Source organism: Molothrus aeneus, chromosome 1, assembly GCF_037042795.1.
Source record: "Molothrus aeneus isolate 106 chromosome 1, BPBGC_Maene_1.0, whole genome shotgun sequence".
In the NCBI taxonomy this organism is placed as follows: Eukaryota; Metazoa; Chordata; class Aves; order Passeriformes; family Icteridae; genus Molothrus; species Molothrus aeneus.
In genome coordinates, this window is record NC_089646.1 from 55845193 (window position 1) to 56133550 (window position 288358).

Below are 288358 nucleotides of genomic sequence, written 5' to 3' on the forward strand. Positions count from 1 at the left end.
CTCTGTAACTGGGGAGGGATTGTTCATTCTTGCTTGCTGGAAGACATTTCTCTGTCTGCTGACATGGAGTTCCAGACTAGATAGAGAGAATACAAGAAGAATGTGGATGGGAAGCAGGGCTGCACAACTCCTAAGCTACAAGTCTTGAAGAAATTGACATTAATTGTCTAGAACAACATCATGTATTCTGCAGGATGAGGGAAATAAACTTGCTCAGTAGCACTCTGAGCCTCCTCTGTAGTATTTGGTTACTATGTAGAAATTTTAGTGAGTGTAGGAAAATTTTATTTCTTGACAATCCACAATAGTTCACTCTCATGAATATGTTTTTCTTGGTAATTTCAACTTCAGACCTTTTAAATGTGGGTAGAAGGGATCATATACATGGACAAGGGACTGCTGATTGCAAATTTTATGCTCTGCTTCTCAAGCAAACATCTTAAAGACTGTTAAGCTTGTTCTCTGTTGAACTTGTATTGCCCTGCCTCCTCTTAAGTTGCTCTTTTTTAAGTCAAGATTTTCCAAAAGAATTAGGATTTTCTTTGCACTGAATTTTCTCAGAATTCTGCTTGGGCGCTTATCCTGCAGGTAAGATAGCACTCATCAGGTTACAGAGAGATTTAATCCCTTACCTCTTCCCCACACCAGAAGACACTTTCAAAAGATTTTTATGTGTGCATGTGTCATTTGTAACTTTTTGTCTCTCTGAGGGTATTTATTTCTTATTATGGTAGAAACTAGCAGCACGGAGAGTCAGAGTCCTGGCATAAGCTTATAGGGTTTTTTTTTTTTTAGTGGAATTTCCCCCAGTGTTGCTTCTACATTCAAAGATTTTAGGAGTTTGCTTTGGATTGGGATCACTCTTTGATTATTTTAAGATCTCTCAGAATTTTGTTCAGAAATGTGTTTGATAAAGACCGTTTTCTAGGATGAATAAATGTAGTCTGTCCAGCTTTGTAGTTGGTGGCTTTTTGTAGTGATGCTTTTGTAGTTGGTGGCTCATTCTAGGTGCATTGGGTCCTAAAGAAAGAATATTAAACACTCTTCTCATTCTTCTCACCCACCTCACAGAGGTCTTTTTAAAAGAAACCAGGGGCAGTTGAAACCTCCTGAACTCACAGTGACTGTCACCTGCTGGTAGCTGGGCCTCTGCTAACAGGAGATTGTGTATTTGGGGTTAAATTTGAGTAAACTGAATAAAGCACGGGGTTTTTTTTGTTTCTTTTTTTTGTTTTGTTTTTGGTTTTTTTTTTGTGTTTGAGAGACCTTGGGTGATATAGTAGTATTAAAAAAAATTAAAAGAATTGGCAATTCCGCCATCTGCTACCATTTTTGAAGAGCAGTAAGTGGTTTCTATAACAAATGTCTCTTTAAGAAGCTGATGACTAAAGCAAGTTGAGTGAGTCAAAGAACATAAACTGTGCAATGCCTGTAAAAATGATTTTTTTTTTTGAGGACCGTGTTAGATATTGGCACTTATTACAGGAGCACCTCTGGGACACCTTGGAGGATAATTTTTTGTTGCTGTCTCTGTGGTAGTATTTGCTTCTAGATTTAGATAGGTCAGTCAGTAGTGAAGAGGAAGTCTTAGCCTAGGTCATGATGCAAGTAAGCATTGCAGTAGATTATAAGCTATACAAGCTTATGCTGACTGGAATGCTTGGAAATGATGACATGAGTTGGACAACTATGAGTCTAAATTCCAGGTCATCTGATTCTGCTAGAAATTTTCACTTAGATGACCTTGTAGGATCACCTTGCTTTCCTGAGACTGAGCTCACTGGAATACTGAATCTCAGTTCAAGCAGCCTGATGTTTGGAGGATGCTTCACATAAACCAAGAAGTCTATAAAGGGTTCTCTCCTTTTCACAAAGCACATTCAGTCACAGTGAGACAGTTACACACAGCCATTCTTCAAGAGGCAGAGTAATAGAAAGATATTAAATTTTCTGAAAAGGGTTACCATGACAAAGACATATCATTTAGTCTGAAGACATCTCTCTGTACTCACAGCACCTGCTAGCAGTAAGAGCAAAAAGGGATCTGTATGTTGTGGTACAGGAATTATACAATTAATAGATTGTGTATATGTGCATGTTTTGCATGGAAAAGATTAATTTGTCATGGTTGGGTGAATAAAATACAGTAGTTCAGGTTATGAAATTGCAGAATTTGTTTTGGCTTAACTTTAAAGAATTTTATCACTTATTCTAAGAAAAATACTTCATCCTTTATTTGCTTGCAAAATGGTATTTCTTTGTTATAAATTTCTGCACTACTACTGATGTCTTCCTGCCTGTTCTATCAACGTACTTACTACCTGTTCTATCAGCAGTAAATTTTGGTTTCCAGAGTTCAAGCTGCTATCATATATAAACACAGTACACTTGTGACTGTATGGAGGACTTGGAGACAGGTTGGAGTCTCAGGTTCACATGGTGAACTGTGGCATGTTAGGTTATTCAAGGTGGTGAAAGAATAACTGGAAAGCAAAAAGGTGGACAATTAATTGCAGGTAGGGGAAGGTGACAGCTGCAGTCAGTGTAATAACAGGCTGTGAATTGAACTTAAGCTGAACTGAACATTAGTTTGCACAGCTGTCTGGCATTTTATTTTCCTTTACACATTTCCCCCTGTGCCGTCACCCTTCCTTTTGCCCCCTGTAAAAAAATTCAGACCAAGTGGCATCTGATACAGATGTGAAAGAAAATGTTGCCTTCATCTCCGTTAAAAACGTTGGGAAGCTTTTTCAGATGCTTTGGTAAACATTTTTATTTCTCACTTAACTGCTTTTTTGATGTACAGAAGGGAAATGGAGATGCTTAGAGCATACCTATGTGGCTGTGTAGGGGTTAAGTGCTATTTAAAAATTGTTTTAGTGAGGGGAAAAAGATTTCTAATTCTACTGAAGTATTTTTGGAATTTGCCCTGTCAGTTAGTAATATTTCACTAATTGAAGCAACCCTTTATTTAAAACAGGCTCAATTCATCTGGAGAATTGGCTTGTGGGCAAACTGAGGTACGTTCATTCATCAGTGATTCAACATATTTTATATGCTGATGTTTCTGAAGTAATGCTTTTAACTTGGAAGAATGTAATCACATCTGTGCATTCCTTGTGGTTTCTCTACTGCTGAGGGCTGCATCTTATAAAAAATTTTACTGCCTTACAATCTTGTGTGTAGTGAAAATTAACAAACAAAACAAGCATGTAGTCATAGGCTCTCTTTGGCTGTTAGTATCAGGTTTGTTTGGCAACATTAAGACATTATAAATCTTTGCTGAAAGAATACTATGAAGAGGCAGGTCTCTCTTTTCCCCTTTCTCTTCTGTATGCTCTTGCTTGGGAGATCTGTAGTTTGCTCAATATGCTTATATGTGTTTGTAGGAAAGTGAGTTATTGTTTGGAAATTCTGCTTTTGCTGTAAGGGAAAGGACAGGACAGGCCCTATGTTGATATACAGCTACAGTTGAAAAATTTTACAAATTTTCCTGCCCTAAACTGCATTATACAAAGAAAGTCACATAATTCTAAAAGGTCAACATACAAATCTTGAGTAGTTAACTGTACACTTGCAGGTTCTGTTTTCCCAGTACTGCAGAATCACTGCTTGTTCTTAGATGCTTAGTTTTGTCAAATGACTTCCTGCTTGTTAAGAAGTCTACTTTGCCAGATAAAAATATTTTGAAAGAGCAAAACCTCTAACCATCTGGCTTTTTGGACTTGGTAGCTTTTTCTGGAAAGATTACCTCTTCTTCATTAATAGATGATTGCAGACGCACCTCAGATTTTGACAAAACAGTATTTGTGCTTTCCCTTCACAACATTTATAAAAATACCAGCCTGCAGATCTGCCTTGTAAACCGACCTGCAGACAAACATGTCCAGGCAATAAAGATGCTTCAGAAGTTGTAGTTGATTTCAACAGCAGTATTGATACACATGATATACTCTGTAATAATGAAAATGTTACCAAATAATTGGATGTCAAAACTAACTAAGCCTTTTAAATAAGCATTCAGTGGTCTCACATATTTTTTGGTATTTATTTCCATGAAATTTCAGATTTTGGCAAGTGGATAACGGGACTATTGCCTTTGTAAATTATTGGAACCCAGGAAATTCCTCTGGCTGTCCTAGAGGACTCGAGCCCCTGCCTGGGGTGCTCAGAGACCTTGGCACAGAGTCCAAGACCCCTGTGCCTTTGATCTTGACCCATGGATCAAATTACCACCTTTATATGCAGAATTACAAGTCAAGAGAGTTTAAGTAGAATAATAGTTTGTCACGGGGTGAAAAAATAGATTTTTGAGGTTTTTAGAATGGGGGCTCAGGGTCCCAAGATAGAGGAATTTGGGCATGCCTTGTCCCTTTTCCTTCTTCTTCCTAGCCTCCATGTTCTGGGTGATGGTGGCATTTTTAGATTGGTTTAGAGTAGAAGCTCACTGTCTAACATAGGTGATAGGTACTGGGAAGTTATTGTAAATAATGTACACGTAGTTTTTAGTATAAAAAGATAACACCGCCTCTGAGGTGGTCAGTGTGCCTCAACCCGACCTGCCAGACAGACCTCGGCAGGTCAGAGAAAGAATTTTATAGATAAGAAACAATAAACAACCTTGAGAATGGGAATAGAAGAGTTCTGACTCCTTCTTTGACTGCCAGGCTGGGAAAAGAGACTTTCTAACGCATCTCGGGGTCACTGACCATCAGAGATTATGAGAGTAAATTGCTGTGATCTAGAAAATTACTTTATTTGAAGAATCTATCTAGAAGTGCTTTCTGGTTTTTTTTGTTTTTTGTTTTTTTTCTCCTGTGGGGCAGAAGGAGTAGTAACTGCTCTGATAATGAAACCCTCTAAAAGTGCAAGAAAAAGAATCTAACCTATGATAAAGTAGAAACTATGAAGGCTTTAAAGGAAACTTTTTTTGTAAGAAAAGAGTAAAAAAGCAGAGTACTTTTCCAGTGTACCAATATGAAAGTACCCTTGGTGCTACAGATGTGAATGGAAACCGGAGATCCCTGATGAAGGGATACTGATGAGATTGGAGAGTATTTGATAAGAATAAGGGTTTGTGGAGCTTTGTTGTTGGTCAAGGGAAGAAGTTGGTGTTTCAAGTGGATTCTTTGGGCCTTTGAAAAGGATCATGAAAATCAAGTTAGGCATGTGTCTTTGTGAGTTTTTCTTTACTTGTGGTAAGAGATCCTGATTTTAGTGCCAGAGAAATAACCAGAATAGCTATTTAGAAATTTAAAGTGTGTTGTTTTTTGAGCCAAAAGAAAAGAGCAGGTTAGTTGAGTTAAGCAACAATTGCATTTTATGTATTTTTTTTGATGTAATAGTTTAACTGTTTGTCCTTGGGCGAGTGTCCCAAGTTAACCAGCTACGGAGCAGGCACTGTATAATAACTCCATAATTGTCTCTTGTGTTTGATTTCCATTTCCACAAGAGCTTTAGATTTTGTAGCTGAATGTGATCCTTGTACTTACGCCATTTTACATTATTCTGGTCCATTCATATGGTAGAGCAGAGGAATTCAAGTTCCAAGCCTCAGGCCAGTAGCAACAAATCTTTTCTTGGCTGGATGAGAACATAGAATGGTCCCAGTTGGTTGCAGCCTGCACTTGTCAGTGACCTGAATTGATGAAATTTGTCAAGACAGCTATTTTCTTGTACTCTTGCTAGAGGTAAACGTTTGAATGGGAATAGCTAACTGAAAAGGTGGAGACCATTTGGACAGGCAGGCAAGGGTGTTATCCCATCTCCAGCCTGTGACTGAAGTGACTGTGAAAATGATTCTTAATAAGGTGGGATTAAGGTTAATTTAAGTAAAATTCTTTTATGTATAAAAATCTGAGGTTCAGCAGAAGTAGGTATAATTATCATTATTGGCCTGCTATTGATGCATTCTTTTACCATAGCATGGTACGCTTTGCTGCTAAATATTTCTTTCATTTGCTCTCTTAAATAGAGGTAAGGTTGAACCTGATATGGCAAGTGCTTTCCCCTTCATGTCTGCCAAAGCCTGAATAGCCTACTTTCCATACTACTGATTCAAGTACCAGAGTGTAAAGGATGGTTAGAGCTGGAAGCAGTGTGCAGATTGGAAGAAGAGCCTTGTTTTGCTATTTGTCACAGTAAGCAATGTGTCTGTTACCATCAGGTGAACACTGATTCCTCCTTAGCATTTTTAAAAATTGTTGTGCATCATGAAAATGTTGTTGTAATATAAATTACAGTTTTAACCAGGAAGTTTTGACACTAATGCTTGCTGTTTTTTGTTTGTTTGGGGGTTTTTTTTTTTTTGTGTGTGTGTCATTCAGGTTCTTTAGTAAAAATACAAGCCTACCTAGTACCTGCACCATCTCAAAGTTTCCTCTGATTTGTTTAGGTGGTGGGTGTGGTTTTCTGTATATTATCTATGGTGAGTAACAATAAGGGAATATGATCAAGGCTTTGATCCAGTATACTGCTTTAACAAGAAATACTTGTGTTCAGTGGTCAGTACCACCAATCTTGTATTATTAAAAAAAAACCAAAAAAACAAACCCAGAAGGTATGCAAAATCTACAGTTCCAAGTAGAGTGTTTTTCATCAGCTTGTGTTTTTAAAGACCACACAGGAACACCAGGATAAATGCAAAATAAATGACTAACCACAAGTTGTCTGCTCTCCAGTGAAAATAATGAATTTGTATCCCGGAGCAAGACTATTTCTGATTTTTGGAGTGGCACTTATTCTATATAATTTTTTGTAGAAGTCTGTGTAATACTAGTTAGATTCTCTTTCCTGAAAATGGTTGATTATAACTTGATGGAAAAAAATTGTCAAAGCTTCAGTAAAAGAGCAGGAAAAAGTGAAACTAGATGTTATGAAGGAAATTAGGCTTTACCCAAAAGTGCACAATGGACATTTTAGTTTTCCACATGAGGTTCACCCTGCTTCCTAAATTACTGAATGAAAAATTTTGTAAGCAAAAAATGTTGAGTCCTCAGGTTTAATGAAATGCAAAAAATGTTTCTATTTTAAGTTGTTATATGAAACATGTTTGTTTAGATTACTGTTTAGAATAGTCTAAAATAAAATAAAAAGAGGAAATAGATAAGGACATAATTCCAGGCATACACACAGCGTGTTGTTTTCAATATGAGTTACTATCATTAGTGCAGATGGTAATCTGTATAGGATTACTTGTTTAACTAGAGCTGCTTACACACTGAAACAGGAGTGTTTGGAATACCGTTGCTTCTGACCTAGAGGAATAAATTGAAGTACCTGCTTTGGTGTGGAGAGTGAAGGTGTTGAATGAAGATGTTTTGGCCACAGATGCTGGTCCGTGCTCTTGTTACACTGCTCTCTTGCTTAGTGTAACTCCAGCCTTTCAAAGTATAACAGCCAGGTAGACTTCATGCAGTCACTAATACTGTATTTGTCAGTAGGTCATATGAGCCATGCTGATGGCCTGGGTTAAAATGAAGTAGGTAAATAAGGATGTGTGTGGGGAGAGGAGGAAACTGAACTGAGATTGCCATTTCTTCATCCTGCCTGAATGCCTTTAATGAGATCTTCCTGCAGACTTGGAAAGCTTGTTATCTTCTGCTTTTGAAGATGTAATGGTCAGCCTGATGATCTCCCTGATAAATGCACTTTCAGTGTTAATTCTTCCTTAGTACGGCATCTACTGAATGCACATATATATGCAGTGTGCAGCTGTCAACTTCCTTACCTCTGTGTACTTCTGTCCTGGATGCTGATTTTTTTTCTGAAGGATAGTGGGTAGAAAAGATGTATCTGTAAGATAGCACTTATGTGCTGCGTACATTACCTGCTTGAAGTGCTAAATTGTATATGTATTAATGTAGCACACTTGCCTCAAGCAGGATTGTTAGGGTAGGAGAGCAAACTCAAGCTTTGAGCCTAAATGAAATGGGTAAAAATACTCACTACATTAGTATCAGTAATATTTTTTCTACTTCTTTGTGACTGATTTAGTGACATACATCTTCATTCCTCTCAGCTGTTTTTCTTCTGACCAATGTTCTGACACATAGCTGCTTTCTGTCTGTCCTTTCTCTAGTGCAGATCTGACCTCTTCTTTTGCTTTCTCTCCTTTCTCTGCAGAACTTGGTAAATTTCCTGGTTATTCCTTGTTCCTAGTTGTTTCCTTGGGAGATTTCCTGGTTGGGTGTTTTGTGATTTTTGTTTTAAATTATTATTTTGTTTGTTTCTGTTGTTTTTAATATCTGGTTCTACCACATCAGAAATCACTACAAGGGAACTCTTGGTAGCTCTTTGGTATTTGGTCTTGTATCTGCATTGTGTCACAAGAGGGTTTAATTGCACATTGCTGCAGCCCTTTGTTCCTTCTGGAAACGTTCTCATTAGGGACTATCAAGATAGAGAGATAAAACATGCATGTAAACTCAATGTATTTGTTGTACCTGCAAGAATTCATCTGCAGGTATGATTGGAAAAATAATTTGATTTGATTGGAAAAGATTTGATTGGAGATTCTGTGTGTCAGATGATTTTAAAAAAACCTGGTTAGCTGGCAACATTTTGAGGGTAGATGCCTGATGTATTTGAATTGTAACTTTTCTTATGATCTTCTTTTTTTTTCCTGTTAGCAGAATAAACCAAGTATGTTCAGATATGGCCTTTTTCCCCCTGTTATTTAAATACGTGAATTCTAGTCTTCAGCTGTCTAGTTCTGACTATGTGGGAGTTCCAGTCATTATGTAATAAAAGCAGTGTTATAGTCTCAGAGAAGACAAGGCCAGTTCATTTAAAAAAGAAGGAAAATAGCCGTTGACAAACACTGAAATTTTATGAAAAGTGAAGGGATAGTACTTTGCTGCTTTCACACGTTTCCTTTCTGTGGTATTTTCCCATACAAAACAAATGTTGGCTTGCCAATGAGATGAGGATAAAATAGACAAGCTTTTCAGTCTGGAGTAATGATTGTCTTAATGGACTGTCCGTCTGTCTCCTAATTGCTATTCTGCTTATACAGATGCATGAGCAGTGGAGAAATGGAGGTGTTGAAACAAAAATGCAAAGAAGTGATGAAATGAAAAGATGTGAGATCTGCTGCTGTTTTATGCGAGGAGTGAACCTCAGGCTCCCTGTTTGCTCCTGTTGGGAAGATTGGGGATGAACCACTGCTCTATACTGGTTACTGATTCATAGGGATATTAGGATAAAAGAAAGCAGTGAGGATTTGGCTGGAGAAAGGCAAGAAGGTTGTTTCTCTCCAGCAGGTGTGTCACTCTGCCTCCGTTCTGGTGGAAGGAAGTTAGACTACTAATGGGCATGCATTCAGACAATCCTGGGTGCTGTTTTTCTTCAGCATACCCACTTTTTCTTCAGTTACCCACTTCTGTGCAGATCTGGATATATTATTTTCTGGGCTGAAATCTCAGCCAGATCACGTTGGGAAGAACTTTTTGGAAAATTGCAAACGTTATGAAGTTTGTATTTGTTGTTTAAAGTTGGAGGTGATCAACTTCAAAGTTTAAAAAGGGAAAAGAAATTTATCTTAATTACCAGTCTTTTTCAAACACTTTATTCTCTTACGTTATGTTTGCATCCTGTAGAAATCGTTTTTCAAAGAAAGCTGATAGTGTTTCGTCTCAAGAACTGAAAATTTTGAGAAGAGCACCTGCAATTGATGAAGGACCTAGATGGTCTAGATAAAGGGCCTCCTCTGAGGTGAACTGTCTACAAAGGACAAATGTGCATGAAAGAATAGTACATGAGACATAGATCCACTCTCTTGTTAGTGAGCAGTGAAGTTGTTGTTACGTTTAGTCATGGCTCTCTCTGGACAGGTCACCTGATAGGATAGCTAAGGCTCCGGACCCATGTTCTAGAACCCAATGTGAAACTAGGTTTGTTCTGCTGCTTCTCTGTTGCATCTTGCACTGCCTTGTGTCTGTCTGGCTTTTAACTTGTTAGTTCAGAGCTGGAAGTGAGAGAGCTGAGGTGAAAAGCTTTGTGTGTGATGGCCAATACAATTTTCCTTTCAGCTACCAAGGTGTTTTTTTTATTCTGACAGCAGGAATTAGAAGCAGCTATGTCTGGAAATCTAGATCTAGAGTACTAGGCTGTATAAATAGGCTGTGGAGCAAATTTATTCTTTTGGATTGTTAACTTGAAACTTTGAAGTATATGTCAGATCCCAGCCTGTATAAAAGCATGTGGTAGGGTTATGAAAATGGTCAAGGGGATGGAAGAGTTGCTTTTTGGGAAGGGACTGAAAAGATGGGGACTCTTCACTTTGGTTTTCCAAAAACATGGGGCAAGTTACGCAGTCCCACAATGCAGAAACTAGTAAGTGTCAGACACAGTGGGAGTTTACTTTAAAGTGAACAAATAAAGATACTTTAAACAAAGGAGAGTATGACTTTTTGGAGCATTCTGCTGCAGAATATTGTGGGGCAGACAGTACCAGCATGTTCAAAGCAAGAATTTGACAGAACTAGTGGGAAATGTATCCATTAGCATAAATGGGAAGGATGGGTCTGTGATAGACCTTCTAGACCTTCTCATGTACATGCAGGAGCATGAAGGGAGTGGGACACAGAAGGCACAGGGCTGGCTTGCTCTGCTTGAATAGTGTCTCTCTGAAACAACAATGAAGTACTTGTGTGAAGGAGGTGGATGTTGTGCTAACCCAGTTAGGCAAAGTTTATATTTTGAGCCATGTTTTTTGCAATTGGCTGTTGATACACTGAATAAACATTGAGTGCTCGTGCTTTTCACCTCTGACCTTTTTTTTTAAATCTGTATGGATTGTAAGGTCATTTGGAGCCTGCTTTTTAGGGGCTTTTTTGGTTGGGTTTATTTATTTGTTTGTTTTTTGAAAAGTGTATAGAAACCCTAGTACCTGTGCAGAATTTCTATTTTTTTTTCTAATTTTTATTAAAATAATGAAGACCTGTCTTTAGTCTCAGAAACTACAAAGGCCTCTGCTGCTTGAAATTGTAACATGAAGTATTTTCAGCAAGCTGGGATAAAAGTACTTTCTGTCATTTTATGTTACTTTTTTGGCCCCTTATGCTTGTATAGTAAGGCAATTTTGTGCTACCGAATAACATGATTTTTTTCTTTTTGACATGAACTTTACTCAGCTGTTTTGGTGAGACATTTTTTTCCTCACTAAATTCTCCATGTGCTGTCACTTGAATCGCAAGTCAGGAGCAGACTCCACTTGAAGATGTATTGCTGGTTCAGGTTGTATGATCCTAAGTCATAGCTCTCTTCTCTAGCTTGGTCTACTTGTTTATCTTTCTGTGAAACACCTTGAATGAATGAGGAGAAAATGGGTTATCTATAACAAAGACTCCATTGTCTTTGAAATTCCTCTTAAGTTAGTAATAGTGTTAGTACTATAACTAGCCATTTGTGTACATTTTAGGATGTCTGTGTGAAAATAAAACCGTATTTTTATACATACATACATACATACATACATACAAACATACATATATATACAGCCAGAAATGACTTATTTCAGCCAGTGTAAAAATACTTTGGTGCTCTAATTCTTTTGCCATCATCCCATATTCTTGTCATGTAGCATAGGTTCTACAATATTTATATATTCACTGGTGGTACTTGTGGATGTACTTAAATGTGCAGGTTAGGTTTAGTTGATGTCATTTGGTTAAAATACAGTGCTACTTTTGAAGCAATAATATGTTTTCCAAGAGATTCTTATATGAGAGCTTTAAGGAATCTCATATGCTTTGCTCTTTGCTATTTCTGGGAGTTCTTAATTGTATATTCATATTATCCTCGTGTGAGACTTTTGACATAATCACTTCTTTTATTCACCAAGAAGTTGTGGTCAGTCCTGTTCTAAAAGCCAGGTTTAGAGGGGAGATGGACAATATATTACTTGGTCTGTATGCACAGTAGGCATTCTTAAATATTTTTCTGGAAATGAAATCAGCAAATGTGGAGTACCGGTTCAGGAAGAGGAAAGTTAAAATATCCTCTTTTACTGCGTGGAGAGTAGAGAAACTCAAAGCTATTTTGTTTCATCAGTATAATACCAACTGTTGCATTCTGGGAAGCTCTATCTCATCAGTATTTGCTTGAGGAATGCTGGTTATGGGAAAGTGTAGGTAGCCTGAAGAGATTTTATTCTTTGATTTTCCCCTGGGATTTTTAAGTAACTGGGCAGAAATCATGCAGCTTCTGTGGTGCATTCAAGTAAGAAGGAAGAGAGGAAGTGGAGAAGTAACAATGAGCAAACTTAACAGAAAGGGCTGAGAGATGACATTCCTCTGTTTGGTGTGCTGTTTTTCTGTTAGTAATATGGTTTATTTATATAGCTTAGTTTTGCAAAGGTTTCGTTTTTTGTACTGGGGCTGAGACTTTTCATGAAGACTTCTTTCAGTCATCTCTTGTCTGAACCTTTCTTTTGGAAACATCTATGGACATTTCTTTAGCCTATGAAAGGTGGTGGAATACCGATTCTGCTAATAATACATTGCTAGCCCCTCCCTCCATGTATTTAAAATAATAGTTGTAACCATTATATAATTCAGTGGATTTAAAGCTACCTTAGAGAGTAGAAGAATGCACAAGGAGAGTCCTAGGAAATTGCAGTATAGGTTGGTAAGTTAGAGGATAAGGAAAAGGAATTTGTATGACCACAGGTGGGAAGTGAACAAAACATATTTTTTTAATATGATTCTGCAGTTATGCTAAGAGGCCATGTAAAATTCAGTAGGACTAGAGTCTGCCATAGGGAGAGTTAATAGGGCTTTTTATGTATATTTATAATTTTCTTTTAGCTGGAATGTGACATGGATTTTTACAAGTTTTGGAGATAGCCAAAACCTGTTTGCACATTATTTCTCCATCTCATCAATACAGAGAAACACCTGAAATAAATTAATTAATTTCAAAAGTCTAATCATTTTTGATTAGGTTTTTGAAAATTTTCTCATAAGTATAAATTAGTCACTGCCTGGATGACTTTTTAGGGAACCAATTCTGTTCAGCTAAGTGCCTTTTTTTGGTTTGTTTTTAATGGAGCATGTATGTGTGTGAATACAACTATAGTTATATAGTTTTTGTGAAGATTATTTGAAAAGGTTTAATTTAAAAATATTTCCTTGATTATTTAATAAAATAATCTAAACCCTCTGACTGCCTCTTTAAAGAATGAACTGTTATTACAGTTGCAGTTTGCATATTGGAAACATGAAGCTGAAATAAACTAATGTTGCTAAGGTCTGTTATTCATTGAAACATTAACTGTTATGTTGTGATATGATATTTGGGAATAATATTAGGAATACCTACTCCATAGGTGTAATGAACCAGTGCTAAGTCTCTGTTAAGAAGGAATTGCTGCACTGGTATTGCCAAAAACAAAGTTGTGGATTTTGACTGTTTTATTCTATATTGGCTTAATTTCAGTCTTGAGAGTTTTTTGTGTAAACTGCCTTTGACAGAGTTGCTGTGAATTTTGTATCTGATAATGTTTAGCCTGTAGCTACCTAATGAAATTGCTCTGTCATTAGTAGTATTTGAAATTCATCAGCTGATGAGGACAGCTAAGGATGCATCTGTAAGTTTTTACACAGTTCTCAAAGTTACATTGATGTAAGCCTGGGACAGATTTCCAGCTTCATTAGATTTCTGCGTGCCAAAGAGAGCGCAACATAGCAAAATACTTCCAGAGTAATTGTTATAATGCTATCAATTGAGACCACATGTAATTACAGCCTTTTCTTTCGGCAAAACCTGAGTCTGGAGCCTGTGGTTCTGCATTGTTTTCTTCCAGTTTTTGCTCCTAACAATTATGAGTACTTTGGATTCCAATCTTGAGCCTCATGAAAGCAGCATTGCTTACTGTTTGGTGTATTTGCTTTGCCTTACCTTCAGTTCCCTTCCCCTCCCCCTACTCTGTCCCCCCCCGGCCCCCCTTCTTTTTATATATTTTTCTTTCTTTTTCCTTGATGTCTTTCTTTGTGATTCTCCACTAAAGCTTTACCAGGTGACAACAAAAAAAACTTTGTCTAGGCTTCTGTAGATTTCAGAGTAGGTTATGATGAGTTCTTGTATAAGGAGACTGTAAGTTGTGGGTACTGAATTGCTTGGAGAGCCCACAGTGGCCTAAAATGAACAACAGGGAACAAAACATGCACATGTTAAAATACAAATGCCAAGACTGCAGTGCAGAATATTTCCTAAATACCACAGAGAAAAATTGCATTTGATGTTTATGTTATAAATTAAATGGACAGGTTGACTAGTTGGTCAACTAATGTCAAGACCTTCTTAAACTAAACTTCAGTATATAAACTGTGAGTTATGGTAATTGTCTTTCTTTGTAAGAGTGCAGGTGCCAGGGTTTGCGAAGAAGTGTTTGTTAGGTAGGAAATAAGGAGAAGCAGGCCTAGCAACAGAATAAATTTACAGTGAAGTTTATCCATTAATTTCTTCAAAAGTGCAAGTTCTGCTAAGCTCATTTTTAGAGAGCATCACAGACATGTCCCAAAAGTAGAACTTTGTAGGGAAGAAGGGAAGATAAATCTAAAATGAGAATTGTGGATTTTTTGTTTAGAAGTTTACAAAGAGAAACTGCAGCAACCAGTGGAGATCGCTTTTTCCCCCCCCTTTTTTTCTCTCTTTTTAAAATATATATGTAGGAGAGGCTATGGAAATGAGGGACTCCCAGCTCTTTGCGAAAAATGCCCAAACCCAGTACAGAACCTCCTTGTCTTGGATTAGAGAAGTAACCTGCGTGTAATGACATTTTTTCTTCCTCCTAGACCCCTGTCTCCTTAAAAGCATCTCCTGTAGTTTCAAAGGCAAAAAACCCAGTCATGACAGAGATTTTTCAAAACAATAAACTTTGATCTGTTTGCCATCAGCTATGTTCCTATGTAATTCTGGAGTTCAGCTATTCTTTTTCTTTATTGTTTATTTTTGATATTAATCATACTTCTGACACCATCATCCAATTTAACCTGAAGTAACATGCTGCAAATGTCATACAGGGGAATTTGTGCCTTTGATTTCTACAAAGAGTGATCAAAGCATCTAATTACCCTGGTTTTAGCTAGGGTAGAGTTAATTTCTTCTCAGTAGCTGTTACAGTGCTGTGTTGGATTTGGAATGAAATGGTGTTGATAACAAACTGATGTTTTGTGTTTTGCCAAGTTGTGTTTATAACTAAGTCAAGAACTTTTTTCTCCTCCTTGTCTCACGCTCTGCTGGTGAGAAGGCGAGCAAAACAATCTGGGAGGGAGTGTAGATGGGACAGGTGACCTGAGCTGACCAAATAGATATGCCACACCATAAAACATCATGCCCTATATATATATAAACTGGGATGAATTACTGAAAGGGTGGCCAGTCTGCATTCAGGAGGAGGTGGTCTGGCATCAGTCAGCAGGTAGTGAGCAATTGCATTGTGCATCGCTTACTGTTTCCTTTTTATTATCATTATTATTTACCATTGAAAATTAAGTACAATACAATAATAATTAATAATAAATTGTTCTTATCTCAATGTACAAGTTTAACATTCCATGCGGGGTGGAGGGGGAAGAAAGAGGGGAGCTGACTCAGCAGCTGTTAATTTCCATCTGGGCTTAAACCACAGCAGGCCCCTTCCTGAGTTCTGGCACCAAAAAGACTATAGTGGGTTGATCCTGACTGGATGACAGGCACTCACCAAAGCTTCTCTATCACTTTTCTCTGCTACTGGACAGGGAAGGGCTCAAGAGTTGAGATAAGGACAGAGCCAGGTGACTCACCAAATGCCATTGTGGGCAAACTAGGCTCACATTAGAGATATTAATTGAATTTGTTGTTAACAAAATGAGAGCAGGCTAATGAAAAATTAAATTAGACCTTAAAAATACCTTTCCCCACCCCTACGTTTTCCCCAGCTCTACCTCCTCCCCCCCAGCGGTGCAGGGAGATGGGGAATGGGGATGCACATCAATTGATGAGTTGTTTCTGCTGCTGCTCAGGGAGAGGATTTTCCCCTGCCTCCAGCATGAGGTCCCTCCTATGGAAGGCGGTGCTCCACAAACTCCACCAAAATGAATCAATCCCATAGGCTGCGGTTCTGCATAAACTGCTGCAATGTGGGTCACTGTTCCACAGGTCCTTTGAGAACAGCCTGCCCCAGTGTGGGTCCTCCATAGTATCACAAGTCTTACTAGGAAACCTGCTCCCTGCTCCCTCCTCTGCAAGGGTCTGCAGGTCCCTGCCAGCAGTCTGTTCTAGCACAGGCCTCTCATAGGTTTACAGCCTCCTCTCAGGCATCTACCTGCTCCAGCGTGGGTCTCCTCCATGGGCTGCAGGTGGATTTCTACACCCCTGTGTTCCTCCGTGGCCTGCAGAGGTACAGCTGCTTCACCATGGTCTTTACCACAGACTGCAGAGGAACTCAGCTCCCGTGCTTGGAGCACCTCCGCCCCCTCCGTCTCTACTGACCTTGGTGTTTGCAGAGTGGTTCCTCTTACGCATTCTCACCCTGCTCTTCTCTGGCCAAAATTATATCTGCACAATAACTTTTTTCTTCTTAAAAATGTTATCATAAAGGCATTACAAACCATTTCTGATTGGTCCAGCCTTGACCAGCAGTGGCTGTCTTGGAGCTGGCTGGTATTGGCTGTACTGGAAATGGAGGAAACTTCTATCAATTTCTCATAGAAGCCACTGCTGTAGTCACCCTGCCCACCAAAACCTGGCCATGCAAACCCAATACATTATTAAGCACTGTATACAATTCAGTTTTATTTCTCAAATGTTTCAACTTCTCTTCTAGACTTCCAAGGATGTGGACTAGTAGGTTATTTCTCTCACTAATTTCTTCTGATTAATATACCTTATCATGGGAAAGATTTTCCTGAAAGTTTATTCCTGTAGTCTCTAATTTATTGTTTATGGATGTAAGTGAATTATCTTGGCTTTGCACTGTGGGTAAGACCAATAATATTTCCTGAAGCTATTCTTAAGATCAAGCTGACTGTGAACCCCCAGTGGGGATAGCCTCTGAGCCCCCACACTGCTCAGTGTGGTCAGTTGTTGCAATCTCTGCTCCTCGGGGCTTCTGTGGAGTTTTGGATAGGCCCATGTGGAGGCTGTATGTGAAAAGTGTAATTGATTTTATTACTGTTGTTGTGCCTGTCATGTAGTTGTGTTGAAGTTATTTTTGGAGTCAATGAGCCTTTCACCTAGAGCCATGGTAAGTTGCTTAAAGCCAGAAAGAAATCTTGTGATACCTCTTTATCATGTTACCTTAGGCATTGCGCCATGCTGGGAAACTCTCTCAACCAACATACGGGTGGAAGTCTGGTGTTACAATGGTACAGCCATGGGACAGCTTTCTGCTTCTAGACACTTGTGAGGCTAAAGCTCAGCACAGGTGTTAGTGTTGAATGCACACTTGTTTGCAGTATTTTAAGGGCAGTAAGGTGCAAATGTGAAATGAAAATGAAGAAACGTGAAAAGTGCTGGGAGGTTTTCATGGTCTGGTGAAATGTACATTTATTTCTGAATAGGTGACTGATATTTCCAAAAAGTCTGCCAATGAATATGAATGTTGTTCTGCACCTTGTAAAAAAGATAACAGCTGTCAAAGGCTTTTGGTAGCCTTCTCTGTTTTTCTACCTAAATGTTTCCTAAGTTATAGAAGCCATAAAATACATGTTACAAATATGGTATTGACTTTTTGAATTCTGTCCCCAGTTAGAAATGTAATAATTGCATTATATTACGATATGATATTTCAGCTACTGTGGAAATAGTGCTACTTTAAACTAGTGTATGTTTGTTGTACAGGAAAGAGACAAAGGGGTTTTAAGGCTTTGGTTAAATTGGCTGCTGTGATAGGGCAGTACTAATGATATTTTTAATCAGTTTAACCTGAACCAATGCTAGTTTTTATGTAGATAAGACCTTAGGTCAGAAGACTGTTGGTCATATCATAGACATTATTGTGCATTTCCACTTAAAAGATAAGTTATAGAGGGAATTGTGAAATTATGATAAAAAATTAATTGCAGTGGCCATGTGCTGATATGGAAGAGATTCCTCACATTTTGTTGTCTCCCACACTTGAGAGTTGAAGAGCAAGGATGAGAGAGCGACTGAGAGCACTTTCATGTTACTACTATTATACTGCTAAATATAACATTACTGTTAAATTGTATTATATACAAAAGTATACTGTTAAATTATTTTATATATATACACCACTATATATAACACCACTGTTATTTTTATTTTAAAATTATTTATATTTCCCTTAAAATTCTGACTCAAAAGCTGAATGAAGGTCTGTTGTTATTCTCCTTGCTTCCAGCATCAAGAAACAGCTTCAAGGTCTCACACCTTCAAAAATAAGTCTTTTAAGAAATCCAGTATCTGTGGATTCTGCAAACAAGTCATTGATAGCCAAGGAATTTCCTACAGAGGTGAGTAATATATGATGTGGTTTTTACTTTCTTGCTTTGTTAAGAAAATTAGTTTTATATTAATGTTAAAGTTTCTAGGAATACATGTTTCTGGTAATTCCCCTCGGACTAAGTTACCTTTGGTTTATTTCCTTCCTTTGTACAGTTAGGTTCCCTGCTACTGTCAGGGAATAGGGTTCTGTAGTAGGTAATTGGACTTGTATAATCATGTGCTTTTACTACTATGCTATTCAGACAGAATAAGGCAGTGCCTGCCGAGGATCTTGAGGGGACATATGAGTGACATTTGCATGGTGGATAACACTTGGCTCTGGAATTCAGTCTACAAATGAGGAAGTGTGTGACCCTTGCTCTCTGAGGCATGAAGGATATTCTATGTTAATTTGCAAAAAAAATCACAAGAGCAGTTGTCTGTTTCCTTTAATTTTTCTATTTGCATTATGCTCTGTCTAATCCTTAGTCCTTCAGTCTAATCACTCACTGAAAGAATAAAGATCTCCTGGATAACACAGACTAGAGACTTTCTGCCCGCGGCATTCCTGCCTGCACCTTACTGGTGTGTTCCCTCACTCTTCTCCCTTGTAGAATTGCCCATCCTTTCATCTTCTCCATGGGGATACCTGTGATAAAATTGGGAAAGCTTAATATGTCTTTTCTGCAGGTTATCCAGGGATAGGGCTTTTGATCCCCTGGTTCCGCCTGGTTAATGTTTGACTCCTGTTATTCTACATTAATCAAACAGTTTCTTTACTTGCTTTATGCATGGTTTACTTCCCAGAATGAGAATGTTATTGTCTGTTCATCTAAAAAGTGGTTGCTGTTTTCAGTTAGAGGTGTTTGCACCAACTTCAGGTTCTAGTTGAATCTCCTTCTCCCATCTCCACCCTTCCATATTCTTCAGACACATTAGGATCCCTCTGAGGGTTTGAGAGGGAAGTGTGAGAGGATGTGGAAGGAATGTGGCCATTTTTGGAGCTATGGTACAGACTGCACCATAGAAAAGCTATATATTCAGCATTATAGCTAGCATCATAGGAATGGTAATTATGTATGCATTAAAAAAAAAATTAGTCTGTCCTTCTGGAGGTTGATTCCAAAGTTCTTAGAATTTAGTTGTTTTCAAATTAGCAGAAATTTTTTGGAAGGAAGACTGTTTAGTGAAGGAACTGCCTAAAGACCCTCTTGATCAGCTTCAGTGTAAAAAGTACTGTATCAGGAGAGAATCAGAACTTTGATTCATAGAATGATTTAGACTGGTAAAGACCTCTGACATCATTGTGTCCAAGTGCTAGCCCATCACGTCCAAGTATAACACTAAACCATGTCCTAAAGGGCCATATTGATGTGTCTTTTAAATGTCACTTCCTTCCAACGCACTCCCCATTCAAATACATTCATGTCTATGATACATCTGTGTCTATATCAAAGTCAGTTTTGGATAAAAAAGCTGTGAGTGAGTGTTGTGTAGGTTTTTAGTCGTATGTGGTAGTCATTTTGGGGGTGTGTCTTGTAAATGTGGTGCGTAAAAACTTACTGTGAACAATGAACGTTTGAATGAAAGGTGCCTTTGAATGGTGTCCCTTTATCCTTTCATACTTCATTCTGTCCCAGTAAAGCATTCTCAGTTACAGTTTTTTTACAAAAGCAGTGTCAGAAAGGAAAGAGAGTTGAAGGAGGGGAAGCTCCTCGCTCTTCTTCTGCATGGTAAGCATGTTTGTCTTTGATACAGATTCTTATTATGAAGTAAGGACAAAAAGCTGTGGATTGATTTTGACAGTACCTGCATATATTGCAGTATGCCCAGGACTGCACAACTCCCAGTGTCTCTTCAGCACTACCTCAAACTTGAATGTTCTGGTTTGATTTTCCCTGAAGTACAGTATGATTTAATTCGCGGCTAAGCAAATAATACATAATAATCTTGCACATTTACATGGTTAGCAAAAGGCCACTAGAGTTACAGGAGCCTTTTGATTTTTTTAAAGCTGCTTACCCTAAATGTTGAATGTTCACTATTTTACCTTATTTGTAAATGTAGAAACCCCCACCCCCGAGGGTCCCCCTGATGGGGAGACCCCTAAATATTCTGTGCCAGTATTGACAGATGAATGGGACTTTTGGTTTTTTGGTCTTCAGGTTGCAGTTTATTTTTTTCTTTTCAAAGGTTCAGCACACTGTCTACATCTCAGACTTAGCATACAAAGAGAAGGCACCAAAAGTCACAAGGCACACCGGTTCAAGGTCTTTTAAAGCTATCTTGTCCAATTAACTCTTAGAATGTAGTTTATTTCTATCTTTCTACCAATAACTAATTATTTGTCTGTTAATGCAACATCTGCATTGCGGTTCTTTCTAACCAATCACTCTGTGCTACCAACACTGCAGTGTTGCAGTGTGATTTCCTGTTTCACCTATCCCAACCTCTCAGGTGTGCCAACCTTCCCCCTCCCGCTTTTGCCCTCCTGCTGAGAGCTGTCCATCAATCTTAACATTCCAGCAGAGGCGTAGTGTGGTTGGCAGAAGTTCAAAAGATGCCCCTCAGGTCTGGGCTCATTGGCCTGTCCTAGCGTCTATATCCTTTGAGCCTTCCCCTCCTCCCACCTGGTTGGCCCTCACCTGTCCCTTCCCCTCCCCCTGTCCCTGGGGCTTAAAAGGACACGAGACCATGTGTCCTGGCGTTCTATTGCGAGCTGTTACCGCGTTCAGAGGTCTACCATGCTGAAATAAAACTCTGGATTAAGACTCTACGATAGAATCCGCTCTTTTCTTTTCACCGTCGCCTGAACCTTTTCCACCAGAGGTAAACTGAGTTCCTACTTTGCCTGGATTTGTTCCGAGTGCCTAGCTGCAGCATCCAGCCGGCCAAAGGTATCTCTGGGGTGAAACACCACAGCTGCCGCCTTTGGTCCAGCAGCAAGAGCTAGACAAACCAGGCACGACACACCCGGAAACATCGGGATTAATATTCTATACTGCAGAAAATGGAGCAGATGAAGAACAAGAAAACAATCAGACAACGCCCAAAATCCTCCATCTTGTCTTCTGTCTACCTCCATACTAAAAACCCAAAGCTCCAAGTTTTTCACTCTGTGATAAACTATACTACTATCTATTTCACACACTTGTAGATTTCAAATAATCCCAAAGTCTTGGAAGCTTTCTCCATGGATGAAGGTTAACAGCAGTATTCTCCTGGGGATCAGGACTTCTCAGGACAGACAGAGAAATATTCCCTGTGCAACAGGGTTCTAACAGTAAACAAGCTGTCAAAAGGATGTAATTTCTGTCTTTACAAGTGGATTTCTATTTTATTATTTTTACGTTATATTTTATATATATAAAATAGATGTTAAAATTTTCTTTTATTTTCGTTTCCTTTTAAAAATTATTATTTATCTTTGTTGTGTTGTGATTGAATAATTTTTAGTGTAGAACAGAGAGCTCTGAACCTCCTGAATCTCTAGACTTCCTGGCAAGGAAAAAAAACTGGAGACCAGATTTGGGAGATTTGAGTAATTTTAAATCAGAAAGTATAATTTCACAGCTCTTAGAACATTGATGTGATGGGTGAAATATATGTGAAAAGTTGAAGCACTGTACAGATGTCTTTTGATTAAATTCCCCTCATCTCCAGTTGATAGTTAAGTTACCTAGTTTAGGTTTAGCTGCTAGTGAGGCTTTACATGCAATACAAAGCATTCCATAAACTAATTTTTGAACTTAAAGCAATTAGTGGTTCTTTGAATGAATTGAGTGTCTTTTTGTTCATCTAATGTAGCTATGAATGTGTTTGTTTTGGAAATACATATGTTGGAGTGATGCAAATAGGAGTTCTTGTAGAATTTTAGTTCTCCTGTCTTAGGTTTTTTTTTCTTGAAACCTTTTTCCATGATGCTTTACCTATATTTGAGTTTTGCTTTCTTCCTTTGGTACTTTCTTACTTTAAAACATGTATAAGTGTTAGCTAGAGGTGCCACATTATATTGGTATGTGCTGTTAACTATTGTGAGCAGAGAAATGCTTACCATGATACTATGTGCAAGCTGAGTGTAATAAAGAATACAATTCATCTTCTTGTCTTATTTGTAAGATATTATACATTTTTAAATGTAAATTGTAAATTGTATTAACATTTGTTTCATTCATTTGTTAATCGGCTTATAGTAAATAAGTCCAGGACTATTTCATTGAGCTGGTTAATGATAGAAACTATGTTCTCATCAAATTACAATATCTGTTTAATCAAGTGCTTTCACATGCTTACAGACCGTAGATCAAGATTTGAAGACAATTGGAACAATTTTTCTTCTTTAAGAGGTTTGATATTTTTCTTTGAAATTCACCTACTTGTTTGTGACTGTGCTTGTGGTTGTCTAGTGATCCACTTAATATCTCACTTTTGGGTTAGTTGGTGTTACTCAATTGAAAAAGCCTTCTGTATTTAATCAAATTCATTGCTTTTCAAATTCATGGCAAATCAAAATACGTTTTTATATTAAGACTCATATGGACATGACAGATTGTTTGGGCGCACTGTGTGTGTAAATATATGCGTATGTAATTTTATATTATTATGTTGCAGGTGGTTTTATATACTCTGTTTTTCAGTAAGTGTTAAGACCAGTAATAACTTATGAGCATCTTCATAATGTGCAAAGCATGTCTCTTGTTACAGTCCTGACAACAAGCTAGAAAGCTTGAAATTGAATTTGAATTGACAAACTAGAATACTAGAATTTGTATCCTGCTTGGGATAGTGGCATTACAGATGGCTCTAAATGGCAAAGAGTGCAGTGAGGTACGAGTATTTGTGTCAGTCTGATTTCCATTGAGTGATCCTTGTGAATTAAGATTCTGCAAGGTGCTTACATGGGTGTAGTATGAGATGTATCTATGTATCTATCTATCTGTCTAGCTATCTATCTAATATTTATGTGTGTATATATATATATATATATACACATATATATACACACACTGTAACTTCAACACAACTAACCCACCTTCTAGTTAATTATGGCAATGGACATTGGTTGATTACCCATAAGATCATTAATTATGCCAACAGGCATACCCATCAACTCATGTTGATGTTATAACACGGGAAATCTTTGAGAGAATGAAAAGATTGTCATCAAATTGAAGGGGATTTTCATCATATCACTATTTGCGCTCTGTGTGGTGTTTGTACACTTACATGTTTTCTTGAGGACTGATCCAGCAGATCAGATTGTCTTCTGCAGGACTGTTTTAAGATGGCTTTGAATCTCTTGTATGTATGGCTTAGACTCACCAAGAAATAGCAGAAAACAAACCAGACAACCATACTATTTTCCAAAGCAATTAACTACTAATTACCTCCAAATTTAAAGTAGGATATGCAGCTTATAGGACCAAATGGCATGGTCTGTTGTTGTCCCTAGAGCAGATGAATAACTTAACAGCTCTGGTGAACTCTAAGGAAGAGAGATTAGAAAATTGCCCAAGCAAGGCTGAGTTAGGTAGGGACCCAAGCTATTGCTGTAAAATTTAATTTGACTTTCAGTCTTGTTTGTGACGATGTCCAAGTGAGACTGTGTTAATTGAAGCAGAGAAGTCTTTTTAGTGACCCCTCAGAAATGGGTGGATGTTGACCTGGATATGAGTGACACGGAGTGTGCTGTCCTAGAAAGGAGGAGAGTGAAGAAAGAAATATGGACTGCAGCCCATCTGTGGCATTGAAAGCTTGGGATTGTCAGCCCCTCTTCTCTAGATAAAAGCTGCACACAGTAAATAGCAAGTTCCACTGGATTAGTAAAATGTACTCTAACACAATTCTTCAAGATATGCATTAATATTTCAGTGCAGAGCTTAGCTAGTGAGACATGGAAACTATGCACACCATGGAAGTTATGTGCATGACAACAGCACAGACATGAAAGGGAATGATGGTTACAGACTTACTGGAGCATATAGAGATACAAAAGAAGCCACTGTAATCAACAGTCATTACGCAACTGGTACATAAGCATTCTGGCTGAACACACCCACTCTGTAGCTGAGAGAGAGAGTAAAATTGACATCCTTTGATGGAATATTGGTACCTTAGTAAGAACTTGGGGAGAGGGGAGGAATTTTGGCAGAAATCTCTAAGGTAAGTTCCTACTAACTTAAAAATAAAAAATGCACAAGGCAAAGACCTCTGTGGAATGTTTAATGTTCACAGCTGTTACATGATGTTTCAGAAAATTGTCTGTAGAACCTGAGTTCTGTATTTGTTTACCTCAGAAGCACCAACTTAATGACACCAGAATTTGATCTGTGATTATTTAATTTAAAGTTAATGTTTAAACCTTACGTTTAACCTTAGTGCTCCTAAGGTTTCTAAAAAGCTGCAACTTCTCTTTATTATGGCCAATAAATAATTAAATAAAAAGTAAATTTGATCCCTCACCCCACAGTTTTTGCCAGCAAAGCCAATGACTATTGGCTATTTCATCTGATATTCCTGCAATTTTATAAGCTTAGCCCACTTGAAGGAAACATAAAATTCCTAAGGGTAATTGGAAATTAGAATTATCTGCTCTATTGGGAAAATCTGAAATGAAATGCTAGTATCTTTAGAGTGAATGTGACAAACTTCCTATGCTATGTGAGGAGAGGAACCTCAAAGTAAATATTGTTGCATTTCAAAAACAACTTCACCCTTCTAATTAGCTTCAGAACAAAGGGTGGGGCCAGGGGAACAACTACAATGGGAGACGGAAATAATGTATAGGAAGATAAAATATTATTTAAAGAAAAGGTGGGGTGAAGGAAATTGTTTTAATACTGAAGAGTTTGTTTTGGTAAATGAAGAAAGCTTCAAGACCGAGGCAGGCTACAAGCATAACATATTGATTATATAAGCATATGTCTTAGGTTGGAAATGCAAGATGTGGCTGGGGGTGTGTATTCTATTGCCATCTGTTAGAGGTGGGGCAGTTATCTTCTGTCAATTGGGCCACCACTTAAAACCAGGTGGGGCAGTTTTTTATCTCTTCCACAACCAATCCTCCCTCTGGAAAATATCTTCTGTTAATGGGCCATTAAGTCTCACTGCATGACTAATAAAATTACATCATCACATTGTGAGATGCTCCACCCAGGGGGAGGAGCCAGGCATTCCTACCTGAATATAATCTGAGATTTGAAACACCACAGTCAGCCTTTTCCACTGGATTCCCAGAGGAAGACTAAGCCTACCTACACCACCACTGGGCCTTCAGAGGAAAACAGCACCCTCCTAACATGATCACTGCTTCAACAGAACCACATCTATCACTGCAGGAGGACTGCAGCCACCATTTAATCAGACTGCTACCCACACCCTGACCAACATATTCTGACTCTCAGGTCATATTCTGACTCTGTTAGTGTTGTTTTGTATTACTGCATTTTTATTTTTCTTTTAATTTTTATTTTTTCCTGATAAAGAACTGTTATTCCTGCTCCCATATCTTTACCTGAGAGCCCCTAGATTTCAAAATTATAATAATTTGGAGGGGAGAGCATTGGCGTTTTCCATTTCAGGAGCAGCTCCTGCTTTCCTTAGAGGACACCTGTCTTTTCAAACCAAGACAGCATATCATATTGATAATATTCAGATCATATTGATGGTTTTCTTTTCATAGCTGTATTATATTTTCATCTGGTGGTGGTCTTTGTCACTTATATTTTTTTTAATGAGCTTTAAGAACAACTGTGAATCAGAACTTCTAGGCCCATAATGTTTTACCCACATAATCTAGCAACATCTGCCTTCTTACTTACTTTGGAGCTTTAAGCTGATCTCTTCTTATTTTTCTTTGATCCGTGCTCTTAGCATAATTTATGCAGGATATGTTTTCAAGATCCATCACAGACATGCAAGCTCTTGAGATCTTATACTGTCTGCAGCTGAAGATAGAAGAAAACCTGGAGACAGTCCAGCCATTTTTTGGGTTTCATGTGGGTTGCTGTCTACAGTAATCCACAGTCTGGTTGAAATGGTTTTGTGGATGAACAAACCCCATGTTGCAACATGGGGTTATCTTTTTAGCTGGAGGAAGGAGGTCTAAAAATTACCTTTGTTTCTAAACTGGAGTAAGGTTTATCAATTTCCTAATTGATTGGCAAGTGTACCTTAAAAAGACTGGAGAAATTAACAGTATTTTTTAAAATGTTAATACATTTTCATTGTTGCTACTGTTCTACCTTTGTAAACTTTTTGTGATGAAGATTTTTCTGCAGGACAGGAAGAAGGTGGTAGTAAAGGAAAAGAAAGGACATGCTATTGCAGCTGTAGTGCCAAAATATTTTTCTCTTTATAAAGATTTTCCACTACTTTTGTTGGCAACAGGAGTGGAAATATTTCATCTGTGGGAAGGCTCATTCACAACACTGTATCGCTCCCCCCCTCCGCCCCCCAAGAAAATGCTGAAGTTCTGCACAAATTTCCCATAACTGTCTCTTAGCCTTGTAATGATTTAAGGAAAACCATATGTTTTCAGTTGGGGGAGGTGGTTCCCTGTGGGGAAACTGGTGGAGCCAATGAGCTGGCTAGTTTTGAAGAGCCAATCATCTGGCTAGGTTTGAAGATTGATATCTGGTTAAACTACTTAAAAGAGTTGAATACGCCTCTGTGGAAAAGCACATTTAAAAACTAACAACGCCAGGGAAAGCTTTCTTGGCTTCTGGCTTTTGAGGAGGTAGCTGGCTGACCTGGCCCTGTGTGGCCAGGTTGGGCAGGGCTGGACTAGGCTGGGCTGGGCCGCCATCGCCTGGCCTGCATGGCTGGGCTGGGGTGGCACCGTGTGGCTAGGTCGGCTTTTCCCGCCGCGCAGCTGAGATTTCTGCCCTCTGAGGGGTGGTGCATGGGCTGCTGAGCCCCTCACTGAGGAGCCTGTTGGGCCCCATCCCAGCGGCCTACTGGGGCCCCTTCCCAGCAAAGCCCCCTAGTCCTTTGTTCTACTGGCGCTGCTGCGCCATGCCGGCCGGAAACTATATTGGCATCAGGAGCAATCATGCAGTGGGGACCAGCACTGGGAGTGGCCCTGCGGTGGGCGCTGGGTGCAGCCCTGAGGCCAGGAGTGGCCAGATCTGGGGTGGCTCTGTGGCTGCCAGCAGCCTGGATTGGGAGGGGCCACATGGCTGAGACTGTGCAGATGAAATCGACCAAGACAAAGGGGCACAGCCATGGTTGCCTCGGCATGGCTCATAATGGACTTTGTTTGTTTAGCTGCTTTTAGCAAGACATACTGTGGACAGAAAGACAAAACCGGCAGCAGCAGCTTTTCTTGGTTTTGGTGCTCGGAGTGAAGGAAAAGTGTTAAGTAAAGCTGGCAGCTGCCAAGGCTCTCACGGTGTCGGTGGAGACCACATCAATAGCAGCAAAAGACACATCAATTTCCCTGATGCAGAGCCTGGATAAGATCAACCTTTGAGTGCCAGAAAACTCTATAAAAAATGTTTCAGTTGATAAAGAGAACAAATGAACCTACGAACACCAATACTCCCCCGAATCAGGAAGAGGAAAAGGTGAAGACATGTAGGGAAAACAACATGAGACACTGAGGTCAGTAAAGAAGCAAATCAAATTCTAGATGGGAGGAGATTGGGGAGATGCCTTAGTCTTGGACTGAAATTCTTTTATGAGGCTATGATGAAGATATATTTTTTGGTATATCAGATTTTGTTTTTTCCCTGTAATTCGTGAAGTACATGGGGAGATGCAGCATTCACTTGCAGCCCACGAAGAAGGGGCACTCATGCTGGAGTGTGTGGATGCTGAAAAGCTCTAATTCAATGAGAAACTTGAACAGAGAGAGATGAGAGAGATGAGAAACTTTGCCCCAGGGATCGAAGAAGAAAAACCTTGTTCCCAGAGATAAAAGAAGAGAACTTTTGTTTTTATGCTAAAACAGCTCATCCTTAAAATAGTACCCTCTAAGTTGACATGGCCCATTAAAGCAGAAAGACATGGGAGGGACTTTCACACTGGGAATTGATTTTCCTTACCCAGGCAGCTGATTGGCTGTGACATGGAAGCCAAGACTCCTGAGAGAACTGTTGTGGAGAAGTCTCCATAGCATGGCAGGAGTGACTCCTCTCCTAAGCGGACTGAAGAAAGATTATTTTAGAGGTCGTAAACTGACTGAAAATTGCAAGTTTTGTCTCTTTACGTTTGGTGGGAAAGAAAAGAGGATGTGGGGGGAGAAGTGTTCTGAAGGTTTATTCTGATTTTCTTATAACTTTTCTGTAATTCTGTTAGTAAAGTTTTCTTTATACTCTTTAAAGTTTTGAACTTTAAAGTTTTGCTCTCCTCCTCCTAATCCACATTTCACAGCAAGAAATGAGTAAATAATTTCTAGTGGGTACACTGCCATTTGACCAGCACTAAACCCACTAGGTATATTGGTGCGTTGACTGGGAAACTCAGATCGGCAAACCAATACCACTACAGCCTTCATCTTCAAAAACAATGTCACTGTCATGAAGTAGTGGGAGCAATACTCAGGTGAGGAGACAGTGGTTGGCTGAATATGAGGAAAAGAACAAAAGTAAATGAAAGATAGTATTTGAAGCTCGGGAAATGCACTAGCAGATGTTGTTGCTGTAATGTGGCTGTTATAGTAGTGATACCTTTGGCATGTGGCTTTGGTAACTTCTTAAAAATAGAAGTGTTTACTTTTGCATCCAATAATATGTTCAGCTAGGCTACACCTATCCCACCCTCTACACAAAGTGGGCTGCAGGCACAAAACTGCCTCACACGAAATTGCATACCAACGTATTTTTAATGCTGTACTTAATTTCTGTGTGTCTGATTTTCATGCTGCTTTCCTTTTGATTTTTTTCTTGAGTTGAATTGTTGCAAAGTTGGTGGGAACAGATCAGCAGAAAAGTGTGGTGGTGTGAGTTTTTTTTCTCATAATCTGGTCACAACATTATTAAACATTTGTTGAAATAAAAATAGCCGGCAAACTGCACTTGTAGTCACATTTCATCCACAATGCCATTTCAACCAGACTGGTTTGCTGTAGCCAGTAGCCATTTGGGAGATTTTGGTCAAAAATAGCCTCTTCTCCTTCTGTGCCCCAGTGAGATTTTGTTGTGGTGAGCCTCTTCTCCTTCTGTGCCCCAGTGAGACTTTGTTGTGGTGGCTGTAATTTGCATTTTCAGAAACCAAATCAAGTTATATTAACAAAAAGAAAACAAATTTTCTTCAGAGCCAATGACAGGCCTAATATTTTGTGCAGGATATTTCCTGCAGGTGTGAGCTGTTGGTCAGTAGCAGTATCACTAGCCTACATATTAAAATAGCTGGGCTCTACAGATTCTATTACCCTCTGATACCTACCTGTCCTGGTATTAAGAGAGAAGTCTGTAGTTGGGAACTATAAAACTTAAGTCTTGACTACACAAATCTTTTTTTTTGCTTGGTTTAGATTACATTCTGTTCTGAATTTTCAAGGACTCTGCTATTACTTTCAAAATCTGTCTTTAATAGCATGTGTCTGTTTTGCTGAATTGGAGATGCTGAGGGAAAGAAAGTATCTTTCAAACATCTACGCCTTTGATTTAGCATCCCAGTTTATTTTGTTACCAGGAAGTTAAAAATGAATATCCAGGCCTGTTAGGTATATGTTTTTGGAACAAGTAATTTTTCTTAGGGATCAGAAAGGCATTAAAAAGGGTTACATCTCTTTGATTCTCTATTTATATGCAAGTTTCTACCCCAAGAGTATTCCTGAATTATCTTCTTTCTACCCTTGCCATACATGGTGGGGTTTATAAACAAACACACAAAAGCCTATCACAGAGAATCACTTGATAAAAGTTGTGGTTAAGTGCATGGTTGTCTGTATAAACCAGCCATATTCACTACATGTGCAGTGTGATGGAATATATGAAACATCTTGCCATAACATAAGTCCATTAAATGCTTAAATGTGTCAAGGTGCAGAGCCCTTACCAGACAGAGAAAAGGTTGTCCTGGTAAAGCATAAATCATTCTACGGTTCGTTTACAGCAGTTGTTTCTTACTTTGTAAAAACATTGCTAATGGTTTTCGCTTCTTACACACAAGAATGTAAGAAGCAGAATTTTCATTTTACAAAGCCTTTGGAGCTGAAGTCTAAAAAATATGATTCACTATGCTTATTCTTCTCTCTTTACCCTGGCAGCAATATTGGTAACTTGCAGGAGTTAACACATCTTCATTTAGATGCCCTTACTCCCTTTTTCTCCCTGTTGTTTAGGAACTGTTTTGAAGTGCAGTAAATTGACTAAATATGGCTTAGTCTCCATTTTACTACTAGCCAGCTTGGCATAGTTGTTCTTGAAGCTTCTGAAAGACTCAATCTTGAAGTTGCTGTCAAGGTTAAATTCACATTTGATTTGAGTGATTTGTTTCCAGAAACAACTGTAAGAGCTGTTGTGTTACACAAGTGCAGAAAATGCTGATTTCCTTGTACATGGAAACTTAAAAAAAAATAAAATTAATCAATGCTTCCATTTAGTTATCAACAACTTTAATAGAGGTTTTGTGTTTTGGTGATATTTGTGATTTGGTTTTACCTGAACCAGTAGCAAAATCATGGAAGTTGTCATGGAATTAAATCTGTTTTATATTTCTTCTTGCCTCACAGAAATGTAGGTCTAAGCATCTATAAAGTAAATGAGACCTTGTCTGTAATATCAGACATTTCTGACAGATTCACCATTTTTTAATTTACTTTATTTGTGGTTATCTTTGTTTTTGGAGGAAATCTCAAAGTAGCTTACAGAATGAAGAGATAATATGTATATTTTTAGAGCATTTGTTAGCCTTTTGCAAAGTTAAAGCTAATCATTGTACTTTGGACCTGATTCGCGTATGAGATTTAATAATCAGGATGCCTTGGCAAGAACAGAGCAAGAAGGTAGAATCAAGAAAGAAGATTGCATCAAGACTTCTACAAGCAAGAGATGTTGCTGTGTAAGTTTCTTTATGTGATGATTAACCCAATCATTGTAGTAAAAAATTACTAGCCTTCCTGGAAGAGTATATAAGCATACGTAGTCCACAATAAAGACAGCTTCTGACCACCTCTCAGTCTCCCTGCCTATCTTCATTGATGATAAACCATACTGATGTAAAGTATGGATTCTACTAAATAGACAGTTTTGGTATGTGAAATCACTTAACGAATTTAGCCATTTATCCCCTATGCTGTCATGCAAGAAAAGGTAGTTTTTCCTCATGGTTTAAGAGAAGTCTTCCATTTGCTTTAAGGTTGATAGAGTTTTTAAGTGGTATATATCATTATCAATGCTAATAGTGTATTTGTGTGAATGTTAATACATTTTGAGAATAAAGAAACTTGATCCTGTAAGGCACTATGGACATAGAACTTGCTTCTAACTTATATGTGGGGAAAATAAATGAACATAGCATGTTGTCCTAGGGTGATGTTATGATGCTTGTATCCCCAATCGTGTGTTCTGTTTATGCTGGATATTATATTCTGTGCCTTCAAGACTGCCTCTGAGAGCAAAGGCGGGGAGAAGCAGAAGCACAGAGTTTGTTATCAGCCTGCACTTGCTCCTCCACATTCTGCTGACTGTGTTGTCTGGGCGTGGATGGGGCAGAACAGGCCCCTCCTTTGCTTTTTAGTTAGTTTAGCTAGCTGAGGCAGAGAAGGTTTTCCCTGGATTGGTTTTCTTTCCCTTTTCTTGGAACTGTTCCAACCTGCTCTGGACTGGGGACCTGGGGAGCACCGAGAGCTTGCACTTTGTGGCCTATGGGGGCCTACTCTGGGCAGCAGCCTTTCCCAGTGCCAGTGGGATTAATAACAGAGCGAGCACCCACAGGAGAGACTTTCTGAATTTGTAATCTCTTCAGAGCGGTGAATGAGTTTTGTCATCTGGTATTGTTCATTTTTTGTGCTGGGGAGTGCTTTGCCTGTTAAATAAACAGGTTTTTTTCCACTTCTCTCCGAGGAAATTTTTTCTAATCTGGTTGTGGGGAGGGGATGTGTGGGTGAGCTTTCTGGGGGAGCCCCGTTTTGGAGGTTTTCTCCCAAATTTGCCCTAAACCAGGACACATGTACAAGATAGAATAGAAGATGTGTCAGTAGGCCTTACTTTTTTTCCCCCTGAGCAGTGATTGGAGCATGAAGGCTTTATGAGTTGTTGCACTTGAATATGAGTATGAGAATTTGCTGACCTCACACCTTGGTACTTGTATCTTTCCTGTTGGGTCAGAAAGCACAAAGAAACAAACATGGCTTTCAACTTCAGTGGTCTGAGGTTATGCCCTGGTTAATCTTGCAGTTAAACCTCTGTGGTATTCTGCAGCTTACTGATCTTGGAGATTGAATAAGTAAATTTGTCCTGAATTTAAAATACAGGTTAGCTCATGGTAACCCAAAGGATAGACACTGCATAGAGTTAAAGCAAATTTCAGAGTAAAGGAGGAAGTGCATATGGAAAATCAAATTAAAAACAGCTTGTGTCACATTCTAGCTATTGTGCTTTACATCACAGTTACATCACTGCTCATCTGGCTGCTTTATATCTTAATGCTGTTTCCTGAATCGAAGATTGCTGGAACAATTCATCCTATAATTCATCCTGCTCTAGGAAGAAGGAATTTAAAAGTGCTTACCTCTTGAAAGTAATGTTTGCAACACTGTATAACCTGAATTTCATAATCAGAAATTACAGTCTGGCCAGCACTAGTGTCCTGTGAGTTTGAAGTCAACCTGTTTTTCTTATATCTCTGGGCCTGCTGATATGACTAAGATTCAGAGGTTACACTGGGAACAATTTACTATCTGTGCTATTTAAATGGTAACACCTCTGGTATATGTGAAGCTTTAAGTGTCAAGATATTCAGCCCACGATGTTTAACCAGACATGTGGTATCATGAGCTGATAGAATGCACAAATCTGTCAACACTGCTGTAATTAACTAGTCTTTCAGGAATGGATGGAAACTAACATGCATCTTTTCTTTTAGTTTAGTTTTGTTTTGAAGTATGTAAATACTTTTAGAGATACAGACTTGAGTTTGGCCAGGTCTTATAGAAAGCTGATGTAAAGAAAAGGAGGGGACAGTCCACTTACTCTTTTAGTCATATATTTTGGGGTTTTTTTTTGTTTTAGTTTGCAAGTATGCCTGCAACAGGAAATGTGAAGAAAAGGTAAGCATGTTTTTTTGGCCTCCCTTCTTGCTGTTGATCTACATCTATTCAAAATCGAGGTGACAAATTCTGTATGCGGTGATTAAGAATAAGCTGCCTAGCTGGGGTATTGTTCTTGCCATTGATTAAAAAAAAAATCCCAATTTAGTTGAAACATTTGCACCAATGGTTGAATTTCTCATTCTTCCCACAGGAGGAGATTTTTAAGTTGAAAACGTCAAGTGGGTGAAATACAAATCACACAGTTCTGCCGGAAAAAAAAAAAAATATATCCAAGTAAATAAGGTATACATGCTGTTATGATCTGATTTAAACCCAGAAAAGTAAAGAACATTAACTCTCTGTGTGTTAACTGGAAAGAACTTGGGGGGGGTGGTTCAAAATGTACCCAAAAGTGGGATTAAAACCAAACAAGGTTAGATCTTGGTGCCAAAAAACGGATGCATTTTATTTAATAGTAGAAGAGGCAGAGAGAAAGAAAAAAAGAAAAGAAAAAAGAAAAGAAGAAAGAAAAAAGAAAAGAAAAGAAAAGAAAAGAAAAGAAAAGAAAAGAAAAGAAAAGAAAAGAAAAGAAAAGAAAAGAAAAGAGGAAAGAGGAAAGGAAAAAGAAAAAGAATGAATGAAAGAGAAGGAAAGAAAGAAAGAAAGAGAAAGAAAGAAAGAAAAGAAAAAAGAAAGAAAAAGAGAGAAAGAAAGAAAGTGAAAGAAAGAAAGAAAAAGAAAGAAAAAGAGAAAGAGAGAAAGAAAGAAAAAGAAAGAAAGAAAGAAAGAAAGAAAGAGAGAAAGAGAGAAAGAGAGAAAGAAAGAGAGAAAGAAAGAGAGAAAGAAAGAAAGAAAGAAAGAAAGAAAGAAAGAAAGAAAGAAAGAAAGAAAGAAAGAAAGAAAGAAAGAAAGAAAGAAAGAAAGAAAGAAAGAAAGAAAGAAAGAAAGAAAGAAAGAAAGAGAAAAAGAAAAAAGAAAAGAAGTATGTGTGGGGGGTGTGGGGAGAGAAAGTGACAGGAGTTAGGTGGCAGCATATCACCCACCTAAGGGTCCCAAGGTGGTCTTGTTGCTCCCTTCCATTTGGTCTTCTTGGTGGTGAGGGTTCCATGCCACACCGCCACATGCTGAGGAGTACAGAATTCTGTGTATTATTATATACTTTACCCCACTTGCAGGGGACCAGTTTGACATTGTCCTTTGCAACACTGAAGGTCTGTTGCATCATCTCTGGTGCTGTGGTGCAGGGTCTGGAGACCCCTGGGAGTGGCCTTTTGATGGATGGTGTCACCCCCTTCTGCTGTAGATAAGCTTTCCCATAAGCTTTCCCCTGGAGGAGGGCCCCTCAGCTGAGCTGATCTGCACATTGCGCCTCTCCTCCCCCACCCAGTGCCCTTTGGTGGGAGGATCTGTGGGAAGCCTCGCAGCTAATCACCCCGGGACTGTGGTGTTCTCCCTAAAAGGTGCTAAGCTTGTGCTTTGTGGATGTCTCCAGTTCCTGAGTTTTATCTTATCTTCATCAGTGAATGGTCCAGGGCCTCATTCTGAAGGCCTGTTCAGGGTGTGGTGGTATTCTCTGCAGCTTTTGTAATACAGTTCTAAAAGTCCTTAATGAAAATGTTTAAGTCAAAAACTATAATATTTCAGTCTCTGACACTTGCACACTTTTATATGAGCCCCCATGTATGTGTGTATACACACATCTATACAGTTATATATATAATTTGTACAGCAACAGAGATTTAAAGGCAAACTTTTGGCATTGGATTATAAAAGTACAAACATATTATTATTTTTCAGTAATTGCTATAGATTCTCCCAGTTCAGTTTCATTACTAGATTTTTGTTACTTTAGAAAATCTTTAAGTTCCTTTTGCACAAAATGAGATCAGTAGTTCCATGGTCTCACGTCACTTAATTTCCCCATTGCTAGATTTGTGTAAATCAGAGATACAGATTCAGTCTAAAGTCTTGGAGGGCTTTATTTTTCCAGCAGCACTTTTATGGGGTAATATTCCCTTCTTTTAACTTAAACTTTTGATTAGTACTTGCTATCTACTAAGACAGCATATTTTATATTCTCTTGTGGAGACCAAAGATCTAGACCTAATATCTGTGTTGTTACCTTGATGTTTGCAAGTATTTGTTTGATTCAGTGCATCCAACGTGTATCCAAGAGAAGAATCTTTGCTTTGTGAAGGACTTGGAGATTTTTCAGGACATTTTGGGAAATTCTAGTAAATACAAGTTTCAATAGGCTAAGCATTTCCCATTTTGAGTAAAAATGGTACATGTGCATTTGAAAATGTGTGGTATGCTGGGTAAATGCAGAAATCTGGGTTTTTTAATGAAATAAGATAATAAAATACACAGTGGTAATAATACCTTGAGGTAAGGTACTACCTTTTAAAGGGTTTCATCACCGACATACATTCAATAATGACTAGTAATAATACTATAATAATAGTGGTCAATTGCTAGAAGCAAAACAGTTTAGCAGAAAGATGTACTTTTTGTTAGACCAGATGATGTAATTGATCCCTCTTTGCACAGTAGCTTTGGTTCTCAAAATAGTACTTGCAGTATGGAATTCTACCAGTTGTATAAGAAAGAATCTGATTTGTTGATAACATTGGTAGCTCACAGATTTACTTGGGTAGGTGCTGCATGGAACCAGAAATGATCATATTTAAATGATTCTAGAGACTGATGTGATTCTTTGAACTTGTTTTGGAGATGAAAAATTTAATATGCGTGCCTTATGATTAAAACAGGAAACTCATTTTAGCTCTCAGGCATTTGGGTGTTGAGTGTCAAAAAGAGTAGTATATGGATTATCAAAAATATTTAATAGCCTAACATCTAGATACTGACTGTCATGTTTTACGATTTTGAATAACTGAAATAAAATTATTAGCATTTGTTACAGAATAATAAAAATTATTAAAAGAAGATAAAATTCAATAATCAATTATTTCTTACAAGAGGCTTATTTTCTGATTTCAGAGAAGTAGTCAGCACAGCCTAAATTCAGAACTTTTCTATGAGTCTTTTTTTCTTTCCGACTACTTTCTAAGGGTCATGATTTCTGCACCCATCTGTGTATGTAGTTTAATGTTATAGTTGAGATGGTCACAAGACAAAGCAACACTCCATTTTCAGAAGGCTTCAAACCTGGTTTTATTATGGTATGCAGGCTTTTTATACATTCTTACAAAACTCATAATTTTACACCTTACCCATTGGTCAGGAAAGACAAACAAAGTGCTAATTGGAATAGACAGTTGCATGTTTCTCCTATTTATCCTTCTTTCTTTCTTGGTTTCTATGTCAATGACCTTGGTAGAAAATTTTTTCAGGGGCAAACATGGATCCTCTTATCAGACTTCTCTGTGGCTCACAGAAGTCACCGTAAAACCTTTTCCACAGTTTCAGATAGTTGGTTGTGTTGTGTAAGATCCAGCTGATACATTGTCCTGGTTTAAAGGACAGGTGTCTGCCAAGGAAGGTGGGAACCTCCCTTGGAATGGAAAATGTGACCCTCTCCCCTCCAATTTATTATAACTTTGAACTGACAGACTTTCAGACAAAGATGGGGGAAATGAATAACAGTTATTTATTAGTATATATATATACATATATCTGTACATATGTATGTGTGTACAACAAGGCAAACAAACAACCACAATGACAGCAACAACAAACAGAACCAGAAACTCAGTAACAGCTTTCTTTTGGCTGTCAAGCACTTTCCCCTTTGTTGTAGTTATGGTTACAGCTGGCAGGGGCGCTGGTGGCTCCTGGCCAGACAGAACAGGTGTAATGATTCCCCCATAGGTGCAGGGGGCAGTGTGGTATGAACTCGGCTTCATCTTTCCACATGGGTAGTGGTGGGCGCTTCAGCAGGAGAGATAGATAAGGGGCTTTTTTTACAGCGTCACAGGGGCAGCTGATCCTGTGGAATGGCAGAGGCAGGTGCGTCCCAGGTGGCAAACAACATGTAACAGAAAACGCCCCAGCCTTAGCAGGAGCCCAGGGTGGGTGGACACTGGGTGTCAGGGTAGAGTGTAGCGAAAACGGAGGCAGCGGCAGAAAACAGTGAAGCTGGGCACCTGTGTTTCTCTGTAGTGGCAGAGAAACTCAGTGGCAGCTGAGTTTCTCTGGCTGCCACACAAGCTGGGGAGATGCGCCCCTCGGGGAGGGGGGAGGGGTCCTGTGTTTTTCCCCTGAGACACCCGAGTAGATGGTGAGGGTCCTTTGCAGTGCGATTGGGTGTTACTAAGGTCCCAGTTCACCAGCTGGTCTTATGAACAGAGTGTCACCCATGGTAAAAAAGAACCAGAGCCGGGATGGACTCCATGGAGAGGGAGAGGGAGAGAGAAGGGGAGATAGAGGGGGAGTGTGCAGCCAGCTCCACCCCCTCCCCATCCTCCTTGGCTACATCCTTTTTTCTCTCTGAAATACTGGTCATTATCATCTCTTAGGCAACAAATGAAACAAAATTCCCTGAGAGAAAAGGAAAAAAAAAAGAAAAATCCTAACCTCCAACATACATGTATAACTTTGAGGTTGGGTTTTTTTGGTTGCTGTTTTTCATTAAAATAAAAAAAAATATGCTGGCAAGGGGAAAAGTTATTGAGATGATATTAGTGAGAGAAAGAAACAGAATTATTTCCGCTTGTCTTTGTTCACCACCAAAATATGGATGAGTTACTTTTTCATGATGGATTTGAAGTTTCCACTAGATATCACAGGATGCTGTAGAATGTTTTTAGGAGCTTTTGTTTTGTTTTGTTTTGGTTGGTTAGTTCTTTTATCCTCCCATGACTTATCCTGTTCTGCATGATTTGGGGAAGAACCTCTTTACTGGTTCAGGTATTAGCTGATTAGCTCTGATCCTTTTTATATAGATGCAAGAGATCTTACAGAGACTTGCTGTGTAACTTTTTTTCTTTCTTTTTTTAAAAGAAGAAAAGCATCCTTTAGACTTTGAAAGTGGATCAAAGAACCTAGAAACTATGCATTTTACATTGCTGCTGCTTGAAACGCTCCCTTAGATAACATTATGTAGCTCATGCCATGTTTGTTTTGGGGAAAAGGGAATTAAGTAGCTTACAAAAATATACCACTCCTTTCTTCTTCAGTTTTTGTTACAAAAAGTTGTTTGCCCTTACTTACATTCTACTCGTAGCTTCTACTGAAGAGGCATTGCCTGCACATCCGCTATTGCAGCTAAAGGCAATAGCAACATCTTGAAGGGTATTCTGAGTATCAATAGTGGCTACCATTGGGTAGCAGGCAAAATGCACTGGGCTCCAGTGATGTATAGACTTCTGCAACATTGCTGTGTCATACTATTTTGCTTTTGCTGTGCTGCTTTTATTTACTATATTGCTTTTGCTGGGTATTTTGATGAAGCATGTATACACATAGAAACTGGTTGAAATCTGTAGAGAGCTTTTTGGATAATTGGTTAGCTGAGAAAGGACATTTTGATGTGATACCAATGGATAAGGATAGGAGAAACAAGCTGGGAACTGAGCAACCAGTGTCCAATCACTGACAAAGGTCACAGTGACCTTCTCTGAAACGGGAAGACGGGGGAGAAAATCGCTTGCCAGAAAATGTAGTTATCTTAGGTAGAAAAGTTAGAAGAATGCAAACATAGAAGCAAAATAATTGTTAGAAGATAGAAGTAGGTGTGGTTGATCTAAGTGTGCTTTAACCAATAATGAGCTCAGCTTTTGCAATATGTATAAGCTTCATGAACACCAATATAAATATGTGTGGGGTTTCAATAAACTTCGAGATTTGCAATTCACGCATATTGTGTGAAGCATTTCTTCCGCCGTTCACGACAAATGGTGACCCCGGACGTCTTTCTGCGGGAATAGCCACGGTCAGCGGCGTGAGTGGGGTCAGGTCCTATCGCAGCCGAGGACGGCTGGAAAAGGGACGGTGCCGGCTCCAGGCGACCTGATAGCAGGGCCCGGCTGACACGTGTTGCCGAAGCTGGAAAAGGGCTGCAAGAAGCGCGCTATTATCGTTCAACACGGATAAAGACAGGCAAGCAGCATATAATTTATTTCCTAGCTTATTATATAAGCGTAAGGTTACGGGATAGATTTGCAGAAAGAGCTTCATGGGTTGTTAGCTCATGCGTATGCTCAAAGACTTTTTCGGACTCCTTGCACAGTGCATAGGTTATCAGACTGCCGTATATTTGGGGATTAGTTGTGGCAGGCTGTCATAGATGCTGATAAAGCCGCGAGAAAGTTGGGAAATTTATGGCGAGTCGTGCATGCTGAATTCTTGAAACACCAGGCAGAGGAAAGAGCTGCCCAGCAGACTAGCGTAGCCCGTGAAAGAAACAGGAGTTACAGAGACTGGTTTGGGTCCCCGCCGACACTAGCTCCTGCTCTGAACGGCAGTTCCCCACCCCCATCGGCTCCTGCTCTAAGCAACACGGCCCCGCCGACATCAGCGCCTGTTCTAAGTGGCACCCCCTCGCCGACTGCGGTTCCTGCCCCATACGGCGGTCCCCTGCCGGCACCGGCATCTACGTTGAGCGGCGGCTTCCTGCCGACACGAGTTCCCGCTCCAGACAGCAGCTCCCTGCAGCTATCAGCTCCTGCTTCGGGCAGCAGCCCCCCCCCGCGCGTACTCCAGCCGTGCCGTCCGCGCCGCCTGTCCCAGTGTTAGACCCTACACCGCCTCCGCCTCCTCCCGCTCCGGGTCCGCAGCCGCCCCGCCGGAGAGGCTCGTGCCGGCCCCGGCCCTGGGCAACTTAACAGCTGCAGCCCGGCCGCCTCCCGTCCCGCTCCGCTCCGCAGCCGCCCCGACCCCCGAGCCGAGGGGGCGGCCGGACGGGCCTCCCACCCCCCGTGGAGAAGCAGGCTCCGGTGAGTCCGCCCGCCCCGCGGCTGCCCGGCGCGGTTCTGCTTCCCGGCCACCAGCTCCCTGCGCCCGGACACCAGTAGAAGCTGTCACCTCCTCGGCTCAACCGGCCTCCAGCCCGCCACCGCCGGGAGCCTCGGAGTGGACCTGGCAGCAGCAGCGGACAGTGACCCTGATATCTGCTCACCCAGAAAAGTTCCAACTGGAGTAAAGAGACCACTCGTTATTGATGGATTACCTATGGGAGTTTTGCTTTTAGGACGTTCCTCAGCTACAATGATGGGATTATTTGTTTTACCTAACCCGGCTATGTTGCCAAGGGACTGGCCACTTTTGATTATTGATCTGAAGGACTGCTTCTTTACTATTGCTCTTCATCCTTGAGACACTGCAGCAGATATTAGACTGTGTTACACAAGGCAGTGTTCGGAGATGTGATCTCGATCTGCCTGTACAGCTGACAGTTTGGTGTGGACAAAAATTTTTACTGGGTGCACTTACTCAGCATAACAGAAAAACGGGGGAGATATGGGCCTTGGAATGGATATCTCCTCCACTTCCAACAACATAAAACCCTTTTTCAGAAAATTGAAAGTTTAGCTGATTTGCTCAAAAAAGGTCGTGATAGGACAGTGGGGTTGGATTCAATGCCCAAAAAGATCACTAAAGCCCTTATGGGATGCTATAACTGCTTACACAGATGCAGGAAGAAAATCCAAACAACTGTTACTCATTGTACATATTTATATGTTTAGAAAACTGGACTGGATGTCATGTAACATTTAGAATTATAATTTAACCTGAATGTTAGTTTGCACAAAAAAAAAAAAACAACTCCCTCCAAACAACAAAAACAACAAAACTCCCACTCAAAACAGGTACTAAAATATATAATAGACTTCCAACCATAATATTATTATTATTATTATTATTATTATTATTATTATTATTATTATTATTATTATTATTATTATTATTGTGGACAATTCTGATAAATAATTACCAAAAAGAATATATTCATCCCTACTGTTCAAGCATCAATTGACTTTTAAAACATAAAACATAAACACTGATGTTTGAGGCCTAGAAAACATTCATTCTATTGTTTGAATAATGATTTCAGTTTACAAGAAAACTGTTGCTTAGCTTTTCCTGTAACATCGAACAAAGAGTATTTTGTACTTAGTTGTTATCCCTTTTCTTTGTCCAAGTGAGAACACAATATGTCATTTAAAATATTCTCTCATTTAATTTACATTTTAATCTGAAAGAGAATATGGGTTTAAAAATCATACCACAGCATTGACGTCCCTTTGCACTTAGAAACATATTTCTTGTACCTGGTTCAATTTAAAGCAAACCCGCAATACTCTAAGCACCTGACTCAACTTGTAACTTCTCCATCACTTCTTATATTTCTTTCCCTCTGAAAATAACCAGTGTGAGCTGTAGCTTGTCTCTCATGTGTTAAGTTCTTCACTGGTTTTGCATAAGGAGATCCACAAGCACATGAGTTATTCTACACTGCTTATTTGTCTCAAATATCTGATCTAAAACACGTCATCTGATTTGTATTTCTTAATATTTTATAGGTGAGTTAGTTCTGAGTCATTTTTCTCTGTTTCCTGTGTCTAACCAAGATGCTGAAGGACTTTGTTGATACATCAGACTTCACTGAAACAAAGGCTTCACACAGATCAGGCATCTAAACTATTTGTTCATTTTAAAAGGGGTATTTTGGCTACAGTATATTTTTTCCACTTGTGTGGTAGAAATATTCCTCTGGCACAGTCGAACGTGATAGGTCCTATTTTGGGAGGTCAAGTGTGAGAGGATTGTCTGAAGAACTTAAGGAAGCTGAAGCTGAGGAGAAAGAGACGTTCTTAAGAGTTTGTGACAGACATGATAGCTGAGTGGCCCAAAAGGGTGCCTGAGAAAATCAAGATGGGATGGAAACTTTATGTTGTTGCTTTATTAACTTTTGCTTCTTTTGGGGACAGTGTAGACCATCAGGCATGGGCCCCACCTCAGCCCAAAACTAACATGTGGGTCACCCTGGCAAACTTAACCAAACAAGAGACTATTTGCCTGTCACTGTCCTCTCCTGGCAATCCTTTCACAACTTGTTTGGTTGGACTACCAGCAGATCCCTGGCCGTGCCCTTTACATGTGCCAACTTGTAAGGTCAGCAATGCTAGGATGAGTGTGGACAATTGGGATCAATGGATTTCCCGCTTTCCTATAGCACCACAGGAGCCCCAAGAGTTAGAGTGTTAGGGTCAGTGATGGCAGATGCATGCATTCATTTTAACCATAGAAGCCTGCTGTCAGTCAAGAACCATTCTAATGTTGTAACTTCCAGCATGGCTGTCTACCGTAATGCATCGGCCTGGTGCAATTATACAACCAAGAGAGTGTCAGTCTCATCAAATGACCCTATGCAATTGCCAGCAGGATATTTCCTGATATGTGGAGACCGTGCTTGGGCCGGTATCCCATCAATGCTGCACAGGGGACCATGTACACTTGGACGGCTGTCTCTACTTACACCCAACATGTCCATGATACTGAACATGAGCCGCCGCCATCGTAGAGGCAGACGAATGGCTCATGCTTTTGCAGCCAACTGCCGGGATGATGTAAAGTTTTGGTCCCCAGCGGCCATAGTTGCAGCATCTTTTTTAACTCCAGGGGTATCAGCAGCAGGTGCTCATGCTATTTTAAATAAGTTAGGGTGTTGGCTTGCTAAACAAACAAATGCAACTTCTTTAGCAATTTCCAGTCTTTTGCTTGATGTAGATTCTATTCGCCATGCGACGCTTCAAAATAGAGCTGCAATTGATTTTCTCTTACTTGCACAAGGCCATGGTTGTGATGAATTTGAGAGCATGTGTTACATGAATCTCTCTGATCATGCACAATGTACACTCACAGCTCTCTGAGTTACAGAAGTTAACTAAGAACTTACAGGTAAAATCAGGCCTTGGTATTGATAGATGGCTCAAATCTTTAAACTTAAGATCATAGTTACGTTCTATTGTTAAGATTAGCATTGTAGTAGCTATTGTAGCTTTGCTGTTAGTATTAGTCTTGCCTTGTTTTTGTATATGCTTATAGAATATGGTGCGAAAGATGATAACTACCGCATTTAATCAAACCATGCTTGTTCAACAGAAAAACAGGGGAGATGTAGAGAGCTTTTTGGATAATTGGTTAGCTGAGAAAGGACATTTTGATGTGATACCAATGGATAAGGATAGGAGAAACAAGCTGGGAACTGAGCAACCAGTGTCCAATCACTGACAAAGGTCACAGTGACCTTCTCTGAAACGGGAAGACGGGGGAGAAAATCGCTTGCCAGAAAATGTAGTTATCTTAGGTAGAAAAGTTAGAAGAATGCAAACATAGAAGCAAAATAATTGTTAGAAGATAGAAGTAGGTGTGGTTGATCTAAGTGTGCTTTAACCAATAATGAGCTCAGCTTTTGCAATATGTATAAGCTTCATGAACACCAATATAAATATGTGTGGGGTTTCAATAAACTTCGAGATTTGCAATTCACGCATATTGTGTGAAGCATTTCTTCCGCCGTTCACGACAGAAATCCCTCTTGCAGTATTGCATCTGAAAAGTTGGAGCCACCCCAGGCTTTCATTGCAGCTGTCTTGGTTTGAAAGACAGGTGCCTGCCAAAGTAGGTGGGAACGTCCTTTGGAATGAAAAATATGACCCCAACCCTCCAAATTATTGTAACTTTGAAATTGTGGGGCTTTCAGGGAAAGATATGAGAAAAGGAATAACAGTTCATTAGAATATATATATGTATATATATATATACACACACACACACACACACACACATATATATATAAAACAAGGCAAACAACCGTCAGGGGCGCTGGTGGCTCCTGGTCAGGTGCAATGATTCCCCCACAGCTGCAAGGGCAGCTGTGGTGTGAGCTCAGCTGCCTCTCTCTACATCGGTAATGACGGCTCAGCCAGCAGAAGCGATAGAAGGGTGCTTTCTTTACAACCGCAGGGGTAGTAGGCTGTCCCAGTGCCCCTCCCGATGGTGAAATGGGCTGTAGCAGGAACCTCAAAGCAGCAGGTTGGAACAGCAGAGGCAGGCGCACCCAGGGTGGCAAACTAAGTGTAGCAAAAATTCCAAAGCCATAGCAGGAGCCGCAGGGTGTCCCAGCAGACACAGGATGATGGATTAAAATGTAGCAAAAAAAAAAAAAGCAAAAAAAAGCAAAAAAAAAGCCCGAAGCAGTGGCAGAAAACAGTGGGGCTGGGCAGTGGTGGCTGGGCTTAAGCAGACGGGAGACGCTCCCTCCGGAGGCTGAAGGGGGTCAGGGTCCCGGGTTTTCCCCTGAGGCATCCGAGTAGATGGTGAGGGTCCTTTCCAGTGCAATCAGATGTTGAAAAGGTCCCAGTTCAATGGCAGCTGTTACGAACAAAGGCTCCCGATGGTAAGGAGAAACTGTGCAGGGCAGAACTCCACAGTGGCAGTGAATTCTCGCTGCAACAGTCCCACAATAAAACCACTACCGTCTCCCCTCTGATCCAGAGAAGGAGAGAGCGAGTGAGGATGGAGTCCAGCCCCTCACCCCCCACCCATATCTTGTGGTGTTTCTGCACTTCTCAAGAGAAAACTGCCCAGTTAACAGATTGTAGCAAACTGCATCCTTCCCCCTCCTCCTTCTCCCATCCACATCTTTTGTCTCTTAAGTCTTGTAGTTTCCATCTGTTAGGCAACACATAGGAGAAAATTCCCTGAGAGAAACAAAAATAAAAACAAAACCCCCAACACAAACAAACAAACAAACAAAAACCAAAAAGAAAGAAAAAATGAGAAGTTCTAAAATTCTAACCTCCAACAGCAAGGAGTTGCCTTACTGGCTTGATAGAACGTTGAAAACTGGAGACAGACATAATGAATAACCCCAATTTGGTAGAAACAGAATGACAGTATTACCCATTATGAAGCTTTATCCCAGCAGTTCTGACTGTTTTTTTATCAGCTAGCTGAAATGTCTGACCTTTGTTAGAATTTGCTTTTACTACTTCTGTTGATAATACAGCATTTAATAGCATTTTGCTAGTAATTATTTCTAAAAGGGTACTTCCCTTGTCATGTTCTGTGTAACTGAAGAAAGCATTTAAAATACTTCCTACAGTTAAAGTGTAACAATTGAAGTTCAGTCTTAGTCTGGGAGAGCTAGTTTTGATGATAAAGTATGTATTTTAAATGTCATTCTGTACCATTTCATTGCATTATCTCTTTTCCAAATAGCTGGAAAACTGAAGATATATTTGGAATGTAAATTTCTCTTTTTTCAGAGCACATTTATTCTAATGTGCTCTGAGAGGAGGACCTTTTTAAAAATTACTAGAGAGCTGTTAAAGTCAGTACTGTGGTATATGAAAGTCAGAAATAATGCTGTAAAATTCAGGTGTTTCCATGTCTACCTCCAACAAAATGTTCTCAATCTCAAAAATGGGCGAATTGGGTCCTCACAGAGCAGATCGCATCTTTACAACATGGCATGTGCCCACTTCTTTGTGAGAAAGTGGAAGGGTCGTGCTTGGTTCACAACTCTCTAGGCTAGTTTGGCCTCCTTTGGCTTACTAAGCAGCATATTCCTAAAGTGTTTTCAAATGTTCTATAAATTTCCTGCTGCTGGAGAGGTCACTGCCTTTTTGACATGATTCTTGCAGACCTTCTATCACAGATTGAAATCAAGCCTGTGCTAAATTGCTGTATGCATCTTAGTATTGCCTGATGGAAAGAGCTTTTTTTCCTTCTTATGATTTAATACATTAAGCATTAAATTTACCTTAGGGAGATGCAAAGAGTCATCCTATAGATGGATGGTTTTCTACCATCCAACGTAGGGAAATAAAGCAACAAACCAAAATGACCCCCAAACAAATTTTTGATTTTTGCTTTTTTACCCACAAGTTTGACATGTATCTTCTGCCTTCATATTTTTCTGTGATGTTGAGTAGAAAAGACTGACATTGCTGCCTTCTGGTGCCCTTCTCTACCCCATTATTATTAAAAAAAACCAACCCACACTTCTCCCCCATTTTAACCTATGCTTGTTGTTTAAATATTGCTTTTACCTTATCTTTCATCCCTTTATTTGATGGGCATAGATCTGTCCCACGTCTTAGACATACAATAGATGCAGTGAAATCTGTGGGCTGAGCAGTTTGTTGTGACAGAACTCCTGTCTCCTCACCCTAAAACTTCTGATACTGTTGTCTGAAGTGCTATTTATGACCATAGGAACCACAATGCCTAAAGCTCTTATCACTATTATTCAGGTATTGGAAGCAGACTGAGAAAACCAGACCGATACTTATGTTATAGGTCAAGAACTCTGAGATACAGCCTTTCTGGTACACAGTTTGTTTCCATTCAAGAAAATTCAATCCATGCTGGTAGTTTGTTCATTTGGGAGAGGAAAGTGTTGGCAGAACAAAGAACCCCTCTGCTTCCTGGCCCCCTCCATATCTGGTAATGTTGCAAATTTTGTTTGGCTTTCCAAATGAAGAATGTTTTCTCATGGAGATTGTACCAAAATACATACACATGGAATACTTAAAGAGTAGCATAGTTCTGTGAGTAATCTATGCCTCATAAAGCTTGGAGAAGTCAGATCAGATACAAAGAGAGCAGAAGTCTCAAACAGATGTATACAATTGTCAAAATTAGGATTTTTTTTTTTTTAGCTGAAGAGGCAGCAAAATGAGACATTTTGAGCAAATAGAATATATTTTTGCACTTATTTGTGTTAAATAATTTCAATCTACTTTACAAAGCTCTTTCATCTGTTACACAGATTAAATCAGGAGGGGCAGTAGCTAGCATTTACAGTTCAGGTTGGCAAATTAAACCACAGTGCAGAGAGCTAGTGCAAAGTCCAGTAAGATCTAGTTTTAAGATCTTGGTTTCTGCTGTCTGGTTTAACCCCTGTTAGAAACACCCAAATTCTGACTTTCTTTTCCTTTGCTTCTGAACTAATTTTGAACAAATCCATTATTTTAAGAAGGAAAGGACTTCATCTCTGTTTACTAGTTTACAGTTATCAAGGGAAACTCATCAATTTTTGCTTCCAAGTACCTTCTATTTTATTAGAAGATTTAAAAAAATCTTTTCCCCAAATAACCTATGTACCAAGTGTCTTTGCCTTGTATGTGTTCTTCAGAGAATTGAAGAACTTTCACGATGTAGGTCAGGACTGTGACATTGCAAAATGAAATATAGCATGGAAGAAAGCCAGCATTTGTCATGAGTGTTTTGAAGGGTAGGTTGGAAAAGGGGAACAATAACTAATATTTTTTTTTCCCCAGGCTTAACTCGAGAGCTCTAGATTGGAATAAATAGGTGTGTGTGGTTTCTGTAAAAAAAAAAAAAAAAAAAAAAAAAAAAAAAAAAAAAAAAAAGATGTGTGTGTATAAATGTGTGTCTGTTTATATATATATATATATATATATATATATATATATATATATATATATATATATAATATATGTAACATTCAGATAACCTCACAACATGACTGTAATTTCACGCTATTTTCAGGATGTCAGTGACTTTATTTTGCTGGTCTTTTCACCCTTTCTCCTCCATTTTGTAACATAAGTAGTGGGCTAGAGTGAATAGGTTTTTTAGTAGCTTACTTTATAGATGAGTTAGTGTTACACATAACCTGTGGCAAGCATACTAGAATGCCTTACTTGATAAAACTGTAGCTTGAAAGAAAGTGATTAATTATAGCTATGTGGTTAAATTGTTTTTGCAAAAGCTATATAATAGTGTTTGAGATTTGGACTTTGAAATGCAACTTTGGTAATAACTTGCTCATTCTTTGAAGATAGTTGTTCACATACTTCTTGCAAATAGAGAATGAAAAGGTAGGAAGATAAAAATGAAATATGCATCTGGAAGTGGGAAAAAAACCCCACCAAAATGTAGCTATGGTTATCTCAGCCAATGAACTGTTGTGTGTTGTGTGGGGGCATTATTGTGTTGCTTTTAAGAGCGAGCAGGAACATATTTTATTTTCCTAGCGCCAGATATCCTGCCATTTGTTGATTTTTTTTTTGTTTGTTTGACTTAACATTTATCTCATGTTAGTCAGTTACTCATTAACTGATGTGGCTGATGTTATAGTCATATGAAGAAAAATTACCCACTGATTCATTGGAATCAGAATTCTTCATAAAAGAAATTATTTTTAATCTTTTTTCCATCACTATTGGACTTTTTCAAACTAAGGCTGAATGCAGGAAATATCACACTGGGAAAATGTTTTCATATTAACTGTGTATGCAAGAACAGGCAGTTTGTCGTTGAAATAGTTCCTTGATTATTTGTGAATAGACTAACAATGTACCTCTGTGTCTAAGTGCTGGCATCGAAAAGGTAGGTATTTCTTAAACTAGGCAAAGCATTCTTACATTCTGGTATGGCTTGTTAATATGTGACTGTACAGAAGTACAGAAGCTAAATCCACCTTGGTGTGGAACTATGAAATATTGCACTAATGCATATGCAGTACATTTCCTATAAGAATAAAGAAACTATTGAAAGCTGACAAACCTGGTTATTGTAGATGTCTTTAAGATTAGCTGTAGTTTCAGTAGGTGGACCAGAAAAGTCCTTCTGAAATTTATTGTTTTGTGCAGTTGGTACAGAGTGTGTAACTTTCTAAACCAATGACTGAACCTTTATACTTGGTTTCCTGTTTCTGCATTGTCACTGGATTTAAGTCTTGCTGTTTTACTTTTTGGCTCTATACTTTTTATATAACCTTATTTTTTAGCATGTCCTGGACCTTTGAAAACTAGGAAGGAGAATTGGAGCCACTCATATATTCTTAACATAGATTGTTTGGATGTCATAATATCCTCTGTTATCTGTTAATGGGTTTAAAAACTCTTGCTTTTAGCCTGTGTCTGGGTTAACAGTGGAAGAATTTGCTTCAACTGCTCATAAGAACTGAAGTTAGAATACAGCAAGGTCTTGATTATTTTGCTTCATCTGGGAAGAAATGTGCTATTTGTGTACATGGAGTTAGAAGAAAAAAAGGTCAGGGCATCTGGGTGGTTCATTGAGTTTTGTAGCTCAAAAACAGCAGCAGAACATCAAAGTATTTGTTTTCTGTAAAAAGGAAGTGCAGAAGGCACAGAATTAGAAGAAGACAAAATTTTTTGGTAAAGTCAGTTTGCTATATATAGCTGTTTCAAGTATAGAGAGCTCTTGAAAGAAAAAAAAAGTGTTATTTTTAGTGTTAGCTCTCATCTTCTCACAGTCCAGAGTTGCCTGAATAAGATGCCACAAATCTGCAGAGATCTGCAATTCTGTTCTTAAGTTCTTGTCCACTGGATGTCCCCAGTGTTCTTGTGTTAGAAGAAAGGGGATTTTTCTTAAACAGTGAGTCAGCTGTAATTAGCTAGCAAATTACAGCAAAACTGTGTTTTAGTTAGCCAAAGGGGTAAAGATATGCTTGATTCCTCAAGGGTCTTGATAAGTGGAGGGAAGGGAGACAGCAGAGACTATATTTATGTATGTCAGTGATGACAATTTTATGCCACAGTGGTTCCCGTTAATAATTACATGAGCATGTAATGTTAGTTCATCTCTTCCATTGCACTACTCAGCCAGTCTGCCAGCTCCTTTGGTGTTTCCGTTAATTATTTCTTCCTAGTGTATGCAGTGAGAGGAAAGAAATTGAAATGTCATGTTTATCTACTTTAACCTTAAGTGTTGCTAATGAGAACATGAGCAAAACCAGTTTATAAGTATGAGGTAATCGCATGGTGAGGACAACTGAGATAGTCTTTCCTCTCTAGATGCAGGTGTTTGCTGCTTGTGGTGGTGGTGTAGGGCGCATGTGGCTTTGATTCTTTCAGCTGGGCACTGTTCTGCTTGGTGATTTGTCACTTTGGCTTGAAAGGAGAGTTGGTGGTTGTAATTCAAGGTGGCATATGAAGTTTTACACGCTATGTCAGGCACGAGGTCACCAAGGCAGATGATGTCCTTGCTTCCAGCAATAGGCATGCTATTATGACAGGTTAGTTAACATCTTCCATGTATGGAAGTATGGGTGTTTGGTTGGATAGGGTAGTGAATCATGAGTCACAGTCACAAATGAACCGCAGAAGTGCAGTGTATTAAAACCTAGGACTTGCAAGCCCACTGAGGAGTCAGAAGGGAGAGCCAACAAACTACAAAAGTTCAGTCTGTCCTGTTTTCTTTAGGGGTAGTGTAGAGGTCATGAGTGAGCTGCGACTCACTCATGTGCTACTTTTTTTTTTTCCCCTTTTTATGAGTAATTTATGATTTAAGAAGCATTGAGAATTGGAGATCAATCTTTTTCATAACCATTTACGGAGTCAAATGCAGTCTCTTCTATGCTAGTGGTTAAAAGCTGTTCCTGAGTGTTTAAGCTGGAGTGGGTTGTCCTCGTGTATTCAGGTAGTAGCCCCTTTGACTCTTTGCTTGTGTTGTGTACAGAACTGATGTTTCTTTTTGTTCTTGCAGCTTGTTCTGTTGCGTGGGCTGCATCTTCTTTTTAATATTCTAAGGATTATAGATGACCTGAGGCCCCCTCTACTCAGTAATCCCCTCTGTGTACCATGAATTGAGTCATCATAGGAGTGTTCAGAAGATCATAGCAGCTGTTCTGAAAGAAAACTCCACCTTTGTTGTCCAGGTGTTGCTGCAGAGTTTCTGGCTCTGCTGGCTGAGAGACAAATCTGTCCCGGAAAAGGTGAATATGTTAAATGAAACAGTTTTCACTGGGGCTAACCTCAATGTGCTTGCTAAAGTGAGCACACATGATGACTACTACTGAAGCTCAGCATCACGGTGAGGGAAACTTGGACGCTCAATATGAGTGTTTAGCAAGCTTCGTTTATTGAAGAGAGCATCAAACTTTTATGCAAAACAAGTAATAAGCTCATACATATTCTGCAAGCTAAGCAATCTATTGGCTATACTACAATATCAGCTCTTCCTCATTCCTTAGGGATTATATCTTTCTTTTCTCATGTCTCTCTCACTACTTGTTATTGTACTACGGCTATGCTCAAGGACACAGTGTTTTGAAGGTGCTGGGACCCAGATTAGCTTCATCCTCCCGATTCTTGGTCCAGGAAGTGGCCCCTGTCATGTAGCCATTCCTCCACAGCTCAGTTGAGTGGTGTAAAGGGATGAACCTACAGTCTTTAGACTGTATGTGTGAGATTTGAGGGTGCCTGCTATATGAGATTGTAGAAATAATCTAACACTTGGTTTTCCCTAGATCATCATGTAATCCAAGTCAGTCATGCTTTTCCTGGCTTTCTTTGTGTTTTGGTTTCTGAATATCAAAATAAGGTGGTTTGTGTTTTTTTGGTGTGATGTATACAGACTATGTTCTTCATAGGAAGTGTTTTTAATTTGGAGACAAATCTGTGAAGATAGGTGAGTCCACAGAATCTGTTCTGCTTCCTCTGCTAAACTGCTGACCCAAAGTCAGTTCCAGAACAAGGGTAAGGTGTTGGGAACTGCTGAAGTTCTAGATTTCTTGAAAAGCAGAATATTTACCCATTAACTAAAACTTAGATGATGATTAAAGAATGCTATAAAGGATAGAGGAAGGGAGAAAACCCTTTGTGTTTCCCTGTATATGTGACGTGAGTGAAGGCATTACTCTTCAACCTGTTTCATTGATTAGAGTATGTGAGCAGGGCACTGAGTCCGCATTGAGCTAGTGCTAACTTTTTAGGGAGCTGAAAGTAGATAGTACAGCTGAGAGCAGCAGTGGATGCTCAGGTTCTGCACCTGATCTGATTGGTGCTTCTTTGACTGTCTGGAAAGAGCTCAAACAATGCAGCTGGGACATTTTCAAAGGTACTATCTTTTTTTTCCTTATTTTATCATCATTTTTTATTCCAGGTGGAGACACCCTGCTTTCTTCCAAGCAGCTATGAGCTGGTAAGTATTTTTGGCACTACTGATATCCATCAGGTTTTATTAGGTTAGGGGTTAGATTATTCTTGTAGTCTCCTGTAACCTCTTATTATTTCAGTACTGTGCTATCACCTTCCTCTCTGAAGGCTTGGCAAATGAAGGGTCTGTTCCTGAAGCTTGTTACTGTGTCCTATCCCATGCAGGAATCCACATGTTTTGTGCTTTTGTGTGTTTTAAATTTAAAAAAATACTTCAGTAATTATTTGTTTCAACATACTCATGTCTCATGTCAATTTGGAAGTATAAGTAGTGTAAGATTTATTTGGGACCTGTTTGTTCCTGGTGGAACCCATACTTGGTTAGGATAGAAAAACCTTAAGCCTTTTCTGGCTTGAAATACTGTATTTGGTTATTTTAGCTCCAAGGGTAATATGAGTGATACTCAGAAGATGGATTGTAACAGTTACTTATTGAACCAGCACTGGCAGCTGCTAGTGTCATTACTAGGACTAAGCAGCCAACAGCTGATGCACCAGTGTCAGCTAAGAACTCTATGTATTTTAGGTAAGTGGTACAAGCACTGGCAATTAGGAATCCTACATCTCACTTCTGCATTGCTTGTGAATTGGCCAAGTTATTTTGTACATTTTTGTGTCTTGATTTCCCTGCTGGAAAAATAGAGGTAATGGTACATACCTTCATGAACCACAGAAGTCAAAAGGTGCTTTTAAAATTATTATCCTGTAAAGCAAAGCCTGGAAACTGAAATCAGTAATTTCTGGTATTATGAGGAATGTGAGTATCAACTCATTCAAGATCTCTCCTAGATTTTACGCAGTAATTAACCCATATCAGAGCCTGAGGATCTTGTATAGCATCACTGCTAAAATTATTAAAAGAAGAATTTTTAAAATAAACCCTTTCTTTGTAGCTCACAGTATTAGAGGGCATAGGGCATACTGGCAACTGCAGTTTCTTTCTTTTGTATGTGCACACAACCCACGTATTGATTCTGAAATGGAAAACCAATTACTGTGGTTCAGAAGAAATTTTAAAGATATAGCAACCTGTGGGATATGTTACTAGTCATTAATAATTCTTATTGAACTTGGTTTATGTGAACTTGGTTTATGTGTGCATGGGGCAATGCCTGATAATGTAGTCCAAATGGACTCTGTGACCTGCTGGCATGTAAAGAGTGTAGATGGCATAACTGGCCTAACCTGTTCTAGTTTACTAGCAGGAATGTTGCCAGAGGTGTATTCAGTCACCAAATGAACATTTACTAGTTTGGGCAGAAGGAGTGGAATTCTATTTAAATTTCTTGCAGGGATATCTGTAGGTGAAATATTTTCACTATACAGTATACAATATGTTTTGTTGCTGAGAGTGAGATTGAATAGTGTGGTTCGCTTTTGGTGTGTAATGTGGTGACATTTTTATATTAGGAATCTTTGTTCAGCACAAGTAAATTTTTTCTATTTAGTGAAGAGTTCTGTTGTTCTGAAGAAGGAATAATTGCAAGCAATTTCTTTTACAAGTGTTTTGAGTGTAAAGTTTTGACAAGATCAAGAATAAGCAGTTGAGAGGCTTAGATAATAGGGAGGGCAACATCTATTCAAATTAAACAAAACATTGTGGCATCGTAATTTGCTGCTGAACCATGGATTTATCCCCATTCACTCCAGCCAAGGAATTCCAACCTTTTAGTCTTCACCTGAATAAACAATACATATGCCTTCTTTAAATTAGTGTTGCATCCATTTAGTCAATGTAAAGATTGCCTATATTGCACTCCTTAAACTGGCAAGATAGTAGTTAGACTCTCAGTGACATATTTCTTGAAGCCTGATTAAATTCACAGATATTATTTTTCTTCAAAATGTGTGTTTTATTGAGTATTTTCTTTTGTCTATTTCCAAACTGGCCGTTCCCATTTCTCATGAACCACGTCTTGAAGCTTTGTAATGACATCAGGAGCCTTATATATCAACTCAATGCAGCTGTTTGGGCTTTCAGGTGTTAAAATATAAAGCAGTTCCTGTGTTCTAACACTACTTACTTTATGGTGTCATGCACATTCTCACATTCCTCAGAATGTGGGATGATGTTAGTCTAGCTCTATTAATTAAATTAGAATGTTTAGCAAAGATGATGTATTGTGTTGCACTTAATTTTATTTCATGAAGAAACAACGGCCTATTTGTGGGAATGGTCTTTCATTGCAGAGATTATAGCTTAACCCAAAAATTGAAGAAAAAAAAGGGGGGGGGGAAGTGTCATGGTCACTGTGTTTGTTTGTTTTTACCTTAGAGCTGAGTGAGCTTATATAGTACTTCTAAAATTAGATAAAATCAAAGATGGTAGATTTGTCTTAATGGTCTTTACTGGAATTATTGGATCATATTTTGAAAGATTGTTAGTTACTCAGTTGATAGTATTCCTTAAATTGATGTTTATAATTTAAAAAAATGCTGACAACTTAAGTCTTTTTCTCTAGTGCTGTCAAAGTAAGAAAAGGCTTAGGCCCTAACTGTAAAGCTCTGAATACTTCTTGTTTCATCTATTACTTAAAAAAGATGAAAATGAAAAGGAAAGCCAATGGAAGCATATTATTTTAGAGATAATTTTTGGATTCCAGGAAATAGTCTAGGGTATTTTAAGATGCTTCAAAAGGGCAGTAAGCTAGTCTTCTTCACTGAGTTTCTTTTTTGTCCTTCATGAGAGTGTATCTTTGAAAAGAATAAGGCAGACTAAATCTTAATTCCTCAGAGTCCCATCACCTATGCCACCAAATTTCTTGAAGTAAAGAAATGTGTGAAGGCCCAAACCTCTTACATACATGAATTCTTATCTTAAAATGACTTCATTGATGAATGGTCCTTATGACTGCATGACATGTCAGTTTTAAGACATGTTTAAAAAGTGATCTTCAGCACAGAAATTTCTGATTTTTCCTTAATAGCCTTTCTTCCTCCCCCCTCCCCCTTTTTTCCTTACATTTTTTTCCAAATGGTTACCAAAGAATTCTGCATACCTCTAGTCTGCCACTTCTATATCACTTGTCATAACTTGCTGTTATAATGTGGACAGATTAAATGGACACATACCTGTAAAGTATATTTTACCATAACAGTCACTTCAAGCTGAAGTTTGTTTAGGTGTTTTGCTAAGTCTTTGAGTGGAAGTTTGATGATTTTGATAGAAACTGGGGAAGGGCGTCAATGGTTCTGATTCCCACCCCCTTCTGCTTAATTATGCAAGCTTCTTTTCTGCCTGTAGAAAGAAAAATCAAAGACTTGAACATTCAGGCTCCTCCTAACAAACTAAATCCTGATTTTGAACAGTAAGTCAGATTGTGCTCTGTACTGTTTCAAAATAGGAGGAGAACAGAATAAAAGTACTTGTGGGAGAAGTAGAGATTGGTTTGCTTTGTTTTTTTTTTTTGCTGTGTGTATTTTGCATTTGGTTTTTTAAAAGGAGCAGGAGTATACCTTGAAAAAATTGCTGAAGAAGTGAGTGTGAAGTCACAAAGGCTTCATTTTAATTGCCTATCTCATTTTTTACTTGAAATCCAAGGTAGTTCATATATACACCTACATATATTAAACCTAGTGCCAGTATTTTCTAAAAAAAAAAAAAATTTAAAAGCTAAAAACTGAAAATACATGTTGATATATAAAAGTTAAACCAAACTCCCAGTTATGTATGGGTAAAGTGAGGAAAAGAACAGGAAACTTTAAGAAAATTCAGTACTTTTAACAGTGTTCGAAAGAATGCTTGTCCCCTGTTGCTAAAGAACCCTCTCCTTCCTTTTTTTTCATACTGTTGAATGCAATCCTCTCCAGAAGCTTTGTATGAGAAAGATCAGTGAATATGAAAAAATGAATTTTTATCCCTACTGCATTCATTTTTAAACACATGTTTTGAGAAAAAAAAAGTGACACAATTTACTGTTCCCATGGAACACAATCTGTTTTTAACGTGGGCATGCAAGAGATTTTTTAAGAAATGGGAAGTTGAATAATTCTTTGTAGTATTGGGAAAGTCTGTGCATGTAAATGAAGAATTGCATTCTCCAATTTCATTTTAAGTGAAGTCTCATTACTAGAAGATATAGTATGTTAATTTGGGTTAGTCAGACATGACCTCCAAACACAGTGGATGGAGTATGATGACAGTATCTAAACTGAGCTAGAAACTGACATATACAATATATACAATGATTTTGCTCTGCCAGCTCTGAGTTTGGTTTCTGGCTTACATTAGTAAAAGCTTTTGTAAAAAATTAATCAAGTGGGTTTAGTTTGTAATAAGTGTCTGTGACTAATGGCTAATTAGTTCTCATGTTTTCCTGTCTTTCTTCTTCCAAGAAATAGTGTGGAAAGCTTATGGAAAACTAGGAACATGCCCAGCTCCATTATTTAGGGAAACTTCTTTTTTTTTTTTTCCCTATATGCTACATTCAAACTTTGGTTCACAGGATCTGTGAAATGCATGCAAAACAAGCATTATATGCATATGCAGGCTGGATTTGGTGAAGGTGAAGGACATGCTAAATCTACCAGACTTTCCCATTGATACGAACTTTCATTGCTCCTTCCAAGACTGTCACCAGAGCAGTTCTTAAGGGAGTGCTGCAGGCTATAGCTGCCTGTCTCATGCACATGCCTGCACATCATGGGAGTGGAAATGCAGCAGCCTTGTTCTGTTCTCTGATTTGTTTGCAAAAGGTGGGAATATCCAGTGGAGGTTTCTATTTATCTGTTCAGTTCCTGCTCTGTCACCATCCAGAACAATAGTGCTCATGTCTCCATGAAAACTGTGGGCTTTGGAGAAATGTTTAAAGGAGGGATGCTTCTTCACTTCTGGTTCATACAGCTTTCCTGAACTCACAAGGAAGCAAAGGTGAAACTTTTGCTTGAAACTTTTTGAAACTTTTTTTAAAGCTCTCTCTGTCTTGCTGTTCAGTTTTTCTTTATTAAATTTTGATGTGTGCTTTTCTCTTCCTTTCCTTTTTTTCCTTTCAGCTTCTTAAAAAGATTTTCCTAGCTTTCTCAATTTCTTGATTTGCAGTCATAGATATGTAGAAGAACAGACTAATGTGACACTTTCTTGACAAAACTTATGAGCTGATACCTGATTTGAAATACTTGACATGATTGTGTTTTAAACTTTTTTTGGATTTCAGTTCTCCAGAACCGGGCTGGTGTGGGCCTCTTTGTAATGCATTTCTATGAGGTTTATTTTTTAGTTTTAGATTTCAAGTGCTTGCCAGAGTAAGGCCCTGCTCTTTGAAGACTTGAAATGCAGAGTTGAAATTCCAAAATGCTGTTTAAGTGCAGTCAGTGCCTTGTTCATTAAAGTCTTTGACTTAATCATAAGAGAGCACAGAGAATAAAACTGCACGAATTGGCTACCCCAATCCCTCAAATTACGAAATGCAGTGATCCCAAATTGACCTGTGCAAGGCACACTCAATTCAAAAGCTAGTCATTGTGTTTGCCAGGAGGGAGGGCTCACATTGTTTCTAAGAATGTTAGAGGATTACAAGATTTAATAGGAATTAAAAGATGAAGTTTTGTTATAATACAGTATGTTCAGTTCCAAGCGTTCATCCAAAATGAAATGAAAAGCAGGCTTTCTTTGAAAAATCGAAGCAACAGAAACAGGGAATCGGCAAGAGGGAAAGGTTTGGTAGTTCCCAGAGCCAAGTTTGCTTGCTTGTTAATTTTCTCCAAATTGACTTCAAACCTTTCTACTGAGTGTGGTACTTTTTCAAGGCAGAAGCATCTGCTTTTCAGAAATGTCACACTAATTACTATAGCAGATAAATCCAGAAGCATGATTTTCTTTCAAGGTACAGCATGCTTCTTTCTGCCATCCCACCTTTCTTTTTCTAAAGCAAAATTATCCAGATTTTTCAGATTACTCAGTATAGATAGTTTTCAGATGGCATAGAAATTTTTCTTATATGTTTGACCTCACTAAAAAGCAAATGGGCTTGCATAGGTTCTGCTTGACAGCTCACACTGGAAAAGGGAAATACCCACTACAGGGTGTATTTTTTTCTGCTTATCTGCATAATTTTCTATTCTTTCATAGCTTATCCTGAGAGTGACAGATCTTATGTCCCTTGTGAAAATGCCTCTGATTAATATTTGAAAATGCTTTTTTAACACTGAAATGTGTGAAAGGATAGGGCAATACTAATGCCATCACTATAAGTGAATGCTAGCCAAATATTAAAATAATAAATGACTGTGGCATTAGTTATTACAATGTAATCAACGACTGCCACTTGTCTTTCAAAAGGAAAAGACAAATCTTTTAGGGTTAATTTAAAAATCTGTTTTTCTTATAGCTACAATGAATTCTTCAGAATTCATTGTAAAAAGCACAATGAATCATGTATCTACATGGACCCTTCTCTTTAGATAGAACTGTGAAGCAAGTGTGATACTTTAGGTAAAATTCTGATCTTTGGTCTGACTGCTATATAATGGTGAATTCTGTTTGTTTATTGCTTAACTAAACTTCAGCCTCTGGCATCCCATTCAATTTTAGTTCTCTATCATGTCAAAAATCATACTTGTTTCATTTAATTTAGCTTTTTCACATTGGTGCAAAAATTTAGGACTTGATCTTAAGTAAAATGATGTGGTAGAAGTATTACATAGGAACTTATTTTGATTCTTATTTAATGTCATTGAATGCTGGAGTCAAACCTCAGGCATGTTTCTCGGAGAAATGTCTTGGAGAACACCACCTGGTAGATTTTGAGGGTGGAAAGGGGGAATTAATTGGGTTTTCAATGTCTTTAAAGGGCAATCCAAATGAGAAGTGCTCAGGGCAAGGTAGTGTTACTGATGAGTGAAACAAAGTTAACAAATGTGAAGAAACTATAAGTGGTGTCATTTTATCTTTTGCTATAATAACTTCATTTTTCCTTCAGAGAGGCCATTTTTAGGGAGTCATTGTCAAAAATCTGTGATGATTTTTTTCAATAATGATAGGAGGGAGAGGTGGAATTGTTTTTGGAATGATTTTAGCTTGTTCCATGGAAAAGTGGTTTTTATTTCTAGCCATGTCAGTCTAATTTCCTTTAAGATGACTTCATTGGGGGGTGATAAGGATGTTTCGTTGTGTTTGATATTGAAATGCTATGACTGGTGAGGTGCAGAGGTAGAACCATAGAATCACAGAATGGTTTGGTTGGAAGGGACCTTAAAAGATTGTCTAATTTCAACTCCCCTGCCATTGGCACAGACACCTTGCACTAGACCAGATTGCTCTGAGCCTCATCCAGCCTGGCACTGAACTCTTCCAGGGATGGGTATCCACAGCTTCTCTGGGCAACCTGTTCCAGTGCCTCACTACCCTCACAGTAAAGAATTTCTTCCTAATATCTAATCTGAAACTACCCTCCTTCATTAAAGCCATTCCTCCTTCTCCTACCACTGCATACACTTGTTAAAAGTGCCTTGTCGGGTTCGGCTGTCTGTCTCTACCCCGACACGGGTAGTGTGGTTCTTGGGTGGCACGCGTTTCAAAGGACGAGTCTGGACTCTTCAGCTTTTCGGTCTTCTGATTGTTTATTATTTTTTATCTACAAAATTTTCTGTCTGCCCAACAGAGGTCTGATCTGCAAGCAGTCACAGGCACTCTCTGACCACCAAGGGGCGGTCATGTCTTTTTATACTAATATCTACGTACATAATATTTACCTTTATTTTCCAATGCTTTTCACCCATGTTAGCAAGTGCACCTTCACCATAAACCAATCCCCAAGTGCCAACATCACCACAGGAGATGGAGGACAAGAAGAAGAAAGAAGAAGGACGAGACATGCCCTGAACCCTCCATCTTGTCTCCATAACCCCCCTGTACCAAAAACCTTAAAGTCTATATTTCACCCTCTAAATGTGTCCCTTTTACACCCTTCACTCTAAAGTGATTCTCTTGTCCTCAAACTCTTGTTACTTCTGTGGATGGATCAAAATCAAGCCACCAAGCACTCTTGGCAACATTCCAGGATTTTCGAGACCCCCCAAGGGTTCTCCTGGCATCTCTGGACATCGGGAACGATGTGCTGAGATCCCACAGTGCCTCTCCACTTTCCTTTCTTCTGCAGGCTAAACAACCCCATCTCTCTAACCCTGTTTTCATAGGAGAGGTGATCATCTTCATAGCCCTCCTCTGTATCCTGTTTCAGTGGGTTCACATCTTTCTTGTATTGTGGCCCCCAGAGCTGGATGCAGCACTCCAGGTGGGTTCTCACAGGAGCACAGGGGCTATCTGCCTTGACCTGCTGACCAACTGCTTTTGAGGCAGGCCAGGATATGGTTGGCTTTCTCAACTGGAAGCACATGTTGTTGAGATGTATCAAGCTGCTTGTTCACCAAATCCCCAAGTCCTTCTTCCCAGGGTTGCTCTTGATCCATTCTTGGCCCAGGCTATATTTATGCTTGGGATTGTCTCAAGGCAGGCACAGGACTTTGGATTTGACCTTGTTAAACTTCATGAAGTTTACACAGGCCCAGCTTTCAAGCCTGTCTCGGTCCCTGTGCATGACATTTTTTCTCTCCAGCATGCCCATCACATCACCCAAATTGGTGTTGACAAACTTGCTGAGGGTGCTCTTGATCCCACTCTCCATGTCACTGACAAAGATGTTATAGTGCCAGTCTCAATAGCCACCCAAGGAATGCCACTGGTCTCCACTTGGACATTAAGCCATTGACTGCAACACTGTGACTATCCAGCCAATTCTTCATCCACCAAGTGGTCCATCTGTGAAATCTGTGTCTCTCCAATTTATAGACAAGGGTGTTGTGTGGGACAATGCCAAATGCAATGCACAGGACCAGGTAGATGATATCAGTCACTCTTCCTTCATCTGCCAGTTTTTGTAATGCTGTCATAGAAGGCCACCAGATTTGTCAGGTGAGATTTGCCATTAGTGAAGCCATGCTGGCCATCACCAATCACCTTATTTTCCATGTGCCTTAGCTTAGTTTCCAGGAGGATCTGCTCCATGATCTTGCCAGGTACTGAGATGGGACTGACTGGTTTGTAGTTCCCTGGGTCTTCCTTATCTCCCTTTATAAAAATGGGGGTTATGTTTCATTTTCTTCCAGTCAGTTGGAGCTTCAGTGGAATTCTACAGCTTCTCAAATGTGATGGATAGTAACTTAGCCACTTCCAGTTCCCTCAGAACCCATGGATATTTCTCATCATATCCCATGGACCTGTGCTCCTTCAGGTTCCTTAAGTGGCCTTGGACCTTGTGGTCTCCTACAGCAGACAGTTCTTCATTCTTCCAATCTCTGCCTTTGCCTTCATTGAGTATCTCAGCCTTTTCTATGTCCTGGGAAACCAGGTCTCCCATATCCTTCTTGATGAAACCCACATTTTCCCTAGTCTTTCTTTCATTACCAGTATACCTATGGTAACCTACCTTTAATGCCCTTGGCCAGATCGTGTCAGTTCTGTGGCTGCTCAGACAGTTTTTCTGTTTTTCTTAGTCTCTACCTTCACCTTTTTATAATGTACCGTTTTGTCTTTGAGTTTGTCCAGATGTAACTTGTTGATCCATGCAGGCCTCTTGAAATTTATGCCCAGTTTCCTCTTGGTAGGGATGCATAGCTCTTGAACCAGGAGGAGACAATCCTTGAATTTCATCCAGCTTTCCTGAGCTCCTTTTCCCTCCAGGGCTTTAAGCCCACAACATTCTACCAAGGAGATCCCCAAAGAGGGGCAAGTCTGATCTCCTGAATTCCAAGGTAGTGAGTTTGATGTGCATGCTCCTCACTACCCCAAGGATCTAGAATTTCGCTGCTTTGTGGTCACTGTAGCCCAGGCTTCCCTTGAGCTTCATGTTCTCCACCACCCTCTCCTTGTTAGTAAAAACAAAATCCAGCACAGCTCTTCTCCTTGTTGGCTCATCTGTCACTTGGAGATGGAAGGGATCAATGTGTTCCAGGAGCCTGCTGGATTGCCTGTGTCGTGCTGTGTCATCCTTCCAACAGATACTGGATTGTTTGAAGTTCCCCATGAGGACCAGGGCTTGTGACCCTTCAGGTCATTCTGTTTTGCTGTAGAAGGCCTCATCATATTGGTCTTCCTTGTCAAGTGGCCTGTAGCAGACCTGCACTATAATGTCATCTGTTCCTGCCCTCCTCCCCTTACATCCTGACCTGTAAACTTTCAAATCAGCTCCTCATCAATCATGAGGTAGAGCTCCATGCTTATTTACAGAGAGGACAGCACTACCTCCTCATCATCCCTGCCTGTCCTTCCTAAAGAGCGTGTACCCTTCCATTCCAAAACTCCAGTCATAGGAGTTGCCCCAGTATGTTTCCATGATGTCAGTAAAGTCATAAGCATACATATGTGTTACGCAGGTTAGCTATAATAAACTGAGTATACTGTTATCATGGTGTTCAATATCTTATATTGAATTTAAGTATTATGACTACACATGGGGCTCATGAAATGTGATAGGCATCAAATCTTCTGTTGTCTCTGATTTCTAGTTTTACATCTGGAAAATAATTATCTTAATACACATCACATTTTCCCCATGGAAACCTCCTTTTACACATGGTGTTAGAAAAAAACACCCCAAAAATGGTGCAGTGAGATATTTTAATATTTGGTGATGTTTTCCATGTGAGATATCAGACCTTTCGCCTATGGCAGTATGTCTTCCAAATTGAAGAGAAGTCAGAAACTGGAAACAGCAGCCATGAGATGAATAGGGAAGGAGGGAAGGGAGGACTTTCACAGTTTTGTTACAGAGATTGTAAAATCAGTTTGGCTGTTCTTTTTCTTTTTTTTTTTTTAATGATTTTTTTTTTTACTTTTTTCACTTGGATGTGCCATAGATTTATTGTGTGATCCCTTCCTTTTTGGTTTTTTTTAGCACTTAAAACCAGAAAGATTTATAGTTATATATTATACAGCTATCTCTTAGAGTGGTTAGAATGGTCACCCCATGAAGGTGTAGCAAATAATGTTGAAGTTTCAAAGGAAATGTCAAGCCTTCACTAAAACTTTAGGAATTTGAAGTTTAAGTCTTCAATCTCAATGGGGCTGATAGTCTTGGTTAAGATATTTACCTTGGATATTAGAATATACTTTCAAAGCATCTCTTCATATGTGTTCAGTCAGAGACTTGAAGCTGGATTGTTTACATCTCGAAAAAATGTACCACAGAAGTTAGCCAGTCAAGGAGTTTATTTGTAATTTTAGTCTTAGAGCTGATGAATAGGCAGCAGGAATAGCAATGTTTGGCTTGGGGCAACAATTTTAAAGCTGTGAAGGGAGCGTATGAAGGCTTGAGTGTAATCCCTTATTACATACATGCATACAGACACTCCATGTGTATACAAACACATCTGTTTACCTGAGATAGTACTTTCAGCACAACTCATTTCAACAGTCTTCCCCTTAAGTCAGAACAAAAAAGGAAAAGTGTGATCCTGCAAGCTGAGATAGTTATGTCAAACCCTGTGCTTTTAGCACTCTGTGTTTCCTCATTACTAAAGTGGAGAGAGCTATTGCATCTAGCAGCGTGAGAGAATATAGATATTTCAGTAGAAGCTTGACAAACTGGAGAGCAAATTCAAAACATTAAAAATGAAAGAGAAGAAGGGCTTCTTGCTTCTTATTCCATATTTCACCTTACAGCTATCCTAGAAAACTTGCAGACTACACCAATCCAATGCCAGACTGAGAAATACATGGACAAAACCCCTTTTAACTGGCACACATTAGGTGTAAGCCTCATTTACATCTCTATATGCAATTACACAAATAGGCTTGTGTTGGAAGAGTGGGTGCTGAGTTCAGCTTATGTATGAACTTTCTGGTGAAGGGCCAAAGTGAGCAGTGTGTTTTCCCAAGTGCTTTGCTTGTGCACCTCATGAAGTCTCTTTGTACAGAGATTTCCAAGTGAATCCAAAAACTGTATTTTGTGTGTTTTGTCTTTTTCTATTTGAGTCTGTATATTTTCCTAGGTAGCAGTGGATGTGCTAAGACTGAAATAATAGTAACTGAAGTTATAGTTATACAGTTGTTTGTCTTCTGCTGAGAAGAAGCTGGAAGATTCAAACAATAGTGTTCATGGGTTGAATTAACAGCAGTGATCAGTCTGTATGTTAGTTCTTCTGACTATCAGATTTGTACTTGCAACACTGTGGAGATTTGATAGCTGATAAGGCAAGTCAAAATTTTAAGTAATAAAATCAAACAAATGCAAAGCCTATTCTCATGGATTAACCGTGAGCCAGTCTCACATTGTAAGCATTATGGTTGATGTGGGATGTATGCCCTGGTAAACTGTGTGTGGTTCATTTAACTAAGCAAGGTTTTGAAGGTGTTGTAATTTATATACACTGAAAACCTATAGCTCTTTCCAGTTGACATTTGTAACTACTGTGTGTCTGGACTTTAGTGAGCAAAAAAAGTTGACAGTTATGAAACTGCCTCTCTAGTTCAAAACATCTTTCCCACAGCAGGATTTGGAGACCAATTTTTAGTTGTACCACTGCTAATATTAGACTTTTTGTAGTAATGAATTGGCTCTTTCCTTTTGAAAGGTTTGTTTTAAGCCTCCATTGATACAATTTAGCATGTTTTTAAGCCTTGAGAAGATTTTTTTGTCCAGTACTTATAGAAAATCTCAGTAGTTCACTTCATTAATGTCCACTCAAGTGTCTTTTTTCATGAAAAAGCATGAAAATGAGAGATTGGGTGAAAATGCAAAAGGGAATAAGTGGTTGACAATGTACATCTCCATAGATCTTGTACCTTGGAATAAACACTCTCAGTAGCTGAATACTGTCATATAGACTGGAATATGCAGGACGATAATGCAAAACTAATTAATTTTCCATATCTGTTTGAAAGGTAGTTAGCTTATTAATACTGTAGAATGAATATGTACTTCTGAATGATTTTTTTTGTGTATGTGTGTATATGTATATATATGCCATTAGGAGGGAATTTCTTAAAATGTACTTAAGCTATCTGGAGAAATAGTTTGTGTTAACTTTTCCCTTTTACAGGCTAATAACTCTGAGACGGTTAAAAATCATATAAGCAGAAGTGTAAATAATTCTGTTTTATTTATTATTTTTTCTTTTACTTGGCCTGATTTATTTTCCTGCTTGTGGCTGCTTATTTGTATCACATCTTCATACAGCATTTGTTGCTAGCCATTTTCAAAGTATGCACTTTGGTTTCTGTACGGTGTGAAATTAACTTCTGATTAGGACCATTAGTGTTTTTTTCCACCACTGAGTTTTTTCAGAAACAATGACATGACCTCTGCATCCCTTGTTTTTAAATCAAACATGGGAGAAATAAAGGGAAATATTATAGTCTTCATAGACTCAATTGTATTTAGACGCATTCAGAAAGTCAAGAGATTTTTTTTTCAGCAAGAATAGTATTAATTCTTGTATTGTATTCAATATGAAATTGATCTTTTAGCTTATATTTTTTCCAGTTGCTATGCCATGTTATTTAAAAAACAAATTAGGTGCCACTTCCAAACCCTTTATTACTATGGCTGTAGTACTCCTGGTAAAAGTAGTATTAATGACATTTATTGAAGTACAGTAGAACCCAGTTGTCTAATTGATGTAGAAATTTCTGCAAATAGGAAGTACAGCCCATTTCAATACTAACAACACTTATAAGTATACTTTTAGCACAATTTCTGTAAAATAAATAAGACAAAAAAAGAAAACTTTTAAAGTCCTTTGGAGTTACCATGTAACAGAGATGTCAAATCTTGTAGATTACTAAATAAATTATGGGAGATGCCTATAGTTAACTATCTGCTAGTAGGCAACTGTGATGCAGGTGTTTGATTTGCCACTGTGAAAATGAGGCTAAAATTTAAAAAGGGACAGAAGAAAGGACTTGCAAGATGCACATGGTCTTCACCGATTTATTGTTCAATTTCAGACCAGCTCTCTATTGCAATAAATGAGCATCTGTTTCACAGTATTAGTCCTTTGTGCATTGCATTTATTTTGTGATGCTGTCCATGGTTCAGTGCTGCAGGCTTCTGCTGGTGCCACTCTGTGCAGGGCATGAAGAGTTCTGATCCCTGACTACCTATGTAGACAGGAGATGTTCAAAGAGGTCATGTTTGTATTAGCAGTATAGTTCATTTCCTTTGGCTGACAACAAATGTTTTTCTACAACCAAGGGTATCTCTGTGTTGTATCTATGCTATTATCTACTCTGTTTCAGTAAAATTAGAATTATTTCTAATTGATAGAATATATTTGATATTGAGACCAGCTAAAATGTCTAGTGACATGATAGTTTCATCTTTCAGTTCACTGTTCTCCTTAACTAGACAAATTGACTAAAATTAAAAAATCAGAAAAGAGCATACTTCTTAGTTATTTGCATATGAATAATTGGTTTTGACAGCTGCTTATAGTGAAACAAATGTGAAGCAAAATAGTGAGATCGCTCTCTGATCTAGTTGCTAGTTGGAAGTTTTTAGCATCTTTGTATTACATCTGAATACTTCAGAGTTTCTACTGGTTTCTGTTTCTACTGGTTGTTACACAAGCCAAGATCATATGTTTCTTGACTTTTTTTTCTGTACATGTAATATTTTGTGCACAGCCATTTTGAGTGCAGCTTTAATACCAAGAAATGTTTTTTCAGCTGTGCCTTTTGTCTTATTGTGTTTTGCATTGATTATTACTTGACCATTAGTGAGCTTCCTGAAATTGTCATTAGTTACTTTCTATGGACCAGGAGCAAAGGTTGACATGGATTGACGTGCAGAAGAAAGGTCCAATCTGAAACACAGATGTATATTTGGAAAAGAGAGGAGATGTAAAGCTGCGAGGCTGGGTGATTCACAGAATGCTGTCCCCAGACAGTGGGGCTGGATGCAGCCATGAGATGAGGCTTGGGTGAGGCTTTTGCAAGTCTAGTTCTGTGACTGCAGCACACAACCCATCTGTGTGGTGCTAATGGGAGATGCATCTTTCTGTTCTCTTCCTTCTAATTTTATGCTGTGCTTGTTCTCCTTTTTTTTTTTTATTAACTAAACTGGAAAAAACTGCTTTAACTGTTTGTTGTCTCTGGAATTGCTGCTTCTTTCTCTTCTCTCCTTTGCATATTGTTTCATGGCGTCTGGTCCAGGAAAGAAAACCTCTCTTGCTTTTTTCTGGCAATGTGTCTGCTAATGGAATATTTCTAGTGTCAGCTCTTACTGCTTTATAGGAAAGGTATGTAAACATCAGCCAAGGCAGTTTTGCCTCGGTTGTGACACTACCTAGAATTCAAAATTTTGTTAGCTTTTTTCTAGTGTTCAGGGTAGCTCTGAGGCATGGATAGCACATTCTTACTTGGGAAATCAAAAGTGCCTTTTCTTACATTTAAAGGCCTTCCTCATGGAATGTTATTTTATTCTTAATATTATCATATTTAAAACAAATAAATCAAACTTCCTGTTTCAGCTAAAGGCTAGCAGAAATGATTCTGTCACTTTCTATTCAAGAATTGTGTGCACATAATCTTCTGTTAGTTAACAGGTGGTCTAAATTTGTGGTGAAAGTTTTACTTCAGTTTTGATCATTTTCGTCTTAACTAGGTCTGAGAGAAACTCAGGAGATTCACTCTGAAGGCTTTCCTTTTTCCTTCTTGCCCTGGCAGATTGGTAGGTAGGACTCTATATCCCAGGGCCCAACAAACATTTTAAAAATTGAGGTGGACTACAAAGCCCTACAGTGAACTTGTTTGGGAAGCGTGGCTGTTTTGGCTGAAGTGGTAGGAGCTCCTGTGAAAGAATCATGGGAGCAGCTTTGCCAGCTGCTAAGAGAGAGAGAGAAAGCAAGCTGGGATTCATAAGTTCTGTGGACACTGCCATTTGCAAGGGTCACATCTGTCTGGATTCCTGCAGTCACACTATGCAGGGGAACAGATCAGGATTTTTATACCACAGTATACAAAACAAAAGTAAATTTGCTTTCAAACAAATAGCTGCTTGCAGTAGAAATAAATCTCTTCTGTGGAGTCAACTAAAACAATATTTTAAATTAATATTTATATTTACTACAGGAATTGATACACAATAGCACAGAGATATTTTTATTTACAAAGCATGAATATTGTCTGCACTTGGAATCATTCTAAAGCCAGAAGCCAAAAGATTATGCAAGTTCTGGTTCTCATGCAAAACATCCAAACATGTTTCACTGTGTCAGTAGGAATTATTATGGTGAGCAGTCCAACAATCAATGTAGCTCATTGCCCTTTTTCTGCAGTATGCTGGAGTGTATAGAACTGTTACACTGTGCCTTGGAATAGGTTGGAGAATTTCTTCTGATTCCTGTCCATGGCTTGAGGAATGAAAATATATCACAGATCTGGTTCAAATGCATTCAGGTATCTTGCTGATGAGTCTCTCTCTTTGTATTTTTATTTATGCTGTTTGAATGGTGAACAATCACACAGAAAAAAAAGTTTCATAAGATGATTAAAATCTGTGTAAAATCAATGTAATTATATGCAGATTAGCTAATCAAATACTCTGTTGCTTATAGCACCATTAAAAATGGGCAGAAATAAAATACTTATATTCTAAGTAGATACATGTCATTCTTTCAAAATGTCCTGATATCTTTAAGTCACAGCTTTGTCATTGATTGATATTTCAGATAGTTGGTTTCTACTCATTGATCCTTATGCCTCTCAATGCTTTCATTCAAGAGGGAGCCCAGGAGAGAAACAGATGAGCTACGTGAATGCATGCCAGATCTTGGAGCTCTGAGTTTGCAGTAGTGCAGTTCCTCAAAGGAACATATATATGGTTGATGTACAGCTGACTCAGCTGTTTAGATTAGCCCAGTCCTTGAAACCAGGTTTTCTAATATTCTGCTGAGATAATTTTTAAGCAGATACTATGTCTTTCTACTATTACTATTGTATTGTATTTCAGAGCCAGCAACTGGGTCTTAGAAAAGGCAACTGCTTGATTTTTCATTTAGCTTCCTTAGTCTGTCCTTGATTCTAGTCTCAAAAGGGGCAAGTCATAATCCCACGCAGGATTTCTAAGCCCATGTGTGGCCCACAGGTCTAGTTTTACTTTGGTATTGGAAACTAGTAGGTAACATATTGATTTACTTACTTTTCCAGAGCTGTGTAGTAACTCAGTGTATGGCAGAAATGCAGATTTGTCTGGGGCAAAACTGAACTCCCTTTTCTGTCGGGGTTTTTCACTAACAGGACGGGACTGCTGGGATATGATCCTTGAGCTTTATTGCAGTATACACCTCATTACATGGTTAAGACAATAGGAAGATGGCAACAGCTCATATACTGCCAGCAGCAGCTGAAGATTTCTTTGTTGCAAAGCATTTAAAAAACTTTCTAGCCAATAGCGTATTGCTAAAGCTTATAGACAATTGTTCTAGCCAATCACTAAAAGAACATGTACACCTGCTTCACAGAATGCGTGCTTGTATGCTTTCTATTAACAATACACCATACACCATTATTAAGCTTAAAACCTTCTACTATCTTGCTAAGCATAGCATTGCTTGCACTGCTTTCCTGCAGTCTTAAGGTCTATCTTAGCCAAGCCTAAAATTCAAGCTATTGTTTCATGTCCTTGCTTGCTGTACTATTATAACTTTTTCTACTTTCAGACTTTGCAGCTGCAGCTAGCTCTTAAGTTTTCTGTTCTTTCTGTTTCTAAGGCCTGCTTTTACAGCTTTCTGGAAATCTTACCTTTACTACTTCCCACATTTCCCTCTCTCGCTACAGCTACAAAGTAACTTTCTTCACTTTGCAGTTTATTAACTATCTTGCATTACATAGCTCTATTATTATACATATTTCTTTTTGCTTGTTTGAGGCACTTCTCTTGCTTGTTTTAAGTGTTGCTATTTTACACTACAGCAATTTTAATGTTGTAAAAAATCGGGTCTATTCAAAGAATAGAAGTCAAATCTGGTAGTAATTACTATTTATTGTTCTAATAAGTCTCGTTTGTTCTTAATTTAAAGCCTTCATTTATGTCTATACTTGCATCTACTATCTCTCTAAGATCTCGAGAACTTTCTGTGGTTCTATTTCATACATCTTTCTCTTGTACAATAAAAACTTCTTTGATAGTTTTGTCTATAATTTTTTGCACATACTGAAGTATATAAGGTACTATTACTAGTATTGCCACTAAAACTAATAACACATAAAAATCTATTTTACAAAGTTTCTTTAACTAAGGTGTAAAGCTCTATCTTTTGAACAAATTGTCTGTGATCTACTGTCTTTTTGATTCGAGCTGTTAGATCTTTCAGCTTTTGTATGCTTTTGTAAATGGATTCAAAATGGTCAGACAGATTCATATAACACAATCCTTCAAATTCCTCACAACCATGTCTATGTGCCAGTAAAAGAAAATCAATTGCTGCTCTATTTTGAAGGGTAGTATGTCTAACACTGCTGACATCTATTAGCATATCGCTAATTGCAAAAGTGGCATTGGTTTGTTTAATCAGCCAACATCTAACTTGATCTAACTGTTTCACTGCCATGGCAGAAGTAAGTTGGGATAGAAGCAAACCTGCTGAAATTCTTTTCACAGCTTTCTAGGGCCTAAAATCACTGTTTCAATTTTCTTCATATTGATGGGTGAATCTTCTTCCTCTATGTTTTTTCTTAATGACTGTTTTAGTACTAGGTGCTAGCACAGTAAGTTGTCTAATACTGCATGGACTACATTCAAGGCATGATGGAATGCTTTGCTAAGCCCTATCTCCACAAATAAACTAATATCCTTTTGGTAATTGTCTTGGATATTGTTCAACCCCAGAAATTCCACCCCAACTGAGTAATTACACCAAAAGCTTGAGTTTCTGTAAGCAGAGTAATTGTGAGTGACATTGTATTTTGGAGGATCATTGTCTCGCCAATTGCTATCTAAAAATGTAAGACAGAAACCTATTGTTAAGGAACTAAGAATCTTCAATTCTTGGGGTTCAGAAGGTACTTTAGAAAGTTCTTTAGTCTAAATGTCCCAATTAACTACAGGATGCTCCGGTTGGCAACTTCACCTGGCTTACTATTGTTTTTTGGTCAAGGGATCATAATATATGGGTATCAGCTAATCTTTCACTGACACACTGATTAGACAGGTTGAAAAAGGCTTTTCTGGGTTCAAGTTGGACAGGCATATGATGTCTGAGCCTGCTGCCTTGGCTAAGGTCACCCAAACACTTGTTTTTGGTTGTACTACAGGCAAATCTGCACTGCAAGAAGCAATTAAAGCTAGCCAGCACCAGTGTAACACTCGATTTTGCTCTATACCTTTCATAAGCTATTTTTTGGCAAAACATTTTCCCATATAGTTCAACTCAAATTCTGCTTTTGTTCCTTCTTAAAGTTGTCTGAAGAATAAACAACTGTGTTAAAAAAGTGGGTTTTTGTATGTTCTTTCTAAGGCCTGCTTTTACAGCTTTCTAGAAATCTTCTTACCTTTCTATTTCCCACACCTTCATCCTTTGTCCTTTTCATAATCTTTCTGGTGTCAGAAGCTCTATTACAGAGGATTTTAGCCTACAAACTGTGTAAGCCTAATGAGGTATGTAAGCCTACTGGCTGTAAGCCAAGTTACCTTATTCTGTTCTTGGAAAAGTTGAAAATCATCATCTAGCTGAGATGATTTTTTTTACAGATACTTTTTTTTTGCAGGCATTATTTTTTACTTGATTGTCTCAATTTCTTTGAGGAGCCTTCTCAAGCCTTTCAGAATAGGACAGGTGATGCAGATTTAGCAGAAAGGTTATTTCTTATTCCGTCTATTTCTGGACTTGTGGAAAAGTTGTCTCAGTGCCATCTCTGTGCCACATGGTGTGAGATGGCCTATACATGATCTTTGTCATGTTTTTGCTCTGAAGCTGTGAAACGTCTTAAAGTAAGATTATAAAGATATGAGGTGCTGTTTGCTGTGTGGGACAAGCACAAGCTTGCTATTTGAGGCAAGCCAGGAAATCCATTAAGAAATTCACCCTCTTTGGTGTCAGAAGAAGGTGAATAAACAGGGCTGATCTCAAAAGTCCACTTTGTTCAATCTGTGCTTTAGTTTAATTGGACTGCTTGGCTCACTTTCTACACCTGCACTGATAGCAGGCTGTACGGGGAAACTTATGTCTAGATACTGTTGTGAGCTGGTGAAAATGATTCAGAATTAAATATGTGACTGTTTCTTAGTTTCTGTATCATGTCGTGGTTGTAAGGGACTCTGGGATGGTGTCATGGTTTGACACTGGCCCAATGCCTGGCACCCATGAGAGTCACTTGCTCACCCTCCCCTGCCACAGGCGAGCAGAGAAGGAAAAAACGTTGATGAAGGCTTCACAAGTTTAGATAAGGAGCGGGAGAAAACACTTCAAGGGCAGAACAGGCTCAACTTAAAGTTGCAAAGTGAAATTTATTACTAACAGAATTAGAGTAAGACAAAGAGAAGTAAAATAAGCCCTTAAAACACTGTTTCCCCCCAGCCCCTCTCTCCTTCCCACCAACAGCGCAGGGAGACAGGGCATGGAGATTTTGGTCAGTTCATAACCGAGATTTTCTCCCGCTGCTCTGGGAGAGGAGTCCTTCCCCTGTGAGACTGTGGGGTCACTCCCATGGGAGACAGTTCTCCGTGAACTTCTCTGGTGTGGGTCCACTCTCATGAGCAGCAGCCTTCTGCACCTGCTGCAATGTGAGTCCCTCCAATGAGCACAGTCCTTCCAAAACTGCTGTGACATGGGTCTCTCATTCCATGGGGTGCAGTCCTCCAAGGACAGGCTGCTCCAGCCTGGAAGCAGGGTCCCTCTCTTTCCACTGGGCCTTCCACTGGATCACAGCCTCCTCTAGGCATCCACATGCCTGGAGGACAGGCATGTGCTCCGACATGGACACCTCCTCTATGGGCTGCGGGTGGATCTCTACATCCCCTATGGACTGCAGGGGGACAACCTGCTCCACCATGGTCTTCACCACAGCCTGCAGAGGAATCTTGGCTCAGCACCTGGAGCACATCTTCCCCCTCCTTCTCCATTGACCTTGGTGTTGCCATGTTGTTTTCCTCCACATGTTCTCATTTCCTCCTCTTCTCTGACTAGGAGCAAAACCTGTGACTTTTCCAGCAGCTTCCCACAGGAGCCATCTTTGTGGCTCCCTTGCTACCAAAAACCAGGCTGTGCAAAACCAATACAGATGGTTTTGTCTGAGGACTTAATTTTTGAGAAAGTTGGCATCACAAGCTCTGTGATGAGTCCAGTACTAGGTGCAGGAGCCAATGGCGGTGAAAGAAGGAATACAGACTGTGTCAAAGGAGAGAATTGTATGGCTTGAGTTTTTTCTGGAAAAGGGCAATGACACAGTATCTTGGATGCAATGAATCTGCTTATTAATTCAAATCTGTAACTGGAGAGAAAGTGGTTGTTTTTGAGAAGCTATTGCCTCTACTTGCTTACTTCATACAAATGCAGGTAAATTTGACCAAATGGTTCCTTGCACTTGCTTATGAAGAGATAATTTCTATGTGGTATTGTTTGGAATATCAAAATTGCTTAAAACTGAATAAATAGGTGAATAGAAGATGTTTACTTTATTTAAAACTGTTTCTTATATGACTAGTTATACTGTCAGATGTACAGGTTATGGCAGCATTGCCAGGCATTCCCAGGGAAGCAGGGGAACAAGAATCATGGGGAGAAATTAATGGAAGAATAATCTCAGGGTGGTCTGTCCTACTCACAACATATCAAGCACTAGTTTCACCAAATCTATTGTAGTTGCAACTCTAAATTTTTAGCCAGGTATGATTAAAACACTCCATATGGAACCACTGTTTTTCATTGCCCTGCATCTTCTCTACTGCTGTTAGTTGTCAAGAAATGAAAATCATACCTAGTTTTGTGAGATTTTCTGTGTAATTGTCCATTCTGGGATATGCCAGATGGCATTTGCTGTCTTCGAAGGTTAGTCAAATTTTTTGCCATTATCCCTCCAGTGTATAGCAAGCAGAAAACAGTGTTTGTTTGTTGTCACTTGGATGGAGATGATTTGCCTTTAAGGATGGTCTGCCCTATGCTGCTGAATTCTGTTGGGGGAAACTTGTATTCTGATGGTTTAGTGACACAGCATGCATCCAGTAAATATATATCTCACTAATGGTTTTTTTTTGCTAGTGGTTTGCATTATGTTATTGTTCATATGCTTATACACTGAATGCTACTAGGATTTATTCTAGTTTATCTGGCACAACAGTGTGAAATAGAGAATGATTTTATCACTAACTTTCTTACCAGAGGAAACTGTTTTAAGTGTCTGATTATTCAGGATACATGACAGTTTAGTCATCAAATTTTTAGTAAATTGAAGAAGTACTTCTAAACAATGGATACATTTATTGCCACCAGAAACCAAGGAAGTGTAGAGCCCTGCTTATAATTACTATTTCAAAACCAAAACAAAATACACCAAAAGCTATGTCTTGAATTTCAGTTATAGTTATTTACTTGTTTTGGCACCCATGGTATATTATCTAAAGCCTTTAAAATTCTAAGAAGGGATTGGGTAAAAAGAGGCTGAAAATACCATGAAGTTTCCTCCTCTTCTGTTGTCTAAGTAAAGACAGAAACTAGTGAAACCGGGACCAAACACTTACATGAGGTGCACCTTATGCCATCAGTTGCGCTTTAAAATTTGCCAGAACAGTTAACTTTGAGAAATTCTGAAAGAAAATGTGCCACTTTCATGCTTATATGTGTCTTAGCTATTCCCAGATTTTGATACACAGCATCATTTCATGGAAAGTTCTAAGACGTCTTCCATTCAAACACAGTTTATTTGGTTTGGGAATACTTGTGTACAGCCAAAATTGATAGGGTTTATCAGTTTTTCAGCTCTAACTCTTGATAAATAAGCTTTTATGTGCATGTGTCTGTATAATAAGCATGAATTCAGGGCAGGGAGAGGAGGGAGTACTCTTTCTCTTATTGATTTACTGATGCATGATACTAAATTGAACTTCTGTTTTTCTGTATCAAAATATATCAGTATCTAAGTGCTAAATTAAAAAATATACAAAACACATGAATTAAAAAGTACATAAAACAAAATATACACAAGATAAAAAAGTATATATAGAAATGTCTAAATGTAAATTGAATAATATTATTTATTTTTATTTAATGTTTGTATAGCAGTAGCTGTCTTTTTGTAGAGTTTTTTTCTTTTTAAACCTGTCCTAGAAGGAAGGGGTACTGCCCCCTCCAGATGTCTCTTTCTCTCTGTTACATACAGAGCTTGGATGATAATAACACTGGAGCTTAAATCTAAGGCCACTACAATTAGGTGAGAAAAATTCTATTACTATGGTTCATGTGGGAGTATATTTTTACACTTTTTCATTCATACTATTACTGAAGAAATGGAACTACGAAAGTAAACTACTACACATACCCAGGAATAAATTTTCAGGAGTCTGATACAGAAGTATATATTTCAATATTGTCATAAGAAAATCAGTGGAGAGGAACTTCTTTTGCAGGTTTATACAAAAATTCAATTTGCATTTTCTCAAAGCCCGCTATATTTTCTCTAATCTTAATGCCAAGAAGAACACTAAAAATGTCACAAAAGACTTTTCTGGCAGTAGTGAGATGGAAGTAGTAGAAAGTCAGACAAAACTTGGGCATAACCACAGTGTTTGCATTCAGAACATAGGGCAATGATCCTCTTGTATCCTCTTGTTGTTATAGTCTTTCAAATCATAAATGAAGAAAAAAGGTAGAAACATTGACATCAGTGACAGCAAGTTAAGGTTCTGGATTGATTTTTCTGCTTTCTTTGTTCCAGAATTCCAGCAGTGTTTTGAAGAACTCATCTTTCAGTTGTGACAAAGTATCACGGCAAGTATTTCTTTCAAATTTATGTAGCAGCATTATGTGGTGTGGCGGTGGGCTTAGGCTTTGTTATTTGTGGTTGTGATTTCTGTGAGTTCAGTCTTCTGCAAGATATGATCTGCTATGCAAGTTCCATTTTTACAATGCCTTTGTGAGAGAACAACTAGACATATTTACTGAGCTGATCTTCTGATATTTCATTAAGAAGGACGGAGTTGTGTTAAAGTTCCATCACCTGGAAAAGAAAGAGAAGTATTTGTAGACTAACCAGTGAAATTATTTTAATTATATTCATGTCTATTGTATTTTGGGGACTGGTTTTAGATTCACTTCAGTTTTACTCAGAGCAGGCTTCAAGATCTGCAGTGTTTTACAGATTGCTGGTCAAACTTCCAATCTGTAAAGCATTTACAGAATTCTACAGAGAGATAGGTACAGACAGAAGTACCTATACATTTCTATTTGACTAACAAATTTGTTGTGCTAGTATTTGTCAAATTGATTGTATTAATTTTCCACATTATTGGTTGCAGAGATTTTTTCACTGCAGTTTTGATGTGAAGAATTCTGGTGAAGAACTCCATTTGTGTTCTGAACTGAATACTTCGAGCTCTGTAGCCATTTAGTGAGTTGTACTTGTAATGAAATTATTGGAAAAATCTGATGCTTGGGTGTAGGAGTCTAAGTTGCAATTTCTTCTCATTAATATGCCATGTTTCTTCTTGGCTACATTGCTCTAAACTGCCACATCTAATTTCTTCCAGAAGTGCAGGCTTTGATCACATTATGGAGGAAGGCTCTGAACTTGATCTCACTTACATCACAGAGCGGATTATTGCTGTATCGTTCCCTGCTGGCTGTTCTGAGGAAACTTACCTCCACAATCTACAAGAAGTAACACAAATGCTCAAATCCAAACATGGTGATAATTACTTGGTATGTGTAAGATCAGCCATTTTGTGACACATCTTCCTTTGTCATGCAGGAAGACTACTTTATGTCCACATAAACACTTATAAACTAAAACTCACTCTTTGGGCCATCTTTACAGCCTTGTAAGCCAAGTTCAAGATTTTCAGTAGTGTTTTAAGTGGCTAGATATTGAAAACACTTCTTTTGCTGGGGCATTGCAGTCTCTGTGTTGGTGTGGTGATAACACATAGTCAAATGCTGAAGAATAATTTCACTGACCATTTTCATTGTCCAAAGCCAGCTCTTAAAAGATACCCTGCAATGAGGAGTGTGTTCTTTGCTTGTAGCAGTGAGCTATATCAGGGTTCTCAGGTGGGTATCTGATAGTATGTCACTGTCATGTCTTCACTTGTGAAGGCAACATTTAAAAGTAGAGTTGCTGTTGCTGTGTTCTGTCCAGCTCTTCCTCATTAACTTGTTTAGGTGCATTTTTCATGCCATTTAATTTTCTACAGGAAATCAAACAAATATATAGTAAGCTCTCTGTGCAGATTTTTTTTTAAATGTTGACAAAAAGCTGTTAATCTCCTGTGCTGTTTACTGGCTACTGCCATGGCATGTATTGTCTCAGCTTGTTCTATGAGGGTGAATTTGAAACAAGGCCAATATTTTATTTACTTTTTTTCTTGTACTGTCTCTTTAGGTATTGTGTGTTAATTGTTAGAATTAAATCCATGACTTAAGGAATATGAACTTCATTCACAGTAGAAATTAGTTGCCGGAGAGATTCCACTCATGATTTATACACATCTTCTTCTTCTCACAAACTGAGATGCCATAGGTGCATTATAAACCAGACTGAACTTGTGATATGGACTGAAGTCCTCAGCTGCCTTGCTGCCCTTGGCTTCCCTTCCACCAGGCACTGGTAGCTTATAAGGCACATGATAGTAATAGTGTGAAGGTGACCTGTGTGTAAAGCTTTTATAGGTTCAAATTCACCTGTTCTCTGGCCATTTCCATGCAATAACAGTGTAAGCTTGTAGTCTCTCCACTACACTTAATCTCACTTAATACTTGACTGTATTACAAAAATCTGATATATGGTAAGTCTGGTCTTAGAAGGATTGTAGTCTCTGCCTTAGTGTCTCAGAAGGATTGTAGTCTCTGCCTCTGAAAGGGATTGTAGTCAGTTTCCCCTGCAAAGGTGGGATTTTTTTTATTTTTTGTTTTAGTTCTGTTCTATTTATTAATTTATTTTCTAATGGGTACTTTGGAAATCAGCCATCTTGATAAAAAGAAAGCTTTATGCCATCTACTCCAAATGTGTTTCTGCAAATTTGCAAAATAACCTGACAAAGCACATCCAGGTTGTAGATTCAGAGAGCTTGTTTTTAAACTACCTTTTGTTTCTCATGTTTTAATACGTCTTCAGCCTGCTCAAGAGGCACATGTGAATCAGCAAAGAAAAAAAACCCCAAAACCTCCATGAAATGGTATACAACTCAGCAGTCCTGCTGAAGGTGATAGGAACAATTCTACTCTTCTATTGGGTCAGGGTCTCAGATAACAGAACATATACTACAGCATTTATCATTTTTTTTCTAGTTGTTTTCCTTTCACTACAGTGAAGGGAGTGAACACATTGTTTCCCGTTTGATTCCTGTTCGGTATGAAGAATACGAAAAAAATCCCCTAAGTATCTAATTTTCTTTAACAGTAGAGGATTATACTTTGACAGTCTGAGACCAGAGATTAAAGTCTGTTGATAGTTTACAGTGAATTCTTTCTCTGCTTTGATGTCCTAAAAAACCATATTCCCTGTAGGCTTTGGTTCCCAGAAGAAACATGACTTTTCCAACAGATGAAAATTAGAAACTGAAGTTAATGCTCCTCTTTGTTGTACCAAAATATAAGTAAGTAGACCTAGGATATGCCAAAGAGGGACCAAAAGGGATGCAGTTAATCTTCCACTGTGTTATGGTTTAATCCCAACCAGTAATTTAGCCCCACACAGCTGCTCCCTTGCTTTCTCACCAGTGGAATGGGGGAGAGAATCAGTAGAGTAAAAGTGAGAAAATACATAGGATGAGTTTAACAGGTTAAGCAAAAGCTTTACACACAAGCAAAGCAAGACAAGGAATTATTAATTGCTTTCTATGGGCAGGCAGATGTTCAACCATCCTCAGGACAGCCAGGCTTCATAAGCCAAAATGATGACTTGGTAAGCCAAACACCACCACTCTGAATGTCACTGCTCCCTCCTTGCTTTGGCTTATATGCTGAGCATGTTATATGGTATAGAAAATCCCTTTGGTCTGTTGAGATCACCTGTCTTGCCTCTGTCCTTTCCCAGCTTCTTATGCATACCCAGCCCACTCACTGGTGGGGTGGTATGAAGGCTCTTGGAAAGAAAAAAATTTCTTGAAAAAGAAAAGCTCTTGAGACTGTGTAAGCACTGCTCAACAATAATGAAAACATCCCTGTTTTATCAACACCATTTTCAATAAAAATCCAAAACACAGCCCCATATGAGGTACTGTGAAGAAAATTAACTCTACCCCAGCCAAAAACAACACACAATGGCATGTATTTATACCATATACTTCTCTTCAAAGGCTTCTATGATGTCTTGCTTTGTTGTATGCGAAATGTTGGTTCCTGCACCTTCTTGTTTCTATTCTGTGCTGTTGGAATTCCTGGAGTATCTCAATGTGATCACTGTAGCTTGATGGGGACTGGGGTACAACAGCATCTTTGAGTTTGGTGTCTGACCCAGCAGTTATAAATACCCATAATGAACAGGACTGTATCCTGACATAGGAATTCTTAATTGTTCTTAAATATAAATACAATAAGAAAGATGAATAAAAAAGTTTTTGTCAAACACCCCTTCTTTTTCTGTGGAAAATTTTAGGTAATTGATTTCTTAATATAGCTTTAGCACTCATTTTAAGTATTCAGTATTGAGAACTACACCTCTCTGTTACTTTGTTTTCCAAATAGGAAAGCTAATAGAAAATTACAAAAAAATTTGTGTCATTTATAGAAGACAATTTAATTCCTGTTTTACTATTGGTATTACAGGAAGGATAAGTACAGTGATGTAGTTGCTTTAACCTGTTCAGTTTTTGGCTTCTTTGCTTAGACAGCTGATGAGAGTGCTGGTTAATGCAAAAGGGTAATACTTTAGAAGAGTGTTACACTTTAGAAAAGGGTTCTTAAATTGTCCTTGGGTAGTACTAAACTATATAAGGGACTTGCCTCATATTTACTCTTTCTCATGTTTATGACCTATTTATTCCATTCTTTCAGTGTAATTAATGAGACTTTTTCAATGATTATGCCATCTGTACATAACTCAGCATGTAAAATAGCCACGCTGTGAAGGAGAGTCTGCCTCATTAGCATTGTTTCAGTTCTTGAGTAATGGTATTTCAACTTTTTGTTATTGATTGATACTAATTTAAGGCACTTTCTAATGAAAGAGTCAATTATTCTTGTATACACTGCTTTCTTTTGTTCATTTTGCAGTCTAGCTTTTCATTTACTCTGTAAAGTAAACAGTAAGTAGAGGGTAACTTGCTATTTAGTGGGTTAACAGAAGAGTTGGAAGATCTCATAGTCTAAGTTGTAGTTAAATAGGTATGTCATATCTTCCCTGAAAAGTTTTGATAGACCAATACTTGTCAGGAATGCAAATTCAAATATTTAACAGTGCACCACCCTCCCAGACTTCTTATTGTTAATTCTTATGGTCATCATTATATTTCATGGTAGCCAGGTCTCTCAGTATACCTCTGACTCAAAGCCATGTGAAATAAATAAGATGTAGTAGAATTTAATTGTCCTTTTTCAAAATGTGCATTTAAGTTTAGCTTTAGTTTCATTGTAAAATAATTGAATATCTAAAATACATTTGCTAGTGCTACCTAATGTCAAATGTTAAGCCATATCATTGTAGTTTCTGGTAATTTTTATGTTTCAAATACATCTATTTACTACATAAATTATAGACTATTGATGGTTAATATTTTTTTCTTTCTTTCTGAACAGGTATTTAACCTCTCTGAAAAGAGGTGTGACCTTGGCAAGCTTAACCCAAAGGTATCGACTGTCTTCAGTAACATAGCTTTCTAGTGTTAAATACAACTTAAAATGCCTGATAAACCCTGAAGCTATGCAAGTATTGATATACAGAGTAAGAGAAGAAGTTTTGGAAGATACTAAAACATCCCACATGCATCCCTTTTTTATTTTTTCTCAAGTTCTGTTTTGTGTCTGTTAGATCTGTGTTTTACACAGCTATTCCTGTTATTTTCTTAGACTTCACACACAGGACCATAAGCCTGTTGTGACTTCTGAAAAACTTCTGTTGGGTGATACAAATTTTACTTCAAGTATACTTATTTTGTGCAGTCACAGGATATTGGAGTTGTATACTGTAACATTCAGTCAGCGGAAGCTAGTGAACTTGATTCAGATAAGGACTTCCCTTTTTCCCTTATCTTTGAGTAGTTGCTTCTCTGCACAATAAAGTCATAGAGAATTTCATAATAATTGACATCTGACTCTTGTTCCTTCTCACTAATTCATGTGTTTGTTTGTTGTAAGAAATGGTGTGCAGGTACACTTCAGCATCTGTTATAAGGCCAGATAGAGTGGCACAGATGTGTATTTACAGCAGTAGATTTACAGAGATAAGCTACCTGAGGAAAGTACTAAAACCTCTCTCAAGTTTAACTTTTTGCATGCTTTATTGATCATGAAGGATGGATTTTTTAATATTAGGCATATGTTGAATGCATAATATGTATGTATTGCATATGTTTTGTTAGTAACTATGCATATAATAAAAATAGGCTTAGTAAACTGTATTATGTAGTGAATAGAAAATCTGAACAAAATTTTTACATGCTTAATCATGTTGCACATGAAGGAAATAAATTGAAAATAAAATTAAAGCCATCAAAAATCATTATTTGCTCTAATTCTATTTGAATTTGCTGGTATAAAATACCAGACAGTCTAAATGAAAAATCATGTAAAAAATCAAGCTCTTCAGAAATGTTGTCATTCACTTCTAAGTGGTTGGTGAGATTGGGATGGGGTGAGGAGGGGGAGGAGGAAGTTTTTTGTTTATTTGTTTTTATAAAAGTACTAGTATCTTAAAAAAACACAAATTCCCTCTTCCCCTTTAGAGACCTGTAAGCAATCCAAGACAATTGAATTGCATGATTATCTGAGATGGGAAAAGTTTTGAAAACTTTCAACCATGACATTTATTTGAATCCAGATTTTAGTATGTGATACTAGAGTCAAGGTGTCTCTCGTAAATGTTACTTGTTTAATTGCAGATTATGGATGTGGGGTGGCCTGATTTCCATGCTCCACTTCTTGATAAGGTGTGCACCATCTGCAAGGCTATGGAGTCCTGGCTGGACAATGATCCTCAACATGTGGTGGTGATCCATTGCAGAGTAAGTGCTGTGGATGAGTTTGTATTCATTTAAAAAAAAATGTTCTTTACTCTTCTTGTTTAAAAAAATAAAAAGTTAGATCTGTTTTCAGTGTTGGCAATAGTGTGCCAGATGTTCTGTTGATGTAAATAAGCTGAAATCCATTGATCTTCCATGCTTGTTAAAGATTTCTTTTTTATGACTTATGTCCTAGCCCTTGCTGCAGGTATAGCATGAACCGATGTTAGTTCACCCTTCAAAGATCACTGTTACTTCTGTAAATGTATTTAGAAGCTTGAGGTTTTTCCAGCTTGATGGAAAACTCTCCATGTTCTGTGACACTCATGAATTTTGTTGCTGGAAAAGATAGGTACTGTATCACACATCATCTCTTTAGACTGTGTGTGGTTGTAGGAAATAAGGTCATTAAGGACCTTCTGGATTCTTTTGAAAGGTTTTAATTGACAGCATCATTGCAGTGCCTTAGAGTAAAGCTACCAGTGTGCTGTGTTGCTTCCTCCTGCTTGCTCACAATAAACAGAAATAAAGAAAGACCTTAGTTAAATTTGGATAAAATGAATTCAGAACTGGATTGATAGCTGCGCTCATGACACTTGACGCAAACCTATCTCTGTTTCACTGGGAGATGTTATTCTAAACAAAATGATGGTGATAATGGGATGGAAACTTCAAATCTGGTTTGTGTAGTCTCCAGTCCCAAATTCTTCCAGGCAGAATGTTATTGTATGAAGCATTTGAAATCTTACTAGTTGCAGGAATGCAGCCAGGAAAACAGCCCATACTTGGCACAAAAGGGAGCAAAGTATTTCTAGGTACACAGTCATATACAAACTGATAATGCATGTTTTTGATTAATGCCTTTGGCTAATATATGTTTTCAGCTACAGAGATAGATACAGCCACCTACTATCAGCTGAGAGACTGAAAATATTTTGAAATCTGTGAGAATTACTGCATGTTAAATTTTACTGCATTTGTCATGTAAATTATTTAAAAATACTTTAGAACATTTTTGAAATTATCCAAAGAAAATCAGTTACTATAAATCTCAGGTGTTGGGGAGGTAAAAATGTGAAAACATGCCAGAAAGGACTATTCTTTCTAAAATAGGTATATTATAGCATTTCATCCCGGGAATTGCAGCATTGTCTATGCTGCAATTGTGAATGATCACTAAAAAAATAATACAAAATTAGAGTAGTTCATACAATTTTTTTCTTTTTTCCCAGTTGATTCCTCTTAATTGGTAAGATTTGACAGGCATGCACATAGAAATCCTGCTTAGTGTTTTTTATGTCATTTGTCAGCCAGCTTACATTAACGGATAAGCTGCTACCCATTATTTCCACCTTTCCATCAACCCAGGGTACATGAGAAAGGACTCTGAATCTCTTACCTTGAAATTGTATTTAGTATGGGTCTTAATTATAATAATGCCAAATAATGTAATGCATAAGTTATGATTCCCTTTTTCCTAATACAGGGAGGAAAAGGAAGGATAGGTGTAGTCATATCATCATATATGCACTTTACCAATGTTTCTGCAAGGTAAGTATGAGTAATGCATGTTGTGTGGTTTTTTTTCAATAAACATTGGGAAAAATGCCTTTTAGTTGATTACTGTCTGTCAGCTTAATGTTTTGTCAGTTTTTCTTCTCAAAGAGTTTTGAAGCATGTCTTTCTTAATAGAGTCCACTTTCCTGATAGTTTTCATGTAATCCTGCTTTCAGTAGGAGACTGGATTAGGTGACAGCCTAATGTCCCTTTGAAACTGAGATTTTATTGGTTTGCAGAAAACTTTTCTGAAGGATGTTTTCAGATGAATGATAGAATGTGCAAGAAACCATTTTTATGTCATGGTACTATCTTCATTCTGTTAAACCTCTCTGTTTGCCACATCCATCAAGTAGCCTCTTCAATTGGTGAGAAATTATTCCTTAAGTACTTGAGAAAAACTGTTCTTAAAATCTGGGAAGAGTGTTTGAATAGGGAACTCCTAGACATTGATCCAAGTGCAGAATGAAGTGTAAGGAATAATCTAGACTTGAGTTTGCAGTCAGTTCAAACAGTAGGTGTCTGATTACTTAGATTTAATTGTTTCTTTTGGAGTACTCAAATTATGAAATGACAATTGACAATTTATATTAAAAAAAGATACAGTTTGATAAATGGTCTCAAAAAGGATGAAATTCATTTTGGATATTTTTGTTAGTATTCTAATCACATTGTTTTCCTTTGGGGTTTGTTAAATCTATACACATACATAAATGTACATATATACATTTCATATACATACATAAATATATTAAAATAAGAATACATTCTAAATGTCATGGTCAAATCAAATTTGGTCCTGAATTTACACCAGCATGTCAGTAACAGATTTGACCCACTACTGTAGTTGACAGAGTCTTGAATCACTAGAGGTTAATGGCAAATTACTCATGGATGTCAGGCAAACTAGAATCCTGGAAAATAATCTGTGTTCATTGGGGTAAACCAAATTTATAAGTAATTATGGACCAAGAAACTAAGTGCATTGTGTACACCAATATGTGCTGAAAAAACCACTTGCTTCAGTGATTGCCACAATTTCATATTTTGTTGAGAAGTATTGTGAATGGCAAAAACTGTCAAGTGAAGGTAGTACAGTTGTTATGGTGTGATTTCAGTGTTGCAGTATTATGTCATCCTTAAAGGTGGTACCTGGCTATAAATATATTTTAATGACACCATTACAGTCACATTCAGGTGGTGTTTTGTTAAGCCCAGCAATGAAAGATATGACCTTTTACCCCAAACAAATTCAAGATTCCTCCAGTGAAGTTGCAGGAGAGGAGTGAGCTTGGAAGCCCTCTTTAACTTTCTGGATATCTGGCAACTGCTATCCAAAGCTTACCTTTTCTGTGTAAGGATGAGATTGGGGGTTTCCCTGCTAGGATTTGTATATCCCTAGCATTATCAAGACTCTTGAAAATGGTACACAGCAACCTTGCAGAAGCAGAAATTACTGCAGATGCTGATGTTAAGGGTGCCATCTACTGTGTCTGAATTGTTACTTGGAAGACCTTGAAGATGTTTGCCTTAAAGCAAGTTCATACTTGTCAGCATGCATAGGTGTCCTGGTTCTGGCCTGGACAGGGTTAATTTTTTCAGTATGCTTGAGGGAGCATGGCCAGTACCCAGAGGTTATTCTAGACCACGTCATGTCATTGCCAGGTGTGGGGGGAAGGGGATCCTTCAAGGGAGAAGGGGTCCCCTTGGGTTGAGAAAGTGTGGCAGACAGAGCCATCCAGCATTGGCTATTGTTGGGAGTTTCCACAGTGAGCAATACTGTTTCCTTTCTTCTACCCTCTGTCATTAGTATTGTTGTTACTATTCATTTTCTTATCTCATTCCTGTGTCCAGTAAATTGTTCTTATTCATAGACCAAAACCTGTGATCTTTGCCATTGTGCCTCCAATTCTCCTCTCCATCCCACTGCAGGGAAGGGGAAAGGAGGGAGGGAACAAGCAGCAGTGTGATTTGGAGACCGTCAGTAGGAGCACTAAATTAGGGAATTCCCTTCCTGAAGCACAACAACATGCCAAAGAAATCTAGGGTTAATGAAATCCTGTGAATTTATGCTTAGCAGCTTTGCTGTAAAGACACACTAAGAATTAGGTGTCTCAGTCTCTCTGCGAGCCTCTCAGGAACCCTGGGCCAGTCACGAGTCGGCAGACACCGGGGAGGGCAGCCCCGACACGGCCGACAGCGGGGGACACGGCCGACAGCGGGGGACACTGTCTGTGCCCCGAGGGTACTGAGGGCACTTAGGCTGGTTGCCTTCGCTGCAGCAGAGACAGCAGAGACATCGGTAGAAGAGAAGGGGCCGACTCTCAGCAGGGGTTAATCCAAGGTTTTATTCTAGGAGTCCCGAAGGAGCTCCTGCACCTCAGGGGGCCTCCTGCCGAGAGCCCCGGGGGATGTCCGGAGTTCACATTTAAAGGGGGGAGGAAACCAAAAGCAGATAACATTTACTGACCAATAGGTATCTCTGGGGGATAGATACTGGGGGACAGGCATATCGGACAGCATATGGGACTAGGCCTGGGGGGCTGACCCCTGGCCTCTGGCAAATCACTCGACAACTTGGACCGAAACTTCTGGATGGGGGGCTGGGATGCTGAGTGATAGACAGAGAGCCAGGGTGGGGGTTTAGGGAATGATCTCATCCCAGGAGAGGGATAACACAGATAAAGGGAGGGGAGTACAGTCTGGGATAAACCATTTGGGAAAATATTGGAATACAAAACAAAACTACTTCAAAGTATTACAAAATATAAAAACACACTACAACATCTCCCTCTTTTCGTTTAAATAAAAAGGAGAGGCACCTAGACATTAAATTTCAGCTCGGAGTGATATCAAGCATCAGCAAACCAAGGCTGTTTTGTAAATTCTGCAGAGGTTTCTGTCTCTTCCTCAGAAGAGGCAGGAACAGTCACCTGATTGATCTCTAAAGGGGAAATAGCTTTCGATATCAGTTTGGTCACAATGCTCTTGATGATCCCAAAACTGATCAAAATAACAAGAAGAACAAACAAAACTAAAAATACAGATTTCAATATGGATCTGACCCAGCCCGAGAGTCCCCATCCTTGAAAAAGTCCGTCCATCCAGTCTGCTGTTTCTTGCTTGATGTCTTGGACCATCTGTTGCATCTTCCCGATGATTTTGTGGACATTTTCAGCTTTGGATGACAGATTCATGCAACAGAGACCTTCAAACTCCTCACAACGATGATTATGTAGCAAGAGAAGAAAATCAATTGCAGCACGATTTTGTAGGGTGGCTTGCCTTGTTGTTTCATCGTCTGCCAGGAGGTCTGAAAGTGCAGCTGATGTAATATTGGCCTGTTTAGCAACCCAACACTCTAGCTGTGATAATTCACCTAGAGCTTTAGCTGCAGATACCCATGGCAAAAACACGGTGATCGCAACTCCTTTTGGTTTGGACCAATGTACAATTTCAGAATCGCAATTTGGGTCCAGATTCCTTAAATCTCTCTTTTTGCGGGCCGAATTGCGAGCGCTGGTTTTGGTTCGCCAATCCACGATTTGGGTTTTGTTGGGTGTAAACAGGCTCAGCTTTCCAATGGTGCATGGACCTCCGATTAGACGAGAGGGGATGCCTGCCCATGCCCTGTCACCACAAATGAGGAAAAACCCTTTAGGGAGGGCACGGGGCTTATTATCAGGGGTAGAAGGTATTCCTACTTGGGAAATTTTCTTACACCAAAATTTTGCCGTATAATTCACTTTAAACTGTTTAACTTCATGGTACAAGTTTACTTGATCTTTTGGTGTAAACATAAACTGAACACAATAGAATGCCTTGGCAGAACCAAGGAGTTCAAATTCTTGGGGTTCTTTTTCTGCTACTGCTTGTCTATCAATTAATTTTGTCCAAGGGGATAACGGATTATATACTGGAAGAAGGGGAGCAGCTAATGCTGGCGGAAATTCATCATATTTAGATGGGATCCCCACAAGGCAAGTGGACATCGGGTCAGACACAGAAGAGGCTGACAGACAAATGTGGTCTTGGTTGAGGACTCTGGCGAGGGTGGTCCACACATTTGCCTGAGGCTGCGGAACAATCCACATCTGACTTGGATGGACGGCTGTCAACAGAAGCAACGGAAGGATGGGGCTCATTCTGATGACAGCAGGGCTGAGTTCAGATCAAAGGAAAACACTAAAACTGAAAATAAAAATTGTTAGGGATAAGGTTCAGGCAACAACAATTTAACTTTAAAGAGTCTGACGGCGCTTTCTCCTCCAGCAGGCACTGGCTACCTGTGTTGTAGCTTTGTCCTTTGACACCTTAGGAATGTACGGTCTCACCCACCTGGAGGGGATCCATCTCAAGCCTGAGGGAGTGGATACGCACGCATATCCCCTACCCCAGACTACGAGCTCATGGGGCCCCTCTATTTTCCAAGTTTCAGGGTCCTTTATGAGGACTGGTGGACGGACTTTTAGTTTGTGCTGACTGTTCTCGTTAAAATGTCTTATAATAGGTGGGTTAAGGTTTTCATAGGTACAGTTCAAAAAATTCAGTGTGAACAGCGCTTTGGACAGCTGGATTTGAGGGGTCTCCGTTTTCATAACTTCACGTTGTCGGTGAAGAACCTTTTTTAGGTTCTGATGGGCTCTCTCCACCACAGCTTGGCCTGTCGGGGAATAGGGGATGCCTGTTTTGTGTTCTATTCCCCATTGCTGCAGGAAGCTCCGAAGGTCTTTGGACTTGTACGCTGGGCCATTGTCTGTTTTGATGACCTTAGGGATTCCTAATGTGGAAAAGGCTTGCATGAAATGCTTCTTTACCTCACTGGCTTTCTCCCTTGTGTGGGCAGAAGCATAGATGGCACCAGAAAAGGTATCCACGGAGACGTGGACATATTTAAATTTGCCAAATGATGGGATGTGGGTTACATCTGTCTGCCACACTTCGCAGCTCTGTAAGCCCCTAGGGTTTGCTCCTGCACTTAAGGTGGGTAGTGACTGATTTTGACAAGAAGGGCACGTGGCTACGATGGCTTGGGCTTGTTTGTGCTTCAGGTGGAATTGCCGAACTAAGGCAGGTGCATTCTGATGAAAAAATTGATGACTGATCTTTGCTTGTTGGAATACATCTGGAAGCGGGGCCATCTTGGCTGCTGCGGCAAGAGCATCAGCTCTGCGGTTACCTTCTGCAATGAACCCCGGCAGGTCTGTGTGTGACCTAACATGCATCACATAAAAGGGTTGTTCTCGGCAAGAGATAATTCTTACTAACTTGGAAAGTAATTCATATAAAGGAATGTTGGAAACTTCTTGCAACACAGCATTCTCTGCCCTAGACACTACACCTGCAACATAAGCTGAATCAGTAACTACATTTAAAGGCTCGGGAAACTTCTCAAAAGCTCTGACTACAGCGGCCAACTCAGCAATTTGGGGTGATCCTTCCACCTTGGCAATATCTGCTTCCCACTGTTGAGTTTGGGGATCTTTCCAAGTTACCACTGACTTGTGAGACGCACCAGACGCGTCAGTAAAAACTGTCAGTGCTTTTAGAGGTGTCCTGCTCTGAATACTTGTCAGTGATAATGAAAACTGAACATCTGAATTGAAAATTTTGTGGGCCGGTCGGTGAATCGAAATTTGGCCTGTGTAGCTATCTAGTGCTAATTGCAAGGCTTCATTCTCTTGATAAAATTGCTCTAGCATTGCTTGAGACAGATGGCCTGATTTCAGGTTTAAGGAAATGTAAATGCAGTCAAAGTCACACCCTGCCAATTCTCTGATCCGAATCCTTGCTTTCCGGATCAATTCTGCCATCAGCTCCTGTGGCATTGTCATCCTTTTTGACCTGTTGTGACTGAGAAAGACCCACTCTATAATTAAGAGTGGATCTTTCTTGACCTGGTCACCTTTCCTTGCCTGGACAGTTTCCCACTGAAAAATCATCCCATGGAGGTGTGACAACTTGCCTAAGATGATAAATTTGAAGGGGAGACCCTGCTGGCACCTGTGGGCCTGTCTAGTAGACATTATTTCCTGAACTTTCTCCAGTGCGGTTCTCGCTTCCTGAGTGAGGGTCCTAGGAGAACTAAGGTCATCTCTCCCTTTTAACAAATTGAAAAGGGGGGCTAGGTCTTCGGTGGAAATGCCTAGCCAAGGTCTCACCCAGTTTAAGGATCCACAAAGTTGATGGAGATCCGCTAAGGTTTTGATGTCATGTTTGATAGTTAATTTTTGCGGCACAATGGTCCGCTTTCCAATTTCAAGACCCAGGTACTTCCAAGGTGGCATCTTTTGAATCTTTTCTTCTTGGAGCTCGAACCCTGCAGCAACCAATGCATTGATTGTCAGGTCAAGTGTGTGAGTAAGCATGTCATCACTTGGGGCACACACCAGGATGTCATCCATGTAGTGCAGGATGATGGAATCTCCTGCAGCTTCACAGACTGGAGACAACAAGGAAGAGACATACCGCTGGCAAATCACAGGACTCACTTTGAGACCTTGTGGGAGAACTTTCCAGTGGTATCTCTTCATTGGGGCCTCCAGGTTAATGGTGGGAACCGAAAAGGCAAAACGCAGGGCATCGTCAGGATGCAGGGGAATTTGAAAAAAACAATCTTTGATGTCAATTACAGCTAAAGACCAATTCTGTGGAAGCATGCTTGGTGAGGGCATCCCTGGTTGTAGGGAGCCCATGTCCTCAATAACATTGTTGATTTGACGGAGATCATGGAGAAGCCGCCACTTGTCTTTGTTGGGTTTTTTAATGACAAAGACAGGCGAATTCCATGGCGACGTGGTCTCCACAATGTGACCTTTCTTTAACTGCTCTTGTACAAGCTCTTCAAGCGCCTTTAATTTGGTTTTGATGAGCGGCCACTGAACTACCCGTATTGGAGTATCAGTTTTCCAAATCAATTTTTGGGCATGGCGCACTTCAGCGACCGCTCCCCGAAAAACCTGTGGGTTTTCTGGGATGTCAATTGTGGTTCCCCATTGAACCATTAAATCTCTGCCCCAGAGGGGCTCTGTGTAGTCTAAAACAAATGGGCGAATGGAAGCTACTTTGCCATTAGGTCCTTCAATTTGAACAACGTTTTTTGACTGTCTTGCCAATTGAATGCCCCCTACACCTTGCACGTGTCCTGCTACGTTTTGCAATTCCCAGTGTGACGGCCACTCTTTAGATGGAATGATCGTAACATCTGCTCCGGTATCTAAAAAGTCCTTGTATAGATTTGTACTCACCACCACGGTGCAACCCACATGATAGCTTGGGTTTTTCTTTTCCCAATACCTGAGTCCAGCAGACATTGGGATGGAGTTTATCTCTGAGGGTGTCTCCTTGCTCCTGGTCCCATGGAGGCTCAGGCACTGGGATGGCTTGGGCTATTATTTGGCCCTTGGGCAAGTACACGGGTGGGTGAGTACAATGGAGCCAAATGACAAATTGTTTCGGGTCTGATGATATGAGACCCGGAGGAATATTAATTTCTTGGGGTGTGTGTTTTGTGTCCCCAAGGACGACATACTTACTGTGACGTTTCTGGCAAAGCTGTGTCCAAGTACCTGGCTGTTCAGGGTTAACAGATATGAAATGCCAGTTAGTGTCCTTGAGATGGAGAGGCTCTGTCAGCGCCAATCTGTAAGGGTTGTGGGGAGAATCGGTAGTTAGAATTGGTCTGGGATTGTCCCAATCAAATGAATGTTCTGTTTTGTTCAATGCCAGTGCCTCACTTGGCACAAATACATCTTTCGCACTAGATTTCTTGTCCCTCCCCTGTACTTGAATTGAGCCCACCCTATTTTTGTCATAGCGCTGGGGAAAGGAGCGCTCTTTACTCAGTTTTTTGAAAGGTTGTCCTTTGGGGAATTCTGGTCTTTAAGCTTATTGTATTTAAAATCTAAAAACTGCTTTTTCAGAGGGCAGTCAGGCATCCAATGCCCTAACTTCCCACAAAGATGGCAAGGTCGATTAGAGTTGGAAGTTCTCTCTTGTGGCATTGTGACGCGCTGAAGCTGGCTGGTGAATGGTGGATCAGGGGCCTCCACCGCTGCAATCCTTCTCTGTGGTTTTGGTCTCTCGTCCTGGTCAGCAAGGGTGATGGTAACTTTCCTCTCACACACTTCAAGCATTGCTTGCAGCGTTGGTGTTGGATCGAGAGGCAGGCTCAGGATGGCAGCTTTACACTTCTCATTGGCATTTTCTTTAGCAATCTTGGTGAGGATTTCCATCCTGGCTCCTTCGTTCTGAACTTGCAATTCAACAGCTTTTCTCAACCTTTCCACAAAACTCAAAAAGGACTCAGATGAAGATTGTGTTATTTTCAAATAATTTTCAAGCGGAACACCAGGACAGAGCCCAAAGAAAGCTTTCTCAGCTGCTCTAGCACATTCTTTGAAAACCTTTCTGGGAATGCCCTCTGCCTGACTTGCTCCATCCTCCCATTCCCCCTGTCCACAGAGATGGTCGAGAGATATCAATTTACCATAAACATCATGGACAGTAGCTTCATCAGCCCACAGAGCTGGTAAAATTTCTCTCAATCCTTTTTTCCATGCTGCATCCCACAAAAGATATTCAGATGAGGATAACAGGCAGGAAAAAAGGTGTTTGATATCAGCGGGGGTTAAAATATTAGCAAACAGTGTAGCTTTAAGGAGTCCTCTAAAATATTCACTTGATCTACCAAAATCTTTTTGGGCTTTGGCAAGTTCTTTGACAGAATCAACAGAAAGGGGGGTATAATGTGGCTGAATCCCCCCGTTTAAATCTGAAATATATGACACAGGGGCTGCAGAAAGAAGCAGTGATGTTTCCGGCTTCTGGCTGCCAAGCTCAGCATCTCTGGTTACACTGACTTGGGAGCCGGAGGGCGGGCTGTGGGAGGGGCGGAGGGAGGCCGCGGCGGGCGGGCAAAGCCGTGAGGGGGCGGAGGGGGGCGGAGCCGGAGCAGGAGGGGGGGCCGGGGCCGGGGGGAGGGTACGGGGAGGGCGGGTTTCGGGGGTGGGGTGTTCCAAGCAGAATGGGTTGTTGGGAGAGCGAAAAGGATTGTGGGAAGAAGAAGAACCACGCATTGCCCTGTGGTATCCACCATCATGGTCTGGGGAAGTTACTTGAAGCGGATTGGGGGTACAAAGGCGGGCACTAAGATTGTGGGACGGGGTTTCACAACTTGGGGAAGCAGGGAAAAGGGTAGGGTCCCGGGGAGTCTGGCCAGAACTGTCCGGGTTGGAGACAGGGAGCTTCTGAGGGAAGCTAGGGAGTGTAACTTTCTTCAGAATGCCCTGTGCCGGGGCTGGTGGTGAGGAAAGAGGGTTAGGAGAGGGAGAACATAACTTGGAGGGGGGTAGATCGGGTTTCTGGGAAACAGAGGTGTTGAAACTGTTCCCGGATGGCTGTTCTTGCATCTTTAAATTAGATTTTACAACATTTCTTATCTGCAGGGCTAAAAAAGCAAATTTTGACGGAGATGTGTCACCTGACTTCCCTGCTTTCAATAACTCATTACCAATTTTGTCCCAAAAAGCCAAATCACTAATATTTTCAGTTGATACATCGGGAAAGTGAAGAAACAGCCATCTAACAAATTGTTTAACATCTGATTTTGAAAATCGGATTTTTTCACTCTTAAGAATGTTCAAAAGATGATAGTAGACATCTTTGTACAGAAAGCCTTGCACCCATTGTGGCTGTGATGTTAAATTTTGTATCTCAAATTTCACCAACCCAGGTGGGGGGGGGGGGAGGAAAAAAAGGCCTGCAGCTGGCAGCCTGCCAAAAATAGAGAAAAGAAACTTTGGCTCTCCGCCGCGAGCCTGAAAACAAAGACAGGGAAACAGCCCCCTTCCAAAGAGGGGAGAAACAGGAAAAAGGTAAAACTTACCAATCCAGCTGTAGGACAGGAAAACAGGAGGTCCTGGGATGGTGACTTCTACCTGAAACTGACTTTTGAGGGTACTTCAAAAGCTACCAGTTTCCTCCACAGGAGAGCAACTCACTAAAACGGAGTGTGTTCTTCTGAGGTAGCTTGCCGGCCAAAGGCTTTGCGAACAGTCTGAAAGAATGTCCGAGCCCCGTCCGTGAGCTCCGGGGAATGGTCTCAGAGCCGCACGTTTGGGCGCCAAGCTGTCTCAGTCTCTCTGCGAGCCTCTCAGGAACCCTGGGCCTGTCCCGAGTCGGCAGACACCGGGGAGGGCAGCCCCGACACGGCCGACAGCGGGGGACACGGCCGACAGCGGGGGACACGGCCGACAGCGGGGGACACTGTCTGTGCCCCGAGGGTACTGAGGGCACTTAGGCTGGTTGCCTTCGCTGCAGCAGAGACAGCAGAGACATCGGTAGAAGAGAAGGGGCCGACTCTCAGCAGGGGTTAATCCAAGGTTTTATTCTAGGAGTCCCGAAGGAGCTCCTGCACCTCAGGGGGCCTCCTGCCGAGAGCCCCGGGGGATGTCCGGAGTTCACATTTAAAGGGGGGAGGAAACCAAAAGCAGATAACATTTACTGACCAATAGGTATCTCTGGGGGATAGATACTGGGGGACAGGCATATCGGACAGCATATGGGACTAGGCCTGGGGGGCTGACCCCTGGCCTCTGGCAAATCACTCGACAACTTGGACCGAAACTTCTGGATGGGGGGCTGGGATGCTGAGTGATAGAGAGCCAGGGTGGGGGTTTAGGGAATGATCTCATCCCAGGAGAGGGATAACACAGATAAAGGGAGGGGAGTACAGTCTGGGATAAACCATTTGGGAAAATATTGGAATACAAAACAAAACTTCTTCAAAGTATTACAAAATATAAAAACACACTACAACAATTAGGGTTGGAGTTGTTCAGTCTGAAAGAAGAGTAGGCTCCAAGGAGACTCTCTGGTGGTCCTCCAGTACCTGAAGGAGGCCTGCAAGTTGGGTGGAGTGGGACTTTTTCAAAGTAAGGCAGTGACAGGACAAGTGGGGGATGGCTATAGACTGAAGGAGAGTAGATTTAGATTAGATACTAAATATAAATTCTCTAATGTTAGCGTGGTGAGACACTGGAACAGGTTGTCCAGAGAGGTTGTAGATGCCACATTTCTTGAAGTGCTCAAGGCCAGGTTGGATGGGGTTTTGAGTAACCTAGTCTGGTGAAAGGTGTTCTGCCCGTGGCAAGAGAGTTGGAACAAGATGATCTTTAAGGCTGTTTCCAAGCTAAACCATTGTATGATTCTATGAAAAATCTTTATTGATGCAACCTCCCTTTAGTTATATGTTGTAATATCAAATTTTCTCATTTAGGAAGGAATAATGTGTCATCAAATATAATGAGGTCAAACAGAGCTCTTTGCAATTTTTGGCAAACTCTATTTTAACAAGCAAAGTGCTAGCAGTTTTTGGCCAGTTAGGAAGGGGCTGCCTAAATTCTGGATGGTAGTGTGGGAAGATGAATGAAGATATATGATGGATTGGGTGAGAAAGAGGATTTGAGTCAAGAATATTGTAAGTACATACTATGTAATTTTTAGCACCCGTGAAGAAAAGGCTTGACTTCATAGCCGGATCCAGCACCCGGTCAAGACAATTGGCATGTTCTGATTAATTTTTGGAAAAGGCATAAATTTCATTTTTATCCTGATATGCATATGTGTACTTTGCAGGTTTTGTTTTCCTCTGAACTCATTTAGGTTGAACTAGTTGTGGAATTCAAAAGTTGAGATACTGGTGTTGTCTTGGTTTAGGGCAGATTTGAGAGAGAACCTCCAAAAGGGACCCCCCCCAGAAAGCAAACCTACATGGCCCCTCCTCCCAACCAGTTCGGGAAGAATTTTCTTGGTGAGAAGTGGAAAAAAACTGTTTATTTAACAGGCAAAGCACTCCCCAGCACAAAAAATGAACTCTACCAGATGACAAAACTCATTTGCTACTCTGAAGAGACAACAAATTCAGAAAGTCTCTCCTGTGGATGCTTGCTTGCTCTGTTATCAATCCCTCCGGCACTGGGAAAGGCTGCTGCCCAGAGTAGGCCCCCATAGGCCACAAAGTGCAAGCTCTCGGTGCTCCCCAGGTCCCCAGTCCAGAGCAGGTTGGAACAGTTCCAAGAAAAGGGAAAGAAAACCAGTCCAGGGAAAACTCTGCCTCAGCTAGCTAAACTAACTAAAAAGCAAAGGAGGGGCCTGTTCTGCTCTGTCAGTGCACAGAGAACACAGTGGAGGAGTGAGAGTAGGCTGATAACAAAACTCTGTGCTTCTTCTTCTCCCTGCTTTGCTCTCAGAGGCAATCTTGAAGGCACAGAATATAATATCCAGCATAAACAGAACACCCGGCTGGGGATACAAGCATCATAACGTCACCCTAGGACATGTGCATTCTTTTATTTTGGAACTTCCAGATCTTTTATGTTCTGATGCAAAATTAAAACTGTGAACTATATCTGTTATGAGACACGTTGTTTTTATCTGGAATAGATATAAAAGAATCACCATAGCATGTTACTTGGCATACGTGATGAACAACATTCTTACTGATTTTTGGCACTTCTTTTTCTTTTTTTCTGTAACCTCTTGCCTTCCTTCACCCAAAAAAGACCCACATAAGAGCCATTCTGGATAAAGAATAGAACAAAAATGTATTTTTTGGAATATGTTGCTCCTTGATTGTGTCTTTGAAGAGTTTATGGTTTTCTGATGTAAAATAGTTCTTTTTCAAGGACAGTCTCTTCTTGATGGCTCATGGTACAGGAAACAAAGGCTGAATGAATTACTGACTGCTTATATTAACCTCTATCCTGGTACTACATTACTTTCTGAAAAAGAAAATGAATTTGTATTTTATAGAGAGAACTCCCAGTGGCACATTAAAAAAATTATGGCAAGTATCCTTCTTTGGGAGCCTGAGCTGTTTGGTTCTGCCAAAATTTTTTGCATTCTGATTTCAATGTATTCTTGTTGTAAGTATGCAATTCAGTTTATTGAATAAGGATGTAGGTGCTTTGCTCAGGAAGGAAACTATCTTAAGGTGTTGAATGAGAAGGTGTCAGTGGAATAAACATCATTGTACACAATATCCAAATTATTAGAGTTGCTAGTTAGGTGCTTGTTTTTTAATTTTTTCTTAACTTCCCTCCTTTTTTTCTTCCAAATATTTTTGCATATTTCAAGCAGTAGCCTGCTGAATTTTTGAGATAACACTGAAGCAGAATAACATGTGTCTCTTTCTTGACAGTGCTGATCAGGCTCTAGACAGATTTGCTATGAAGAAATTCTTTGATGATAAAGTTTCAGCTTTAATGCAGCCGTCCCAAAGAAGGTATTCAATTTGTTTCTAATTTATATCAATAGGAAATGTCATAATTATCTTCTGCATCCATCCCTTAGTCCCTTTCCAGCCATGTAGAGGCTATTTCCACAAGATCCTCCAATGCTTCCTGAATTTTCAGCACTTTACTTATATTAATATTCCTTGATTGATGAGATCTCTCCTTCAGTTCCTGCATGTGGTCCCAGACAGACAAGACCTTTTGTACCAAACTGTTGTCTAAATGGGTTCTCACTGCATTGTTTATTAACAAAGAGATGTCACAATCTTGATTTTTCTAAGATAATAATAAACTAATTTTTCTGTGGTATAATAATGAGTATGCGAAGTATGCTGATTAGTGTGCAATTAAGATATTTTTACTATTGTTTAGAGGATCTGCAGATTATGCACTTGCCCCATGTCCATGCTAGTAAATGTTTGTCAAAGCATGTGATATTCATTATGGCAAGTTCATGTATCTGGATGTGTTATCTTTTCAGTCTGTCTGTATGACGAAGGTTGAATTAGGATTCAAAGAATTAAGCACTTTGGAAAGTGAATAGTTCTGGGGTGCACTATGTACTATGACAGGTAATTGAAGAATTCAGTACCAAAAGAGACTGATACCCATCAGTCAAATAATTGTGATATAGGTGAATCTCTTTTAGAAATATAAAATATCATCTGGGTTTGATTTGGTAATTACTGGTTTGGTTTTTTTTTTTTGTCTTAATCCATGTGCATGCAGTAGGTAGTTTAGAAGTTGTTTAAAGTATAAGAATTTGCTAGTAATTAAAACAACAAAACCAGTAGTAACAACTAATGTAAGATATTTGGTTCTGTTAATCTCTAAATAAAAACTTACCAGTTACTTTTTTAACCCATTAGGTGACATGCACAGCTCCTTTTAACTTGAAAAATAGTAACACAACATTCCATTAGACTTGAAATAAACTTTTCATGGTTGACTGGTCTTTTTTTTTTCTTTCTGTTTTGTGTTTGCATATATGTGTATATGTGTATTGCATTTCAATAATAAGGATTTGAGAATGCTGCCTACCAGACAGAGAAGTGTGAACCATAGCAGCAAAAGGAAAGAGATATTGTTAATCTTACCATTCAGAAGCCCTAGACAGCAGGCATATTTCAGTGAGAGCCAGGAACCTCCACAACAGCTTCTGAATTGTGCATCAGGGCAGTTTTCAAGCCATATTGATGGGAAGTTTCAGTAGCTACTAACTTAAGTGAACTGTATGTGAGCCCTAAAGCTAGACATTAGGTATAAATGGTTGCATCTGTCTTTCCTACATCCCCTTCAAGGACACTTGCTTAATTCTTCTGCGGGTAACTGCCAGGGGGAGGGCCTCAGAGATACTTAGTTTGCGTCTTGACTGATGGAGTTAACATCTTTGCTCACCAGTACTGAACTTGAGCTGCCCTTGCCATCTTCCATACATATACACATACTTAGGAGAGTAATTTCTAATGAGAGCAGAGGTGGTTTTCCAAACTGTCAGAACTGTAATCCCAAATCTCATCTCTCCTACCTTTGCCTGGCCTGGCAGTGGCCACCAATCTTATTGTAGAGAAAGGAGAACCAACTCTCTTAATATTTGTGGATAATTTTATACTCCTTTGTTCCCATTCTGATCAGACAGTGGCCTTTTAATATGCTTTTTCTCTGAAACCATTGCTGGGTAATTAATTAGTGATATCCTTGTTAAACCCAGTTGATGTATAAATGGGTATAATTTAAATGGATCTCAAAATTGTAAAATATAAAAATACACCAATTTTTCACATTTTGAAACCTTTTCTCTACTAAATCTTGTCCAGACAAAAATAAATTGTGGCCACTTAGTCACTTAGCTTTTTCCTACTGCTAGTTGGGTACTGTAACAATGGCAAGAAGAATAGCTGTAGACCAGATCTATTTTGAATCCATTCTCAGATAAGCAGTTGAAGATTTCTCTGAATGAGAAATGCAGATAGAGACCCTTCAAATGAAAAAAATTTCTCACAAACCTTCAGGATAAATGTTTGAACTCTCTTCTCAAAAATAAGCTGACTGTCTCTAGGCCCCTTAAGTGCACTGCCTTGAGAAAGGTTTTCAAAAATTTCAGCCTAATTTTTGTAATAATTAAAAGCTGGTAAAGAGAAAATGGTCACATTGGTAATAATAAATAATTTTTTAAAGTCGTGAGAGGTCACTGACAAAACATTTAACACAAAATTTTTTGTCAGGTTAGGTGTGTCAATTTGTAAAATTTGTGCTTTTGATGTACCAAATCCTTTCAGAAAGACTGAAGGAGAAAACAACAACAAAAAAGTTGCCTTTTCTTAGCATTTAAAATAAATTGAGCTTTGCAAGCTCTCTGTAAAATTAAATCTATTTTAAATTATCCACAACCCCCATTCTGGGGTAGTAAAGCTGTTGTTACTCAGCAGGATATCCTTAGTTGTGGTTTTGCCAGAAGTTCAGCTAATGAGATATGTGCATAAAGGTGAAAAAAAGGTGATTTTTCTCTATACATTCCTGAGAATAAAGTTAAATGAAGATTGTCTCATAGGCATGGAAAAAAAAGGGACTCAAAGCTGGTGGAAAATTTTAAGACACTGCAGTGATGTTTACTTGCATGTATTTGCTCAATAGCTTGTGACCAAACCACGTATTAAATCACAGAAATAGAATAATTTTCCCATTGCTGTGGTAGTTTTCCTCTTGTTTGGTGCTGAATGAGATCACTTCTCATTATGAAGATGTTATTTGACTGCATTGCTCTTAAGTTTTCTGATGAGGGCACTTCTTGCTCTTGTTTTAATGAAGATGACTTCACTGTAAATTGGATGGGAACCATATCATGCTGCTATGAAAGACATTTAAGACTACAGTTGTAATTAGGAATGTGTACCAAAACAATTGACTTTGCTGTCTCTTCTACTTAATTTCTTACTTAGAGTAGTAATGTAAACAACTAAAATAAAGATATCAACAATAGCAATGTAACAGCCATGGATTTAATACAGTGGTAAATTATAGTGTCTTTTCATGCTGTTTTGTGAAGATTATTATTTTGGATTTATGTGCATTGTCACAATACTGTTAATTACCCATAATCTGGAAATACCATTGTGTAAATAATGTATTTCCCTGGTATTAGTGGTTTTATGTAATTCAGATAAACTTTTTGTTTTCAGATACGTGCAGTTCTTAAGTGGCCTTCTATCTGGATCTGTGAAAATGAATGCAACCCCTCTTTTCCTGCACTATGTTATCCTTCATGGCATCCCCAACTTAGATGCTGGGGGAGGTAAATTACCTAATTTTTCCTATTCAGGTGTAGGATCAAAGTCTTGTTTCATTTTGGAACTTTCTAGAAAGGCTGCATGAATCTCAAATTAGAATTAATATTTTCTTGATATCCATTCAAATATTCCCAATAAAGTAGCCAGAAGAGAAGCATTCTAAGAGTAAAAATTGGAGCAGGTGAAATAAATTTCTTGTTCTTTGTTAAATGAATAGTTGATGCTATTTGTCTCTGCCTATCTCTGAACAGTTGTGGTCTCCATTACTGCAAAGGATCTGGGAACCTGGTCAGGTTTCATAGTAATTTCCTCTTTGTTTTGGGAAATGATTATAAATATAATCTCTTCTGTTTTGAGATTGGATTTTGTGTTGATAAGCTGTTTGGATAGGGTGTACTTACAGAATTACACAGAATCATTTCGTTTGGAAAAGGACCTCCAAGATCATAGAGTCCAACCTCTGACCCATCATTACTTTGTCAATGAGATCATGGCACTACGTGCCATGTCCAGTTGTTTCTTGAACACCTGCAGGGATGGTGATTCCACCACTTCCCTGGGCATTCTGTTACAAAGTTTAACAACTCTTTCAGTGAGAAAATTCTTCCAGCTGTCCAAAAGGAGCTTTCTCTGTGCAGTTTGAGGCTATGTCCTCTTACCGTATCATTAGTTGCCCAGGAGAAAAGTCTGACTCCCCCCTTGCTGCAATCTCCCCTCAGGCAGTTATATGGAGTGATAAGGTCTCCCTGAGCCTCCTTTTCTGCAGGTTAAACAACCCAGCTCCCTCAGCCTCTCCTCATATGACGTATGTGGAGACTCTTCACCAGCTCTCTTGACCTTTTCTGGACACACTACTGCATTTCAGTGTCTTTCTTGAAGTGAGTGGCCCAGAACTCATCACAGTAGTTGAAGTGTGGCCTCACCACTGCTACTAATGTGGCTTGCTATCCTAAGTGGATTTAAAATTAAAATGATAGAATGAGATAATGTGCTAGAGCACAGTGAAGGGATACAACTTTAATGGTTGCACTTGATGAACTTAGAGGTCTTAATGATTTATGATTTGTTTCTGCATTTTTATTATCCGAAGGTAAAATAGCACTGATCTTTTGTAATATAATCAGCATGAATTTGAAATGGTTATATTTTCATTGTTGTTTAATCTTTTTTTATTTCTAAAATAACTGCTTTAATAAAGTTAGGGTATTGTTTGTTCTAGGTGGAAATTTAAGGGCCTTATTAATTCTGAAAAAAATCTGAAGATCAAATAATCTGTTTATTTGGAAAATATTTTTATTTTATATTGGGGGTTTGCTTTCTTTTGGCTATCATCATTCTTCCTTTATTAATTTCATTTTCTTGCAGAATTTATTTCCTTCCTTACTAGAATCCTTTAAAGTCCCTCCCTATTGAGTTCAGAACTAGTCTAAAATAAAATAAAATTATATAAAATACAATACCTTTTAGCCAGTTTTGCTTTGAAAGGTATTTTGACAGTCTAGCATTGCCACTTATGTGCCATTTTGCTCAGTCTGGTTGTGCATGAAACTTCCTAGTTGTAATGGTTTTCCTATATCTGAATGTTACAAAACACCCTTTTTTGTTGGGTTCTTTTCAGCTTGTTGGTCTTTTCTGAAGTTATACCAGGCTATGCAACCAGTTTATACATCAGGAATATAGTAAGTTCTAAGCATTTTCCACTATGTTTGGATTTTGGTTTTAATTTCCATGATTGCAGAATTACATAGCCTTTTTTAGTTTTGTTTGTGGGTATCTTGTTTGTTTTGTGGTTTTGTGTCTTTAAACCATGTATTTTTTTTTCTTCTGTCAAGTAGCATACAGTCAGAAAATCAAAGTCGAATCTGCATTGCTATAGACCCTGCCCAGCTTTTGAAAGGAGATATTATGGTGAGTTAATTGTATGGAATGAAAATCTATTGACATGACATTTAGTTTACAGTTTCTGACCTGTTTTGTGCTGTAAAAAAATTATTTAATCAAATGCCTGGAAATACTACAGAATAATTTAGGTTAATTTAGTCATCATTTTTGGCTTTCATGGGAATAAAAAATCTTGTAAAACTCAAACAAAAAGGTTTTTAGGAGCAAATTGTTTTCAAAACAATTCTTCTCAGCATTCTCATTTTATAGCATCACCAAGTCCAGTAAGGCCGGTATTACTCTTTTCTTTATAAAAATAACTGTGGGGAGTATTTGTAATTTGGCATTAAAATATCTTGCCCTCTAATTTGGCAGGCAGTGTGCACAACTGTAAAACTATCTACTATAAAGAAAATGCCTAAGTAACTCTAAATTGTTCTGCACTCAAAAAAGTGATATACCAAATATGGGATAGATAATGTCCGAGGTCTGGCCAGCATAGGGTTAAATTTTGCTGTAGCCAGACAGGGCATGGTTTGGACCCAAAGGTTATTTTGTATGACCTCATGTTATTTTTCAGGGACAGGGGGAGGGCTTCCTTCCTGGTCAGGTATCGTGATGGAGGGAGTGCTCGGGTTTTGCTAGGGTTTCTGGGAGGTAGGGGGAGGAAGAATGGGAGAGGTCTGTGAGCAATCATGTGTGAATTGTCTAGGTTTTGTTTACTTGTACTCTCTGTCATTTGTATTGTTGCTGTTACTGTTTGTGCATCCAATTCTCCAGCCTGCTGTCGGGGAGAGGGGGAGGGGTAGTGCTTGAGCAGTGTGTGTGGTTTGGAGTGTTTCAGTGGGAAGACTAATTGGAAAACACCATTTCTGAACCATGGTAGTCTTATTTGGCACCCAGTGTGAGGCATGAAAGGTTAGGATAGCAACAGGTCTGCTCAGAGTGGGTTTGAAACAAATTTCATCTAAGCATTTTGTTGCATTAGGTCCAGAGCCACTGGTCACAATGTTGCTTAATTTGTCCATGTAGTGTGGTATCTAACTTTATATATTTCCATACATCATGATATTTTTCAGAACAGGGAGAGGGATCAGGATTGTTTTGTTGGTGTACTATGTGATACAAGCTTATGATGTGGTAACATCAAGGACAGTGAGGGTCATTTGGATGTGTATTGACTGCTCTCCTGCCCTTACCTCCAGCACTACCTTTGGGAGTCCATTAATAATCATATCCTGTTTGTGGGGGGAACAGGGGAGAATGATTTTCCTCAGCTTTTCATCTCCTTTTTCTCTTTCAGGCCTCTTACAACAGTTTTTGAACATTTTGAATTCCCCTTGGATATTAAGGAAAGCTTGTTCTTGTGGCTAGGTCTGCCAGCTTTCCTTAGTCTGGTCCACACCATGTTAGTTACAGGAGATATTTTTTGGAGGGTCTTTCAGAGATCTGCCCTGAGGGTGGGTCATCATGAGTGGTATGGAAGGTAGGAGAAAATGAGCCAGCTTCTGAAGGACTATTCTGCTCCAATGGTTTGTAAGTTCACCCCTGAACAACTACAAGACTATGTTGAAGTGATAAAATATGCAAAAGAAGAAATGCTGTGGCAGTTCCAGAGAGGAATGAAGTTATGCAATGTGCTGGGCTCTGGCATCTGTTTATTGGACATTTCTCATTACCAGACAGCACCATCAGTGGGAAGGGAGGAAAGCATATCAACAGGCACTGTGGCCACTCAAACTGCAGCTGAACCAGGGGAACAACATGTGCTGGTAGCAGTTGCTCCTATACAGAAGAAAAAATCCAAGACTGAATCAATTGGCATAATGAGGGATGAAGAGGCAGTAGGGCACTCCACAAGAGGAAGAAGCAAGGCAATCACCTGATATCTGTCCCTGGGTGAGCTATGAGGTATGAGTAAAGATTTCAGCCACCAGCTGGGTAGCCCCTGATGACATGGCTGGTCTAATACTGGGATATTGTGGCCCATGATATGAAACCAGATGGTAGTGAAGCCAAGCAACTGGGATTTGTGTCCTGGAATGTGTACATTTGGATTGGGAAGAGGACAGCGTCTCAATGTCAGGAGGTGACTGCTGTCAAGTATAGGGAGTGTCTTATATCTTAACAAGGGTGATCTATTAGTGCAGTGAGACAAGTGGAAAACCATGGAGAAAGGTATCCAGTACTTGCGAGAATTAGCTGTGCTGGAGGTACTTTATAAGGATTCAAATAATGAGCAATTCCCTATAAATCCAGATGAAGTCCAGTGTACACAAACATCGCATGTGGTGGAAGTTCCTAGGAAGTGCACCATTGCTGTATATGAACTCATTGACAGTGATATCATGGAAAGAAAGTGAACAAAGACCTTCCTCCCTATGGGCCTGCATCTTGTCCATGGAAAGACTGTCCCAGGACCTCCTGCAATTCAGAGAGGACTATCAGCAATTTAAAGAAATGTCCCATGCCCTGCCAGTACAGACCAGTCTCTGTTATTAGCAAGAAGTGTTGTCCTGCTCAAGAGAGAGGGTATACACTACAAAGTAACCTGTGGTTTTACTACATAACCATGGAGAGGATATATGGAGGTGGCATGGAAAACCCACCTCTGTCCTAGCAGCACTGGTGTGTGAATTGAGAGGAAGCACAACTACTGCAGGAAATTCTTCAAGGATAAATCCTGCTCCAGTTTCCAGTGAGTAAGACCTCAGAGAGAATAGGAGGGCTGATGCTACTTCCAATGCTCTTGAAGGGATCTCTATGCTTACAAGAAATAAGTAACAAGTACTGTTACAGGAGGGGCCCTACCTTCAGCCAGGTGTGGGAAAGGGACAGTCTGATTTATTTGACTTCATGGATCCCATGGCCTGGAACATCAGACCCACATGAGTGTGAGGTTTTAGCTGACACCAGCATACAATGTACCCTGATGCTGTTGAGATATGTAGGGGCAGAATCTTTTGCTGTTTCCGGGGTGACAGGTGACTGTAATGGCAGCTGTAGTGAACCTGACTGGGAATGAATGGAAAAACACCCAGCTGTGACTGGTCCAGAAACCCTGTGCATCATTGGCATAGATTACCTTAGGAGAGGGTATTTTGAGGACCCAAAAGGGCATCATTGGGCTTTTGGTGTCTCCACAGCTGCTGTGGAGACAGAGGAAATTGGACAGCTGAACACCTTGCCTGGTCTCTCAGAGGACCCTTCTGCTGTGGGACTTCTGAGGGTTGAGAAACAATAGGTAACAGTCACTGCCACGACAATGTACCCTTGACAGTAGCGCAACAAACAGTGACACCATGTTTTGTCGTAGCATGGCGGCCCTGGTCGGGTAATAATTAACATTGCCTCCATGATTCCAGAAGGTTGCTTTATTATACTATACTTATTAAGAAGAACATATCCCTTACAGACAGTCAGATACAAGTGGACCCTATTGGTCCTTGTATCCAAATGCCATCACCATTGGCCAATTAAGAAGTTACCCTTTGGTAAACAAATCTGTGCAAGATTTGCAAAAATGGTGCAGCAAGTGAAGATAAGAATTGTTTATCATTCTTTTCTCTGATCTTCTCACAGCCTTCCCCAGGACAATGCCTGGGAAAGTTGTGCCTGTCGCTCTCTGTGACCAGAGAGTGGCTGCCGCAATGATTCCTCATGAATGAAGTGATTCGTCCTCCAGAGAGCCAGGGAGTGGTGAGCGAGACTCGCTCACCCTTTATTAGTCCTGTATGACCAGTGCATAAGTCCACTGGAGAGTGGACGCCACTTCTGAGTGCTGCTGTGCTGGGCATGCTGGAACTTATCTATGAACTGCAGTCCAAGGCAGCAAAATGGTGTCACTTTTCACATTGCTAATGCATTTTTCTCCATTCCTTTAGCAGAAAAGTGCAGGCAACGGTGTACATGGAGGGGTGTCTAGTACACCTGAAATGGACTGCTCCAGGACTTGAAATAACCCCACTATTTGCCATGTACTGATCCAGACAGAAGTGAAAAAGGGCAAAGCTCCAGAATACTTGCAACACATTAATGACATCATTCTGTGGGGTTACACAGCAGAGGAAGTTTTTGAGAAAGGGAAGAAGATAATCCAGGTCCTCCTGAAAGCTGACTGTGCCATAGAGCAGAGTAAGGTCAATGGACCTGCCCAGGAAATTCAGATTTTAGGAGTCAAATGGCAGGATGAGTGTTGTCAGGTTCCAATGGATGTAGGCAAAAAAAAAAAAAAAGCAGCTATGTCCCCATCAACCAGCAAGAAGAAAGCACAGGCTTTCCTAGCTGATAGAGATTTTTGGAGGATGTATTTTTCAGATTTTAGTTAGATTGTAAGACCTCTCTATCAAGTGAAGAAGAATGATTTTAAGAAGAATGGTTTTAAGTGTGGTCCTGAACAACAACAAGCTTTTGAACAAATCAAACAAAAGACTGCTCATGCAGTAGCCCTTGGGCCAGTCAAGACAGGATAACACGTGAAAAGTGTGCTCTATACCACAGCTGGGGGGTAAATGGTCTTTCCTCAAGTGTCTGGCAAAAGATATCCAGGGAGACCTGAGGACAAGCCCTAGGGTTCCAGAGTCAGGAATCCAAGGCCTGCTACACCCCTACTGAAAAAGAGATCCTGGCAGCTTATGAAGGGGTTTGAGGTGCTTCAGAATGATTGACATCAAAGCACAGCTCCTCCTGGAGCCTCAACTACCAGTGCTGGGTTGAATGTTCAAACGATATTTCACACATGCCACTGATGCTTCATGGAGTGAGTCATGCTGATAACATGGCTAGCTTGAATAGGAAACCCCAATTACCCAGGGATCTTGGAAGTCATCACAAACTAGCCTGTAGGCAAAAATTTTGTACTAACATCAGAGAAGCAGGAGAAGAAGGTGACATGCTGAGGAGGTCTCACTATGTAATCAGCCCCAGAAAATGAAAGCAATATGCTCTCTTTACCAACAGTTCCTGCCATATTGTAGGGATACATTGAAAACAGAAAGCTGCTGTATGGAGTCCCATGCAACAAGTTGCAGAAGCTGTTGAGGGACAAGGTGGATCAAGTCAGGTCACAGAGCTGAAGGGCATCCAGTTGCCTTTAGATATTACTGAATGAGAGAAATGGCCAGCACTCTACCATGGATGGTGTACACTGACTCATGGACGGTGACAGGTGTTCTGTGGGAGTATCTGTATCGGTGGAAAAAGATTAATTGGTAGCACAGAGGTAAACCTATCTGGGCTGTTGAATGATATCAAGATGTTGCTGCCTGGATAGAGAAGTTGGCTGCAAAAGTATGTCATGGAGATGCACACATACTGAAGAGTTAGGCTACTGAAGAACGTTGCAACAACAAGTGGATCAAGCTGCCAAGATTAAAGTGTCTCAGGTGGATCTGGACTGGGAACATAAGGGTGAATTATTTCTGGCTTGGTGGGCCAATGACACCTCAGATTATGAGGGAAGAGATGCAACATACAGATGGGCTTGTGATTGAGGGGTGGATTTAACCATGGGCTCTATCTCTCAGGTTATCCATAACAGTGAAATGTGCTGCAATCAAGCAGGACAAGCAGATAAAGCCCCTGTGGTATGGGGGACAATGGTCAAAATATAAATATGAGGAGGTCTGGCAGATTGATTGCATCACACTCAGGCAAACCCACCAAGGCAAGCATTACCTTCTTACGATGCTGGAAGCAACCACTGGAGATGTACCTTGTGCCTCACGCCACTGCCAGCAGCACCATCTTGGGCTTTGAAAAGCAAGTCCTGTGGAGACATGCCACCCCAGAAAGAAGTGAGTTGGACAAGGGAACTGATTTCAAAAATTGCCTCATAGACACCTGGCCCAGACAGCATGTTATGGAGTGGGTGTATCATACTCTTTATCATGCACCAGCCTCTGGGAAAACTGAACATTACAATGGACTGTTAAAACCATATTGAAAACAATGGGACCTTCAAACATTGGGATGTAGCAGAGGCCACCTGCTAAGTTAACACAAGAACTCTACCAATTGAGCTGGCCCTGCCCAATCAAAACCTCCACATACTGCAGAAGGGAAAAAAAGACCCTGTGGTGCATGAGGAATATGTTAGGCAAGACAGTTTGAATAAGTTCTGCTTCAAGCAAAGGCAAACCCATCCATGGGATTGTTTTTACTCAGGGACCTGGATGCACTTGGCGTGTAATGGAGAGGTACAGGGGAAATGTAGTGTGTACTTCAAGTGGACTTGATTTTTGGGTGAAAACAGTAATATTAAATTGTATAATGTTGGTTGCTGAATGACACTGCCAGTGTAAACAGTGAGAACAAACAGTGAGAATGGACTGCTCCAGATACACCAGTCATGAACTCCTGTTGCAGCTTGCAACCACCCAACAGCACACCAGCCCTTCTGCCTTAGAAGACACCTAGGACAGATGGAAGTGATAGTCATGAACTGAATGAACTCAGCAGACAACTTGAAAGGATTAGGCCAGTGGCTATGGAAATGATACCTGTGCTTGTGTGTGTGTGTATGTATGTACATATATATATGTGTGTGTGTACATATATATGTGTGTGTACATATATGTGTGTGTGTGTGTGTGTGTGTGTGTGTGTAGATGGAAGGTGTGGGTTTTGGGCATGATGTAGATGGCATAGAATAAGGGGTGGATAATGTCCTGGTCCTGTTCAGGACAGGTTTAATTTTTACAATAGCCAGAAGGGGCTTGGCTAGGACACAGAGGTTATTATTCTATACCTGGGATGGGGAAGGGCTTCCTTCTGGTTTGGATTGCATGGTGGAAGGAGCAGTTGGGCACTGTTGGGGATTCTGTGGGGGGAAGGTTTGAGCAATTGTATATGACTCATTCATTTGTGGTTGTTGTGGTTTTTTTTTTGTAGACTCTGTTATTAGTATTGTTGCTGTTACTTTTCATTGTCTTATTTCACTGCTGTTTTCAATAAATTTTTATTATCTCAGTCTGTCATCTTATCTTTCGTGCCTCCAATTCTCTTCAGCTTGCTGCTGGGGAGAACGGGAGAGAGTGTGATCAAATGGTGTGTGGTTTGAAATGTTTCAGTGGGAACATTGAATTAGGGAATACCATTCCTAAACCACAACAGTGTCCAGATTTGGTATCAGATTATTTTTTCCCCCTCCCTATTCAATTCTGTATATTCTTTTGTTCTTTCACTGAAAAAGGGAGAAACAATTTTTAAATATACTATTATAAATTGGCATACTTTGAAAGTTTGAGACAGTTTCAAATTAAGGACATTTCGTTAGTTTTTGAAGGACTGTTGGTGCCTAAGGAAATGGAATAGATCACAACAGAAATCAGTCTGAGGTAAACTCAGTATCTCTCAAATGAGATTTTAGAATGGAAAAAGAGCATGTAGCTTTTCAGTAATGCATCATTTTAAAAGAGACAATCTTCCATAATCTCATCCTATTATTTGAGATAATTCTGAGCAAAGCAGTGTCTTTTTCAGCACTTCAGTATTTCCTAAACAAAAACCTTAGTTTTGAATATTTTTTTTATTCTGTCTAAGCAAAATCTTCAGTGGTATCAGACAAAAATAATGATCTGTAAGATGCTCCACCTCCAATTCCTAAAAGGTTTAATTGTTTGAAATGCATGTTTGTTTGTTTTTAAAAGGTAAATATCCTTTCTTGCCTTAGATTTAGGGAATTTGTTAACATCATGTGAATTGCATGTGGTGATACAGAACAGATGCAGCTGTTGAAAAGCTGCACTGACATCTGCAAATGCATATAGGAATTTTCCAGCACATTACAGTGGCTTGCATTAATTCTTGATTATGGCATCAAAAGGTAGTGAAGTCAGAATTCGAAGTTATGCTTAGACTTCATTGAAAGTTTATTATGCATACTGAGCACTAAAAGATATTTTAGTCTATGGATATAGAGGTAAAATATTACTGATTGTAAGAGAGAACAGATTTTCATTAAAAATTACAATTCTCCGTAGGTAAGTTCGTTAAGACAAAAATTAATTTAAACTTAAATTAGTTAAAACTTTAAATTATTTAATTTTAAGATAATCTGGGTTAAATCTAAGGCTGGTACTTTGGATTAGAAAGTAGAAAGAAGGAGGAACTCCCTCTGTCATTCAGTATTTTTATAAATGAGATTATGTAAAAGACAGTACATTTTGAATAAATCCAACAACTGTGCAAAGCCAAAATTTAAATTATGTATGAATGTATATAAACTTAAAGATGCTCTTTTCAAGTATTTTTGCTCACATAATACAATTACATGGAGTTATCACAGTTACTTTGATACTAATTCTACATTTTGGAGTGTGTTAATGTGGGAAATAAATTTGTAGAGACCCTCGAGGGGTAGTTTTAGATGATTCGCTTTAAAGCATCTACATCACAGTGTGGCAAAAAGCTGATAGGCCAAGAAACACTTATAGTGTATTGTAATTAAGAAATAGTAGGCTTCTGATTGTGATGGCATGAATTATAACATCTGTATTGTCTCAACCTTCTCAGCAGACTGAAAATAAAGTTTTTAAAATGCCTCTCAGTTGCCTCATCTCTAGATGATTAAAAAAAAAAACTTCCAACAGGTTAGTTCTAATATCTCTCATCAGGGCTCTCTTAATTCTGTTTCTGTCCATTTTTCACTTCTAGGCAAACTTGCCTTTTTCATCCTTTATGATGGTGTTTTGTCTTTACAGAGTTGCTTGGCATGCTGGAGATTGAGCACTTGTTTATTGACTCAAGCAGTCAAACTTTATTCATACCTTACCTTTTGGTAATTAAAGTCAAATTTGGTAATCAAGTCATGCTGGTAGTTGTGTTGGACTAAAAGGAAGTAGATCCCTTTAACAGGGGTGTGTACATAATTAGTGCATGTAGAGCACTGTCTAAAGAAAGAAGCAAATACTATTTTACCTGGTATTGCCAATATACTGTAGGGGATTCTCTTAAAACAAACAACCAACCTCCTTGCTTTCCGATTAAATAGAGATTACGTGCATAGAGAATCACCCAGCCCTTATAATGGTTTAGGAATATGTGATTTGCATACAGAATACTTGACAAAAAAACATTTCTGGTATATGGGCTGAACTATTTCAGAAGTTGTCCTGTGTGCCAGGTATATGGTGAGTGCTGATTAACTTCTGGAATTTAGGATATCATGAGGTTACTATAATGAAGGCTAGATAATGAAGTAACATCTTGTTAGATTTTTAATTCTGTAGTGAGAAGAATTTCATCACTATATTTTAACCTCAGCTTTCAGAAGCATCCTTCATAAGCTCTTACATTTTTCTTGCATTATTTTATTTTGAGTAACTCTATTCTCTTCAATTGTTTACCATTTTCTATCTAGGATGCTTTTCTTATTCTGACTTTAATAAAAGTGATATTTGTTTTCTTTTTAATGCATTTCAGTAATATCTGCTTTATCGTAAAATCCTGATATAATCAGGATAGTATAACAAAATTTTCAGTCCTGTGACTAAGGTTGCCAAAATTTTTACATATTCCTGTAAGAATGCTGAGTGCCTTTGTGTGACAGTAGAGTCAGAGAATTAGTAGGTTTTGTCTAAGGGAAGCTGGTGTTAGAGAATGGGTATGGTGTTCACTTTTAGCTACTGAAATTCATACAAGATGTTTTTGTAGAGTTCTTGTTCAAGCCAAGGTGTGAAAACTACTATCAACTTCCTGCAGTAACTTAAAATAAGATCCTAACATTAGAGCAGGTTTTTTACAAATCCTAAAATAGATATAATCAGCTTGCAGGCTTGCTTTGAAAAAGTCCTCATATTCTTCAGTTATTTTGAAAAGAGTGTGCTGAAATTCATTAATTTGGTAGGGAAGAGGTCTATATACAGGTCAGCATTTCAATATTGTACACATACTGTGTGAAATATCACAGATTTTGTGATTCTGGCTCATAACCTACTGATGGGTGACTGATAACAATGAAAATAGTGATTATTATTTTTTACATATCTAGAAGTATCCTGCCTTGGACCTGTGTAATCTTAAAGGATTGAATAACACATACCCTGCTTGTTTCAATATCAGAGGTATCTACAATAAATTGTGTTGTGGCTGCTTTAATTAGCAACTAATATATACACATTTGTTCAGAATTGTAAGAAAATATTATCTGAGATAAAATGTTGCTCTGTTTTTCTAGATAAAGTGTTATCACAAAAAATACAGGTCAGCTACTCGTGATGTGATTTTTCGCCTTCAGTTTCACACTGGAGCTATTCAAGGACATGGCTTGGTGTTTGGCAAAGAAGATTTGGATAATGCCAACAAAGGTACTTGTCTTCTGTGGTTGGTTGGATGTGTATATGTGCGGGTGTGCAAGCATATGCTTGTGATGATCTTCTTCAGCACCCATTCTCAAAAGGATTCTTTTTTTTTTTCCCCTAACTTATTTTTGGGGAAAGGGAGACTGCTTTGAGTTAGTTAAATTGTGGTGTGTAATACCAGTAAAACTCTAATGACAGGAAAAGCTCTTCAAGCAAGTTAATTGTCAGAATAATTCAGATACTCCTACACAGTCCTTATCACCTTCTCCCTCATTTAAATGGTGACTCTCTTTGTTACCATTGAAGGAAATAAGATGAACTAAATTATTCTCTTTTCTGGCTAGTGAAAACAGTCATAAAGTCTGATAATGTGTTTGTGACATAGTCTGAGTCTTTTAATATGCTTCAGAATATCAAAGAATGGACACAGTTTTCAGACACACTTGAAAATGTGTCACACTAGTCCTCATATTTTCCAAATCATATTGTCAGTTTTTTTGTTTTTATATGCAGGATTGGAACTTCCTAAGCCCATGTTACTAGCAAACTAAAATGAAGCATATTTTCCTGCAGCATGCAGCATAAGGATACCAAAACTTTTGTGGTCAAGTATTGTGGTTTAAGCAATATGGGGAACAATTTTAATTTTCCTGGATATGTTTTCTTTATAAGTCACATCCATCTACTGTCTAGAGAGAGGGTTAGGATGTACATCTCTTCTGCTTTTGACTGATCTAGAAAGCAAGCAAAATTCCAGCTGGGATTTATGTGGTCTTTTCTGGAGAATGTGTGGCACAAAAAATACGGCTTTTAAAACCAGATCACTAAGCTGCAAGTGGGAAGGGAAGAGTGATGAGGGTACATGAGATAGCTGTAGAGAATCCTGATTTCTGAGTGCGCTGAAACTGCTCTCCTGGGAAACATCTTGCTGAATTCCTGTCCTTTCTTCTCAGATGACCGTTTCCCGGACTACAGCAAGGTGGAATTAGTGTTTTCAGGAACTCCAGAGAAAATTCAAGGTGAGCATAGAGAACCAAAAATATGCTTAATTTGAAAATAAATCATATTGAAATACACATTTTTTTTAAAAAAAATTTTTTTCCTCTTTTCTTCAATTTGTCTTGTAAAAAATCTGAAATTTTACTCTTTCATTAAAATATATTAGTTACTGGTTTAAATTTGGGAAAGTTAATAAAGACTCTGCATTTATATGAGCATAGAAGTCACCAGATTTTGTTTTAAAGCTATACCAGAACACTTGCTACAACTAATAGAAAACTTTAATGTATCTGTGTAAAACATAGATAGTAGGTGGTTTGGCTCAGCATAAGTGACAGCAGTGGCCTATTCCATAACCTCTTTTGGATGTTGTCATAATTGAATATGTTTGCAGTATTGAAGTTTGGACTGTCTTCAGTTTAGTATAAAGAGATACAGCTGTAGTTTTTCTTGGAAATGCTTCTGCTTTGAAGTTGGCTTGTAGGATATTCTGCATGCTTCCAAAATTCTATTCTAATATGTTTAAGATTATGTGATAATTCTTACTTGCAGTAAGAATTTAAGATTATGTAGATCATTGCAGCTTAATTCTGTTAATGAATGTGTTCTTAATAATTTTATGTTGTCCCAAAAAGAATGGATTCTGCCTAAGACTGATGGAAAACCAAATACTCTTAACTGTCTCGCTTACACATATTCCCATTCAGTGTCCTCACTGTCCTGTGAATTGTATCTTTTCCTCCTTTTTTTTCCACATGAGTTTGATAATCTAGAAAATTATGGCCATAGCCACTAAGAAGTTTGATTCTGTCCAACTGAGCACAAAAATCTCACTTAACCTGTTTGAAGGCAATAAAAGAAAACCAGTTTTATAAATGAATTTGTCTAGCTTGTTCTAAATGTTTCTGGATAGTAAATGTTTGAAGATAGGCCAGTTAACATGTCTAAAAAAGGACCAAAATTTTTTTCAAGTTTGCCTTCCTTAGATGACAAATGAGAGGTGTGGATTTTTTAGTAGGCTTCAAGCTGTTGAAAAGTAAGGTTCTAGGTAATTGGATATTTGAATTCAGTTGCTGTCTGAGGAATTAACTAGCTAGGAAGAGCAGCTCGTCTTTGTTACTCAACAAGTTATATTTTTTTAAGAAGAAGTCTATGCAGCGGTCTGGGAAGATGTTGAAAAATTCTTTAACTCTAGCACAATAGTATACGATCCCTGTATAATGGTTAATGCTTAGTTTTGCACCATACAGTGCTTAATATAAATACCAGAGATAAATGTGACCTTGTGTTAATTCTCTACATCTGTGCCAGCTTGTGCCAGCTAATGCGTCCTTATTTACTTATATTAGTGATTAATATGTACTAGTAGAGAACTTAGTTTTGAGAACAAGGATCATCTATCTAAGAACAAAGAATGATAAGAGAAGGACATTATGACATCACCATATTACAAATATTCTCAAAGAGAAGAGATTAATCAGAAAATCTGGAACCATATCCAAATAAGTCCACAGAAATAATTAGCATATATGCATGTATTCAGGAAATGTGATGAGTATGTATTTGCTTCAGGAATATAATGTGGTCTGTTAGGTTACTGGGAGTACCTGCTTTGAGGAGAAATCCCCAAGCAGCCAACACTACTAGTTATGTTGGCTTTCTAACCTATGAATTGGTTGGAGAGTTTATTTCCTGGTTTTTGGTGACATCTTGAAATTCTTACTTACCATTTCTGCAAAATGAGTTTTCCACATCTGAAAATATTACAGAATTATAGAATAACTACAGGGTATCTCTGGTCCATCCTCCTGCTGAAACAAGGCTCATTTGTAAGATCAGACCAGTTTCCCTAGAGCTTTGTCGAGTCAAATAAAGAAAATCTTCAAGGACTGAGACATCACAGCCTCAGTGGGTGGGCTATTTAAATGTCTGACTGTCCTCACAGTGGAATTATTTTTTCTCATGTTGACTCTAAATTTATCTAGATTCAAATCATTCAAATAATTTTCAAATATTCTTTTCCTTCTGCCTTGCTCCAAACTGGCTGTCTCCTCTACAGCCTTCAGGAGGCTGCTGTCAGCTCTTTTTCAAGACCATCTCATCTCCAGACTGAAGGAGCCCTGACCCTTCAGCTTTTCCTCACAGGGAGAGTCTTCCAGTCCTGAGCACCCTGGTCATGCTCCCCTGAATTTGCTTCAATTTGTTAATATAATTCTTGTATTCTGTAGCTTGAAGCTGGACACAGTGTTCTAGAACATAACTGACTGTGTTATTTTTAAGAAAGAATGCAGTTGCCAAGAATATAATATCCTTGAATATTTAATAATAAAGTTTCTAAATCTGCCTTGTTACAAATGTCGTCACAGAAACTCTATATAGATGGCTTTTTCCAGACTGCATATAGAGGTACAGGACCATAGCATTCTTGTCCTAATTGCAACTATTTTTGTTTTAAATGTCACAGTATATGCATAATACCATTGCTTTAGAAAAATTTACAGTAGGACTTGCTTTGTAGACACAACTGAAGGTTTGATAACTGAGGATTTCTTTGTTCCCTAATCTAGACAGAAAAGACAGTCTGTTTGATTTGTATCAGTATCAAAGCCAAGTTCATGGTCATGAATTCTTGATGCCTGTGCTTTGCTTTTGAATCACTGCATTATGCCCAAATTCCTCGCTGTATCCATTTAAAACCTGAACATTATTTAATGCCTTGTTAAGGGCACAAAAACATGGGTTACTGCTGAAAATTCCAGGTGTGTTCAGCAGAGCATACTTAAATGCAGCAAAACACATTGAAAGCCAGATGTCTAGTCTCAGATTCTGCAGAGCTGCCACCTTGGAGGAACTGGAAGGGACATGAAGTCACAGTTTTCAGCTCTTCCTGTTTATCCTTAGTGATAAATTACTCTGGTATCAGAATGATAATCTATATGAATCAGAATGAAATCTGTAACAAAGTCTAATTTTATTATTCCTTTAGAACCATCTCCTTATAGATACTCATGGTTTCATTCTCAGAAGCTCTTTATCATGTCTGACCCTCTAGGGCTGGGTGGATCATCTTCGTTAGCTGTGTTTAGGGACTGATCCAAGTTATCAGCCTACATCATAATCAAAAAGCTCAAGATAAAATTCTCTGAATGATAAATTATAAATTAAGCTTTTCTTCTTTTTAAACTGTTTTATTTAACCTTTCTTCCCCTTTTGCTGCTTCTTACATTTTAGAATAGGTAGTTGCCATTCAGGGAGCAAAGGTCTGTCAGAAGGCTACATACATACGTACATATGTGTGTGTATATAATTACATATGTGACTAATTTTTGGTTTCAAACACATGTCTCATTTTAGGATGTGAACACCTTCATAATGATCATGGAGTAATAGTTGATTACAATACATCAGACCCAGTGATACGCTGGGATTCCTATGAAAATATGAGCTCTGATGGGGAAGGTGAGTAATTTTGTCACATTAGACCAGAGCAAAACTTTTTGCAACAGTTCCAGAGTGTTCGAAAGAAGAAAGGAGACTTCATTTGCTTGAAGCTAAGGCCACTTCACTGATGCATGAAGTAGCTTTCTACCCTTCCCTATTTGGCATTAGTGGTTCTAATTTAGGAAAGAAAGCTGTAGTAGTTGAGATTCCTGTCAATCCACAGAATGAACTGAGACATAACTGATTGATAGAAGTTACTTGTAAATTTGCCTAGAGACTTCTTCTCTTTGTTCAAAAACTTCTATTTGGAATTCTAATACAGAATTTTAAGAACAACAAAATTATATGGTGAGTTTGTAGCTTTTGGTTACTATGTTATCTGGAGTATTTCAGAACATGCACCAGGCTGTTAATAAACAAACAGTAAAGGGTGTGCCTATTTTAATATCTTCCTTTGTAAATGTTCTTGTTTACAGTTTTTTTAATTTTTTTTTTTTCTGTAATCAGATGGCAAAAGATGAGAACCTCCAGTACTGCCTTCAGATTCTGACTCCAGTGTGAATGCTCTCCTGATGTTTTGCTTGAGTGAATGCTGTGCTTTTAATGGATGTAGTTTTCATGTAAGGACTCAGAATGTTACACCTTTGGCTGCACATGCATGCCTGACTTCTTACAAGTAAAAACATGAGATAAAGTATTGAATAGATGCCAAAGTTCTTGTTTTTACAACTTGCTTGTTATTAAATGAGAGACACATGAAGCTAGGATACTTAGGTAGCTGCTCTCTAGGTTCAGTTTCAATTGATTTTTATAGTCTGGATTTGACATTGACCATCTAATGACCACATCAGTGAGGGCAGAAGCTTATTGGGAGCTTGACCTTCTACCACTGCCTCACTCTTGTAATAAGAGTATTTCCTAATGCACAGGAGACTCCAACCTGCAGAAAACTGGAGGAATAGAGAGGGTGGAAGGAGAACAATCATTTTATGCAGCAGGTAGACCACTCCATAGGGAGTCATCAGAGTTGGATGAGACTGTGCAGTGTATTTTAGGAGTAACATCATAGAGACTGAATCTTGACTGGAGGTGATGTCGTAATTCCTACCCATGATGTTTCAATTTAATTTATGATTACTTTCTCTTCCTTCCTCTCCCATCCTTTCCCCCTTCCTTTGCATACACCTAGCCCTCAACAAGCAATGCATTGATGTCAAATATTTTTTAATTGCTGAGATTGATTGGCTAGATGGGTTTGACCTTCCCATCCTCATGCATTGCATTGTAGGTAACTACAACAATACAGAAGTTGAAAGCAGAGATAAACTTGCAGGCAGCTCTCTGTTAGAAGACACAGAACTGTATGCTGTTCATGTCTTTGATAAGAGTTGGTCAGGGCCCATTTATAAGTACAATAGCTTGTTTGCCTGCTGTTCAGAAGTCATATGTGCTATTTAATAGATTTTTATATCTAATTTGTGTGCAGGGTACTTTTTAAATTACCTGAGATAGACCAGAAATATGATATGATAGCATAGATATTAAGAATTTTATTGTACATCTGCAAAAAACCCACTTGAGTTTAAGCTAGAAAATATACCACAAGATTAGATGTATATAGTTATTCTTTTCTCAAGTAAATATTTATGAGGCAGACTGTTGCCTTATGATATTCAATTACAGAATTGCAGGCAGAGCAATGTCTCTGCATAGGTTGGGCAAAAGATCACGAGGAACACATACACAGGTAACAGATATATTTTTCTCTTAAGGATGGGGTCTTTACTTAACACAAGTTTGAGCTTAGTCTGCTGCTTAGGGTAAATATAGTGCAGTTAGGTCATCTTCTGTGTAAGATTTATAAACACCAGGACAAGCTTCTCTTTAGGGTTTGTGCAGATGTTTAGTATCATGCTTGTGCGTTAAAAATGTGTATTGCATCCTAGTTTTCTCTAAGGTGAGAGACCACTAAGAGGAGAGGTGTATTTCACATCCAGAATGTGATCAAAGTCAAAAACCTTAGAATATGAGGCCTTTAGCTGTAATCCTGCAGTCTGAGAGAGAATCTCTTCTGTACTTTAGAAAATGTAAAGGTGCAATACATGGCACATTTGAAGTGCATAACAGTGGTGATATGTTTAAGGTGCAGGGAAGTGTCATACAGAGCAACATTTTCAGTTCTACTTTACATTAAGTTAAACCCATATCCTTATGTAGGAGCTGGTCTTCATGGTTTTACTTGTACCTGTTTTCCCACAGGAATTTCAGTGGTAATAGTATGAGATGTTAGTGTGACAGATGATTCTTATATTACAGTTATACACCTTTTTGTTAATTTCAAAAATGTGAGCCCATGAAATTCCTTACCAAGGTGATCAGGAAGGCTACAGAAGAGCCTTGTGAACACGAATTGTTTTGTAGGTATATGTGGATGGAATGTGTATTTCCAAGTTGCTATGTTAAAATAGAAATTAGAAGTGAATAAGAGAGTAGTATCTCTTTTGAAATGGTATGACTATTTGGCTTTATTACCAAAAGAACAAAAGATAGGAAGACATGATAAAAGAAAAATATACCCAAAGGCTTTTGATTTACTGGCATGATACAGTATTATGGACATAAGCAACTGCCTTTTAAATGATCTTGAATCCTTTGCTAATAAGATTGTGTACATAGGTGTTCAATGTAGCCAGGCTGTATTCATTTTGTTATCTGAATTTAGTTCTTTATCCTTCATTCTTAATATTCTTATGGAATTTTGACAATTGGAAAGCAATAAATTATTTGCATTTCTTCTTATAAATACTGTTTCTTTTCAGATCCCTTGGGAAGTGGTCCTCCATAATAGATGAAAAATTTTGTTAAGTTCTTAATTTTCAATTTATATCAGATTTCCTCCTCCTTGAGCAAGACATTAGTACAGAGACTTCTGTTGCACTGATGTAAAAGTATGCATTTAAGTGTAGTATTTGGAACCAGAAGAATCGGATCTTCCCACTGCCGTGTAGAAGTCTTGCTTTTCCTATGTTTTTGAAGTCAGGAAAGACTTTTGTGATAAAAAGGGACAGAAATGACTTTTGATCTTTCTGAGCTCTCTTATTTTTTTCATTTAAGTGTCACTTACCCTACAATAAATGTGTATGGATTTAAAAAAGGTCGTTCATTTGCTGCAAAATAGCAAGATACCTGTGGCCACACGTGTAGTATCTTCCAAAATCTCTCTTAAATATTAAATGACAAATAATATTGAAAAAAGCTTCCCAAACCAGAGGAATTGAGGTAAATGGTAAAGGTTTGATTTGTCTTTTGTTAAGGAATTTATTTTTAGTTCTCAGTGATAATTTCCAGGATTATTACTTGGCATAGTGCATAAGAGATACTGTTCTTAAACACTTCCCTCCTGCTGAAAATGCAAGTCTTTTTTGAATAGGAACCATCAGTTTATATGAAACCTGCCAGTGGATCCTGGTAAAAGCCTGGGCTCTCAAGTGTTCTGAAAATGAAATCAGATTTCAAAAAGATATTGAAATAAAAAGATACTAAAATAATATACATTGCTAAAGAACATAAACTCATTTTGATAGAAAAGGTGAATTATTGGAAGAACAGATGAATGCTACTCTTCCTTTTGCACTGTCTGACTGCTTTATCTCAAGTCTATTCTAAGTATCCTGATAGCACACTAAAATTATTCTAGAGAGAAAATGCCACTTTTGTGTGTGGCATTCAGTTGCCTGAGATACAGGATTTTAATATTTTTTTAATTAAAAAAAACTAGTAAACCCAAAGTTCATTGTTGGCCAAAATATTATTTGTTTTGGTTCAACTGAATTAAGTGGATTGGCAACAGAAATGCACATGGTTCTTGTTCAGTATTCCATTTTAAGACATCTCACTTATTTTAACAACTGCTAAAACCCCCTGCACTCTTTTGTCTTCCAACTCTACAGTCTATGGAAAGAGAAGCACATGTGCATGTTAAAATTGCTTAAAATGACAGATGAAGGACTTTGATTTAGTCTTTACAAAGCAGATACTTAAATTTCTTTCTCAACAAAGCTTTGCTGTTTGTTTCCCAGCAAACTACCTTTGCTTGCTCGGTGGTGTTTGACCACTAGAACAGAAACAGCTCTGGCATAAAAATGATGTTTTTAATCCAAATAGGGTAGGGCTGAGTGAATCCAAATTCCTATGTCTCAGGAGTATTGCTTTCCAAATTTTCTAGTCTTTTGTAACTGAAATCAACAACAGTCAGTCAAAATTTGCCAAATATTTATAAACTGGTTTGCTTCTGCTTTTTTCTTCTCATAAAGGAATGTATCTGAGAAGTGTCTCCATGTACACAATAAATGTTTCCATGGAGGCAATAAATAACCAACATTCTGGTATGCACCCATGTCATGCGATGAGACAGGATGTTTGACTTTTACTGAGATTTTTTGTCCTTTTCAACCCAAAGTAAATAGCTATTCAGTAGGGAGATGCCCTCTTATGTTGTTAAACGCTTGCAAAGACCCCTTCAATAATGTAAAACTCAAAAGTTGAGGCAAAACTGCTTGGTTTTGTCACTTTACAGGAATGCAGATGACTACCAAAGAAAATGGCAGCTTTGATGCCATTTCTGGTGAGTGAAGCTGAAGAACAAATTCCTTGTGAATAAATGTTAATTTCAGTTTTTAGTCATGAGTTGGATGCAGTATCTTTTGAGACGAAGAGAAATTTGCTTGAATGTAGGGATAAAAATGTGTCCTCTAAAATTCCCCTCTATTTGACAGTAAAAATAGGGAAGCCTATAGAAGATAGACAAATTTACACTATAAAATGCTGCCGGCTTGAAACAGTATCTGAAACATTGTGGAGTGTCTGCTTTTAATTGATTTTTCTTTGAGAAAACTTAATTCTTCTATTTCTTGAAGTTTTGTATGTTCTTTTCTTTAACAGATATAATTTAAATTAGTTTGTCTACTTAATAATGAAGCTGACAAAGAGAGAAAAATTAATGTAAGATGGTTTCTTTAGTATGTTAGAAACATTGAATAGAAACATGGGATTACAAGGTTTCATTTCTAAATGTGCAGCAATAGGCAATTCTCTTTTGCCTTCCTCATTAATACAGCATTCATTTTAACAGTACTGTGGCTTAAATTTTTTGTTACCTCAGTATGTTAGGGAGTAAATATAATTTCACACAGATGTTTTCAAATTTGTGCTTGATAAACTAAGATTGTTCTGGAATGTATTTTCTCTGAGCTTATGCTTTGGAGATTTGGGATTTTTGGTTGTATTTGATTTTGTTGGGTTTTTTTTGGTTACCAAAAATAAAATTATTATAGTATTTTGCATAGGTCAGATAGGAGCCAACAGTTCAGTGCAGCCAGGGGCCAGACTTTCAAAGGATTTGCTCATTCAAAGTTACTTTCTTGTCTCTTTTAGGACTATATAATAAGATATACTGAACACTTCATTGAAAGCCTGGAGTGTTCACTTAAGTGCTGAGCGGAACTCCAGAACTTCACCTGTCCAGTTCTGTTGAAAAATAGTTTTTTCCTTTTACCCAAACATATAAGTATGTTGATAAGACAATGTCTGAAGTGAGAAATTATGTGTATTTTACTTAGTGCCCCGAAACAGTGATTTTCTTAGGTACCATTTACCAGTTCTGCTTAGTTTAAACTTAGCTCAGATAGAAAGAGAATCTCCCCCAAAATGCAAAGGGCCAAAGAGGAATAGTTCTACCTTACCTAAATATTGAAAATCTTATGTTTGAAGACAAGAGAGATGAGAACCAGGGTTTCCTAGGCCCGTGAATTTTTTCTGTGAGCCTCCTGCCTCTCACTACCTGTATTTCCATTTCTGGGAACCCTTGCCTCCACACCCCTTGTCATCAATGTTTTTAACAGTGCACAAGTTTATCTGAAGCACAGGTTGCACTTGTCTAATACTTCCAAGCTACTGCAGAGCAAATTTTTTGCTTTCAAAAGAAAAAAATTGCATTTTAATGTCCTCCAATTTATTTGTCTTGTCTCAGTAATAGGCAGTGTTGTTATCCCAAGGATTTATTCAGCAGCCCTTTGTCAAAAGCTTTCATTATGCTTCTAAACTCAAAGACCATAGGGTGAAATTTGAGTGGTTTAATAGATGTTAATGTAGTTTATGCGACATTTAAATGTTCTCTGCAGTTCTACTTTTGTAAGATTGTGCAAAAGACCTCTCTCTTCAGCACAGCAGATTCAAATAGTAGAAACTAGGAGGAAGGTAACACATGTGACTGTGACTATGTGGCAGTTTCGATTCAAAAACTGGGCAGAAACTACAATTAAGTGTAGTGGTTTTGGTGTGCCAATCTGAGTTTCCCAGCCAATGTACCGATTAATGTAGTGGGTCTAGTGCTGGCCAAATCACCAGTGCACTCACTAGAATTATTTACTCACCTTCTGCTGTGAGATAAGGATTAGGAGGAGGGCAAAACAGGCTCAAAACTTTATTAAAAAACTTTATTAACAGAAGTAAAAGAAAAAAAATCTTAAGAAATAAGAATAATAATTAAAAAAAAAGAAAATCGGAATAAACCTTCTGTTCAGAACACGTCTCTTCCTCCCACACCTTCTTTTCTTTCTTTTACATTTACTGTAATGTAAAGAGACAAAACCTGGGACTTGCAGTCAGTTTACCACCTCTAAAACAGTCTTTTTTCAGTTCTCTTAGGAAGAGGAGTCTCTCTTACCATGCTATGGAGACTTCTCTACACGAAACAGTTCTCTTGTGGCAATAAAGTCACAGCAAATCAGCAGGCGCCCAGAAATCTGCAATCGTGAAGTCCCTCCCACAGTTTGGAAGTTTTATCTCATAACTACCACCATGGGTCATTTCAGCTTATTGGGGTACTCTTTTAACGATGAGCTGTTTTAGTATGTTAGCTGTATATTTAGTATATTAGCTGTTTTAGGAAGAGAAACACAAGTTCTCTTCCTTTATCTCTGGGAACAGAAGTTTTCTTGTTTTATTCCTTGGGCAAAGTTTCTGATCTCTCTCATCTCTCTCTGTTCAAGCTTCTCTTTGGATTACAGCTACTGCAACATCTGCTTATTTCAACACTGGTGCTTCTGCTCACAGCTGTAGTTAGAACGCTACAGCCCCCCAATGCATTCTATGAATTACAGGGAAAAAATAAAGTCTGATATATCAATTATATCTTCACCATAGCCTTACCAGAGAATTTCAGTCCAAGACTAAGGCATCTCCTCAATATCCTCTCATCTAGAATTTGACTCTGTCTTCACTGACCTCAGTGTCCCATGTTGTTTTCTTTACATGTCTTTACCCTTTCCTTTTCCTGATTTGGGAGAGAATTGGTATTTGTAGGTTTCTTTGTTCTCAAGCTTTATAAATTGAAACAGTTTTTATAGAGTTCTGAAGTGTTGAAAGGTTAATCTTGTCCAGGCTCCACAATCAAGGAAGCACTGTGTCTCTCGCTGCTGATCACACGGTCCCCGCTGGCACTACGCAAGCCATGCTGGCTGATGGTGCCACTTTGTGACTTTCCTTCGAGTGGGGCACTGGAAAAAGAAAAACTGCTGCCACTGCTTTTGTCCTTCTGTCCACAGCATAACTAGGCTAAAAGCAGCTAAGCAAACAAAGTTAATTGCGAGCCATGTCGAGACAGCTGCGGCTGCACGACGTTGCCCCAGTCGTGCTGATTTCGGCCGTGCAGCCCCAGCTACGTGGCCGGTCCTGGCCTCAAGGCCGCCCCGTGCGCCGGCCGCGGGGCCACTCCCGGTGCTGATCCCAGCGCTGATCCCAGCCATCTGGTTGCTCCTGGTGTTGGGATGGCCCCTGGTGGCATGGACTGATGGGCTCTGCCGGGAAGGGGCCTGGTCCTGCTGGAAAGAGGTCCCAGCCACCCCACCAGGATGGGGCCTGGCAGACTTTCCAGGAAGGGGCCAGCCTGGACAGTTACCTGTTGAAAGGCTGGAAGCAAGAGAGCTTTTCCCAGGCTTTGTTTCTGAGTGTGTTTTTCCACAGAGGAGTGTTCAGCTATTTTAAGTGATTTAACCAGCTATTTTAAGTGGTTTAACCAGGTGTCTTCAAAACTAGCCCGCTGATTGATTCTGCCAGGTCCCCACAGAGAACCAACCCTGCAGCCCGTGGACTCCCACCCCAACTAAAAACCAAACAATCTGTTAAACCACAACAGACTAGCATTAACTAGCATTAGGGGCCATGTAACACTGCTTTTTCAACCAAGTCTATATTTGCCCAGCTTATATGGGTTTTTTAGTAGGTTTGTCTTTATCTTTTAGCATATGCCTGTTTCTTAGTCATGTCAGCTTCAATCTATGGTTGTTAATGTTGTTAATTTAAACACTTATGTCCAAATCAATATCTCTTCCCATGTACAGATATGACAGGAAAAGCCTCTTCACCCAATCTTACAACCTGTTTAATGGACCAGGTTGAATAAAAAGTTGCAAGAGGTGATGCCTTAAGATTTTAGCCTTCTTATTTTTCAAATCCTGTACTTGATTAGTGCATAACTCTAAACTCCATATAAAGTGTTAGCTACTGTCTACACATTTTGGTCAGACAAAACAATTCCTCTAGGCCTGAAACTCAAGGACACCCTACAGCCTCAGGCCTTAAAAAGTATAAAGAAAAGTGAATTGAGGGGGGGAGCAAACTGGGGGAGTATGACTTCATTACCTGAAGCTTGGAGGATTAACCTCTGATATGTAAATAGACCAAACTTATATCTGTCTGAAAAGCTCATGACCATCGTTCATTTTGGGTGTAGCCCTTTGGGGAGGCTTCATCTGCCCTTAATGTACCTGAAGGCCCTTCATTAAATATATTCGCTTTTATTCTTTGAACTTTGTCTGGCCTCTGTTTCTAGGTAAGCTCAAAAAAGGCATCAGAGGCAAGCCTCTGCCACAGGTGTTTTCCTTCCCTGCACCTGCTTCCTGAACAACTCTTCCTCCTTCTTTTGAAGGCAATAGGGCATCCCACCTGTTTAGCTTCATTAGACAAAATGAAGGAAAAATTAGGAAAAATAGGAATTATTAATTAGGAATTATTTAGGAAAAATAACCTTCTTGGTGTTATAGGTATTGGATATATTTTAACACTGTACTTGCTTGAGAGTAAAATTAGCATGGTAGCATCAGAGATTAAAAGTATAAGGAAGAAACAATCCAAAATGCCTTAGTACAAATCAGGATTTTATTCTTTCCTAAGACCAGGAGGAGCAATTAAATCCCCACTCTGTGTCCGCACCAAAGTATGCATACACTAAACTACCTTATGCGTCATATATATGTGTTTCCTCTAGTAAACAAAGGAAATGTGAATAGATGGCATTATCAGTCATGATACCATTTGTACATGATGTAAGAAGTTATAGAATCATTGCATGTGCATGAATGAACTTGAATTAAGATACCAAATTAATAATTAATAACCAAGTTATGAATGTCAAATGACAAATCTCTGCGAAGACTTGCAGAACAAGAGACAGGTTTTTTTAGGCCACCATGAAGCAATAACAATCCTTTTTCTGGTGAATCCTGAAGTAATCATATTGTTCTGATTGAGAATAATTTCTGCCCTTTTGCTGGTCTTTTAACATTATGTACCTTTCCTTTTTTGGCTAGACTTCTTTCCGGTGACTCTCTTGGTCCTGCTTGGTGGTTTCAGCTGGCCACTGCCACGCTTCTTTTATAGGATAATGATTTTGTGATGTTCACACTTTTCTCCCCATTGGCAAGCATGTTCTGTTGATTATAAAGCTTGTTCAAAATGTGTTCTTTTGTTATGAAGATGCTTTGGTCAGGAAGGCTTGATTCTATGACAGGTGTTTTTTTTTGAAGGAAGGCACTTTCAGCAAATTTATCATGCTGAGATTTATTTGGACTATCCTGTCTGTGACAGTGTCTGGGACACTGGTTAATTAAACAATATGTGTAAAGTTTCCACCATTGAATACTTACGGAAGAACTGAGGACTTTTCCTGGAAAGGTTTCTGCAGGAAGCATCTTCTACAAATAGTGATATGTAGAAAAGTTTTTTATTTCTTTGCATGTGTTTCCAAGATGGTGTTAGTACATGAACAACCACCTGAAATACGTGCTGGTGGATTTTTTCCTTGACTTTGGAAAAGACCATAGTAAAAGACTCACCCTCCTGAGTCCCATAGTTTTAGATTTTAATGTCTGGATTTTGAAGAGGTGCCTGTTATATTCAATAGTCTGTACAGAGTAAAGCTTAATACTCTGTCAGTGTTTTCTTAGCACTATAGACCACAGACACTTCTGATAGTAAATTGTGGTTAAATAAATTCCTCCAAACCAGGAGATTATATTTTTTTAAGTGACAGAAGAATTTTAGTTGTACACATAATATTAATAGCCTTTAGTGTAGTTAGCTCTAGTGCTTTGCTTGTTTTTTAATGGTAAGGGAAGCATTACTAGAGATAGTACAATTTGTTATCGTGTATTGATCCCAGAAAGCGATCAAATGTTATCCAAATTGATCCCTGGACACCTCTATCCCTGCTCCAACAGTTTCACTTAAGTGTTAAATATTTATCTGTGATTCCTTTTGTTTAAGGCTTAAGTTCTTTTCAAAGATTTTCCTGGACATCAGAAAGCTTTGGATCAGACTGCTAAGCAAGAGGAAAGTGAGAGATGGGGTAGACTGCAGGTCTACCTTCATATTTATCATACCTACTCTAGATTCTGCATTCAAACATGGGCAGAATCCAAATGCTGAAAAAGAGCACTGGTTCAAACTCCTTCCAGACTGAATAGATGGAGGCAACTTTCAGTAATCAGAGGGAAATTTTTTCGTCAAAACCCAATCCTATTTCTTACTGTTGACATGCTCTCTCCAACTGTGGAAGTAAAAGTTGCATTACTACATCTCTTTTTCATTGTTTATGTTTTCTCTGTTCTTGGAGTTCCAGGTAGAAGGGTCTGTACAGCTTCTGAGATGGCCCAGAGCAGTGAACTCTCTCTCAAGTGGTATGGCTAGATACTGTTTTTCCCTATCTTATTTGAATCTTGAAGCATGTTGCCTAAACTGTTACCCTTTTAAGGAACTTGCTAAACTTCTAAAGTTCATCTAAAGTTTTCTGTGTCAGGATATTCTCTGTGCTCCTTTCAGTAAATATGCATAAACTATTCTCTGTATGAAGAACTTTTGTTCTTAAGTCATTTAGGTACAGTATAAGTTTTCCACCAAATATATAATTTGTTATGTTAGTATATGCTTATGTTGAATGTGTGTAAACCATCTTCAAATTTTTTTTTACAAGAAATAAATACTATAATTATTATCATATAATGTCACCATTGAGTCAGAGATGACACATAATCGGATCAGAAGGCAAAAAAGCCTCATTTAAGTCATCCTCTCTTCTTTTATAGCTTAGTTCACTACAGATGGACCTGATTGGTCATTTAATCAATACATTTCACATGATTGGCTAATTAACAAGACATACATTTGTAAACAATCTTATGAGAAAAACAGCAAAACAGATTATTAGAAAAACACCATCTGCAGGTTGTTTTTAATATTTGGCGATCATTGTTTATCACGAGCTCCCTAAAGCTTCTCAGGCCGATTCTGGGAAAACTTATCTAGCTTTCTCTCTCTCTGACCAGGCTGTCAGATCCACAATATAAGGTTACCCCATATTGCTTGTACTTCTGCTCTATTCCTTGAAAATAAATGACAAGTCCCAGTGCAAAATCCTTTAAGTTCAATTAGTGAGTTAGAAAATTAAAGAGCTCTGCTAAACATATGTGTACCTGAACTTCCTTTTTTGATATGCGTACTTGTTTAGAAGCACCTGAAGATCAATTTATTGTGCCATGGAGTGGTGGAGCAATTTTATTACAAATGGCAATACTGTGGAACTACATGTTCCATACATAAAGGAATAAATCCATTATGTTGACCTTTTGGACAGCCAGTTTAAGCCTTTCAGTGTGGTTCTGTACAGTTTTCCGCAACCATGTAGAGCCATCAGTGTTTTTCTGCTGCTTTATATTTGATGGCCATAACTAATTTTTGCTGAAAGCCTGGCAGTGTAGTAAGAAAAATGCCATGACTCATGGTGTGTGTGCTGTTTCAGCTGTTTGAAAGAAAAATGATGGATTCTAAACATCAGCATTTGGAGTATGCACTTGCAAATTATTGAAGTGTTCCTGAAGATGGGCTTTGTTTTTGATAGGAACAAAGGGAGATAGTTTCATGTAGTTTAGTGACTTTGAAATACCCTTAAACTTTACTTAGTGTTGTGTTCTTGTGGCAGTGTTTCTGTACTGTGATGTTACATTGTTCTATCCAAGCACAAGGTACTTCAAGTTGAGTCTTTGCTTAAAATAGCTGAAAAAATTTCTCAGAAGTAGAATGAAAATTACACAAGTAGAATGAAAATGACACAATAGCTTCTGTATATTGGGCAACAGTTGTAAATGTATCGGTCTATTCTTTGTACTTCGGATCGTGGAACAAGTATTATTTTCTGTTGATCCCAGGTGGGCAAAAGTGGCATGATAAATTACAGTAGTATTCTAAGGATGAGCCTCTGCTGGCTAACTCTGCCCATGTTTCATACTGGCTGAACAGCAGCTAGCTTCTGGTCTAGAAACTTGTACTTTGTGAAGCAGTTTTTTCTTGCTCCAGTGTAATTGTAAAAACATTAAAGTACAAATGTGATCCTTTTGACTGGCAAAATTCATCTTAACCTTTGCACAGATAAATGTTCTGTTGGGTCTTGGATGTCCTCTTTTCTGCTTCTCAAAAGATTCAAGGTTTAAGGACTTCATGTGATCCTGTATGTTCTGTTTGTTAGCATTTTGCTAACAACAATTCCATCCGTTGTTTTCTTTTCAGAGTGTTTGTTCACATTTCAGTTTTGTGATAACACACCTTGTTTTCTACAGCCTCCTTTATTTTTCTGTTATACTCAGGGACTTGAGAAACTTAGCAAACCAAATAATTTCCTGATGACCTAAGTACTGCTCTTTCATGTTGGAAAACTCATTTTATTTAAAATGAAATGCATGTATGAATATCAGGTTTGCTTGGGTTAGGTTAAGGAAAAAAGTGATAGATGACTTCATACCTTCTTCCTTCCTTTCTAGTTAAATTCTGTTACCATCAAGTAATATTTTCTCTAAAGAGCTTTTTCTAAAAGCTCTTTAAAAACATATTAAAGGATTGCCAGATTAATGTTTATGAATCAGAAACTGATCTCGGAGTCTTGAACCAATTTATGTAATCAGGACCTACTTACCTACTTTTTATGTCATGTTATGTTTGAGAGTTGCACTAAATGCAATTCTGGGTCTCCAAATTGCAGAAAGCACTACAACTGGACAATGCCAGGTTCTAAGATGACACGGATTCACAATCCATATATTTTTCCCCAAATTTTTTATCAGTTCATTGATTGGTTCATTTGCATGACCCTTCTCTGCCACTCTGCACCAGTCCAGGTATCATCTATACTTGCAACAGTTCGCATAAAAATTTTGAAGAGGTGTATCTTGTAGCCTTGCTTACAAAATTTAAATCTAAAGTGGATCAGACTGGTGAACCCAGTAATCCAGTTGACCTCAGATGTGGGAATGTGCACACAGCCAGAAGTACCTATTTCTGCAAAAGGTGATGCATCCCAGGAGGCTTGGTACTGATAACAGAGGAAACAAAATAGGTTGAGTGCTATGGTTAGAGAACATCTTTCTAAACACATCCATGGATAGGTTTAAGTAGTGGTTGTACCAAAGTATGCTTGTGATGGAGCAGCAGCAAGAGCACCATATTGTTCTATATCTTGAACAATAAAATTTGAGCAGCATGGTGACCTGTCTGAATTAATCTGTTTCAGGTAAACTTATCCATAGAGTAAGTTAATTTATGGAGTGATGCTATTATGTTGTCTGTGTTTCTTCTGGTAATCTAGCTAGGTGCAGGTGTCATTGTTGAGCCTCAGCCTGCATTAAAGCATGCTTAGTGTTAATGGTCCAAAATCACTAGCATGTACATGCAGTTCAAGCTTATGAAGGAGCAAAAGTACTGTAGCAGCGAGCCCCTGAACGGGGAATAATTAGCATTGACTCCATGATTGCAGAAGGCTGACCAATTGCTTTTTTAAACCATACCATACCATACCATACCATACCATACCATACCATACCATACCATACCATACCATACCATACCATACCATACCATACCATACCATACCATACCATACCATATTATATCATACCATACCATACCACCCATTGCCCTTGCAGACAGTCTGATACAAACAGATCCAATTAGTCAATCAATCCAAACACCATGACCAGTGTCCAATTAAGAAATCACCCTTTGGTAAACAAATCTCCGTAACACATTCACATGTGCCCAACAACAGGTGCAGTAAGTGAAGAAAAGAATTGTTTCTCATTCTTTTCTCTGAGCTTTCTTACAGCTTCTCAGGAAAATCCTGGGAGAGGATTTTCCTCCTGTTCAGAGGATATGTGATTACCACACAAAAGAGGCCTGTAATTGAAGCAAGGAAAACAGTTGGGATTTTTTCCTCACAATAAACCAAAATGCAGTGAGATTAAAACTAAATTTGCATCTTAAGTGAGACTCATCAGTTTGCATTAGGAGTTTTTAATATACTTCTCTGTTTCTTTCCATATCTTTGAGGCAAATGTGGGAGGTTTCAAATTTAACAGCAATTCTGCATCATTCCAAAGGATCATCCCAGTTCTCTGGTTTTGGAAAAGTACTGCCAGCATAGCATGTGTTGTGTGCTTTGTGTCTTTTATCAGAGTTATGGCTTGTTTCATGTGCAACCATTTACTGATTTGCAAGAACAGCAACACTTGAACCAAAAAGTGTGTACTTTCTTAATTAGGTTTGAACTTAATTTTTAACTCCTACATAAACAATGAACAGGTAGATGTATTTTGGGGGTACAAGAACCACTTTTACCCCTTGTTGAACTGACAAGTCATTAAAGTGCTGACAGTCCCTGAAATAGACAATGAACATTGTCCAGGACACAGCTGTCTGGTGGCAATGCATTTGTACATTTGGAATTACGTTTAGAGTAGAAGTTTGTGGACTGCTCTGTAGTGAGATATAGCTGTTAGTAAAGGAGGAACTAACAGCTTCACTTCCCCTAGTTTGAAGTGATTCATTCCAGAGATGGAGAAAATAAAGCCTTCTGGGATCTGGGAGCTTGAGAGCAGCAGCTGCTAAATAAAAATAAGTGTTACTGCTACAGGACTGCCAGAAAGCCTTTCTTCCCTGAGAATTCTGGCAATACACAAATTTTTGAAGATGTGGATGAGTGTCTAGCCTGATTGGTCAGTGCAGGAGAAGAACTTTTTCTAGCAGCTGTTTATTTTGGGAAGAATGATGTCAGTGATCTAGAAACTGAAATTCACTCAGCTTTGTTTGGATATTGAAATAGAATGTGAAAAGAACCACTGTAAGGGAATAGCTTGTAGACGGAATTACCTTTGCAGCCAAGTTGTTTCCACTCCTCCTTTGCTGCAGTAATCATTGAACATGATTGTGTCCTCTTGCTCCTCCCTTGTGTTTACATTTTCATTTGCTTTTTCTGGCTGATAGAAGTCTCATGATTCTTTAGCAAGACTGCTTACCTCCAGGAGCAGAAACAGTGGCTGCAGCTCAAACAGCAGGAGTAGAGACATTTCTGGCCTTTTTAAGCTTGGGGATTTGCCCTAACATTGATTTTCCTATGTGCAGAGTTTTGCTTAGAGAATATTAGTTGATGTAAATATGCCAGTGATTGACTATTGCAGAAAATTCCTCGTCATGCCTAGTAAAGAGGTAAGTGGCTTTGTTGTGGTTCAAGAGCTGGAAATACAAACCACATGTATTTCTCTATGGATTTTGTAGGAGTTACACAGGGAGAGCTTGTAAGGAATGAAGGCCTGTCTTTGTTAGAGAGAGAGAAAGGAAAAGACAAGCACACATAAAATAATTTAACTTCAAAAGAATGCAGCTCAGGACTCGTCCAGGTTTGCCTGAAGGTAAAAATACTTATTTATGAAGTTGATAAAAGATAACCAGATCTTCTATAATGTTTCTTGCTGCAACATGAACAAGGGTACATTTTGAAAAAATCTGTGTATTTGCAATCATCTTCTTTTTATTCAGGTGGACTGGATCAGAACAGCTCTTGCTGAATTTGTGGTGTATGAGTTTACCTAGCTGGCTTTCATTTGTTATGTTTTCCCAAGTGATGAATGGACAGCGGATAGCTGTGGGGACAAGTTTTTAGAGACTGACATATTTTTAATTCACAAGCCTGCCTTTGGATATTTGGATTTCAAGAAGAGAAGTGCCATGAAAACACAGGCTTAGAAGGATGTCACTAAATTTGGTACGTGTTAGTATTTCAGGTCATAATTTTTAAGTAAGATACTCTTTGTGTATCAGGTAGAGGAGTGTAAATACATGCATAACCTTTGCTCTGAGATTTTCAGCTAGGAGAATCAGTTAGTGTGTGTGTGTAATTCAGATTCAGCGTGGGAATGTTGTTGGGCTTCAGCCTGGGCAGTTCAGAGAGTTGGAACAGCTCCTGGGAAGGGAGGTCAGATTGAAAAAAGTGGGCCCCTTTGCTTTAGTTAATTAAATTCCAGCATTACTTAGGTCACCTCTGTTGCAATCTTGTTTTTTGACAGCTATGTTACTGTGTATTTTAAAGTATTGCTTCCTTGGAAAAAATGGTAGCAGGGATTGAGTCATGCATGGAGATCAGATATTGAATTTATAAGGCCTCTGCAGTGCTAATCATTACTTAGCAAGGTGTAAAGAATGAAATTTTGCACTGCTATTATGTTTTCTCATTTTCTTTTGTCAAAACCATTCCCTGCCTATATGAATAGCTTTACTTTTTCAATTAAGTTGGTTATCACCTTTTTTGGCAAACACATGGATGAAGACCAGGGTAAAGTGTAATCCAAAAGTCTTAGTGCAGATGTATTCTGAAATTACATTTAAGAAAAAGGTAGAATATGAAATAAAGATGTTATATAATAGAAGAATGACTAGAAACCCTTGTATTTTTTAAGTTTGTAGTATTTGAATAGTTCATTTGTCCTAGTTTTATGAACAAACAAACCACATATGTATATAGCTTTTATATATTTATGGTTGTATATATCTATAATTTTTATATATATAGTTTATAGTTTAATAAGACCAAGTTCAAGGTGCTGCATCTGGGTTGGGACATCCCCCAATATCAATACAAATAAGGTGATGAACCGATCAAGAACAGGCTGCTGAGAAGGACTTGGGAGTGCTGGTGGTTGCGAGGCTGGACACAACTCAGCAACATGGTCTTGCAGCCCAGAAAAGCCACGTGTCCTGGGCTGTATGAAAAGCAGTGTTGACAGCAGCATGAGGGAGGTGACCCCCTCCAGTCTGGCGAGAACCACATGCAGTGCTGCATACACCTATGGGGTCCCCACCACAGGAAGCAAGACCAAGTGGAGGCCACCAAGTTGGTTGGAAGGATGGATGGTTTTCCTTATCTCCTGTAAGGAAAGGCTGAGACAACTGGGTTTGTTCAGTCTGGAAATGAGAAAGGAAAAAAGGGGTGACCTAACTGTAGCCTTCCGGTACCTGAAGGGAGCCCACAAGAAAAATGGATGGAGATTATTTACAAGAGCATGTGGTAATAGGACAGTTTTTAAAATGAAAGAGGAGAGTATTAGATGAGATATAAAGAATAAATAGAGGGTGGAGAGACACTGGAACAGGCAGCACAGAAAAGCTGTGGATGCCCCATCCCTGGAAGTGCTCAAGGCCAGATTGGATGGGGCTTTGAGCAACCTAGTCTAGTGAAAGGAGTCCCTGCCCATGGTAGGGGGTTTGAATTAGATGATGTTTAGTCATCCCTTGCAACCCAAACTGTTTTATGATATTTTCTATGATGATAGTTAAATTTAAAAACTCCAAATTAATCTAAGAATGTTTTCCTTCAGCTGTGCAAATTAGAAAATAATTTTGATATATGCAATACACATTTTATTTTCACAATTAGAACCTGCAAGTTTAAATATTCAGACTCCTCAGGAACAGCTGGATTTTTGTTTAGCTATGAGTTTCATTCTTTCTTACCTGTTTATAATGCACAATGGTATTTTTTTTGCTCCTAAAAAGGCAGCTGTCTATTAGAGAAAATTGTCTAGTTGCAAATAAATTATTTTGACTCACAATCACACTTGTTTTCTTGTGAGGTCTAATAATATTGTATTAATAGTTAAATTTAGAGCCAAAAATCAGCAGGTCCCAAACTCTTATGTTTCGCATTTCATTTGTAGACACATAATATGGCTCCTCAAGTTCTAGCGTAAATATCAAAATTCTTGTCTGTCAGGCTCACCATCGTACATATGATCAATGAGACTTCTGCTTGGGAAGCCATTATTTCAAGAAATAATGGCTTCCCAATAATAATAAATGCTTTAGGGATTGTGAGAAACGACTGCTCACTTTAAAATTTTAAAGGCTTATTAAACCTCAACAACACAACAAAGGACTGAATAAAGAAAAAGGGACAGCACTGGAAGCATGGCTGACTGCCAGGGGCTCATCCACAAAGTGGCTGCTCTGCCTTTTATACCCCTGGTGTTGCATCAGGCAACCCTGGCCCCTCCCAAAGTCTTCCAGTCAACTGTTCTTTGCTGTCCATTGGTGGAAACCTTGCAACTTCCTTGGAGGGAGGTGTTCCCCATTCCCAACTGCCCCATGCAAGGGGCATATGTGCAAGGGACATATGTGCAAGGGACACATGTGCACGGTCTCCGTCCACATGTCCCTTACAACCCTGACAACCAAGGCTGTCCAGTGGCAGTAATACAGTGGGGGGGAAAGGGGACTATGGGGAGAATAGAAGGTGTCCAAACAACAAACTACAATAACATAACCATACATCAACAAAACTTCTCTTAACATACACACAATATTCATCCTTTAGTTGTGAGAGCCAATCGTCATATTACCCATCTATAACAGGATTTTTGAAACTTGGTAGTGAACCAGACTTTCAGCAGTGATGTTCTTTTCCTAAAATGGTGTCCCAGCATCAATGTGGGATGACCCAGCCCTGGGACTAGCTCAGGCTTTGTGCTGCTGACAGAGTGCAAAATTTACTTGAAAACAGTTTCTGATTGTGAAATTCAGTTTTTTGAGTTGTTATTTTGTGAGCCCAGAAAAATCTACCTGAAACAACCTCTGAGGAAGTGAAGCCTCTGTCTTGAGCAAAAGCCACCAGGGAAAAGAGAACCTGGCTTGGGTGCTCCAGCTGTGTAAAGAAACCCTGTCAACCTCTGGCGCTGTTTCTAGACGCAGAACTGGGTCTTAAGGAGAGAATTACAATCCTGGACACAGATAGATATGGTATACAATAAAATTTTGGTTACCCAGGAGAGATAGCTTTCAAGTAATTTTATTTCTCAAAGTTATTTATTTATTCAAGTTATAATTATTTATTAAAGTTGTTTATTTTTAAAAGCTTTTAAACTTACTTAAAATCTATGGGAGAATCCTAAAGTAGTTTAAGGCTAAGGCTAAATTAAGGATATTAACAGATAAATGCAGTACTTAATTTTCTGTTTGTGGGTTTTGCTTTTTTTATTTTTTGTTTGTTTGGGGTTTTTAAAATTTTTTTGTTTGTTTGTTTGTTTTTTTTCCCTAAGTGAAATTTTAAATTAGCTGTACTTGGGTCTCTTCTTCAGAGTAGAAGCTGTACAATTTACAGCTGGAAGACCCCCAAATATTTGGGGTTGCCTATCATTCCTAGCAAGATGCAGAAAAAATTTGATAATTTTGTATTAGTGGAAGAAGTACTGGACAGGGTTATCTCTGAATCTTACAGAGTGCACTTGTGCAAGACCCTTGGGTCAGTAGTCCGCTGTCAGTGTGTTTGTCCTTTTGTCTGTACTTCTGCCACTATGCTTGTATGATAATGTATGATGGTACTGGAAAGGCTAAGAGAGGGAGATACACAAAGGTTTTCTGTTGCTTCCATGGCTGTACTTGAGAATTTGACAGTTTTTTTGTACTTACCATTTCTGCACGAGAACCAAATCTGCATGCTGGAATGTTTGATCTTGTGTGAGGTATTGTATTTGGTCTGGCTGAGTTGGAGTTAATTGTCCTCTGGGAGCCCTCACAGTGCTGTGCTTTGCATTGGCAGCTGGAAAAGTGTTGATAATATACCAGTGTTTTGTCTGTTGCTGAGCAGCACTGGCACACCATCAGCACTGTGTCTTTAACAATTCTCTCATACCATCCTCCCATCAAGTGGGCTGGGAGTGGGTAATACCCTGGAAGGGGACCCAACTAGGTAAAAACAGCTGACCCAAGTTAACCAAAGGGAAATTCCATACCATATGATGTCAGCTCAGATATAAAAGCTATGGCAAGGAAGAGGAATGGGGGTATTTGTTATTTTACAATGTCTGCCTTTTGGAGCAACCGCTCTGTGTGGAAGTCCTGCTTTCTGGGAAGTGGCTGAACATTACTCTCTGCTGGAAGGCAGAGATCACTTTTCACCCCTTTGCTTATGCACGCAAACTTTCGTTTTATTCTTGCTTTAATAAACTGCCTTATCTCAACCTTTTCCACCTTATTTTTCTTTTTGGTTCCTTGGGAAGTTGATAAAGTGGCTTGGTGGGTACCTGGCATGAGAGCCAATGTCAACCCACTACAATATTTAGTCTGACTAGCATTTTTAAGGCATAGAGCCTAGTTTTGAGTAACAGAACAGTCAGACAAGAAGACTTTATAATTTAAACTATTACATTATTATGTACTGGTTCTGTATTTGCTTCACTGCGTTCCAGTTCAGACCTGTTTTCAAGTCTGTTTTGTCAGGATATACAAACAAAGCAGGGATTTTTATTGTTTTCCAGTTTTTTAACTCAAAACTAAGCATACAGTAAAAAAACCCCACCAAATAGTTACTCATAGTTCTGGGTTGGTTTTTTTTTGTTTGTCTGTTTGTTTTTTTTTTTTTTTAATCCTGCAGTTTATTGTGGTAACTGCATCAAAATACTTCACAGGAAACACCAAGTATGCTTCATAGTCCTAGAAGGTTGTGGGAGCTTATGAGAAATCACAGCATGAAAGAGCCTGAGAAACTGTCCGTTGGCTGTGTTTTTGATACATCTTCTTTCAAAAATATTGTTTTTAAGTATTGTATACAGACATTCAGCCTCATGCATAGCAGCCCTTTTCAACAAGGAATTTACACATCAAACTTGATCCACAGAGAAATTTTACAGCAAGAGGAGTTGTTTTCCTTTTTGCTCAGTTTGATAACTTTTTCTAAAAAGGAGTATTTTGGTGTTTTGCATGTGCTGTTTTTAAAATCAACATCAGACAAATAATAGTTCCTAGTCCCTAGAAAGTAAAAGATTGTCCTTTACTTTAGCTGAAGTCTATTAAAACTATTGTATAACCTTTAGTATGTAAGTATTTTAACTGATGGAACCTTGTCAGTGGTTCGTCCCTGAAACTTTTTCCAACCAGACCACTCTTCTTGCCATTATAAAGACAAATGAAGTAATTATCATTGTGAGTACAATTTCTGCATAATGCTTTTTGTAAATGGGAATTGCCTAGAAAAGTTTCCTAGTTTGGAAGTTCATGATCATGATGCCATTTTACATATATTTTGAAAATGTGTGGTAGAGTTGATGTTGAAATGCATAGGGCTCTCCATGGGGCTTTTGATTCTGGAACTACAACAGATGTAGTTGATGGTAACCTTTGAGAAAAGTCTGCCTGTTCCTAAATTGTAATGGATTAATTTTCTTAATCTCAAACCATTCTCGGACTATGAGAATGAAAAGTTTTTCAGAAATATCTGCTTAATATAAATATTCTAGTAAATCAACGTTAAGTCATTTTTAAGTGGAACTACTCACTTTACTTTCTTGGCTTTACAGACACTAGACATATTTATTTCTAAAACTTTCCTTGAGAAATAGAACTGTGCTTGTTTTCAGCACTGGATAAAAATTCAGTAGCCATATTTTAATCTGATGTTGGTCTGTGTGATGTGTTAGGTGTGATATGTAAGATGGGAGTAAGGCAAATATAGTTACCTCTGTGGAGGCTGCCACTTAAGTTCATTAGTCCTTCTTTGAAACAAAAACATGACATGCATACCAGATCCTCCATATATGTAGAAATGTCATACTTGTAACATTTACTTGTGCCTTTTTTTGTGAAGAGGCTTTATGTATATTCCAAGGACTGCAGCTCTGATTAAAAACTTGTCTTTTCCTTGCATCACCAAGAAAAGGAGAGAATTATTCTTTGTAGTATAGTCTGAGCATCAAGTAAAAATGGACTAAGTAATAATTGTATTTTTTATATATATATATATATGTAAAAGGCAAGTATTGCTGGAAGGTTTCTACCATTCTTGCTCTGAACGGAATGCATAGTAGATACTCTCATATTTCTAGTACTGTAATGGGGGATTCTTTAAATTAGTATGAAGAGTTTGTGGTGCCATAAACATGCACTCAAAACAGAATAAAAAGAGAGGATTTTATTTGATCTTGAGCTACAAATGGTATATTGTATTTCCATCAAGAAATTTGATCTTGAGCTACAAATGGTATATTGTATTTCCATCAAGAAATGTCTTGTGAAATTAAAGAAGATAATGTCATTGGTCATTGGTGTTTGCTGTAGCTATGGAGTTGATTTAGTTTTGCAGAAACAATACTGTTAGTGTTAACAATACTTGTGGCATGACACTAGTCAAAGCCCTTATATGATGCCTTGTCCTTATCTCTCATTTTCCTTTTTACTTGTACCTCCACAGTATTGCACACCCAAGGACCCATTGATGGCAGTCTGTATGCAAAAGTGAGAAAGAAGAGCTCTTCAGACAGCAGCATCCCTGGTGTTGCTCAGGGTGTTCATGTTACAGGCAGTCCTGATCACAGTGATCATACCCTGTCTGTCAGTAGTGATTCTGGACGCTCCACAGCTTCCATCAGAACAGACAAGACTGAGGAATGCCTTGTCTCGGGAGTTAAATGGGGTCTGAGCCCACAAGAGAAGGCAGAACTGGACCTGCTACTTAGTGGCTTTGGTCTAGAGAATTCTGTCAGCACTGCCAAGGATATGACTGATGCTCAAAACAAGTACAGTGCTACTGACCACATAGTGCCAGCTCACATTCACATGAATGAAGTCACCAAAATGAAGGACAGGGAGACTGATATTCTGGATGATGAAATGCCTAATCATGACCTTCACAGTGTGGACAGCATTGGGACGTTGTCTTCGTCAGAAGGGCAGCATTCCACCCACCTAGGGAACTTCAGTTCCCACAAGAGCAGTCAAAACTCACTTCTTTCAGATGGCTTTGGAAGTAATGCTGGGGAAGAGCATCACAATGCTTTTGCTGCAGACCTGGGAATTGGTGTGGATTCTGTCTTTGAGAGGTCATTTGGAAGCACTGAGCCAAAGTCAACTGAGCAATTGCAACAGAATCCTTCTATCTCACCCCATCCACAAGCCTATGGCCCAAGTAACTACTCTACTCAGACCTGGGTACGCCAGCAGCAGATGGTCACTGCTCACCAATATGGTTTTGCCCCAGAGAATGAAATTAGGGTTGGCATTCATAACACTGTGGAGAACTTGGGCAGTGTCCAGAGCCAGTCCCAAGTCCCAGATGCTCCAACACATAGCTCTAGCAGCAGAGATGCTGTGCAGAGAGGGCTAGGAAGCATGCTTGGTGCTGCAGAAGCTGAAGAACATGAAAGTGCTGACAGTTTTAAGTCAAGGTCAATGCCTCAGAGGAACACAAATGGCCTGGATGTAGGACAAAATGCTGGGGACTTGCTAGCTTCTCCAACTTTGGATATTGATCAGTCCATTGAACAATTGAACAGGCTGATCTTGGAGTTAGACCCTACATTTGAGCCTATCCCAACCTACATTAACACTCTCACCAGTGACGGAAATCAAGTAAATTGCTTCAGCAGCCTTGATGCACACCTGGAAGAGCTTAACAGTAGTTCTGGCTTCCATGACAAATTTGAGGTCCGAAACAGGAATGCCTCCGGACATGGTAAGCTGTAATACTTTCTGAAAATAATTTTTTTTCTAGCACCTGTGTGTTCATTAGATGGTACAGCAGGACCCTCAGGTCATTGCTTACAACTTTGATGATGATTATCAAGGGATTATTTCTGATGTCCTCTTTACATAGTCATCCAAGATATGGAATCAAATGATGTAAGTGAGTTTTGCAGCTACTTGCCTTTTGCTTGAAAAAAGTACTGTTCAGCAAGTTCAGCAAGTTCTTACCTGTTATAGATAATCTCTTGAGATTATTTTGCTGTTGTGAATTTAATTTAAAAGGGAGCAGAATTTGTACATTGAGACATTTGTAGAAGGCATTTTTGGTGTAGGTTTTTCATTATTACAATTGCCATTTAAGTTAGGGGAAAAAGTTCCAACCACTTTATCTTCAAATACAATGTAATCTTGCTGGCATTAAATTTCTATGCAATGTTTTCACAAATAATATAATATTTGCCAGTAAAGTATTTTAAGATATGCTCTTTTGGAAAGTTTTCTGTTTAAAAATGTACAAGTCACAGTACTTTTTGTTATCTCTGACTCTGAAATGATTACAGCTGGTGGAATTAAATACACAACACTTGCTGACTGTGTTGCCTAAGTAATGCTACTAGAACTAGCAGCTTTGTAAAAGGATGAGTAGTCTGCCTCTGGCTAAGTCCACTAAACCTTTTATTAATGGTCAATCTAAAATTTGTGACAAATAAGCTCTTGCCTGTCCTACTGTCATGTTTGAAAATCTTATGTGGTCTAATTTCTCTGGCAAAACATATGCCCTTGCCTCCCTTTCTCCCCTTCCATCTTCCTCTTCCTCTTCTTGTCTCCAGTCATGGTGCAATGAAAGACTGGCTCAAATCCAGTCCTTAGGATTTGATTGTTAGGCAGCATGACAGAAGATCTGCCCATGGCCTCACTGGACACAAATGAGTTGCTCCAGCTCAAGCCCTGTAGGATATGCTAAACCATGAATGTGCTTAACTAGCATGTGGTGTCTGTTCAGGGGCAGACCTATATGATCAAGGTTGGTGATTTATATAGAATATTAATCCCGATGTTTCTGGGTGTGGTGTGCCTGGCTTTGTCTAGCCCTCGCTGCTAGACCAAAGGCGGCAGCTGTGGCATTTCACCCCAGAGATACCTTTGGCCGGCTGGATGCTGCAGCTGGGCACTCGGAACAAATCCAGGCAAAGTAGGAACTAAGTTTACCTCTGGTGGAAAAGGTTCAGGCGACGGTGAAGAGAAAAGAGAAGGTTCTATTGTAGACTCTTAATCCAGAGTTTTATTTCAGCATGGTAGACCTCTGAATGCGGTAACAGCTCGCAATAGAACTCCGGGCCGCTTGGTCTCGTGTCCTTTTAAGCCCCGGGGACAGGGGGAGGGGAAGGGACAGGTGAGGGCCAACCAGGTGTGAGGAGGGGAAGGCTCAAGGGATATAGACGCTTGGACAGGCCAATGAGCCCAGACCTGAGGGACATTTTTGAACTTCTGCCAACCACACGACACCCTTGCTGGAATGTTAAGATTGATTGACAAGCTCTTAGCAGGAGGGCAAAAGGGGGAGGGGGAAGGTTGGCACACCTGGGGAAGCTGGGATAGGTGAAACAGGAAATCACACTGCAACATCTCCCCCTAGTTTTGTTAAAAAGAAGAGGACTGGGTTTGTGGTGCAGAATGCTTGCCAAACCATGGTTGGTAAATTGGTTCCTCCTCTACAGGAAGTTCAGTGCTTTCCACTGAAGGTTCCATGTCATTCATTGGAGCACTAAGGGCTTCCAAATGGTAAACTTCAGGAGGGGGAGATGAGCTTGAAATCAACTTGAGAACCATGTGTTTGACTAGTCTAAAAACAACGCTAACAACTACAACAACGATAACTAATATAAACAATACTAAACCCACAGTTTTCAGAATAGATCCCAACCAGCCCGAGAGTCCCCAGCCTTTGAACAGTCCACTCAGCCAGTCGTCAGTTTCTCTCTTGATGTCACTCACGATGGTTTTTATCTTGTCGATCGTGACATGGATGTCCTCTGCCTTTGATGACAAATTGAGGCAGCAGAGACCTTCAAATTCTTCACAGCGATGGTTGTGCAGAAGGAGCAGATAGTCTCTGGCTGCCCTATTCTGAATGGTGGCTTGGCTGGTAATTTCCTCATCTGATAAGAGGTCACTCAGGGCAGTAGAAGTAAGGTTTGCCTGTTTTGCAACCTAACATTCCAATCGGCCTAATTCTCCCATGCTTTTTGCCGTCGAGATCCACAGCAGAAGGACTGTAATTGGGGTGGCTTTAGGTCTAGACCAGTGAACAATTTCCAAATTACAGTCAGGGTCTAATTGCCTTAGGTATCTTTTTTTGGATAGCCAATGTATGTGTGTTGTTTTTTGTTTGCCAATGAATTAGGTTTGTTCGATTTGGGGTTAACAGGCTCAGCTTGCCAAAGGTACATGGACCTCCGAGCAGACGAGGAGGGAGACCTGCCCATGCTCTGTCTCCACATATTAAAAACATACTTTTTGGGAGTTCACGAGGCTTATAATCACCACCTGATGAGTGCATGACTAGGACTGAATTTTCACACCAGTTTTTGTCTGTATAGTGTGGGTTGCTAGGGTCAGGATAGGTGTTTCATTTAGCTTCCTGATATGGTAACCTGGAATTGAATTTAAAGTGAATGCAAAAGGTTGCATTCATGGAGCCTAAGAGATGGAACTCTTGTGGCTCCCTTTTTGGCACTGGTAACTTTCTCGCCCACTCCTGCCAAAACAGTAAAGGATTGTCAGCAGGATAGCGGCCAGGAGAAGGTGCGAGTAAGTTAACTTCATTTAAAGGATTCCACATTTCATTTGGGAGGATTTAAAGGGAACTCCCACCAGGCAAGTTGAGAGGGGGTCAGAGGCCGTTGCTGTGGAGAGACAAATGTGATCTTGTCCAAGGGCTCTGGCCAAGGTAGTCCATACGTTCGCTTTGGGCTGAGGGACTTATCCAGGAGATCGCTGGAGAAATGATCTCAAGTAGGATGAAGAGCAGGCTCGGTCTCATGGCGTCTCGAGACTGCACACAAACAGCGGGATCTAAACCGGTAAAAGGAAACTTAAGACAAACATATATTACAAACTATTCCAGACAGGAGGCTTAAATGGAATTTCCTCCAGAGAACGCGTGCGGCGTTTCCTTCTCCAGGCAATGTTAGCAACCTGGGGTGCTTCTGTCGATTTCTCTGAGACCTTGGGAACATAGGGCCTTACCCATTTGGAAGGAACCCACTTTAACCCAGATGGGGTGGACACACAGGCATATCCACGTCCCCAAGTAACCAATTCGTAAGGTCCCACCACCATCTTCCAAGTCTCAGGGTCCTTTACTAAAACCGGAGGCTTTTCTTCCATCATCATACGACTGCCCCCCCAAAATGGCGTAGGATGGGCAGGTTCAGGCTGTCAAAGGAACAATTCAGAAAACTGATTGTGAACAGTGCCGTGGACAACCGGGTGTGGGGAGGTTCCACCTTCAGAACCTGTTGTTGCTGGTCCAGGACTCTTTTAATATCACAGTGAGTCCTTTCTACAATGGCTTGACCTGTAGGGGAGTAGGGGATGCCAGTTTTGTGCTCTACTCCCCATTGCTACAGGAAGCTCCCAAATTCCTTGGATTTGTAGGCAGGCCCATTATCAGTTTTCAACTCCTTGGGGATGCCCATAAAAGAAAAAGTCTGTAAGAGGTGCTTAATGGCATCATTAGATGACTTTCCTGTGTGGGCAGAGGCATAGACCTCTCCAGAAAAGGTATCTACACTAACGTGAACGTATTTCTGCTGTCCAAATGACTGTATGTGTGTTACATCTGTTTGCCACAGTTCACAACTGTTCAACCCCCTAGGGTTTGCTCCCGTACTCACTGTAGGGAGTGCATGTTGTTGGCAATTTGGGCATGTGGCCACAATCGCTTTGGCCTGTTCTCGAGTGATGTGAAACTGACGAACCAGGCCAGGTGCATTTTGGTGGAAAAGCTGGTGGCTGATTTTTGCCTGTTCAAAAACATTTGTGAGAGTGGCCATCACTGCAGGTGCAGCAAGAGCATCTGCCCTTCTGTTGTCTTCAGCGATAAACCCTGGCAAGTCGGTGTGTGACCTGATGTGCATCACATAAAATGGTTGCTCCCGGCGAGTGACTAACTTTACAAGTTTTGAGAGCAATTCGAAAAGTGCGATGTTAGACACTTCTTGCAGTATTGCTTGATCTGCCCTGGATACTACTCCTGCCACATATGCAGAATCTGTAATCAGATTGAATGGTTCTGAGAACCTTTCAAAAACCCTAACAACTGCAGCCAATTCAGCAACCTGAGGTGAACCTTCCACCTCAGCAACGTCTGTCTCCCACTGCTGGGTTTGAGGATCCTTCCAAGTCATAACAGACTTGTGGGACTTCCCGGACGCATCTGTAAAGACAGTCAGAGCCTTTTTTAAAGGTCTCCTACTCTGAGTACTTCTTAATTTCAGAATAAATTGAACATCTTGTTCTAACATATTGTGGGCAGGCTGGTGGACAGAAATTTGTCGTGAGAAGGAATCCAGAGCAAACTGCAACACTTTCTCAAACCCATTGTTCCAATATTTGCATAGAATTTTGACCCGATTTTAACTCAATTGGAATGTGAATGCACTTAAAGTCACATCCTGCTAACTCCCTGATCCGGGTCCTTGCTTTCCGGCTCAGTTCTGCTACCAGCTCCTGAGGTTTTGTCATTCTCTTGGACCTTTTGTGACTGAGGAAAACCCATTCTATGATCAAGAGAGGGTCCCTCTTGTCCTGGCCCTTTTTAGGTGTGCCCTTTGCCTTAGGTGTTTATTTTTCCTCCCACTGGAAAATGATTCCATGGAGGTGTGGCAACTTACCTAAGATGATAAATTTGAGTGGCAGGTCAGGCCAACATCAATTGGCCTGTTTTGCGGACATTGCAATCTGAACCTTTTCTAGAGCCTTCCGTGCCTCTGGGGTAATAGACCTAGAAGCACTAGTCCTCTCCCCCTTTCAATAAATTGAAAAGAGGGGCGCAAGGTCTTCATTACTCAGACGGAGCCATGGCCTTACCCAATTCAAAGACCCACACAACCTGTGGACATCCGCAAGGGTCTTGATCCTTGGATTGATTTCTAGTTTTTGAGGAACAATGGTCCTATTTCCAATTTCTAGGCCCAAATATTTCCAAGGTGGCATCTTTTGAATTTTCTTTTCCTGGAGCTCGAACCCTGCAACAATCAATGCATCGATCGTTAGGTCAAGCGCATGTGTGAGTAAATCATCATTGGGGGCATACACAAGGATATCATCCATATAATGATAGATGATGGCTTTCTCTGAGGCTGCACACACTGGGGAAAGCAGGGAAGAGACATACCATTGGCAGATCGCTGGGGAAACCTTCAGGCCCTGAGGAAGAACTGTCCCATGGTACCTTTTCATAGGGGCTTCCATGTTGATGGTGGGGACTGAGAATGTGAAACATGGTGTATCGTCAGGGTGGAGGGGAATATTGAAAAAACAATCTTTTATATCAATAACAGCTAATTTCCAATCCTGGGGAAGCATTGTTGGGGATGGCATACCAGGTTGGGGAGAGCCCATATCTTCAATGACATTATTAATTTGTTGGAGGTCATGGAGGAGCCACCATCTCTTTTTGTTGGCTTTCTGAATGACAAACACTGGAGAGTTCCACAGGGACGTGGTCTCCACAATGTGACCCTTTTTCAGTTGCTCTTCCACTAGCTCTTCGAGCGCCTTTATTTTTTGTTTACCGAGCGGCCACTGTTTCACCTCAACTGGTTTTTCTGTTTTCCACTTCAATTTTTGGGTGGGGCGCTGTTGTTCAATGACCGCTGTGCAAAAATCCTGTGGAGAGTCTGGAATATCAATTGTGACACCCCACTGGGCCATTAAATCTCTCCCTAACAATGGTTCCGAATAATCTAACACAAACGGACGGATATTTGCTAATTGTCCGTTTGGTCACTCGATTTGGATGATGCTTTTGGATTGTCTTGCCAATTGCAGGCCTCCTACACCTCGAACGTGACCAGCAATGTTTTGCAAAGGCCAATGTGCTGGCCAGTCTTGTACTGGGATCACTGTGCAGTCTGCACCCGTGTCTACAAGCATCTCAATGCATTTTGACTCTCCACCCCCACTGACATTACACCATAATTTGGGTTTGTCTCTCCCAATAACTTGGACTCAGGTGATTGTGGGCCCTTGTTTTTCGGTGCCTTCAGGCAAAAATGGCACAGGGATAGCTTGTGCGACAGTTTGTCTTTTGGGAAGAAACAGGGATGGGTGGAAACAGTGCAGCCTGAGAACGAATTGCTCAGGATCTGATGTTGTCATTCCTGGAGCAATTTCAATCTCATGTGGTGTGTGTTTGGTGTCCCCAGTGATGATGTACTTACAACAAATTCGGTGCCATGTACCCTTCTGTTCTGGATTGACAGAGACAAAATGCCAGTCAGTGTCTTTCAGGTGGAATGCTTCTGTCAGCTGCAACCTGTAAGGTTCATTGACAGTGAAGACGTGGTTAACATGGGTTCACCTAAATCATAACAAAGGTTATTCTGTTGCACTTTCAACAGTGGACTAGCAGATGTGGTCTTTGAAGCATCTGCTTCACTTACAGAAATAGTAACATTACTGCGTGCTTGGTTTGTTTTGCTTCCCTTGGCCTGCTCTTTTTATGCCTGCATGCCTGGCAGGCCAGTGCTCCCCTTTCATTTTTTTTTGTTTTTGTTGACCCCCTGGGAGTGCTTGTAATTTTCCTCCGGTGCCATTTCTAAATTCATCAAATTTCTTTTTCAGGGGGCACTGGCTACTCCAATGCCCAAGGTTATTGCAAAGCAGGCATGGCTTTGTGGGGTCAACCATTGGTGGTCTTTGCTGCTGCCCAGGGTACTGCTGTGCTGAGGGAATGGGCGCGGGGCTGGCAACGGCGACACGCTGTGGTGGTCTTGGCAGCAGCCTTGGTCTGGTGTCTTCAGCAACACTCATCAGAGGCACTTTCCTGTTACAGACTAGAAGCATATCTTTTAGTGTAGAGGGAGGTTCGAGAGGAAGGCTCAAAATTGCTGCTCGACACTGTTCATTTGCATTTGTAAATGCCATTTCCTCTAAAACCTCTTCCCTTGCATTATCTTTTTTAACTTGTATTTCAATGGCTCTAGTTAACCCTTCTATAAATTTCAGAAAAGGCTCTGATGGTGGCTGCTTAATCTTACTGTAGGGCTCAAAAGACCCCTCAGGTTGGAGGGAAAAGAATGCTTTTTCAGCAGCTTCCCTTACCTTCTCGAGTGCTACTACAGGAATCACAGTAGCTTGGATTGAGGGTGAAGACCGCTGGCCTTCGCCAAAGAGATGCTCAATGGTAATTGGCATGCCATTAGCATCTTTTGCTGTGTTTGGATCAGCATGCAAGCCTGGGGGAGACTCCTTTAACAGTTGTTTCCATGCTAATTCCCATAATTTGAATTCTGTAGAGGTCATGAGGCATGAGAAAAGCTGTTTCAAATCATGTGGGACTACTATAGTCCTACTCAATTCAGAATTTAAAAGGCCATGGAAATATGGACTGTGTGGGCCATACTCCTTCTGAGACTTACAGATCTCTTTAATCAATTGTCGTCCAAAAGAGCTCCAATTAGCAGTTGGGGCTGCTCCTCCTTGTGCTGCAGGCTGATACGAAACAGGAGCAAATGACAAAGTGGGACCCTGTATTGGGTCTGCAGCTTCCTGTCCTGTATCCCTTGCATTGGAAGCACTGAAATAACAAATACAGGTTTGGGGACATGCAGTGGGTGTGCCCCCCCACCGTGGGAACCCGGCGACGGGGCAGGGACGCAATGGGAACAGGGGGCGGGAACACCTGGTGATGTCACATCGGCAGACGCCCCCTGGGAGGAGTAGAGGGGTGGAGCTGAGGGTACAGCAGGTAAGGGGGGGGGGGAAGGTATCACGAGGAACAGGAGGAGAGGGGGTTGGGGAAGGAATTTTGGGATACCTAGGGGAATCTTGGGAAGAAGATGACCAGGTTTGGGAGGGTGCCACGTGGCATCCTCCATCTTGTGTACCCCCTAGGGACTGGGGACCATTTTGGGGATCACTGCTCTCTGAAAAACTAACACGTACTCTGCGTTTCAGAGCGGGGGACACAGGGTTTTGGGACGTTTTCCACGAGACCTGGCCAGGGCCTTGTGGACAAGGGAACTCAGGCATTTTAACGTGCTCTGGGAGTCGACTTCCCAGCATATGAGCAGGATTTGCTCTCTTTAAAATACCAAATTTTGGGGTAAGAGGTTTAGGGCTGGAAGGGGGAGAAACAGGGAGAGCAGAGGTACATGGCTTGATATTTGGCTTTTTCTCCAATTCCCTTTGCTTGAATAAGGCCGTTTGAATTTGTAAGCTTCAGAACACAAATTTAGCTGAAGATGTATTCCCAGACTGTCCCAAGGTTATCAATTCATGCCCTACTTTATCCCAAAATTGAATATTGTGGACTTCCTCAGGAGAAGTTTTTGGGAAGTGTAGAAAAAGCCACCTTATAAACTGTTTCAATTTTCCTTTAGAGAACTTTACATTTGCACTAACTGAAATTCCAATAATATGATAATACACCCTTTTTTGTGATGTGCTTAACTTCGAGCCCATCTTAGATGTAAATGGCACAGAACACAGTCCCGCCGACCGAATGCAAAGCCAAAATCAGCTACCGATTTCTAAAAAGACCACGGTTAAAAGGCGATATCAGACGAAAGCTTTCACAATGCAGCTGTACTGCTTTTAAAACTGCCGCGGCAGCAGCAGCAGGGAATCAGGACCCGCCCCGGCTGCGTGGAGAGACAGACAAAACCTCCCCCGCCTGTGAACGCAGCCACCCCTCGCCACATGGCAAGCCGAAACCGGGGCTGCCCCTCGCCGTGTGTAGGGAGCACCCCCGCCCCCGCGCACCGAGAGAGAGCTGCCTGCGCTGCCGGGCCGGGGGGAGGGGCAGGCAGAGCTGTCCCGCTCCTCCAACCCACGGCGCGAATTCTAAAAACAGCAAAAACACGCCACAGAGTTAAAGCTTTACACAGGGAACCGCCTTAGCTCTGCAGGGCTGCGCAGCCTAAATGCAAGAGCAAAAAAACCGATCAGATGAAAGCTTTTACAATGCAGCTGTATATACTGCTTTTAAAACTGCCATGGCAGCAGCAGCAGGGAATAGGGACCCGCCCCGCCGCGTGGAGAGACAGACAAAGCCTCCCCTGCCCGAGAATGCAGCCCCCCTACAACGCGCGGCAAACCGAAACTGAGGCCGCCCCGCACAACATATAGAGAGCAGCCCCCCCACACCGAGAGAGGTCCCCCCCCCGAACCGAGAGCCAAGCACGCTGCACTGCCAAGCTGGGGGGAGGGGCAGGTAGAGCTGTCCTGCTCCTCCAAGCCGGTGCCGCCAATTTTAAAATCAGCAAAAACACTCCACAATGGGCTAAAGGCTAACAGGGTATCGCTTTTGCTCTGCAGGGCTGCACAGCCTAAAATGCAAGCGCAAAAAAGAACAAGTCTCACAGCAGAGACGGAATTTGAGCTTCTACACCCCCAAGGAGCAGAAATACTCACCGAAATCGAAGCTGTTGAAGTCCAGGTCAGGCAGGCTGGTCTCCTCACTTGAATAGGACCCCTTGGGCAGGAGGGGCTCCCCTATTCTCTCCTGGAAAATTCGCTCACCAGAAAGGAGCTGCACTTTCCAAAGGCGCTGAGCGTTCATCGAGGCTTCTTGTGGGATCAGTCCCAAAGTCTCTCTTGAGAGCTATGCAACCACAGCTCTTCCAGTGGAATCTTAAGCTGCCGTAATGCTTTTCCAAGGTTCTGAGATTCCTTCTGGGGTGGCAGGTCCGTGCAGCCTCACGTTGGACGCCAACATATAGAATATTAATCCCGATGTTTCCGGGTGTGGTGTGCCTGGTTTGTCTAGCCCTTGCTGCTGGACCAAAGGCAGCAGCTGTGGCGTTTCACCCCCAGAGATACCTTTGGCCGGCTGGATGCTGCAGCTAGGCACTCGGAACAAATCCAGGCAAAGTAGGAACTCAGTTTACCTCTGGTGGAAAAGGTTCAGGCGACGGTGAAGAGAAAAGAGAAGGTTCTATTGTAGACTCTTAATCCAGAGTTTTATTTCAGCATGGTAGACCTCTGAATGCGGTAACAGCTCGCAATAGAATGCCAGGCCACATGGTCTCGTGTCTTTTTAAGCCCCAGGGACAGGGGGAGGGGAAGGGACAGGTGAGGGCCAACCAGGTGTGAGGAGGGGAAGGCTCAAGGGATATAGACGCTTGGACAGGCCAATGAGCCCAGACCTGAGGGACATTTTTGAACTTCTGCCAACCACACGACACCCTTGCTGGAATGTTAAGATTGATTGACAAGCTCTTAGCAGGAGGGCAAAAGGGGGAGGGGGAAGGTTGGCACACCTGGGGAAGTTGGGATAGGTGAAACAGGAAATCACACTGCAACAGTGATTCTTGTAGGGAAGGTGAAATCACAGTTCTGTGCTTAGGAAGGTAACCGAGGACTGAAGAAGTCCAAAGATCCATGACTAATAAATGTGAGATGCTTCACTTCTTATTTTTAACACACAGTATGTATTTTGTGGGTTTCGTTTGTAATTCTCTTGAATCTTCCCAAATTATTAGCTGGTGGACAAATTGAGATTTTTCCAGCAGGAGAGAATTCTTCTCTTTATATACAGTAATTATAGTGAGGGGAATAAAGAGATCATTTAGAATAAGTCACCTTTCACAGTTCAGAGTTTGGATATATGAAGCTTAAAAGAGATGCTTGAAATTTTCTCAAAGATTCTGGTCATCTCAAAGTAGAAGTCACTGTAATTTTCCTTCCATTTTTAATGTCAGGTAAATAAAGACTAGTGAAAATAATTGTTCTTGGGGAATGATCTGGAAGAGGATTTGTTTTAAAGAATTAAGTTATGAAATCTCTGTATTTAAGGGAATCAAATATAAATGTATAGACCATATTTAAAATTCTGGATATTTGAGGGAAGGTATCAGGGCACAGTAGAAGAGGGAAGACTTTAGTAGTCAGGAACGTAAGAATAGCCTGTAATTAAACAAAATTAGAAAAATAATTTGTATAGCTTTAGAACAATAAAATTTTTTTAAGTTTGTCTTTAGGTCAAGTGCTAAAATATCCCATTTCTGACTTCTGCAAGTAACAATCAATTTATACTAGCAAGAGCTTGATTTTAAAAGTACTTAGGGTTCTAGAGGTAAAACAACACAACTATGTGGCATGCTGCCACCTCTGCTTGAGACTAGGAGGTCACCAGCACATACTGATGTTCTAAGTGCTGTAGAATTTATATATTTACATATCTGGACTTGCCCCACTGAAATATACAGAATCATACATTTATTCATGCATGGTGTGCACAAACGAGCATGGGGAAAAAGCTATTTACCTGAATGAATACTAAGAATGAGGAACACTGGAATATTTTTCCCTATATACACCACTGTTCTGAATCACTGGATTGAGAATTGGCTGCATATCAGGTCTCAGAGGGTTGTTGTCAGTGGCACAGTCTACAGATGCCTGTAGTTCAGGGGTCTAAATCCAGTCTTCTTTATCTTATTAATCAGTTGGATGAAGGGGTAGAGTGCCTCTTCAGCAAGATTGCTGATGCATAAAGCTGGGAGGAGAAGCCATACTCCAGAATGTGTTGAATGTGGTTTATCTTACTTTGGAGTAGAGTCATAGAATTTTACAGAATTAGGATAAGTAGGGGAACATCCAAGGCACTTAATTTGCTGTTTAAACTAGTGCAGCACAGGAGCCGTAATTGATGGCACAAAGAAATGCTGGCTGCCATGGGGACGAAGAAGTAGCAATTAATAATGGATAATGAAAACAACAGTTGCTCACAATGGCTGATTTTACAGTCAGGTTTTAGAGGGAGCTCTATACTCTGTGACTTAAACAGTCCTTGACCTAACAAGTATATTAATAGAACGAATTGGTCTGTGATAAAGAGAGTTATCTCTTTATCCGGACTGAATGGTCTGAGTGAGGTTGATTGGATGAATGAGACATTCTGCTTGAATCTCTTCAAAGGGAGGAGCGCCCAGTGCTGGAGGTGAATGAGATCAATGTGATGCATGGTGTGTGTGTGTGTGTCTAACTTGAGGGTTGCGTTACAGGAGGATGGTGAAATTATCTGGTTTCCTGCATGAGTGGTTTCCTGCAGAAAATACATACCTTAAAAGTGTGTGCATGTTTCCAGTGCCCTGCAAAGCTGGAAGAATGTGCCTAAGAATGAAATGTGTGAGAGCTGGGATGTACATTGTGGTGCATTCTTGGTTCTGTTTGCTCATATGATTCTGCACTGACTGACAGATAGGCAACTACCTCTCCTTTCATGCTTCTTCCTAGATGTTTTTATACAGATGTATCCTTAGCATAGGTCAACCTGGCACAAACTACTGACTGCCCATGCAGCAGAGTTCTGGGCTCTGTCTGAAATGATTTCTTGCATTATGTGCTTAGCATTTTTGGATCATTGAATTTCTTTTTGCTAGGACGTATCTTTATGAACCATGCAGACCAATGGTTGATGACCTCTTCTCTCCTTCAGTGTCATGTGTGTTGCTTATCAGAGAAGAATCAGTGCACTATTTATTAAGATTTTTCCAATTTTTATCTTTTATGTGACCTGAGTTATGCACAGATGTGTTTCTGATAGTGAATGAAGCTGCCGTTTACTAATAACACAGTGCTGCAGTAGTCCTTAATTTTAAATGACAGGAAGTTTGTAGTATGAAAAAATTTTGATGTGTATATAAGCTTTTCTTTCAGCCTTATATTCCCCATTTACTTCACTCTCTGTATATTCTTTTATGCCTAATAATTAACACATGACCTCAGTCTACTACTAAAGATATTAGTAAGACTTAATTTCTCAAATCAGCCATTTTTACCACAAGGCTTATGCTTGTTCAGTAAAAAAGGAAAGTGAAATCAATGTTTTGATTCAACCTACAAAACTGTAAAAGCAGGAATTTGTTAATAAATGTAGAGGACAGAAATGTTTTTACCCATTTTCATTATAACCTACCATCATTGTCACCCATGTCTCATCTGTGTACCCCACCTTTTCACTGTTAAAATGTTACAATTTGCATCTTTAGAAAAGTATTACATGCAGGTGAGGAATTGTGTGATCAAGTGAAGGCAGAACACAGAAACACATGCATTCAATATTTAGGGCAGCCTGTTTCAATGACTGTGACCAAGATATGCATTTCTATCTAAATTTGCCAGCATGAGGAAGAGAGGTTCTATATTTGCCATAAGGTTGAAATGATATTGTTGCTCTCAGGTAATTCTAATTCTTCTTCATGCATGAGTTATGGTGTTTGAAATTACCATCTCAAAACTTCCCTAGGTTACCTACTGTATGAATTACACAGATACACAATTCTTACAGTCTTATAGTTCACTTGGAGTTTATCAGCTCAACACAGAATTGAGCATTAAACAAAGCCTCCCTCTCTCAAAAAAATAATGCAAAATGAATAAAACTGAGATGGCTTAGGGTCTGATTACATGTCTGGAATACCTTCACAGATCTTTCCTCTATCAAAAATAAACCTTTGGAGATGGCCCAAGATACAGTATTGTAAATCATACTACATTGTCTCTGCAGACAAAGGAGAGAAAAAGAAATCCTTTTGTGCATACCTTATTAAATAATATTTTTAAAAAGCATTGAACTGTTGCAGATGTTCCCATTTACTGTGCTATTCTGTGGGTAAGCACAGTCCCTCTGAAATAAATTGTGAAGTGAGAGAAAAACAAGGCTTGTCAATCTTCTCACCTGCCTTATTTGTATGTAAAATACACTACAAAACTTGTCATTTCTGTTGCACAGGAAAATTTTGGTGCCTGACTTGGGAGTTAATTTTACAGTGCTTAAGAGTAAATTTAAGTTTTTAGGTGAATTAAAGGTAAAAATTGAAATTTTAAGTTATAACTGAACTAGATTCAATTTTTAAACTAAATTAAATAACTTTTAAAGCTACAGTTAAAAATTGAATTTTAGTTACATTTAGCAGCACAATGATTTTTAATTTATATCATGTACTTATACCACAAATTTTTAAGAGTCTTGTAATTTTCAGCATGTGGGCCTGAGTGTACCATCATTATGGTATGGGTTTGGAGATACCAGTCTGGTGTCTCTCTATGGGTTTGAGATACCAGTCTGGATTTTCCACTGGGCTTGCTTCCCATTCTTGGCATAATGTAAATGGTCTATGAAACTAAAGTGACAGATCTGCAAAGCTGCTGTGTCCTATGCTTGATGGTCTACTTGAATTTGGGGTAGAGTTTAGACCTTTTCATTTGCTTGTCAGACTAATTGGTTATAAGAAGTTTACACTCCTAGTCTACTAGCTGTTAAAAGTTGGGGTTAAAAAGAATACTTTGCTTGTTAATAATTGCTAATTATTTGGTATTTTTTCAAGAATAAAGGAATTTTCTGACTTCAGCAGCACTTTGTGTTACATTCAATGCCTTAACCTTTCTAAAATGTATCATTGGCACAGTATAGTTGGCTTTTGTTCTAATTAATAGTTTTGAAACAGTGTTCCTAAAGATCTGGGAATCTGAAAGTTTGAGCATATCAAGATCCTTGTTTAGTACTTGCATCACTAATCCACCAAGGTCATGGGTTCAATCTTCATACTTCATTTAAGATTTGGACTCGGTGATCCTGCTGGGTCTCTTTCAACTCAGAATATTCTGAGATTTTGTTTTTCAACTGGCTATATATTTGATTATCCTTTTTCCACCACAGCAATATTTAGTTCAAGTTTTGTCGTGCTGTTTTTGAAGATACTTTTTCTTTCAGTATGTCATAATGATTCTAAAGCTGATTCTAATTTCTTAAAGTAGATTTGCTATGGTTTAAGCATAAAGCTGTTTTGAAAGCTTGATCATTACATGCCTTCTTTTAAAATCTTAAACTTTGTAGAAGATAAATGGTGGTAAAGGAGGAGATCACTTTCATTTTGGATAGTGTTGTTGGTAACATTTTTAGTATGTGGGATAATCACTGAAGGCTCTTCTGTTAGAAGTTAACTTACAGACTTCTTTTTCCTGGTTGTGTTCTTAAGCCTCATGTTGCATTGTATCCCCTTGTTTCACAGTAATTGATAGGTCTTTTTAAACTGCTGTGTAGGCATCGACTTCTGGAATTTCTGCAATGCTAACACAGTTCTCCCCAGAGTGTTATTTCAGCCTTAATGACCTCTGCTGAGGTCTGTGAAAGGCACACTGGAAAACTAGTTTTGTGGAAATTTTCACTGTTCCTTTCACAACAGAGCCCTGCATTTTATTGCTCTGTGGGTAGAGCTTCTTACGTCATGCTAACTTTCCACACCAGTTGGAGCTGTGGTAAGAAGCTCACTTGAAGTGCAAGCACTTGATCTTCTCCTCTCTGTGTGTAACATGCTTGTACACAATTAATGAATTCCAGCTTGTCTGTCTGCAAAGTGTATTAAGTTGTATTGATTGGTTGGTTAAGCATATATCCTAGTAAGTTTTCCTTTTGTTTCTTCAAAAAATATATCATTTTTTTAAACCACTTAGAAGTTTATCAGATTTTTTGAATGCATAGATGTTACCTGTTTCCTCTTGTGAAAGGATTAGAATTGAAATGAATTGCAGATTCCAAAAATCCTGCTAGACAATAAATGAAGTTAAGTAAGCAAGAAGCTGCCTGTGAAATAATATAGTTAACACTGCTTAAGCTATATCCAGAGAAAATGATCTTAAATGCTGCTCAAGTATTGATGATTGAAATTCAAGTGGTTAAAATCAGTTTTACAAGTTCAGACATTTATATTTCAATGCTATCACAAGGAATTATATTTGCAACCAGTTGGATAATTTGCTAAGAAATGAGATACAGCACTCTTATTGACAAGCCACTGGAGACAAGATTTTAAACAGCGTTGTTTTCTTTCCAATAGTTAAAAATACCTCTCAATAGTAGTTGAGGAAAGCTAAGCTGTTAAAGAAACCAAACAATGATTAACCTTTAACCACTGGTTAACTGTAGCTTTTGCATGGTGATAACCATCTGATGAGGTAAGTGCCTGATGTTGTTCTGATGCCAATCTGTTGGAATGTTATTATTTGTTCATTGGACAAAACAAAACTACTTTTGTAGGGAAAAATTAATTTTCACCTGGGAAAAGAGAGAAAGGACGGTATATGAAATGCTTTCAAAGAAATAAATATATGCTTCTGGGATATTTATGAAGCTCTGCCAAAACTTTAAGCTAAATGATAAGAACAAAAATGAATTTTGTAACTTCTAGGAGGTCTTGGCAACTGACACCTTACACTGTTAAAGGTTCCTTTCAAATTAGTAAGTCTAAAATATTAAAATATAAGTCTAAATATTATGAAGTAAAGTTTTGAAACTATTGAACTAAGTAGAAGTATTTTTTTGCTTACTCCTTCACTTAATTTTAATCTCTTAGATTTATTTGCTTTAAGCTTTACTGAAATATATCAGCTCAACTTCTCCTCTCTGTTGTGCAGCATCTAATGGTAATTTGGTATGTAAAGCACTTTCAGTCTATTTAAGGAGAATATCCATTTTCCCAGAGAGACCTCTTTATAGCTTTCTGAGGACTACATTAACTTTGTAGAAATTGCTAGCTTCAAGATATAATAATAATCATCATCAATAATATTTGTACCAATATTATTGATGATGAAATCCTCTCATTAGTATGACAAGCGAAACTTGTGTTAAATTTCAAAGGTCTTTTTTGACCCATCCAAAAGATATATATTCTTTATCATAAAGTAGTCTACAAGGCCATGTTAACTAAGACAAATATTCTGAAATAAATTGTCTATGCCTTTGTAACTTGGTTACAGATGGAGTGAAACTCTTATGTGCTGTTCCTGGCTCCTACTGCCTCCTGTGGAGAAGTGGTGGGACTGGGAGTATCTGGTCTCAGATCGTCTGAGATTCTGCAGTGACTCCCACTCATTTTTCTTGACAGAAATTACAAATAAAAAAGGAAATCCAATGCAAATGTTGGTAAATGCTGGAATAGTATCAACTCAGTCTACATTCTTAAACGTCTCCAATTTCAGTAGAATTCACTGTGACTGTTTAGTATCATGTAAGAGGTTTAGAAGATATTTGTGATTTCATGTCCTTTTCTGGCTTTGAAAATCTTGAGTGATGCATCTAGTTTGCTTACAGGATCTTCAGCACATACTCTTTCCATAAATGAGAGACCACACATAAAAATTCAAGTTGGGGGAAAAAAGTTAAATATGGATGCTTAAAAAGCTTTTGAGTTTTCCAGGTTGCGGCAACCATAAAAACAGAATCTCAGTTGTGTTTTTTTCAAAATCTCAGTTTTTTTCAGAATCTCAGTTGAGTTTTTTTCACTAGGTTTATAAATATTGACTTGATAAAATTAATAACTGGCTGTATTTGGACCGTGAGATTTAACTTACTGGTGGAATTTTCAAAAATTACTAACATGGTTTTATGTATTTATTTATTTGCTTCAATAGTAGCTATTATAACATTTGCTTGGATGCTAGCAGAGATGGATTTTTTGGAAGTATCTAATTCTGTAGTTTAACAAGAGATTTATTAATACTTTTAGGATAAGCCCCTACTTCCCAGCAAGTTACTCAGGTTGATACAGAATGCAGAATCAGTTAAATATCATGGATTTAGTCTAAAATCCCTGTCTCTGTTTCAAGCTTGAATAAAAACTGTTCCACTATACAGAAATGTATTTGTGCATTAATGCTTTATAATTGTGTAGTGTAATCAAGGTGGAATGTCTTTAACACAGACTCCTATGCTGCGTGCCAGATTTTACACCTTAGCTTCTATCAGCTACTTCAGATTAGGAAATTGATGTGTAAGGTGTAGGCTATCATTTTTCTCTACCCAAGTTGCTGATTAAGCCCTCCTGCTGGTTTAGATCAAGGACAGACTTTGACCTCCTAGTTTTATGGCTCCATGATCAGGGTCTGTAGGACATGTGCTTCAACAACACTTACTTACTGTTGGGAATTACTGTAAAAGTTTAAATTACACCAAGCAATTAAAGTAACTTCTTGGGGAAATACTCAGCTCTTATAAGAGAAATAGTTAATCCTTAAAGATCTTTTTGCATATATATATAGACCATAGAAGCTCTCAGAGGAGTATTTGAAAAGTTGCTATGCATGTGGTTGTTTTTGTGACTGCTCAGTAAGTTTTACAGATCCTTGTTGTTGATTTAAGAAGGGTAGAGAAAGCAATTGTTGCAGAGTAATCTGGAAGTGCCTGCTGTTTGGAGTGGATGACCATGTATAAAATCCTGCTAATCATAGCTCTGCATCTAGTGACATGCTCTTAATAACGTCTTTGGAAAAAAATAGTGCTTTATATCCTTGAATATCCTGGATTGTTCTGCTGGTTAAGGTTACTCTTCTGTGCTGTTCCTCAAAAGGATTTACAGCTTCTGTGTGTAGCTAATATCTAATTTTTGTGATTAAGTGTGATTGCTGTGTGTGTCACAAAAGGTGTACAGTGAACTGACTTTATAAGGGCCAGGATCTGTTTTAGCTAAAAATAATCTGCTTTTGGGAGGGGAAAGGGGTGGGGGAAACGCAGCTCTGGGCAGCAGCAGTGGTTTTTCTGCCCAGAGCCACTGTGTGTCAGAAATGGCAAGAGAGGCTTCCCATTGTAGTGCCCGTAGCGGCCCCTGCTGGCTTGCTCTTCTGATTGCACTTGGGGTGATCGCTTCGAAAATGAGCATCAGGAGAAACATGCTCCTTAACTTACTCCTCTACAACAAAGGGGACTGTGAATATTTTCCAACTGGTGTCAGCAAAGAAACTACAACTGGTGTCTTTTCCCCACCTATGTGGTTTTGTAAAACAGTTTGAACATTCTTGATTATAGTCACTACAGACAGAATAGTGAAGTTTGTTTTAACAGTCCTAACTGTAAAAAACTAGTTTCTTAATCAGCTTGCTGTTTTCAGCAACAGGTATGCAAGATGATGATGCAACAGGGAAAAGGCTCAGAAAGTTAAGTGTTGGGCAGTATGACAATGATATTCCTTGGGAATCGTCATATAACAGGTGTGGATGGATGAAGTCTGCTAGTCACCAGGCTGTAATTCCAAGATCACCGGTTGCTGGAGGGAAAACCAAGGAGGTAAACAATCAAGAATTTTTCACTAAATACTGAAGTGAGTGGCCAGTAGGAAGTCTTATGTTCTGTGTCCAAAATTAATGTGAAGCAACTGGGCAGTTTCATCATGGCAATAAGAACAAATAACTGCATTCACCTCAGTAATGCAATTCAGTGTTTAAGGATGTTCTTGTCTTTGCATGTTTTGGATGTCTCTTGTATTTGCATGTTTTCAGTGTTCCACGATCTCTCTGCTGGAACAGTAGACTGCATTATATCTGATTACAGAAGCCTTCTGTAATTTGGTGAAGAATGCCCCACTGTGTCATAGGGTTAAGTGAGAATTATCACACTGTAATTTTGCCTTTTTATGTCTTCTCTTAGATGATTGTTGTACATTACCAAGATGAAATAGATGGGGACATCTTCTCCACAATAAAAAATGGAAATGAAGCTGTCACATTCACATCAGCTTTTCCTCTGTCACCAGAGGTGACCTATGGTAAGAAAATGTCTATATTTATTTATTTATTTAAATATCACTATTGACATTTTCACTGTTACTAAAGAGGAACTGCCCTTTTCCCTCTCTCCTAGTGACAGCACCTCCACCATGCCATCAGCAGATTCCCTCCAGCCAAAAGGTCAGCAGCCCATCAGAGCTGTACAGAACCATTTCTGGTAAGGTACCCCTCTTTCCCAAGTAAAGTGAAAATGAACTGTGTATGAAGGCAACTAACACAACAGTGGTTTATAAGTAGGACATAAATGGTGAATTTAGACATGCGAGTCAGAGAAACAGATTTTAGCAGTCCTATTTAAATCACACCAAAAACAAATGAGTAATGAAGAATTATCCAAGAAATATTTAATACCTTCCACATTTTAACTGCCAACGGGAGTCCCATGTTCACATTCATTGTGCAAATTTAGTGTGAAGCAATTAGGCAGCTGTGTCACAGAAATAAGAGGAAATGCAGCTCAGTGTTTGAGGCTATCCTGCTCTTGTTCTCTCTCCGTTTGCCTGGTTTCAATGTTCTTCAATCTTTCTGCTAATATTTGATGACACAAAATACTACTATCAGGTGACTTGTGTTCTTTGTGATTTTAAGCAGGTTTTGTTTCCATCTCAGGAAAGACAGGTGATATCTGTGTTGCCATCTTTTCAGGCCAATGAAGCTGACAATAGAGCTTGACAGTAGCTATGCTCAAGTCAAGGAGATCCTTTACCAGAGGAATGGATGTTCTGGAGGATTTTTTTTGCCATGATACAATTTGTAAATGTGCAACCATGGGAAAGTAGTTGGTAATGGATGATTACATATTTAAAGATTTAATATGATCTAACTATGATTTTTTATTATAAAGGATGATTTTCAAGGCCTTAACTCTTTGCTACTAAAAATAGCAGCTAAGCTACTGTTACCTGTCACCTATTTTGTGCAAAATTATTTGAAAAATTTAGGATTTAAAGGAAAAAAGTATTTCTGGACTGCATCAGAAAGTGCTGGACATAGCAGGAAGCCAGCTAATGTATTTAAAACCTGAATAAAAATCACAGGCATTCATTTTATGCATAACATATGTTCTCATGAAAATTCATATATATTATGTATAGTTTTACTGCTTAGGCTATGACTGTCTTCTCCAGGAGAATCTTGATAGTAGACTTTTCAATAAATTTGATGACGGGTTTTGATGCAATAATAGTATTTCAGTTTTAACTTAAAAACCCTTTATGTTCAATTTGCCTCGCTTAATAGTTGTCAAAAGCAAATAACATCAACACAGAATAAAACTATCTTTAGCTTTAGAAAAATCTTCTACCCAGTTCAAGACATCTCTTTATGGTTCTCCCTGCTTCTAAGTAATTAGTGGCAGATATCCTCCTGGTGACAGCTTCATCAAATAAATTATAGGTTGATCTACTGAACACTTTGTTGTTAAATGGTTTCTATTAATGTTGCTAAGAGCTAAGACTTGCCCTGGAAAAATATTTAGCTTTCAATGTGTTTCTCTATTTTTTTTGATTCTCCTGCTTAATTTTAAATAATGTCATCTCTCAAATGCTGGTTTTAGATACTCAGTTAATGAAACACTGAAAATAATTAATCTAACTGTTAGAAAAGGAGGCAATTCTTCCTTTGAGTACTTGTTTTAAAATAAAGCTCAAGGTGTACTGAATGCTGCAGGTTACGTGCTTATCTCCATGCAGCTTTGGTTTTAACTGTAAACATAATGTACTTTGATGTTAAAGATGTTAGTTGTTAGTTGTTAATTAGTTAAAGGTTAAAAGTGTATGAGGTGGGTCAGCTAGAAAACATAGTAAAGACACCTGTTGGCAAGCATCTCTTAGAAATGTTAATTGGGTGATTTTCCCATCAGAGCACAGAAACTTCTATTGTCAGAGGCAAGTAAGAATCATACTTTAAATGTTTTAAAATTTTCTCTTTTCCCTTCACTTCTACTATAGTTATTGCCTTTATCTACACTAAGTATCCACTGTATCTACTTGCTTCTATGTCTTCTGATTTCTTTTATAAGAAGTGCTTCTTATTTCTGCTACCAATCCCTAATTCATGCCCTGAGTAAGTGTTATGTTTTGTGTGTTGACGAGGCCAAGAATCTGAAGGGAACAGATGCAGCTGTTCCTGTGGTTGAGACTGCTTTAATGCACATGCCATAAAGGTGACTCTAACACTGTGCACTTTCCAAGAGTTCTTAACAGCCTCAATTTTTACTACTTTCCCTTGCAGCCCACCTCTTCTTTTAAATGCTTACATGTTCTTTATTTTGGTAAAAGTCAGGAAACATACTGACTTCTTGAGAAATTTTCAACAGTGTGAGGCCTTTTGTGTCATGGACTCTGGAGTATTAAATTTCTGCCATTAAGATATTACTACTTTTGTCTCAGTTCAGATCACCCTTGAATTCAAAATTGCTTTGTTCTGCATGTCAGCTTTGCTGTTTATCTGCTTTTTAAGTTACCAGTGAGGATGATGTAACCTGGTTACCAATTATCTAGATGTATTACTGTTTTATTTCCTCCCTGTTTCCTTGTGGAGAATTGCATTCAGTGTAAGTAGCACTTACCATATCAAGGGATTCTGTTGTGCTTTTAGAAGAGTACAAAAGTATATATTTTAAAAGAAAAAATAGTCAAGAATTGCAATAATATCCAGTCCTTAATTATAAAAAATTATAAAATTCTCTCTTCTTTAAGTTATTAATGTAAACTGCATATCTAGTATCTTGAATGCATCTGATTTTTAACCTGTGTACCTAAGGACACTGTTTTTAATAAAGTCTTATAAAATGAAGCTCTATTATCCCTAGAAATCTTAATTTTCTTTCCAGGTAAAACCACTTTGCTGGGGAAAGTCAGTCTAGTAGTGTTATGTATCTGCCTCCCTTAAATTAGCTATGCCCTAACTTCATTCTCCCTGTAGATTTATTGGAGACGTCCTGCCTGCAATATTTCAGAGCCTTGTTCTTTAGCAAACAAGTATATATTTAACCTCCCTCAGTCTGAATGCATGCAGTCAATTTTGTGTCAGCACTACTGCTCCAGTGATCACTTGCTGCTATGGTTTCATGGCCCTTTTCTTCACTTCACGTAGCTTGAAAGTAATACAGCACCCACAGAGTTCATTCTGAATTGTGTTTGAAAGACACCTTGTTTCTTGAGATGAACCTAAGTAGTCTATAAATTGGCTAGTGGCCTATAAATTGGCTAGTTTTATAAATACCCCTCAAAAAATAGGGCTACTCCACACAGAACCCAGATACAGCTCTCTGGAATTTTACAATAGCTGATATATATTACATGGGAGGGAGAAGGAACTGAAGTGAAGGAACTGAAGCACTATTTGTAGGCTATTTTGAAACTTATAAAGGCTCTTTTTTCTTAAACAGCAGACAGCTAATCTAAGTCTCTTTGTATATAGAAGTAATGCATAAAAGCATAGCAAGCTCTTTGCCAGGGGACTGAATGCTGGCTTGCTGCCCTGCCACTCCACCCCTGAGGCTAGATGTGAAGAACTGCCCCTTCTTCAGCCCTGGTCAAAGCATAGACAGAACTTTGCAGAAGGTCTGCATTCACAAACAGGCACTGTCTTGCAACAGAGGGGAAGGATCTGTGGAACAAGGGAAGATTGTCTATAATCCTTTATCAAGGATGTACTGACAAAGAGAAGACATGATGTCATTTTTTTCCATCTTTTCTGAGCAGCCTAACTAGACATGTGTAGTTCAAGCAGTGCAAATGATGGAATGAAAGCATTGCTGCCTGTATAAGGAATCTCTGAGCCTTCAACCTAAAGCCTTGCCTTCTCATCTCTTCCATGGAGCTTGGACTATGTACTGTACTCAAAGCTTGTGTATGAGCTGCATCTGTTCTAAAAATTTTAGAAAGGGCAACTTTTCTCCTCATGCCATCGTGGAACTCTTCAAGACCTCATACTGGAATATTTCCACAATTTTTCTCATACAGACTCTCTTTTTATCTGACAGAGACATTGTAGCCCTAATTTTTCTCATTTAATAACACAGACTTTTTCTATTACATCATCCAGCAGAGTGATGACTGTTTAATAAATGTATTGGAAGGCAAACCCACAACCTAACAGCCTCATTATTGCATAATTCTATTACTGATTAGAATTTTATACTGTTGTGGTATCATACTGTATTGGAATATAATCCCAATATTACCAGGTGGAATGTGCCTGGCCTCGTCTGACCATTGCTGCGGCGCCAAAGGCGGCAGCTGTGGTGTTTCACCTCAGAGATACCTTTGGCTGGCTGTAAGTTGCAGTTAGGGACTCGAACAAGTCCAGGCATGGTAGAAACTCAGTTTACCTCTGATGGAAAGGCTCCAGGCTAGGTGAAGAAGAAAAGGAGACGGATTCTGCAGAGGGTTTAATCCAGAGTTTTATTCCAGAGTCACATATGTCTGAATCTTGTAACAGCTCCACAGAATCCTGACTGCATGGTCTCCGTGTCTTTTAAGCTCAGGGGCAGGGGGAGGGAAGGGACAGGTGAGCCACCAACCAGGTGGGAGGGGGGGAAGGCTCAGGGGACAATGACACTTGAACAAGCCAATGACCCCAGGGCTGAGGGGCATCTTTTGAACTTTTGCCAATCACACAATGCCCCTGCTGGAATGATAAGATTGACTGACAGCACTTAGCAAGGAGGCAAGGGGGAGGGGAAAGGAGAGGTTGGCACACCTGGGGGACTGGGATAGGTGAAACAGGAAGTGGCATCACACTGCAACAATACTATTATTCCAGGAATGACATTTCTTCCAGTCACTGGTTTGCAAGGGAAATGATACATACTGCTTAAGTTTTTGATTTAAAAAATATCAGGGTTCTAAACTGAGAGTCAGTTTGGGAATAAAAGTGAAACTAATTTATGGAAGGGAAAAATTCCCTGTTAATGATGTGCAAAAACTTTCTCCATAATGTGAAAAGCTTTCATATAAATATTCATTTATACCAGTCTTTCTCTCCTCCTCTTACCTGTTTTTGTAAGATATGCATGTCCAAAGCAAGTAATAGATTCAGAACTTTTCCAGGCATCTGAGTTCATTTGCTTAGAACATCAATGCATCTACTTATGTGGATGGTTAACATAAGCTCTGTCCTCCTGGAAACAGGTGCATTTTCATTTTTGCTATTGCAATTTTTGTGTTTAGGGTTTTTTGGATGTTTTGTTTATTTTAGTGGGTTTTCATTGTTTCTTTGTTGAGGCTATCAATGAAAAATAAAAAATACAAGTAGAGAAAGGAAATTTATGACTTAATGCAAAGCAGATACATCAGATTTCTGTTACATTTTCCATTGTCCTGCAATTGCCCTTGACATGTTTATGTCATGGCTGAATACAGTGTTCATCTACACAATATTTTTATAATTAAACACCTAATGTTTCTTAATTGGTGTGTTACTTTTTGAGCCGGATCTTATGAGCTCTCAGAGAACCCATCACACCTGAGATAACTCAGCCACCCCGAATGGCACAAAAATTAGCAGGATAGTTTCTGAGGTAGTATTGGAAACAGAAGAAGGTTTAATAAAAGGCAAAATAGCAAAGCTCTTAGAGAGAAAAAACTGAGGCAGGGCAAGAGGTCCTTGCTCCTGCTAAAACACCCCACAAAAGTGATTATTTCCTTTGTTCTCTTCTTTTTCTAGTGAATTACCTAGGTGGGACCTCTTGGCCTCTGTCCAATTAGGCAGCCCCAGGTCTGAGGTGAAGTCCCAAAGGTCCTATGAGGTGTCTTTTTACCAAATTGAGGAGAGAAACTTTTGGGATTTTTGCCTTTTTAAGCAGACAAAGAATAATTTGGTAACTCCATCAACAGGGGGCACATTCCTACACTTAATTATTATAAAATTCTCCATTTACTAGTGCATAAGAAGCCTCCATAGGCTTCCAGAGCAAGCAGGAAATTACTTGGATCTCCTGTTGGGATTCTACCAGCATAGACTTAATGAGGCCTTCCAGAAAGAGCATTTGGAATGCTGTAAAACAAAATCATAAATGTTCAGAGACCACTTCTTGGTTGTTGTAAACACTGAAGTCAATATAATATACTATGATCTATCACACTTTTCTATCTCTGGGTAACTTTCATTGAGACATTTAGCTCAGTAAAACTAATCTTTATACAAAGTTTTTATTGCAGGAAGGTTGGAGATGACTTGATGTGTTTTCAAGTCTTCACTGTCAGAGATCTCCTTCCCTTTGTGCCACTGATTATAATACAGTTCTCAACATATCTTTCAAATACAATCATGGAAATGTATTTATTTGGTCTGCGGAGAAATAAGCAATGCTTATTATCAGTGATTTCACTCTGGTAGTCCAAATTCACAGAAAAAGTAATAATATTCCATCTCATATGCTAAAAAGCTTAACAATTTTATTTGGTTTATATCAATTTGAATGGTGGAAAAATATCTTGTAACAGTAGAATGAAATCGAAACTGAAAATAACTTAAAATACTTGTAATCTATGCCTCCACTGAGTGGTATTAACTACAATCCTTACAGTGTAAGTGTCTACAACTGAGCTATTTGATAATCAGTGGTAATTGAGATTTCCCTCCCCCCCTCCCCCCCCTTAGTTTGGCTAAGATTTTCATAGGAGGAACTCTCCTAGTTGACACAACTTCCCAAAGCTTTAGAGATGAAATGATTTAGAGTTTAATCCATTTAGCTAGCTAGGTTTTTTTACAGCTATATGTTTCTACATAAAACTTAAAAATTCTGTACATGTTTTAGCCACTTAGCAAACATTCCAACATGTTATTGATTCAGAGGAGAACGGAATATTATTATACATAACTGAATATAAAAAGCTAGGGCGTGCCAAGTCCATGGCAGATAGTATGTGATGATAAACCAGTGGGACAATATAAATGTGTATTTTCTTTGGCTGATACATTAAAGCTGACAAAATAGGCCACTCTCATTACTGGATTTTCATAATAAAACTCATTCTCTAAAATATACTCTCTCTTCCACTGGTTTTGGATACGCTAGGTTGATAAAATATTCCGGAACATGAATGCATTTTGTTTTGTAGCCAGTATTGTATCTGATCACAGACTCAATAATTCTTCAAATCTGATGCTTATGTTAAGACAAAGATATTTCATGATTAGTTGTTCTTACAGCCTCCTGAGCTAAACTTCTGCAAAGTGACACAGTCTACTGTGACCTACATGTTGAACATCACATTGAAATAAGAAAAATTTAAGTACTATAGATGGTCATGGAATATACTGTGCTACTAGAATGCATAATCTAGTGCACATGTACATAATTCCATGTGCAGCTTCTCTGTAATACTGAAGAATTTGAAGGGGGAAAAAAAGAAGATAGGTGTATAGGTGTGTTTGGAGGTTTTTTCATGAACAGGAGGGGACTGCTGGGATATGTTCCTTGAACTTTTATTGCAGCATCAGCCTCGTTGCATGGTTAAGACAATAGAAACATGGTAACAGCTCATGTACAACCAGCACCAACCAAAGATTTCTTTGTTACAGAGCATTTCAAAAACTTTCTATCCAATAGCATATTGCTAAAGCTTACAGACAATTGTTCTAGCCAATCACTAAAAGTACATGTATGCCTGCTTCACACAATGCTTGTATGTATACCTTCTATTAACAATATACAATACACCATTATTAAGCTTAAAACCTTCTACTATCTTATGCTACTTCTTATGCTATCTTATGTTAACCTTCTACTAATATGCTTATCTTGGTAAGCATATTTTTCTGCAGGCTTAAGGTCTATCTTAGCCAAGACTAAAACTCAAAAAAAACCTTCTTACCTTTACTATTCCCACAGATAGGTTCTTCAAACATTACATTGAAGAGATGTTGTGAAACTATTCACTGTCTCCTCTTCCTCCCTTGCTTTTGTAGCAGGATTTGCATCTGGACAAAACCACTGTGATCATAGATCAGAATGGGCATTAAACCATTAAAACTGCTCTGTTAAAACTGCTTTGTAGATGGAATCAGATACTGATTTAGAAAGACTTTGTTTTATAGTGTGTGTTTAATTTTCTGTGCAAGTATTTACATTGGTTTGTTTGTTTGTTTGTTTTAATGGATGACTTTTCATTCTGTGTGAGCAAAGTGCTGATAGATTTGTAAATCAGAGAACTGAGACTGTTCCCTTAGAAATGGCCCTCTCAGAGGTCTCTTGGCACTGCCTGCATTATCCATTTGAACCAAGACACTTCTGAAAAGTTATATGGAGTCTTCTGCCTCAAGCAAATGTGAATTAAGTTTTCTCACAGGAAATGAGTATCCAAGTAGTGGAGACCCTAAATACAGAAAGAGGCCCTCTACTTTCTCATCCACTTGTTTTGTCCTGAATTCAAATGTTGAACTGCATTAAAGGAATGGCAGGTCTTGTGACAAAAGTTTTCCTACAGGAGTTCATATGAAATAAGATTTTTAGCTTGGGACATCTTTAAAGTCTCTTGCATGTTATATGTCTTTCATCAATGGTACCTCACAAGTCTTACTGGTCCTTGATCCCTCACTACTACCATTAAATCAAGCAACTGCTGATAGGTTCTTCATCAAGAATCTACCCACCCTCTACACACTTCCCTTATTTGGGGCACCACACTTTAATCCAGTTTGTCTGTTACTTGTTTTGTCTTGACTAACTTTTCATACCACTGTGAACTGTATATTAAACAACTTCCTTATTTCAAAAGGATTTATTAACTGAGAAAAAACTTGAAGTTTTGCATAAGACACATTTTTGCCTGTCGCAGTTTCATTCAGGAACCAGTACATCTGAAAGTTAAATTGTGCAGCTTGCAGCTTTCATCTTTCCTGTAGCTCTATCCAAAGGCATTTCCTCTTGAGAGAAAGCAGTAGCATTATCTGGTGTTAATTTATTTTTGTGGTTGTTTTTGTTTGTTTTGTTTTTTTTTAAATACTTGCCATACAAGATAACTGACTGTACTTGGAATATGCATTTATTAGTTGAAAAGATGATGGCACTTCCAAGGATACTGAACACAGTTTCTTGTTATGTTCACTAGTATCAGTGAGAGCTCAAAAATTCTAAAATTCAGGCCATAAAATAAGCTGTATTGTGTTTATACAATGCTTCAGTGTTACTTGATCATGGTCTCAAAGAATATGTGCCTCTTCAGTTAAATTTGAAATGCACCCTGATAATACAATGGTGGGTGGTGGTGGTTTGGTTTTGGTTTTTTCCTCTTTCTTTTTTCTTGCTAAGAACCACTGAAAAAGTGATTACTTGAGTGGTTTTTAAAGCATTCTGTTTTAGAGAGTTTGGTTTCTCTTTCTTTTGATTTCCATGGGAAAAAGTAATGCATTTCCCCACATAAATCAGTAACTTGATAAATAACTATCTTTGTATATATTCATTGAAATATAGATGAATAATATCTTACACATATATAAAAAACCAAAATAATCTGAAGCTGAGAAATCCATCACTAATATTTTCTTCTTTTGAAGATGCAAACAATAAGTTATTGACAGTAACTTAAAAACCATTTTAATAGAAATACAGGATTGGATGAGCAGACAGCCTGACAGATGTGTTTGTTTTTACACATACCTGAGGTTGCTTGTTTGCAGTGCTTGTGCATAGCATACATTTTTGAGACGTCACTAGTTACTTTGTCTGGAAAAGGTTAAATTAACAAAAACCATGGGAACGGCTACTGCTCTTGCTATGATTCTATGAAATTTTTTCAACTTTTCCAGGATGAGGCCTCCTACTATATGACATGGCATTTCATGACTGATGTGCCAAATTATTCCATGTAGTTTGAGGGAAGCCCGAAGAAGAGAGCTCCAAAAATCTAAGTACAGCTGTAAGCACACATTTTCAAAAAAATTGCAGTTTTAAAATGATCCTGTGTTCGAGTGAATGGGAGGGTTTGTCTACTGCATTTACAAGTTAAAGATATTCTGCAGTTTCAGAATGACAGACCTTCCAGTGTTGAGTGGGAGCAGAGAGGAAATACATGTTCAGTTCCACTTAATTGTTTATAGTCTAAATTGTTTACAGTCATATTGCTGTTTGTTTTTTAGGATGCTGTTCTCCCCTATGTTAATTCTCTTCATGTTTATTCCCTCTTGCAGAGGATGAGAAAACCAAATTAATCTGTGTTTTTCTATGCCTGAGTTAGGCAAGTTATTTCACAAAGCCATTTATATTCAGGCACCTTGTAGACAAAATCTGAAATGAGCAATTTACTTGACACTGACTCCTATGTTTCTGTCAATCATTAGAGTAGCAGGGAAACATATGACATTCCTTCACAAATTAGGAGTTTGCTGAATTTGTATGAAGGGCACGGCATAGCCACTCGTCTTCAGGGATTCTTGCTGGAGAAAGGTGCATGTTACAATTCAAGCCCTACATTTTAATCTATTTTCATTAGAATTTGCAGTGTAATGGTTCTGATCAAGCCAGGAATCTTATGTACTATATCTAGGAGAACTGTACACTGGTACTACCTAGCAGAGATTGAAAGATCTGATCCTGATTTGCTTTGCTGTGCCTGGAACAGCCATTAAATCAATTCTTCTTGCCAAATAACAGACTTTCTCCTTTTGAGATGGCAGTATCTTACACACTGACCTAAACCAAATCAGTTCCTCACTGGAGACATCCATCACTGCCTTTCCTTCTCTTCCTAACTCTTCTTTTGTGTGCGATTAGCCTTGCCCTTTCTATCTTCTGGCTTTAGAGTTTCAGACTTTTTTCTTCCTTGGAGAAGAAAGTCTCATCTGGTTGAAACTTTGAATTTGTGACAGAAGGACAAGCAAAAGGTGAGATTTTTGTTATGTGCCCTTTTGTTTGTTACTAATTGTTCATGTCAGAGGGATTTTCTTGATGAGTAGCCCCTTAAGTATAACTGAGTCTATTAGAAGGATCCATGCAAAAAAATCTTTAAAAAGGGTGAATTTGATAAATGCTGACAAAACTCAATTATATTAATACTTTTAATTACATTATTTCTGCTTAATTACATCCTTATAATACTTTGGAAAGTAAGTTTCTTACTTAACCAGCCTTCTTCATATGTCATCTCAGACTACTATTATCTTCTTTGTTAAATGTTACTCTATTCTTGTTCCCATCTAATTCAGCAAGTGTAAATAGCCAAACAAGCAAAGCTTTCTAGATTTGAAAATCAGGAAAAGAATGAGATATCCAAAAGTCCTGTGATTACAGTGCTTTTTATGCAGAGACAGGCATGCATTCTATGGAGAGAAATTTTCTCTAACCATTATTCTTTATAGAAGTGTGGAGTTTGTGTTTACCTGTATCTGGCTCTGCCAGGAAGCATCCAAGAGAAAGTGTAGTTGTATAATAAATTATTCAAAGTAACGGATGTCACTTCTGAACTGCTGCATAATAACCTCTTCTGACCCCATGGCAAGGATTTTCTTTTCTTTTTACCTGATGATATGGTGTATATCACAACTAACTTTTGCTATTTGGTTCTTCTGAATGCAATCTTTATGCAACATGTTTAATAGGAGCAGCTGCTATGAAGGAAAACAGTGGTAGGAATGAATATTCTTACAAAGGAATAGTTTGATTTACATTATGGTCTGTGGAAGAAAGCAAAATGTTAATTACTTTCCCAGTACTCATCTCTATAACCAGGCCAGCCTGTGCATTTTAATATTATCAAAACGGTTTAGTACATGCATTCAAAACATGGTGCCGGTAGAAATTTGAAAGCAATAGAATAATTCATCATGGGAAAGTTTTAAATGGTTGTATTTGTTTCTGTCTAGATCTAGTAATTTCCTGCTGTGATCCTTTCAGAAAATACTGTGTGCTGGGCACTGATGAACAATCTTAAAAAGGAAATGAGCTGCTCATTGTGGAGCTGCAGTGTTTCCACTCGTCTTCCTGACCTGTGAATAAAACGTGCTTAGAACAATGCTAGGGGGATGTTGAATGCAACACAATAAGGCTATAGGTGTTTTGTAATCTTGGGAAGCGAGTAAAACTTTATTCAGAGCTCTGGATGCTAAATTTATCCATGAGTGTTGGGCCACTTTAGTGTAATGGAGTAGCTGGGCCTTGGTCAACATTAAAAAGCACTAATCTGACAATTCTCGGTTTCGTGTCTTGCATTTCTCTGAAAGAAACAAAATAAGTGAGGTCAAATGAAGTGGTGGGGGAAGAACAACACCCGCCCCCCAACACTCAAAACCCCCCCCAAAATCAACCAAATACCACCACACACAACCCCTCCTCCCAACCCAAGTTCCCAGTCTCCCCGGGTCGTGTGCCGACCGCTCGCTCTCCGCCCCCGCGGTGCTGCGCGGAGCACAGGACCCGCTGGGAGCTCTGCGTGGAAGAGGCGGTGAGAGTCGGGCGGGGAAAGTGGGGGGAACAAGTCAAACGCAAATGAGGTGGAGTCAGCACAGCAGGCATACACTGAATGGGCAGTCGAGCTAAAGAGCGAGCGGGAAGCCTAATCTAACAACTATCGGGGAATTACTTTCTGCCTGGATGAAGTGAACTCTGGCCATTCTTCGTCTGGGTGGCTGTATTGAGACAAGGGAGCCTGTGCTTCTCTTGCCGCAGACACTGGATCCCACTTTGCGGTGAAGTTCTAACACGCGAGGGAGAGTGGCGGGTGCTGGCAAATGCGGGCAATAGCTTTTCCCAAGTCTCTGCGTGGCGGGCTGGCGCGCCGCGCTGCCTTGATTCCGTGAGCCTCAGGCAGCATGCGGCACGGAGGGAGGGAAGGATTTCGCACAGCGCCGTGGGAGAGCAGCTGTCGCGATGGCTTCCGTAGGTAGGTTTATGGTTCCCTGCGCCCCTGTTTTGTGCGTTTCCCTAAGTCTGAAAACTCGTTTTATGGGTTTGTCTTGTGTTAGGCTAGTCGCGCTCGCCGCAGCGACAGCGAAACGTGACCCCGGAAACAGAGGAGGGCGGCGGGAGTTCACTAAAGCGAACCAGCCTCAGACAGGGGCCGCTCTGCTTGCGGGGTGGGGAGCTGGGAGCACGCACACAGCCTGCGGCCTGCTGCTGCGAGCTCTAGAAATCAAGTGGGAGGAAGAGTTACGCCTTTTAAAGTCATGTAACAACGTTGGGAGTCTGCCCAGAAACGGAGAAGGTTTGCAGACAAGGAGTTCTGTCAGTATGAGAGTTTTCTGCAATCGCTGACAATGACTGAGGGCATGAGGCAGGGATCGAGAGTTTTGTCTAGTCACTTTCCTGCCGAGGAATGCTTGTAATTTTTTGTGTGCCGTGGTGGGTCTTTTTCAAAAGTAGAAATAAGGGCTGCCTGGAGTAATAATTTCTATCTACGTAGAAGAAAATTTGTCCAGGCTGAGTCTTTTTCCTTCCCTGAGGAATTTTTAGTAATGTTATAGCAGTACTGAATTTCTTTTCAAAACCATGAAAGGTGTAATATTTTGTAAACATGAGTCTTTCTTAAATGAGGAATATGGCATCGTTTTTCTGCTTTCTTGCTTAGTGAGAAAAACACCTTATTGTGCCATTAGCACTGGAAAGGTAATTGGTCTAATTTGTGCATCCAAGACGAAGTGTATTTGTGTAATACATATAGAACACTCTCTTACTTCAGATCTGAATTTTCCATGGAAATCTAATAGAGTCTTAGAGTAGCCAGCTATTACATGGTACAGTGTACAGGATGCAGCAGAATAAAGAGCCTGGTTCCTACTGCCTTAATGCAAACAATTTTTCTATTCAGGCAGTAGCAGCACATCGTTGGGTAAAGACTGCAACCCTAAAAGGAGAGTTACTGAATCACAGTTGAGAGACAGACCAAGAAAAAAATGCACGACTTCTCAGTTGTGTGTTTTGTGATACTGAACAACACTGAAGATAAACTGAACTAAGTTTATTTTTACCAGTATCAATTTCAGATTATTAAAAACAGCCTTTGAAAAGTCAGTTTTTTTCTGGCTTTAAAATAAAATGTTTTAGGTATACTGCTTGAAAATTAAAAAAACAGCCCTCACTTTTGTTATTCAGGCCACAGTGAGCTGGGTTCAGCATTTTGTTGCAGGCAAGTGACTAGAAAAATGAACAGGTTGAAGATTGTCACATTTAGGCAGAATTTTTTTCACAGCAGAAGAACAGGACCGAAGTGAGAGTTTTGATAGAGGGTCCAAACATCAGTTTGATTGCTTCAATTTGTTCTATGAGGCAAGTATGCCTCAGACATCAAAAACTGCATACTGGGACCTCTCTGATTCCTCGTGGCACCAGGGAACTGGACTGAGACAGAGAAAGGGGAGTTTAAACTCCTTTGTCACTCTTTCACCTTAGGAAAAGTATATAGGGTCGTAACACAAAATAAAAAATGTCACAGTCTTTGTGCTTGCTTCTCAGAAGTGTCAGAAAGTCAGGCCTGAGCTCTGTCCCTTCTTCTTTCACTGAGTTTGCCCTCTCTGCCTTCACTCTTGCCTCCTTTCCTTTGGCTTTGCAGTGTATCTTGTCAGTAGACATGAGTGGCACTTTTCAATTCAGCACAGACAGCTTAGACCTGCATCTCCAACATTTCAAGCGATTTTAATGGATAATGAGCTTTGGAGCACAATGCTGATATTTTACTCTTCTTGAAAGGTGCTTGGTTTTTAGTGCATTCTGCCTGAAAAAGGTACCATATGCATGTTTCATAGGTTCTTTTTTTCTTCTCTAAAACTATTGCAGTTTAATTTTATGGTTTGAAAATTGTCATATTCAGCAGTGTGAATGTCTGAAATTCCATTACGAGATGAACCATGATAAGAATGGAATTGTCTGTCTCTTAAACCATTTTACTAATTTGCTGTGTAAACTTAATGTGGATATGTTAATAATTGTGTTCTAATTGTTTCTTTTTTTTTTTCACTACTGAGTGAGCTGCTGTACATAGCGACAGAATAGAGGTTCTCTTGTTTCTGTGTTATGTACTGATAGTGATTCTCTCCTAAAGAGTGTTTTAATCCCATTTTATGTTACATGTGATCTGGAAGTCTTGAGGACATGCCTCTGCAGCTGATTTGCATTCCTAAGACAGCAAAGCTTGCTTAAAGTCAGTAGCACAGCATCTGCAAGATCTTTTAAAATATATGAAAAGATATATGCAACTGATTGCTTTAGTCCTTGGTGAAGTTTCTTTTTTTGCAGGGTACTACTTGGGAGAATGAAATAAATTAGTATAAGAAAGCCTTTCAGAAAGTCATGATAAGGATTTTACTGCTTTCAAGATGCTGTACTGTAATCTGTTCAGCAAATAGGAGTTATTTGTATTTTGGTGTTTGAGTGAATGTATGATACAAAGTTACCTGTAAAACGGTCTACCTATTTTCTCAGAAAAGAAGCCCTATAGTAGAGGTCTTAGGGCTTTAGAATGGGGTAGAGTGTGGTCTCGTAAATCATACTTTTGATTCTGATCGATGTGCAGAGGGTAAACGCTGCTAATTGTGTCAGCCTGTGGTTGTCTGGAGATAAGCTGACACCTGGCATAGCTTCAGAGGCTGCATATGGCTGTTACTGGCAGGCTGTTATGGGAGCTAGAACTTGCAGAACACAGGAATGTAGCAATACACTTCCACTCCTGTCATGCATTTTGCTGGTAGGCCAGAGTCTCCCCTGATGGTGGTGAAATGCCAGCCTTCCTCACCCAGTGCTGGCTGGGGAAGACCGCTGTGCCAAGGATGCTTCCTCGAGGGACAACAGCTCTCTTTACAGCTCTCTTTAGGGCATAAGGCAAGAATGATTTTTTTTTTTAAATTCTAAATTCATTTGACAGGGTCCCAAAACACAGTGAACGCTTTCTAAATGCACACAATGCAGTTAAAAACCTTCAGTACTGTAGTGTACATTACATTTAATTATTAGCAATTTGGGTTCTAACTGTTGAACATGTTTTTTCTTCCACCAAATAAACACCCCTGAGAAATACTTTACTGCCTCTCCAGATGTGCTGTTTTATTTCTGAGGTTGTCAGTCACTCCATTGTTGTATTTTCTGTAATATCCAAGTATGTAATACATATTCCACTGAGATTCTTCTCAGATGAAGCAACTAAGGCTGACCTTTTTGTGCAGAGAGGTTAATGCCTGGATGCTAGAGCCACTGTCCTAATGACTTGTCCCAGGTTCAGCCTGATTATTTGTGAAGAGAGTTGGTCCACTCAAAACAGGCATTAGCAGAATCTCCTAGCAATAGTAATTTTGTCTTTTCCTTCACAAACATGAAAAATCCTGTTACATTTTCTCTGCTTGGTATTAGTGGGTTTTTGGAAAGTGTGGGAACTGAAGGTGTTTCCGTGTTGGTACATGACATGTACTTCTTCTAAATGAGGAGTGGAGCTACTTAATGTTGAATAGGAAAGCGTGTACTGTGCAAAACACACAAAAAAGTTATACCATTCCCTGGTATCTGAAGTTATAAAAGACTTTAGGCATCCTTTATTGATTTCCACATATTCTGTGAAAGAGAAGGAACCGTGTGACCAAAGTTGATGGGTTTCATATTATGGTATAATTTGGTTCACTGTATTTTAGTGAAATTGAAAGCAGAATGTAACAAGTTTAAAAGGTCAGAATTTCAGTAAAGTTAATACTTTGGCCGAAAGAGAGAGAGGAGAGGAGAGACTGCTGGTCTCTCTTACCATTTTTGGCACCTTTGTATTTGGAAAAGCAAGGGAGTGAAAGAGAAGATAGATAACCTGTAGGAATCTTACTGTGCAAATAGACTTGGAAAAGCATTAGTTTTTTATCTGGCTCAAGTGGGCCATTACTTTGGCTTATTTCAGAGCAGTATTATTTTCTCTGTCCGTTCAGCTTTTATATTAGCCTCAGATAGTTGTGAGGTAATGAGCTCAGTGGTTTGGAAGCAGAATACTGACTTTAAGCTCCCTTTCCCCAGAAGATGTAACTGAGGATCTTTACTTGAGTTTTCAAGCTCATACAATCCACATTAACCAACACCTTCTCACAAAAAGGATTACAAGGTTTGAAATGTATGAGAACCTACTAAAATACGAGATTTGGTAGTAAAATGACTGAATGTTGTTACCTATCTTTGATCTGGACCATAGCGTGGGTTAAGCTACTCTGGGTTTTTTCTTTTTTGGTAGGTTTGGGTATTTTTGGTGGTTTGTTTTTTGGTTTGTTTTTTTTGTTGGTTTTTTTTTTTTTTGTGTGTGTGTGTGTGGGTTTTTTGTTTGTTTGTTTGGGGGTTTTGTTTTGTGGGGGTTTTTTGTTTTGTTTTTGGAGGGGGTGTGGGGGCGGCTTCCTTTTTCTTCTTTGTTTCAATAGGTTTAGTAGATTAAAGTTGAGTAGATTAATCTGAAGATCTTACTTTATATGGCTGTGTGGTTGGCACACCCAGCAGTTTCTGCTTACAACTGAAAAAAGCCTGCAATTTCTACAGGTTTTACCTCTTGCTGCCAAGTAGAAGAGTGAACTGGATATTTTTGTGCCTTGCATGTACACAATTAGTGTTCTTTTCTTAATGTCATTTTTCAGTAGGGTATGCTGCAAAGAGTCCAGCTCCTTTCTAAGGTCCTGCCTTTAAAGTTGATGATCAGTGATAGTAAACTAACATCTGACCTGGGTGCATGAGAAGATACAAACATGAATGATCCTGGTTTTGTCATGTCACTTCTTGAAATAGGGAGCTGCACTTTTACGTTGACAGTGTTTTTACAGCTCTAAATGGTGTGGTAGGGGCCTGAACCAAGAAGCACTGATGCTTTGCTTTCTGTGAAATTTGCCAGGCTAGTTAATTCTGTAGAAGCTATGAAATTGCAGAATTATTGATTCCTTGAGATAAAGGGTTAACAGCTGACCAGTGAACTCTGCATCAGACAATGAGAGAGGACATAGCTAAAGTATCCAGCAGGTTTGTTTTTAATTGAAGTAAAAACAAGGCTGCTTTCATGGGAAGTTCCTTTAAGATATACTTGTTTCTAGCCTGGGAAGAGTTGTTCTGAGTTTGTGTTTTTTCTACATTTTACATGCCTGGCTGCCAGTGGCTTTTCACTCTGTGTTTAGTATTTTACACTTGTGAAAATGGGGTGTGAAATGCATCTGTGAGCCTGACAGTGGTCTTTTCCTCAAGCTGTAAAGATAATAGCAGCAATCCAAGGCCTGAAACAGGGAAGAATCAAGCCTTGGTCTCTTTATTCAAGCAAGTGCTGTAGAAGGAGTGGAATTTGCTGTGTAAATCTGTTGGACTAACTCTTATGCGTGTAGTTGAGCTCATATCAGAGTGGGAGATTTTAAGCTATTTCAGAAAGAGTGCCACTCCCCTCTTTGCCCCTCAGAGTCTTGGTAACTGGCTTCCAGTGACTCCCCTATATATTTTCGTATCAGGAGAGACACAGAGACATGAAAACAAGCAAGCATGTGGAGATAAGTTTGGGATTGTAATTCCTGTTCCTGTGAGGAATGCAATTCAAAAGCAGAATCGTCTCAACCTGCAGTGTAATTGGGAAGCATCTGGGCAAGGTTGTGCAGAGATGAGATGCCTGTTGCACTTGAGATGGTTTGTCAAAAGTTGAAGTTGTGTTTCTGGAGAGGCTTTAGTAGTCTTCCTATGTACATCAAGTTGACCAATATGGGTTTGTGCAGCCAGCTTTTCTGACTCTTATTTGCACCAGTATGAGGATGACTGTAATGTAGCTGATCTGGTAAATACAGATTCAGATTTCTGTAGCTCTTCCACACGAAACATTTCTGCAGTATTTCCTTAAAGTTCACTTCTCTTGCTGTTATGAATATCGTTAAAGTAATGGTGTAGTTAAAAGACAGTTTCTGTTAAAAGGCATCTTTCTGTTTCCCTCATCCAATTAAATGTTTGCTCTGTTCAATGTGTGCTGTGTGATGAATTCAGATGGTTTATAGTCAAGGCACTAACTTGCAGATTTTCTTGTCTCAGACATATCTTTAAAGTACCTTGCACACTCCTCATTCAAGTAATAGCAGAACCAAGCTCTGCCATGAATTGAAGGGAAAACAATATTCATTTTGACTTGTTTTCAGTGGCTTTTTACATTAGGAAGATTTGCTTATGGAAAAAATGCATTACTGTGATCTTAACTCTTTGTAGGAGTGGAATTATTCCGTGACTTCCTTGGTTTTGGGGTTTTTTCCCCCCCTCCCTGATTCCTTGGAAGTATATCAACTAAAGAAAAGTAATTAGAGATTGTTTCATCTGTGATTGTCTTATTGGGTTTCAGTCCTGCTAGTGTTGAGGTCAGTAGGACTATTCAGGTGAATGAAGCTGTTCAGATGCATGGGCATTTGTAGTATTACAGCTTTCTGTCATGGAAAACAGTGTGGTTGAGCTTGGAGCTATGTGAATAGGTGTTGACTTTTTAATACTAATACAGAATAATTAAATGTAATCTCCATTAGAGATTACATTACTGGTTATTTAAGTGTACCTCTGAAAAATGGGGTGAAATTGTTCTTGTAGAAAGCTCTGCAGTAATAGCATCCACATTATTCCTCATCTAAATGCATCTGTTTTAACTATATCTTATAGTATTTATGTGCAGTATAATTAAGTTGAACATATTTCATATTTCAGTCTGGTGCTGTTTGCAGGCTGTTAGGAAATAAAGGTTACCGTTGTTTTGCTTCTTTGTCTGTGTGGTGTGGACAAGGTCACACCTGAAAACTGTAGCTGCACAAGTGTCATGGTTTAAGCCCAGCCAGCTGCCAAGCCCAGTGCAGTTGCTGGGCACTCTCCAGCCCCTAGGATTGAGGAGAGAATTGGAAGGGTAAAAGATAGAAAACTCATGGGTTGAGATGAAGACAGTTTAAGAGGGAAAGCAAAAGCCCCATACACAAAAGCGACACAAAACAAGGAATTACTTTACTTCTTCCCATGGGCAGCCAGATGTTCAGCTATCCCCAGGAGAGCAGAGCCTGTCATTACATGTAATGGTTACTTAGGAAGACAAACACCATCACTCCAAATGTCCTCCCCTTCCTCCTTCGTCCCCCCATTCTGTATACTGACCATGATGTCATGTGATCTGGAATATCCCTCTGGTCAGTAGGGCTCACCTGTCCTGACTGTCCTCCCAACCTCCCATGCACCTCCAACTGCCTTGCCAGTGTGGCAGTATGAAAAGCAGAAAGGCCTTGGATCTGTGTAAGCCTTGCTCAGTGTTACAAATGATCAATCGAAAGCCACATTACCAAAAATGTGAAAAGATTTACTTATCTTTTTCTGTGACCAGAATACGGTCCTCAAAACCACCACAGCCAAAGAGACAGGGTCGAGCCCGGGATCGGCACTGGGTGAACCTGGATCCGACCTCTATCGCATCGAATCCACCCCCCCCACCCCCGCCGCCCCATTCACAAGAGTCGCTTCTAGCGGGGATGTTTTATACAGTTTATTGTGCCCCAGGCGAAGGAGTCCCACTTTCTTTTGTAACTCTTCACATTCATAGTTGGTTCTTTCACTGTTCAGAGCTGGACAATCGCCATTTCCTGGTTGATAGCCAGTGTTCATAGAATCTTGGGAAGTCACGTATTCACATGTATCTTTCTGGCGACTTCGTCTATCTTGATCGATGTTATCAACAGGGCGATGATCGCTCTTAGGTGTCTTCCGATGGCTCGGGATAGCGATGATCATTGCGCTGGGTGCGTCTATTCATAAGCTAAATGCCGATTTTTCTCCTGCCACCTTCAGGAATTTCAGAGTTTGAATAGATGTCCACCTCTTGGGCTGCTTGTGGTCAGAGACTCGTTGGGATTTCACAATCTTTATAAAATACATTCTTTTATAGCATGAATTGTTTCCCAACATATATTACACTCAGAAATAACAATAATATCTCTGTATTATCATTACTGTGTTAAACACAAATCCAAAACAGTCACATACCAGCCTCTGTCAAGAAAGTTAACTCTACCCTGGACAAAACCAACACAACAGGTAAACCATGTGCTGCTCTATGCTGCTAAACTTTAAACCCCTTTTGTTGAGTCCTTTTCTCATCCTGTGAGCAGAAGGCACCCTCATGCCTTCACATCAAGGTTTATACACACAGTGTTAATATACCCCTGAGCTTTCTTATCTCCAGGCTGTACAGTCCCAGCTGTCTGGGGCTCAGCCCCTGCTTCTATAAAGATGCTTTGCTCCCAGTGATGGTGTCTTTGTGACCTTGTGCTGGACTTGTTTAAGCAAATCCCTGTTTCTCGTGTACTGAGGAGCCCATAAATAGGCACAGAGCTTTACATGTGGCCTTTAATGCTAAGCAGGGAGGAAGGATCACCTTCCATGACCTGCTGGCAGGACTTTGTGATGCTAGCTGAGATGCTGTTGCCCACCTTTGCCATGGAGTTGTATTGCTGGCTCATGGTCAGCTCATTGTCCATGAGAACCACCAAGTCCTTCTCCACAGAACTGTCTCCAGCCAGTCAGCCCCAAACATGTGCTATGGCCACAGATTATTCCTTCTCAGTTGCAGGAGTTTGTATTTCTTCTTGTTGAATTTAAGATTCCTTTTCTTCTTGGATTAAATAGGAAACTTAAGATTTCCTATTTCTTGTTGTTGAACTTAAGATTCCTTTTTTCCCATTTCTCCCTCGTCTGAATAGCAGCACAACCATCTGGTTTGTTAGTGACTCCTCTGTCAATGACAGTTTTCTATTGTCTGAAAAACTTGATGATAAAAGTATTGTTAATGAAGGATGTTGAAGACTATTGGTCCTAGTATCAGCTCCCGGATATAATGATAAGACTTGCCTTCTAGTGGACTTGCTGCAGCTGATCACAAGCCTCTGTGCCCAGGTATTCAGGCAGTTTTTATTAGATCTCACTTCCACTTATCCAACCCTTGTTTTATCAGTGTGTTTATGAGGATATTATGGGAGACCAAGATAAAAACCTTACTAAAGTAAAAATAAGGAACATCCACTGCTTTTCCCTTGGCCACTAAGATAGTCAGTTTACTGAAGAAAGTTATCTCAGTGGAAATGCATGATTTCCCCTTTCTAGATTTCCCCTTTCTAAATTCATGCTGACAACTCTCAGTCTTTTTCTGCCATGTGTTTGGAAGTGGTTTCCAGGGTTAGTTGCTCCATCACCTTTCCAGAGACTGGGGTTAGGTTAACCAACCCTGCAATTCCCTGGATCATCCTTCATACTTTTCTTGGAGGAATTAGTGATAATTGCTCCCTTCTTGTTCTTAAGAATCTCTCCCAGTCATTGAGACCTTTCAAAGATTATTGAGAATGGTCTTGCGGGATATCACCAGCTCCCTCAGCTCTCATGTGTTCAACCTCTCAGTCCCCAATGGACACAAATATGTCCAGTTTGTTTTGGTTCTCCTTGGCTTAGTCCTCCTCTATGGAGGGTATGTTTGGATCCAGATTTTACCTGTGGTCTCAGGGGCTTGAGGTTCCCAAAGGCCTGTCTCACTGATAAAGACTGATATAAAGAAGGCTGTACCTCAGTGTCATCTGTGTCCTTATCCATCAGGTCCCCTGCCCCATTCAGCAAGTGGGCCCCACCCTGAGACCTTCCAGCTTGCTACCACCACCACCTGTTCTCTCCACCATGCTTTCTTAACCAGAATGGACCTTTTCTCCCTGAAAGACTCCCCCCCACCCCCAGCAATGATATGAGGTGGTATACAATAACTCCAGGTGCTGGCCTACTGCAAAAATTAACTCTGTAGTGGCTGGGACCAGGACACCCAGTTTCCTTCTGGTATTTTAAGTGCAAATGGTGCACTTGACTAGACATACCTGTTTAGCACTGTGGACTGTGAAATGCAAAACATCTTGGAACAAACAGTCTGTTCTCATCTATAGGGCTAGAGAATGTATTCTGGAGAAGTGATCAAACAGTTTGAGTGTAGCAATTCTGTAATCTCTATTCCCTCTGCTATTTGACGTGCTGGATGTTTTCAGCAATCAACATAATTTTGTGAAATAATATCTACTGCACAAACAAAAAATCTTCCTTATAATCTTATTAAGAGAAAACCAAACTATTTTATGAACACATTTTTCAGTACAAGGTTCATAAAAATGCATGTTGTTTTTAAATTTGCATTTACTTTGTTTTCTTTGCTGCAGAATCTCAAAGTTACACGGAAGCCATTAACCTCTCTGTGGTGATGTCTGATGGCACCGTGGGCACTAACTCTTCTTTGCTGAGGGTCAACATGCAGACTGATCCCTCTTTTCAACGCTGTTTTGCATCTTCATCTACTATTGCAAATAGCAGTCCTGTCCCAGGGGCAGAAAGGTAGGAAAAGATTCTTTTCCATTATTGTTTATTTCTCATAATGATAGTTCCCAGACAAAACATTATGCTTGCATCTTCACTGCAGACCATTTTCTAAGAATTTTGAGGTGGGTTGTCACATTTATTGTTGGAGTCCATTGAATGGATTTTAACACATACAGAGGTGTTACTTTTATGTGAGGGACACAATTAGCTTTGAACATAAGTGAGAAGACAAATAGAATTTTATAGCTCAGTTATGTTATTTGTGCTAGCACATATATATAGCTCATATATAAGCTCATATATATTTTTCTGTGTGCTTAACTGGCATCTCTGATGTTTAACTTAAAGCCATGTCATGAAAATTCACATAGAAATAAGCTGTATATGAGAGAAAGGGAGCGCTCTTCTCACTGCAGATATATGTTTTTAGTCAGTAAAATGTCAGTAGATCTGCTTTGGTAGTGTATAGCTGATTACCTTTCAACTGATTAGCAGGCTTAGAAATTTTATTGTTTTACAGTTAGATTGTGGTAAACATGTAGGGCTCTTGACAATACTGTGAACTGTATAAATTTACAAAGTATTTCTTGTTCAAAGAAGCTTACAGCATAAGCTAAGAAATGTCAAGAAACAGCAAACTAACAAGGAGTCCCTAGTTACTGTTAGAATGGTCAGAAGACCATAACAATGTGTGATCAGTCATTAGCTGTGCACTATATTTACTCGATAGACAAGGTGGTACATTAGACCTGAAGAAGTTGCCTTCTCTATCACTCTGCAAAAACATTCCTTTCTGGCTAATTATCCTATTCTTGTTTGTAGCTATTTGGCTCCTTTTTCACAGTAAGTATTTTGGAATACTTCTGGTTGGAGTGTCAGTACTTCAAGTATGTCATTACCTACTTATCTTTTATTTATCTTCCAATCTAACTGGTTTCATTTTCAGTCAGTACTGAGACTGTGAAAGAATGTTTTGGTTTTGTGATTACAAATGTGAACCTTAAGATAGAACAAAATATGTTGGTATTTGCTGCAGAAGAGGCAGTGTAACAATTACAAGTGGATATGTATTAAAAGCTTATCAGTCAATTCAGTCATTATCAAGTTTACATTCCTACTTCAGACTTCGTCTAGAAAATTTTGTTTGCTTCTTTCTAAATACTTTTTCTATAATTTTTTTATTTCACCTAGAAGATAGCTGCAGCTCTAGAGGTGAGGTTTTTTTCTTGCAGCAATGTCTTCTTCAATTTGCTTACCTTCCATTTATTTAATGGCCTTTCTAATTTGAGCTGTTTAAATCTACTGGCATTCATTTCCACAACTCCCTTTTAATTAAAAATCCTTTTTTTTTTTGATATATATATTATGTCAGCTTTTTCTCTTTGCATTTCACAATGAGTTTTTTCTCTTTGGGTTTGGTAATATTAGTAATCTTTTCCAGCTACAGTATAAGGGCATTTCATTTTCAGAAGCAAGGAGACAGCTTAAACTTTTATCAAATGATTTTATCAGATGCTTAGTTTCTTTTGTTTGGAAAAACATTTTTTTATTTTTTACTTGAACAAGTAGAATTGTTACCCAGTAGAAAAACAGAATGTTTACTGTTGAAGTATTTAATTCTATAAATCAGAGATTTTCCACCAATTAAATTAACCACTGGACCTGCCTCTTTATTTTTTTTTTAATATAAATTGTATTGAAATAGATCTGGTCTGCAACTTATTCCTTGTGAATTGTGTTCTTACCATTATCATAGTTACTGATTTGTTGTGTGATGGTGCATAACCCCCTCCTCAGCCCATTTATATTTTGATGAGCATAAGACACTCTGCATGCAAGAGCTGGTATGGCCGTGTCATGTTTCTTCCATAACGTCTACCTCTGTGCAGCTTTGGCATAAGAAATCATTGCCTCTTATTATTTTTCAGGTAGCACTTTAGCTCATCAGGACAGCTGTATGTGAAGCAATGCTGCAAACAGCCTCACTAAACTGTTTCAAATTAAAACTATACCCCTCAAACAGGGAGAAGTATTTTTAGCTGTCATTATTTTTATGGACTGGTTTACTGTGCAAACTCAGAAACTATCCCATCAACATGGCTAGGTGGAGGGTGAGATAAGACAGAGCATAATGGATGTACATTGAAGAAGTTACTGGTCAGGATGAGGTTGGAATCCCTTGATCTAACTGCATTCATTACCTGGTCCAGCATGTTTTCAATGAGCGCCCTGGGATTTTTTTTGTCCTGTCATGTTTCATTTCTTTCAATGGCCACTGAAGTATGGGTTGTACAGTAACATTTTAAGGGAATGATGTGGCTGCTGTTTTGTTTTTGTGTTAAATTTTTGGCTTTTTTTTTTTTTTTTTGACAGCTCTTCTGCCGCAGAATATCCTTGGCTTGAAAACAGCTCTAAAGCTTCCCTGTCAACCCAGTTTTCAGTGGGAAACACCAGGCAGCCAGCAGGTTACCTTGTGCCCTCTGAATTTTCAAGTGCTGTGCAGGATGTCTCTCTCCTGTCTCATTTCCAAACTCCAGGAATGCAAGTTGTCAACCTGAGCAACCTGGAGAGTTCACCAGCAAAGCCACACCAAGAACATGGTATCAGCAGCAGTGCCCATGCCTACCTGAGCTACAGCACTGGTTCCAGGGATAGTAGCTCCTCTCAAGAGGAGATACAAACTACTTGCATAGCCAATGCTAGCACATCTAAAACGCTGAGCTCATCAGTGGCAAGTGCTGATGACAATGACTTTTTGACACAGAACTTTTTTACAGTGGCCTCTGGACACAACAGCCAGAACAGTGCAGTTCCACATCACCATGGAGGGAACCTACATGCTCAACCGCCTCTTCCAGAGAAGACGAGGTCCTCTGAAGGAGAACGTTCCTTTTACTCTGTGTCACCGTCTTCAAGTGGCTTCTCTAGCCCTCACAGTGGAAGCACAATCAGCATTCCCTTCCCAAATGTCCTCCCAGATTTTTCAAAAATGTTAAGCCCTTCCCCAGTGCCAGGTAGGTTCTGTATCAGAGAAATGCAAAGTACATTAGATTTTATATAAGTTTATAAAAAGATTTGTGGGGGTTTTAAAAGTGGAGAGGGAAAAAAAATAATGGAATGAAAATGGCACAGAGGACTTGAATGTTTGCAGTAAATGGTTGCCAGTTCCTTGTCTTTGGATGCAGTATTCAGGAAACAAGGCTTTAGATTTATTCCTCTGCTTCCTAGAAGCCAGCCATCGGTCAGCTTACTATTTCAGCTGTCAGATTACAGTGGACCAGTGTTGAGTTCAATTTCTTTTTAAAAGGGCTGGCTTCTCTCTGTACCTTTTAGAGTTGTGCCGATAAAAGTAAAAGATGTACATGTGTATTTGTTGGGCCCTGTTGAGAAGTTTGTATTTAATGCAGCTTTATAACTAAAAGGTTTTAATATTTTAGGATTTTGCAAAATGAAACATAGAACATGCTTTCAAAATCTTAGTGTATGGTATTATATTTGCTGGTTCTAAAACAGCTCAGTTTCTCTAAACTGTCCTAATGATGAGTTTTTTGAGTATCCGTGGTGATTGGAACTCGGAAAGAAAAGTAAAAGCACTTTTGTATTTTAAAACATTCTTGACTTTTTTTTCTTTTTATTTCACAGAAAACACAGCTGATAAACATGTGACGGTAAAATTTGTTCAGGACACATCCAAGTTCTGGTATAAGCCAGATATTTCAAGAGAACAAGGTATATCTATTGATAAATATTCTGACATACCCGTTCAGCTATTTTGTGAAGTCTTGATTTTAGATAGATATCTCATCTCTAAAAGAAATATAAAACCTAGAAAGGCCATAGACAACCCCCTCTTGTTTCTTTCATTGAAAGGCTGAATTTGAGTCTGGAGGGCAGTCAAATAGTCCTGAAAAATTTTCAGTTAATCAAACAAATTGTTAACCTAACTGAACTAACTATGAAGTAATATAGATCTACCTGTGGTAGCTGCTGCAAATGGTCTTTGGTATGAAGCTGCAGATTTTTGAATTTTGATTTTTGAATGAAACAACACCAAATGGCTGTCTGCTCTCTGAAACCTTTTGAGGGTAAGTGTGCTGTTCTGACATGATCTCAGCATAATTCATTAGCTAGGTCACCATGAAGGCATCCTCACCCACCATTCATTTTGTAGCCTGAATTTCAATGTCAAGAGATATACATTATTTCTTAAAGGTCAGTACCATGGAACAACATCTTTATGATGTATGATGCAGATATAGCACTTTCATTTGTAGATGTATTATTCAGTGAACTGAAGAAATCTTTTATTACCTATGTGGAAGTTAATACTTACGAGCACCTGGGGTACTGCATCTGGCATACAGGAAAGACATAGACCTGTTGGAGCGAGTACAGAAGAGGGCCACAAAGTTGATTAGAGGGATGGAACATGTTTCCTATGAGGAAAGGCTGAGAGAATTGAGATTTTTCAATCTGGAGAAGGAAGAGCTTCAGAGTGACCTAATTGCAGCCTTCCAGTACCTGAGTGGAGCCTGCAAGAAGGATGGAGAGGGACTTTTTAGAAGATCATGTAGTGGTGACAGGGCAAGGTGAAATGGTTTCAAACTGAAAGTAGGTTTAGATTAAATATTAGAAAAAAATTATTTACTGTGAGGGTGATGAGGCGCTGGAAGAGAATGCCCAGAGCAGCTGTGGGATGCCCTCCATCCATGGAAATGTTCAAGACCAGGCTGGATATGGCTCTGGTGTAATGAAAGTTGTCTCTGTTCATGGCAGGAGCATTGGAAGTAGATGATCTTGAAGGTTCATTCCAATCCAGGCCATTCTTCCATGATTCTATGAACTTAGACACTGTCCCTACAACAGTACATATATAAGTATGCTGGGTGCTCGTTACAATCCACTAATTCTAGAGGAGCAAAGTGAGCTTTCTGTGGATTTTGGATAGAAACTTCAGGTTTGAATATTCTGTGAAATGACACTAAAACCAAACATGGTTAAATGTTGATACCAAAAAAATGATATCTTTTATTTAACAGTAAATGAGAAAGAGAAAGAAATAGAAAAAGAGGTTGTGGGGAGACAGGAAGAATGACAGGAACAGATTAAGTAGAAATATATCTCCCCTCTGTGGGTCCCAAGATTAATACAAGTTGGGCCCAGGTACCTCCTCTGAAGGGGGATACTCTCTCTTGCAAGACTGAATCAGTTGCATCACTTTGCATCATGCATAGTGCTGTGGTGCAGGGCCTCAGGAATGAGTCTGGGGAGTGCTTTAGGGGTCTTTGTTGGATTATGACACTTCCTCAGCTGCCCCTCACATGAGTGTCCTGCAGATGTGGCTTTCCCAGAGTGGGGAGTTTTACAGCTGAACTAGTTTGTGTAATGGAGGGTGGATGTTCACTGCGTCTGACCAGAGGTCATGACATATACCCAAAACTGTCCTCGTCCCCTCTTTGTTGGGGAGGAGTCTGTGCAAGCCTGGCTGCAGATTAGGGTGGGCTTTGGTGGTGCAGCTTCATTGCTGCAGCTTCATTACACACTTTTGCTAAAATGGGCAAAAGTCCTTTATAACAGTGTTTCAGCCATGAAACTATAACATTTCAGTCTCTGGCAGTGCTTTCCAAATGCAATTGGTCTGATTGTGCTTGTGTTTATACTGTAATAGTCAGCTACAGTGAATTGTGATTAATGAGATAAGGCAGGATTTTAAGCTGGAATTTTTTAAAATGCGGCTGTCAAAAATGAAAAATTACTAACTAGTTCTACATTGAGAAAGGTATTCATACTAAACCAAAATAGTGTGAACTTCAGCTATTGGCAAATGATGAATTGCTGTGTCTGTCTAGTTACTATGTTCTCAGATGGTGAGGATGTTCTTTTGTGGTAAATAGGATGCCTGGGGAATAAAGACATAGAAAACAGAACATTAATTCATTTCTGGATGATACTTTGCTGGTCCTTTCACTCCAGTCTCCTTTGCATTATCTACTGACCATCCATAATGAAAACTGAGTCTTTAAATATGCAGAAAAATACCTCACGTGATGTGTGTCCAGTGAGGGACATAGATATAAAGCAATTTAAAACCTAATTGCTTGAACAAATGAAACAACAGTCTTCCCAACCTTTTAATATGCCTCTTTTCATCCTTAAAGTAAAACTTCATTTAAAAAATGTTTTAAGGTACTCTTGTTGATCTTTTTTGATCTTTTTTCCCCTGTGTTTAATAGACTGCTCATGTGACAAATTATTACTGCATCCCTTTGTATTTAGAAGTGTTATGTATTGATTAATTGTAGGGGTTTGTGTATTCATCCTTATCCTCTCAAAACAAGACATATTGTTGTGAAAAAAGGTTCTTTCCTTTGCCATCTGACAGATGAAGATAATAGAATGCATATGTTTGCTTTACTTGCTTTGACAGAAGAGAGAATTGTCTGCATTTTTCTGATTTTTTTTTTACTTCCCCTTTTTTCATGAAATGAACCTTTGCTTTGTAAACATTGCTCCAGCCTTGCAAAATATGCCTTTGTGCCCCATATGCATAATATCCATGTTCTGTATGTACAGTCAATTAAGGACTCCAGTACCAAATTTGGGCTCTTTCTAGGGTTTCTCTGAAGGCATGCTGATGGCTGGAAGTTCTAGAAACAAAGTATACTGGTATACACACGTATTTGTAAAACTTGTATGGGGGAGGAAAGAAAGCAAAGTACAAAGATTTTATTAAGATCAATCATTAGATTAATTTTTGTCTGTTTTCAAAGTAAGTTTAAAATTTTGGGCTGCTAGATTTCAAAGTCTGCAACTGACTTGTGCAAAGTAGCAGCAATTTCCCTGCAAGTGTTCCCTCTTGGAGAGGATTTCATACTGCACTTGCAGAAGAGATCCCAAAATACAGATGAAAAGTACTTCAAAGAGCAGAATATACACTTACATTCCTTCCTTTGCTTCAAAACTCCTAAGGCAGTAAGATAGCTTTGCAGGGACAAAAACTTGGTGGTGGATGAAAATGAATCTGTCCTGCCTGTTGAGGCTGAATAGGAAGTGAAAAACAGTGCTGTCTAGTCAGTGTGGGAATTACAGAGAGCTATGCAGTCTTTTAACAAATTGACACAATTTAAGCAGAAGTAGACTTGCTCTTGCGCTGGTTGTAGGAATTCTGGTGGGACCTGAGCACTCCTCTTAGTTTAAAAACCAGTAAAAATCAGGGTTCTGTACTTCAGGCTTCTTTTAAAATAAGTATCTGTGAGATTTGGACAAGGAGTTTCCACTCAGGTCCCCCAAACACACTTGATTGTGCTTTGTTGCATGGCAATGAGGATAGAGAAAAAGTTCTTACTTCTTCTGGTGTCCTATTCATTATACATTTGTACTTCTGTACTTTCTGAGTGTGTGCATTGTGCTTGAACTGTTTTTCTGTCTCTTTCCTGGAATCTCTTGCAGCGATTGCTGTTCTTAAGGAAAAGGAACCTGGGTCTTTCATTGTTCGAGACAGTCATTCTTTCCGGGGAGCCTATGGGCTAGCAATGAAAGTTGCCACACCACCTCCTTCTGTGCTACAGTTAAAGAAAGGTACTTCTATATGCTATTGAAAATGCTATATATAGTAGGTAGTCCTTATTGGTGGGTAGCAATCTGTTGGAATCTTCCCCTCTTCTCATAAGTGTAACTTGAATTGCAGGTTACAGTTGATGTGTTGTTAAATGAGACTGGATACGATGCCTGTTATACTATATGGTTTCACCACGACTTCTGTTGTGTCTGTGTATGTGTTGTACCTCATCAGCCTAATGAAAATCAGTGTCATCTCAGCAACTGGTCTTCCCTAGCAATCAGAAGTTTGCATTTGATTCACAGGCTACAATGTAAAGTTTTTACTCTGCTGGAGGGCTGAATATTTTTAATCCCAAAATTTTATTTTGAGACAGTTCTATTTCAGATAAAAATCTGAAGAGATTCCTAAGGATAATTGTTTAAAAGAAGTGATGATCTATATATCTACTCTGTCAGCTCTAGTGCCTCCATATATAACTCATGCCTGATGGTTGTGAAACATAAAGTGAGAAGAACATGCAGAAATCAATAATTGGTATATGGAAACTCAGCAGCCAGTATCTGTAGTGTTCTTGGTTCCATTTGTACTACTGCAAGGTTAGTGGAGTGGTTCTTGTTGCTGCTGTTTTTCTTATACAAAGCTTATTATGTTTCATTAGTATATAATGACTGGTGAGGTAGGCAATTAAGATTACAGGAAAGCATTTATTCTTAGTGTTGTTTTTATGGAAGTATGATTTTGGTTGTTTTTGTTTGTTTTTTTGTTTGGCTGTTGGTTTGGATTTGCTTACTCTTTGGCAACTGTTAGCAGTTCACCTCTATTACAGTAACACTTTGAATCTGTTTTAATCTTGTGTCTTGAAACAATTTTTAGTAACAACTTGCCATGTAGTCCTTTTTGTTGCCAATAAACATCAGTAGAACCACTCCAATGATTTACGTAATGAACTCAGCGTAGGTGTACTGGGGTGGTGATAGCAACAACTAGGAGGCAAATTGAAAGTGGCTTGTAGGGTGTTTCTAGTAGTCTTTTCTTATTAGTGAAGTCCAGGAAGACATGAAAGCTCACACTCTGCTAGGCTTTAAGAGACAGTTTATGTTAGTAGTAGTCAGACTAGTATTCTTCCACTTCTCACTTCATGATACTTAGCTTATCTGGTTTCCCTTGTTTAATCCCAGAAGACACAGATTGGTTCTGTTTCCTGTAGTGTTTCTTGTTCCAGGCTTCCCCTCCCCACATATCTTGTAGTAATTTATTTTTAATTGGTGGAAGCATAACAGCAAACAGTAAGCTGTTTGAAAAAGTGATCAGTGCAATATTTGCTTGCATAGAAGTTTCTGCTGTTCATATTAATGCATTCATCTGTATTGGCCTGAAGGTCAACCCTTGAGGTGTTTCCTGATAGATGAAAGGGAACATCTGTTTGTAGCTCTTTTGTTAAGCTTTTAATGGTTTGATAGCTTTGTCCTGTTGGTATGAAATAACCTTTTAGCTATTTGGAGGAGGATTAGTTTTGTAGTCAGGTATGAAATACTGTCAATCTATCTTCCAAGAAATATTTGTCTTAATTATATGTCTGCATATATATGTACAGGTTTAAAAGAATGTTAAATCTTGAGGGATTTTTTTACGGGTCTCTTGGACTTTGAATCTCCTCTTTTCATCCAACTCTACAGTTTTGGTTTGTCTTTGATTCCTGAGATTAAAACTGTCTTAAAAATCAAGTGAAACTCCAGTGCTTCATGTAAATGTTTGTTTTCAGATGCAGAGACATAGCATAAAACTGCAGACATTTAGAAATGTAAAAATGCACTGAGAGAATTGCCATCATTACCTTTGTGTAGCTTAATCTACTCTTCTTTTAATCTGGGGAACTTCTGTGAACAGAAGTATCACTGGAAATGGGAATATTTTTTCATACTTCTCTTCCTTGTCACTTTGGATACAAGTTCTTTTAATGGGCAAGTGCATCAGACTTTCTAACCATTCATTTTCCAAATTTCTGTTCCTGTCTGTAGCTGGGACCATATTTGGACATTTTTGAAACCAGTGTATATTTGGATGTCAGTCACTTAAGAATATAAAACCATTTCCTCTGGCTGTCTGAAGTGAGCTGTTTGCTTATTTGCTTTTTGAAAAACAACCTTTTAAATACATCTTGTAACTTGCAGAGTAGGTCTAATTGTATTCTTTGCATTTTGTATGTAAAACATTTGGTAGTAATGTGGAAAAACTGCTTCATAAATATCTAGTTTGTGAGAGTTGTCTGTTAATTGCTTCTTTTTATGAGCTTTATTTTTCAACACAGTTGGAGATTCATCAAATGAACTTGTAAGGCACTTTCTGATTGAATGTACTCAGAAGGGGGTACGCTTGAAAGGATGCCCGAATGAACCATATTTTGGTGAGTACTGTGCATCACAGGGACTGAGAAGATGGAAACAGTTGGCATTTGCCAGTGCTGGCTTGGATGGAATACAAATGAGAGACTACTTTGTTTGAGTCCTGATGACTTCTGTAGGAACCCATTCCAAGGTTCCAGGAACCTTTAACACATTTACTTTAAGCAGATATGCAGGGCACTCTAGCATAGATGCATGTGACCAAGCTTCAAACAAGTCAGGCTTGTCTACCACTACCAGTGTAGCTGCAGAAAGCTGAGCTAAATCACTCTTATCATCCTAATTGATTCAGGACCTTTTGTCCTGTGTTATATTCATGCTGCATATTAGGTGGCTAAAAATGACACCAGAATGAGATATTCACAAAGTACATTATGCTATGTCAGTACATTATTTAATGTAATATGATGGAACTACAATACCCATAATGGCAAACAGCCTACCTAGCTGTTGACGCATTTTCTTTCTGCTCATTTGGGGTAGGAGGGGAAAATAGGATCGGACAGCTTATGGGTTGAGATGAAAACGAGGAGATGCTAACCAGTTACAGGGCAAAAGAAACTCAACTTGGGGAAAATGATTTTAATTTTTTTCCAATGAAAATCAATATTCAGGCAGTCAGATGTTAAGGGATACATTTAGTGAAGGTAGCTGAGTTTGCAAGCTGGAAGTGCAAACTGCAGATTGATCTATGGGTGTCCCAGGCAAGGGGCCACAATCTGCTGATTCTTTGCTGACTCTTTGAGTAACAGAGGGCCCGGGGACCTGTATGGTCCTTTGTTATGCAAAGAGTCCTGCACCTCCTGACCACTCAAGTGGTGCAGCAGCAGCAGCCAACCCCCAGACTTTCCTGCCTTTTGATTGTAAGGGTATCTCTCCTCAGAGGCACCCAGTTTGAGCTGTTATTTTGTTATTAAGTTGTTGCGCCAAAATTAAATTGTTTTAATGATCTGGAAGTCTGAGACTCTGTTAAGTGAAACCTGGGGTTGAGCTTCTGAGGAAACATCTGACTGTAAGTGTGGGGTGTGTAGCTGTGAAGGGGCTTTGAGTACCAGCTCAGGTGGTGCAAGAGTGACTGCCAGAATGGCTCCTGGATGGTCAGATAGAGAAGTTTCCTTAACATGAGAAACAAAGACGAGTATTAAATAACACTTTTCCTTCCCCTTTTCCAAGCTCAATTTCACTGCTTCCTCCCAAATTCCTCATGCCCACTGCAGTGGGTGTGAGGGCATATGGTCATTACAGAGCAGTTCCTCTGCTGCTTCATCTCTCTCCCAGTTTTTCCTTCCTGGAATGTGGGCTTTCTTTGTAGGCTTCCCTCCTGCAGAAAAAAAAATATATCTGTTTGAGCATGTGTTCTCCGTTTACCACAGAAAATGTCCCATCTTTTCCAATGTGAGGTCCTCCAGAGGCTACAGGGTGGGGGGATGGCAACTTGGATACCGAGAGCATCTCTTTTTCCTCCTCCTCTGTCCATGGCATTCTCTCTGCTGTGTCTCACCCAGCTTTTTTTCCATAGGTGCTCTGCAGTGGGTCTGCTGGAATGGGCTGTGTTTGGCATGAAAAGCTCCCCTGAACTTTACCCAGAGGTCATCCTGGAGCCCTCCCACCCCCTCTTACAGTCCTTGTCACATACACCAAATACACCTGTGAAAGAGTCATCTATCATAAAATTAACAGATGTGAAATAAAGTCACATTTAAAATAAAGGTGGACTGAAGTTTATCAGTATTTGGCATGAGACTTACCTTAAATAAGAACTTTTAGTCCATTACTCAATCTTGAAGTACTTGTTTAGGCACTTCTATAGTCCTATTAGTCATTTAATTTGAACATCTCCTAGTCTTTCAGTTTGTACAGCCTGTGCTGGTTTGAAAATAAACCACAGTGAGAGATGAACCCCACACAAATACCTTGAGAGCAGGTCAGTTACAATTTAATAAAAAATACTACTGTAAATGCAGTGATACAGAAAAACTGGCTTAAACTCACTAAGTCAGAGTACAATCTCGCACCCTGTTGGTCTTGGTAGTGGTTGCAGTCTGATTAAGCAGTGGTTGTAGTCCTGTTGAAGTGATTGCAGTCTTGTTGAAAGCTTTGGTCCTTTGAAAAGTCTGGTCTTCCTCTGGGTCTGTTGAGCAATGGTGGTGGTGCCCCAAGTCCCCAAAACCCCAGATGATAAACAGGTTCAGGTGCTACCTCCCTCGGTTTGGGGAGTTTCACAGCGGAATGGTGTAATACTCTTGAGTCATTGCAGTCATCCATTCTTGCTAGGGCCATTGAGTCCACAATGGCCCCTGAGCAGAGATGACCCCCTCAGGATGGGTGTAGTTACCATGCCTGAGTTAATTGTGAAGACCATTGTGCCTTGCAGGGTTTGCCTCTTCTCCCTTATCTAACATCCAGTCTGAAGGGTTGGGTGCACACTGGGCAGCTGTTAAAAACGACCCACTGTTAACACTTCATCAAGTGTTATGTAGATGGGAGTAGAATACATAGCTTGGTTACACCCCACATTGTAACCCAGGACACAGGCTCAAAACTGGTTCACAAAGTAGGTGAACAGGCACAACTACACATGTTTATGGGTAAGATCATGAAGGACTGTTAGTATCGATCAGCCTTTGCATTTCTGTAAGACTCTTGTAGAATTGGGTCATCTTTCTGTTTCAAAAATCTTTTTGATGGACTGTAAAGATGCGGTTGGTTTTGGTTGAACTGGGATTTTTCTCCAGCACATGGTTATAATGTTTGCTGCTTATTAGTAAATAGGATTGAAGGATGGCTTTTTGTACAAACAGGCTGATGAATACTATGCCTTCCTCTCACTCCTTATAGTCTGACATGCTAATATCAAAGGTAACTAATATTGAATTACTTCAGTTAAGCCAAGACCAAATTGCAAGAGTGACTTTGAATAGAAAGGAAGAATCATTTAATAGAGAATTCTATGTACATCACTGCTGCCTTAAATGGAAGAGGTTTTACCTGGACTATCTTTTATACTTTCAGAATTACAAAATAGAGGTGTGTGTAGACAGAACACTAGATGATGAAGACTAAGTGGCTGAGAACTAGAACTTGCTTTTTTTTTACCTCATCATGTAGCACAAGCGACTACATGTGCTCTTGCCACCTTCATAAGAATTTACTACATTTAATGTAGCAGAAGCTAAGAGCATTGAAAAGAATTTACCGACTTGTATATTTTACTGATTTTGTAAGTTTTGTGCTTTCTTCATTTGAAGCACAGACATGTAGGCTAGGGTCTAAGCAGTATATATAAGAGGGAAAGGGAACGTACGATTGTGATTACTGAGTTCAAGAAGATCTTGGCTTCGGTCCCAAGAGATTTTTAAAGTGAAGCAGAGGGGGCTCTTAGTCTATAAAATACTTGAGAGCAAACATAACTTAAGCATTCTAATTGCCTACCAAGTTAACTGTGCATATCTTGTTACTTTTCTGACCACAGGGAGTTTGACAGCTCTAGTGTATCAGCATTCCATCACTCCACTGGCATTGCCCTGCAAGCTCCTCATCCCAGACAGAGGTATGCTTGTTGAAGTACAGAAGAGATATTCCCAGCCAAGTTTTGCTTCAAAGTGTCAGTGTCTGAAGGCAGGTGAATGTGTCACAAGTTAAGATCGAAGCAAAAACTCAACGAGGAGGAAGCTGTGGGTTTGTCTTCAGTATTGGTGATGACCCTTATCCAAAGTGTGGTTGTGAGCATACTGGTACTGTGATATTCCAGTCATAAGCGTATATTCATTGTGGAAATCCATGCAGTAATTTACCATGTGGGAAGACAAATGTCCTTCTTAGACATGACATTATGCCAGTGTATGGTTAGATTTAACAACTCATTCAGGTCTGGTTAGCAAAAGGACAAGTAGATAAGAGTAGATGGTGCCCTGAGTGAGACACTGGCAGGAAGAGTGTAGCAACTTGCACAGGTTCAGATATTGTTCAAGTAAATGATCAAAAAGCCTATGTTGCTTCATGGGATTATGATTCTAATTTTGCTTATGCTGATTTCATAAACCTCTCTTAAGAAAAAACCAAAATGCTCATGCTTTTCCAGTAATTCAGTTGTTTTATGTTCTCCCACATAAAGTTAACCCTTTAAACTTTTGTCATAGATCATGTGTTAATATACAAAAATAGCATTTGATTTATGCAAATACACCAGTGAAACCATTTTAGCACAAAAATATGCTCTGGTACATGTGACAAGATCTCATGCATTTATATGGCAAAACAGTGTGGAGGTTGGCTTGTTCTCTTTATCCCCCTCACCTAAGATGGAAAAATTATTCTGTTCTTTCAGAGGTACAGGTCTGGAACATTTGCCTTGTCTTGAATAAACATAACCACAGTGAAATTTTATTTTGTTTTTATTTTTTAATCCAATTCGATTATGCATTTTAAGATGATTTTCTGTAGTTAATGACAGGATACAGTGCCTGGAGTGTTTAAAACATTTGGATAACTGTAACTAACCATGTGAATAGTGTCACAAACTGTATTATGGTATTATGGCTCTCTTCCTCATTTGATTATATTCAAAGACAGCATGCCTCATGCTAAATGCAGCAGTGAGATCTTTTTACATGCATTGATATACCTGAAATAACATGTTGGTGGACAGTTTTCTTACTACTTTTAACAATTTCTTCCCAATTTCCTCAATTGGGAGGAAATGTTCCACTGCTGTCTTAATAGTTCAGATGGTTTTTTTTCAACTTAAGAAGAAGGTTTTGTTGTCATCCTCTGGATCAAAACATAATTAATTGATTTCATCATGGTAACACAGAGTCTTTTTGTATCAATTACTGTAAATTATACAAATCAAATGATATCATTAAAATCACACTACTCAAGATATTTTTGGCTGTAGTGAGGGAGTACAGCTATAAGTATTGTCTTAATGTGTAATCATGTGAATCCCTACAGCATATTCCTGTGTTATGTCTTTTATTGTCAGGAAATAAAAGTTAAGCATCCTGCTTGCAGTGCTCAAGGCAAAAAAAAACCTGATGCAACATAGATGATTATAATTGCAGATAAAAGGTGGTTTCATGTTTCCGGCCAAGAGTTGTTCAGTAGATGAGATCACAATTATGTCTAACAGCTCATACGTGACTATGGACTTTGATTTGTTGATTTAAATCCATACAAGACATGGACAGTATTTTCTGTTTGCAGATCCCTTGGAGGAGATAGCAGAAACTTCTCCACAAACTGCTGCAAACTCCGCTGCGGAGCTTCTCAAACAGGGTGCAGGTCTGTTAAATTTTTATCCTTGTATTTGACTGTTACCAAAGTTTGTACCTTACAGGCTGGAAGAAGCTGAAGCTTAGATTGGATTAAAGGATATATAAAGATAGCAGTTAAATTTATTGTGCTGGGTAGAAGTGTAAAGGGCATTGTTAGGATATGTACCAAGTTTTTTCCGTTTTCTGCAACCAGTTCCTACATTCTGTGTTTCGTTTCCCATTATGTGTCTTGTGAGAATATTAGGTGTATGTAGGTTACTTCAAGCACAGCGATTTTTAAGCAGGACATTGCTTTCATAACTGATAAACTTTGAGAGGATGTTTTCAACCTGTGGTTGCAGAGGTTCACGAACTCTGTGTGAGGTCTGCAAAAGCCAACTAAGGAAAGTGTTCAGTTAGGGTTAAGTTCTCATCAGTTAACAATACCACTGTAAAATGCTTACTGTTGCATCAATCTGAAAAAAATATTAAAGAACAGTTCTCTCTACTTCACTTGGTGCTGCATTTTCTTAGGAAATGCCATGTGTCTTTTCCACTGGGTGCTTTTATGGATTCTTATGCATAGTGCAGCATCCATTCTGGCAAGTTAAGTTGTGTTACTGCAAGCTTATTTGGTGTGACAGAAGAACCATGACCAGAGTATGTTCAAATTGTGTGATGCTATGCACTGTTACCATCTGTATGGCTCTCAAACTAGGGTGTTTGCAAGAGCTGTGTAGAGGTGTGCTCTGCTTCTTATCTGCTTTGTTAGTGTGCATCTGATCCAGAGAACTAGTTAAACAGCTTGTCTGAAAAAGTGTGGTGACATTCTAACTCACCGTGTTGGATAATGCTCTAAGTACTCTCCTGCACAATCTTAAGTTGTCTTTAGAAATGCGACCAACTGTGTTACTCAGCTGTACAGTGGGCATGTGCGGGGGATCCTGCCCAGGTCCTGCAGTGGTCGTTGGTTTTCAGGTTGCTCTGCATTCTCCCCAGAAGCCACCCAATTAGTGCCGTTAGAGCACAGGAATACACTACATTTGCCCCTTTCTTTTGAGTTTAGCCTACCACTGGATCCACAAGTGTGTTGTAGCAAAGCATGTGTTTCTAAGAATGCTGCCTCACGCAGCATTTAGAGCACTTCTGAAGGGGCAGTTGTCAAACTGGCCAGCTCTGCAAAGAGTGTTGCTCTTTGCTTGCGCAGCAATCTGCTTTGACTTCAAAATTTGAAGCACCATTTTGAGTGCTGTAATTGAGCAGGCATGCGTGGCTGAGGCAATGGCAAACCTTTGTGAGGCTGTGCTGTGAGTGAGCATGTATTAGCTCACTAGTTGGTGTTTGTTGCAGCCAACAGGGAAAAAAAACAGAGAATCAATTTTTGTAGCTTTACTTCCTATCAAAAGGAGCATATATTATCTTCCAAGAAATACTGGTTTCTCCTTGCTCAGACAGTGCTTTTCAAAGAAAAAGAAAGAATTATTCTTCAGCTGGGGCAGTAGTCAGATAAGTCTTTATGGGAGCTTTTGTATCATGGATCATTTAGGGTACTTAGTACATTTGGTTTTAGCCTGTTTTGATGTTTTTGTTGTTTTTAAACATGATTTGGAACCCAAATAGATAAATTAGCTATGAGAGGTTCTCAGAGTTGTTTTTTTTTTTTTTGCCTTGATACATCAGGGGTCCCTTTCCAGTCACAGAAGCATTCAACTTGTGGAGTTCAACTCTGAAGTGCAGATTCAAAACATGTAAATTGAGTCCTTTCAAAGAAACTTTAAAGCAGATATACTTACTCCCTGCCCTTCTATATCCACACTTCTCTCACTCCACAAGCAAAAAACCAGTCTGTTTTCCTAGAATGATTATTTTTTATAGCTCCCTGAAAAACCTAATGAGCATTTCCAGGTTCTGAGTGCTGAAGCTGACTAGAAATCCTTTGCTTCTTAGACACTGACAATTGAAGACTGGAAACCATACAGATAAGAGGCTTTTCCCTAGAATACACCTTGCTTTATTAATCTGCCTGTTCAGCAACAAAATTTTCTACTCAAATAAATTGCAGTTCTTAATTCTCTTTACACTGATACAGTCAAGAAACTAAGCATTCTGAACAAAGGACATTCCCAGTCTAAAAGCAGCATTGTTAAGCTGTTGCTGGTGGCACAGATGTGCTTCAAAATGTCACCTGTGAAAGATAAAAGCAGCAACATTGCAGGGCAGCTGCATTGAATGAAAGATCTTCCTTTTGTTGCAGCTTGGAGCATGGTTCCTCCAGGATTACTGTTCTCACTACCTTGTCAGGCCATGCATGATGTTCTTTAATGACAAATCTTTCTGTATTTCTCATTACTGTTTCTCTCCTTTTTAAGCTGACATGTTTTCACTTTGCAACACTTTCATAAGTTTCCATTTATTATTTCCTGTGCTTTCCATTTATTATTTCCTGTCCTTTCCAGAAGCAAAGGACACTCTGTATTGGGTAACTTCTGTTACAACTATCACTTTGAGGGCAATCTAGATAAAATGCTTGGAAATTTAATTTAGAAACAAAACCTGAAAACAGTCTGTTGACAGCAATGCACTGTGTGGCAGAAGAGGAAGGGACTCTGATGTGTGTGGCTGTGAAAGAAGGGAAACTTCCTGTTCTGAGGAAGGACCCATTGGATAGTGAAGAGCTTTAGATCTGTAGTGACCATACACAGTAATGTGGGGAGAAGAAGAGAGCTTATGATTTGGAATGTTCATTACAGTTTTGGGTTGGCTACTCATCATCTTAAGTCCTCTCTGCATGAATTTAACTGATTGAAGCAAAAGTTTTTGAAATTTTCACTGCAATGCAAAAATAGATTTTTGAAATTTTACACTTGCAAATCAGATAAATGAAATCTCAGGATCCATTCTTTCACTGATGGACTCCAGAGCTTGAAGTTACTGGGCTGATCATTATGCTGGAGTCAGGCTTATGCAGTTTTTAACTGTATAATTACTTGGTTGTTTTGAAAGTGCCAGTGTCTCTCTCTATAATTTTATGTAGATGGTCATAGGAGAAATCTTAAGACAGATTACAGAATAGCTAAATAAAAAGATAAACTGTTAGATTTAATTTAAAATCTTTGCTTTCATAGTAATGTTGGCAAGCCAAATGAAACTGCTAAACAAATGAAATGTAACCATGGTAATTTGTATGTGTCAGCTGACAGAGTTGTAAATTTTGTCCTGGATACCTACACAAGTGTTTTTACCAAACATAAAATCTCTTGATGCTAGTGTTTAGCTATAGATGTGCATAATCATTCTTGCTTTTTCTTAATTTGTTTGTAAATTTGACTGTATACCATAGTTCCATAGTAAGCATGTGAATAATTCTGTTAATACCATGTAATAGTCCATGTTTTAGATGCCACTGTACTATGTAGTAGTATAGAGTAGTACAGTACTACTGTATAATGCTATATAATATTAATACATACTTTCCTAATGCTCACTGCAGATTTGATACGAAACCATGTAAAAAAAGTAACTGTTTGATAACCTTAGAAACCCGTGAGTATCTATTTTATAGAGATATTTCAGAAGTTGCTAATATCTCTAGAAGAGGAATAGTACTTTTAGAAGTAAGTGCATACTGAAATAAAGAAAAAGCCTAAAAGTGTATGTCAGTAATTTTTATCAGTATGGAAATTGTTTTACTTGCTCTGAAATCAGTAAACATACATAATACTATTAATGAGAATTAAAGAGAAATGAGCTTTGACGTAACCCTTATTTCTTTCTGGTATGAAAACATTCTTGTCTTGCCAATCAAGTGAATGGTTTCCTTTGAATATAGTTTAAATATTTGAAACTGTAGAACGTGTGAATGTATGCTGCAAATGTGTATTTCCTTACTGGCTGATGTATTTTAACTTAAAAGCAAAATATCCCCATTCTTTCAGGAATGCCTTTGCTCAGTACTACCTACAAGTGTACTCTCTGGTGTTGCTTTGTATTTATTTAAATTTCAGGATATCTACGGGTAATAATAAATACATTCATTTGCTTTGATATAAAGGTATCAAAACCAAAGGAGAGTAAAAGGCCTATGAATCTCAAAATCTTTCCCCTCTTTCATTACAGCTTGTAATGTTTGGTACCTGAATTCAGTAGAGATGGAGTCCCTCACAGGATACCAGGCAGTACAGAAAGCTTTGAGCCTGACACTGATGCAAGATCCGTCTCCTATCTCAACCGTTGTCCATTTCAAGGTGTCTGCTCAGGGAATCACACTGACAGATAATCAAAGAAAGTAAGCAAATAAGGATGGGAAGGGATTATCTGTCACTGTTCCTGTTGGCCACTGTTGATTTGACGTTCCTAGTTACATTTTGCAATCTCTGTCTCAGAGGATACCAGGATTATAGGAATGATGGTGACTATGTAAGATAGCTGTAGTACAGGAAAATATATTTTAAAGTTGTGGACTTTATTTCCACATGGTATATTTTACCTTTGGAAGGTCACTTTGATAGGACATTTTTTATTGTTATTTCTTAGGAAAGTAATGGCTTTGCTAGCATTTGATATTGAACTTGTTCTGTGAAGTAATTTATCTTCATGATTGATGTCTTTCACTAGTATCACTGAACAGAGCTGACTTAAGCAGATGATGTGTATCTCCAGGATCTGAAACAGTGTTTTGGATAGCCTGTAAAAAACTGTGATAAAAAGTTAATTTATGTTTACTTTGTGGTAGCCTAACTAGCACTTAGAACAAACTCTTTCAATTCTAAAAATTACAATAACAAAAGAAGGACAACAGGAATTCATTATAGGTTAAAAAAAAGAAGTGCCAGAGTTCTTCATTCCATTCGGTTTGCAATCATTTGTAGCACATCACAGAACCTTTACCTTAATGGTAATGCCTAGGAGTGTGAATATTTTGAAATGTAGTATGATCAAATTATTCGCAAGTTCCACAAAGTTGTCTGTCCCACTAAAATAGTATCTAAATGGCCAGCTTTTAGAAAAAATACATTTCATACTCCTAGCTCTTAGCTTGAGAGTCAGTTTTCCTTTAGTTCAAAAAACTTTATGTTAGTGATTTAAACATGTATTTATTGGGTTAGAGCAGTTCAGGTGGATTTCGAAGTCACTCAAAGATAGCAAAAAATATTGTCTGTATTAAATTAAGAGTAAACACAATTTATTTTTCAGATTAGTTTATTGTTTGGAATTCCAAGCATCTTTACTGTTGCTGAAATTCATTTTCTTTCTTCCTATACAGACTCTTTTTTCGGCGACATTATTCAGTCAACACTGTTATTTTCTGTGCTTTGGATCCACAGGACAGAAAGTAAGTATGACAAGCAGTATTTTTAATATGTTACTTGTATTGTTCTACCAAAAAAACCCAACAAACAAACTAAAACTAACATTTTTATTTCTCCATTCAATTTTTTTTTTACTGTTTTCTTAATGGACAAGGTGGATGAAAGATGGCCTTTCTGCAAAGTAAGTAGAGTCTCTTTTAACTGAATGTTTGGTGTCCTAAATTACTTTTGTCTGAGAGGCGGAAGGGAAAGCATCTGTTCAGAGACAAAAGTCTCTCATATCTCTGTAATTAGACATTGGTTACTTCATCTACACCTCTGCAAATTGGGGTCTAATTATGTGATGGGTGGGGGTGGGAAGTCTGGAGCCAGAGCTCATATGGTTTATTTAGATTGAGGGTCTGTGATTTGACTGTGGTTTCAGACATTCCAATGATACTTGCTCTCTCAGTTTTGTGTTACACCTGTCCAGCAAGACTTAACACAAGGTTCTCTCACTTAGACTCATAGCTTTAAAAAAAATCCCTCTTCTAGTACATAGATGAAAACACTCCTAGTAATATTAGCGTATGGCATAAATGCATGATTACCTGTGGATTGCAAAGTGTTATCTGTTGAAGGTAAACGTTGTTGTCACCCTTTAATCAAAAGAAATAATTTATACAGAGAGGCTCAGCACTTGTTTCTGGAAAGGAACAGAAATAGATGGCTTAAATCCTTTTTCCAGTACTCTGTCCATTAAGATGTGTGGCCTTCAAATTCCTCTCTTTGAGCAATCCCTGACACACCACACCACACCACACCACACCACACCACACCACACCACACCACACCACACCACACCACACCACACCACACCCCACCACACCACACCACACCACACCACATGCCCCCCAAACTTGGTTAGAGGACAGCAGTATAGAATCCAATTAAATATATTTCCAGGGTTATCAGCATGTCTCTGATAGCAAACAGTACAGGATGCCATATGGACAAAATAGCAGGAAGGAGACAGTCTGCTTCCCTGATTCTCTCCTGAGCTGGCTGGTCACTCTGGACCGCTGTGTTTAGCAGCCACATGGAACCTTGTCCATCAGAACAGAGAAGTCTGATATGTGTGCTTGGTTTCTGCAGTATCTTTTCTGTTTTATGAAGTGAGGCAATGCCTGTCTGTCAGTTCTCTGACATACTTTGATTGCTGCCCTTGCAGAGTGTTTGGGTTCATTGCCCGGAAGCAAGGCAGTGCCACAGACAACGTATGCCACCTCTTTGCAGAGCATGATCCAGAACAACCTGCCAGTGCTATTGTAAACTTTGTATCAAAGGTCATGATTGGATCCCAGAAGAAGATCTGATGCCTTTCCATCCTTGATTCAGAACTCTTTGCTGGCTTCACTGAAGGAAATCACTGTGAGAAGGAGAAAAGCTATTCAGCAACAATGTCTGAATATTGTCATTCCCAATAAGAAAAGCAGAGGATGATCTGTATTGTGTTTGCAAGACCTCAGGCTTTTATTTCAAGATGCCTCACAAAGCATTATTTCTTTGTTTTTATATCAGAGGACAAAACAAAAGAAGCTGGGTGCCACCCTAAACCACGAAGCCCTTACCTGAATGAAGCATAAATGAAGAACTTTTCTCCTGATGAGTTTCTAATGTATCTTCATATGCTGTTTCTCATAGTTTATTGGAGCAGAAATACTTAGTAGATTGCACTACTTTTTTGTTCAGGAAGTGTTTTGTAAAACCTCCAAAAAGACACTTGCCATGATTGCATCAATGGTAGTTATAGGCCTTGCAAACATACTTCTAGGAGAGTGATCATCTGAGGAAAACTATTTGCTCTTCCCTATGTCTTTGTGATCAGTGATGAGAACTGAATGAAGAAAGGGGAAGATATATGTGAAGAGAATGTTTGTGTAAGTTGTTTTATGGTAAGAAAGGAGTGGCAGTGTGGAATATTCAGGAAGATTGCTCTGTATTTAGTGTTAAGAAGGCTGAGCTGTTTTAGTTTGAAAATTTTTCAGTAGAGCAGAAGTGGCAGAACAAAAAGAGGTGTGAAAATCTGTTCTATAATTAGGGGGGGGTTTGTAATTTTTTTAATACGGAGAACTAAGCAGGGGAGATTAAGCATTTTATAATTACAGGATAAAAATGAGAGGAAAGCAAAGAGAAAGATTGTATAATTTATGCATTTTTACCAGTGACAGATTATTTATAGTGGATCTCAGATCTTGGTATGTCAGAGAGACAATTCTTAAACTAGACCACTGTTGAGCTTTACCTTTAGCACTAATTTGTGTAAGTAAATGTGTGTGTAGCCTGGGCCTTGCAAGAGAAAATAGTCTGATATTTTGTCTTTTGTCTTACAGTGACAACACTCTTCCCATTTTCTGCCTCTGCAATACTGTTTTATTCCCCTACATAATATGTAATTATATTTACAGACTCTTCTACCCCATTATTTTGCTGGAGTTTTGAGGATTATTTTACCTTTTTTTTTCATCTATAGGAACTATATTGATTTGTTATTCCTTGAGCTAGGGAATCTGAAAGTGGATGGAATTTATTTTGTTACTTTGTCCCATTTTTTGAGAGCATTTATGTCATGATTTCTACATTCAGCACACTTGTACATATCTCTTTATCTTTCTTAACACATTGATATATGAAATGCATAAGAAAGTGCTATTTAGCTTTATAGAAAATTGATGCAGTAGGTTACAGTGGAAGCCTGAAGTGGAAGGGAGAGTAAGCCACTGAGATCTCCTGTGTAGTTCCCATTCATTCAAAAAGAGCAGTACTAGAACCCTGTATGAGAACTGATGGTTATAATGCAACTTTATTGTGGCATGTGCTGAAAAATTTCATTGCTTCTGTTTCTTTCATGTGTAGCTGTCAACATTATGTTAATAACCTGAGGAATAAAATAACATTTTGTATTTTGTATGTTGATAGATGAGCCACTTTATCCACTTGTAGATTTTAATCCTTTTATCCACCAATTTGAGCTATATTTGCCCTGTATAAAATAAGGGTTTTTTTAAACAGCTCTCTGTATTTCCTGAAGGGTCGGGAACATGTTAAACCTTTTTCAGTGACCATAGCGGAAGTATTACCAAATTATTTGTGTAACTACCAATTTTGTGTAAATAACTTTATGTTTTTTAAGAGGAAAGTAGTGAGGAAGAGAGAGAGAGAGAGAGAAGAAATATTTGAAGTTTCCTGAATTTGGACCAGAAAGTGGTTTATTAGTAGCAGTAGGCATTGGATATCTGTAGAGGGGTGAAGCAATACAAAGTGCGGAATTCAATAGCTACCATTGAAGCAAAAAAGGCAAGTACCTCTGATTAGTAACATATAATTCCGTTCTTTTGGCACAGAGGTATAATACTTCAACAGTGTTTGTGTACCATCCAAAAAAAAGAATGCAGTTCTTACAAATAGGAGCTTTGCTCCTTTTTATAAAATATGAGAACAAGTTTTCTTTTAATATTCTTTTGGTGTACTAAGATTCCAGTTGCCTAATCTCATCACCCTGTTGGAGCCCACAGAAATTCTTCAGCTGACATTTCAAGTAGATTTAAGTCTCAATTAGATTTTAAGCTGATGTATCATAGGAATTGAAATGGGGAGGATTTTTTAAACTATATTTTTTTACTTATGTAGATAATAAATTTTAGTGTATCTTCTTAGACACTAAGTGTTGGCTTTTGGGCTGAAAACAAAATGTCTTTTTTTCCCGTGTATTGTCATTTCCATTCAGGAGCTTATTTTATATTCCTTGTGCTTTCTCAAGGTCTGCTGAATTCAAAAGCATGAGGGATTGCATGCTGACACTCCTGGTGGTATTTTCTGGGAGTTTAGCTCTACTTGCTAAGTGGGAAAAAAGAAGTTACCCTGTTTCTCAGGGAGATTTTCTATTTTGCATTCCCTTGGACGGTATATTGCCATGTGCATTTGCTTTTTAATGAATTTTAAAATGGACAAAGCAAGATAGTTCAGTATGTAATGTTATGTAGTCTGTGTAGAAAAATATTCATGGAACTTATATGTTCGTGGCAAATATAAGACTAATCTTTATATAGCACTTTCAAGATTTTTGGTAGATGTGTATATGCAATTTCATAACTAATAGCAGCAAGTTGACACATAAATTTAGCCAGACTCCTGTTAATGTGGTTCATAAATACACTATTATAATCATACAGTGTTAAACTGCAAAAATGCTAAAAGCCACGTTTTTTATTAACAGTTTCAGGTATCCAACACTGTAATTAAATATTTAATATTTCTTTCTTGGTTTTTCCTACTAGTGAAAATTTTTTTTCTTGAAACTGTAAAGAAGCATCTAAAAGTCTTCAGTATATAAATGAATGTTCTATAAATTCTTTGTATAGTCATTTTCTCTGCTCTTCAGATACCACCTCTTTCAGATTATAATAAAATTACAAAAGTGAAATTCCACCACTCTGTCACAGGGCAGTCTATTCTGAATGAAAGTTACCTTCTGGCATTTGAAATCAGCTAATCAGAAAAACCTTCTTCGTGAGTGAAGAATAATTTGGGTGCTGGGGTTTAGTTGTAAGAAATGTTTGAGATTTCTTTCAAGGACTTCAGATGAGCCTGTTAGTGGTTCAAGTCAGTTGAAGCATATGATTTTCCTAGTTAATTTGTGGTTATAATGGTATAAAAGTATCTATTGCTTGCATTGCATATTTCAGTGTAAGAAGGAAGAATATGATACCATCCTCTGACTTAATGTAACCATTTAACTTTGCCTCCACTCTGCTTATGCTGGAAAACCTTCCAGAGGGGGCTGAGAAATTTAACCCCTGACTGAAACAGTGCATCGGCCAGACAGTGAAGATTGAGTTATATACATGCTTTATCAGGGTTATTTCTGAGACTGATAAACTCTGGTATGTCATGCTTATGCCCTTTCTGTGAGTGTCTTGGTTTGATAAGACACGTGTCTGCTGAGGAAGACAGGAGCCTCCCCTGAAATGGAAAATGTAAACCCCCTCCCTCTGAATTATTCTAATTTTGAAATTAAGGGGCTCTCAGGCAAAGATATGGGAAAATGAATAACAGTTCTTTATTAGGGGAGAAAATGAAAAAAAAAATGCAGTAATACAAAACAACACTGACAGAGAATATGACCTAACACCCTGTTGGTCAGGATGTTGGTAGCAGTCCAATTAAAATGGTGGCTGCAGTCCTCCTGGAGTGACAGATGTGGTTCTGTTGAAGCAGTGATCTTGTAGAAAGGTGTCTTTTTTCCTCTGAAGGCCCAGTGGTGGTGTAGATGGGCCTGGTCTTCCTCTGGGAATCCAGTGGAAAAGAAAACTGCTGCTCTGGTCTAACAGGTGATAATAGAATACAGACCCCCGCCCACATTTTGCAACCCAGGACAGTGAGGCATACACTGGCAGGAATTTTTCATTTTGTGTACTTGACTGTCATTCATCAGTACAAGTGATTGTGAGGTTTATGCATGGTTGTAAAGTGACATTTGTCTATTAAAAGTGTTGGTCTTTTATTAGAATGAATTATAATGTGGAACAGATGACAAGGATGCAATAGTAAAATGATCTTTTTGTGTCAAGAGTCCAGTCTCTCCTGTTAAACTTTTGTCCTTGAACCTGGATGCCATTGTATATGTGTGCTGCTGTTAGGTGTATTTTAAGGCTGTTCTGGAGTGTCTTTGCTCCAGTGGAAGAAAATCTGCTTTCAGGATTCATCCTAGATATTTTCCAAACTAGTTCATATGCAGTTGTTCTTATACCAGTGTTCCCTTAGTATGAAAACTGTCCTCTCCTTGAGATATTTATAGCAGGAGTTCTGCTCCCCCTTGTGTCCCTCAGTCTTCTTTTGGCAAGGCTAAACAAGTCAGCATTTGGCTTTTATGTGCTTTTGTGTTTGAAAGGCTGTTTTTTGTGCATTATGTAATTTATTTGGAGAGACTGTCAAGTATACAGCCAGACACTGTATAAAAAGGGGCAGAAGCTGCTGCCTTCTAATTTTTTAAATGTTTGTATTAGAAAACTCTTGAAACCAGAAAACTCGGCCCACAAGATAGGCAGAGTAAATCTCTCATCTGCTTCTGCTGTTGATACCTAGAATAAAGGTTACAGTAATGTAAACTGTATCAGGGGGTGTGGACAAAGGAAATTACAAAGGCAAATAGCTGAAGAAGTTTTTAAAAGCCAAAGTCAGAAATAGGAAGCTTGCAGGAGACCTAGCACATCTGGCAAGCTACCAAGAGGGCAATGGGGAGCTTTTTAGAGAATTAAAGGATCTTCCTGAATAACTGAGAAGGGATTTGCATCACATGTCACAAGGGATATCAAATCGGAACTCTTCCCTTTCTTTGAAGACATTTAGTGTCTCACAACGTACAAATGTTTCGACCAGTTTTAATGTTTTATTATTTGCAGAATCACAGGGTGGTTGAGGGTGAAAGGGACATAAAGAGATCATCTAGTCCAACTGTGTGGCTTAAAGAGGGACATCTAGAGCCATTTGCCCAAACAAATGGGCGTAGAATCTCCAGTCTCCCTGATCAATCGGTGGTAATTCTTAGTCACCCTCACAGTGTTTCTTAATATTCAGAGCTAACCTCCTGAGTTTCAGTTTGTGCAAATCACCTCTTGTCCTGTTAAGGAGCATCACTGGAAAGAGTTTGGCACCCTCCCTGTATTTATACACATTGATGAGCTCCCCCTGAGCCCTCTTTGCCAGGCTGTACAGCTTCCACAACCTCAGTTTTGTGTCACCAACAAACTTCCTGAGGATATACTCTGCCTGATCATCCATCCAGATCATCAATTAGCATGGTATGAAGGACCTGACCCAGTATGGACCCCTGGGATAGACCACTAATTACTGGCCTCCAACTAGACCTTGCACTGCTCATCAGCAGTGTCGGTGCCCAGCTATGCAGGCAGTTTTCAATCCACTTTACTGTCTGTCTATCTATCTATCTGCATCAACAGCTTGTCTATGAGGGTGTTATCCGAGACAGTGTCAAAGGCCATACCGAAGTACAGGAAGACAGTATCTACTGGTCTTCCTTGAGCTAAGCCAGTCATTTCATCAATTACTTCCCTTTAATGAAGGTAGATCAGCGATTACTTCCCTTTAATGAATCCATGCTGACTCCATGGAGGTAGACAGAGGGCTGGAGTACCTCCCCTATGAAGACAGAGTGACTTTGGATGGTGTAGCCTAATAAAGTGAAGGCTCCAGGGAGACCATAATCTTCCAGTACTTAAAGAAGGCTTACAGCAAAGATGAGGAAGGACTCTTACCAGGCAGTTTAGTGATCGGATGATGTGGGAAATCAGCACATCGCTCCCGATGTCCAGAGATGCCAGGAGAACCCCTGGGGGTCTCGGAAATCCTGGAATGTTGCCAAGAGTGCTTGGTGGCTTGATTTTGATCCATCCACAGAAGTGACAGCAGTTTGAGGACTTGAGAATCACTTTAGCGTGAAGGGTGTAAAAGGGACACATTTATAGGGTGAAATATAAACTTTAAGGTTTTTGGTACAGGGGGGTTATGGAGACAAGATGGAGGGATCAGGGCGTGTCTCGTCCTTCTTCTTTCTTCTTTTTGTCTTCCATCTTCTGTGGTGATGTTGGCACTTGGGGATTGGTTTATGGTGAAGGTGTACTTGCCAACATGGGTGAAAAGTATTGGAAAATAAAGGTAAATATCATGTACGTAGATTTTAGTATAAAAAGACATGACCGCCCCGTGAGTGGTCACGAGTGCCCTTGGCTGCCTTGCAGATCAGACCTCTGTTGGGCAGACAGAAAATTTTGTAGATAAGAAACAATAAACAATCTGAAGATCGAAAAGCTGAAGAGTCCAGACTCGTCCTTTGAAACGTGTGCCACCCAAGAACCACCCTACCCGTGTCCGGGCAGAGACAGACAGCCGGACCTGACATTTGGTGTCCCTGGGTGGGCACCCGGTGGGCGATCCGGGGGGCTACCTGGCGGCGACTGGCGACCCAGCAGCATCCGGCGGGCACTCGCTGAGCCACGGTGAGCTCTGGTGTGCACCTCTTGCACAGGGGCAGCCTTGAAGGGCTGAGTGGGCAGCTCCCGAGCTGGACTCATTCCCAGGAGAGCACTGATAACTCCTCGGGAAAGCAGCCAGAAAGCAGCCAGGAGAGTCTGAAGACGCAGCAGCCACTGAGAACATCTCACTCCACTTCGGCTGAAGAAAGTTCGTAGCAGGACAGCCCGGATCGGAATTGGAAAGGTGCCTCCGAATCCATCTCCTGTGATCTGCGGGCAGTGACCAGGAGCCTTCGGACTGCTCTGACGACAAATTCGGTGAGAAGGTCAAGAATTAAGAACATGGGGGGTACACTTTTCCAGGAACAAATAGAGATTCTGTCCGACCTACAGGGTGTGGCAGACACACACACTAAGGGGATCCCAAAGAAAAAACTTAGAGAGTTATTGTTGTGGGTGCAGCGTAATTACCCGTACTCAGAGACACGTTTGTTATTTGAAGTAGGTTTTTGGCAAGAAGTTAATAGACACCTATATTTTTTAGCCACCAATGATGATAAGACGGCCTTGAAATTGCTGTCTTCAGCAAGAATTATGTTAGAGGCGACCTCGACTCAATTTAGGGGGTCAGCCAGGCAACAACTTGTTGCGAATCCCACAGGGACGGAGGGAGGAGAGCAAGGCTCGAAATGCAGATTGGCTCTGATCCCGACTGACCCGGGGGAAAAAGTGCCCGAGAAAGGGGGACAAGAAAAAATGTCATTGCCTTCAGTCCCACCATCCCGAAGACCCAAGGGAACCCCAAAGCGTCCTGAGACCCCAGAGAGTGCAGGGGCTTCAGGCTCCGACTCAGGCACAGATGATACCATTCCACTCCCTGATGAAATGAGGTTTTCTCCCAGCGATATCGAGGAGACAGGTTGCTCTTTAAGAGCATACCGACCCAATTCGCAGGAGTCAGAGGGAGAGGAGGTGGCAAAAGTGGCGGAGTCGGGGAGGGGGGTTGAAAGGGAACAAGAGGGAAGGGGGGATGCGCTCTCTCGCGGCAGGCGCGGCGGTGGCGGCTGGCGGGAGGGGCATGGAGGTGATGGGAGACACGGGTTCTGGTGTGGCTTTTGCGAGCGGCGGCAGCCTCGGCTGGTGCGGTGCCAAAAGTGCGCGCGACGGGCAAGGCTCCCGGGAGAGCCGGGGAGGGCTGTCAAACCGACGTGGCAGCGTCAGACACGGGTAGCAAGGGCGGGGCAGCTGCAGGGCTCCAGCAGGCTACCGTGGGGGGACGCAGGGGACACGTGGTGATGATGTCAGACCCGGAAATCTGGACGTGGAGATCGGCTCGAATCGCGGCGCGAAAGAGGGTGCCCCCAGAGGGAGGGCCGCGCGCTTCGGCGGGGGGTGTGGATACAGCGTCAGAGGAGGAGGAGAGAGGGACAGGAACAGACAATAGGGAGGAGACTTCGGAGGTGGAGCAGGATGGAGACAGTGACATCAGTACAGGGGAGGCAGGGGGCGTTCCCGAAGGCGCGCGTGCGCGGGAGGTGCGTACCGAGCGAGGACGGGGACGGGTCCGACCCCCTGTGACGTCTCGGGCAAAGAGGAGGGGCCACGCTCGGGGTTCGACATCCCGGGGCTCCACCCCCTCTCCGGTCCCGATGCCTTTAGCCTGAATCCCTATGGTTCAAACCTCTTCCACTCAAAAGAAACATTCAAGTATTCAACCCTCAATGCCAGCTCAGTTAACAGCCATGCAAACTCGGTCTCAAACACGATTGCAAGCGTTGCAGTCTGACAAGCAGGAACCGATCGAGTTCGTGTCGGCATCACGGTCGTCCAGGCAGATGACAGCGCCACCTCGTGGAGGGATGACCACACTGCAGGACATGTCGGACCTGCTCGACAGCGCCACCACATCACCTGCTGGCCAAACTGCAACAATGCAACAATTTTTTCCAACGATATATAAAAAGAAAACCACATTAAAGAAAACAAAAACAACAACAACAACACAACAAAAGGATAATTTTCCATCAACTTCAGGATCATATGAAGTTGAAGACAGCTCAGATGAAGCACAGCCTCAAGGAGAAGAAATGATACACATTACAGCAAGAGAGGGAATTCCAGCATGGATGCTTTCAGCAGCGGAAGCAGCAAGGAATCTTCTGCAGTCTTTTGATGCAGCAAAAAGAACGCATTCAAGAGAACCTCAAGTTTCTTTTTCAGATTTAGGAGCAAGACCGAAAACCTCAAGTCAAAGAACATGGAGCGAAGGATCACCAAGAGCCTCCACGATTCCATTGTGCAGGCAATGGCCAATGGAGTTTCCAGAGGAGGAAGAAGAACGACCGATAGAACCAATAGACTGGAAGGAAATTAGAAATGAATTATCAAAAGAAAAGGGTTTGATCAGAGGATCAGGAGACATAATAATGCCAGTGACATATGATGCACAAGGTCAAAATCCAAGGTGGGAAAGGTTGGGTCACGAAGTGATCAAAGACTTATCAAAGGCCATTCAGAACAATGGTCTGAATTCACAATTCTTCAAACAGCTCCTGAAGGGGACATTCAATACGTATGATTTCACACCATTTGACATTCAATGTCTTGTGTCAATGATTCTCACTGACACACAAAGTCTTATCTGGGACAGAAGATGGCGAAGATATCTCACGGAGTTGAGAGCCAGCTGTCAAGGTGGGCCAAACGCAAACCTCACAGAAGCACAGTTGGCAGGAGATCCTCCAGATGACAATCCAGTGGAGCAAGCAGCATGGCTTCCACGACGGGTGTTGAATGACATCAAAGAAGCAGCACGCAAAGCGATCTTGCAGATTGCTCCGGCGGGAGTTCCGGACGTCCCATTCTCATGTGTCAGGCAAGGTCCCACAGAACCATTCTCATCTTTCATAGATCGACTCTCGCAAGCTGTGGATCAACAGATTACAATTGACGAGGCGAAGCAACCTCTCATGGAAAGTCTAGCTTTCGGCAATGCCAACCCGGATTGTCAACAGGTCATCAGCGCAATGCCAGGACGGCCATCCTTGGCAGAGATGGTGGAGGCATGCAGCAGAGTGGGAACACCTTAGCATGTCGCGTCGATCGTGAGGGATGAGCTGAGAGGAGAATGGGGAGAACAGATAAGAAGAAACCCGGAGAGGCAGTCAGAAGATAAGGACAAGGTAGTTGAGAAGATGCTGGAAAAGGTACTCCAACAACAGAATGAAAACATAAATAAAGTTCTTGCAACCATCCAGAAGAAGAACAATCCATCGGGAGGACAATGCTACGAATGTGGAGCGTTTGGACACTTGAAGAAGAATTGTCCACAAGCGCACACACAAGTGCAGACACAAAAACCTGCAAAGCCACTCTGTGCGTGGTGCGGAAGAGGAAGACACTCTGTGAAGGAATTTTGTTTAATTCTGTTATTCCCAGACAGACGTGGAAGGGAATCCTTTACCACTTCCGGGAAACGGGAGAAGGAGCGCGCTCGCAAACCGTCAGCGCGCATCGACACAAGTGATGGCGGTGACACAACAACCAACAGGACAATCATTGGGGATCATCAAGCAGATGCTCTCAGCAAACTCCTCAGCCGATTCTCAAGCGACCCAGACCTCCTTCCACCAGGGGCACAGTGCACACACACACTGGCAACTTCCAAATTAATTTGCTTTCTGGATGAAAGTCATGTGCAGGTTCCAACAGGGATCCGCGGAGATTCATACAAAAACCAAGATTTCTTAATAATAGGACAGGACAGAAGCAGAATCCTTGGACTTATTGTTTATCCATCAGTTGTTTCTGCAGACAAAAATACGGAATTGACATTTCTAGCAAAAGCACTTCGTCCACCATTAACCGTGGCGGAAAACACTCACATTGCGAGAGCTTTTGCTCTGCCACCACACGCCATTGAAGAAGTCATGTCAATCTTTGATGAAGAAAGGCTTCCTTTGAGGGAACATATTGAAATACATACCACATGGATAAAACACATAGGTCGAGATCGACCCACACTCACATGCCAATTAACTTGTGGAGACAGAACAATAGAGGTCAGAGGCATGCTCGACACAGGGGCAGATGTCACAGTAATATCCTACATCTTTTGGCCTCGCAACTGGAGCTTGATTGCACCCTTGGGATCTCTCTCAGGCATAGGGGGAGTTTCTCTGTGTCTGCAGAACGAGAATGCCATCGTTGTCACGGGACCAGGAAACAAGACGGCGATCATTCGTCCTTTCGTTGTGCAGAAGCCAATCACAGTTTGGGGACGAGATCTCTTGGCATAATGGGGCACGAAGATCGAGGTGGATTTTTAGTAGGGGTCACTGCGGCACTCTCCACATTGAAGTTGACTTGGAAAACGGATGATGCAATCTGGGTGGATCAGTGGCCCCTGGAGCGAAAAAAGTTGAGTGCATTGAAAACCCTGGTCCAAGAACAGTTGCAGAAGGGACACATCAAGCCAACAAACAGCCCTTGGAATTCTCCAGTGTTCGTCATCAAAAAGAAGCTGTCAGGCAAATGGAGGCTGTTGCACGATCTCAGGAAGATCAATGAAGTTCTCGAAGACATGGGACCGCTTCAGCTGGGTCTTCCATCTGTTTCGATGATTCCCAGAGATTGGCCGCTTGTGGTCATTGACCTCAAGGACTGTTTCTTCAGCATTCCGCTTCATCCGGATGATACTCCGAGGCTTGCCTTTTCAGTTCCAAGTATCAACAAGGAAATGCCTCTGCAGCGGTACCATTGGGTGGTCCTTCCTCAAGGCCTCAAGAACTCGCCGACAATCTGCCAATGGTACGTGGCACGAGCTTTGTCACCAGCGCGGAAGAAATTCCCAAAGGTGAGGATCATTCACTATGTGGATGATTTGCTCATTGCGGCATCGACACAACGAGCTGCAAAAGGCTCGTGACTGTGTGATTGCAGAAGTGCAAAAGGCAGGTCTGGAAATCAGTGTTTCAAAGATTCAGGAGGTCGCGCCTTGGAAATATCTAGGGTGGAAGATCTCGGAGAAAACAATAAGGCTTCAAAAGATGGAGATCAGCACAAAAGTCAACAATCTGCATGATTTACAACAACTTCTAGGGGAAATCAACTGGATGAGGTCGATTTTGGGAATCACAAACAATGACATTCCAGCGTTGCTTGATCTCTTGAGAGGAGATGCAGACATTCGATCTCCCAGGACGCTCACAGAGGAAGTGAAGAAGGAGTTGGAAAAAGTTACAGATGCCATTCAGAAGAGACAGGCACATCGATTCGTTGAATCGTTGCCTTTCCAATTAGCAGTGTTGGGAAAGAAAGCACAATTCCATGGTTTGATCTTCCAATGGGATGCGTCTCAGAGAGATCCTTTGATAATCATAGAGTGGATTTTCTTACCGTATAGGCATTCAAAGACAATTCTGACAGATTTGGAGATGGCAGCACAGATCATCATAAAGGGGAGAACAAGATTGCTGACAATGGTGGGATGAGAATTTTCAAAGATTTATCTACCTTTGAAGAAAGATTATTTCGATTGGGTGATGCAGAAATCAAAATATTTGTTAATTGCCTTGTTAGCTTTTCCAGGAGCTTGCACCATCAACTTTCCGCAACATAGAATGTTGCAGTCACAGATATGCTACAGAGCAAAGCCAAAAATAAGTGAAGAACCTCTGGACGAGATCACAGTGTTCACTGATGGCTCAGGAAAGACACACAAGTCAGTAATCACGTGGATGAACTCAACAACAGGGGAATGGGAATCAAACGTGAAGACGGTTCTCTCTCAAGAGAAGGCTCTCCACAAATTGTGGAATTGGCAGCTGTTGTCCGAGCATTTCAATTGTTCCAACAACCGCTCAATTTGGTCACAGACTCTGCATACGTTGCAGGTGTGGTCAAGCGATTGGAAGGTTCGCTCTTGAAAGAAGTCAGCAACGAAGTTTTATATTCCTATCTAGTGAGCATGAAAACAGTGCTAGAAAGCAGGAAAGAAGAATATTTCATCACTCACATCAGAGCGCACACAACACTTCCAGGATTTCTAGCGGAAGGGAATGCTCAGGCAGACAGATTGACAATGCCCATTTCACAAACACTTCCGGACATTTTTGAGCAAGCACAACTGAGTCATGCATTTTTTCATCAGAATGCGCAGGCGTTGATGGAATCCTTTCGTCTCACAAAAACTCAGGTGTCGCAGACATCTTTCATGAAAAATCCTTTCTTAGGATTTTTCCTTGTGACAAGCTGCAGTTCAGCAACCAAAGTAAACAATGGTTATCTGCTGCTGTGGAATGCAACAGGTGATTGGTCTCCTGTGGGTGTTTGGATTTCTTGACCACTCATGGCAGAGCTGGCTCTTGCTCTGTCTGAGACACAGATCTTTGTTATTCATTCTTTTCTATTCTTAGCTTAGCTAGCTTCTCAAGAAACTTTTCCTTTCTATTGCTTTTTAGTATAGTCTAATGTAACATATATCATAAAATAATAAATCAAGCCTTCTGATCATGGAGCCAACATTCTCGTCTCTTCTTCATCCTGAAAACCCTTGTGACCACAGTCACACTCAGGCGAGGGAAATCATTAGTGCTTGTCCAGATTGTCAACTCGTGCAACCACCTGCTTCAACAGGAGCAGTCAACCCACGAGGACTGCAAAGTCTTCAGCTGTGGCAAACAGATGTCACAAAATATCCATCATTTGGGAGACTCAAAAATGTTCATGTTTCAGTAGATACATTCTCAGGGGCAGTCTTTGCTTCAGCACATGCAGGGGAAACAGCAGAACATGCTTGTCGACATTTTTTACAAGCATTTGCATCATTAGGTGTACCTCAAGAAATAAAAACAGATAATGGTCCAACATATACAGGCAGGGTGCTTGACAGATTCCTGAAAAGATGGGGTGTCAGACACACATTTGGCATTCCACATTCACCCACAGGTCAAGCAATCATTGAAAGAACACACCACACCCTGAAATCCCTTTTGGACAGGCAGAAAAGGGGGGAGCCAGAGGCGACACCACACATGAAGTTAAACAAAGCATTTTATGTGTTGAATTTTCTTAACAGTTCGTCTTCAGAACCCAATCCACCAATCGTGAGGCATTTTTCAAACAGCTCTCAGGCAAAACTAAGGGAGAATCCTTTGGTTTTGATCAGAAACCCAGAGACAGGACAAATAGAGGGTCCTTTCAAACTAATCACTTGGGGCAAGGGTTTCGCTTGTGTTTCCACAGGGCAAGGTCTGAAGTGGGTGTCAGCGCGACATGTGAAGCCATTTCAGACAAGAGAACAAGAGAGCACTGATCCCAGAAGCAGAGAAACGAGCACGCAGACGGAGGAAGAAACTCAAGTTGTGAGTAACGACTCAGAAGAGGGACAAAAAGAATAAAAACTTTGGGGGTTTTTCCTTTGGGGCTTTGAGTGAGAACATAACAATGATTTTTCATAAGGATGAAGCCTTGAGCTTCATGATGTTCATGCTTTCATCTGTTGCTTTAAGCAATGGAGCAAATCTACCCATCAATCAACCAAAACAAAATGTTTGGGAAACTTTAGCCCAGGCAGCGAACTTAGAAAGTATCTGCCTGACACATTTGAAACCAGGGAAACCATTCACAGCATGCATGGTTGGGTTGCCAGTGGGCAAATGGCCAATTCCAGGGCATTCTCCAATGGAGATTTCACAGGTCATCAAAGATCCTGTGAATGAATGGTGTGCTTGGACACATCTTTTACCTGTGGCTTCTACCGAACCGCAGGAACTGGAAATTTTCGGGTCCACAACAATGAAACTATGCATGAAATTCGAAATTTTGAATGTGTCAAGGACAAACAAAAGCGTTGATGTCACTCCAAATCACAAGTTTTATAGAAACGCGTCAGCTTGGTGCAATCACACTGTGACGACAGCCAAAGGATCAATCCAGATCCCAGTGCAATTGCCACGTGGGTTGTTTTTAATTTGTGGGGACAGAATTTGGCACGGCATTCCTGCAAATGCCAAGGGAGGTCCATGCAGCATTGGAAGGATTTCAATGTTATCACCAGATTTGAAAGTATTGAGAGAGCAAAAACATAAAGAGAAAAGGTCCTTGCAACATTACAGTGCAGACTGTGATGATGAAGTGTACACTTGGGACAAGGCAAGGAGAATTGCGGCAGCAATTTTCTCACCTCAGACAGCGTCGGGGGTGGCCTTGACTCAACTGGACCACATGGGTTGTTGGTTGAGCAAGCATGCTCAATCAGTCTCTCTCGCTTTGAGTGATATGTTAAAAGACATAAGTAGTGTGAGAGAGGCAACTCTTCAAAATAGAGCAGCAATCGATTATCTATTGCTTGCTCATGGACATGGATGTGAAGAGTTTGAGGGAATGTGCTGCATGAATCTCTCGGATCATTCAAGATCAATTCATGAAAGTATTCAAAAAATAAAAGACAGTATAAAGAAGCTCGGCGAAATTACTGGGTCATGGATTGATGATGTGGCGGGATTTTTTGATCTTTCTCCCTTATGGAGAGGGTTTTTAAAAATGGGATTTTATATTCTAATAATACTCTTAAGTCCTCACACTCATCGTCCCATGCATCTTTTTATGTGTGCGACATGTCATGAGTCAAGTTGCCAAAGAAGTATTCTTGGTGCAAACAGAAGGGGGAGATGTGGGAACTCAGCACATCGCTGCCGATGTCCAGAGTTGCCGAGAGAACCCTTGGGGGTCTCGGAAATCCTGGAATGTTGCCAAGAGTGCTTGGTGGCTTGATTTTGATCCATCCACAGAAGTGACAGCAGTTTGAGGACTTGAGAATCACTTTAGAGTGAAGGGTGTAAAAGGGACACATTTATAGGGTGAAATATAAACTTTAAGGTTTTTGGTACAGGGGGGTTATGGAGACAAGATGGAGGGATCAGGGCGTGTCTCGTCCTTCTTCTTTCTTCTTCTTGTCTTCCATCTTCTGTGGTGATGTTGGCACTTGGGGATTGGTTTATGGTGAAGGTGTACTTGCCAACATGGGTGAAAAGTATTGGAAAATAAAGGTAAATATAATGTACGTAGATTTTAGTATAAAAAGACATGACCGCCCCGTGAGTGGTCACGAGTGCCCTTGGCTGCCTTGCAGATCAGACCTCTGTTGGGCAGACAGAAAATTTTGTAGATAAGAAACAATAAACAATCTGAAGATCGAAAAGCTGAAGAGTCCAGACTCATCCTTTGAAACGCGTGCCACCCAAGAACCACCCTACCCGTGTCCGGGCAGAGACAGACAGCCGGACCCGACAGGATGATGGGTAGCAGAGTAATAGTTTTAAAGAGAAAGAGGGTAAGTTTAGAAGAGGAAATTCTTTGAGTCAGAGGGTGGTGAGGCACTGGAACAGGTTGTCCAGAGAAGCTGTGGATGCCCCATCCCTGAAAGTGTTCAAGGCCAGGTTGAATTGGGCTTTAAGCAACCCGATCTAGTGGAAGATGTTCCTGCCCTTGTAGCAGTCTTTAAGGATCTTCTCTAACTCAAAACCATTCTATGATCTATGATTCTGTGGCCCACAAACAGATTGTGCTTTGCCTTGCAAAGATTTCTTCTCTGGGTACACAATTTCAGCAGTGTTTTATGGTAGGTGTTCTGTGTTGCAACTAATCACTGGTGCCTTTGCAGTAAGGTAAGCAGTGTTTACAAATGGATTCACCTCAGATTTCTGCATGACCCTTTAAAAAAACTAATTCTTTAAAATCATTAAAGTATATTTTCATAATTGTAAAAATCTTCTAATGTCTTTGGTAGTGTTATTTGAAGAGTTGTTTAAAAAGCAGAACTAGCTTTTTATGTAACAATGAATTATTTTCTGTTACGTACTGTCCTCAAATTTTGTTTTAAATATCTATAACTATTTGTATCCAGTCAAATGAAATCTGACTTTTGGATTTTTTTCTGTTGCCCACCTGTATTATGTACAACTTCTAACCACTTCAGTCTCTTTCCATAACATGTATCTGGTACCAGGTATTTGAAATAGCACTTAGAAGTCTGTTAAGGATTTTTATGAGGAAATGTGGCTTAACATTTGTCAGTATGTTCTGTCACAAGGCAGTTAAGAAAAAATCCCTAAAGGTCGTATTGAGCATGTAGTGGCATAACTACAGTATATGGTATATACATGCACTGAAACCTGTATGTAAATCTGTTCCTGTCAAATATATATTTAGTCTCATGCCAATTGAAGAGCATCCAGATTTGGTATTTTTTCTGTATTACTTCTTACATGGGACCCATCCTTACCTGTTTCTCAGCAGAAATGGAATAAACATGGTTTGAATCTCTTCAGTTGCAACAGTTAGTCACCTTTCACTGTAACTTGAAACTTTTGTGCCTTATTTTGTTAGAATAACATGTTGAATAGCTCAGAATTTTGCTTGCTCCGACCTCTGATACATTTGTTAGGTGTGGAATACTTCCTGGCCTAAACCTTAGTCCAGTTCATTGACTGACATGCAGTCTGAGAATACATTTTCCTGTGTGCACTGTCACACAATGTATTGGTTTTGCATGCCCTGGCTTTTGGTAGCAGGGGGGCCACAGAGGTGGCTTCTATGAGAAGCTGCTAGAAGTTTCCATCATATCTGGCAGAGCCAATCCCTGATGGGTCTGAAGAAGGACATGCTGCTGGCCAAAGCTGGGCCAATTAGTAAGATTGGTAATGTCTCTGTGATAACATATTTAAGAAGAGAATCAAAAAGTGAGGGGACAGGTTTTCCTAGCCAGAGATGCCTGTATAACTTAGATCAAAGTTACAAAGTGCTTATATAGCTTGAGTTATAAGATAGCTGTATAACCTGATGTATCTATATAACCTGATATCAATATAACCCAAATAATGATTTTTTATATATAACCCAAATAATGACTTTTTATATATCTGTATAACCTGATGCGTATGTAACCTGAATCATAGTTTTTTATACCTATATAGCATGATATAAATAACTTTTTATACCAGGTATTGGCTAGTACACGGTTAACTAGTTGCTTAATGCTGATTAGACAAAAAAAAGAAGAAAAACTCACCAGGTGAATAGCTTTAGAGATAAATAAGTATAGTGCTAATGAAAAATTGGCAAATACAAAGCCAGTTAGCCACAAACCAAAGAATTTAGTCTGGTTAAGACCAGACACATCAAGGAACACCGTAACTGTACATGATCCAAAGACAAAGTTGAAAAGTTCAGATGTGAGGAAGACTTTGGAAGCCTTCATCAAAGATCCCTGATGACCCCCAAATTGGGGAGATGCAAGCACAGTGCAAAAGAACTAATAATCCTGAGATCATACAATGTAAATTAGTTCTGGCATGTACATGATGATGTTGTAGTTGCATAGTGATGCTAAGCAATACTTACTGTATAAATATACCACAGTGTGGAGGCCTTTGAGCCTATTAGGGAAACTTCTAGGGTATTTCCTTGGAAGAATTTACTAGACACTTCGAGAATATCTCACTCCTCAGGGTGAGTCAAAAGGGGCTTCTCCCATGATGCCCTGCAACATTATGTTAATCTGCTCTTTCAGCATAGGTCACTGCCCTTTCCCTTGCCCTTGTACTACCCCTGTGGTCCCAAATGATTGGCTTCTGACTCTGTAGTTAACTCAGAGCCCAGCACTGTTTGCCTGTCTTTGTCGCTGGAATCCTTCAGCATGACTCTACAATAAACCTCGCTGGAACTCTATACAGAGACCCTTTCCATCTTTCTTTGCTGACCCATCTGTGGTGTGTGTGTGTGGATTGAGTGACTGTCTGTACTTGCTTGAGTGGCCTTCTCGGAAGACACTTTTGGGAAGGTAGCGGCTAACACCATCCATATTGCCACATTGCTACACCACAGCACTTGACAAAGGAGGGTGAGTTAGGCAAAGCTATCCCACTCACCACCCCTGCTGCAGTTAACAAATACCTTCTCTATAGAGCAGGTCTATGGGGATTTATTTCCAGCCTATCTTTCAGGCATCACAGAGGAGGAGATGAGAACATGTGAGGGAAAACAACATGGCAACACCAAGGTCAGTGGAGAAGGAGGGGGAGGAGGTGTTTCAGGTGCCAGAGCCAAGATGCAGGCTGTGGTGATTGATGACCAAGGGGAAGCAGCTGTCCCCCTGCAGCCCATGGGGGAGGTGATCAAGTCAGAATGGGTGGATGCTTGGAGGAGGCTGTGATCCAGTGGAAGACCTGGTAGAGAGAGGACGCCTCTGCTTCCAGGCTGGAGCAGCCTGTACTTGGAGGACTGCACCACATGGAAGAGTGACGCATGCCACAGCAGTTTTGGGAGAACTGCTGCTTGTGAGATTTGACCCATGGTGAACTGTCTCCCATGGGAGGGATCCCACAGTCTCACAGGGGAAGGACTTCTCTCCCTGAGCAGTGGAAGAAGATCTGGGGTGACGAACTGACCAAAATCCCCATGCCCTGCCTCCCTGCGCTGTCAGTTGGAAGGAGGGAGGAACTGGGGGGAAAAGGTGTTTTAAGGGTTTATTTAACTTCTCATTATCCTCCTCTGATTTGGTTAGTAATAAATTCACTTTGCAACTTTAGTTGAGCCTGTTTTGCCCTTGAAGTGTTTTCTCACAGTCCTTAACTCATTAACCCTTTTTCTTTATTTTCTTTTTCTTAATTTTTTCTTTTCTCTCCTCTGCCCAGCTGTGGCAGGGGATAGTGAGCGAGTTGACTTTTTTGATGTCTGGTATTGGGCCAGTGTCAAACTATGACACACAAAGGCTTTTTTAAAGTACTGTGTTCACAGTAAGGCTATCTAAGTGTATGTACTTTCAGACTCGGGCAAGATGTTGCTGAGATGTAATAGATAAGATTTTTAGAAACTACTGGAAAGATAAAAAATCCCACATGAGTTTGAAATCATAGAACCACTAAAAGAAAAACAATGTAAAATATTTGACAAGACTTGATTATTTTTGTTTAGTGGAGGTGTTTAATCATGTATAAAATGGTAGATGCTTGCATGGAAAAATCCAGTCTCAAGTTTTTGTCTTTACACTAGACAAGTAGTTGTTGGCAAATACCTGTGAACATTAATACTATGGTAAATTTGTGAATTGTGATTTCTGAGGTGGGTAAAGTTGTAGGGGTGTGTATCAAAGAAATCATGACTTTCACCTATTCCTCCTGTATTTAATTGCAGTAGCTGAGGTTGACTTAGTATCTGTGGACATGTATCTCTGTTTTTATGTGTTTGTATTCCAGAGCTGTCTTTTGTGTCCTTAAACCTGTGTGCTCTTATAACCATGTAGAATCTTTCCCACAACCTCAAGGACCTTTTGGCTGACTGAGAAAGGAAGAGCAACATGCCTAAAGAGGAAGGTAGCAGTATGGTATGCTGTGAAAAAAACATAAAAACTTGAGCCTTGGAAAAAAGGAGGCTCCAGAACTAGGTCTAGGGTTTTTGGAAAGTGGGATATTGTGAAAAGGGAGAATTAGTGTGAATTTAATTAATTTTTTTTTCTTAATACTTATTTCTACTCTAGTTAAAATATAGGTGGTTGAGAGTTTTTAATTTGCCTTACATTTAGGTTTACATAAGGGCAGTAATATAGGAAAAAATTGAAAAGTGGAAGATCTAGACAAAACCATGTCATTAAGGAAAATGTAAAATCCTTTCCCTGTTAACAAAAAATGCTGACCTTGAGAAATAAAAAATTGCAAAGAATACTCAAGAAATCAGGAAAAATGTCCCAAAGGCCGCGTTGTGGTTTTGAGGGTTCTTGGGTGCTAGACCTCCAGAAGTTCCTCAGGGTTAGAAACATGCTCATTTTTAAAACTTATAGCTCAGCTTCTCATATAATTAGCCACGTCTGAGACCTTTATGAGAATACAAGGCAAAGTGCAGTGAAAAAAATTCCATAGAAATCCTGATTTTTTTTGCCTTTTTGTCTCCTCCTGATCTGACCTCTTGCCAGCTGATGGAGTGATGCAGACACAAAGCTGTAGTGATGTAGCTCACAGTAGCACAGCCCTATGGAGGTTTCTTTGGGAAGTAACAGCTCTTTGGGAGCTGTTACTCTGTTTTTCTACTTCTTGGTTTGCACCTGTTTGCAAAGGACACCAGAGCAGCACAATGGGCAGCAGCAGGTACAGGAGAAGGGACACATATGGAGAAGGCAGAGCTCGTCTGAATGGAGGTTGTTCTCCCCAGCTGATCTTGGACCCGCTGATGGGCGTTGGCAATGCAAGCAGTGACAATCCCACATAGCCACTCTCTCACTGTCCTGCAGTGGGATAGGGGAGAGATTTGGAAGAGTGAAAGTGGGAAAACTCATGGGTTGAGTTGATAAAGACAGGTTAGTAGGTAAATATTGGAAAGCAAGGCAACCCCCAACGATGGGAGGAAAGACAAGGAGGACTCCATGGATATCAGAAGGCTAATTAATTACTTTTTATACTATATTATTCTATACTATATTACACTACATCTAAACTGAAACTGCACAAGCACTCAACTGCACAGAATCTCATGACTGTCAGCCAACAGTCCCGACACACACACATGGATTCAATTGGTCAATGAATCAAAACACTCACACCAGAATCCAATTACCAATTCCCTTCAGGTAAACAATCTTCTACAATGCATTCCATTTGTTCCAAAACACAGGAGCAGTAAATGAGATAATAATTGTTTTTTTCTTTTTCTGAGGTTCAGAGAATGTGAATCCCAGAAAATCCTTGGGAAGTTGTGCCTTGCTTTGCTCTGTGAAGAGAAATGCAGCCACAGGTAAAGCAATAGCTGCATGAGCAAGCAAAGCTAAACAAGGAATTGGTTCAGTATTTCACATGGTAAGGCTGTTCTTCAGACAAGTTGTGCAGCTGTGGGATGAGTGAGTCCATGGTGCACTGGGTGAAGATCTTGCTGAAGGGCAGAGCTTACGAGTTGTGGTGAACAGGGCCACATCTGACAGTGATTAAAGGGATTAAATTTAAGAAGTCTAAATGCACCCAGGATGGAGTAGCACTTGACACAAGTCTAAATTGGGTGAAGAGTGGCTGGAGAGCTGCCTTGCAGGAAGGGGGCTAGGATTGCTGACTGGCAGCATCAATATCATGCAGCAGTGTGGGCCTGGGCAGCCCAGAGGGCAAACCATGTCATGGCATGCATCAAACAGTCAGTCCAAAGAGGTGATTATCCTGCTGTATTCACTGTTGGCACAGCCTTACAATTGGGTATCATGTGAGACCCACCATGTAAAAAGGATGTGAAGGTGGTTGAATGCATCCGGAGGAGGGCAGCAAAGCTGGGGAAGAGACTGGCAGTTATTTTCTCTGAGGAGCAGCTAAGGACACTGGGCTTTATGTAGTTAGGAGAGAAGAAAGCTTGGGGGTGACTACAGTGCTCTGCATTTCCTTAGGAGGGGTAGTGGAGACATGTGGTAGCCAACAGGTGGCCTGGGGCCCTCACAGTTACAGATAACCCTAATTGAGTTATATTAACTCAACCAGTCAAGGCTGTTAGGGAACCAGTTTAGGTCATTAGGGACACAGACAGCTATTGGCCAGTAAGCCAGGTGGTAATGAAATTCAGCCAATCAGGACCAACCATGTGATCCAACCATGTCTAAAACTATGTAAAAGAAACTCAATAAAAGTTGTCTGTTGTGGCATGAACCTCAAATGTTGTGGTGTGTGTCTGTCTTGATTGTGATAATAGGTGATACCTGACGTGATCGGTAATAGCCTGGCCATGGGGATAGCAGCAGAGATGGAACCCCAGCAGAGGAGGGCAGCCAGGGAGAGCTGCTCACAGTGGGGTTTGCTGCAAAGGTCTGGACTGTGTAAATAGAAAAAACACTGGGGACATGGGGACACAAGTTTCCACTGAAGAAAATCCGTGGTATTGGTATAGACCCTCTTTTTATGCAAACGGGATAAAATACATACACGAACAGGCTCTACAAGCCTTGTTGGGGCTTGAGAAGCCTGGGGGACACCACGGCAGACAGCACCACTGTCAGTGCCTGAGGGGCTGGAGGACCCTACTGGCTGTGAGTGGCCCTGGGAACCAGCGGACCAGAGCAACGCGCCGCCAAGAGCGGGCAACAAGTCACATCATCTAGCAACGACTGTCTACAGCCAGAGCCCAACACAGCGTTCTGAACCAACCACGGCCAAGCTGAGAGTCACCATCCTGGGGGGGCCCCCAAGCAGCCACCCCTGCTCTGGGACTGGGGAACAGGGCATGGACAAGGTAGCCATGGGGAGCAACGGGTGGTGCCTTCCCGGCTGCTGCAACCTGCTGTGGCCCGCTTGCCTGTGGTGGTGCAGGTGCCCAATGCACAGAGCAGACCCAGAATTATTTACTGAGTTGAAATGCATTGAGGAAGTCTTCGTTGGTGAGGTCTTCCAAAGAACTGATAATCAGACACAGCAAGGCAAGTGATGATAGAAATTCTTAGCCAAGAAGTTTCCAGCAGTAGAAAGATGCAATAACAACCAACAGCTTGCTAAATTTTGAAATGTCTGGCATTATGGAATTTAAGGACCATATCTGTGAGTTGAGAAATTGATGATTGCCAAGTTTTTTTTTATATTGCTGTAAACTTTGAATTAACAAAAACCACTTAGATTTGATTATGACTTACACAACTCTTATGAAACTCTGCTTTATTAAAAGTGAAATTATCTTGCAGCATTTAACTATGCACAGGAATGACTTCTGAAGATTCTGGTGTTTAATTCTGCTAACTAGTTTTAATATTTACCCACTTAGAAATAAGATAAAGGGTTTTAAGGTTGCCTTTTTGGAATTGGTGTGAGATCATGTCAGCTAGAGATTCCAGAGAGGGATGTTGTTAAGTGTACTGCTGATGCATTTGTAAAATTTAGTAATATAAGATGAAATTGAAATCAAAATCTGAGCATCACCTCGTCTCCTAACTGTGTATTTTTATTAAGCTTTAAACTCAATGCTTGGCACACATAGGGATCCAGAAATAACATATTATTTGACGTTAGTTGTGTGCATTCCTTTGATTATTTGTAAGTTACTTATGTTAAGAAACTTTTTCAGTAGATATTAACAGAGGTTTGTTTTTAAGATATGATATGGAAAACCTCCCAGCCAAGGTCTTGGCTCTGACCAAGCTGTGACCCTCGTTGGCAGAGGAAGTATGCCATCAAACCCAGGTGTTTCTGTCCTAAAAATGAAATCAAGTCACTTTGAATTGTAAATTTTGTCTTATAAAAGCTGGACACCCTTTCTCAAGGTAGGCTTGGAGGCCTTGCCCTGGGAGGGGCTTTCCAAGTCCTTACTAAGGAAAAGGGGCTCTGCAGCTATGGCAGACCTTGGGTGATGGTAATCATTTAGGCAGTTGTAGGTATTTTTGTTCAGTGGTGCTTATTATTTTGCTGAATGTATTGTTTTACCATTCATAATGGGATAGGTGCATGTTGTTCTGAACACTCTTCTGAATTTAATAGGTTGAATTATGTTGATTGAATTATTAAGGCTGAGAACAGAAGTGGGTACTGATAACCTGAATAAATCTTAAGTGGCACTATATACAAGTATGTATTATGATTGACTAGTGCTCACTAGGTCAGGGCCTGCATGAACATTGAAACCTTTTAGATTACTCTATTTAAAAAACTATTGAACTCCAGACTGACAGCCAGCATTCATTTGGGGTATAATTTTAAGGCTTTTTAAAAGTTTATCCAAAGATACCATAATCCACTGAATTTCTGATCAGTGAGGCTGACTATGGATACTGAGAGTCTGGTCAGAGAAAGAGTCAGGTAAACTTTCCCAGAGATTTCCTATGGGAAGTTTTGAGAAAACACAGAGAAAGAATTAAAACAATCCTGCAGCTGGTGTTTTGAACAAGTTGTTTACTTGTATGAGGTGCAAGAAGGGTGTTGTTCCTAATTAGCCAATGGTGTGAGGGGTGTTGATTAAGGACCAGTCAGGTCCACTTTTATTGTAACTGTCTATAAAAAAAATGTGTGCTTTCTAATAAACTTTGCATTTTGCCTTCTGAGACCTTGGAGTCTACATGTCGTTTTATTCACCCGTCCTCAATACAACAACGACATCTGGTGGACCCCGGATGTGACTGCAGCCAAGACTGAAGAACCAGGGGTCTGGTGGACCCCGTTGTTCTCTGCAGCTGATGCTGACGAACAAGGAGTCTGGTAATCTCCAATGTTCCCTGCAGCCAAGACTGGAGACTTGCAGTTGCCTCCGTCCCCCAAGACTATAGGTATGGTGCCTTTTCCCCGTGCCCTCCTAAGAGGGGGCTGGTCTTTTCTGACCATGGTTACTTGTTATAAATGATCAATCGAAAGCCAAATTATCAAAGATGCGAAAAGATTTATTTATCTTTTTGCATGACCAAAATACGGTCCTCAAAAGCGCCACAGCCAAAGAGACAGCGTCGAGCCCGGGATCGGCACTGGGTGAACCTGGATCTGACCTCTATCGCATCAGACCCTCCCCCGTTCACAAGAGTCGCTTCTAGCGGGAATATTTTATGCAGTTTATTGTGCCCCAGGTGAAGGAGTCCCACTTTCTTTTGTAACTGCATATTCATAGTTGGATCTTTCACTGTGCAGAGCTGGACAATCGCCATTTCCTTGTTGATAGCCAGCGTTGAAGGAATCTTGGGAAGTCGCGCATTCACATGTATCTTTCTGGCGACTTCGGCTATCTCGATCGATGTTATCAACAGGGCGATGATCGCTCTTAGGTGTCTTCCGATGGCTCGGGATAGCGATGATCATTGCGCTGGGTGCGTCTATTCATAAGCTAAATGCCGATTTTTCTCCTGCCACCTTCAGGAATTTCAGAGTTTGAATAGATGTCCACCTCTTGGGCTGCTTGTGGTCAGAGACTCGTTGGGATTTCACAATCTTTATAAAATACATTCTTTTATAGCATGAATTATTTCCTAACATATATTACAGTAGTGGAGACAGATTACTAGGATGGGTCCCCAGCAAGCAAGAGGTTTTGTTCTGGACCAAACCACTGCTTATACAGACTGCTGGGAAGAGATTCCCTTCAAGATGATGAATCAAACTCTACAGAGGAACAAATCATGCTTTCTGTGTGGAAGGATGCATTGCCATGCATGGAAGTCACTGTATCGGATCACTCCAGGCACACGTCCTGCTTTGCTGGGCAAAGACTCATGGATTTTTGGTGGACGCTGGGACTGCTTTTAGTTTAGACGCTTGGCAGTCGCTAGGAGACCAGCTCTGGCAAGAAATCTCCAGTGGAGATAAGGACACTGTTATAGATGGATAATGAGATAACTGGCTCTTGCAATTAAGGGATAACTATTGTGTGAATATTAAGAAAACTTTAGTGATGTATAGTTATATAGTTATGTTATTGTAGTTTAGATGCCCTCTGTTCTCCCCATATTTCTCTTCCCCCCCACCCCCCTCGTATTATTGCCATCAGACAGCCTGGGTTGTCTAGGACAGGTAAAAAGGCGTGCATGAGTTCCTTGCACTTGCATGGGGCAGTTGGGAATGGAAAAGCTTGTTGCTTAGGGGGTGTGGCATGCCAACACCTGCTCTCCAATCAAGTTACAAGAAAGCAGTCTCCACCGGTAAAGAAAAGCTGACTGACAGACTTTGGGAGCGGCCAGGGCTGGCTGATGCAACCCCCAGGGATATAAAAGACTGAATATCCATCTTGAAGACAAACCAGCCACGTGGTATCCACGAGGGCAGTTCCCGGCACTGTGAATTTTTCCTTATGTAGTCCTTTTGTTGTATTTTTGTCAAGGTTTAATAAACCTTTTTAAATGTTCAAAGTGAGCAGTTGTCTCTTACAGACACATTTGAATTATCTATTATGTGGGGCACTCTTTTTAAAGCATTACAAAACAGTACACCTGGGGAGGGCAAAACAGATGTGGTGGACTCAGAAGGGGTGGACAATCCGTCTCTGGACACTGATATGCCGGAAGGTGAGGAGGCTGAGGGGCTGCTGGTGGCTTTCCCTTGGCTCTGCCTGTACCCCTGAGGGACACAAGTTGTTCGCAAAATATATCCCACACCACAAGATTACGTCCTCCTGATATATCCCCCTCCCCACGATTATATAATGCCAACATATCCGCCACCGGTCACGCAGCTTGTGAGGGCTTCGTTACCTGAGCCCCAGCCAAAAATTTCTGGGCGTCCTCCGTCTCCTCCACTCCGCCACCGCCTCTCCTGGCACCGCAAGCAGCAGCTGCAGAGCCTTTGTGGCACCCAGCTTTGTTTCCCGCCCCGCTGCCTCTTCCCTCTGCATCTCAAGCAGCGGTGGCAGAGACTTTGCAGTAGACAGCTTCGTTCTTCCCGCTGGCACATCCTCTCTCCACACCACAAGTGGTGGCTCCACTGCAGCCAGCAGCATTCCCCCCGCCTGCTTCTCCCTCCTCCATGCCAGAAGCAGCAACGGGGGTGGCTCCATTGCAGACAGGTGGTGCAGCTGGAGCCGTTGTCCCCTCAGCCTCCCCGTTCCCATCAGGGGTCAGCTCAAGCATCTGCACTACCTCCTCCCTCTGCCACAAGTGGAACTGTGGGCACCATGCCTTCTGTTTCCGCTGTATCGGTGCCACTGCCCACAGCACCCACCATGGCTATCCCACCCGCCTCAGTGCCTCACGCCGGCCCGCCCTCTTCCTCTTCCTCTAGGCTGTTCCATGTGCTGCTGCCCCGGGACGCGGAGAGTGACACGGATGAAAGCCGACAGCTTGTCCCGCAGCAGGGGAGTGTCTTGTCAGTTGATACCTGGCACGCTGTGAGAACGCCTCAGAGCCACCTGTGGGCATTGCCACCCCATCGGGTCACCGTGCGACCAGAGCACCCTGGAGGTTTTTGGGAATTGGTCAAATTGCAAGCTCTGGAAATGGGGAATTGGGACTTACTGGAGAAGATGGGAATGCCTGGCGGCAGCATTATCAAGACTGTAGATGCAGGGTGGGGAGACACAGAGGAAAGTCAAGCGGTTGTTCCAGCATCTGCAGGAAGTATGCAGGTGAATCAGGGTGGCATTGTAGCCCCACATGGGGGTGTCCAAGCCTTTCCCATATTTAATGGGAATGGGACAAGCTGACAGGCATGATGTCATTGAATGGAAAGTTGTGCAAGATTTACAAGATGAAGTGGCAAAATATGGGCTTGGTTCTTCAGAAGTTATCCAAGTTAGCAGGGTGTTGAACACAGATCTGCTTGCCTCATTTGATATTAAACATCTGGGTCAAATTTTGTTCCAACCTGTGCAATTCAGAGTTTTTGAGGACAGCTGGAGGCAGATAACTGATAAGGCTGCAGCAGATAACATGCAATTACCTCAGGCTGATCCCCGATATACCGTTGGAGTAGATGCTCTTATGGGGAAGGGTGTCTTTTCTAATCCTGATGTTCAGGCTACCCAGGACCCTGGGATTCTTGAGCAGGGTCAAAAGACAAGCATTGGGGCACTGTTAAAAACTATAGAAACAGCTGCTCTCAGGCCACAATATGTGACAATAACCCAAGAAATAAAGGAACCATTTCTGCCATTTGTTCAGAAAATTGCAGCAGCCTTAGAGAAGCAGATTAGCAATAATAACTTAAGACAGATTTTAAGTTAGCAATTAGCAGAGGATGACGCTTGAAGACTGGAATGAAAGAAAGTTATTTAAAATGATAGCATTGTTTGAATTTTGTGGCACTGTAAGGTGATTAATTGTATATAGAGCTTTTTCCAATTGGCTGTGAGGGGTTTCTCCAGGCATTCCCCCTTTTTGTTTTTCAAGAACACACTTTAAAGTACCATGAGTGCGTTCAACAATAGCTTGACCAGTTGGAGAATGCGGAATACCAAATTCATGCAACATTCCCCATAAACGTAAAACCTGCCACATCTTCTGTGAGAGGTAGGCGGGACCATTATCAGTTTTCACAGAAGAAGGTACACCTAAGATGGCAAAAGCCGTCCTCCAAAGGGCAATAACATTGTGACCCTTTTCTCCAGTATGAGCAGATGCTTACATAGCAGAGGAGAAGGTGTCAATAGACACGTGTGCATACTTAAGTTGGCCAAATTCGGCAATATGGGTGACATCCGTTTGTCAAAGCTTGCAAGGCTTTTAGGCCTCTGGGGTCTACCCCTACTGGTAAAGGTGCAGCCAGGCCATGACAGTCAGCACAAGAACTGACAATGTTTTGAGCCTTTGTTGGTGTTAACTGAAATTGTTTCTGCAGAGTATGTGAAAAAAATCATGGGAAGCTTTGGCTTGTACAATTTTGTCTGGATGAGGTGCTACCCATGCAGGGTTAGCTAACCTGTCAGCCCTAGCATTCATTACCTTCTGTTATGAAACCTGGTAAATTGGTGTGACTCCAAATGTGCAGGCTGTAATATGGATAAACTCAGGCCTGAATTGCACACCACAAAGTTTTCAGCAAATGAAACAAAGCTGCATTATTGACTACTTTCAGAAATGAACAATCTAAACATTTGGTTACGTCTGCTGCATAAGCAGAATCAGTGACCAGATTCAGAGGTACCAGAGAAAACTGCTGGAATGCCATGGCAACAGTGTTCAATTCAACCAACTGGGCCAAGCCTGACTCATGGCCTTCCTGCACCTACCACTCAGATTCATCCTTCCAAGTAACAAATTACTAACAAAATTTTACCCGAAAGTCACATATATTAATTTCAGCAGCCCAAACTGTTTACAAAACTGTAGGCTGCTATCACTAACTCACCTGGACCAGACTATGCAGCTGAACATGCATTAAACAGCTGCCTTGACACTTAGCTGTGAGGAGAATCTCCTTACCTATAACACTAAAGCTGAACTGAATTTTTAAAGCAATTATCTTTATAATTGTCAAAGAACTAAAACATCAGTGGAATTCTGATATGTGGATTATTTTGTCCTTGATTGCAATTGACAGCATTAACTATTTCTTGTCTTTGGTAGATAGATCCATTGCATAGATCTATAATCTATGCAATCAGCAGTGAGTCTCTCATCCTCAGCAAGTTCAAACCATTAAGATACAAATATCAGATAAATTGATTAGCAAAGTTTACAGTGGGCAGTTTCTCAAACTCAGTTAGAGGAGGTTCACTGAAAACCATTACATTATAATAATGCTGGTTAAATTTGAACGCACACTAATGGTCTGCAAGTATCAGATGTGCAGTCAAAGAGTATCTATTAAATGCATCTGCAAAAGGTAATTGAGAAAGTAACAAAATTATCACTGAGTTTAAATTCATTTTAGTATCTGCCCTAATGTTTTTAACATATAACTCCCTTCTTTTTGTGAGAACTACAAATTGGTATTGTGGTTTGGGTTTGCCAGCTTGAGGTTTTCTGGCTAATGCACTAATTATGTAGTGGATCTAGCACTGGCTAAATTGTCAGGCACCTACTACAATTATTTACCATTTTCTGCTGTGAGATAAGGGTTAGGAGAAGGACAAAGGAGGCTTAAACTTTAAAGGGTATAAAGAAAACTTTATTAACAGAATTAAAAGAAAAATTATAAGAAAATCAGACTAGACCTTCAGAACACTTCCCTTCCCCCCGCACCCTCTTTTCTTTCCCACTGACAATGTAAAGAGACAAGCTTGGGACTTTCAGTCAGTTTACCACCTCTAAAATAATCTTTCTTTAGTCCACTTAGGGAGAGGAGTCTCTCTTGCCATGTTATGGAGACTTTTCTACAAGGAAGAGTTCTCTTGTGGCTTCATTGTTACAGCGAATCAGCCACCTGAGAAAGGAAAATCTGTTCACAGTGTGAAAGTCCTTCTCATGCTTTACAGCTTCCCCACAGCTGCTTTCATGGGCCACGTCAACTTATTGGGGTGCTATTTTATGGATGAGTTGTCCTAGCAAAAAACAAAAAAATTTTTCATCCATCTCTGGGAACAGAGGTTTTCTATTACTATTCCTGGGGAAAAGTTCTTAATTTCTCTTACCTCTTTTTGTTCAAGTTTCTCATTGGATTACAGCAGCATCTACTTGCTTTAATACTGGTGCTTCAGCTTACAGTTGTATTAGAATGCTACGTCTTCTTAATGCATTTCCCTGAGTTTGAGGGAAAAACAGTCTGATAGATCAAATATATCTTCACTGTAGCCTTTCAAAAACAATTTCAACCTAAGACTAAGGCATCTCCTCAGTCTCCTCCTATCTAGAATTTGACTCTTTCTTCACTGACCTTAGAGTCACATTTTGTTGTCTCTACATGTCTTCACCTTTTCCTCTTCTTGATTTGGGAGAGAACTGGTGTTTGTTGGTTTCTTTGTTCTCAATATCAATTTGTTCTCAAATTGATATCAATTGAAACAGTTTTTATAGAGTTCTGTATCATTGAAAGGCTGATCTCATCTAGGCTCTGCAACTGAGGAATTGCTGTGTTTTTTTGCTGCCAATCATGTGGTCTCCACTGGCACTGTGCAAGCTGTGCTAGCTGCCGGCACTACCCCATGCTTTTCCTTCATGTGGGGTGCCGGGAAAGAGTAAGGAAAAAACTCTGTTGCTGCTGCTTTTGTCCTTCAGTCTGCAGCATAGCCAGCTAAAAATGGCTAAGCAAATATAGTCCATTGAGAGTAATGCCAAGATAGCTGTGGCCACGCAGCCCTGCCCTGATTCTGGTCGCGTGGACTTGGCCATGTCACTGCTCCTGGCCTGGGAGGGCGGCAGCTGCATGGCTGCTCTTGGCCCTGTGACAGTGGTACCTGCAGGGCTGCTCCCGGCCCTGGCCTCTACTGGCCTCGGGGCTGCCTCTAGTGCCAACAACGGGGCCATTCCCAGCACGGGTGCCCGGACTTCACCGGGAAGGGGCCCCAGCCACCTGCTGGGACAGGGCCTGGTGGGCTCCCTGGTGAGGGGCTTGGCAGCCTGCTTACCACACTTCCAGGGACAGAAAATCTTGGCCAGGCCACATGAGGGCTACCCCGACTGGGCAGTGCTGCCACACACTGCCCCAGCAATGCACGGGGCCCAGTCAGCCAGTTTACCCCTCCAAAGACCAGAAGCCAAGAGCATTTTCCTGGGCTTTGTTCATTTTCAAATGCGCTTCTCCACAGAGGCATATTCAACTCTTGTAAGTGGTTTAACCGGGTGTCAATCTTCAAAACTAGCCAACTGATTGGCTGTTCAAAACTAGCCAGTTGATTGGCTCCAGCAGGTGCCCACAGGGAACCACCTCCCCCAAATGAAAATCAGACTTCCATTAAACCTTGACATTGGGAAAAACAGGCCATCCAAGAATAAACAGTGAAATATTGTGCCTTACCACAATAGATCTGGTCTTTTACCCAAACTTAATTCAGTCCAACTCAATTTATGTACCATAAATGAGTGCTAGAGACAGCTAAACAATATCACAATGCATGTTTAAAAGATACCAGACCTTACTAAACCAGCAGTTATGGAATTGTTTATACAAAAAATGGAATAGCATGGGAACATCTAGTGCTTCCTTGTAGGAACTGCTGGAAAGAATATAAGAAAATGTAATTACAGTAGTGGCTAAAAGGAAGACACTGTCGAGTGTGCCCATGGCACTTTGAAATGCATGTTTAAAAAACGAAGAAGGAGGTGCAGGGATGGTATATACCCCCATGAAAGCCTTATATGTTCTTAAAATTCTCAGTCATGACCAAACAAACTGACAGTTGTCAGATGCAGGATGTTGTCAGCAATTGTGGGACAGTTTGCCCATTGCTTCACTCAGCAGTTGTGGGACAGTTTGCCCATTGCTTCACTTAAACTTGAAGATCAAACAATTTAAGGACAAGACTAAGCAGAAGGATATATACCCTTGATATGAAGATTTGCTTATAACTTCCTTTAACTTCAAGAATCAGACATTTTAAAGACAGGACTGAGTAGAAGGATACGTATTTTATAGTGGAAACAAGACAGTGATGCATTACCCCAGAGAGTTTTTTGTTATCTCTGACAGTGTTTGAATTGTCTTGTTTGTAACTTTCTTAAGTTTCTGTATTTAGGCCATAGATGTAAATAACCTGGGGCATACCACTCTGCTAAGCTGTTCTTGATGGCTCCCGGACATGCTTATAAAATCTCTTGAAAGTATGTGGGGTAAACCAATGGCTGGTAAGGCTAGACTTGTTGAGTAGGGTAAATAGCCTCATTTGAATTAGGAGTATTATCTGTGTCACCATCATTATTCTGTACATTGTGTCATGTTTTTCATCCTGTCTGCAAAGGCCCTGCAGAGGATGACAGACACTGCCTTTGTATTTAAAAACAAAAAGAGGGAACTGTGGTGGCTAACAGCTGGCTTGGAGGCCTCCCAGTTATAGATAACCCTAATTATATAACTTGATCAGTCTAGGCTGTTAGGGAACCAATTTAGGCTGTTAGGGATGCAGACAGCTATTGGCCAGTAAGCCAGGTGGTAACAAAATTCAGCCAATCAGGAAAAACCCTGCGAGCTTTCTAAAACTATATAAAGGAAACTGCACTCAATAGAAGTTGGCTGTTGTCATGTGAACCTTGAGTGTCATGTTGTGTCTCCATCTCGACTGTGACAGAGATGCAGGTGCTGATCTCTTCTCCCTGGTACACAGTGCCAAGACTGGGAATGGCTGAAAGCTGTGTCAGTCAATAAGGTTCTGACCTGACGTAAGGAAACATTTCTTTACCAAGACCAAACCCTGTGGAACAGTCTTCCTGGAGAGCCAGTCATGCTTGACCTTGCCTTTCAGCATTTAAGAGTCATTTGGACACTGCCTTTGACAACATGCTTTAACCTTTGGTCAGCCATGAAGTGGTCAGGCAGTTGGACTGGATGATCAACCAACTGAGATAGTGTATTTTATTCCCATATGTGCATGAAAGACGCAAATAAGAAACTGGAACATGATCAAATTTCACTGTGGAATCCTCTGTATCCTTCTCCCTCTGGGAAGTCCCCAGGGCATTGCCTTGGAAGAATTTACCATAGTTTCCCCCAGTTAGTTGGATAGAAAATATTTCCTTGTGGAGTCTTGCACAACACCATGAAACACTCCAGTTCCTTTTCCCATATGTTCCAAATTCCAGTGGTTTTTCCTTTCCCTGTTTCCTCCTTGGTTGTGGTATCCCTGGTGGCTGGCCCCTTCTTCCCTGTAGGCCAATGGCCTTTGTCCTGATTCCCCTTCAGTGTGCCACAATAAACCTTTGCTGGAACAGGATGATACAAAAGGCCCTTCTGCCTCTCTTCACTGAGCTAGCTGTGGTGAGTGTGGTATATGGACTTGACTGCTTTGCCTGAATGCTTACCCAAGCAGCTTTTCCACAGCAGATGCTTATTGGGGAATAAGTATAGGTAGCAGCATCCACCACCCAAACGCCACGCTGCTGCATTTCACCTTAGCAGGATTAAATATTGTCTTTTTGTTCCTCATAACAATTGTGACTAGAAGTGTTTTGATGACCTCACCGTTCATTTTTGTACACATTTTTGTTGAAGTGACATTTTCTCATTCAGAGCATTTCCCTTCATGATGAGAAGAATTTTTCCCCTTCACTTTGCTAGAACAATGTACAAGATCTTTCAGTTCTCATTTGAGTTTCACTACAAGCAATGATCCAAGATGAACTTCACTTCCACCTGTTGATGAGCCTAAAATATAGCATGTAGCTGGTTACTGAGTTGCAGTATATTTCAGGAGTTAGTCATTTGAATACAACAGCTATTGTGCTCACAATCCAGTAAGTTGTTATATTTTTTCTTAGCCTCACTAACCAATAAAAAAGACTCAACCCTTCCTTCCATGCCAATCCTCCCAAACCCTAAATGCTAGTGAAACATCCAGTCTATCTTGTACTTTGCCACCAATGTACTGTTAAAATGGGCTAAACCCTGTTTGCCACAGGTCAATTATACAGATGCTGTTTCACCACTGAAAACTCAAGTTTCTTCACAGTGAAGCCATCAGTACTGCTGAGCCTCTTGGACTTCTCTGAAGAGCTGGCCATCATTTGTTGGTTGTGTTTTTTTTAAGGCTTCAAGACGTGGAATCAAGTTAGTTCCTTTTCTTCCTTATTCAAAAGACAGGTCATAGCTTTCCAATTTTCAGTGAAAAGCCTCAGTATTTGAATCTTGATAATAATTTATAAATGCTGCACATGCCATGAAATTGTGAATTTCAAAAAACTATTTAGGAAAAACAATGTCTGCTGATACATATTCTTTCCAAATCTAATTGTTTCAGGCACTGAAAAGTGAGGTCTTTATTAAGATATGAGATTATATAAAAGTCTGGATATGTATTATGATGAAATGTGTCATGCATAGCTGTGTATCTTAATGTTTAAAAACAGAAAACAAATCTTGGAATCATTATAAGTTTTGGATAGTTTGGATGAATACAGTATCTGAGTCACTCTGGGATCTATGTGTGACAATGTGTGTTTCTGAGATCATCTGGGGACTGTTGGCTCTGGCCTTGGACATTTGTTAGCATTTACTTTTGAATCCTAGCAGTCATGTTTGCTATTTAGGCAAAGACCCTGCAAGGACTAGAGCAGGCACCAAAGGTGAGGGGGAGCTGGACAGGTGTCCCTCAACAGCAAGAATCATGCAAGCACTTGACCAATGCAGGCATGCTGCATGCTGGGCAACCACTGAGTGGATAGCAGTCCCCAAAGCATAACCTTGCATCATAAGCACTTCAGTCCTTGTTTGAAGGCAAAGATATCCAGGAAGACAGGAGAGTAAGAAAAAAATAAGGCAACTGCAGAGTTGAGGAATACTCCTGGTGTAGGCAGCTCAATGAGCAGCTGCAGTGCAAGCTGTGGGTTGTACCATTGGTGGGGGGAAATGGCCCCTGGCCACCAGCTCTAACCTGGCAGTGGCTGTTTGCCTCACAAAGGGCATGGAGACCTGTGGCACCAGGCAGAGAGGGGTGTATGGTGTCTGTGGTGGTCACTAAGGGACTCTGTAGAACCCAAACAAACAAAAAGAGAACTCCAGATCAATTATTATGGCCAAGAGGCACATGTAAGGGGCATGAAGTGTCTGTGGAACATGTCCACAGACCATACAGATACAAATGCCGAAAGATCCCTTTGTTTGGGGTCCCTCCCCAGAGCCATCAGCTTGAGCTGTTGTGTTGCTGCTGCACCACGATTAAATCCCTTAAAGGAACCTGACTTCTGGGACTCTACTCCAGGAAACCTAGGGCTTAAGTGGTGATGGGAACCTGTCTGACTGTGTGAGAGAGGTGTGTGTAGGGAGTCAAGTAGGACACCTTTTGGCTTGCTGAAGCCATCTGCTGCGAAGGAGCTTCAGTCCCAGTAGTTAAAATCTGGGGTGGTGCAAGTGTGACTGCTAGAGTGACATCAGAATGGTCAGACATGAATGTCTCTGTAACTTATCCAATTCCCTGCAAAAAAAAAGGTAAGAGAGTAATTGAAGGAGTTAATGTTTGGTTTTCATTTTTTACCCCCATCCTAAGAAGCTTGCATTAGCTTGTTATGGCACTCAGGAAGCTGTGTGAACTGGGAAAAAGATTACTTTTGAATGATACGCAGTTTAAAAAAACAGAAAAATTAAGAAGTGGTTCACAAAACTGTATGGTTCTTGTTTGTGTCTGGAGATTGCTTGTTGCATAATGTGAACTCTGGTCCTGAAGCTAGAGCCTGTAGGATTTCTGTAGTTGTGGATGAGATAGTGGTGCTTTAGGCATCAGTAGGCTGGCACAGACACATGGCTAATTTTTTTTTCCTGTGTTTTTCTTATTCATGTCTAAGAAGGGAGTAAACCAGAACAACCTTCCCAAGGATGTGGTAGAGAGTTTTAAGATGGATTGAACAGGATTCTAGATAATCTCATCATGGCTCTTTCCCATGAAAAAAGTTGGGCCAGATGACCTTCCAGCCTGGTCTGTTCTAAGATTTCATATTTTAAAACTCTAAAGCCCACTTGTGTCTTCCTTGCAGGGCTGAATTGGTCTAAGCAAAGGTGTGAGCTTAAATACTTTAGTAGGTTTGTAATAATCTCTGTGATGCTTTTATTGTGGAGGAAGAAAGCTGACATATATATATATATATACCAGGAAATAGAATGTAGAATGCTTTTAATTGCTATTATTAATTCTGCTTATGTCTACTTGCCTGATTGCCAGCTATTTGAAGCCATGATGCAGTCATCTTTGGTGCCATCCTCAGTATCTCTTCTTGCCAATTCAGTGTTCCCTGCATGACGCATGCACATAACCCTAAAAGGAGCATTTGTGCAGTAAGATACAAATGTTGGCTTAACTGATGACTTGCTTGAATATATCAGGGAAAGTTATCTGAACAGCTTTAATACACATGCAGATACATATGTCTTATTTATATGTACATGTGTATGTATGTATGTATATTTGTATATATATTTTTTATAAATTTCACTATGCCAAATGGAACTAATTTTAATATATTATTTTGCTGTCATATCAATATATATGCATATATTATTATGTAATTTATATACATATGTCTGTATGTGTACCTTTTCAGTTTACTAGACTGTGCATATGATACATATTTCTGCTGTGGGCATAGATTACAACATCTCATTAAATGCCTATGCCTAAAACTGAAAGGCCTCTTTGCTGTAATTAGCAGCTGATTATACTATAGATACTCCATCAGTGGCATGCTCATCAATACTTAATGATGTGACACTGACAAACACAACTATTGTGTGACAGCTGTAAGTTGCCCAGAGGAATGGAGAATTTTTTTCCAGCTTGGACACCTTGGTTGGAGAAAAAAGGTGAGAACAGAGAGGGGCTACTGTTTCAGGGACTTGTGATGTAGACAGAAAACTTTTTTGTAAAGAAGAGATCTTAGACAACATGATTAACTTGTTCTCCTGCATTCTCACAGACAAGAAGAACACATCTGTATCTTATAGTCCAGCTCAGTTTATGAAGTTTTACATACTTTTTCTTAGAGTTTATCATAAGGGGGATATCTGAGAAGGATATCTGCTCTTACAGAAATGATACTAACTGACAGGAACTCTGAGTTTTGGAAGTACTGCATTTTAAAGCAAGCAAAATGTGGATTTAAGTGCTGGATGCTGGTCTGTTCAGTGGAAAGTCTGGGTAAAGTGTCAACAGCCAGGTGGTTCAGGAGAGTGGAAAGACAATGGGTGCTTTTACCTCCTGCTGGTTTTTTAATGACTGACATGATGAGTTCTAAACATGGGTAAAATCTTGGCAGTATTTAATTAGATCTGTGAGGAGGGTGGAAGTAATTTTGCCTAGCTTTTATACAGAATTAAATTTTCCTTATGTAACCAAAATACTAACCAAAGATTTCCAGAATCAAAGCTGTCATGAATGGGTTTACTGTGTTATGTTTTTATATACTCATATATGTGTATTATGTTTTTGTATGTGCTGAAATGGAGGACAGTGAAAGCCTGGAAAATTTAAGGAGTCTGGCAATGCAAGGTGATGACAGAAGCAAAAGCAAAGTTAATTTCAGAACTCTTGGCAGTCCCAATTGCTATAATATTACTACTGTGCTCAAGTTTATTTTGGCTCATTTCCTTGGGAGCATCTGCCTTTATTATTGTTTAGAGAACAGAGTTGGGAGAGTGGTTGGGATTGAAATTGAGCTCTTTCTTGGGATTTTTTTTTTTTAATTTAATTTACTATTTGTGCTTGGCAGTACTTGGAATTGTGCTTCATAGTTTTAAAGACATTGCTTCTTGCTTAAAGGCCTTTGGAATTGAGCCGCCATGAAGAAATTCTCCACGGTGGAGTCAGGCTGATTAACTGGTATTCCCTTACCTCCCAGCCCTTTCAACTCTTTTTTAAGCAGTGGTAGTTGAATGTTTCCCAAATGCCCAGGTTCCTCTGATGTTTTTGCTGCTAGCTGAAAATTTCTGCCCAGCAGATGGCGCATTTGTACAGTGCCTGAGACCTGCTTGAGCATATAAAACTAATTCTCTGATTTTGAACTTTCCTTCATGCTGTTAAGATTACACAGAGTGCTTGCACAGTGATATGTACACTTTTTGCTCCTCAGAAAAGAAGGAGCATATTTTGTCCATCAGTATCCTTGGAGAAGATGGTTCTTTTGAACAGTGTAAATCGTAAGTTGTTCATCTTTGTTTTCTTCTAAAGTTGAAGCCATTCTGTTTAAACTGAATGGTGCTACTTTGTTTCAAAAATGCAGGAAATTATAGAGGTCATTTAGGTGAATGTAGGCAATGAAGAGTATCTGAATGGGGTGTAGAAACCTACCAGGGAGAATGCTGACCTCTTGGTGCTCCTCTCCTGGGAATTGTACAGCCACATCCCTACCATGGCCCCAGTGATAGCTCATTATACCTCCTTCCTGCTACTCAGCATTAAACTTAGAAGTCTCCAGAGGGAAACATGAAGAATTGTTAGTGAGATAGCATATCACCCTTACCTGCTGTATCACTAATCTCTATCCTGTACTAATCAGCATACCCTGACACAGACATTTCTTTCCTTTAAAACATCAGTATAGATCATTTCTGAATAAATTTTACAGTTATCTAAAAATAACACATTGTTAATGAATTTCTAGCAAAATTTGTACATAATGTCATTGTAAAATGTTGGTATTCTTTTGTGCAGTTAGAAACCAATGATGAACTTGCATATTCCTTGCCTAGTTAGCATTGAAAAAGCATGATGTAGTTCTAGTGTCCTAAGGCTTCGATGAAATCAACTCAAATCTGGTGCTATGGATGTTGCCTAGACAAGCTTTTTTGCTTTGTCTGGTAAGGGTTTTGTGGCATAGTTTGTTTGGGTTATTTTGCAGGTTTTGTGGGTTGGGATGTTTGGGTGGGTTTAAGTGTTTTTTTTTTTGGTTGGGTGTTGTGGTATTTTGTTTTGTTTTGTTTTGTTTGTTTTTTCCTATGAGAATATCCAGAAATGATAATATATTTGGATAATAAAGAAAAATCTTCATAAGTATCTTCTTAGTACAGTGATGCTGAAATGAAGAAACTGCAACACCTGCTCCCAATTGTACCTTTATAACCACATCTTTGAACTATCATGTATTAAGAACAGTCTCTTCTTACACTTGAGATTGGGAAGTTTGAATATCCTTACATAAGGCTTATTTCTTTTATTACTTACTATTTATAATGACTTTACAGTAATGGTATCTAAATGACAATTATGGAAATCTGCGGGAAACTTGAAAAGCTGATATTTAGTCCGAGGTTTTTTAGGTTGGATTGCTCCCTACTAATGTTTATATTTGCCATCCACATGGTTCAGAGTAAATATTTTAATTTGATTTTGCAAATATTTTGAGGTGCTTTATATTAAGTATGTAATTAGAAATATAAAAAATTGCTCATGGTTAGCATAGACATTTTTCTTCCTTACTGTGCCCTATTGGTTCTCTTGAAAGGAATAGGGAAATAGTGAGCTTTCTAAACAGTGAGCTGAAATCATTGAAATTACTGTTCACTGACTCCTCTCATCCGTGAAGATAGATTCAGGGTGTAAATGCAGATGCATGAGTGGAACTTTTCCAGCTTTCTCACATCTAAAAAACTGTAGTGGAGCACTGTAATCTGAGCCACATCTCAACAATTTCTATGGTTCTCTCATAGAAGATGTCTGTAATCTGTGGTTAAATTAAGGAGAAAAATGGTGCAGTTACTACATAACATTTCTTACTGAGCTTTTCAAGGCATGCTTGTGCTGATGCTGCAAGTCCATGATGAAGCCCAGAAGATAATCAGATTTCATAGTCAGAATGATTAGTAACACTGAAAAAATGATCAAATATCCTGGTTACAGACAAGTCTTTAATTTTGTCTGTACTCATACGCTGTGGACCAGTGTGTGTTAGATGCATAGTCATTATTCCACTTCACCCAAACAGCAGTAGTGGAGAGTTGCACCAGGGGAGAATTTACTCTGCTTAGTGAAAATATAGCTGCACCGTGCACATCAAAAAACTACCCTTGCTTGCAGCTGTCTAACAGTGCCTCCAGAGCTGGCTTCAATTTTATACATCTACATTGCCATACAAGTTTTACGTTAATATAGCTCAGCATCTATTAATCTTTGTAGTGGACACCAAGGCTGCCTCATCTTGTTCTCCTTTTCTGTTAAATCCATTGCAATGTCTTTGGAAGATATTTTCCTAATCCTCTCCTGGACTTTAAGTTTGTTTTCTTTGTACTGTATTGAGTTCCAAATTGGAGGAGAATTACTGTTGTTTGCTTGATGAGTTACTCATCTGCCAGGAATCTCCATGAAGTCAGATCACTTTCTCCTATAGTTGCATCATTCAGCCATGCACAGAAGCTGAGTCATGATATCAACAGATACAAGGAATTAGAATAGTATTTTGTAAAACTTTTAGACTACTTTAATAAATAATTTTCAAAACTGGACAAGCCAAATCACCATTACTAGAAGTCTTTATGACAAGAAAGCTTTATTTAAAAACCATAGAGCTATAGATGGTCATCCATTTGTTTAGACGAGATATTATAGCTGGTGTTCCTACAAGGAAACTTTGGCTGACTTGGATTTGTTCTAGAATGGAGATCAGTAGAGCTTAAAACCCAGTAGGTGTAGTCCTCTGGTCTGCAGCTACTCAACTGATTGGTGGAAGTCTGATGATGCTATGCTTTCAACCTCTTGCTTGAAATACTTTTCCTCTGCAGTTCAGCCTTACCGGCCAGGAAAGGACATTTACCTACCAATGGACAATTTTGCTGATGTTTATACTCTTGAGGATCAAATGCACGATTCTAATGTTTGCTCTAGATAGTGAATTGAAAGGTCTTTGTAGTCCATACAGGCCCACCTCTAAATGCCTTGCTTTTTCTTCCAGAGGAAACACAGGAACAAGTGTTAGGTAAAACACCTTACCTTAAAAAGGTAATTTGGCAAGCTGCCAGCTTAGAGATTTTTATCGCTTCTCATCTAGCTATGTCTGCAGAAGTACTCTTAATTGAATAGCACTCTTGTTTCTGTCCCTATAGACTTGCCTGGTAGTGGTAAAATTAGTGGATGTTTCTTTGGCAACCAGGCTGCACAGCTACTGCTCCTGGGACTCTTTCAGCTTTTTCCATTGAGTGTGGCTGCAGGTGCTTTTCCCAATCTGCCTCCCAGTTATAACTGTAGAGGAAGTATTTCCACTCTTTCCATAAAAGAATGGATCAGACCTTAACAAATAATGAAAAGGCTACAGCAACAGATCTTTTTTTCATTTGCATTTGCATGTAAGTTTCAATATAAAAGGTTTCTAACATCGTTACTGAGATTCAGTCTTCTCTCAGGTGCCCTGAGCAAATTCTTTTATGTGGCTTGCTTCTCTATAAGGTAGTGGTGTGACACCTGTCTATCTGATGTGCCACCTTGTGGGACGTGTATATTTACAGTCTCTTTTGAAGATGAAGAAAACTATGGACTAAGTTAGACTTAATAGTTCTTTTTCTTGAGAGCTAAGGAAATGAGTTTTTCAAAAATATGTCTTTAAAGTTATTAAACAATTGTTTTTTCCAGAAATATGGGCATTTCTTTGTGAAGACTTGACATAAAAATTACAAGCTGCATCAAGCAGCCTGAACTGGTCCTTACAGGTAATAGAATGATTTTCTTCCTATTCTGCCTAAAATTCCAAATTTAATAATCTCAAAACAAACTGTTTATTTCAGCTTATAAGAAATATCAATTTGTGAGTATAATTTTATTAAACTCTTTATCTTAAAAGGGAAGACAAGCATATTGAAAGTCACATGAAAATTTATTACTTTATTTGTACAAAAAATTTGGAAAATATTAAAGGTTTAGGTAAATACTGGTTTGGTAAAATTAGTTCAAACCCACCAGCAAATAAAATCACTGAAAATTATCATATTTACTCTTCATATATGCCTAGTGGAAGAATGGTGCTATAGCCATTAGGCTACAGTATTTTGTCCAGTCATACTTTAAATTCAGTGAAGTTGTTATAACCTCCAGAGGAAGGTTTCAACTCTCCACTTTTGGATAGCTGTAAATGTTGTCTAACTGCTCTCCATTGTGGGATGCTGTAGGTAGGTTAGTGGAAAGGGCTGGTCAATGTGCAACAGCAATCAGAAATGACAGTTTGCAGAGAAGTGCAATGAATGAAGGAATTATAGACCCCTTATGGAATTAGAGAGTTGGCTATTCCATCCTAAATGCAGAACTGGACATTTTATTTTCAAAGGGATATAGCAGAAGCGAAGGAATTTCAATAAAAAAGCAGTGAGATTACAATGGGCATCAAAATCTTGCCCTTGTTTTTTTTTCCCAAAGAGATGACTGAGGTGTAAGAGAAGAAAAGCTCTAAACAAGAGGACAACTGTTGTAATTCAAAATGATACTTTGATTATAAGTGGGTTTATATTATAAAATACTGCACAAGTGATACTTTATGATTTTTTGCCTTTATGCTTAAATATCCCCTTTTACATAAAGGAAAGAACTCTATGAAAAAGTGCAGCATCTAGAGGACAAAAAATTTACTGTGAGAAGATTCTTCAGTTATACAATAGTAAGTAGAATGCAATTGTGGGGGATAGCACCATTAAGCCTTAAGTATAAAGTGGGTCAGGGTTGCCTATGGCAATTATTATTGCAAAATGTTTCTTTATTGTAAGTAGCAGTTGGTCTCGCTGTTTACTTGTAAACTGAAGATATCATGCCTACTGACTTCTTAAAATTAATTCACTCACATCCTTTCTTTTCCCCAGAATAACTGTTTTACTACAAGGATAGTTCTGTGCAAATGTGCTTTGCCTTGGGATAAGAACACTGAATATGGTATTAATCAAACTTTTAACTGGGTCAAATACTCAGCTGAATATAAACTGACTGAGGTCCACTGAAGATCTGCCAGAATGCAGGTTTGACCCAGAGCATTTGATGAAGCTAAAGGAATGCCAAATGTGTTTTTCAAAGGGTGCCCTTCCCCAGGATTGCATATTCGATGGAATTCATTAGAGATTAGAATAAATGAACTGATTACCATAAAAGCAAAGTACAAACAAGAAAACAATGACCCCAAATCAAATCACATGTTTTCCCTATTATAATCCTTTTCAATGCCAATCCTCTCCACTGCTCTGTTACTCTTGAGGCTGATTAAGTAGGCCATAATAAAATTTCATTATAATATTTTTTTTAAAAGTTGATGTTGTTTTTGCAAGAATAATGTGCCCCAGATGCTATATGTATAGTGACAATAGGACTCTCCACCTCCTTCCAAGTTCACTTGAAAGCAACTGTAAGAACATGGACTCTAATATATAAGTACCCCATTAGAAACAAATACAGTTCAGGTAAGGTGGAGACCAGGCCAAGACTACTGGTTTTACCACAGGGAAGTCAATAAAAGGAATTTAATTAAAGCTGCTCAACTTTGCCCTTATTTGAAAAACTTTTAAAATTTATTCCCTACCCCACCACCTTTCTTTTCAACACAGTCCAGGAGCAGGAATGTGGAGGAGTGAGTGCAGTTTCTGAAAACAAACTCCAAACTTCTTCCCTCCCCTCCCTTCACTCTCAGAACCAGTCTTAAAGGTGCAAAACTTATTATCCAGCATAAACAGAACAGACGATTGGGATACAAGCATCATATAGCCAACCCAGGACATTTTTCCTACTTACAAGGTAACCACTTCATCTTTTTGGAAGTACTATTCTCAGAATTCATTACCGTGATTAATTCTTTATCCATCTTCTTATTTGCACAAAGTAGAATTGGACAGTATACATCAGCACAGGGATAGCCTGTTGTAATTAAAGAAGAATGTGCGTGTCATTGTAATAAATTATTTAGGCTTGCTAAAAAATGTCACTTTCATTGTTTCTTCTTCAATGGCCTGTGAAAGATAAAATTTATTCTTAGCTGTATGTTGAAAAATATTTGGTTTTAGCAGGTCCTGTTTGAATGACTGTTTTAGAGATATATATTAAAGCAAGAAAATGAAGCCAACAGTTTCTGAAACCTGAGTTCAAACTGCACAGTAAATATCAAGAAGGAGGTGAAGTAATTTATGGAGAGTTGACCTGAAAATCAGTCGAGATATCAGATCCAAATGACTGCGGTCTAATACAGGTCCTTCTGCTGATTCAGGATGTGTCATGCGCAAGTCTGGGATATGGATCACTTCCAAAAGGTAATGATTTTGGTTGAAAAACAGTCACCAATTCCTCAGGGTTGGCTGCAGTCCTGGTGGAATTGATGGATTTACTTTTATATCAAAGGCTGAACAAGACCTCTCTTGTGATAAACTGATATGTGGTTGGGCCTTTGATTTCTACAAGAGCCTTAATTTCTGAAGCTTTGATTCAATTTAGTGAGCCAAACTATATTTCATTTTTATGCATTGTTTTCTTAATATCTGCTTTTGTCCTCCATGCATGCCTCCAGCTTTCACCATTATATTTACCACCCGTTGCTAATGTATAATGGGAGAGATTTTCAGTTGCACTGCTGAAGGTGAGTCAAATCTTAGTGCCCTACAATTTCAATAGAAATAGCAATTTTCCCATTTGAGAGACCCATGTAGTCATGGACTTTTAAAAATCTCAGCCTTGTTAGTCTTTTTATGCTTTATGTATAAATACTAAAGACCCACTAGTGTTTCTTGAGATAGGTAGTCCAGCTGAAACAAAATGGCATGAACTTCCTTCTGCAACTTCTCCAAGTTTACATATACCTACATCTGAATGTGCTGAAAGTTGAACCGATGCGATAACAAGAGTGAGTCTCCTTCCTATCTGGCCTTGTTACTCCATGAGTAGAATGATATTATTTCTATTTTGTGATGGAGAATCCTGGCTCCATCGTTAATGAGAATGCCTTCAGCCTAGTCCCACCTGCCTATCCTTTCCTTGCCTCAGCTGACTGTGTCTTAGGGTGACTTTATGATGCTTGTATCAATTATCTGTTCTGTTTAGCCCAAAAATAAGTTCTGCACCTTTAAAATTAGATCTGAGAGTGAAGGGAGGGGGAAGTGGTGGCAGGCAGTTTGTGTGTGCAGAAGCTTAATTTTCACTCCCCTGGAATTCCTTTTCTCTTGGTTGCATGTTGTCTGCAGCATGGACAGGGAGTGAAAGAACTCTCTTAACTCTCTTTTGCTTTTAGGTTTTTTTTTTTTTGTTTGGTTGGTTTTTTTTTGTTTGTTTGTTTTTTGTTTTGTTTTGTTTTGTTTTGTTTTGTTTTGTTTTTATCTAGCTGAGGCAGAGGAGTTCCCCAGACTGTGGCTTTTCTTTTTCCTGGAACTGATCAACCCTGCTTTGGACCAAAACCCATTTACAGCCTTCTTTCAGCTGTCAAGCACGTTCCTCTTTGATATAGTTGATGTAGTTATGATCACAGCCAGCAGTGTTGCTGGTGGCTCCTGGCTGGGGAGAGCAGGTGTGATGATTCACCTACGGCTGCTGGGGGCACTGTGGTGTGAGCTCATCTGCGTCTCCACTGGTTAATGGCAGCTCAGCTAGTGGGAGAGATAGAAAGGGGCTTCGTTCGTGAACTCACAGGAAACAACCAGTCTCAGTGCTCCTCCAGATTGTGAAATGGGCTGTAACAGGCTGAAACAGCAGTAGTGAGCACATCTGGGGTTGCAAAAAAGCTCAGCAAAAACTCTGAAGCTGTGCCAGGAGCTGTGAGGGGACATGGGGTGTTGGGTTAAATTATAGCAAAAAAGCCTGAAGCAGTGGCAGAAAACAGCAAGGCAGGGCAGTGGCGGCCCAGCTCCCACAAGCAGACAGGAGACATTCCCTCTGGAGGGGGTCGGGGGTCAGGGACCTGGGTTTTGCCCTGAGGCGCCTGAGTAGATGGTGAGGGTCCTTTCCAGTGAGATAGGGTGTTGAACAGGTCCCAGTTCAATGGCGACTCTTATGAGCAAGGGCTCACCCATGGTACAGAGAAGCTCTGGGCAGGACAAAAACTCCACATTGGCAGCAAATCCTCTGGGCAGCAATGGTCCAGCACCAAAACCCCACGTGCCCAGTCCCACCCCAAGAGCAAGAGAGTGAGGGTCGAGCCCAGCCCCTCACCCGGCAGCTAAAATCTTGTGGTATCTTTGCACTTCCCAAGAGAAAGCTGCCCAGTTAAGACATGGTAGCAAACTGCACCCTTCCTCCCTTCCCCTCTGTCTCCTCCCTACCACATCTTGTCTCTTAAGTGTTGCAGTTTTCATCTCTTTCATGGGAGAAAATGCCCTGAGGGAAGGAAAAAAAAGGAAAAATCCTGACCTCCAACACACAGAGAAGAGATCTTTCCCAGACATTACAAATGGATCAGATAATGAAAAGTAGCACTGACTGCTTTCCCAGAAGTTAAAAAGCGAACTAAACTGGGGAAAAAAAAATTAAAGTTTTAATGAAGGTATTTTTTTCCATGAAACATATTTTGGCCAGCTGAACTCCTCCCATTCCACCCCCACATTTTTGGCAGTCAGCAGTCTGAAGCACCTAGAAAGGAGCAGACTTTTTTTTTTTACAAACAATTTCCTAGCAAGTTACCATTATAAAAATATTTTGAAGTCAACAAAGATTATTGTAAATTAACTCAAGCAAGCAACCCTCTTCCCACAATCCCATGCCTTTCTTAATACCTGCTTCCATGAGTTTGATACCATCAGAATTTGTGATTAAAAGAACAGCTAATCAAAGCAATGGCGGTAGATGAAAGACAGGAGAGCTTTTGAGTCCTGGAGAATTCTTGCACCTGAGCAATTGTCTGTCATGTTATTCCTATGACAGCCTTTGTGTGGAATTTGATCACAAGGGAAAGGCAGTTTTGAAATGAGGACTTCTCCTTGTATTATCAGAAAACTTTCTCATAGTTCACTTCTTCTTTCCAAATTTATTCATATAATGTGTGGGCAAGGTCCCAGTTTCAGAGAGAAGTAACATTTTTTATTCCTTGGGTTTCATTTATCATCATTTATAGAAATATTCTTAACGTGATGAAAAGTAGAAAACTTCAGGTATTTGTCAGTTAGGTTCTCTCAATCTACCATATGGCAATGCATAGTTTTAACTCCCACGTGATCTTGTTCACTGTTCTTGGTGCAGATTGCTACACAGCTGTGCTTAACTTGTGTAAATTTCAGTCCTGAATCACTTGTCCTTTTTGTCTTATTTTCTTTAGTAAATACTACTCCATTCTTTTTTTTTTTTTTTTTTTTGCCTATTCAAACCTCAGGTAGCTGTAAAGAACTGGATGCTGCTACTTTAAATTAGTGTTTGCAAAATGCTCTACCACAGGAATTATCTACAACTGTGTGTGAATAAATGAGCAAGACAGGAAAAGAACCATGTCATTTTTTAAAAAATAAATCTCTAATTGCACAATTAGGCATCTGAGCAAAAGTGTATCTGATGGGTACGCGTAACCTTTTGCTTCTTCAGAAATGTGAGGAGTTTATTTGCCAAAGCAAATTAGAGTAGATGTAGTCAGAAACATGGGCATTTATGCTTAAGAATTCCTTAATTTGATTTAGTCTAAAAGAAACATTTTGTCCCTGTTTGTGTGGTCACGGCAGCATGGAGGAAGTGGGGGGAGAGCTGTGGCTGGGCTCAAACTCAACTATTATAAGTGCTAAGTATGTTAATAGACTATACTTTTGACTATAAATGGGAAGTTGAAATGATGCCTGCGAGGTTCACACTCAATACAGTGGCTTGGCAGAAAACTGGGTTTAAGCTTTTAACTCTACCATAAACTTCCTGAATGAAACAGTGTTTCCTTTGGGTTTCTTTCCCCTTACCTTGTATGTAAGAAATAATCAGATTTTGTTTATTTTAAAAGAGTATTATGAAAAAAAGGTCACTGCTTTATTCAAAGGACTTTATTATTAGATACAGTAACTTCAGACGCCTCATAACTTTGAAATGGGTAGTCACAAAGCTCAGCCTAAGTGAGATAAAATTGATCCCATATTATTTAGCTCTTGAAAAAACCTACCTATATCATAGAGATGTTACCAGAATATAAGGCATAGTTGGGAGGAGCAAGGTTTACAAACTAGAAAGAAATTATTCTAGCTGTCCTCATCTTTGGAATTGGATTAATTTTGAATTAATCCATTAAGTATATGACACTGTTGCATGGTAACACTGTTGATTTATGAGTTAATTGTTTTGCAGACACTGTTTTTGTGACACTAAGTATGTGCTTTATGTTTTGTCTATTTCTGTCTTTTTTGTTGTCACTGAACCACCATTCTTTTCTTCCCATAGAAATTTGGTTAAATGCCTTAAACTTTTGTTAGCAGTACTGGTTGGCATAATGGATGCCACAGAAAGCAAACTGCCCATAGGTCTGGTTAATTTCAGACATGAAACAAATGTAGGACACTGGCTTTTCAAGGAGTTGTTATGCCAGACACAAAACATAAAATATTACTTAGTATGTGAATAAACTGGCTGGATCTAATAATGCACAGCTTGAGGTACTGTGATCCATGCTGCAAACATATGTGAACAAACACAGCACCCAGCGGCCATTGCTTCAGAATGGTGTACACCAGGAATACTATTCCTGGAATAAGTGACTAAAGTTCTTAGAAATCTGTGGTTCTGGGCACATTTTCCCTTGTGTTGCACATAATGTGATATCCAACATCTGGTAGCACACAGGTTGCTACTTGAGTTTTGTGTCCCAAAACACACAGATCTGGGAAAGAAGAGATAATGACTGCTTCAGAAACCTCTGTGGGAAAACACACTTCCAGAAAAACATAAACAAAATGAAAACAAAGTTTACAGACATCTAAGAAACATTTGGTACATAAAAAGGAAAAACAAACAAACAAATCATCATCAGCTGATAAATGAGTCAGAAGTCTATGACCTCCCATTGCAAAAATAAGGGTGTGACTAGGGCAGCGCTGGCTTGTTTTTGATTCATGAGTCTGAGACTTGGCCTTGCATTGAAGGGTGAGTAGCTGCACATATATAGGCTAATGTTCTCTGTGATAGAACCCTTGCAACCTCATTTATATGGTGATTAAAACAGCAAGTACTGACAGGTCATTGAGAGTGATCAGAAAAACGGTGAAGAAATTTCTGCAGTTTTTCAAAGGAGGGGGAAAACTTTAGACTATGAAGAAAGTAATATGTTTTCCATCTTTAATTTGTTGTACAATTACTTACAATAAAATAGTAAACTAAAAATCAGTAGTAGAAGAGAAAAAATATATAATTAGTGGACATAATTTCCACTCTAAAAAAGTGAAAATATGCAATACAGTTAATATAAATTGCTATGTGACTTCCCATCTATCCTGTTGCCAGTGAAGAATGATGTTTTAAAATAGTATATGAAATGTCTTGCTGTAAATCTCAAGCAAGGGAATGTTTATTGTTTCCTTCCCAAACACTAGGAGTGAAAGTGTCCCAAACACTAGGAGTGAAAGTGTTTTAGTTATTGAGTTTTACTCTCCCTTTCCAATTGTTCCACAAATTACATTTTTAGCTGAAATATACGAGACACTCTGCTGTCTTGTTCTATGACCTGAAGTAGAGTGGGCATCCCCAAAATGGAGACTTTCTTTATTGCAAGGGCTTCACATCTTCTCTACCAAATACATCTAACACACCTGCTTTTATGCCAAACACTTGTTTTATTGTTACCCTTGTTTTCCCAAATCACCTTTCTTTGTTTAAGGCAATTACAAACTTTCTGAGGCTGGGATTTGTGTGTCTCTACTGATCTGTTCTAATTACCATCACAGGCAAAACAGACTTGACTTGAGGAAATTTAATTCAACCTGTTTCTTCCTTTTTCCCTCACTACGCCCCGCCCCCCTGCTGGGGCAGTGCTCTGCCTAGTCTCAGTTGTGCTTCCCCTGTGGAGCTCAAGGCTAGAGAGCTGAGAGGCATTGGGGCTGCTGGAGCTATCTGGAACCAGTTGTGTTAGGCCTGCAGTAGCCTCTCCTCTTTCAGACAGCATGCCTGGGCACTTGCACATGGTAAATACCACTAGCAGATTTATGTGTCTGTTTCCTCTTAAACAGTACAAAGTGGAACTGAGTATATATTTGTAATGTAAATGACAGCTTAGCATGGATATTATCTGACTTGGCTCAATCCGAGCTAACTCTAAATGTTAAAAAAAGCCTGACTGTGGGAAATTAACTTATATGTGATGTGAGTTAGCACTGATACTCATGCTGACTTCTCTAAAGTGAGGTGAATTAGCATTGGTATTCATGCTGACTTCTCTAAAGTTGCATTCGTTAATTCATATTGTCCTCAGTACAGACCTATTTTTGACTCACTGAGACAGTGAGTACAGAATAACATAATAAGTATTATAAGTAAGTAATAAGTATCAGTATGTCTGATTATTTTCTTTCTTACTGTGAAATCTTGACAGGATGCTGAAATAAGAGACATGGAATAATAGTATAGACAAAGAGGTTAAAGGAAGCTGAGCCTTAGAGCTCCATCTTGATTTGAAGAGGAGCTAGACATCAGGCTGCATTTGAAGGCCAGGTTAAGTAGATTGAAGTACTTATTCCTTCATGAAGCCACAAACTAATGAAGTACATATTTCTTGCTTGCTATTGAGAAGATTTTCTATGTTATTTTTAGTTTCCTTTTACCCATGGATAAATATCTGTTTTATAATAAACAGACTCATAGCATATGGCTTTAGTAATGACAAAGAACTACTTAAGTTCTTACTTACAGTAGATAGATATCCACTCTGTTTCCCTGGGGTATGCTGATGACTCTGACTGCCAAAAACTATGGATGTCTGGAGAAAAAAGAATATTTCCCCATGATTGCCGCTTTATAGACATAACAATGCCACATACTTAAAACTTGTTCTGCAGCAACACATTCTTCACTGCAAAGTTATGAAAGCCCAACTCTACCTGACAGAAGAAAGCAACATAGTCATTAACAGGCTTTGAAGGTCAGGGAAAATGCTGAATTGTAGATTAATATCATTGTTAGATTTAGTCTGCAATTATTTTAGTTTATCTGTAAGTCTCTGTGAAATGTTGTGCACTTTGTGCACTAGAATTCAAGTGCAATACTAAGCATGACTAGAGGCACATATGGAACCTAGAGATACTTCCATCTTTTGCTGGTAATCTGATGAGGAGCAGGCAGTGGGGAGTTTGCAAAGCAAGGTACTTATGGCTGATAAAGAAAAACATTTTGGTCACATCAGAAGAGAGTTGGCATGTAGCCATTGAGATAAATCTAGTACATGAGAATCTCATACAAGCTATCAGGATCAGTAAAAGTCCTGTCCCTTGCATTTCAAATCTTAATTGAAACCTGTATTGGAATGTACAAAATAAAGTTAGAAAGCCAAGGTGGAAAAAAGAAAAAAGTTTTCTAAAACTGCATGGTCATTTTGCTGGTGCTTGCTTCAACAGATGTTATACTACAAAGCAACTTTTATTATTGTGGTAATGATCAGTTAATCTTAGAGTATTGTGGAAGTTAATAATTGCATACTAGCGTAAGGTATTCAGAAAAATAAGTTTTGGACCTCTGTTTCTGTTCTGTGCGTAGTCCTCTGTTCTGTGCATATGTATTCCTTTCTTCAAAGAAGCAACACCATTCAGTAGAATTTCAAGTCACGAGGCAGATAGTGGAACATTAATCCTACTGAAAGGAGATGGAAAAAATTCACCCATCATTTCTATACAGGTCTTGATTGACTTTCTAGCCAATGAAAAAATCTCTGTGCCTGCATTGCTTTTCTTCTGCTCTTCTTCACAAGTTGGTTACTTTTATACAGCCACTAGTGGACTTGCAACAAAAATAAATTTTCACATAGTTATTTTATTGACATTGCCACAATGTTGCTTGGCACAAGATGTTTTTCATATTTAAAATGAGACATCATGAGGTCCAGGATTCTCACCTTTGATGTGACTCAAATTCTTGGACTGGGTCAAGATTCTGAGAGATATACAATCAAGAAATATTATAAATGATTTTTCAGAACACTGGACAAAATATGTTTTCCAGTGAGTACATGTTGATATAAAGTTGTTTTTATTATTATGAGCTACTAGAAATGCTACTAGATCTTAAGCTTAAGACTTAATCTTTTATCAAATCCCACCTCATGACAATTCATATAGTTTTTAAAGGGTTCAGTGCAGGTTATGGTGTGGATAGGAGTCTGATTTTTATTTCTGGCAACGTTGTTGATCTTTTTTATAACTTCAGCCATTTGACTTCTCACTCTTTACTGGCCTTATATATTCAAATAATAAATCCACCAAATTGTCTATGATTTTTTACCTTGTCTATCCTAATGGCATGTGCATGTGCATAATTGATTAGAGGCTTTGGGTATTCATATACCTTATAATAGTATTTCTACAAGAATAACATTTAGAACTTGTGTTCTAGTTTAAATTGAGTCTTTTATTTTAGGTACTTTTGCAGTTGTATGTTCTATAAGCCTGTTTAGGAAAGAGATACACAGAGGTATCAATGACACTACTAGTTGAGATAAAGATGGGCCTGAGTAAATGCTTCCCAGTTAGCACTTGATTGTACTCACATAGTCAAACTCTGACATTAAGATTCAACATGATTGAGCAATCAAAGTGTGTTGAAGACATGAAGAGCTGCATTTTATATTCTACAGTTATTGTAAACACTTACTAGCCAGGAGGCCAGATTTTACATCATCTGAAAAAATGGACATAAAATTAAGTATTTTGTAAGAAATGAGAATATTAATGCACAGTAAGACCAGGAAATATGATTTTCTTTGTGTTGGGGTAGTGAAAAAAAAGGGACAGAAAGATGTTTTCTGGGAATAACTGTGAGAAAGCTATGCCTAGTGTTGCCATCTCTACTTGGCAACATGACAGTTAAAATGAAGCAGCAAAGAAATCACTGTGTGTTGGGAGCAATTTACTCATGATTGTTAAATAATTGTTTTATATGTTTCCAGTCTTTCTGGCTTATACATATTTATATAATTCCTTTGGCTTATTCTCTTTGTGGACTGTACTACAAGAATTAATACTAGACCAGGTGACTTTTGATAGCAACGTTCTCACTTGTTAAAATTTGAAGTCTAGAATTGGAAAGTTTTTGTACTCCATAAGAATTAAAAATGGTACCGGTTTAGCAAATCATGCTTAGATGTAACAGACTTTTAGGGAGCCATGTGAAAAGTAAAACAAACAGAAGTATTTTTCCCCTCACTGAATACCTCTTTTTAAACCAGTGTTAGAGCTAAAATGACAGAAGTCTACAATTTTGCTGAAGCCACTATTGGTGAAATGAGGACTAATCTAGTTAAATTTATAATTAAAAACCTGTAACAAAAATCTAACCCTCAGAGCTACTACAAGTAACCACAGAAAATATTCATCCCCACCCCCCACAGAAAAATTAAAAATTCCTTTATAATTAAGGCATGATTCCTATCTCTTGGCTTTGTTTTATTTTTGCTTTGACCTCCCATGTTTCAAGAAGGCTGTAGCCTTACCCTGTTTGTAACATTTCTGAGAAGACCAAGACCACAGATTTATTAAGACATTCACAGAAGGAGTGAAAAATAGTTTTAATATATACCAAGACTTTGTGCAAAGAGAAAGGAATTTTAAGATCCTGGTGAATTGGAACTACCTCTAAAAGAATGTAATTACAGCAAGGAAGATTCAATTAAGTATCTGGGAAAACTTGAAAATGGAAATGACAGTTGAGCAGTAAACTGCACTAAGATTTATAATGTAACATAAAATTCCATTATTTCTTTTCTCAAAATATCTGCAAGAAGCTCAGGTTGAAAAATTTACTCTTGATATGCCTTTCCATTGCTGCTGAAGCACAATTGCTAGGTATTCTCCTCTGTCTTCTAAGTGGGGATAACCACCAGTCTTTATTTCCTTACTGTTTCCTTTCTATTTTTAGTTCTCTATTCATTTCCCTCCTTTCTATTTTTAGCTTTTTTTATTTGCCAATAAATAAAGGGAAAAGTGTCTTTAGAATAAGACACCTCTACTTTCTTCTACAGTACATCCTCCCTATTCCATGTCTCTTCCGCTGTAAGAACACCAGAAATTTTTATAAACTTACGAAAATAATTTCCGAAATATAGTCAAATCCCATCCTCCACACATGCATATTTTTCAAATAGAAGGACAGCTAAATCTAATATTAAAGAACGGGGAATAATATATATGTAATTGCTTTAAGTAATTATCCCTTTCAAGAACTTGCCTCTTCAGACTCCCTTGCACTTTTTGTCAACTAAGGAGCCATTAGCACTTTTTTTCTGAATAGTTTTCCCCTCCAGGTCCTGACACCTGTATAATTTCCCTGTCTCCAGACTCATACAGACATTATATAAGATATAATTCTTATATAAAAGAATTATACCTCTCTCTTTCTTCCTCACCAATTTCCTTCTAATTTTATATTTTTCCTCTACTTGTGCTTCTGCTGCAGCAGGAACACATCTGGCAGGAACAACCTGCTACAGGACCTAATGGCAGAGCCAGTCTGTGGATTGTACCTTGGATTTCTGTAATAGCAACAGCCTAGTTTTGAAAAAGATTGAAGTTAAAGCATTTCTTACATCTTTGCAGGAGCTTGTTCTGCCTGTGTTCATGGAAGTTGTAGTTTTATCTTTCCTTCCACTGTCTCTGGAAATCTTTCCCATCTTTAACCCATACAGCCTCTATCTACAGCTATGTGTTGCATTTCTGTGATAGGTATGATAGTGAAGGTGCCAAAACCCCTGATATGTCTGGTACAGAGCACAGTGCAAGGCAAAGATAGCAACTTGATTTAAGTAGCTAAATAAACATGTCAACATGATATATTATTTGGCTTGTTAGCCTTGATTTTAATGATGAACTTAATTGTCATTAACTTGGAAATTCCAGAATGGTGTAATGTTCTCTCCTACATTTTTTAAGACTTAATATCTTTGCAGCTGTGTTGCTACAGAGAAGAGAGGTTGTACAATAGCAAGGAATTGGGATATTTTGCTTCACTTAAAAATACTTTATCATAATGGGTATTATTTGTCAGATCATTTTGTATGATAAAGAGGTTACTGGGAATGTCATGCATCAGAATAGACTCCCTAGGCAAGTGGCTGAGTCACCATCCCTGGGGATATTTAGAAGATGAGTAGATATGACACTTAGGGACATAATTTAGTGATATATTTGGCAGTGGTAGGTTAAAGACGGACTTGATGATTTCATGGGTCTTTTCCGACCTAAATATTTCCAAGAGTCTATATATGACTGCACAATTTTTGAGAAGCATGCCACTTTCTGCAGAGAAAAGAGGACTGAGAATTTTGGTTACTTCAAGCTTAATTTTTTTTCTAGTTCTGAGAGCAAATATGTCTACATAATTTAACAGTATCTTCAAAAGAGAATAATCTCCAGTCTGAAAGCAAAATTGAATAATTTTTTCCTCTATCTCCTCCGGCTCATGTATTAGTCGATGGAAGTGTTTGCAAAAGTCTTGGCATCAAATTACAGTATCATAAATGGGGCCAAATGACTGGGTCAAATCAAAGGTCATGGAATGAGCTTTACATGTCTACAATTAAATGTTTTCACAAATAATTGTAAAATTGTGAAGTCAGAATCACAGAAGTGTGAGAACCCTATTTATTTAGGAAGTGGTAAAAGTTGCTATCATCGTATAAGACTACACAGCAGCAGAGACAATGTCTTTGCACTGTAAATATACAGTCACAGTGGGACACAATAACTATCATAATTGGTAAGTATACTTGTATTCTTTTTCATACATATTTTCAGGTTGTTTGGATATAGAAGAAGGAAGAAAACCATGGTTACTTTACCTTTGTTAATGATGTGTCACGTTAGATGCCTATCGAAAATGTCTGCAAATATCCTGAAAAATCAAATCCTACTGAACATTGATGGTATTAAAAGCAATAATCCAGGCGAGTTTCCACTCTTCAAGGTATAGTGGGTTGATCCTGACTGGATGCTAGGCATCCACCAAAGCTGCTCCATCACTTCCCTCCACAACTACACAGGAGAGAAAATATAGTGCAGAAGGTTCATGTGTTGAGATAAGGACAGGGAGAGATCACTCACCAAATACCATGCACAAAAGGGACTGAAGGTGAGAATACTGATTGAATTTATTCCCAACAAAATCAGAGCAGATAATGAGAAGAAAAATAAATCTTAAAACTACCTTTCCCCTATCCCTCCCTCCTTAACACACTCTCCCTCCTCCTCCTGCCTCCTCCTCCTTGGTGGCATAGGAAGATGGAAAATTTGGATTATTATCATCTCATCACAGTTGTTCCTGCTGCTGCTCAGGGAAAAGAGCATGCTCCAGCATGGGATCCCTTTCAGAGGAGACAGTTCTCCTTGAACTTCTCCAATGTGAATCCATCCCATGGGCAGCAGTGCTTCACGAACTGCTCCAGCATGGGTCACTTTTCCATGGGGTCCTTCAGGCACAGCCTGCTCTAGTGTGAGGCCCCCACAGGGTCACAGGTCTTACCAGAAAACCTGCTCTAGTGTGAGCTCTAGTGTGAGCTCCTCTCTCCACAGGTCTGCAGGTCCCTGCCAGGAGCCTGCTCTAGCACAGGACTCCCATGGGTTCACAGCCTCTTTTGGTCATCTACCTGCTCCAGTGTGGGTCTCCTCCATGGCTGCAGGTGGATCTCTGCAGTCCCATTGTGTGACTGTGGTCACAAGGGTTTTCAGGATGAAGAAGAGACGAGAATGTTGACTTTATGATCAGAAGGCTTGATTTATTATTTTATGATATATGTTACATTAAGACTATACTAAAAAGCAATAGAAAGGAAAAGTTTCTTCAGCAGCTAGTTAAGCTAAGAATAGAATAGAATGAATAACAAGGATCTGTGTCTCAGACAGAGCAAGAGTCAGCTCTGCCATGAGTGGTCAAGAAATCTAAACACTCACAGGAGACTAATCACCTGTTGCATTCTACAGCAGCAGATAACTATTGTTTACTTTGGTTGCTGAACTGCAGCTTGTCACAAGGAAAAATCCTAAGAAAGGATTTTTCATGAAAGATGTCTGCGACACCATTGATCTCCATGGGCTGCAAGGCACAGCTGCTTCACCATGGTCTTCACCATGGACTGCAGAGGAATCTCAATTCCAGCACTTGAAGCACCTCCTCCCCCTCCTTCTCCAAGCACGTGGGTGTCTGTAGAGTTGTCCCTCACACATTCTTACTCTTCTCTTCTCTGTCTCCAATGACACCCCCACAATAATTTTTTTCTTCTTCCTTAATATGCTACAACAGAGGCATTGCTACCATTTCTGGTTGGCCCAGCTTTGGCCAGTGGTGGGTGTGTCTTGGAGCCAGCTGGCATTGGATGTGCTGGACATGGAGGAAACTTCTAGCAACTTCTCACAGCAGCCACCTCTGGAGCCTCACCCCTGCTACAAAAACATGGCCATGCAACCTCTATCCATAATGTCGGGCCCAGAATTCTTGCAATGTGTATATTAATAGCTTATTTCTCACTCCCAGGGAGATATTTAACGGATTTATCCAGAACCAGTGCTGGAGCTATAGCCAAACAATTATCCCATTTGAATTCTGGGCATTTCTTTTTTCCCAGCATCAAGGAGTATCTTCTGAAATAAACATTTCTCTTTGTAAACAACATTCAGGGTGCCTATTAGTATTTCAGTTGCTACCTGCTGACTGACTGTTGAAAGACTTCATCTAGTTGAAAAGCCCCTGCATAGTGGCAAGTCAATAATATTTCTACTCTTGCTAATTGTGTTCTCATGTTTGTTGTGTATAGAACTACATGGGCTTTTCCCCTGCTGTCTTTTCTTCTGTTATCTAAACTTTTTTTCACTGCTTTTAATTTTCCTTCCCACAGGTAAAATAGGTCCATATTTTTCTACATTTTAAATTAAACCAAAGGCTGTGCACACATCTCATAAAGAGTCAAGATAGATTAAAGACCTGTTTGTTTGTGTCTTGGGGTGATTTTATGATGATACTCCATCCCCTAATCTTCTGCTCTATGCCCAGAAACGGTTGCTGTAGTTTTGAGGAGGGTCCTGGAGAGGGGTGGGAGCCTTGGGGGCTCTTGTCCAGGCTTTATTCCAAGCCTCACTCCTGGAAATGCTTGGTGCCATTTGGACCGGCATTACTTTGTTGCTTAGGTAGCTTGGTTTTTGTTAGCTTAAGCAAGAAGTTTCTTCCCCTTTTCCCTGGCCTTGGAGACTGCAATGCTTTGTCAGCTTTTGTTTTTTCTTGAACTGTTCTGCTTGATTTTAGTCCAAGATCAGAGAGGTGATCAGCCAGGGATCTGCGAAGAGCTGTGAGGAGCTGTTCCGTCCTAGCCCCAGACCTCGGAAAAAGCCAATGCAGCAAAAAGAAAGGACCCTGAATCCACTAACTTTGTCTTCTGAGTCTGGAGATTCAGCAGGTTCCCATCTTTTTTTTCTTTTTTCTGGAGCAGCTGCATGAACTTTCCCGCTGGTGCCATTTTGTTCCTTCCTGTCAGGTGGCCAGCCAGTTTTTCTTCCCCTGGCATTTTGGTTCTTTTTTTTTTGTTGTTGTTTCTCTGTGTGTGTGTGTGTGTTGGGGGAATAAGGATATGACATTTAATATCTAGCATTTTTTTTTTTTTGTGCGCCACTATTGTTTGTCAATAAACAATTGGGGGTATTTTCACTTTCACACACTAATACTCATTTCTTATCAGCAAGAAGGGATTGCTGAAACCCTTTTCTTTAGAGTAAACACTAATTCCAGAGTGTTTTCTCCAAAACTTATCTCTAAACTAAGACAGTTTGCTTAGTTCCTAAATAGTTACTGTTTTCCCTACAATACTTTCTTTATGAGTATTTGCATTTCACAGGTAAATCTATTTCTCCTAATTTTAAATACAGTTCTTACCAACTGACCAATACAGGAAAATTCTAGTTGTTTATAAATATGAGGAAACAACTGTTCCTTTTTTTTTTAACCAGAAAACATTCACCATGTAAGGAGTAGGATTTCTTTGTTATAGTTATGTTAAATATAGGAAAACAATTGTATATGTTTTGCTACAACATGAGAGGTCTAAGAGAAAGATAGGAAACACAATTACTGCCTTGAATACTTCATTGTGAAACAAACATGATTTGGGAATCTCTGACATGGATTTTACCCAGTTCCTAAATGGGGTTTTTATAATTGTGTTCCCTACAATACCTGACTATAAAATGTTCTTTCTTATGAAATAAGGCACAGAAGCCTGCAATGGCATTCTGATATTTCAGTTGTCTAGCCATTTGGATAATGAAGCATGGTAAAATGTAGTTCTATGAACTGTACATTCTCTTTCCTTGGCTTTTTAAATTTTTTTTGGCTGTACTACTGTGGAAGAAAGAGGTTAGGTAGACCTTCCTGGAGGAAGAAGGGAGATCATTAACCTGCCTTGGGAGAATGTATTGTGAGAGGAATGTGAAAGGAAGCTCACAAGCCTGCACAATATAGAGTGCTTAAGGTTTATAGGAGCACAAAACCCCTTTACATATGTGGAAGCATGGGCAGTTTGCTGGGAAGCACAGAGAATGAAAAGTCAGGACTTGTACCTAGAAGTACCTTTCTAGGGGTCAGATTGTACTGTGCTTAGGAAGCTATGTTTAAAACTTTCATATATTTTATTATTGTAACCACTGTGTTTTTCTTCATCCTCATTTGGACCAAAAGAATATATTTGATATCCAAATGATGTATGAATTTCTTGGTATTTTAAACTGTCTTTTTTTTAAATTATTTTTTATTTTTATTTTCCCAGCAACTTGCTGGTGAGAAGCCTAGGCAGAATTGCCTTGAAGGTCTAGCTGATTTGGGGCTCTATCACATGTTACTGGTGTCATTAATAAGCTGGTCATTGCACAGATTAACTCTGTATCTGGCTTTTTTTCTGTTTTTAGTAAGGAGAAGAACAAATCTCAAAACTTCTATATTCCATGCTTGCCTAGCACATTATACAATAGTATCTGTTAGCCTCTATCCCCTATATGGAAGAATGGAAAGGAGGATCCCTGTGGGGTCTCACAGGGAAATGATGAGTATAAATCCATTAAATAGTGGGGTATGGAGTGCTATATGAATGTCAATATTGCTAGGAGTTTTGTGGAGAGCAAGCTTCTTTTTGAGTTCTGAAACTGAAATTCAAGCTGAACTTGAGCTACCTTGTGCTACTATGTAGCTATAATTCACATTCATGTTGTTTAAAAATGTATGAAGAAACCTGATGTAGTAACTTTGTCAAGCCGTAATGCTTGGCCAAAATTATTTCTTAGTAAAAGCATTTAAAAGATTTTTAAACAAGCAAACACAAATCTGTTTCCCTCTTATTCAAACACTTGCATCTAATGGACTGAGCTAATGTTGCAGTAGAGATGGACATGACACTCCAAGGTTCGAGTGGCAATAGTGATCTATATTGTTCACAGCTCATATTTATATGGTTTTCAAAAACAGCATGTTCAATCCCTATTGGCTAGTAACTTGTTGCCCAATTCACTGGCCAATAGTTGCCTGTGTGCGTGTTTGCCAAAGATTGGCCAGCATCTGTTCCTTGCGGTTAAGTCCTTCTGCTTTTCAGTGCTTTTGTCCTTAAAGATGTTTACTTCCTTTTCTCATGGGTACAGGCTGATCAAGTCAAGGTCAAGGTTACTTGTGTCTGTGAGGCCTTCAGGCCAGCTGTTAGCCATCACAGTTCCTGCTTTTTGTTTTCTGACTACAAAGGCAGTCTTTATCATCCTTGCAAGACCCTTTGCACACAGGATAACAAACACAGCACAATGAGCAAAATAATTATGATAATACAAAAATGATAAACCCAGTTTGAACGAGATGCTTCATCCAGATTGATAAACCTAACCCTTCCAGCCACTGATCTATCCCAGAAAATCCTCCATATAACACATACCATCAAACTCTTCACAACCGTGTGCATGAGCTAACAAAAGAAAATCAATAGCAGCACGATTTTGCAAGGTAGCTGTCGGGTTCGGCTGTCTGTCTCTGCCCCGACACGGGTAGTGTGGTTCTTGGGTGGCACGCGTTTTAAAGGATGAGTCTGGACTCTTCAGCTTTTCGGTCTTCAGGTTGTTTATTATTTCTTATCTACAAAATTTTCTGTCTGCCCAACAGAGGTCTGATCTGCAAGCAGTCACAGGCACTCTCTGACCACCCACGGGGCGGTCATGTCTTTTTATACTAATATCTACGTACACAATATTTACCTTTATTTCCCAATGCTTTTCACCCATGTTGGCAAGTGCACCTTCACCATAAACCAATCTCCAAATGCCAACATCACCACAGGAGATGGAGGACAAGAAGAAGGAAGAAGAAGGACAAGACACCGCCCTGATCCCTCCATCTTGTCTCCATAACCCCCCTGTACCCAAAAACCTTAAAATCTATATTTCACCCTCTAAATGTGTCTATTTTACACCTTTTACTCTAAAGTGATTCTCTTGTCCTCAAACTCTTGTTATTTCTGTGGATGGATCAAAATCAAGCCACCAGACACTCTTGGCAACATTCCAGGATTTTCGAGACCCCCAAGGGTTCTCCTGGCATCTCTGGACATTGGGAACAATGTGCTGAGATCCCACAGGTAGCATGCCGCACACTATTTACATCTATAGCCAAAGCACTCAAAATTAAGGAAGTTTCATTTACTCTTTTTGTTATAAAGCAAGCTAATTTATTTAATTCAGAAACTATCAGAGGTAACATTTTGCTTTCCTGTTCCAATTCATTCCCACTTATCATGTCCCAGTGTATAATTAAAAATTACACATCTTTCTGCACAATCATCCTTCTAATGTCCCTAAAATGTCCAACTCTTGGGCTTCAAGTGAAGCAACAGGCAAATTGTCATCCCAAAGAACCCATAGTTCCATAGAGTGGGTTGTGGTATTACAATTGTTCTGGGAAGAGCATCACATTTTGACAACATTTTGTGTTACTTGTATACTTTGTGTGCCATTCAAGGGTACCCCCACTAAGCAGGTATGAAAAGGTTTTCTGGTTATGCCACAGATGCACAAAATCGTGTCTGATTTAATGCATGGAGCAACAATACCCAAACATTGTTACTGTTCCATGGAGTCAGCTGAGGGGCTGTCAAGAAGGTGTTGCTGGTTGTGATCCAGAGCAGAGTGTAGAGCAGGGCCCACACACCGGGTAGGTACCCATTGAATTCCAGCATCTATAGAAATACAGGCATTCCAGCGCTCCCAAGTGACAAGGTCCCAAGTACCTTCTCACATGTTGATAATGAGGTCCCTACCAATACCTTAGGCTTGGGCAACTGGATGTTACTAGAGGATTGTGATAACAAAAAAAAAAAGATTTAAAATGATAGGGTTTTGGGAGTTTGGCAATATCATAAGTTGATGCAGCATATACAGAGCTTTGGCCACTCTACTTTGTGGGTTTTCACCAGACATTCCCCTTTTTGTTTTTCTAGGATGCACTTCAAAGTGCCATGGGCATGCTCAACAATGGCTTGGCCTATAGGGGAATGAGGAACGAAAGGAATTATGGGGTGTGACATGTGACACACCCCATAATTGCAAGAATTGATGAGTTTTCTGTGACATATAGGCAGGGCTATTATCAGTTTTAATGGTGTGGAGAATGCCTAGGACAGCAAAGGCTAGCTGCTAATGTGCCATAGCATCATGGCTTTTTTTTCCAGCATGAACTGAAGCCCATATTGTGGATGAAGAGATGCCTACTGAAACATGTACATATGTTAGCTGACCAATTTCAGAAATGTGTCTAACATCTGTCTGCTAAATTTGTAAGTCTCACAGACCACAGGGGTGTGCACTGATGCAGTGTGGCCTTGACGATCAGCACAGGTATTAACAGCATTGCAGGCCTTGGTATTTGTTAACAAAAACTGTTTTTGTAAGGCCTAACATCTTGGTGAAAAAAGGCCTGTGATGCTCTCGCTTGTTCCAGCATGTCTGACTGTGGTGCTGTCCAGGCAGGGCTAGCTAACCAATCAGCTTGTGCATTACCTTCTACTATAAAGCCAGGCAAATTTGTATGGCTCCGAACATGCAACACATAACAGGGACAAGTTCTGCCTTGGATTGCATGCCACAAAGTTTTTAACAATTCAAATAATGCAGCATTATCAATTTCTTTTAACAATTATCAGTTCAATAATTGTGTGATGTCTGCAACATAAACAGAATCAATTACAAAATTTAAGGGAACATGATGGAAACATTGAAAAGCCATGGCTACAGCACATAATTGTAGAGGAATTCCTCATTGATCAGGGGCATGGGTTGTCCCTAGAGGCATTGGACAACCCAGCCTTAACCTAACAAGGGAGTGATGTCCTTGGGGCACCTTGAGGGCCCAGAAAGAGGAAATGTTGTCATGTTGCAAGAGCTAAGATGGATGTTAGACCAGATGCTTTAACCACAAAAAGGGCTGTACTCGATCATGCGGTGCCTTGACACTTAGCAATGAAATACAGTAGCAGATATGTGATCAAGGCTGTGCTACCAATCATGGATAGTTGGCTGCCACATGCACAAGGGAAATGTGTATAAAAAGAGCATTGTTCAGGCAATAAAGGGAGAACGATATGTAACCGTATCAGTGTAATTGTCATTACTTGGCTGGCTCTCTGCAGGACTCTCTTCACATAATTCCACTAACTGAGGTGATCCACTATCGTGACCCTCTACTGTTTGCCATCCATTGTCATCTTTCCTGGTCACAATGTCTTTTCCTGTTTTCCCACACCCATCAGTAAAAACAGTGAGACCCTTCAAGGATGTGCAATTGTTTAGCAGTTTCAAAGACAACACAGTGTTGTCTGGTACCGCTCAGTTGCAACAGTTTGTGACTGGGTAGGTGATAGGTAATTTGCCCCGTAAAGTTTTGTAAGGCATTTTGTAGCACTGTGCTGTTTGTAAAGCACCATTCAAAGTATTCTTGTTGTACTGGAATGATAATTTAAAGGGATCCCTAGCATTCAGCTGCAAGCATCTCTGTGGGTGCTGTCTTTTTAGGTTGGTGGGGCAAAAAGACCCATTCTAATATGTGTAGGGGGTCAGACCACTGAGTGTCCCATTGACTAATAATACCTGTAGCATGTAAAACAGTAATAACAATGACTATTGTAATAGAAACCTCAGGGCATAGTCAATAAACTTGTCTGTTTGCTATGGCCCACTTTATTGTTTCGAGTGTGGCTTTTGCTTCTGGAGTTAATTTCCTTGCAGAAGTTAACTCAGGGTCACCTTAAGAATATTAAACAAGAGTCATAATTATGGGGTAATTAACCCTAAATAGGGTTGTACCAAGTTGATGACACCCAAAATTTTTTGTGCATCATTTAATGTTTGTATCTTGGCTGAAAATTGAATTGTTTGTGGCTGTATTGTTTGGTCTGATATTTTAACTCCTAAGTATTTAAATGGGAGTTGTTGTTGCACCTTTTCTGGTGCAATTTACAACCCTAACTCTTGCAGTGCTTGCATCAATTTTGGCTGAATCTGTAAAAGGCCTTCTTTGGTTGAAGTTGCTATTAAAATGTCATTCATGTAATGATAACAATAAGCTCCCACAAATTGTTCTCTTACTGTCAATAATGCCTGTGCAACATACTACTGGCAAATTGTTGGACTATTTTTCATACCATATGGCAGCACTTTTCACTGATATCATTTGAGTGGTGCTGCATGATTGATAGAGGGCATTGTAAATGCAAACATTGGGATATCATCAGGATTTAAAGGAGTAGTAAAGAAACAGCCTTTTAAATCGACAATCAGAATGTCCCAAGTAGCAGGTATCATAGTTGGGGATAGCATTCCAGGCTGTAAAGCACCCATACTTTCCATAACTGCATTAATTTGTCTTAAGTCATGGAGTAAACACCATTTATCTCATTTCTTTTTAATCACAAACACAGGAGTGTTCCATGGACTCATGGATGGCTCAATATGCCCTTGATTTAATTATTCATGAACTAAAAATTTGAGGGTGTTTAGTTCTTCTTTTTCAAGGGGCCACTGATCAACCCACATAAGTCATTAAGTGAGCCACTTTAAGGCTAATGTAGGATGCTTTGCGCCCTTCAGCACAGTGGCCCCTGTTAAAAATCTGTTCCCAGCTGAATCCCCTATGCTGACAAGACATCCCTTCCCCATAGGCTGAGTGGTGCAACAGTAACATAGGGATGGATTGTAGCTGTCTGTCCTACTGGATTTTTAATTAACACAGGCTTACTACTCAAGTAACTTTGTGTGGTACCTCCAAGGCCAGCAACAACAGATCCTACAGCCGTGGTGGGCCATGATTGAGGCCATGTGTTAGCAGATATGATACTAACATCTGCTCCAGTACTTATCATCCCACTAACCTTGATGTGGGATGGATTTGCCTGAGGCATTGTAAGAATACAAACGATGCTTAGTCTTTGATCAGATACAACCTGAGTCCAGTATAATTGAGGTTTCCCCGTCAACCTGAAACCTCGGTTTCCTTGCAGCTTTGAGTCTATTGTAGGAACAAAAGATTTGAAAGGTACAAGTTGAGCAATACGACTTTTAGCTGGAATGTTTACAGGAGGAGTAGGTATTGATACTACAGCACATATTTGTCCAGCATAGTCTGCACCTGTAACTCCAGGGTGGACAAAAATGTCCTGTAACATTGCATTTGATTGTCCTAATCGTAATGCACTTTATCCTTTCCCAGTAGGCCCATGGGCCTCAAGGAGGATTTTATATACCTTTAGTGAGTCTATAGTTATTGTGTGGGCAGTAGAAACATCCATGCCAGCTGATCCTCTTGTTTTCCCTGTGAACCAGTTGCCTGGGCCTGCACAGGGGGATGGGAAGGTGCTTGTTTCTGCGTGCAATTCCCTTCGTGCTCTTGTTCCCGTTTCTCTGTCCACTAAGAGATTGTCTGTTAGCATGACTTGCATTGCTTGGCAAAATGACTGGGTTTTCTGCATTGGCAACAGTTTCCCACTATAGGCACAGCTCTCTGTTTCCAATGTGTCCCCAATGAGTTGGACTTATGGGGACAATTTGCTTTCATGTTGCCTTGTTGCCCGCATCCATAGCATTGGCATGACAATCTCACAGCAGCTGCAAAGGAATTAGCTAACAAAGCCATGTTACAGGATTCAGTTCCAAATTTAGCACATGCATAATTCGTTTAATCTAAGAATGGATTTTCTCTTGGTAATGGGTCTGTAGCTTTCCTGCAGTCTTCATTTGCATCGTCTCGTGCCAATTGCAATATCAGCTGATTTTTTTGCATCATTATTTACTATTTGCATATTGTTATCATTCTGTGAATTGCATTTAAGGCTCTTTGGGGCCCTGCCTGATTGTTGCATATCTCTGAGTTGGTGTTGCCATGTTTGCGACTTTCATCAGGGCCTGCCTTCCTAAATCTCTTGCCTGTGTCAATATCAAGGGATTTAGGCGTGCTTGCAAGTGGGTTATCTATGGGAGGCAATCCCAGAAGTTCTGGGACCCCTACCTCAAAGTGTGCATTTTGCTGTGGCACCTCTAAATTATGCAGCCCTTGCTCCTCCACAAATTGCTGTCAGGTGGATTCAAACATCATGTATTGAATCAGGGTACAGAGCAACTTGGCTATTTGCTTGATATCAAAGGGTGTCATTTCATTGGTCACTAGAAGTTGTAACATGTTTGCTACAGCTGGAGACCCTAGTCCATATTTGGCAGCTAGCTGGCATAACTTGGAGAGAATTTGCCATTTAAAGGGGACATGTATATCAGGTGCAGTCCTGTTGTTTTGCAGCACTGGAAATTCCCCAGTCATCCCATTTGCAGGCTCTTGGCCACCCAGGGACAGTGGGTGGCATAGGTACAGAAATTCATTCAGTGCCTTCAAGATCCCCACTAGCAACTGCCATTAATTTTATATGTTTCCAAAAGCTAACCTCATCGTATGCTGAGACAGTAACTGATACCAGTTGCATGGCCCCCCTGAGGGCCAGCACAGGGGCAACAACTTGGGCCCCCCCATTAGGATCCTGTAAATCCCGTAAATAGAGGGTGTTTCCTTCTGGGATTCACATTCTCTGAACCTGAGAGAAGCAGGGAGAGAAGCAGAGAAAAGAATGATCAAAACAATTCTTCTCTCATTCACTGCTCCTGTGTTGTTTACATGTGGAATGCATTGTGGAAGATTGTTTACCTGAAGGAAATTGGTAATTGGATTCTGGTGTGAGTGTTTTGATTCACTGACCAATTGAATCCATGTGTGTGTGTTGGGACTGTCAGCTGACAGTCACGAGATTCTGTGCAGTTGAGTTGAGTTGGGTGCTTGTGCAGATTCAGTTTAGATGTAGTGTAATATAGTATAGAATAATATAGTATAATAAAGTAATTAATTAAGCTTCTGATATCCATGGAGTCCTCCTCATCATTTCTCCCTGCCACAGGGGTCGCGTTGAATCCTGTATTTCCTTGGGTCTCTCAGGCTTTGGCTGTGGATGTGGTGGGATGCAGTGCTCTGCGATCCCAGATGCTGGCAGCTCCACACCAGAACTCTCAGCACTGAGCGCCGCTTGACTCCTGCCTTCCATTTGCGTGCCAAGGCTGTGAATAGGCATATCAAGCAGTGATGGGGCTGTCGGCATGAGTTCGTCATCAGTCATCTGCAGGCAGAGGAGGATAGTATGGGTTTGTGGAAACTAGGGGTAGAGGACAAGGTACGTGTGGTGCAAGTGGTTGCAGGGATAGGAGACTTGGATAAATGCCACTCTCCTTCTAGTTTCACATCCATCCTTTTCACCTACGAACTTGATGTGGCACCTACTCCCCCAACCACTCCCTCTTGCGCTCCACTATCACTGGGTGTTCTGGTGGGTGGTGCCTGTGGTGCCTTAGCTGCTTTTGCATTTTGCCCATCTATTGTTGAGCAGTACTTGCACAGCATTGAGGCCTTTCTTTTGGATTTGATCATCCAACCAATTCCTCATTCACCAGAATCTACCCATCAAGTCCATCTCTCAGCAATTTAGAAAGAAAAATGGTTGTAGAGAACCATGTCAAAGGCCTTACAGAAGGCTATCATTTAAGTATCTCCTTTGCTTTTTATAAAATCAGAATATTAGACTCTCTCTCATTATAAGTTAAAACCACTATTTTCTTCTATAAGAAAAAGAAACAAACACTGTAACTGACAGCATTTCTAAATGTCTGTGTAAGCTGGCTTAAGGTATGAATAAGACTGAGTTGATCCTCTTTAGAAGGAAACTGTTCTATGATTGTAACTGATATAGTTCCAGCACATCTTTCTACTGAGAAATGCAAAGTACAGAAGTACAGAAAGAAAACCTTATATAGCTTTATATTTCAAATTAATAAGAGAATAATTTTCTTTTTTTTTTTAAGTAGGATTAAAATCAGCATCTTCAATATAATTTGCTGTTTGTCTCTTAATGAGAACTGCATCCCTGTACAGTACTTTGGTAGATATGCTCCCAGCTGTAAAGGTAAAGCTAGTAGTTAGATTACTGCCACATTATATATAATTGCAGGAACAGACTTCTGAAGTGCACCACATATGGGATATGGATTAATCAAAATAGATGCTGCCACTTAGTAGCAAAGTTTTTCCAGATGTTCCCCTTTTGTATCTTATTTATTTACTTTGGACCTGAACACAAAAATATTGCAAGTTTGTTTCTTTCTCTCTCTGCACTGTATGGTGAATATATTCTCACTCATAGTGTAGATGGTCTTGAAAGGGCACGTTGGCTTATGCCTCATAAGTTCTTGCCTGCATGTAATATGTGATGTGTGGGGGGTTTACTTGCTTGGTTTTTTGATGGTGTTCAGTCCAGTTGGTTGGCAAAGAAATACCCATGGCTGTAGACCAGTACATCTAGGAAAGGGTTTGTTGTCTGGTTATATGAACAATTGCTTTGTTACTGGGCTTGTGTTTTTTAACTGTTGCATTGATGTGATAGCAAATAAACACTACTTCTCATTACAGGTTTGTCTTTTCATGTGTATTACCATGGGTGTTGGGCAGTGACATACTCTATTCCCAGAATCTTTAACAAAATGCTAGTTAAAGATTTTCTGAAGAATGATAGAAATATATTTCTGTCTTATTTAAGAAGGCCGAAGTTCACTAAAGAAGCTAGGACAGCAAAACATGCTTTATAAGAACAGCAATTGTATCACTATGATGATACAGAATGAACAAGGGTCCGGTGACACTATAAAAGCGGGAGTCAGGGATATTATAAATGATCAATTGTGAGCCAAATTATCAAAAATTTTGGAAAGATTTATTAATCTTTCTGCGCGACCGAATTTCAGTCTCCGAAACCGCCACAGCCAAAGAGGCAGCGTTGAGCCCCCGATCGGCGCTGGGTGAACCTGGACCCGACCCCTAGGGTGTCAGAGTCTCCCCGTTCACGAATGCTGCTTCTTGCGGTGAGGTTTTATACAGTTTATTGTGCCCAAGGCAAAGGTGTCCCAATTTCTTTTGTAATTCTTCACATTCATCGTTGTTCTTTTCAATGTGCAGAGCTGGACAAAGATCGGCTCCAGGTGTGTAGTCAGCATTGATGGGCTCCATGGGGAAGCCATGTATTCAGATGTATAAGTTTGGTGTTGCTGACTATCTTGATTGATGCAATTGGCAAGGCAATGATCATTCTTAGGCGGTTTCCGACAACTCGAGATACCTGTGATCATCGCCCTGGAAGCGTCTATTCTTACGCTAAAGCATCGATCGTTATCTTAGCTGTGTCCAGGAATTAGTTGTAATCTGAATAGACATCTACTCTCGGGCCAGGGTGGTCAGAGACATGTGTTTGGATTTTTACAATCTTTTATAACATACATTCTTTAATAGCATGAATTATTCCTACCATATATTACAATCCCTCCCCTTTAATATCACCAATTTAATTAATGCTCCCTCTATAACCCAAATTGCTAAAATCTATTTATTTCTACTTCTACCCACCACCTTTAAGGGTCTTTCACAAAGAGAACAAAACTTTACTAAATCATCCTATGCTCTCCTTGTGGAATCCCCTGATACTCAGTATTGTTTACACTCGTTTTGACTCATTTCTCAAACTTCGCCAATATTTTGGCAGCATTGCTCACAAACTTCCTCTCTCCCAGGCTCACGATTTTAGATGTGTTGCTTCCAGAAGCCAATTCCGGGTCCACAGGCACTATTGCTATTTGCATCCCCTGTACCACAGAATGAATCAGTCTAATAAAACAAGGAATTAGACATGGAAGAAACAGGGTTCCGGCTACTGAACACAGCACAAGGAATATTATTTTGTTCCACCAGGCCCCATCAAACAATCTGTCCCACCACAATGATTGCAAAATCGAATTCCGTTTTTGAACTGAGACATGGGCTGCTTTCTTGATCTCGGCTACCAATCCTCTTATGGTTTCCCCATAATCATCAATCTCAATACAACATTCTGATTCATTGTACTTTCCACACACTCCCCCTTCTTTGGCCAGCAAATAGTCTAAAGCTGTTCTATTTTGGTACACAAATGCCCATACCTGGGTGTGCTGCCGACTTACTAAATCCAGGGCCTCTGAGGTGTAATTTGATACAATTTCCACCATTGCTTGCAGCGTTATCAGCCGGTTCAGTAGGTAAATCGGAGTCCTATATCCGTAGCTTCCATCTTGAGCCCACGTGGCCAGCCCATAATTATCAGTTATTCTCGCAGCCAGCCACTCTTCCTGCCCCCAAGTTTGCCTGCCACTTATGACAGGTATTATCTTCTTCAAACTTCTTCTCTCCCTCCTCAGGGTCTTGTACAAAGAAGCCCCTAGTAGGTTACTTTTCATTTGAGGGAGAGTAAAGAAACCAGACAGATTATGCCCAGAGAGCATGATCCCTTCAACCTCGGGGGTAACTCACTGTATGCCTTTTTCCTGCAAATCCAATAAATTGCATCTGGGGCTTTCCATCTAATGTTCATTTTCCCTGGGTCTCCCCAGTATTCTCTCAGGCCCTCCAAGGATTGGTGAGAGTTGGCTCCAGGCTGTTTGACCCAGCAAAGTCCTATCTTTCTGTTCCATTCACAATTTGTCTAATTTTTCTGGCTCCAGTATTCCTTAGGGGGTTCTGGTTGCCAGACCTTGCCCTTGTTGTTTGAATTTACCATCAAGGTAGTCATACACGGAGTGTATCCCACCATTTTGGTATATTCCTTTCCTTCCCAACTGATGGAAATGGTTCTGATCACCCTTTGGTCCAAAATCCACCCCTCAGGCCTCTGTGCCAATTTTGAGACTCTCGGATTATCCCATTTCAGAAGCTGTTCTGGAGCCAAGCCTTCCCCTTTCCATGGCCATTTTTCTGCTGACTTCAGGCTACCGCAAATCCAGCAATTTGACAATCCCAGTTCAGTTGCAATTTCTTGCATTAAATCAATAAATAAGTTTCAATCCGGGGAAGGTAGTTCCCCATCAGTGTATTGTTTCTCAAACAATTCATACTGTTCCCCCCAGAGTTTTCAATCTCTCTTGCTCAATTCTTTTCTTCCTCAATTCTTACTCCCTTCTTTCCAATTCCTGAGTGATTTCCCTCATTCTTCCCTCAGGATTCTCACCGTCTTTGTTTTTTGCAAAGCAGACAACCCTGTCATATTGCAGGCACACTCTATCATCATTTGCCTGTGCCAAATCCAATATGATTGGTTCCCTGCTTAGGGTGAATTTGCTGTCAAATTTGACATTTCTTCCCATCCAATACATTTTTCTGTTCATGATGCACATCCCCAGCCTCGCATTGTCATAACACAATGGATTCACCTGGTGATATGCGACAAAAATCGATTCCATTTTTCCCCCAACCCACATTGTTCAATTACATTGATTGCAAACAGGGATTGACATTATTTCCGCATTCCTTTTTCGTAGTCTGATGCTGGTATTTCCCTGACTGCCCATTCCGTGCCCCTGCCTCGGGATTGATACACCAGATCCCTTTGTCCAATTTACATAATTTGACCCTCGTGCCGTTCACCCAACAGTACCTGCCAGGCTCCCTGATGCACTCCTCCGGGGCTTGGTATGCTGAGGTTTCCCCGTCCCCTCGTTCAACTGGGACCACCTGAGTGCATTTACCACACTCGTCTGCAGAGCTCTCATTTCTGCCTCTCATTGGGACCTCAATGTGCAGACTCTGTGTCCCGTACATGGCTAGGCTCAGGTCAATCAGGATTCCCACCAGGCATACTCCTCTGCCTTTGCCTCCACCCCCTGGGGTGCCACAAGCAGCAAGGAAGACCATCTTCACAGCAGCAGGAATATTCTTCAGGGAATACATTTTCTGACCTTGCTGCATACCTCCTTTTGAAGGTGCCCCATCATGAAATTCTGACACCATGTGAGCTGCACGGTACCTTGATTGATTTCTGGCACTCCACATCCAGAATCTCTGCCTTAGACCTGAGCTTTCCACGCACCCCGTTCTGAAAAATGTGAAACCACTCCTGCGAGTCTAATTCAATGATTCCTAGGTTTGTGGCTAGGGTTAGGATACGGTCAGTCAGCTCAAGCTCCTCTTCCAGACACTGAGTGCACAATCCCTTTGGCCTCTGTCCCCTTCTGCAGTGTACAACAAAAACACCCTGACAATATTCACACCTAAAATGTACAAATGGATAGCATACACAGTCAGACAGTATACAACTTATCCGTTCACCACCAGTCATTTTCAAGGATGTTGGAGTTTGATTTTCAAGTTGCCTGGGGAAGAAGTGATCCTCCACTCAGGTGCTTCCTCCTGGTGTTCGACTTTCTTCATCCTAGTTGTGTGTGTCCAGCCTTTCTCCTCAGTCTGAATCGCCATGTCTGTTGTCAGGAGCGCAAGAAAGGGACCTTCCCAGTGAGGGGAGAGGGGTACGTCTTTCCACACTTTCACAAGCACTCTGTCACCCGGTTGAATTTTGTGGATAGCAAATCCCAGAGGAGCACTCTGAGATACTATCCCTTAAGTTCCTGTAAATTTTTGTTGATCACAACCAAATATGGTTGAATCTGGCTGTCCTTGAGCCTGGGGTGTCCCACCAGCGTCCCATGCCTATATGGCATTCCATATAGCATCACGAACGGTGAGAGCCCCGTCCCAGAATGAGACGTCGTCCTGATATTAAGCAAGGCTAAGGGTAGGCATTTCAGCCAAGACATCCGAGTTTCTAAAATTAATTTAGATAACTGCGCTGTCAAAGTCTGAGTCATCCTGAGCTCTGGGGATGCCACGGAGTGTGGTATTCCCACCGAATGCCTAGTGCCTCAGCCATCTGCTTAGTAATTTTTGACGTAAAATGTGTTCCTTGGTCCGAATCAATGTAATTCACCACCCCATATCAGGGCACAATTTCCCCCAGTAGTTTTCTGGACACTGTCTGAGCCATTGCCCATGGACTGGGGAAAGCCTCCACCCAATGGGTCAATTTGTCCATGATCACCAGCACAAATTTGGATCTCCCCACTTTGGGCAACTCTGTGAAATTGGCTTGAATCCTTTCAAATGGTTGGAATGCAATGGGGCAACTCCCCAGGATGGCCTGTCTTGCCTTAGTCTTGTTAACTTTCTGACAAATCAGGCATCCTTGTACCTCATGTTTGGCCAATTCGTAAATTCCCCTGCACCCGAAAAATTTCAAAAATTTTTCTGCCAGGGCCTGTGCCCCCCAGTGTGTTTGCTGGTGTAGTTTCCTCAAAATCCTCCTGGTAAAACCTTTAGAGACTAGTTCCCTCCCATCTGGCAATTTCCACTTATGTTCTTCTAGTTTCCCCCCAGTCTTCTCATAACTTTCAATCTCCTTTTGGGAGGGTTGAGGAGGGTCATCTGGGACCTAAATCCCTTCAATCTCCAGGGTACTTACTGTCATCAGTGCCGCAGTCTTGGCTTCCTGGTCGGCCAAATTGTTACCCTGGGTTTGGAACTGAATCCCTGCCTGGTGTCCCTTCATATGGACCACCGCAATTTCCTCTGGCCCCTTTAGAGCTTCTAAGATTTGCCGGATCAATTCCCCGCGCATCAGTCCCTTTCCCCTGGTGTTGATAAACCCCCTTTCTTCCCAGATTTTCCCAAAAGTGTGAACCACTCCAAAGGCATACCTAGAATCTGTAAAAATTGTTCCTTTTTTTCCCTTTCAGTCCTTTCAAAGCTCTCAGAACTGCGTAAAGTTCGCAAGCCTGTGCCGACCAACCCGCGCTCAGGGGACCTGCTTCAATCACTTTTCCCATTCGTCCGTCCACGACTGCATACCCGATTTTCTTTTCCCATCAATCATCCTGCTTGACCCATCTACAAACCATTTTTCTCCTTCATCTAATTCTTCCTCCTCCATATCCTCTCTGATCTTTGTCTGCAACTCAACCACTTCCACACAATCTTGAACGAGCTCCTCTGAAGCTTCCCCAAACAAAACTGCACAGGGTTTTGCGTGGTTGTTGTCCGCAGTTCCAAATCCTGTGAGTGAATCAAAATGGCCTCATACTTTAGCAATCTAGCATCAGTGAGCCATTTGTCTGCTTTCTGTTGTAGTATGCCCCGCACATTGTGCGGTACAAATACTACCAAAGGTGCCCCAAAGGTTACTTAGCTTCCTCCACCAGCAGTGCTACAGTGACAATCACTTGCAAGCAGGTGGGCCAGCCTCTGCTGACTGGGTCCAAAAGCCTCAACAAGTAACCTACTGGTTTCCTGACCCCTGCCCAGTCCTGTGTCAGCACCCTGTGTGCTGTGTGATTGCTCACGTCCACGAACAACTGGAATGGTCGCTTCATATCAGGGAGGCTCAGCACTGGTGCCTCTGTGAGTGCTTCCTTGACTCCCCTGAATTCCTCTTCATCCTTTTCTGTCGATTTGACTCTGTCTGTGGTGAGTTTCTCATATAGAAATTTCACCTTTTCGCTGTACCCTTCAATCCACTGCCGGCAATATCCCAACAGCCCCAAAAGTTGTCTGACTTCCCTTTTTGTTTGTGGGGGTGGTAAGGCAATAATCCCTACCACCCTCTCTGGATCCAATTTCTTTTTTCCCTTGGTTAACCAATGTCCCAAGTAGCTGACCTTGGGCTCTGTGAATTGCAACTTTGACTTTGACACCTTCAACCCCTTTTCCCCTAAAAAGTTCAAAAGTTCAATGGTGCTCACCCTCACAACCTCCTCCCTTGGACCTGCCACCAACAAATCATCTACATATTGTAGCAATTTTGTCCCCTCCATTGGTACAAAGTGACTCAGCACCTGCTCAAGTGCTTGCCCAAATAAATTCGGGGAATCATCGAAGCCCTGAGGCAACGATGTCCATCTGAGCTGCTGCTTTCAGTTCGTCTCTGGGTCTTCCCACTGAAATGCAAAATAATCTCTACTGCCCTCTGCTAAAGGACAGGTCCAGAAAGCATCTTTCTAGTCAATCATGCTGTACCACGTGTCCTCGGGAGAAATGTTATTCAGCGAGGTGTAAGGATTTGAGACTGTGGGGAACAAAGTCTTAGTTCTCTGTTTCACAGCCCTTAAATCTTGCACTAGCCTATAGCTACCATCCGTCTTTTTCACAGCCAGAATTGAGGTGTTGTGCCAGGACATGCACGGCTCCAATGTTCCTTTCTTTATTAATTCATCAATCACCGGTTTCAATCCCTTCCTCCCCTCCATGGAGATGGGGTACTGTTTGACCCGGATGGGGTCCTCTGGTTTCTCAATGTTGACACGAATCGGCTCTAGGTCTAACCTCCCAGCTTTCCCTTGGGCATACCAAACCATCAGATCTATTTTCTCCCTGTCCTGGATGGTGAGTTTATACATCCTCACCCTGAGCCGGGAATTTTCCACTGCCAAGCCGATTTCTAGGGCTACCATCAAGTCCTGCCCTAGTAAATTAAAATCCGCATCCCTTATCAATTTCCTGTACATCTTTTGTTTTCTGTCTCTCTTTCTACATCTTTTATGATCAGAACCTTGAAGGGTTCCCCTTTGCCCCAATTACCATCATTGAGTTGTCGTTCAGAGAGCACTCTTGCGGTAGCTGCTGCACCATGGTTCGTTCCGCCCCTGAGTCTACTAAAAACCACATCTCTTGTCTGTGGGGTCCTATTCTTAATTTTATCAAGGGCTCCCTCAGTGTTCCGGACCCCAAACTGAAAAGCCCCTGACACCCTTAATCTTCTTGAAACATTGCCTGATCCTTGGCTTTGTTGGGACAATTCCTTCGGATGTGTCCCTTTTGCTTGCAGTAATAGCATTCGAAATCCTTCTTTTGGTTGTTCGGTCCTTTTCCTTGGGAGGGGTTTTGCTTCTTCGCTGGCACCGCTTTCGCCATGTCTCTGACCTGTTCCTGTTTCTGTGCTTCCCTTACTGCAGCTACCAATACCTTAGCTTGAATATTCTGTTTTTCTTTGTCTCTTCTCATGTGAGCCTTCTGGACTTCCCAGAGCAATCCCTGCAACCCCTTGTCCTGCCATCCGTCTATCTTTTCTAACTTTTTCCGTATATCTTCCCAAGATTTTGCCACAAAGTGAGTTTTCAACAAAACCGCCCCAATTGGAGAATCGGGATCTGTTCCCGAATACATTCTCAGGCTCTTTCGGAACCTCTCCAACCACTCCATGGGTGTCTCATCCTTTTCCTGGCATTCTCTGAGTACCTTACTGGTGTTCTGCCCCTTGGGTACCACTTCTCTGATACCCTGAATTATCATGTTTCTTAGATTTATCATTTTCTGCCTCCCCTCCTCCGTCTGGGCACTCCAGGGCGTTTTCTGGTTTGGCCACCTCTGGTCCCCACTTTCCCCATTGGGATTTCTCCTTTCCCAATCCTTGATTGCGGCTTGTCTGAATCATCTCCCTCTCCTCATTGTTGAACAGCGACCTCAGGATTGCGTTGAGATCCTCATAGGTCTAGGTGCTGGTCCCTAGAAATTCATCTAGCCTTTCTGCCACCCCCAAAGGATCATCCATCAATTTTCCCATCTCTTTCTTGAACGCTCTCACGTCTCTGGTATCGATCGGCACGTGTACGAAGCCGATAACTCCTGGAGCCGTTGGCACTTCCTGTAAAGGAAAGATGCCAGGCTTCTCCTCCTCATCCTCACTGTCTCCTGTGGTTGCCCTCCTCGTTCACCACATCATTCGATGGGCCAGGGGAGAGCTGACTTTGGGGAAAGTTACCTGTTTTTCTTCAGTTTTGGGGAGGGTTGGCGGCAACGGCTGCTCACATGGCAGCAGAGGTGCCACCGCTTGTTCACGTGGGAGGGAAGGTGTCGCAGCCTGCTCCGGTGGGAGCGGCAGTGCCAAGACCTGTCCCAGTGGGATTGCTGCCTCAAGAGGCAATGCGGGCACCGGCAGTGCGTGGGCAGGTCTGGGCTGGGGCGGAGGAACAAGGTAGGAAGGGTGAAGATTGTCCAAGGGTTTCCATTCCTTTCCCCGGTTTGCCGCATGTATGAGAGCTCGTACCGGGTATAAACTCGTACAAGCATATCTCCACATTTCAGCATACTCAACTTCCTCAAAATCCTGTGGGCGGCAATCAAATACGTGGTCATACAGGGACTCACAATTCCATGCCTCAAAAGTGCCGAACACCAGCCAGACCACGTATTTTCTGATCTCCTTCCCTCCCCATTTTTCCATGCAAAAATGTATCATTTTCTCCTTGGACCTCCCCGCTCCCTGGGGCTCTCGTCCCAATGTTCTAACATCCATCCCAACAGACTTACCCTTGGAATTTCTGGCAGAACCTTCCTGGGACCCTGGGGAGATTTTTCCTGGGGCTTTTTCTGGAACCTGCTTTTTCCCAACCCCATTTTTCCAAAAATCCCACTTGCGAATTTTCTCACCCACTCCTCCAGCTGGGATGCTCAATGTGAGTCCCGAGTCCTTGTCCGATGTCAATTTCCTGAGCTTGCGAAACGCTGCCAGTCTTACTCAGTCACGCAGAGAACCGTTCTGCTGACTTTTCGACTGATCTCCGGTTTTCTTACCTGTTTTCTCCAGATCAGAAAGCAGACAGGCTCCTGGAATTTTCCAGGACTGTCTTTTTCCCCTTTGTCTGACCCAACCGTGACCGATTTCCCCCTGAAATCCCTACAAGTCCCAGGTCCTACGTGTGTTAAGAGAAAGCATCTGCTTCCCCCTTGACTGACCATGTCCCTCGTGGGATGGTGGAAATGCGATCGTGGGGTCCACACTTGCTTTGTGATAGAATCATGTCTCACACACACACTCGGTCACACCCCATTCAATCATGCGGTACTCACAGTTCCTTTCCCACATGGATTCTTTGTGCACGTCGATTTCCAAGTAGAAAAAGCACCTCATCTTGGACATCTTGCCGAGTTTCTGAGAACTGGGTCAGTTTTTATCCCGCTTTGGCTGTGGCTCTGGTTTTGGTTCGGTGTTTTTTGATTGGTCTTGCGAACCCCCAATCCCGTTCAGACTGCTGAAATCAGCGGGGCGCCTTCTGGCCGGGAGGGGGTCCCCAAACCCCAAATCCAAATCATGTCGGGTTGTTACCAGATTGTTATAAATGATCAATTGTGAGCCAAATTATCAAAAATTTTGGAAAGATTTATTAATCTTTCTGCGCGACCGAATTTCAGTCTCCGAAACCGCCACAGCCAAAGAGGCAGCGTTGAGCCCCCGATCGGCGCTGGGTGAACCTGGACCCGACCCCTAGGGTGTCAGAGTCTCCCCGTTCACGAATGCTGCTTCTTGCGGTGAGGTTTTATACAGTTTATTGTGCCCAAGGCAAAGGTGTCCCAATTTCTTTTGTAATTCTTCACATTCATCGTTGTTCTTTTCAATGTGCAGAGCTGGACAAAGATCGGCTCCAGGTGTGTAGTCAGCATTGATGGGCTCCATGGGGAAGCCATGTATTCAGATGTATAAGTTTGGTGTTGCTGACTATCTTGATTGATGCAATTGGCAAGGCAATGATCATTCTTAGGCGGTTTCCGACAACTCGAGATACCTGTGATCATCGCCCTGGAAGCGTCTATTCTTACGCTAAAGCATCGATCGTTATCTTAGCTGTGTCCAGGAATTAGTTGTAATCTGAATAGACATCTACTCTCGGGCCAGGGTGGTCAGAGACATGTGTTTGGATTTTTACAATCTTTTATAACATACATTCTTTAATAGCATGAATTATTCCTACCATATATTACAGGGAGGATTCTTTTGGTAGACTTCTTGGATGAAAATAAAGTGCAAACGCAGAAATATTTTATCTGAGAGCCGTTTATTGATAAAACAAAAGAGTAAGTGCTCCTATTAAAGAGGGATAGGAAAAGGAGCAGAGAGAGTGAGGGAAAGAAACAGAAGATGGGACTGTGTTACCGCAAGAACTTCAGCTCTTTGTCGGCATCGGCTTAGCAGGCGGAGCGTGTGTGCTGCGAACCACAGTGCATTTGCGTAACTCTGGTGGCAGGGCGCGATTTCCAAACAGTAGCAGGCAGCATGTTCCTTCCGTCGGCAGGGAACAGGCTGCTGTGGCCGCGGGCGCAGTCCTGGAGCAGCTGCAGGATCCTATGGTTGAGGCCCAGTGGCTGCAGGCACGATCGAGTACAGGCGGGGGTGTCAGGCTGGTTGCTGCGGGCTACTGCTGTGGTAGGTTGGTGCGGCAGGCAGCGCAGTAAACACGGCGATGGCGGTGGTAGTTGCATTGTGAGTGGCAAGTGGGCTCGCGCTGTGGACCCAGCTGTGTGCAGGCTGGCGGCGACGGCTGTGCCCAGGAAGCACGGCGGGGGCAGAGGGCTGCAGCGGCATCCGCTCCATCGGGGAAGCAGCAAAGCATGAGGTCGTCACGATGATAAGTTGGTTTACAGGAAGGATGAAGCAGGACCAGAGGGAGGAAAATGCAAGGTGAGGGGGGGTGGGGAGGCCGAGCGGACCCTAAAAGCGAGCCCCCTTCACTCCAAGACACCCAAAGAAAAATCACTTCCGTTGTGTCGTAGTTAGCTGCTTTTATGTGCTAAGGTTCTCCACAGCTTGGTTTCCTGGGCAACCCATCATTCTTTGTGGGCATCCAGGTATTTGCCCCATCGTGGAGGCTTTCTCTGCTCTGATTTGTTGCCAGGTGAAGCCTCTCCAGGGATAAGCATGCTAGCATAGTCTTACAAGAATCTTTCACCATATGTATCACATATGTTGAGGCATAAATAAAAAACAGCTCGGTTCGTCTCAATAAGGTTACTACTTATGTGTAGTAGATGCAGGTAAGACAGATTTCAGTTTGTTCAATAAAGGAGGGTGCAAAATCTTTTGTCTAGGATGGAATAACCCTATGCACTAGTACAGGCCAGACTGCTGGAAAGAGGCTTTGCAAAATCGGGAGTACTGGTGGAACACACACTGAACATAAATCAGTAATGTGCTCTTGATTGAGGGAAGTGGTTTTACCTCTCTTTGTGATACTTGTGAGATTGTATGTGGAGTGTTGTGCACAAATTCAGGTCAAAAGACAGGCAGGGAAAAACTGGAGCAAATTGAAGTGGATGCCTGCCAGCATATGGTAAAGGGGTCTAAGATGAGAGCTCAAGATATCAGAATCCCTTCAGCCTTAGGAAGAGAAGGCTAAAGACATGTCTTATTGGTGTCTATAGTGTCTATACCTACGTGCAAAAACGATACAAAGGCTGGTTATTCTCAAGGTGTTGATAGGACAAGAAGGAGTAGATGCATGTTGTAACATGGAAAATTCCAGTTAGAGAGAAAAAAAATCACCATGATGGTTGTCAAACACCACAGTAGTTTGCCCAGTTAGGCTGTAGTAATCATAAATCATTAGAATAGGGCCCTGAGCAACCTGCTTTGAGCAGGACATGAATTTGACTAGATGACCTCCAGATATGCCTTCCAGCCTTGTGTGAGAGCCTGGAAAGATCGATGTCTTGGGACATTTTG

General features: G+C 40.0%; 1 protein-coding gene across 1 annotated transcript; it reads left to right on the plus strand.

Moving 5' to 3' along the window:
* Window positions 1-77214: 77214 nt before the first annotated feature.
* TNS3 (tensin 3) lies at window positions 77215-210952 on the plus strand. Its single transcript, XM_066557580.1, has 26 exons — window positions 77215-77379; window positions 81412-81462; window positions 82713-82835; window positions 84319-84383; window positions 97591-97674; window positions 100864-100976; window positions 102590-102650; window positions 102807-102879; window positions 113030-113159; window positions 114107-114172; window positions 117507-117611; window positions 140485-141744; window positions 160877-161052; window positions 161413-161530; window positions 161626-161709; window positions 184659-184830; window positions 187189-187829; window positions 188458-188544; window positions 192265-192393; window positions 194685-194780; window positions 198251-198328; window positions 199984-200061; window positions 204150-204318; window positions 205297-205365; window positions 205497-205523; window positions 206553-210952. The coding sequence occupies exons 1-26, from the start codon at window positions 77230-77232 to the stop codon at window positions 206695-206697; spliced, it is 4350 nt and encodes a 1449-aa protein (XP_066413677.1). The 5' UTR covers window positions 77215-77229; the 3' UTR covers window positions 206698-210952.
* The last annotated feature ends 77406 nt before the right edge of the window (window positions 210953-288358 follow it).

Coding starts and splice junctions, on each gene's coding strand:
- TNS3 (XM_066557580.1), top strand. CDS start 77,230: ATGGAGGAAGGCTCTGAACTTGATCTCACTTACATCACAGAGCGGATT. Junction 81,463..82,712: donor TTGGCAAGCTTAACCCAAAG/GTATCGACTGTC, acceptor GTTTAATTGCAG/ATTATGGATGTGGGGTGGCC. Junction 161,531..161,625: donor GTCACCAGAGGTGACCTATG/GTAAGAAAATGT, acceptor CCTCTCTCCTAG/TGACAGCACCTCCACCATGC.